At 43.5% G+C, this 287208-nt stretch overlaps 4 protein-coding genes and 1 long non-coding RNA gene across 9 annotated transcripts; 2 read left to right on the top strand and 3 right to left on the bottom strand.

Moving 5' to 3' along the window:
- Window positions 1–28373: 28373 nt before the first annotated feature.
- LOC132867984 (uncharacterized) lies at window positions 28374–29144 on the bottom strand. Its single transcript, XR_009650791.1, has 2 exons — window positions 28712–29144; window positions 28374–28433 (listed from the first exon to the last, which is right to left on the bottom strand). It is a non-coding gene; the product is annotated as an uncharacterized LOC132867984 (long non-coding RNA).
- Window positions 29145–67535: 38391 nt separating this feature from the next.
- vsig10l (V-set and immunoglobulin domain containing 10 like) lies at window positions 67536–92410 on the bottom strand. The gene is made up of 8 exons (XM_060900608.1): window positions 92401–92410; window positions 90870–91196; window positions 85211–85483; window positions 76704–76967; window positions 71678–71791; window positions 71550–71593; window positions 68975–69067; window positions 67536–68787 (listed from the first exon to the last, which is right to left on the bottom strand). Exons 1-8 carry the CDS (start codon window positions 92408–92410, stop codon window positions 68719–68721), a joined length of 1194 nt encoding a protein of 397 aa, XP_060756591.1. The 3' UTR covers window positions 67536–68718.
- Window positions 92411–98941: 6531 nt separating this feature from the next.
- Window positions 98942–148126, bottom strand: etfb (electron transfer flavoprotein subunit beta). Its single transcript, XM_060900954.1, has 7 exons — window positions 148011–148126; window positions 139738–139896; window positions 127414–127572; window positions 119418–119480; window positions 108235–108393; window positions 104637–104841; window positions 98942–99604 (listed from the first exon to the last, which is right to left on the bottom strand). Exons 1-6 carry the CDS (start codon window positions 148062–148064, stop codon window positions 104671–104673), a joined length of 765 nt encoding a protein of 254 aa, XP_060756937.1. The 5' UTR covers window positions 148065–148126; the 3' UTR covers window positions 98942–99604; window positions 104637–104670.
- Window positions 148127–155508: 7382 nt separating this feature from the next.
- Window positions 155509–262840, top strand: LOC132867437 (upstream stimulatory factor 2). 5 transcript variants are annotated; one of them, XM_060900344.1, is made up of 11 exons: window positions 155542–155586; window positions 158627–158795; window positions 158890–158930; window positions 161801–161901; window positions 171479–171571; window positions 172479–172638; window positions 180909–180993; window positions 201233–201291; window positions 212104–212198; window positions 222687–222815; window positions 240593–241184. In XM_060900344.1, exons 3-11 carry the CDS (start codon window positions 158894–158896, stop codon window positions 240692–240694), a joined length of 861 nt encoding a protein of 286 aa, XP_060756327.1. In that variant the 5' UTR covers window positions 155542–155586; window positions 158627–158795; window positions 158890–158893; the 3' UTR covers window positions 240695–241184. The 5 variants fall into 5 exon arrangements, with proteins under 5 accessions (XP_060756328.1, XP_060756326.1, XP_060756329.1 ...); XM_060900345.1 differs by lacking the exons at window positions 158627–158795; window positions 240593–241184 and adding an exon at window positions 261470–262840 and having other exon boundaries at window positions 155509–155586; XM_060900343.1 differs by lacking the exon at window positions 158627–158795 and having other exon boundaries at window positions 155509–155586.
- Window positions 262841–266914: 4074 nt separating this feature from the next.
- On the top strand, window positions 266915–269853 carry LOC132867981 (hepcidin-1-like). The gene is made up of 3 exons (XM_060900953.1): window positions 266915–267245; window positions 268314–268409; window positions 269044–269853. Exons 1-3 carry the CDS (start codon window positions 267153–267155, stop codon window positions 269140–269142), a joined length of 288 nt encoding a protein of 95 aa, XP_060756936.1. The 5' UTR covers window positions 266915–267152; the 3' UTR covers window positions 269143–269853.
- Window positions 269854–287208: the final 17355 nt, after the last annotated feature.

Genomic DNA, 287208 nt, shown 5'->3' with positions numbered 1-287208 from the left:
ACACAGGAAAAAACAATGGCTGTTAAAGGATAATAATAATAATAATAATAATAATAATAATAATAATAATAATAATAATAATAATAATAAAGGATTATTTGTTATCATGGTTATAAATTACTGGCAAATGACTAACCAAAGAAGTGCTTAAAAGGAAATGGTGTTCTTTATAGATTCAGAATGCAACTTTTTCATTTATTTATACTGTATAATTTGATTGCAGGATCACTTCAGACCGAAACAAGTAACCGAAATGGCGGACATTATACATATTTGTTCATCCTCTGAAAAAGAAAGAAAGAAAGGAAGAAAGGAAGGAAGGAACAATTCTTACCTGAGTTCTTCAGGATAAAGGAAAACTCTGAATTTTTTTCACAGGGAAAGAGAGAGGAGATGGGAAGCTCGCAAAGAGCGTAACACCAAAGAGGACCTCCTAGGCTGAATTCCAAAAAGTTATCCCAGCTTTTCTGTCGATGGTGGCAAAATCCTTTAAAAACACACGTTTGCTCACACCGAACAAATACACTCGAGCCGACCGGGGCCAGGGCCAGGGCCACGTGACCCTTGGTCAGTGTTTGGACTGGGGTCATGATAGTGGGAGGGGATGTGTGTGTGTGTGTGTGTGTGTGTATGCATCTGTTTGTGAGTCATGGCCCCTTTTTGTTCCTATAAAGGTTTTTCTAGAACGGTGGATGTGCAGAGGCTTGCAGTAACGCTGCTCTACTGTCAATGCAACATGCTGAAGCCGACACTTTCTTTCAGGCCGCGACTGGACGTGCTGTTTGAACATGAGGGGCCGGGTTCAGAGCACACACATGACCACTTTATGAGTACGCACACACATCACTATCTTTGTGAGGACCTCCCATTCACGTAATTCTTACTGTAACTCTAACTTCAGGATACAAAAGCAAAACCTTTTTGTTTTTTTTTAATACAAATATAAGTTTCTTTTTTATTTCAAAAATAAGTAAATGCATACATAAAAATTATGGTTTCCTCATGGGCACCAGGTAAGTGTCCCCACAACGCTGAGATGTTCCTGTCCATACGGGGACATTTGGTCTGCTCCGAGATATAAAATATACTGTAGAACTTCTTTCTTCATGAAAAATAGTTTAATCTCATGTGACAATGAATCCATATGATATTGCTTAAAAGTATAAAAATGTACAGTTCTGTGCAAAAGTCTTAGGCACATGGAAAGAAATGCTGTCAACCAAAAATGGCTTCAAAAATAATGAAATTAAATGTTTCAACATAAAAAAAAAATACTATCAACAGTAAGCAGTAAGCCATAATACATGAAATAAAGTCAATATTTGGTGTGAGACGACCCTTTGCTTTAAAAAAAAAAAGTAGTCTGAGGTCCAGTGAGTGTAGTTCTCATCTCATTATCTCTAGTCGCTTTATCCTGTTCTACAGGGTCGCAGGCAAGCTGGAGCCTATCCCAGCTGACTACGGGCGAAAGGCGGGGTACACCCTGGACAAGTCGCCAGGTCATCACAGGGCTGATACATAGACACAGACAACCATTCACACTCACATTCACACCTACGGTCAATTTACAGTCACCAGTTAACCTAACCTGCATGTCTTTGGACTGTGGGGGAAACCGATGCATCCGGAGGAAACTCACGCGGACACGGGGAGAACATGCAAACTCCGCACAGAAAGGCCCTCACCGGCCACGGGGCTCGAACCCGGACCTTCTTGCTGTGACGCAACAGCGCTAACCACTACACCACCGTACTGCCCAATGAGTGCAGTTTTATGTGGAAATGAGCTGTAGGTTTTACTGAGCATCTTACAGAACCAGCCACAGTTCTTCTGGACACTTTGACTGTCACACTCGCTTCTTCATTTTGCCCCAAAACCCAGCAGCCTTCATTACATTTTCTTTTTTAATCTGAAAAATGCTCTCTTATGTAATATGCTGCTCAGATAAATTTTTTTTCTCCTGTAACATTTAATTTTTTGCTGGAAAAAAAAAATCCGAACATTTGGAACTCTAAAATATTTTTGTAATGTTTTGACTCGATAATGTCTCATCTCATCTCATTATATCTAGCCGCTTTATCCTTCTACAGGGTCGCAGACAAGCTGGAGCCTATCCCAGCTGACTACGGGCGAAAGGCGGGGTACACCCTGGACAAGTCGCCAGGTCATCACAGGGCTGACACGTAGACACAGACAACCATTCACACTCACATTCACATCTACAGTCAATTTAGAGTCACCAGTTAACCTAACCTGCATGTCTTTGGACTGTGGGGGAAACCGGAGCACCCGGAGGAAACCCACGCGGACACGGGGAGAACATGCAAACTCCACACAGAAAGGTCCTCGCCAGCCACGGGGCTCGAAAATGGACCTTCTTGCTATGAGGCGACAGCGCTAACCACTACACCACCATGCCGCCCACTCGATAATGTAGAAGTCATAAAATAGAAATCGATAACAACGTTTGTATGAAAAAAATAAGGTGCGTAAGACTTTTGCACAGTACTGTATATTTGTCTATTTTTAAGGTATATTTTTACCTCACCGTGACAAAGTAAGCGGGGCGAGGTATTGTAATCAGTGCAATTTGTTTGTTTGTCTGTCTGTAAACAATCTAGCGTCTAGAAGGTTGCACGGATTGACTTCATATTTACAGGGTAGGTGGGCAATGGTCCATAGATTACCTGATTAAATTTTGGGGGTAATCAGGTCAAGGTGAAGGTCAAGGTCACCGGAAAGGTTAACCTTTCAGTCAAAATGACATATTTTCCATTATAACTCAAAAACGGTTGCCGATAGACAGATGTTTACTATTTTGAGCATTGTAGGTGCAATTAGTAATTAAGTGATCAATCTCATTGAATCAGTCTCATTAAATATTAAATCACTCATTAAATAATACCATTAATTTTGGTGCTTAATAATAAGAGATTGAGATTGAGCGACTTCAAAAATATCGGAACAACAAATAAACACACACAGTTTCAATAATTAATTGAATTTATTATAGCAAAGATAAAAAAATGAATAATAGCAATTGAAATCTTCAGCAAACAGTGTGTGTGTGTGTGTGTGTGTGTGTGTGTGTGTGTGTGTGTGTGTGTGTGTGTGTGAGAGAGTGATTGGAATCTTATCTGAGGTGTGTGTGTGTTATCTGAGGTGTGTGTGGTCGTGACCACATGTTTCTAAGTAGAACAAAAGGGTTAGCTTTGGTTGCTAGCTAAGATGTGTTTGTGTCCATGCGGTGGAAACAAAAGAATTAGCTCTGGTAGCTAACTCCACGTGTGTGTGCCCACGTGGTGTAGGCCTTGTGGCCTAAACAAAAGGTTAGCTTAGCTTGTTAATGAGACAAAAGAATTAGCCATGTGTGGGGGTGGGATTTGAGGAGAACAAAGGATTAGCTGGTAGCTAACCCACGTGGTGGAGACAAAGGAATTAGCTCTGTGTTGCTAATTAAGATGTGTGTGTGAGAGGCCTGTGGCCTACAACAAGAGGATTAGCTTTGATTGCTAATTCACTAGCTTATACATTCCTAAATCCACTGAAACCTTGATGAGGTCAAAATATGTGTAATAATGAAATTAAAGTGTTAGAAAGGAAAAGAGGAAAGCATGCAACAGCCTATCTATTAAACAATTGAGAGATCAACACAAATAGAACAATCATCAATTCAACACGCTGTGTGTCTACAGTGTAAACAATTAAACCGTTCCTGAGTTTAAATTCACACTACTTAATAAAACTAATTCCTAAGACTAGTCTTTTGCCCAAAAATGCCAATCTTACTTCAGTATTTTGCCTCTACGCAAAATTATGAAGAGATGTTCCGAGACTTTTGGAGCTTCACCGTTGTGAAGGCTTCCGTGAAGCGCAGAGAATTTCTTGGTCCAACGCGTGGTCGCTCGTGATGAAAAGAAAGTCTCTGATCAGACAATGTGCACAGCGCTTTAAAATTAGAAGGATCCAGTCACTTCTAACTTTTTAAATTAACTGCTTGGTGGCAGTTTGGTAATGTTACTGATAGACAAACAAAAACCGGTTGTAACTCTATCTGAGTTTAAAATCGCGCGATTCTAGAGTCTACCGTGGCCAAAGGTAAACAAAAAGAAAAACACGCTGAAGCTTTCTTCTTGCAAGAAAAACATATTTTCTTGGGTTTTCTGGTGCAGGGTATCTCTTTGTGTCTGGACGGCTTGAAGTCCAAGACGAGAGAGAGAGAGAGAAAAGTCCTCCTTGTGTCCGTGTTGAATTCACGGCGCCAAAAGAGAAAGAAGGAAGCGTTGCTCAGTTACTTATGGCTTCCTGGAGGATGTGAAGTAGGAAATCCCGCCCAGGCGTGACGTAGGTCAATGCGGAAGTTGGCTGATGGGAAATGTAGTTTCTTAAAGGGACGGTGTTACCTACATTCCCCCTTTTGGTCTCAGGGGTATGATGGAGTCGTAGCACTGAGAGCATAGTACCGTACAGTCCACGTGTCCATAGTCCTTGAGGTAGCCTTGCTCTGTACAGTCCATGGTGTCCTGTGAAAACTGTGTAAACTCATGAGTCCCAGTAAGACAGTTGGAGGCAGAGGCATTTTGGGCATATAATCAGGCTATAGGCATTTTGGGCTTATAATCACTATCTAACTAGGTCAGAATCACATCTATACAGAAACATTAAACATTACATATATACTTCATTTCCTACGCATAAAAAAACAAGAAAAGAGAAGAAATGAAGGAAGGAAAGAAGTATTAGTGTTTGGGTTGGTAAGCCTAATCTTCTGGAAAGGTATTGGGTTGGTGAATGTGACTGGGAATGTCATTGTACGCTTATGGGTGAGTGAGGCATACAAGCTAGGTGGACAGGATGGGCCTAACTATCATCCCCCCCTTTTGGAGTGAGGGCTGTTCAACAGGTTTGATTCGATTACTATGGATCCATCGATATGAGAGCGTTTGATTAGGCCTGGATGTCCTAATGCGATACGCGACAGGGGACAGTTTTCCTATGATCGAAAGGTCCCGACCAATGTGGTAGGAACTTTTTTTTTTAACTCCTACCAGCTTGGTAAAGTTAAAATATAGGACTTTGTCACCTATTTGATTTTTGTGATGGGAGGCTTTTCGGTCGTAGTAGGCCATTTGTTCTTTTACGCTCGTTTCTATTTATCTTTTGGGCTCTTTTGTTTTATCTATTGAGGGGTCTGACCTCTTTTGTAACAGTGCTTTAATCTCAGCCAACTGGACTTTCAAAGAGTCCAGCTCTGAGCAGAACTCACCAGGTTGGTCTGAGTCACTGTGTCGGTCATCTCTACCCCTACATTTAGAGCTACGGTCGGAACGCTCCTGCCGTCTCTGGCCAGAGCGGGGATGACGATCTTGCTGCCAACAGCCTTGTTCCCTACAACCCTTTTCATATGAGGGGTGGTTGCCATGGTCACTATGGCCTTGCCCTCGGTCCCTCCTGGCCTTACCTTGCCGATTCTTCCACTCACCCTTGTGATGGCTCGGCAAGGGGCGGTTCAGACCGGGATTTCTCCAGGGGGGGTCCCCCTTTTGGAGCTTCGCCTCCTTCTAAGGCTAGCGGGGGCCCGTCTGCACCCTGGAGACCAAGGACTCTGGGTTCATCATTGTTCCTGCCTGTGGGTTTGACAATGGTCTCCCAGGTCATTTGGGCTAGCTGCCTAATTTCCCTCATCGAGTGGAAACCCTGTCGGCACGTCAGTGCGACTTGAGTCCGCACGCTTGGGTGGAGGTTATGCAAGAAGAGGGATTTAAAGCCTCTATCTCCTTCCAAGCCTGGTGCGCTACTACCTTGGAAATAGGCAGTATGTAGCCGTCTATAATATTCACGAGGCACCTCAGACCGTTTTTGTTTGATTTGTATAGCACACAATGTCACGGAGGTTTCGTCCGTGTACGGCGCATATTCTTCCCTCATGTAATTGCGAAGTTTCGAATAACTATCGCGAATGTTTGGGGGTAGTGTCTCTAAAAAGGCATGAACGCTGCTACTGGAGGTCTTCCAGATCAGTTTAAGTTTCTCTCACGTTGTGGCTTTCGGTAGGTCCATCAGGCATCGGTCAATTTCTCGCAAATAATCATTCACATTTGTTCTTTGATTGTCAGAATCGAATCACTCGACATCTTTGGCAAGTAGGTCAATTTGCCGTAAGCGAAGAGTTTGGTGCACGTCCTTGTGCGGCCTTCTTGGCTTTCCTGAGTACTCACTATCTAAGCTACTCTGGTGTTGCTCCCGTTTTGCACTAGATTCATAGCCTGATTCATCCGAAGATGGATCAGGGATACTGTAGCACACTGACCTGGGTGTGCTAGGGTTCTGGGATGAGCACAGTACAGCTTCACCCTGGCTAAACGACGAAGTCGTGTAGCGAGTTGATGGAGTTTGGCGGGGCGTCTGGTCCTCGACCAGGTAATCTACGGTGTCTGGTTCGGACGTCTCTTCCCACTCTGAGCTTCGGCGCATTGTTGGGGGTCTTTCACGCCCCTTGCGCCCTTCTTGGGGGGTCTGCTTCTTGGCAGCCCTCTTGGCAGCCTTTTCGGCTTTCTCTAGCCTTTCGGCACAATCAAGGGAGGTTTTCAAGAGCTCACACTCCCTATGTAAATTATTGTTATCGGCTGCCAGCTCGGCGTTGCTGGTGGTCAGCCTTTCAACCTCTCCGCGGAGGCGTCTGATTTCTGAATCAGTATCTCGGAAGTATGACAGGAATAGCTTACCTAGTGCCGCTTGGACACTAATAATTGTTCCTCTTGGATCTCTCATATGTTTGTTCGAGTTATCTATATTGTTTTGGCATTCACTCTTACTTGTGTTACTAATGTTTGCCTTTTCAGAGGCAGAGCAGTGAATGAGGTCTGCGATGACCTCAAGGAGAGACACGTCTTGAGCGTTGTCTTCAACTTCTGAGACAAGAGGGGATGCCATTTTACTTAGGTTGGATATTATGTAATTAATTAATCAGTGAGTTAATTTATTAGTTAATTATTATTAATTAATATTAACTATGTAATTAATTAATCAATCAATAAAGTTGTTTTTTGTTTGGAAATGCTATCTCTTATCCTACGTTAAGAATAGGTTATTAGTATTTTGTGATATGGTTATCATGCTACTGTTAGCCGTTTAACACACCTGGGGATATACCTTGGCAACTGCTGAATCAAACTGATAGTTTATCTGTTGTTGCAACAATATTCAAGAAGTCAACACCAATTGCCTCACGCGGGGCACCAATTTAATTGTAGGTGCAATTAGTAATTAAGTGATCAATCTCATTGAATCAGTCTCATTAAATATTAAATCTCATCTCATCTCATCATCTCTAGCCACTTTATCCTGTCCTACAGGGTCGCAGGCAAGCTGGAGCCTATCCCAGCTGACTACGGGCGAAAGGCGGGGTACACCCTGGACAAGTCGCCAGGTCATCACAGGGCTGACACATAGACACAGACAACCATTCACACTCACATTCACACCTACGGTCAATTTAGAGTCACCAGTTAACCTAACCTGCATGTCTTTGGACTGTGGGGGAAACCGGAGCACCCGGAAGAAACCCACGCTGACACAGGGAGAACATGCAAACTCCACACAGAAAGGCCCTCGCCGGCCACGGGGCTCGAACCCGGACCTTCTTGCTGTGAGGCAACAGCACTAACCACTACACCACCGTGCCGCCAAATATTAAATCAGTCTCATTAAATAATACCATTAATTTTGGTGCTTAATAATAAAGTACCAAACAGCTAAATTATGGTATATTCCAAATTATTATGATCACTTACCGTATTATACAACTCATATGCACGCTTGGAATTCTTTTGAGATTGAGCAATTTCAAAAATATCGGAAAAACAAATAAACACACAGTTTCAATAATTAATTGAATTTATTATAGCAAAGATAAAAAAATGAATAATAGCAATTGAAATCTTCAGCAAACAGTGTGTGTGTGTGTGTGTGTGTGTGTGTGTGTGTGTGTGTGTGTGTGTGTGTGTGTGAGAGTGATTGGAATCTTATCTGAGGTGTGTGTGTGTTTGTGTGTGTGTGTTATCTGAGATGTGTGTGGTCATGACGATGTGTTTCTAAGTAGAAAAAAAGTTAGCTTTGGTTGCTAGCTAAGATGTGTTTGTGTCCATGTGGTGGAAACAAAAGAATTAGCTCTGGTAGCTAACTTCACGTGTGTGTGTCCACGTGGTGTACCCCTTGTGGCCTAAACAAAAGGTTAGCCTAGCTTGCTAACGAGACAAAAGAATTAGCCATGTGTGGGGGTGGGATTTGAGGAGAACAGAGGATTAGCTGATAGCTAACCCACGTGGTGGAGACAAAGGAATTAGCTCTGTGTTGCTAATTAAGATGTGTGTGTGAGAGGCCTGTGGCCTACAACAATAGGATTAGCTCTGATTGCTAATTCACTAGCTTATACATTCCTAAATCCACTGAAACCTTGAAAATATGTGTAATAATGAAATTAAAGTGTTAGAAAGGAAAAGAGGAAAGCATGCAACAGCCTATCTATTAAACAATTGAGAGATCAACACAAATAGAACAATCATCAATTCAACATGCTGTGTGTCTACAGTGTAAACAATTAAACCGTTCCTGAGTTTAAATTCACACTACTTAATAAAACTAATTCCTAAGACTAGTCTTTTGCCCAAAAATACCAATCTTACTTCAGTATTTTGCCTCTACGCAAAATTATGAAGAGATGTTCCGAGACTTTTGGAGTTTCACCGTTGTGAAGGCTTCCGTGAAGCGCAGAGAATTTCTTGGTCCGACGCGTGGTCGCTCGTGATGAAAAGAAAGTCTCTGATCAGACAATGTGCACAGCGCTTTAAAATTAGAAGGATCCGGTCGCTTCTAACTTTTTAAATTAACTGCTTGGCGGCAGTTTAGTAACGTTACTGATAGACAAACAAAAACCGGTTGTAACTCTGAGTTTAAAATCGCGCGATTCTAGAGTCTACCGTGGCCAAAGGTAAACAAAAAGAAAAACACGCTGAAACTTTCTTCTTGCAAGAAAAACATCTTTTCTTGGGTTTTCTGGTGCAGGGTATCTCTTTGTGTCCAGACAGCTTGAAGTCCAAGATGAGAGAGAGAGAAAAGTCCTCCTTGTGTCCGTGTTGAATTCACGGCGCCAAAAGAGAAAGAAGGAAGCATTGCTCAGTTACTTATGGCTTCCTGGTGGATGTGACATAGGAAATCCCGCCCAGGCATGACGTACTGTAGGTCAACGCGGAAGTTGGCTGATGGGAAATATAGTTTCTTAAAGGGACGGTGTTACCTACAGCATATAAGAACTCCCATATGGCCTTTCATTTGGCACCATGATCTTTGACCTTGAGTGACCTTGAAATGTCAAACTCAAGGTCACGGATTTTCAGAGGGCTGTAACTTGAAAATGGTTGATGGTAGACAGATGTTTACCATTATCAACTTATAAGAAGTGCCATATGGCCTTTCATTTGGCAACATGACCTTGAAAGGTCAAACTCAAGGTCACGGATTTTCAGAGGTCTGTAACTTGAAAACGGTTGATGGCAGACATATGTTTAGCATGATCTGCTTTCAAGATGGCGGCGCATGATGAGGATGGTGCGGCTACAAGCTCTCCCTACCTGTGCACGTTTTTTATGTTTTTTGTGTGTATTTTTGCATATTGTTCGTCTGTACCGGACTTCAATATCCACTACAACCATATGGACTTACTGGACATCGGTTTCCAGCAGAAAATGATGGTTTGTAGCGACTTCCATCGCATGCACAACATTCCGGACGAGATAGCAAGACCAGCGGGGTCTCCGTGGATTGTTATCGGGTCTGGCAGGCAAAGGAGGCAGCATCGGGAGAGGAAGCAAAAGCGAGGCTGCAGAACCGGCCTGTTGACTAAGCTCAGAAAACAGCCACTCAAACCTCCACTGCCAAGCCTCTACCTCTACAACGCCAGATCCATGGTAAACAAGACGGATGATTTGGAATTACAGCTGGCTGGAAATCGTTACGTTTGAGAATGCTGCATGTTAATCATCACAGAGATGTGGCTACATCCACAAATACCCGACGCTTTGGTGCAGCTAGCAGGCCGCACGCTACACAGATCGGACAGGACCAGCGACTCTGGGAAAAATAGAGGTGGTGGGCTTTGCATCTACGTGAATGAAGGTTGGTGTAACAATAGCACTGTACTGGACAGACATTGTTCCTCGGACTTAGAATTAATGTCGGTGAGATGCAGACCCTTCTTTCTGCCCAGAGAGCTAGGTGCCGTTATCATCACTGCTGTCTACATACCACCAGAAGCTAATGTAAGAACCGCTCTCTCTCTACTGCTTGACGCCATAAACAATCACCAGCGTGCCTACCCAAACGGCGTGCACATCATCGCAGGAGATTTTAATCAGGCAAATCTCAAAACTGTTTTACCGAAATTTCACTAGCACGTGAAATGTTCAACAAGGGAGGATAAAACTTTAGATCATGTGTACTCTAACCTCAAGAGTGCATACAGAGCCATACCCCTCCCTCACCTGGGACAGTCAGATCACCTCTCACTGTTCCTGGCTCTAGCATACACCCCCCTCAGCCGACAAACAAAGCCCAAAAGACAGACCATTATCACCTGGCCTGACGACTCCCTCCCCCGACTCCAGGACTGCTTTGAACAAACACAATGGGAGACTTTCCACCATGAGGACCTGGCCACATTCACAGACACAGTACTGTCTTACATCAAGTACTGCATGGGTATGGTCACTGTGGAAAAGACCATCCAGGTGTACCCAAACCAGAAACCGTGGATGACCAGCTAGGTCCGCTCACTTCTCTGGGCCCGCGATGCGGCCTTCAGATCTGGTGACAGAGCACTCTACAGCACAGCTCGCGCCAACCTGAGGAGAGGCATCAAGGCCGCCAAAGCAGACTACAAGGGGAAGATAGAAGGGCAACTCAACAACCCCCGACAGGTGTGGCAGAGCATACAGTCCCTCACCAACTACAAGGGCTGTGCTGTGACACCTGGGGACTCAGACGCGGCACTGGCAGAGGAACTAAACAGCTTTTTTGCCCGCTTTGAGTCCCAAACTCAGAACTCAGTCACACCACCCCAACCCCCACTACAACCCACACCAACCTCTGACACCACCCCACTCACCGTGGAGGTGGAGGATGTGAGATGTGTGCTCCATGCTGTCAACCCCAAAAAGGCCACAGGACCGGATGGAGTACCAGGGAAAGTGCTCAAGGCATGTGCTGACCAGCTAGCACCAGTCTTCACTGACATTTTCAATCTGTCACTGGAACAAGCCAACATCCCAGCCTGTCTAAAATCAGCCACCATCATCCCAGTCCCCAAAAAGTCACCCACAACCAACCTCAACGACTTCCGCCCAGTAGCACTCACTCCAGTCATCACAAAGTGCTTTGAAAAACTGGTGCTGAGACACATCAAAGCCTGTCTCCCCCCACCTTTGACCCACAACAGTTTGCATACCGGCCAAACAGATCCACTGAAGATGCCATAACCACCGCCCTCCATGCTGCACTGAGCCACCTTGAGAAAAGGGGGAGCTATGTCAGGATGCTCTTCATTGACTACAGCTCAGCCTTTAACACAATAATACCAGACATTCTTATCCCCAAGTTGGCCAACCTGGGGCTCCCACCCTCCACCTGCTCCTGGATTAAGGACTTTCTGGTCAACCGACCCCAGCACGTGAAGCTGGGTCCCCACCTCTCATCTGCCCGCATGCTCAGCACCGGCTCGCCCCAAGGCTGTGTGCTGAGCCCACTACTCTACTCACTCTACACGCATGACTGCAGACCCACCCACCCTGAGAACATCATTGTGAAATTCGCAGATGACACAACGGTGGTGGGGATGATCACAGAGGGGAGCGAGGCGGCCTACAGAGATGAGGTCCTTAGACTCAGCGAGTGGTGTGCCTTCAACAACCCGGTGCTGAACATCTCCAAAACTAAGGAACTCATCCTGGACGTCCGACGGAACAAAGCCGCCCCTGACCCCCTGTACATCAACGGCGAAAGCGTGGAGCGAGTGGAGTCCTTCAAATTCCTTGGGGTCCACATCTCTGCTGACCTCTCCTGGGCAGCCAACACCACCGCACTGGTTAAAAAGGCGCAGCAGAGACTACACTTCCTGAGAGTGCTCAGGAAGGAGCAACTTGACACAAACCTGCTGGTGACCTTCTACTGGTCAGCCATTGAGAGCCTGCTGACCTATGCTGTGTCAGTGTGGCACTCAAGATGCACAGAAGCAGACAGAAAAAGACTGCAGAGGGTGACTAACACAGCACAAAAGATCATCGGCTGCCCTCTACCTCCCTTGTCTACCATTTACAACTCCCGGTGCCTAGGCAGTGCAAAGAGTATCATAAAAGACTATACACACCCTGGCTTCCACCTCTTCGACCTGTTGCCCTCTGGCAGGCGCTACAGGGCCATACCAGCCAAAACAAACAGACTCAGGGACAGTTTCTTTCCAAGAGCTGTCACAATACTCAACTCAAGTTTGCACTGAGGAACTGTCATGCTTGAACACCACTGACAAGGTAACCATCACCACAATGCTGCTAACCACTTGAACTCAAACCTAGTCTCTCCTTGTCAGATTGTAAACTGTCATATTTGCACTGTAAATGTCACAAGACTGTCATATTGCACTATCATATCAAGTCAGTTCATCTGTTCTTAGACATCCTCTTCCTTTGTCATTTTAAGTACTGTAAACTGTCATATTTGCACTTTTAACATCATACCTATCTGTAAACTGTCTTATTGCACTATCATACCAAGTCAGATCATCTGTTTTTTAGTTGCCTACATACTGAAAATAGGCATCTGTACATGCCAATGCTACCTCTATCACTTGATGCAGCTAGTCACTTTATTCTCAACCCTGTTACTGCTATGCACCTGTGTTCCTTCAGGGACTTGCACAAGTTTATGTATAGTTTATGTATAGTTGTCAGTAGTTTTTTTAGTAGTAGTTTTATATTAGTTTTATTGTACATATTTTCCTATGTTTATTTTAGTATTTATGTGTGCACTTTATGGTGAAGCTTTAAATCTCATTGTACTTGTATAATGACAATAAAGGCTTTCTATTCTATTCTATTCTATTCTATTCTATTCTATTCTATTCTACCCAATATGATTTTGAGTTTGAAAAGAGTTTGCTAGTATGTCAGGTGGAGCTTCACTGACTACTGTAGCTAGCTTAACATTAAACCACCATGATGCACAGCATGCGTTCATTTTGTGAATCCACATTTCTGTCTTTAATAACGGCATTAGCTATTGTAAGCGTTGTGGCAATAATACAACAATGTCTCATCTCATCTCATTCTCTCTAGCTGCTTTATCCTGTTCTACAGGGTCGCAGGCAAGCTGGAGCCTATCCCAGCTGACTACGGGTGAAAGGCGGGGCACACCCTGGACAAGTTGCCAGGTCATCATCTCATCTCATCTCATTATCTCTAGCCGCTTTATCCTGTTCTACAGGGTCGCAGGCAAGCTGGAGCCTATCCCAGCTGACTACGGGCGAAAGGCGGGGCACACCCTGGACAAGTTGCCAGGTCATCATTTTTATTTAATATTTTAGCTCTACTGACACTTCTCGGGTGGCAGGGTGGTGTAGTGATTAGCACTGTCGCCTCACAGCAAGAAGGTCCTGGGTTCGAGCCCAGCGGCCAGCGAGGGCCTTTCTGTTTGGAGTTTGCATGTTCTCCCCGTGTCTGCGTGGGTTTCCTCTGGGTGCTCCGTTTTCCCCCACAGTCCAAAGACATGCAGGTTAGGCTAATTGGTGGCTCTAAATTGACCGTAGGTGTGAATGTGAGTGTGAATGGTTGTCTGTGTCTATGTGTCAGCCCTGTGATGACCTGGCGACTTGTCCAGGGTGTACCCTGCCTCTCACCCATAGTCAGCTGGGATAGGCTCCAGCTTGCCTGCGACCCTGTAGAACAGTATAAACTGCTACAGATAATGGATGGATGGAACTCAGTGTGTGCAAAAATCAAGAATAAAGTTAAAAAGAAGAAATCAGATGATACGAGCTAATTATCAACACTGAACCATGACACGATGCATATTCCCAGAATATTCAGCAGAACCACAGATATTGTGTGATATTAATTTCCTTTAACTGACTTCTGAGATCTGTATCTAAATAAGGCAAAGGAAATGACACAAATGACTCATGTACAGGGTGTTTCATCACAAAATGAGTCCTGAGGAGCAAAAGTTAATTTGAAGTGAAATAAACATGTGGTGGATGGATGGATACTCATTTATTTCAGTTCACACATCGCAAAGTTTACAGCTGATTTTCTACAAACTTCAATATTTTCGCTCATTTCTCTGGATTGGCTGTGCCAAATTTAACAAATGAGCCCTTATTTTTAAAGATAATTCATTTTAAATTTAGAATATCCAATAACAACCTTTCAATTTTTGACCAACTGGACTCATTTTGTAGTGACCCCCCCTTTTTCTTTTTTTCTTCTTCTCACAAACAAATCCACTGAAAAGAAAAGAAGATATTTCCTCCAAAGTTTCAATGTCATAATTGTTTTTATCTGAAATGATTTTTTATACATATGCAAGCATTTTGAATTTAATTGTAATAATTAACTACTTGTTTACCATAGATGTTAGCTTTAACATTTTGTTTTAATGTAATCTGCAATCTAAGTAAAAAAAACAACAAAGCAAAAGTAGGAAAAAATAAATTTTGAATTCATTTTCAAGTCATGAGATTTTTTTCCCTATACAGTTATCTTACAAGTACTTTGATATAATAAGTGTTCCAGCTTCCTTAAAATGGTAATTTATTATTAAATGTTACTCCAGAAGGGGAAAAAAAGGATTTTGGAAAGTCTTTTGGATAATACATTTCAAGACTTTGGAATTCGAAGGTTATATTTGGCAAGTCTGTGATTTTATGAGAGATGTTAAGGGTTTGACCATTGAGAATGTAAAAGCAGGGTTGGCAAGTGTTGCCAGGCAAAACAAACCTCGACCAGCAGCACTTATTTTATACCTATATGTTGATAATGGTAATATTTCTCAATCATCAGCTGGCAGGTTATAGTCCTCTGAAAATCCATGACCTTGAGTTTGACATTTCAAAGTCATTCAGTGTCCAAGGTCATGGTGACAAATGAAAGCTCATATGGGACTTCCTAGAATAGAATAGAATAGAATAGAATAGAAAGCCTTTATTGTCATTATACAAGTACAATGAGATTTAAAGCTTCACCAAAAAGTGAGCACATAAATACTAAAATAAACATAGGAAAATATGTACAATAAAACTAATATAAAACTACTACTACTAAAAAAAAAAAAAAAACTACTGACAACTATACATAAACTTGTGCAAGTCCCTGAAGGAACACAGGTGCATAGCAGTAACAGGGTTGAGAATAAAGTGACTAGCTGCATCAAGTGATAGAGGTAGCATTGGCATGTACAGACACCTATTTTCAGTATGTAGGCAACTAAAAAACAGATGATCTGACTTGGTATGATAGTGCAATAAGACAGTTTACAGATAGGTATGATGTTAAAAGTGCAAATATGACAGTTTACAGTACTTAAAATGACAAAGGAAGAGGATGTCTAAGAACAGATGAACTGACTTGATATGATAGTGCAATATGACAGTCTTGTGACATTTACAGTGCAAATATGACAGTTTACAATCTGACAAGGAGAGACTAGGTTTGAGTTCAAGTGGTTAGCAGCATTGTGGTGATGGTTACCTTGTCAGTGGTGTTCAAGCATGACAGTTCCTCAGTGCAAACTTGAGTTGAGTATTGTGACAGCTATTGGAAAGAAACTGTCCCTGAGTCTGTTTGTTTTGGCTGGTATGGCCCTGTAGCGCCTGCCAGAGGGCAACAGGTCGAAGAGGTGGAAGCCAGGGTGTGTATAGTCATTTATGATGCTCTTTGCCCTGCCTAGGCACCGGGAGTTGTAAATGGTGGACAAGGGAGGTAGAGGGCAGCCGATGATCTTTTGTGCTGTGTTAGTCACCCTCTGCAGTCTTTTTCTGTCCACTTCTGTGCAGCTTGAGTGCCACACTGACACAGCATAGGTCAGCAGGCTCTCAATGGCTGACTGGTAGAAGGTCACCAGCAGGTTCGTGTCAAGTTGCTCCTTCCTGAGCACTCTCAGGAAGTGTAGTCTCTGCTGTGCCTTTTTAACCAGTGCGGTGGTGTTGGCTGCCCAGGAGAGGTCAGCAGAGATGTGGACCCCAAGGAATTTGAAGGACTCCACTCGCTCCATGCTTTCGCCGTTGATGTACAGGGGGGCAGGGGCGGCTTTGTTCCGTCGGACGTCCAGGATGAATTCCTTAGTTTTGGAGATGTTCAGCACCAGGTTGTTGAAGGCACACCACTCGCTGAGTCTAAGGACCTCATCTCTGTAGGCCACCTCGCTCCCCTCTGTGATCATCCCCACCACCGTTGTGTCATCTGCGAATTTCACAATGATGTTCTCAGGGTGGGTGGGTCTGCAGTCATGCGTGTAGAGTGAGTAGAGTAGTGGGCTCAGCACACAGCCTTGGGGCGAGCCAGTGCTGAGCATGCGGGCAGATGAGCGGTGGGGACCCAGCTTCACGTGCTGGGGTCGGTTGACCAGAAAGTCCTTAATCCAGGAGCAGGTGGAGGGTGGGACCTCCAGGTTGGCCAACTTGGGGATAAGAATGTACGGTATTATTGTGTTAAAGGCTGAGCTGTAATCAATGACGAGCATCCTGACATAGCTCCCCCTTTTCTCAAGGTGGCTCAATGCAGCATGAAGGGTGGTGGTTATGGCATCTTCAGTGGATCTGTTTGGCCAGTATGCAAACTGTTGTGGGTCAAAGGTGGGGGGGGAGACAGGCTTTGATGTGTCTCAGCACCAGTTTTTCAAAGCACTTTGTGATGACTGGAGTGAGTGCTACTGGGCGGAAGTCGTTGAGGTTGGTTGTGGGTGACTTTTGGGGACTGGGATGATGGTGGCCGATTATAGACAGGCTGGGATGTTGGCTTGTTCCTGTGACAGATTGAAAATGTCAGTGAAGACTGATGCTAGCTGGTCAGCACATGCCTTGAGTACTTTCCCTGGTACTCCATCTGGTCCTGTGGCCTTTTTGGGGTTGACAGCACGGAGCACACGTCTCACATCCTCCACCTCCACGGTGAGTGGGGTGGTGTCAGAGGTTGGTGTGGGTTGTAGTGGGGGTTGGGGTGGTGTGACTGAGTTCTGAGCTTGGGACTCAAAGCGGGCAAAAAAGCTGTTTAGTTCCTCTGCCAGTGCCGCGTCTGAGTCCCCAGGTGTCACAGCACAGCCCTTGTAGTTGGTGAGGGACTGTATGCTCTGCCACACCTGTCAGGGGTTGTTGAGTTGCCCTTCTATCTTCCCCTTGTAGTCTGCTTTGGCGGCCTTGATGCCTCTCCTCAGGTTGGCGCGAGCTGTGCTGTAGAGTGCTCTGTCACCGGATCTGAAGGCCGCATCGCGGGCCCAGAGAAGTGAGCGGACCTAGCTGGTCATCCACGGTTTCTGGTTTGGCTACACCTGGATGGTCTTTTCCACAGTGACCATACCCATGCAGTACTTGATGTAAGACAGTACTGTGTCTGTGAATGTGGCCAGGTCCTCATAGTGGAAAGTCCCCCATTGTGTTTGTTCAAAGCAGTCCTGGAGTCGGGGGAGGGAGTCGTCAGGCCAGGTGATAATGGTCTGTCTTTTGGGCTTTGTTTGTCGGCTGAGGGGGGTGTATGCTGAAGCCAGGAACAGTCAGTACGTTTACATGCACATCCAAATCGAGCTGCTGTCGGTAATCGAGCAAAGGGTCCCAGCAGGGGTGCCAGAGAAATCCAATCCTACATGCACACAAGGAAATCGAGCTATTGTGTGAGATACATTGTGCACCTGAGCCACAGGTGGCGCTACCCGCCCCATCGTGTTGGTACACTTCCGGTTGTCATCATGAAGAAGAGCTATTCAAGAGTGTAAACAAAGTTATCAGTTCTGTGTTCTCCATTGTGCGTTTTCCTCCCGTCCATGAATTTTAATATATTCAACTTCTTAAGCTGAATGAGCATGAACTCTGTCTCCTCATTGCTCCAGAAGTGCAGGTTTCTGCTCGTCATTTTCTCTTGTTTGTTTGTTCCTCCTGACCTCTTCTGCTGCTCGCTACTACTGTTGTCATGCCGACTGAGGCTGTCGTGTTTCCTGCTTGTGGTCTCGTCACTTCTGGAAGGGGCAGTGCTGAAGTAAGTAGCTTGACTATGTAGCTCGATAGGGTTTACATGCACTAAGTAGCTCGGCAAAAATCGCATAATCTAGGTCATGTAGCTCGATTACGAGAAATCAAGTTCGGTTCAATTTCAGCCTAGCTAAGGTGTTTCCATGGCATTTAGAACTATGATTTCAGTCGAGCAACGGCAGAAATTCGATTTTCTCTATGTGCATGTAAACGCACTGAGTGAGAGGTGATCTGACTGTCCCAGGTGAGGGAGGGGTATGGCTCTGTATGCACTCTTGAGGTTAGAGTACACATGATCTAAAGTTTTATCCTCCCTTGTTGAACATTTCACGTGCTGGTGAAATTTCGGTAAAACAGTTTTGAGATTTGCCTGATTAAAATCTCCTGCGATGATGTGCGCGCCGTTTGGGTAGGCATGCTGGTGATTGTTTATGGCATCAAGCAGTAGAGAAAGAGCGGTTCTTACATTAGCATCTGGTGGTATGTAGACGGCAGTGATGATAACGGCGGCTAGCTCTCTGGGCAGAAAGAAGGGTCTGCATCTCACCGACATTAATTCTAAGTCCGGGGAACAAGGTCTGTCCAGTACAGTGCTATTGTTACACCAACCTTCATCAGAGGTGGAAAAACCTGGGTGCAGAAAGTAAAAACCCTGCCACATTTTTGCTCCAGCCAATTCAATGAATCAGCTGATCCTAATTACCACATCCCCTAAGCCAGGTTGATGAGCTAATTGGTGAAATCACCTGTGTTGAGAGCACAGGCAGAAGGAAAACCTAAGCAGGACTTTTACTTTGTCAATCCAGTTTTTCCACCTCTGACCTTCATTCACGTAGATGCAAAGCCCACCACCTCTTTTTTTCCCAGAGTCGCTGGTCCTGTCCGATCTGTGTAGCATGCGGCCTGCTAGCTGCACTGAAGCGTCGGGTATTTGTGGATGTAGCCACATCTCTGTGATGATTAGCATGCAGCATTCTCGAACGTAACGATTTCCAGCCAGCTGTAATTCCCTATCGTCCGTCTTGTTTACCATGGATCTGGCGTTGGAGAGGTAGAGGCTTGGCAGTGGAGGTTTGAGTAGCTGTTTTCTGAGCTTAGTCAACAGGCCGGCTCTGCAGCCTCGCTTTTGCTTCCTCTCCCGACGCCGCCTCCTTCGCCTGCCAGACCCGATAACAATCCACGGAGACCCCACTGGTCTTGCTATCTCATCCGGAATGCTGTGCATGCTCCATTTTTTACATGCTAACTGTTAGTTAGCATGTAAAAATGGAGTTATGCTAACACGAATAATGTTAACTTATCTGAAGTCCTTTCAGAAATTTGTTTTAGCATAATCTTGCCAAATAAACAGAATGTAGAAATGTTTATTTTCTAGTAACTAGAAAATAAACATTTCTACATTCTGTTTATTTGGCAAGATTATGCTAAAACAAATTTCTGAAAGGACTTCAGATAAGTTAACTTTATTCGTGTTAGCATAACTCCATTTTTACATGCTAACTAACAGTGTCCAAGTTAACTAGCTATGAGTAAACGTTAGCCATGGACAAGGCTACGGCAACTTGGCAGGCAAATCCATAGAAAGCCATTTGACAAATCAGACTGCATAGCTATTGCAACGTTATCACTAGCTCTAAAAGTACAGACAACTTCATCGCAAGCTTTCTCTTGGAATAAAACCTTTATATACCTCAATATGCTTCCACAGGTCGGACAGTGAGTTTTTGTAGGCTGTGATGTGTTCTGTTTTAAGCAAACATAGCAAACAATTAAAACAAAATGAATCTTTAATTCTTTCAGAAAACTGAAACATGGGTTCCAGGTAAAGCCATGAGTGTGTGCATTCCCCAGAAGAACCGCCTCCTTCCATTCTGCCATCAACTGATCTTGTTAAATAATGCTGCAGAGAAATCACTGAACTTGATTTTATACAGTCTATGGATGTGACGTGACCCTAGTGATTACTGATCAGCTGTCTCAGTGTCACCTGCGAAAAAGCCAATCACGTTTTAGAAAAGAAAAGAAAAAAACATCCACTTTCAAAGCTGCTTCATAGTAAGGAGTAATGAGGACCTTGATAGAAATGTAGTGGAGGGAAAAGTACGATATTTGTCTTTCAAATGTAGTGACGTTAAAGTCACAAGTTGCCAAAAAAATAATACTCAAGTAAAGTACAGATACTCAAGAAGTGTACTTAAGTACAGTACTCAAGTACAGTAAATGTGCTTTGTTAATGTCCACGTCTGAAGGATCTAATCCCATTGAGTGGTTTCTATATCCACTTCTTGGTTTTAATAACTTGCTTGTTTGCTGTACACAAACATGGCAAAAAGTTCTTGTGTTAATGGACTAGACTCCACTTTTGGATCATTAATCCCTTTTGACTGAGAATGCCCTGCATGCATGGCTTTATGTTGGCTTCTGGCACATCCATACAGTTTTACATCCGTACAATACCTACAATTAAAAACAGTTTGTTTTTATTGCATGTATTTGATTCCTGGGCTCCCAAGTGTAACAGGGAGTGATGTCACATCCCATTAATATGCTTTACAGTAGATGATTAGATTCTAATAAAATAGATGAGCCAAAATAACTGGGGATCTTTTTTTAATGGGCCCCAACTCATTACAAGTATAAATAGGTGGGCCTTAAAGTAGAAAAGGTTGAGAACCACTGCTCTAAGGTACTTATCTGTACCCTTTATATACTGCTTGGGAATATACCTTTCTTGCCCTAAAAAGGTACACATGGAGGTCCAATAATGAGCCCTGGGGGGTACATTAGTGTAGATTGTACCTTGGGGGACAGAAATGGACTCCTACAGTGGTGCTTGAAAGTTTGTGAAGCCTTTAGAATTTTCTATATTTCTGCATAAATATGACCTAAAACATCATCAGATTTTCACACAAGTCCTAAAAGTAGATAAAGAGGACCCAGTTAAACAAATGAGACAAAATATTATACTTGGTCATTTATTTATTGAGGAAAATGATCCAATATTACATATCTGTGAGTGGCAAAAGTATGTGGACCTCGAGGATTAGCAGTTAATTTGAAGGTGAAATTAAAGTCAGGTGTTTTCAATCAATGGGATGACAATCAGGTGTGAGTGGGCACCCTGTTTTATTTAAAGAACAGGGATCTATCAAAGTTTGATCTTGTTTGTGGAAGTGGATCATGGCATGAACGAAGGAGATTTCTGAGGACCTCAGAAAAAGCGTTGTTGATGCTCATCAGGCTGGAAAAGGTTACAAAACCATTTCTAAAGAGATTAGACTCCACCAATCCATAGTCAGACAGATTGTGTACAAATGGAGGAAATTCAAGACGATTGTTACCCTCCCCAGGAGTGGTCGACCAACAAAGATCACTCCAAGAGCAAGGCGTGTAATAGTCGGTGAGGTCACAAACGACCCCAGGGTAACTTCTCAGCAACTGAAGGCTTCTCTCACATTGGCTAATATTAATGTTCATGAGTCCACCATCAGGAGAACACTGAACAACAATGGTGTGTGTGGCAGTTCGTATGAGTGGGAGGAGCACAGAAAGACGGCAGGCCAGAATTAAGTTCAAAAACTCTTTTTATTTTCAGCTTTTCAGCTTGAACACTCTCCCAGCCACACACGCATGCACGCACACACACAAGTCTTCTGGTTGGGGAGACAGCTCTCCCTCTGCTCTCGCTCTCTCTTTAAATAGGCGCGGTCACTGGGGAAGACACACAAACACACGTTAATAGACCTCAGGTGCAGTGATTCTGTCACTTACCTTCCCTGACTCCGCCCTCCGGTCATAGACCGACGTTTGACCACGCCCCCGCTTCCACATACCCCCACCGCCCGACTAAGGCTGGGCGGCCATCCGGCCTGCAGCCGACCCCCCTCCCCTTGACGGGAGAGGAAGTCCACTACGACCATCTGCACCCCCGGCCTGTGGATCACCTTGAAGTTAAAGGGTTGGAGTGCCAGATACCAACAGGTGATCCACGCATTGGCATCCTTCATGCGGTGGAGCCACTGGACGTGCGCGTGGTCTGAACAGAGGGTGAAAGGGCATCCCAGCAGGTAGTAGCGGAGGGCGAGGACCCCCCACTTGATCGCGAGGCACTCTTTTTCGATGGTGCTGTAGCGCCCCTCACGTACCGACAGCTTTCTGCTGGTGTATAGCACTGGACGGTCCTCCCCCTCCACCTCCTGGGACAAAACAGCCCCCATCCCCCTGTCCGAGGCATCTGTCTGTAACATAAAAAGGAGAGAAAAGTCAGGGGAGTGTTATAATGGCCCCCCACACAGTGCAGCCTTCACCTCAGAGAAAGCCCACTGGCATTGCTCCGTCCACTGGACCGGGTCTGGTGCCCCCTTTTTAGTCAGATCAGTCAGTGGGCTGGTGACGTCCGAATAATTAGGTATAAACTTACGATAGTAGCCAGCCAGCCCCAGGAGCTGTCTCACCCCCTTTTTGGTCTTGGGCCTCGGGCAGGCCGCAATTACTGCTGTCTTGTTAATTTGGGGACGCACCTGCCCGTTGCCCAAGTGGAAGCCCAGATACCGTACTTCCACATGCCCAATCGCACACTTCTTTGGGTTGACTGTGAGACCCGCTCGCCTCAGCGACCTAAGGACGGCCCTCAGGTGTTGCAGGTGCTGCGGCCAGTCATTACTATAGATAATGATATCATCGAGGTACGCGGCCGCATAGGTGGCGTGGGGGCAGAGGACCCTATCCATCAGCTGCTGGAACATAGCGGGTGCCCCAAACAGCCCAAAAGGAAGTGTGACAAACTGGTGTAAGCCAAACGGTGTGGAAAAGGCCGTTTTTTCTCGGGATAAAGGAGTCAAGGGGATCTGCCAATAACCCTTTGTCAAATCCAGTGTCGAGTAAAAGTGAGCCATGCCTAGTTGATCGAGCAACTCATCAATACAAAGCATTGGGTAGACGTTGAATTTAGACACTGCGTTGACTTTTCTATAGTCTACACAGAACCGGAACGACCCATCGGCCTTGGGTACCAAGACCACTGGGCTGCTCCAGTCACTGTGGGACTCCTCGACGATGCCCATTTCGAGCATGGCCTCGAGTTCTTCCCGAACCACTTTTATCTTGTGTTCGGGTAGCCTGTAAGGGCGGCTGTGCACTACCACCCCCGGGGGTGTCTCAATGTGGTGCTCTATGAGGTCGGTGCGGCCGGGCAGGGGCGAGAACACGTCCGAAAACTCGGTCTGCAACTGGGTAACCTCCGCGAGTTGGGTCGGGGAGAGATGGTCTCCACAGGGGACCGGAGAGGTACGTGATGCCAATGCTCCCTATTGAACCTCCAGTCCCAGCTCCGCCTTCTCCAGAACCACCGACACCAACACCACGGGGACCTCCTCGTTCCAGAGTTTGAGCAGATTGAGGTGGTAAATCTGTAGCACCCCACGCCTGTCCGTTCGCCTCACCTCGTAGTCGATGTCCCCGACTCGCCGTGTGACCTCAAAGGGTCCTTACCACTTGGCGATCAATTTGGAGCTCGATGTGGGCAACAGTACGAGTACTTTATCTCCTGGTGCAAACTCCCTAAGGCACGTACCCCTGTCGTATAGGCGGGTTTGCCGTTCTTGGGCCTGCCGCAAATTCTCCTGGGTTAGGTGTGTGAGTGTGTGAAGTTTTGCGCGCAGGTCAATAAGGTATTGAATTTCATTTTTACTTGGTGAAGGTCCCTCCTCCCAATTTTCTCGCAGCACATCTAGAATGCGGCGCGGCTTACGCCCATATAACAATTCGAACAGGGAGAACCCCGTGGAGGCTTGGGGGACCTCTCGCACTGCAAATAACAAGGGTTCGAACCATTTATCCCAATTAAGTGCGTCCTTGTTTACGAATTTTTTAATTATATTTTTGAGGGTGCGATTGAACCGTTCAACTAAACCGTCCGTTTGTGGGTGATAAACGCTGGTGTGGATCAGCTTAATTCCTAATAACCCATACAGTTCGTTCAGTGTACGTGACATAAATGAGGTGCCTTGGTCAGTCAGAATCTCTTTTGGGATTCCAACTCGGGAGATGATGCGGAAGAGCGCTTCCGCAATACTGCGTGCTGAGATATTGCGAAGAGGCACTGCTTTTGGGTATCGCATTGCATAGTCCACCAGAACTAAAATAAAGCGGTACCCTCATGTTGACCGATCTAATAGCCCGACAAGATCCATCCCAATTCTTTCGAACGGGGTCTCGATTAATGGGAGAGGGCGCAAAGGCGCTTTTGGAATGGCTGCTGGATTTACTAACTGGCATTCGCGGCACACCGTACACCACCTACAGACATCGCTGCGAATCCCTGGCCAATAGAACCGGGCCATTATTCGGGCTAGTGTCTTATCCTGCCCTAAGTGTCCAGCCATGGGATTAAAGTGAGCCGCCTGGAATAGCAATTCCCGGCGGCTCTTTGGAATCAAAAGCTGCACGACTTGCTCTTTAGTCTGAGTGTCCTGCATCACTCGGTATAATCTATCCTTCATAATAGAAAAATAGGGGAAGGACGGGGTGGCGTTTGGCTGGAGCGTTTGACCATCGATTACTCTCACTTGGTCAAACGCATGCTGCAGAGTCTCATCTCAGGACTGCTCTAATGGGAAATCTGCGAGGGATTCCCCGAGAGAGGGAGGAGGAAACTGCTGCTCCTCACTCTGATGCGGAGATGACGTAGATGGCTCTGTGACAGCTGCTCCCGCCAATGCGACACCGGGACCTCCCCCTGCTGAACTACGGAAGGACCCACTCTTCACTAAATGTCTCATTAACTCCCCGAATCCCGGCCAATCAGTCCCCGAAATTATCGAGTGGGTGAGGCGAGGATTAACTGCCACCTTTACTCTAAATTTTTCCCCTCAGAAAAGAATGTGGACCGACACTAAAGGGTAGCTGTGAACATCCCTGTGCACACACAACACCTTCACCCCCTGTGCTCCCCCCAATGCCTCGTCTTGCACCAGGCTTTGGTTAATTGAGGTCTGATTACAGCCAGAGTCCATCAACGCCTGATATGTATCCCCTTGGATACTCACCGGTATGCGATACGCTCTGGCCCGATCGAGGGCGGCTCCTGGTGCGTCAGGGATCCGGACCACTGCGCCCACTTCCATTGCAGAGCACTGCTGTTGGAGGTGGCCCAGCTCCCCGCAGCGCCAGCAAACCGGCCCGGGCTTCCTGTCTGCACCGGCGCTCTGGGGCTCACTCACCTGAGGAGGGGAAGAGACAGACACAGAAAGGAAAAACAGGAGGGCACCGCGGAGACGGGGGCCAGCCCCACCCCAGCCGGCCCATCGCACCCCGTGGGGGAATGGGGCGAGGACGAGACACAGGAGGAGAGGGGGAGAGAAAGCGAGAGGAGAGGGAAGAAGAGGATGTCCACTGTCCTGCCATCAGAACAGCCGCCAAATGGTCCTCTGCCAGCTCGATGACCTGATCCAGCGATGCCGAGCGGTGGCACTGGACCCAATCTGCAGTCCCTTCTGGTAGGCGGGCGATGAACTGCTCCAGTACCACCTGATTGATGATTCCCTCGGCGTCGTGGTTGTCGGCCCTCAACCACCACCAGCAGGCATCCTGGAGCTGCTGGCCAAACGCGAATGGCTGGCTGACTTCCTCCAGGCGCAGAGCGTGGAAGCGCTGTCGCTGCTGTTTGGGGGTGCGCCCCACCCGCTGGAGGATGGCCCGGTGAAGGTCCGTGTAGACCCAGCCGGTGGTCGGCGGGGAGCTGTAGCGTAGCCAGCTGTGCCTCGGCCGTTAGCAGGGGGAGGAGGCGCGCCGCGCGCTGTTACACTGGCCAGTTCGAGGCCTCTGCTGCCTGCTTGAAGAGCGTGAGGAAGGCCTCGGGGTCGTCATGCGGGCCCATCTTAGTTAGGGTGAGGGGAGAAGGGCCCGCGGCGGTGGAGGTGGTGGACCCCGCCGACGCGAGGAGGTGCCTGAACGCCTGTCGATCTTCCTGCTGCGCCAACACCAGGGCCTCGAACTGGTGCTCTTGTTCCTTCCGGAGGGCGACTAGCCCCTGGTGCTGGCTCTGCTGGGCCGTGGCGAGGGCGTGGACCAGGTCTGCGAAGGGGGAAGACTCCATGGGGTTGTTCTTTTCCTGTGCTCCGTTCCTGGGTTTCGGCACCACTGTGGCAGTTTGTATGAGTGGGAGGAGCACAGAAAGACGGCAGGCCAGAATTAAGTTCAAAAACTCTTTTTATTTTCAGCTTGAACACTCCCCCAGCCACACACGCACGCACGCACGCACGCACGCACACACACACAAGTCTTCTGGTTGGGGAGAGAGCTCTCCCTCTCTCTTTAAATAGGGCGTGGTCACTGGAGAAGACACACAAACACACGTTAATAGACCTCAGGTGCAGTGATTCTGCCACTTACCTTCCCTAACTCCACCCTCCGGTCACAGACCGACGCTTGACCACGCCCCCGCTGCCACAGTGTGCATGGCAGGGTTGCAAGGAGAAAGCCACTGCTCTCCAAAAAGAACACTGCTGTTCATCTGCAGTTTGCTAAAGATCACGTGGACAAGCCAAAAGGCTATTGGAAAAATGTTTTGTGGACGGATGAGACCAAAATAGAACTTTTTGGTTTAAATGAGAAGCATTATGTTTGGAGAAAGAAAAACAGTGCATTCCAGTATAAGAACCTTATCCCATCTGTGAAACATGGTGGTGGTAGTATCATGGTTTGGGCCTGTTTTACTGCAACTGGGCCAGGACGGTATTTCTGACAGGGTGCAAAAATAATTGTGCAAGCAAAATTGAAAAAGAAAAAAAAGTCCCACACATCTCTTTTTAAAGACCAGGTACATATGAATGAGTGATAAGCATAGCTGTTAGTTGTGGTTTTGTTTGCCAGGAACATTAACATCATTAACATTTTTCTCTGACGTGTGAGTAAATTACCAAGAAAGACTTCATATGACTAAACATTTACTCAAAGAACACTTTGCCTGCAATGATAAACAAAACACCCATGGAATGAGTCATGCTGCAGTCTTGACCCGTTGCATCACAAGATGTGAAGCTATGATGATATGGGCTCACTTTTATATAGTGTGTTATTTAGAAAGCTTCTCTTTCACACCTTTCTCACAGTGAACACATGGTTCGACTTGTACAACCCCGATTCCAAAAAAGTTGGGACAAAGTACAAATTGTAAATAAAAACGGAATGCAATAATTTACAAATCTCAAAAACTGATATTGTATTCACAATAGAACATAGACAACATATCAAATGTCAAAAGTGAGACATTTTGAAATTTCATGCCAAATATTGGCTCATTTGAAATTTTATGACAGCAACATATCTCAAAAAAGTTGGGACAGGGGCAATAAGAGGCTGGAAAAGTTAAAGGTACAAAAAAGGAACAGCTGGAGGACGAAATTGCAACTCATTAGGTCAATTGGCAATAGGTCATTAACATGACTGGGTATAAAAAGAGCATCTTGGAGTGGCAGCGGCTCTCAGAAGTAAAGATGGGAAGAGGATCACCAATCCCCCTAATTCTGCGCCAACAAATAGTGGAGCAATATCAGAAAGGACCCAGATAGCAGAGGGTCGTTGATTCGACATGGAATCATCGGCATGTTCTTCGACCTATACGCCGTCGAATCACCGTCGATCACCGACGTTGATTCAACACCGCTTTGCTCATATGAGTTTCCGTTGAAACGACGTTGAAAAGTGGCTGGTGGTCGACAGAGAATAGACCCCCTTTCACCCTTTATTCAACTACGTATTTCGGTTGATTTATAGTTGAATTTTCGGCGATGATTCATCCAACTTTACTTCCTGTTTTATGTACAACAGGAAGGCTACAAATCAAGCAAAACAGGCTAAATTAAACTAGCTAACAATAAAGCATCGGGGCTCTTGCCTAGGATGAACACACACATGCATACTTCAACCATGAAAGTGAAACTTAATTTATATCAATGTGCGTAGGCTACGTCCTGTTTAATGTACAACAGGATATAAAAATGCATGCAACAATGCACCTCTCCTAATGTTTGTCAAGCTATCTAATGAGGCATAACTTTTAACATTTATAAGGAACAGAACACACTTGAACAAGTTCTTAGAAACATTTTATGATTTATTTATAATTGTGGCCTATTCCTCCTGTGGCGCAGACCTGTACATGGAAACAGAAAAACATAACCAAAATTAATTTGATGCAGCATTGATAAAGAAAGTCAGCAGTAGGCTATGGGTTTCTAAATGCCACCCTACCTCATTATTTGGACATGGGGAAAAACTATATTTAAAATCCAAAGAGGGATGGAGGGAGGAAAATTAAAACAAAAGAAAGAAATGAAATATAGAGTAGAGAATATTTGATAAAATTAAGGATGTTTTTATTCAGTAAACATTTAAAAAAATGTTCTACAACACTCTAGCCTAGTGACTTACCAGTAACAAAATAGACTTGAAGTATTCAGATCCGCTCTGCATAAAGCAGCTAAATCCTCTCTCTGTCTCCTGGCAGAAAGCTCCTTGGTTTGCTTGTGTCTCAATCACAGCTGGTATTCTGTAGAAAGACTTCTTTTCACCTTTCCCATCAGCTTTGTTAGAACCCTAACACAGCACAAAAGTTTACCATTGTAGGTTTATGATGAACCAAGTGCCTCGTGGGTTCACATACCGCGCGCTGCCTTTATTTCCCCCAAATAACGAGTTTGTTGGTCTTCCAATGTGGCGCAGGGTTTGTTTACTTCCGGTTTCGGGTGACGTCAGTGAAAGGGGTCTAATGGGGGCATTACCGCCACCCACTGGATTGGGGTGTAAAGCAGTCTGAACAAAACGTGTAAACATAAACATAGGAGAAATGAACCCGTTTTTCTAACTCGTCCTCACTTAGTCTACTTTTCTTTTTTGATTAGTCTGGATTTGATATTGTAAATTTAAATGTGAATCAATGTATATTCATCGGACATGAACAAATGAATAAATCTTGAGTAATCTTGAGGCGTGTATGTCCGGGGCGCGGTGTCGCGGGGGGGGGGATTGAACGAACCCTCCGATCCCCCCTGGCTACGGGCCAATTGCTCCTACCAATGTTGAAAACTGGCCGGCAAAAGTGACGATGGTTCAACGTCGTATATTCAACCTTCTCTGACGGTCGACAGATCAACCTTTACCCACATTGATTCAACGGTGATAAATCGACCCTCTCAGACGGCGGAGAAATCGACGTTTCACGGCGCCGTTTCAACGTTGATTTTCTGACGTACGACGGAAACCGACCATTCTGACCAAAACTCTACGTCGTTTCAACGACCCTCTGCTATCGGGGGAGTTCGACAGTGTAAAATTGCAAAGAGTTTGAACATATCATCATCTACAGTGCATACGTAGTAGGTGGCAGAGCGAATGTATTTTCAACTACGCCACCAGGGGAAGACAAATCCCCCTGGAACTAAAGTGGATTCACAGTTTACCCGCCAAAGGCGCTCAGGTTCTTGCAAAGTGAACAGAGACAAGGTTCTATTTCAAATCGTACAAATGTTTATTTTCCTTTAAATATTCTCATTAATAAAATCTTTAAACAGTCAGTAGTGCACGGTCCACGCACACACACACACACACACACACACACTGTGGTGGGGGTGGGGGTTAATTGGCCCACCAATGGTACAGTACAACATAAAAACAATTTAGAGTAAACAAAAGAAAAGGACAAAAAATATAAAAGCACACTGCACACAGATTCGCGGTGCCGGCCAAGCCCACAGGGCCGGTAGTCGGGCAATTCACAACTCAAGTGATAGCACACACACAAAGCACACTGTGGCAGTGGGGGCGTGGTCAAGCGCCGGTCTGTGACAGGAGGGCGGAGTCAGGGAAGGTAAGTGGCAGAATCACTACACCTGACGGCAATTAACCTGTGTTTGTGTGTCTTCCCAGTAACTGTGCCCTATTTAAGGAGGCAGAGGGAGAGCAGAAGAGAGTTTCCCGAGACAAGACGACAGTGTGTGTGTGTGTCTCGAAAATACGTTTTGAAACTGAAAAGTACGGCAATAAAGCCCTCTGATTACCTTGATCTCTGTCCTGCCATCCTCTGTGCTCCACCCACACATAGGGAACATACTACAGTGGTGCCGAAACCCGGGAAAAAGTGGAGCACCAACCAAGCAGCCCCATGGAATCCTCCCCGTTCACTGACCTGGTCCACGCCCTCGCCACGGCTCAGCAAAGCCAGCACCAGGCGCTCGTCACACTCCGAAAGGAACAAGAGTGGCGCTTCGAAGCCCTGGTGCTGGCCCAGCAGGAAAATCGCGAGGCGTTCCGGCATCTCCTCGCGTCGGCGGGGTCCACCAGCGCTCCGGCCGTGGGCCCGTCCCCCCTCACTGTCACCAAGATGGGCCCGCAGGACGACCCCGAGGCGTTCCACACGTTGGGGTGGTGTCAGAGGTTGGTGTGGGTTGTAGTGGGGGTTGGGGTGGTGTGACTGAGTTCTGAGCTTGGGACTCAAAGCGGGCAAAAAAGCTGTTTAGTTCCTCTGCCAGTGCCGCGTCTGAGTCCCCAGGTGTCACAGCACAGCCCTTGTAGTTGGTGAGGGACTGTATGCTCTGCCACACCTGTCGGGGGTTGTTGAGTTGCCCTTCTATCTTCCCCTTGTAGTCTGCTTTGGCGGCCTTGATGCCTCTCCTCAGGTTGGCGCGAGCTGTGCTGTAGAGTGCTCTGTCACCGGATCTGAAGGCCGCATCGCGGGCCCAGAGAAGTGAGCGGACCTAGCTGGTCATCCACGGTTTCTGGTTTGGCTACACCTGGATGGTCTTTTCCACAGTGACCATACCCATGCAGTACTTGATGTAAGACAGTACTGTGTCTGTGAATGTGGCCAGGTCCTCATAGTGGAAAGTCTCCCATTGTGCTTGTTCAAAGCAGTCCTGGAGTCGGGGGAGGGAGTCGTCAGGCCAGGTGATAATGGTCTGTCTTTTGGGCTTTGTTTGTCGGCTGAGGGGGGTGTATGCTGAAGCCAGGAACAGTCAGTACGTTTACATGCACATCCAAATCGAGCTGCTGTCGGTAATCGAGCAAAGGGTCCCAGCAGGGGTGCCAGACAAATCCAATCCTACATGCACACAAGGAAATCGAGCTATTGTGTGAGATACATTGTGCACCTGAGCCACAGGTGGCGCTACACGCCCCATCGTGTTGGTACACTTCTGGTTGTCATCATGAAGAAGAGCTATTCAAGAGTGTAAACAAAAAGTTATCAGTTCTGTGTTCTCCATTGCGCGTTTTCCTCCCGTCCATGAATTTTAATATATTCAACTTCTTAAGCTGAATGAGCATGAACTCTGTCTCCTCATTGCTCCAGAAGTGCAGGTTTCTGCTCGCCATTTTCTCTTCTTTGCTTGTTCCTCCTGACCTCTTCTGCTGCTCGCTACTACTGTTGTCATGCCAACTGAGGCTGTCGTGTTTCCTGCTTGTGGTCTCGTCACTTCCGGAAGGGGCAGTGCTGAAGTAAGTAGCTCGACTATGTAGCTCAATAGGGTTTACATGCACTAAGTAGCTCGGCAAAAATCGCATAATCTAGGTCGTGTAGCTCGATTACGAGAAATCAAGTTCGGTTCAATTTCAGCCTAGCTAAGGTGTTTCCATGGCATTTAGAACTATGATTTCAGTCGAGCAACGGCAGAAATTCGATTTTCTCTATGTGCATGTAAACGCACTGAGTGAGAGGTGATCTGACTGTCCCAGGTGAGGGAGGGGTATGGCTCTGTATGCACTCTTGAGGTTAGAGTACACATGATCTAAAGTTTTATCCTCCCTTGTTGAACATTTCACGTGCTGGTGAAATTTCAGTAAAACAGTTTTGAGATTTGCCTGATTAAAATCTCCTGTGATGATGTGCGCGCCGTTTGGGTAGGCACGCTGGTGATTGTTTATGGCATCAAGCAGTAGAGAGAGAGCGGTTCTTACATTAGCATCTGGTGGTATGTAGACGGCAGTGATGATAACGGCGGCTAGCTCTCTGGGCAGAAAGAAGGGTCTGCATCTCACCGACATGAATTCTAAGTCCGGGGAACAATGTCTGTCCAGTACAGTGCTATTGTTACACCAACCTTCATCAGAGGTGGAAAAACCTGGGTGCAGAAAGTAAAAACCCTGCCACATTTTTGCTCCAGCCAATTCAATGAACCAGCTGATCCTAATTACCACATCCCCTAAGCCAGGTTGATGAGCTAATTGGTGAAATCACCTGTGTTGAGAGCACAGGCAGAAGGAAAACCTAAGCAGGACTTTTACTTTGTCAATCCAGTTTTTCCACCTCTGACCTTCATTCACGTAGATGCAAAGCCCACCACCTCTTTTTTTCCCAGAGTCGCTGGTCCTGTCCGATCTGTGTAGCGTGCGGCCTGCTAGCTGCACCAAAGCGTCAGGTATTTGTGGATGTAGCCACGTCTCTGTGATGATTAGCATGCAGCATTCCCGAACGTAACGATTTCCAGCCAGCTGTAATTCCAAATCGTCTGTCTTGTTTACCATGGATCTGGCGTTGGAGAGGTAGAGACTTGGCAGTGGAGGTTTGAGTGGCTGTTATCTGAGCTTAATCAACAGGCCGGCTCTGCAGCCTCGCTTTTGCTTCCTCTCCCGACGCCGCCTCCTTCGCCTGCCAGACCTGATAACAATCCACAGAGACCCCACTGGTCTTGCTATCTCATCCGGAATGCTGTGCATGCTCCATTTTTTACATGCTAACTGTTAGTTAGCATGTAAAAATGGAGTTATGCTAACACGAATAATGTTAATTTATCTGAAGTCCTTTCAGAAATTTGTTTTAGCATAATCTTGCCAAATAAACAGAATGTAGAAATGTTTATTTTCTAGTTACAAGAAACTAGTTTCTAGTTACGTCTGAAGGATCTAATCCCATTGAGTGGTTTCTATATCCACTTCTTGGTTTTAATAACTTGCTTGTTTGCTGTACACAAACATGGCAAAAAGTTCTTGTGTTAATGGACTAGACTCCACTTTTGGATCATTAATCCCTTTTGACTGAGAATGCCCTGCATGCATGGCTTTATGTTGGCTTCTGGCACATCCATACAGTTTTACATCTGTACAATACCTACAATTAAAAACAGTTTGTTTTTATTGCATGTATTTGATTCCTGGGCTCCCATCTGTAACAGGGAGTGATATCACATCCCATTAATATGCTTTACAGTAGATTATTAGATTCTAATAAAATAGATGAGCCAAAATAACTGGGGATCTTTTTTTAATGGGCCCCAACTCATTACAAGTATAAATAGGTGGGCCTTAAAGTAGAAAAGGTTGAGAACCCCTGCTCTAAGGTACTTATCTGTACCCTTTATATACTGCTTGGGAATATACCTTTCTTGCCCTAAAAAGGTACACATGGAGGTCCAATAATGAGCCCTGGGGGGTACATTAGTGTAGATTGTACCTTGGGGGACAGAAATGGACTCCTACAGTGGTGCTTGAAAGTTTGTGAAGCCTTTAGAATTTTCTATATTTCTGCATAAATATGACCTAAAACATCATCAGATTTTCACACAGGTCCTAAAAGTAGATAAAGAGAACCCAGTTAAACAAATGAGACAAAATATTATACTTAGTCATTTATTTATTGAGGAAAATGATCCAATATTACATATCTGTGAGTGGCAAAAGTATGTGGACCTCGAGGATTAGCAGTTAATTTGAAGGTGAAATTAGAGTCAGGTGTTTTCAATCAATGGGATGACAATCAGGTGTGAGTGGGCACCCTGTTTTATTTAAAGAACAGGGATCTATCAAAGTTTGATCCTGTTTGTGGAAGTGGATCATGGCATGAACGAAGGAGATTTCTGAGGACCTCAGAAAAAGCGTTGTTGATGCTCATCAGGCTGGAAAAGGTTACAAAACCATTTCTAAAGAGATTAGACTCCACCAATCCATAGTCAGACAGATTGTGTACAAATGGAGGAAATTCAAGACGATTGTTACCCTCCCCAGGAGTGGTCGACCAACAAAGATCACTCCAAGAGCAAGGCGTGTAATAGTCGGTGAGGTCACAAACGACCCCAGGGTAACTTCTCAGCAACTGAAGGCTTCTCTCACATTGGCTAATATTAATGTTCATGAGTCCACCATCAGGAGAACACTGAACAACAATGGTGTGTGTGGCAGTTCGTATGAGTGGGAGGAGCACAGAAAGACGGCAGGCCAGAATTAAGTTCAAAAACTCTTTTTATTTTCAGCTTTTCAGCTTGAACACTCTCCCAGCCACACACGCATGCACGCACACACACAAGTCTTCTGGTTGGGGAGACAGCTCTCCCTCTGCTCTCGCTCTCTCTTGAAATAGGCGCGGTCACTGGGGAAGACACACAAACACACGTTAATAGACCTCAGGTGCAGTGATTCTGTCACTTACCTTCCCTGACTCCGCCATCCGGTCATAGACCGACGCTTGACCACGCCCCCGCTTCCACATACCCCCACCGCCCGACTAAGGCCGGGCGGCCATCCGGCCTGCAGCCGACCCCCCCCCCTTGACGGGAGAGGAAGTCCACTACGACCATCTGCACCCCCGGCCTGTGGATCACCTTGAAGTTAAAGGGTTGGAGTGCCAGATACCAACGGGTGATCCGCGCGTTGGCATCCTTCATGCGGTGGAGCCACTGGACGTGCGCGTGGTCTGAACAGAGGGTGAAAGGGCGTCCCAGCAGGTAGTAGCGGAGGGCGAGGACCGCCCACTTGATCGCAAGGCACTCTTTTTCGATGGTGCTGTAGCGCCCCTCACGTACCGACAGCTTTCTGCTGGTGTATAGCACTGGACGGTCCTCCCCCTCCACCTCCTGGGACAAAACAGCCCCCATCCCCCTGTCCGAGGCATCTGTCTGTAACATAAAAAGGAGAGAAAAGTCAGGGGAGTGTTATAATGGCCCCCCACACAGTGCAGCCTTCACCTCAGAGAAAGCCCGCTGGCATTGCTCCGTCCACTGGATCGGATCTGGTGCCCCCTTTTTAGTCAGATCAGTCAGTGGGCTGGTGACGTCCGAATAATTAGGTATAAACTTATGATAGTAGCCAGCCAGCCCCAGGAGCTGTCTCACCCCCTTTTTGGTCTTGGGCCTCGGGCAGGCCGCAATTACTGGTGTCTTGTTAATTTGGGGACGCACCTGCCCGTTGCCCAAGTGGAAGCCCAGATACCGTACTTCCACATGCCCAATCGCACACTTCTTCGGGTTGACTGTGAGACCCGCTCACCTCAGCGACCTAAGGACGGCCCTCAGGTGTTGCAGGTGCTGCGGCCAGTCATTACTATAGATAATGATATCATCGAGGTACGCGGCCGCATAGGTGGCGTGGGGGCAGAGGACCCTATCCATCAGCTGCTGGAACGTAGCGGGTGCCCCAAACAGCCCAAAAGGAAGTGTGACAAACTGGTGTAAGCCAAACGGTGTGGAAAAGGCCGTTTTTTCTCGGGATAAAGGAGTCAAGGGGATCTGCCAATAACCCTTTGTCAAATCCAGTGTCGAGTAAAAGCGAGCCGTGCCTAGTTGATCGAGCAACTCATCAATACAAAGCATTGGGTAGGCGTCGAATTTAGACACTGCGTTGACTTTTCTATAGTCTACACAGAACCGGAACGACCCATCGGCCTTGGGTACCAAGACCACTGGGCTGCTCCAGTCACTGTGGGACTCCTCGACGATGCCGATTTCGAGCATGGCCTCGAGTTCTTCCTGAACCACTTTTATCTTGTGTTCGGGTATCCTGTAAGGGCAGCTGTGCACTACCACCCCCGGGGGCGTCTCAATGTGGTGCTCTATGAGGTCGGTGCGGCCGGGCAGGGGCGAGAACACGTCCGAAAACTCGGTCTGCAACTGGGTAACCTCCGCGAGTTGGGTCGGGGAGAGGTGGTCTCCACAGGGGACCGGAGAGGTACGTGATGCCAATGCTCCCTATTGAACCTCCAGTCCCAGCTCCGCCTTCTCCAGAACCACCGACACCAACACCACGGGGACCTCCTCGTTCCAGAGTTTGAGCAGATTGAGGTGGTAAATCTGTAGCACCCCACCCCTGTCCGTTCGCCTCACCTCGTAGTCGATATCCCCGACTCGCCGTGTGACCTCAAAGGGTCCTTACCACTTGGCGATCAATTTGGAGCTCGATGTGGGCAACAGTACGAGTACTTTATCTCCTGGTGCAAACTCCCTAAGGCGCGTACCCCTGTCGTATAGGCGGGTTTGCTGTTCTTGGGCCTGCCGCAAATTCTCCTGGGTTAGGTGTGTGAGTGTGTGAAGTTTTGCACGCAGGTCAATAAGGTATTGAATTTCATTTTTACTTGGTGAAGGTCCCTCCTCCCAATTTTCTCGCAGCACATCTAGAATGCGGCGGGGCTTACGCCCATATAACATTTCGAACAGGGAGAACCCCGTGGAGGCTTGGGGGACCTCTCGCACTGCACATAACAAGGGTTCGAACCATTTATCCCAATTAAGTGCATCCTCGTTTACGAATTTTTTAATTATATTTTTGAGAGTGCGATTGAACCGTTCAACTAAACTGTCCGTTTGTGGGTGATAAACACTGGTGTGGATTAGCTTAATTCCTAATAACCCATACTGTTCGTTCAGTGTACGTGACATAAATGAGGTGCCTTGGTCAGTCAGAATCTCTTTCGGGATTCCAACTCGGGAGATGACGCGGAAGAGCGCTTCCGCAATACTGCGTGCTGAGATATTGCGAAGAGGCACTGCTTTTGGGTATCGCATTGCATAGTCCACCAGAACTAAAATAAAGCGGTACCCTCATGTTGACCGATCTAATAGCCCGACAAGATCCATCCCAATTCTTTCGAACGGGGTCTCGATTAATGGGAGAGGGCGCAAAGGCGCTTTTGGAATGGCCGCTGGATTTACTAACTGGCATTCGCGGCACACCGTACACCACCTACAGACATCGCTGCGAATCCCTGGCCAATAGAACCGGGCCATTATTCGGGCTAGTGTCTTATCCTGCCCTAAGTGTCCAGCCATGAGATTAAAGTGAGCCGCCTGGAATAGCAATTCCCGGCGGCTCTTTGGAATCAAAAGCTGCACGACTTGCTCTTTAGTCTGAGTGTCCTGCATCACTCGGTATAATCTATCCTTCATAACAGAAAAATAGGGGAAGGACGGGGTGGCGTTTGGCTGGAGCGTTTGACCATCGATTACTCTCACTTGGTCAAACGCATGCTGCAGAGTCTCGTCTCAGGACTGCTCTAACGGGAAATCTGCGAGGGATTCCCCGAGAGAGGGAGGAGGAAACTGCTGCTCCTCACTCTGATGCGGAGATGACGTAGATGGCTCTGTGACAGCTGCTCCCGCCAATGCGACACCGGGACCTCCCCCTGCTGAACTACGGAAGGACCCACTCTTCACTAAATGTCTCATTAACTCCCCGAATCCCGGCCAATAAGTCCCCGAAATTATCGAGTGGGTGAGGCGAGGATTAACTGCCACCTTTACTCTAAATTTTTCCCCTCAGAAAAGAATGTGGACTGACACTAAAGGGTAGCTGTGAACATCCCCATGCACACACAACACCTTCACCCCCTGTGCTCCCCCCAATGCCTCGTCTTGCACCAGGCTTTGGTGAATTGAGGTCTGATTACAGCCAGAGGTCTGATTACAGCCAGAGTCCATCAACGCCTGATATGTATCCCCTTGGATACTCACCAGTATGCGATACGCTCTGGCCCGATCGAGGGCGGCTCCTGGTGCGTCGGGGATCCGGACCACTGCGCCCACTTCCATTGCAGAGCACTGCTGTTGGAGGTGGCCCAGCTCCCTGCAGCGCCAGCAAACCGGCCCGGGGTTCCTGTCTGCACCGGCGCTCTGGAGCTCACTCACCTGAGGAGGGGAAGAGACAGACACAGAAGGGAAAAACAGGAGGGCACCGCGGAGACGGGGGCCAGCCACACCCCAGCCGGCCCATCGCACCCCGTGGGGGAATGGGGCGAGGACGAGACACAGGAGGAGAGGGGGAGAGAGAGAGAGGAGAGGGAAGAAGAGGATGTCCGCTGTCCTGCCGTCAGAACAGCCGCCAAATGGTCCTCTGCCAGCTCGATGGCCTGATCCAGCGATGCCGAGCGGTGGCACTGGACCCACTCTGCAGTCCCCTCTGGTAGGGGGGCGATGAACTGCTCCAGTACCACCTGATTGATGATTCCCTCGGCGTCGTGGTTGTCGGCCCTCAACCACCACCAGCAGGCATCCTGGAGCTGCTGGCCAAACGCGAATGGCTGGCCGACTTCCTCCAGGCGCAGAGCGTGGAAGCGCTGTCGCTGCTGTTTGGGGGTGCGCCCCACCCGCTGGAGGATGGCCCGGTGAAGGTCCACATAGACCCAGCCGGTGGTCGGCGGGGAGCTGTAGCGCGGCCAGCTGCGCCTCGGCCGTTAGCAGGGGGAGGAGGCGTGCCGCGCGCTGTTACACTGGCCAGTTCGAGGCCTCTGCTGCCTGCTTGAAGAGCGTGAGGAAGGCCTCGGGGTCGTCATGCGGGCCCATCTTAGTTAGGGTGAGGGGAGAAGGGCCCACGGCGGTGGAGGTGGTGGACCCCGCCGACGCGAGGAGGTGCCTGAACGCCTGTCGATCTTCCTGCTGCGCCAACACCAGGGCCTCGAACCGGTGCTCTTGTTCCTTCCGGAGGGCGACTAGCCCCTGGTGCTGGCTCTGCTGGGCCATGGTGAGGGCGTGGACCAGGTCTGCGAAGGGGGAAGACTCCATGGGGTTGTTCTTTTCCTGTGCTCTGTTCCCGGGTTTCGGCACCACTGTGGCAGTTCGTATGAGTGGGAGGAGCACAGAAAGACGGCAGGCCAGAATTAAGTTCAAAAACTCTTTTTATTTTCAGCTTTTCAGCTTGAACACTCCCCCAGTCACACACGCACGCACACACACACACAAGTCTTCTGGTTGGGGAGAGAGCTCTCCCTCTGTTCTCACTCTCTCTTTAAATAGGGTGCGGTCACTGGAGAAGACACACAAACACACGTTAATAGACCTCAGGTGCAGTGATTCTGCCACTTACCTTCCCTAACTCCACCCTCCGGTCACAGACCGATGCTTGACCACGCCCCCGCTGCCACAGTGTGCATGGCAGGGTTGCAAGGAGAAAGCCACTGCTCTCCAAAAAGAACACTGCTGTTCATCTGCAGTTTGCTAAAGATCACGTGGACAAGCCAAAAGGCTATTGGAAAAATGTTTTGTGGACGGATGAGACCAAAATAGAACTTTTTGGTTTAAATGAGAAGCATTATGTTTGGAGAAAGAAAAACAGTGCATTCCAGTATAAGAACCTTATCCCATCTGTGAAACATGGTGGTGGTAGTATCATGGTTTGGGCCTGTTTTACTGCAACTGGGCCAGGACGGTATTTCTGACAGGGTGCAAAAATAACTGTGCAAGCAAAATTGAAAAAGAAAAAAAAGTCCCACACATCTCTTTTTAAAGACCAGGTACATATGAATGAGTGATAAGCATAGCTGTTAGTTGTGGTTTTGTTTGCCAGGAACATTAACATCATTAACATTTTTCTCTGACGTGTGAGTAAATTACCAAGAAAGACTTCATATGACTAAACATTTACTCAAAGAACACTTTGCCTGCAATGATAAACAAAACACCCATGGAATGAGTCATGCTGCAGTCTTGACCCGTTGCATCACAAGATGTGAAGCTATGATGATATGGGCTCACTTTTATATAGTGTGTTATTTAGAAAGCTTCTCTTTCACACCTTTCTCACAGTGAACACATGGTTCGACTTGTACAACCCCGATTCCAAAAAAAGTTGGGACAAAGTACAAATTGTAAATAAAAACGGAATGCAATAATTTACAAATCTCAAAAACTGATATTGTATTCACAGTAGAACATAGACAACATATCAAATGTCAAAAGTGAGACATTTTGAAATTTCATGCCAAATATTGGCTCATTTGAAATTTTATGACAGCAACATATCTCAAAAAAGTTGGGACAGGGGCAATAAGAGGCTGGAAAAGTTAAAGGTACAAAAAAGGAACAGCTGGAGGACCAAATTGCAACTCATTAGGTCAATTGGCAATAGGTCATTAACATGACTGGGTATAAAAAGAGCATCTTGGAGTGGCAGCGGCTCTCAGAAGTAAAGATGGGAAGAGGATCACCAATCCCCCTAATTCTGCGCCAACAAATAGTGGAGCAATATCAGAAAGGAGTTCGACAGTGTAAAATTGCAAAGAGTTTGAACATATCATCATCTACAGTGCATATGTTCTAGGTGGCAGAGAGAATGTATTTTCAACTACGCCACCAGGGGAAGACAAATCCCCCCTGGAACTAAAGTGGATTCACGGTTTACCCGCCAAAGGCGCTCAGTTTCTTGCAAAGTGAACAGAGACAAGGTTCTATTTCAAGTCGTACAAATGTTGATTTTCCTTTAAATATTCTCATTAATAAAATCTTTAAACAGTCAGTAGTGCACGGTCCACGCACGCGCACACACACACACACACACACACGTACACACAGACACACACACACACACACTGTGGTGGGGGTGGGGGTTAATTGGCCCACCAATGGTACAGTACAACATAAAAAAAACAATTTAGAGTAAACAAAAGAAAAGGACAAAAAATATAAAAGCACACTGCACACAGATTCGCGGTGCCCACCAAGCCCACAGGGCCGGTAGTCGGGCAATTCACAACTCAAGTGATAGCACACACACAAAGCACACTGTGGCAGCGGGGGCGTGGTCAAGCGCCGGTCTGTGACAGGAGGGTGGAGTCAGGGTAGGCAAGTGGCAGAATCACTACACCTGACGGCAATTAACCTGTGTTTGTGTGTTTTCCCAGTAACCGCGCCCTATTTAAGGAGACAGAGGGAGAGCAGAAGAGAGTTTCCCGAGACAAGACGACAGTGTGTGTGTGTCTCGAAAATACGTTTTGAAACTGAAAAGTACGTCAATAAAGCCCTCTGATTACCTTGATCTTTGTCCTGCCATCCTCTGTGCTCCACCCACACATAGGGAACATACTACAGTGGTGCTGAAACCCGGGAAAAAGTGGAGCACCAACCAAGCAGCCCCATGGAATCCTCCCCGTTCACTGACCTGGTCCACGCCCTCACCACGGCTCAGCAAAGCCAGCACCAGGCGCTCGTCACACTCCGAAAGGAACAAGAACGGCGCTTCGAAGCCCTGGTGCTGGCCCAGCAGGAAGATCGCGAGGCGTTCCGGCATCTCCTCGCGTCGGCGGGGTCCACCAGCGCTCTGGCCGTGGGCCCGTCCCCCCTCACTGTCACCAAGATGGGCCCGCAGGACGACCCCGAGGCGTTCCTCACGTTGTTTGAACAGGTCGCCGAAGCCTCGGGGTGGCCGATGGAGCAGCGTGCGGCACGCCTCCTCCCCCTGCTAACGGGAGAGGCACAGCTGGCCGCGCTACAGCTCCCCGCCGACCGCCGGCTGGCCTACGCGGACCTCCGCCGGGCCGTCCTCCAGCACATGGGGCACACACCGGAACAACAGCGCCAGCGCTTCCGCGCGCTGCGATTGGAGGAAGTCAGCCGGCCGTTCGCGTTCGGCCAGCAGCTCCGGGACGCCTGCTGGCGGTGGTTGAGGGCCAACGATCGCGACGCCGAGGGAATCGTCGACCAGGTGGTACTGGAACAGTTCATCGCCCGCTTACCAGCAGGAACCGCGGAGTGGGTCCAGTGCCACCGCCCGGCGTCGCTGGATCAGGCAGTCGGGCTGGCGGAGGATCATCTGGCGGCTGTTCCGGCGGCAGGACAACCGACGACGTCAACACTTCTCTCCTCTTCTCTCTCTCTCTCTCCCCTTCCTTCTGTGTCCCGTCCTCACCCCATTCCCCCACCACGGAGACGGGGGCCGGCTCCACCCCATCCGGCCCGCCGCACCCGTGGTGCCCTCCCGTTTCTCCCTTCTGTGTCTATCTCTCCCCCCCCTCAGGTGAGTGAGCCCCAGAGCACCGGTGCAGACGGAAAGCCCGGGCCGGTTTGCTGGCGCTGTGGGGAGCCAGGCCACCTGCAACAACAATGCACGGCAATGGAAGTGGGCGCGGTGGTATGGATCCCCGACGCGCCAGAGGCCGCCCTTGATCGGGCCGGAGCGTATTGCATACTGGTGAGTGTCCAAGGTGCTACATATCAGGCGTTGGTGGATTCTGGTTGCAATCAGACCTCGATCCGCCAAAGCCTGGTTCAAGACGAGGCATTGGGGGGAGCACAGGGGGTGAAGGTGTTGTGTGTGCACAGGGATGTTCACAGCTACCCTTTGGTGTCGGTCCACATATTTTTCAGAGGGGAAAAATCTATAGTGAAGGCGGCGGTTAATCCTCGCCTTACCCACTCTTTAATTTTGGGGACTGACTGGCCGGGATTTCGGGGTTTAATGACGCGCCTAGTCAAGAGTGTGTCCTGCCATTTGACAGGGGGAGGTCCCAGTGTCGCTTTGGCGGGAGCAGCTGTCACAGAGCCGTCTACGTCATCTCCGCGTCAGAGTGAGGAGCCGCCAGCTCCTCCTCTCTCTATTGGGGAATCCCTCGCGGATTTCCCATTAGAACAATCGCGAGACGAGACTCTGTGGCATGCGTTTGACCAAGTGAGAGTAATCGATGGTCAAACGCTCCAGCCGAACGCCACCCCATCCTTCCCCTACTTCGCAGTTATGAAGGATAGATTATACCGAGTGACGCAGGACACTCAAACTAAAGAACGAATCACACAGCTGTTAATTCCGAAGAGCCGCCGGGAATTGGTATTCCAGGCGGCTCACTTTAATCCCATGGCTGGACACTTAGGGCAGGATAAAACACTAGCCCGAATAATGGGCCGATTCTATTGGCTGGGGATTCGCGGCAATGTTCGTAGGTGGTGTACGGCATGCCGCGAATGCCAGTTAGTAAATCCACCGGCCATTCCAAAAGCGCCTTTGCACCCTCTTCCGTTAATCGAGACCCCGTTCGAGAGAATTGGGATGGATCTCGTCGGGACATTAGATCGGTCAGCACGAGGGTACCGCTTTATATTAGTTCTGGTGGACTATGCAACGCGATACCTGGAAGCAGTGCCTCTGCGCAATATCTCAGCACGCAGTATTGTGGAGGCACTCTTCCGCGTCATCTCCCGAGTTGGAATCCCGAAAGAGATTCTGACTGATCAAGGCACCTCGTTTATGTCACGTACACTGAACGAACTGTATGGGTTGTTGGGGATTGGCGGGAGCAGCTGTCACAGAGCCGTCTACGTCATCTCCGCGTCAGAGTGAGGAGCAGCAGGCTCCTCCTCTCTCTATTGGGGAATCCCTCGCGGATTTCCCATTAGAACAATCGCGAGACGAGACTCTGTGGCATGCGTTTGACCAAGTGAGAGTAATCGATGGTCAAACGCTCCAGCCGAACGCCACCCCATCCTTCCCCTACTTCGCAGTTATGAAGGATAGATTATACCGAGTGACGCAGGACACTCAAACTAAAGAACGAATCACACAGCTGTAAATTCCGAAGAGCCGCCGGGAATTGGTATTCCAGGCGGCTCACTTTAATCCCATGGCTGGACACTTAGGGCAGGATAAAACACTAGCCCGAATAATGGGCCGATTCTATTGGCTGGGGATTCGCGGCGATGTTCGTAGGTGGTGTACGGCATGCCGCGAATGCCAGTTAGTAAATCCACCGGCCATTCCAAAAGCGCCTTTGCACCCTCTTCCGTTAATCGAGACCCCGTTCGAGAGAATTGGGATGGATCTCGTCGGGACATTAGATCGGTCAGCACGAGGGTACCGCTTTATATTAGTTCTGGTGGACTACGCAACGCGATACCTGGAAGCAGTGCCTCTGCGCAATATCTCAGCACGCAGTATTGTGGAGGCACTCTTCCGCATCATCTCCCGAGTTGGAATCCCGAAAGAGATTCTGACTGATCAAGGCACCTCGTTTATGTCACGTACACTGAACGAACTGTATGGGTTGTTGGGGATTAAGCCGATCCGCACCAGTGTGTATCACCCACAAACGGACGGTTTAGTAGAACGGTTCAACCGCACCCTCAAAAATATTATTAAAAAATTCGTAAGTGAGGACGCACGTAATTGGGATAAGTGGCTCGAGCCCTTGCTGTTCTCAGTGCGAGAGGTCCCCCAAGCCTCCACGGGGTTCTCCCCGTTCGAATTATTATATGGGTGTAAGCCGTGCGGCATCCTAGATGTGCTGCGGGAAAATTGGGAGGAGGGACCTTCACAAAGCAAAAGCGAAATTCAGTACGTTATGGACCTGTGCGCAAAACTCCACACGCTCACCCACCTAACTCAGGAGAATTTGCGGCAGGCCCAGGAACGGCAAGCCCGCCTGTACAACAAGGGTACGCGCCTTAGAGAGTTCACTCCGGGAGATAAGGTACTCGTACTGTTGCCCACGTCGAGCTCCAAATTGATCGCCAAGTGGCAAGGACCCTTTGAGGTCACACGGCGAGTCGGGGACGTCGACTATGAGGTGAGGCGAACGGACAGGGAGGGGGCGCTACAGATCTACCACCTCAATCTGCTGAAACTTTGGAACGAGGAGGTCCCCGTGGCGTTGGTGTCGGTAGTTCCGGAGAAGGTGGAGCTGGGGCCGGAGGTTCAAAAAGGGACATTGGCATCACGTACCTCTCCGGTCCCCTGTGGAGACCACCTCTCCCCGACCCAACTCACGGAGGTCGCCCAGTTGCAGACCAAGTTTTCGGATGTGTTCTCACCCCTGCCCGGTCGCACTAACCTCATAGAGCACCACATAGAGACGCCCCTGGGGTTGGTAGTGCGTAGCCGCCCTTACAGGCTACCCGAACACAAAAAAAAGGTGGTTCGGGAAGAACTTCAGACCATGCTCGAAATGGGCATCGTCGAGGAGTCCCACAGTGACTGGAGCAGGCCGGTGGTCTTGGTACCCAAGGCCGACGGGTCGGTCCGGTTCTGTGTGGACTATAGAAAAGTCAACGCAGTGTCTAAATTCGACGCATACCCAATGCCTCGTATTGACGAGCTGCTCGATCGACTAGGCACGGCTCGCTTTTATTCGACACTGGATTTGACGAAGGGATATTGGCAGATCCCCTTGACTCCATTATCCCGGGAAAAAACGGCCTTTTCCACACCATTCGGCTTGCACCAATTCGTCACACTTCCTTTTGGGCTGTTTGGGGCGCCTGCTATGTTTCAGCGGCTGATGGACAGGGTCCTCTGCCCCCACGCCACCTATGCGGCCGCATACCTTGATGATATAATCATTTATAGTAACGACTGGCAGCAGCACTTACAACACCTGAGGGCCGTCCTTAGGTCGCTGAGGCGAGCGGGTCTCACAGTCAACCCGAAGAAGTGTGCGATTGGGCGGGTGGAAGTATGGTATCTGGGCTTCCACTTGGGCAACGGGCAGGTGCGTCCCCAAATTAACAAGACAGCAACAATTGCGGCCTGCCCGAGGCCCAAGACCAAAAAGGGGGTGAGACAGTTCCTGGGGCTGGCTGGCTACTATCGTAGGTTTATACCTAATTATTCGGACGTCACCAGCCCACTGACTGATCTCACTAAAAAGGGGGCACCAGATCCGGTCCAGTGGACGGAGCAGTGCCAGCAGGCTTTCTCTGAGGTAAAGGCTGCACTGTGTGGGGGGCCACTATTACACTCCCCTGACTTTTCTCTCCCTTTTGTGTTGCAGACCGACGTGTCAGACAGAGGGCTGGGGGCGGTGTTGTCCCAGGAGGTGGAGGGGGAGGACCGCCCCATCCTGTACATTAGCAGGAAGCTGTCGGTGCGTGAGGGGCGCTACAGTACAATCGAAAAAGAATGTCTAGCGATCAAGTGGGCGGTCCTCGCCCTCCGTTACTACCTGCTGGGGCGCCCTTTCACCCTCTGTTCGGACCACGCGCCCCTCCAGTGGCTCCACCGCATGAAAGATGCCAACGCGCGGATCACCCATTGGTATCTGGCACTCCAACCCTTCAATTTCAAGGTGGTCCACAGGCCGGGGGCGCAGATGGTCGTGGCGGACTTCCTCTCCCGTTAAGGAGGGGGGAGTCGGCTGCAGGCTGGAAGGCCGCCCGGCCTGAGTCAGGCGGTGGGGGTATGTGGCAGCGGGGGCGTGGTCAAGCGCCAGTCTGTGACAGGAGGGCGGAGTCAGGGAAGGTAAGTGGCAGAATCACTACACCTGACGGCAATTAACCTGTGTTTGTGTGTCTTCCCAGTAACCGCGCCCTATTTAAGGAGGCAGAGGGAGAGCAGAAGAGAGTTTCCTGAGACAAGACGACAGTGTGTGTGTGTCTCGAAAATACGTTTTGAAATTGTCAAACTGAAAAGTACGGCAATAAAGCCCTCTGATTACCTTGATCTCTGTCCTGCCGTCCTCTGTGCTCCACCCACACAAAGGGAACATACTACACACACTATACACAAATCACAGCAAATATCGGATCCCCAAGGACACAGCAAATATTGCATCCCCAAGGGCACAGCAAATATTGCATCCCCCCCCCAAAAGGGTACAGCAAGGCACCTTAACCAGCACAGCATTCGTGAGGACCAAAGTGAAGCCCACCCAAGCCCTGTAGCACAACCAATGCCCCACGAGATGAGTACAAAAGAAATGCAAACAAAATACACAAAAAACAAACCAAAATAAATACAAAAACCAAAGCAGTCAAACACAAAACACTGTACCTACTAATAGGCACCTAGCACCCACTTCCCACCCAACTCACACTCGCACTCTCTCACCTCCACATAAAACACACAACCACATGCACACCAACATGCAACCACACACACACTAACACACACTCAAACACACACACGTTACAATGGGCCCTCGCTCACTCACGGCGGCTACTACTATGTTGTGCGGCCCCTCAATAGAGTGCAGCTGCACAACAAACGTTCCTGTACCGCAGCGTGAGGGCCATAGCCCAATGAATCAAAAGCAGAACAGCAGCCGAAAACAGGAGAGGTGGATACGAAGATCCGTAGGGCAGGCCCAATCGTAGCACAGTGCCTGGACCTAAAGGCAAACAAGGGTTGCCAGATTAGCTAAGCTAGTTATTAAACGTTACTAGTCACAATACATGACAGTCTTAAAAATAACATTACTTACCCGAAGCCCGATGATATAGATACCAATATATGCAGAAACCGAGTGAGCCAGATGCTCAGAGACACACAACACCACAAACGGTTACCCTGTGTGGAAGGAGGAAGTGTTAGCCACGGGACAATGCAAAGACATAAAGCTGAACCCCATGTTAGCGAGAAGCTACGTACCAGAAGCAGCTCCCAGGACGGACACAACAGCATACCAGATACTGGTACGAGTGTACAGACAAGCAGGCTACGGTGGTTAGCCTCCCAGTGAAGACGCTAAAACAAACAAAGCGAGATGCTCGCATTAGCAAGAATCCATGCAATGTTAGATCTCATCTCTCAACCAAGGAAATGTCGGTCCACATACCTTCCGTTGAGAGCGTGAGCCCACCACGCGCTGCCTACACAGCTGAAGCAGCTCCCAGGCCGAGCACAACGGCAAACTAAATGCCGGTACAAGTACAACCAACAAAGCTTGCTCACTGGTAGCGGTGGCTGTACGCTTTTAAGGGTTCCCAGCCATACTGAGGCTACCGGCGCATGTAATGACATCAGCCTTCCGCTGTATACTGCGACGGCGGCACTTAAAGGCGCAGGAGCACCACTACAATCTACCCCCCCATCGTTTATTGTCGGCCCGATGATACAACTCGTACTACCTAGAACCCCAAGAGTGAAGCCCCATCACCGGTTAGTGGTCCTTACCCCACAGGGCAACCGATGGGGGTTAGAATGTTGTCCCACCGTGGCTCGAGTGGTGCGACGCTGAGGCTGCTCGCTACTACCAAGGCTGGGTACAGGCGGCTGAGTGACCAATGGGCCCGCAGCCAGGCTGTTGGAAGGGGCGTCCCGAGTACTCTCACCTCCTCCGTGAACATCACCCCGAGGTGCATCGGGCCCGGCAAGAACATACAGGCCAGGGCCACTTGCCTGCTCCCCGAGGAGGACATCTTCTTCGCTAGACAGCTCCCCTGAGTCAGCGGGAGTTGGGGCTCCTGGTTGAACCAAACCTAAAGGAGTGGCGGGGTCATACGGCCCCACCAGTCCTTTCAGCATGCTCCGATGCACTTGCTTCACCTTTGTCGGGTCCCCGACAGGGGCAATTGTGTACACGGCCCCAGCTTCCGAAGGAGCCCGCACCACCGTGTGTACCAAGGGGCTCCACTGGTCCTGGATTTTGTTTCGACCCCATACCCCAAGATCGCGTACATACACCAGCTGTCCTACTTTTAAAGCAGGACCCCGCACCCGTGCATCATGCCTGTCTTTGCGATATTCTGCCGCCGCGGCCAGACGTTCCCTAGCCCCATTGAACACCACTTGGAGCCGGGTCTGGTGTTCCTGTATCCAGTCACACACCTGTCCCTGGACCGGCAGCCGAACTCGACCAAGAAGAAAATCCACTGGCAGCTGCAGTTCCTGCCCGAACATCAAGAAATGAGGAGATTCCCCCGTAGCCTGATGCGGGGTGGTGTTATAGCAGAAGAGCACATATGGCAAACAGGTGGCCCAGTCACACTTGCGGGAGGCCGGCAGAGTGCACAGCAGGTTGTGCAATGTACGGTTAAACCGCTCACATTGGCCGTTACCGGCCGAATGATACAGAGTCGTTCGTGATTTCTGGATACCGTACATGCTACAGAGTTGTTGGATTAGGATGCCCTCGAAACAGCGCCCCTGATCCGAATGAAGCCTATTGGGAATACCGAACTGGTAGAACCACTCAGTTATCAAGGCCTGGGCCACGGTCGGGGCCCGCTGATCCCGTGTAGGAACGGCAATGGAATACTTGCTGAAAACGTCCGTAATTACTAGGACATTCTCTATCCCCCCGGATGTGGGCTCCAGGACGGTAAAGTCCACGGCCACCGTCTCGTTGGGCCAAGAGGCCAGCAGATGGCCCATGAACGTGGAGGCAGAGGGAGCAATTTCCTTAGCCACCTGGCATCGCAGGCACTCCTCACACCACTGGCAGACGTCCGCGAACATTCGTGGCCAATAGCACCGTTGCCAGACCAGCTCCAGGGTCCGATTGACCCCTTGGTGGCCATGCTGTTGATGGAGTTGTTGCAAGACCTCTGACCGTAAAGCGGCTGGGAAAATCAGCTGACGACACTCTTCATGACCACTGGGATACAAGACACGGGGGTAAAGTACCCCCTCGATTTCAATCAACCGGTCCCACTGCCGCAGCAAGACCAGAGCCAGGGGCGGGAGGGCTTCCCTTTCTGCATGAGTCGGCCACCTACAGTCCTTCCAAAAGACCAAGAACGGCTGAATAATGGGGTCACTCACCTGTAAAGCACACAGGTCAGGAGGGGCATGGGACGGCAACACAGAAACTACCAATTGAGTGGCTTTAATACTGCCACCATGAACTGCTACCTGCTGCAGCAGTCTGGGGACTGCAGTTCCTGAAGCCAAATCACACGCACCCTCATCGTCCAATGAGTACTGCCGCGAAAGAGTGTCGGCATTACGGTTGGACTTTCCTGACCGGTACTTAAGTTCGAAACCAAAAGATGCCAACTGGGCTGCCCATCGATGTTCTATGGCCCCCAGCTTCGCGGAGGTGAGGTGGCTCAAAGGGTTGTTATCTGTGTAAACTACGCACTTCTGCCCCAGTAAATACTACCTGAATTTCTCTGTAATGGCCCACTTTAGGGCGAGAAACTCAAGTTTCATGGAGCTATAATTACTCATGTTTCGCTCAGTTGGTCTCAAGGACCTACTGGCGTATGCTACCGGCCGAACCCTGCCATCCATTTCCTGGGAAAGCACCGCACCTAAGCCACTATAGCTTGCGTCTACTTCCAGGATGAAGGGCTGGCTAAAATCTGCATAGGCCAGCACTGGCGCAGAAACAAGCTTATTTTTGAGCCCTTCAAAACTCGCCTCACACTCCCCCAACCAAGCGTCCTGGAGCCTCTGCCCTGATGCCCGTCTAGATCTGCTGCCGCCCAATTCGGCTACCAGTCGATGTAATGGGGCTGCCAATTTTGCAAAGCCCTTGACGAACCGCCGATAATAGCTGGCGAAACCAAGAAATGAGCGAAGCTCAGACACATTGGTAGGTCGCCGCCATTTTAAGACCGCTTCCACTTTATCAGGGTCGGTAGAGACTCCCTGCTGGGAGATGACGTGTCCCAAGTAGCAAACCTCCGGTTTAAAGAACGCACACTTCCCTAACTTGGCCTTCAGCCCCTCCGCCTGCAACCGTGTCAAGACCAACTCCAACCGCTGCAGATGTTGCGCTACAGTGGACGAAAAGATGACGATGTCGTCCAGATACAGCAGTATGGAATGGCACTGTTGGTCACCAAACATGTGTTGCATTAATCTCTGGAAAGTGCTTGGCGCATTGCAGAGACCAAACGGCATTCTGTTCCACTCAAACAGCCCGAATGGTGTACAAAATGCCGTTTTGGCCCGATCACCCTCCGACACAGGGACTTGATTGTACCCACTGGCTAGGTCCATTGTGGAGAACCAGCGGGCGCCGGCCAACATATCCAACGTCTCCTCAATTCGAGGAAGAGGGAAGGCGTCCTTCCGAGTCCTCGCATTCAGCAGATGGTAGTCCACGCAAAGCCTTAAGCTTCCATCCTTTTTCCTCACTAAAACCAAAGGTGAGGCGAATGGACTGCTGCTTTCTCTGATGACCTTTGCCTGAAGAAGCTGGTTGATGTGGGTTTTTACAGCCTCGTAATCAGAGGGGGCAATGCACCTATAGCGCTGCCTAACCGGGGCCGGATCCAACAGTGGGATGTCATGGGAAATGAGGGTGGTACAACCCAAGTCACCCTCGTGGGCAGAAAACACAGAGGAATACCTCAATAGCAACGCACGAACCTGGGACTGCTCCTCCTCAGCTAAAGGGGACAAGTCTACCGCCCTGATCTGCTCCTCCACTGACAACGGGGCAGGCGAAGGGGGACCGGTCGTGGCGGCAACCGAATGGACTTCTACCACGTCCCATGGTAAGCTAACGATAAACACGGGGCTCAGCTGCCCAAGCCTGGTACGAGGGTAAAGTAGGATGTCAGTACAACCCACATTAACTACCGGGACCTGCACTGAGCCACGCACCACCTGCACAAGAGCTGGGGACACCAGCAACCCTCCTGGCAACCCCCAGTCCATCGGCTCGAACAGCGTGCCAAGTCCTGAATGCTGCTCTGGACAGGTGGCAGTGACCATCTTCATAGTTCCCCCCAGAACCCGCCATGGCCTTCGACCCCCAACGTTCATGACACCACTGGTCGTGATTGGGGACTGAACTTCGGCCCGATGGCAATGCTGCAGCACTTCCACCACCGGCTGTGGGGCTGTAGACACAGACAGGAGATCGAAAAGCGTGGGGCCATGCTGCCCGAATAATTCCTGGTAGCACCTGCTAATCACATTCATGCCAAGAACCCCCGGAACCTTGGCGACCATGCCCCCCGGGGGGTCGCGAACAACCAAAACACCGCAGTCATGCATACTCTTACCACAGAGCTCAACGTCCAGTTCCAGGTAGCCTAAGTATGGAATCTCTAGGCCATTAGCGGCTCGAAATTGCAGCCAGTGGCATGATTGTAAATGCTCCGGCCCCAAAGATTCGAAATGGGCCGAGAAGAAACTTTCAGTTATAGTTGACACCATAGACCCGGTATCGATAAGACATGGAACCTGGACCCCACCCATTATGACAAGCAAATGTGGACAATTGGACAATAAAGCATTGGCAGCGATGAGAGACGCAAGCTGAATGCCTGAGCCCTGAGAAGCCCCCTCCGGACTGTGGCTCTTCAGTCCAGCGGGCATTAGTTTTCCGATGGCTGGTTTGAGTGGAAAGGCCGACCCTCTAGGGGCCTAGGGCCTCGGTATGGAAGGACTTGTGAGGGCCCCACCACTCGCTCCCCATCGCAGTTGCCGGCATAATGGCCTGGTTGACGGCAGCGTCTGCAGATGATGGGCCCCTCCCGAGAAGACCGGCCACGCCGCCGCGGCTCCTCCCGTGCAGCCGCACCTTGGGAAAGAGTTTGCAGCTGAAGCTGCTGTTGTTGCACCAATTCCATCAACTTTGCCATGTCAGCCTTTAATTGCTCCATGTCAGACCTGGTCGGGGGCCCCCATGAGGACCACTGGTCACAACACAAGATGTACCGGGGACCCCAAAGACTCGATCGCCGGAGGGTAGAGAGAAACTACGTGGCCGTAAGGGTACAGAAGAGCCCTCCTGTTCCCAGCGAATGGCTTCCTTACGAACCTCGATTAACGTAGCCATTGGTTTAGACCTAATGAAACTCTTCAAGTCACGACGCAACGCACCCTCACTAACATGTTCCACAAACTGATGATGCAGCAAAACATCTGCATTAAGAATACCCTCAAGCGCGCTCCGTTTAACCTTATCTATCAAGGTCATCAGGGCGATCGAGAACTCCAGTAGTGACTCTCCCTCTTGCTGTTTTCTAGAAAAGAAAGCTTCCTGCAAAGCAACATATGATTGTGGGCAACCGTACAGCTCCTGCAAAATTTCAAGAATCTTCTCCGGGTTTTCCTTTTCCTCCTTCAACCTATACCGAATCTCTTCCCGTGCTTCGCCCTCCAAATGATCGAAGAGGAAGTAGGCTTTATCGATTGTAGAAAGGTGACGGGCCCGCATACAGGCCTCCGCTTCCTCCTTCCACGCCTCGATGCTTATACCTACACTTCCCCTAAAATATGGGCACTTCTTTTCCCTAGGGACAAAGAGTAGTCGTTCGGTAGTAGATACTGTAGACGCACTAGAACTGGCTGCACTCGCGGTCGGAGCGTGCGTGGCTTGAGCAGCTCTTAAGCACTCATTCTTGGCTCTCATCTGAGCCAATTGGTCCCTAAGCTCGTGATCCTCCTCAGACATGCCGTACAAAAGCACCGAACAAATTTTAGAATATTTAAACTTATGAAAATGGCCAGCAGGAACTCCAAAGGGCTGCAGTCTCCTGAAGCCGGCTGCTGCTCTGCTCCTAGACAAAGGGAAAAGAACTCACGCCACACACTCAACAATACTCATTCATTCAAACACCCATACGACATACATCCTTACATACAATGACCATACAACCGACTTATATCACTAGAATGATCAACCGATCTACCCAATAGAACACCCGTCTCTGTTTTCATGCAAATCCTGCTGGCTACGCCAATATGTAGTAGGTGGCAGAGAGAATGTATTTTCGACTACACCACCAGGGGAAGACAAATCCCCCCTGGAACTAAAGTGGATTCACAGTTTACCCGCCAAAGGCGCTCAGGTTCGTGCAAAGTGAACAGAGACAAGGTTCTATTTCAAATCGTATAAATGTTTATTTTCCTTTAAACATTCTCATTAATAAAATCTTTAAACAGTCAGTAGTGCACGGTCCACGCACACACACACACACACACACACACACACACACACACACTGTGGTGGGGGTGGGGGTTAATTGGCCCACCAATGGTACAGTACAACATAAAAAAAACAATTTAGAGTCAAAAGAAAAGGACAAAAAATATAAAAGCACACTGTACACAGATTCGCGGTGCCGGCCAAGACCACAGGGCCGGTAGTCGGGCAATTCACAACTCAAGTGATAGCACACACACAAAGCACGCTATACACCAATCACAGCAAATATCGGATCCCCAAGGGCACAGCAAATATTGCATCCCCAAGGGCACAGCAAATATTGCATCCCCCCCCCCAAAAGGGCACAGCAAGGCACCTTAACCAGCACAGCATTCGTGAGGACCAAAGTGAAGCCCACCCAAGCCCTGTAGCACAACCAATACCCCACGAGATGAGTACAAAAGAAATGCAAACAAAATACACAAAAAACAAACCAAAATAAATACAAAAACCAAAGCAGTCAAACACAAAACACTGTACCCACTAATGGGCACCTAGCACCCACTTCCCACCCAACTCACACTCGCACTCTCTCACCTCCACATAAAACACACAACCACATGCACACCAACATGCAACCACACACACACTAACACACACTCAAACACACACACACACGTTACAATGGGCCCTCGCTCACTCGCGGCGATTACTGCTATGGTGTGCTGCCCCTCAATAGAGTGCGGCTGCACAACAAACATTCCTGTACCGCAGCATGAGGGCCATAGCCCAATGAATCAAAAGCAGAACAGCAGCCGAAAACAGGAGAGGTGGATACGAAGATCCATAGGGCAGGCCCAATCGTAGCACAGCGCCCGGACCTAAAGGCAAACAAGGGTTGCCGGATTAGCTAAGCTAGTTATTAAACGTTACTAGTCGCAATACATGACAGTCTTAAAAATAACATTACTTACCCGAAGCCCGATGATATAGATACCAATATACGCAGAAACCGAGTGAGCCAGATGCTCAGAGAGACACAACACCACAAACGGTTACCCTGCGTGGAAGGAGGAAGCATTAGCCATGGGACAATGCAAAGACATAAAGCTGAACCCCATGTTAGCGAGAAGCTACGTATCAGAAGCAGCTCCCAGGACGGGCACAACAGCATACCAGATACTGGTACAAGTGTACGGACAAGCAGGCTATGGTGGTTAGCCTCCCAGTGAAGACGCTAAAACAAACAATGCGAGATGCTCGCATTAGCAAGAATCCATGCTACGTTAGATCTCCTCTCTCAACCAAGGAAATGTCGGTCCACATACCTTCCATTGAGAGCGTGAGCCCACCACGCGCTGCCTACACAGCTGAAGCAGCTCCCAGGCCAAGCACAACAGCAAACCAAATGCCGGTACGAGTACAACCAACAAAGCTTGCTCGCTGGTAGCGGTGGCTGTACGCTTTTAAGGGTTCCCAGCCATACTGAGGCTACCGGCGCACGTAATGACGTCAGCATGACGCTGTATACTGCGATGGCGGCACTTAAAGGCGCAGGAGCACCACTACACATAATGTCATCAAAAGATTCAGAGAATCTGGAAGAATCTCTGTGCGTAAGGGTCAAGGCTGGAAAACCATACTGGGTGCCCGTGATCTTCGGGCCCTTAGACGGCACTGCATCACATACAGGCATGCTTCTGTATTGGAAATCACAAAATGGGCTCAGGATATTGACATGCCTTCAGTGCATGTTGTATATGTTGTTTCTCCTGTTCTTTGTCCTGTGGATCTATAATTATTGCTGTGCGTTCATGTCAATATCCACAATGGGCAATATCAAAAGGGACGGAACAGGTTAAGAACAACAAAACACAGAAGAAAGAGAAAAAACAAACCAACAAACAAGAACACAGGGGAGTAGTGACATTACCATACATTAGGGGAATAACTGAACACATTCAAAGAGCAATGAGGAAACACAACATTAACACACCTGTCAAACCATACACAACACTCCGTCAGATCCTGGTTCATCCCAAAGACAGAATACATCCGGACAACAGATGCAACACCATATATGAGATTCCATGTCAATTATGCAATAAAACTTACATTGGGGAGACAGGAAGGAGTTTCAACACAAGAAAAAATGAACATAAGAAAGAGTGCGAAAAGGAGACAGCTACAAGACAAACCCGAACAATAAAAGAAAAGGCACAACAGGAAAATTATAAGTCAGCTATAACAGATCACTGTAAAAGGGAAAATCATATTATGGACTGGGGGAATGCCAGAGTCATCCGCACAGAAGATAACAAACATCAGCGCTGGATCAGGGAGGCCATGGAGATCCGTAAGCGAAGCCCGAGGACCATCAACCGGGATGAGGGAGCATACATGCTCTCCCACACCTGGAGTGCCATCTTGCAGGGGACAAACAGACAGTAGAAGGCGTGACCGACCTGTCAATCCAGACAGGAAGGCCACGCCTTCAGAAACATCAGCTGATAAAAGATGCGTCACCAATTAACATCCGGTGACACTCTGAGGAAGACGACAGTTGTACGTCGAAACATGTCAGGTAAACAAACCCAAAAACTAGATGTCTGATAAAAAAGAAAAAAAAAAAAACCTGACGTCTCTTTCAGGGAAGACCTTGCATTTTCCAACATGACAATGCCAAACCACATACTGCATCAATTACAGCATCATGGCTGCGTAGAAGAAGGGTCCGGGTACTGAACTGGCCAGCCTGCAGTCCAGATCTTTCACCCATAGAAAACATTTGGCGCATCATAAAACGGAAGATACGACAAAAAAGACCTAAGACAGTTGAGCAACTAGAATCCTACATTAGACAAGAATGGGTTAACATTTCTATCCCTAAACTTGAGCAGCTTGTCTCCTCAGTCCCCAGACGTTTACAGACTGTTGTAAAGAGAAAAGGGGATGTCTCACAGTGGGAAACATGGCCTTGTCCCAACTTTTTTGAGATGTGTTGTTGTCATGAAATTTAAAATCACCTAATTTTTCTCTTTAAATGATACATTTTCTCAGTTTAAACATTTGATATGTCATCTATGTTCTATTCTGAATAAAATATGGAATTTTGAAACTTCCACATCATTGCATTCCGTTTTTATTTACAATTTGTACTTTGTCTCAACTTTTTTGAAATCGGGGTTGTATGTATTAAGACAATCTCAATGACGTATTTATAAAGTGTTTAGAACTTTCAGCTATTCTTCATCTCTGTACTATTGGAGTAATGGTGGAAACATTCTCTTTCATGCTACAAGACGTTTGATTAAAAGTGTCAAAGTTGTACCCCTTTACAAGTCAGTATGAAGTGGATAATGGCATGGGAACATGCCTACTGCTGAATGCTTCATTCTGATTGGTCAGAAGATGTTGATTCATTTTCTATAACAGCAGCAGCTTTGATAATAATTATGGCTACAAAGTTGATATTAATGCACTCTTTCAAAAACATACTGTATCTATATTAACAGCTTGTACTGGGATTTGTATGGTGATGATGCCACATTAACAGATTATCGTCTCGTCTTCTTCCGCTTATCCAGGACCGGGTCGCGGAGGCAGCAGTCTAAGCATGGAAGCCCAAACTTCCCTTTCCCCAGACACCTCGGCCAGCTCCTCGGGAAGAACACCGAGGCGTTCCCAGGCCAGCCGAGAGACATAGTCCCTCCAGCGTGTCCTGGGTCTTCCCCGGGGCCTCCTCCCGGGGGGACATGCCTGGAACACCTCCCCAGGGAGGCGTCCAGGAGGCATCCGAAAAAGATGCCCGAGCCACCTCAGCTGGTTCCTCTCGATGTGGAGGAGCAGCGGCTCTACTCCGAGCTCCTCCCGAGTGACTGTGCTTCTCACCCTATCTCTAAGGGAGCGCCCAGCCACCCTGCGAAGGAAACTCATTTCAGCCGCTTGTATCCGCGATCTTTTTCTTTCTGTCATTACCCAAAGCTCATGACCATAGGTGAGAGTCGGAACGTAGATCGACCGGTAAATTGAGAGCTTCGCCTTTTGGCTCAGCTCCTTCTTCACCACGACGGACCGGTAAAGCGACCGCATCACTGCGGAGGCTGCACCGATCCGCCTGTCGATCTCACGCTCCATCCTTCCCTCACTCGTGAACAAGATCCCGAGATACTTAAACTCCTCCACTTGAGGCAGGACTTCTCCACCAACCTGGAGAGGGCAAGCCACCCTTTTCCGGTCGAGAACCATGGCCTCGGACTTGGAGGTGCTGATTCTCATCCCAGCCGCTTCACACTCGACTGCAAACCGCCCCAGTGCATGCTGAAGGTCCTGGTTTGAAGAAGCCAACAGGACAACATCATCCGCAAAAAGCAGAGATGAAATCCTGTGGTTCCCAAACAGGATTCCTTCCGGCCCCTGGCTGCGCCTAGAAATTCTGTCCATAAAAATTATGAACAGAACCGGTGACAAAGGGCAGCCCTGACGGAGTCCAACATGCACTGGGAACAGGTCTGACTTACTGCTGGCAATGCGAACCAGACTCCTGCTCCGTTCGTACAGGGACCGGACAGCCCTTAGCAAAGAGCCCCGAACCCCATACTCCCGAAGCACCCCCCACAGAATACCACGGGGGACACGGTCGAATGCCTTCTCCAGATCCACAAAGCACATGTGGACTGGTTGGGCAAACTCCCATGAACCCTCGAGCACCCTATGAAGGGTATAGAGCTGGTCCAGTGTTCCGCGACCAGGACGAAAACCGCATTGTTCCTCCTGGATCCGAGGTTCGACTATTCGTCGAATTCTCCTCTCCAGTACCCTGGAGTAAACTTTCCCTGGGAGGCTGAGAAGTGTGATTCCCCTATAATTGGAGCACACTCTCCGGTCCCCTTTCTTAAAAAGAGGGACCACCACCCCAGTCTGCCACTCCAGAGGCACTGTCCCCGACCGCCACGCGATGTTGCAGAGGCGTGTCAACCAAGACAGCCCCACAACATCCAGAGACTTGAGATACTCAGGGCGGATCTCATCCACCCCCAGTGCCTTGCCACCGAGGAGCTTGCAAACCACCTCAGTGACTTCGGCTTGGGTAATGGACGAGTCCACCTCTGAGTCATCAGCCTCAGTCTCCTCAGTGGAAGACATGACGGTGGGATTGAGGAGATCCTCAAAGTATTCCTTCCACCGCCCGACAATGTCCCCAGTCGAGGTCAACAGCTCCCCACCCGCACTGTAAACAGTGTTGGCAGAGTACTGCTTCCCCCTCCTGAGGCGCCGGACGGTTTGCCAGAATTTCTTCGAGGCCGACCGATAGTCCTTCTCCATGGCCTCCCCGAACTCCTCCCAGTTCCGAGTTTTTGCCTCCGCAACTGCCCGAGCTGCAGCACGCCTGGCCTGCCGATACCCGTCGGCTGCCTCAGGAGTCCCGGAGGTCAACATGGCCCGATAGGACTCCTTCTTCAGCTTGACGGCATCCCTTACTTCCGGTGTCCACCACCGGGTTCGGGGATTGCCGCCACGACAGGCACCGGAGACCTTGCGGCCACAGCTCCGAACAGCTGCATCCACAATGGAGGTAGAGAACATGGTCCACTCAGACTCAATGTCCCCCGCCTCCCTCGGAAGCTGGGAAAAGCTCTCCCGGAGGTGGGAGTTAAAGACCTCCTCAACAGAGTGCTCGGCCAGACGTTCCCAGCAGACCCTCACCATATGTTTGGGCCTGCCAGGTCTGTCCAGCTTCCTCCTCCGCCAGCGGATCCAACTCACCACCAGGTGGTGATCAGTTGACAACTCAGCCCCTCTCTTCACCCGAGTGTCCAAGACATAGGGTCGGAGATCAGATGACACGACTACAAAGTCGATCATCGACCTCCGACCTAAGGTGTCCTGGTGCCACGTGCACTTATGGACACCCCTATGCTCGAACATGGTGTTCGTTATGGACAAACTGTGACTAGCACAGAAGTCCAATAACAAAACACCACTTGGGTTCAGATCGGGGAGGCCGTTCCTCCCAACCACGCCCCTCCAGGTGTCACTGTCATCGCCCACGTGAGCATTGAAGTCCCCCAGTAGCACAATGGAGTCCCCAGTCTGAGCACCCCTCAGTACCTCTCCCAGGGACTCCAAGAAGGCTGGATACTCTATACTGCTATATGGCCTGTAGGCACAAACAACAGCAAGAGCCCTCTCCCCAATCCGAAGGCGCAGAGAGGCGACCCTCTCGTTCACTGGGGTAAACTCCAACACATGGCGGCTGAGCTGGGGAGCTATAAGGAAGCCCACACCAGCCCGCCGCCGCTCACCACGGGCGACTCCAAAGAAGTGGAAAGTCCAGCCCCTCTCGAGGAGCTGGGTTCCAGAGCCCAAGCTGTGCGTGGAGGTGAGCCCGACTATCTCTAGCCGGTACCTCTCAACCTCCCGCACAAGCTCAGGCTCCTTCCCCCCCAGCGAAGTGACATTCCATGTCCCAACAGCCAGCCGCTGTGTCCGGGGATCAGGTCGTCGAGGCCCCTGCCTTCGACTGCCACCCAATCCACACTGCACCAAACCCCTACTGCTACCTCTGTGGGTGGTGAACCCACAGGAGGTCGGGCCCACGTCACCTCTTCGGGCTGAGCCCGGCCAGGCCCCATGGGCAAAGGCCCGGCCACCAAGCGCTCGCATACGAGCCCCAACCCCGGGCCTGGCTCCAGGGTGGGGCCCCGGCTGCGTCCTACCGGGCGACGTCACGGTCCTGGATTTTTTCTCCATAGGGGTTTTTTGGTGAACTGCTCTTGGTCTGGCCTGTCACCTAGGACCTGTCTGCCTTGGGAAACCCTAACAGGGGCATAATGCCCCCGACAACATAGCTCCTAGGATCATTCAAGCACACAAACCCCTCCACCACAATAAGGTGGCAGTTCTAGGAGGGGATTAACAGATTATGTTTTAAAAAAGTGTATGTGGCAGCGGGGGCGTGGTCAAGCGCCGGTCTGTGACAGGAGGGTGGAGCCGGGGAAGGTGAGTGGCAGAATCGCGACACCTGAGGATAATTAACCTGTGTTTGTGTGTGTGTTTTCCCAGTAACCGCTCCCTATTTAAGGAGGCAGAGAGAGAGGAGAGGGAGCGCAACCCGGGACCAGACAAGTGTGTGCGTGTGAATGAGTGAATGCGATTTTACTGAAAAGTTAAAATAAATCGCCTGCCTGCCTCCAAACGCTGTCCTGCCGTCCTCTGTGCTCCACCCACACTCGATACGCGCTACAGTGGTGCTGAAACCCGGGACAAGGTGGAGCACCAACCCAGCAGCCCCATGGAATCCTCCCCGTTCGCGGACTTGGTCCATGCCCTCGCCACGGCTCAGCAGAGCCAGCACCAGGCACTCGTCACGCTCCAAAAGGAGCAGGAGCGCCGCTTTGAAGCCCTGGTGCTGGCCCAGCAGGAAGATCGAGAGGCGTTCCGGCGTCTCCTCGCGTCGGCGGGGTCCACCAGCGCCCCGGCCGCGGGCCCGTCTCCCCTCACCATGACCAAGATGGGCCCGCAGGACGACCCCGAGGCTTTCATCACATTGTTCGAGCAGGTCGCCGAAGCCTCGGGGTGGCCGATGGAGCAGCGCGCGGCGCGCCTCCTCCCCCTCCTGATAGGAGAGGCGCAGCTGGCCGCACTACAGCTCCCCGCCGACCGCAGGCTGGCCTACGCCGACCTCCGCCGGGCTGTCCTCCAGCGCGTGGGGCGTACGCCGGAGCAGCAGCGCCAGCGCTTCCGCGCGCTGCGGATGGAGGAAGTCGGCAGCCCGTTCGCGTTCGGCCAGCAGCTCCGGGACGCCTGCTGGCGGTGGCTGAGGGCCGAAGATCGCGACGCCGAGGGAATCATCGACCAGGTGGCGCTGGAACAGTTCATCGCCCGCTTACCAGCTGGAACCGCGGAGTGGGTCCAGTGCCACCGCCCAGCGTCACTGGATCAGGCCGTGGGACTGGCGGAGGATCATCTGGCGGCTGTTCCGGCAGCAGGACAGCGGACGGCAGCATCTTTTTTCTCCTCTCCTCTCTCTCTTTCTCCCCCCCCTCCTCCCGTGTCCCGTCCTCGCTCCATTCCCCCACCGCGGAGGCGGGGGCCGGCTCCACCCCAGCCGGCCCGCTGCACCCGTGGTGCCCTCTCGTTTCTCCCTTCTGTGTCTGTCTCTCCCCCCCTCAGGTGAGTGAGCCCCAGAGCACAGCTGCAGAGGGAAGGCCCGGGCCGGTTTGCTGGCGCTGCGGGGAACCGGGCCACCTGCAGCAACAGTGTGTAGCGATGGAAGTGGGGGCGGTGGTGCGGATCCCCGACGCGCCAGAGGCTGCCCTCGATCGGGCCGGAGCGTATCGCATACCGGTAAGTGTACAAGGGGCTACATATCAGGCGTTGGTGGATTCAGGTTGCAATCAGACCTCAATCCGCCAAAGCCTGGTGCAAGGCGAGGCATTGGGGGGAGCACAAGGGGTGAAGGTGTTGTGTGTGCACGGGGATATTCACAGCTACCCGTTGGTGTCGGTCCACATACATTTCAGAGGGGAGAAATCGATAGTGAAGGCGGCGGTTAATCCTCGCCTTACCCACTCTTTGATTTTGGGGACTGATTGGCCGGGATTTCGGGGTTTAATGGCACGCCTAATAAAGAGTGGGTCCTGCCGGTTAACAGGGGAGGGTCCCGGTGTCGCGTTGGCTGGAGCTGCGGTCGCAGAGCCGTCTACGTCATCTCCGCGACAGAGTGAGGAGCCACCGGCCCCTCCTCTTTCTATTGGGGAATCCCTCGCGGATTTCCCACTGGAACAATCGCGAGACGAGACTCTGCGACACGCGTTTGACCAAGTGAGAGTAATCGATGGTCAGATGCTCCCGCCGGGCGCCACCCCGTCCTTCCCCTATTTTTCCATTTTGAAGGATAGGTTATACCGAGTGACGTAGGACACTCAGACGAAAGAGCGAGTCACCCAATTGCTAATTCCAAAGAGCCGCCGGGAATTGGTATTTCAGGCGGCTCACTTTAATCCCATGGCTGGACACCTCGGGCAGGATAAGACACTCACCCGGATAATGGCCCGATTCTATTGGCCGGGGATTCGCGGCGACGTCCGTAAGTGGTGTACGGCGTGCCACGAATGCCAGTTAGTAAATCCAGCGGCCATTCCAAAAGCGCCCTTGCACCCCCTACCATTAATCGAGATCCCGTTCGAAAGAATTGGGATGGATCTCGTCGGGCCATTAGATCGGTCAACACGAGGGTACCGCTTTATATTAGTTCTGGTGGACTATGCAACGCGATACCCGGAAGCGGTGCCTCTTCGCAATATCTCAGCACGCAGTATTGCGGAGGCCCTCTTCCACGTCATCTCCCGGGTTGGAATCCCGAAAGAGATTCTGACTGACCAAGGCACCTCGTTTATGTCACGAACACTGAGCGAACTGTATGGGCTACTGGGTATTAAGCCGATCCGCACCAGCGTTTATCACCCACAGACGGACGGTTTAGTTGAACGGTTCAACCGCACCCTCAAGAATATTATCAAAAAATTCGTAAGTGAGGACGCACGTAACTGGGATAAGTGGCTCGAACCCTTGTTGTTTGCAGTGCGAGAGGTCCCCCAAGCCTCCACGGGGTTCTCCCCGTTTGAATTATTATATGGGCGTAAGCCGCGCGGCATCTTAGATGTCCTGCGGGAAAATTGGGAGGAGGGACCTTCACCGAGCAAAAACGAAATTCAGTACGTTATGGATCTGCGTGCAAAACTCCACACGCTCACCCACCTAACTCAGGAGAATTTGCGGCAGGCCCAGGAACGGCAAGCCCGCCTGTACAACAAGGGCACGCGCCTTAGAGAGTTCACTCCGGGAGATAAGGTACTCGTCCTGTTGCCCACGTCGAGCTCCAAATTAATCGCCAAGTGGCAAGGACCCTTTGAGGTCACACGGTGAGTCGGGGACGTCGACTATGAGGTTAGGCGAACGGACAGGGAGGGGGCGCTACAGATCTACCACCTCAATCTGCTGAAACTTTGGAACGAGGAGGTCCCCGTGGCGTTGGTGTCGGTAGTTCCGGAGAAGGCGGAGCTGGGGCCGGAGGTTCAAAAGGGAACATTGGCATCACGTACCTCTCCGGTCCCCTGTGGAGACCACCTCTCCCCGACCCAACTCACGGAGGTCGCCCAGTTGCAGGCCGAATTTTCGGATGTGTTCTCGCCCCTGCCCGGTCGCACTAACCTCATAGAACACCACATAGAGACGCCCCCAGGGGTGGTAGTGCGGAGCCGTCCTTATAGATTACCCGAACACAAAAAAAAGGTGGTTCGGGAAGAACTTCAGGCCATGCTTGAAATGGGCATCGTCGAGGAGTCCCACAGTGACTGGAGCAGCCCGGTGGTCTTGGTTCCCAAGGCCGACGGCTCGGTCCGGTTCTGTGTGGACTATAGAAAAGTCAACGCGGTGTCTAAATTTGATGCGTACCCAATGCCTCGTATTGATGAGCTGCTCGATCGACTAGGCACGGCTCGCTTTTACTCAACACTGGATTTGACGAAGGGATATTGGCAGATCCCCTTGACTCCATTATCCTGGGAAAAAAACGGCCTTTTCCACACCGTTCGGCTTACACCAGTTCGTCACACTTCCTTTTGGGCTGTTTGGGGTGCCCGCTACGTTTCAGCGGCTGATGGACAGGGTCCTCCGGCCCCACGCCACCTATGCCGCCGCTTACCTAGATGATATCATCATTTATAGTAATGATTGGCAGCGGCACCTACAACACCTGAGGGCCGTCCTTAGGTCGCTGAGGCGGGCGGGACTCACTGCCAACCTGAAGAAGTGTGCGATTGGGCGGGTGGAAGTACGGTATCTGGGCTTCCACTTGGGCAACGGGCAGGTGCGTCCCCAAATTAATAAGACGGCAGCGATTGCGGCCTGCCCGAGGCCCAAGACCAAAAAGGGGGTGAGGCAGTTCCTGGGGCTGGCTGGCTACTATCGTAGGTTTATACCTAATTATTCGGACGTCACCAGCCCGCTGACTGACCTCACTAAAAAGGGGGCGCCAGATCCGGTCCAGTGGACGGAGCAGTGTCAGCGGGCTTTCTCTGAGGTAAAGGCTGCACTGTGTGGGGGGCCACTTTTACACTCCCCTGACTTCTCTCTCCCTTTTGTGTTGCAGACCGATGCGTCGGACAGAGGGCTGGGGGCCGTTTTGTCCCAGCAGGTGGAGGGGGAGGACCGCCCGGTCCTGTATATCAGCCGGAAGCTGTCGGTGCGTGAGGGGCGCTACAGCACCATTGAAAAAGAGTGCCTGGCGATTAAGTGGGCGGTCCTCGCCCTCCGTTACTACCTGCTGGGGCGCTCTTTCACTCTCTGTTCGGACCACGCGCCCCTCCAGTGGCTCCACCGCATGAAGGATGCCAACACGCGGATCACCCGTTGGTATCTGGCACTCCAACCCTTCAACTTCAAGGTGGTCCACAGGCCGGGGGCGCAGATGGTTGTGGCGGACTTCCTCTCCCGTCAAGGGGGGGGGAGTCGGCTGCGGGCCGGATGAGCGCCCGGCCTGAGTCGGGCGGTGGGGGTATGTGGCAGCGGGGGCGTGGTCAAGTGCCGGTCTGTGACAGGAGGGTGGAGCCGGGGAAGGTGAGTGGCAGAATCGCGACACCTGAGGATAATTAACCTGTGTTTGTGTGTGTGTTTTCCCAGTAACCGCTCCCTATTTAAGGAGGCAGAGAGAGAGGAGAGGGAGCGCAACCCGGGACCAGACAAGTGTGTGCGTGTGAATGAGTGAATGCGATTTTACTGAAAAGTTAAAATAAATCGCCTGCCTGCCTCCAAACGCTGTCCTGCCGTCCTCTGTGCTCCACCCACACTCGATACGCGCTACAGTGTAATTTTTGATATGATGTATCCAGCATTAGTGCTTTATAACATTCAGGGGGAAAAATAGCTTTCAGGTCTCTGAGCTTTCTCCAGACATTAATTTCAATATTTGTTTTCTATGCTGTGCTGATTTTCCAATATTCACTTTTTCCGGAGAGTGGGGGACCCTTACAAATGGTGTTTAGCCAGCAGAAATGATGGTATACTGTTACTGAGGGAAAAAAACAACAACAATTATTCAGTTATAAATAAAAAGAGAAGATTTTGTTAAAATAGGCATGCACACCACTAAAAGAGCTGTAATGAATTTTGACGAAAAAAGAGCACACCATAGACTGCTCCACACACAGAATTAATTTAGATATGTATTTTATTTAGTGCATGTACAAATAAAAATGAATTAATTAAAATACTTAAATTCACAAGGTAGGTAAAAGTGCATATTAGGCAGTGGCGGCTGGTAGTCTTTCAAACAGGGGAGGCTGGTCGGTTACGATATTTCCAGATTTTAAAAGAAAAAAGAAAAAAACACATCAATTTTGCCCATACTCTTGCCTCTGATCTGGCTGATTGTTGGCAGGGTCACAAACTGTGAAATAACAGGTTCTTTTGGCCCATTAGCCTACTGTCCAATATACATGATGGTGGTGTTGGGGGGGGATATATTTTAACATTTTATATTTTAAAATTGTGGCATGTTGTTTAAAAATTGATCATTATTGAAAGCAGCTCTTTGTCAGGAACCTCAGCAGTAGAGCTGGGTGCCACACATTTCATTCAATGACACTTTCCCTATATTTTACTTATTTTGACTGAGAAATGTTTTATTGACAATTTTGATAACCCTTCACTTTTAATCCAGGTCTGTAGTGTGAAATGTTCTCGGCTGTGTTTTTGTTTCAAAATGTTTTCCAAATTGTAGCTGTGTTTAATTCATATCCAGAAAAATATATATTCCAATATAATATCTCATCTCATTATCTCTAGCCGCTTTATCCTTCTACAGGGTCGCAGGCAAGCTGGAGCCTATCCCAGCTGACTACGGGCGAAAGGCGGGGTACACCCTGGACAAGTCGCCAGGTCATCACAGGGCTGACACATAGACACAGACAACCATTCACACTCACATTCACACCTACGGTCAATTTAGAGTCACCAGTTAACCTAACCTGCATGTCTTTGGACTGTGGGGGAAACCGGAGCACCCGGAGGAAACCCACGCGGACACGGGGAGAACATGCAAACTCCACACAGAAAGGCCCTTGCCGGCCCCGGGGCTCGAACCCAGGACCTTCTTGCTGTGAGGCGACAGCGCTAACCACTACACCACCGTGCCGCCCCCAATATAATATAATATACTCAGCATAAACATTTTAAATAGATTCTACATTTTTGGTCCATCCATGACATATTACTAAAGTAGCCTATTTACTGTTGTTGATGTGGGTCACTTGCTGTTAGCCAATTCACTTTCTCGTACCAGGAGAGCTGAAAGGAACGAGTATTATTCCCTACCTTTTTCACCAAGTCAATTTGAGGCGTTGGTCTACCCTGCTCTTTAATTTTAATTTTTTTCTCGAAAGGAAGACTGGCAAATGGCTTCGCCAAAATTAAATCAGCAATGCTTGGCATCCGTGCGCAGCTTTCTTGCTAGCTGACTAGCCCCCTCAAGTTCAAGTTCAGTCACTCAATTAAACAAAATTTCTGGAACTAAGATAGCAAACTTAACAACACTATATTTATACTTTATTTACAATGAAAATATATATAAACTAAAAAAGCTGGTAGAAACCGTATGCAATGAATGAAATCGAAATGTAAGCTGATCTCTTACAATACACCACAGCACTTGCGAATCCGCATGGGACTGAACTGAAATTCACCGCTGCCTGTCTATAGTTGAAACGAGCTGTCAATCAAAGAAAATATCCGGCCGCTTTCACCAATCACCAGTCTCCTCGCGGAAACTGCCATGTCCCTCCCACTGTGAGGCTCGGAGTCCATGGGCGGGCATTTTCGCAGTATTTGTCCAATAGCCGTCTTGCATTTTGAGATTGAAAAGCGCATAGCTCCCGAATGCCATTGAAGTCCATTGAGGCTGGGAGTCCGTGGGACTCCGTGGGCGGGCGTTTTCGCAGTATTTGTCCAATAATTGTCTTGCATTTTGAGATTGAAAAGCACAGAGCTCCCAAATGCCACTGAAGTCCACTGAGGCTGCGCTGCATCGCGCTGTCACAAGGGGGGAAAACTCACGCACACATTAGGCAAACTGGGGAAAGTTATAACGGAATGATTTCGCACTGTAGTTGGGTTGAGCACATATATTTCTATGATTCTGGATCTGAAATAGCAATGTTATAAGGTCGGCTATAACATAAGCCTAGCGCAGTTCATCCTACACGATGTTCGTCATTTTTAGAGGAGGCTGAGCCTCCCTCGTTGTCTTAGAGCAATCGCCCGTGATATTAGGCATCTTTTTGTGTTTATCAAATCATTCACATTGCGTTTAAACAGTTATTAGCTCATCCGGCCGAAAGGTGAGGAGTTTATGCCATCATGTTTTGTCCATTCAGCGTCGTCCACATTTCACAAAAATCGCTTCTTCTCTCTCAATTCTTCACCGATTTTTATTCTTTTTGGCAGGAAGGTAGATCTGCCTGGGCTGCATATAACTTCTACCCAGATTTGCTTAATTACAATTATTAATGAAGTTATGCACGAATTAAGCCTTAATGAGCAGTTCAACTTCTCTGTCAATTCTTCGCCGTTTTGGATTCTCTCTGGCAAATAGGTCGGTATTCCTAGGGTGTATATAGCTTCTATATATAGCTTGCAACATTTATTGCACAAAGTGGCCTACTTTAGATCGTTCCCTTCTGGAGTAGACAGGGCCGGAGTGAGCTATGCCAACATCCATGGTCTCATTTAAGGTAATTTCTCTAAATTACAATTAATAAAGTAGGAAATTATTAAAGCTTTGGAGGAAGATAGTGTGTGAGGTAGATCTGAGCAATCCCAGGGCTCTTATGTCTTCAGGACACAGAAGCGTATGATTGGCCATGGAGTTGAGGGTGTATTACACCGTAGTGGCCACTCTGACAGGGGGAGTCCCTAAGGGCAGGCAGCCTGAACGTTCACTCGGAGCCTGAAAACCACATAAAAAATGAACACAGTAAGATATCTACTCTTCAGAATTTTACAGTGAGAGTTTGAAAACAATTTGAAAGCTTACAAAATCAGCAAACTATCAAAAAGAACTATTGGACTGTGAGTGCATTATCAGTTAGCAAGCTAAGTGAAATGAGAGAACGGGTTGAGGAGAAATTCAGCACCTGTTGATGATGGTGATTGTAGGCTGGAGGCTGTTTAAGGCCGTTGGTCAGCAGGTGGTGAGGTTTGGTCCGATCAGGCTGACTGATAACAGCCTATAAAAATGAGACCACAAATATATATATATATATTATATGGATATGAGTGTTTTACTGGGAAATTCACCACTTGTATTTTTCATACAAGCTCCATCTGGGACATGGAGAACCAAAACTGGGACATAAATCTCAATATGTCACTCATGATGAAACTGATGAATTGTTTGGTAAATTTGCGTACTTTGTTTGTCAATGTGTCGATATAATAAAAGAAAAATCACACATTGGCTTGAAGATATGAAGTTTATCTTCTTGTGTTGAAAAACTCGCATTTTTCATCCGAAATACATCGCGGATCTGAGTGACATATTTAAATAATATTAGCTGGCGTTGAGTGGTATATCAGATATATTCCATTCAGCTAGTATGATACTGAACGACTCAAAGATGAGTAGCTGAATGGAATATATCTGATATACCACAAAAAAAAGCCAGCCAATATTATTATTATTACTATTATTATTATTATACATAGACATTCCTTTTGGGTGTTCAATGCAGCTTTCTCTTTCAAAATTCTCTCAAAATCTTCCGTATTTAATGAAGCAAACCTGGCAGCCATGTTTATGAACAAATTATCAGTCACTTGCTAGCGTGGAAGTTTTATGTCTTTGACGTGTGACGTCATGTTGTCTTGACAACCCTTAGCAAAAAGTAGTATACTTAAAGTTCATTTTATTCAGTATGCTTCAGTATAAGTATAGCAAGTATACTATAGACCACGTACTTTTAGTGTACTAGAAAGTATACAAATTTAATACTTTTTCGGACTAAATTGGAACATTTCAAGTTTATAAAAGTATACTTTAAAGTTAATTTTAAGTTTGCAAAAGTACACTTTAAAGTATACAACAAGTACACTCATCTACTATCAATGTACTTGGTATATCCCTCGCGTATGCTTAAAGTATACCACAAGTACACTTATCGATATACTGCCATTGTACTAGTTATATACTTCGAGTCCCTATTTTTAGTTTATTATTGTATACTTTAAGTATACTGTTATAAACAATGGTTATTTCACTAGTTTACTTGTTATACTTTAAGTTTGCTTGGCATATTACTTGTAGCATACTATTTATATACTGGAAATACTGTATACTCCTTAAAGTATTCTTAAAGTGTACTCATACTGTATGTACACAAGAGTGTGATGCATTTACAAAATCACAAGACAGAATGTTGAAAACAAGTTTGATATATTTTCAAACATTTCAAAAACAAAGACCTATGAAATCAAGTCCTTCCTTACTGGAGAAAATGAAAGGAAAAAGTGTACATTTGCATGTAAAAATGTAAACATAATGGTCTCTTGATCAATAAAGTCAAGTCAAAAGTTTGTCTGTTTTTGTGTATGATTTTAAGGTACATAAAGATAATGCAATTGAGCACACATACTATATACTGTAAAGTTTTAAACTCCAGCATTATATTATATTAATATATAAATTAAACGTTAAGCATGAGTCAATGACTTGACCTTATTATGCACTTGGAGCAAGATATACTAAGTATTAGTACTTTGTGGCAGAAAAACGTAAAAATTACACTAAAGTATAAAGTATAAGTTTTAGTATTAAAGTATAAGTGTAAGTCTTAGTATTAATGTACTTAGTCTTAGACTTTTGTTTATACTTTTCAGTATAAGCCAAGTATACTTCACTATACTATTCTTAAGTATATAAAATATAGTTTATAAAAAGTCAACTTCAAGTATACTTCCTCAGTTTTAGTAAAAACTAAGTATACTCATAGTACACTTGAATAAACTTCTTTTTGCTAAGGGAACCATGCAATATCGTAAACCATATTCAATGCTCGTTCTCCATTGGGTAGAGTGATGTAATATACAGTATGTAGGATAAGTGATATACTAACAATATTGCATGCTATCAAACCAAATGAATGAAACCTGCTAGAAGGGAATATGACACATGTTTTTATTCCATCGAAAACGTGTCCTGTCTGTATAATAAGTCATGATGTTTCACTCCGATGACATCACTCCCAGAGTTTTCCTGCTGACTAGACGTGCGTTGTCAAAATGGCGAACCGGTTCAGAATTAAAATTCTTTTGATTAACTTGCATATATATATATATATATATATATATATATATATATATATATTTTTTTTTTTTTTTTTTTTTTTTTTTTTTTTTTGTGGATGTGTCCAGGTAATATAAAGAACATTACACGGCGGTGCAAAGATATGAAGTTTATCTTCTTGTGTTGAAAAATATATATTATATACTATACATTCACCATTCGAAGATAAACTTCATATCTTGATGCAACTGTGTAATATCCTCTCTGTATATAAAGGAATGACCTTGAGTATTTTTGAGCTGTTTTCCAGTTGCTAATTTTTTTTTCTCCACCAGCATGTCCTTTATAAGCTCAGGAAATTGTGTGCGCTCTCTCTCCCTTGCTCTCTTTGACAATAGGATCTTTAAGGAAGAACTTTATGAACTTACTTTCTTCACAGCTCTTGTCACAGGATATCTGGGATTTTGCTTTTCTGATACATACAAGGAGTAAAGACTTAATTAGTCATTAGTTTGTATTTGAAATGGCAAGCTGGATGAGTAGTGATTCCCCTTACCTTTCTTTTTAAAGCAGTAGTAACAGAGGAGGATAAGGCTTGTGAAGAGCAGCAGGAGAAGGATAACGCATGGGACTCCAGCAGCTATACCGGCAATGGCTGACCCGCTAAGGCCTGCATCAAACACACCCATTGAATATTATTATTATTTTTTTTTTTTTTACAATTTTATTTGGGTCAACAAATAATAAAAAAGCATGTCCCAAAGTTCCTCTTATACCACAGCAATTTGTCAACAATTACAACTTTTATTAACTGCATTAATAATTTTTATTCATTTATTATATTTAATGTTGTGGAACATCTACACAATGAGCTCTTGTTATTACTTAGTCATGTGAAAAAGAAAGTACCCTTCTTCACCCTCTTCCAGTTACATGGTTTTGCCAATCAAGACATAACAAAAAAAAAAAAATCATCTGATCCTTACCGGGTCCTAATATTATGCAAATCTAACTTCAGGTGTAAAGCAAGTCTGACCTTGGAATAAATTTGCTGGGACGTCCACTCCTGGGAAGATTGGCAACTGTTTTGAATGTTTTCCAGTTCTGAATAATCTTTCTAATAGTAGAATGATGGATTTCAAATTGTTTGGAAATGGCCTTATAACCCTTCCTGGACTGATATGCAGCAACAATTGCTTCTTTAAGATCATTGCTGATGTCTTTCCTCTTTGGCATTATATTAACATACACCTGAGTGCTCCAGACCAGCAAAGTGCCAAAACTTCTGCTTTTTAAGAGGTGGCCACACTGGCTGATGATCAATCAATCAAATTAATTTGATCAGCAACACCTGGCTGCTAATTGCCTTTAAGTTCTATGGAAACTGTAAGGGTGTACTTAATTTTTCACACACTGCTACTGCATTTTTGGCTTACTTTGTGTTAAATAAACCATGACAGGGTGAATATGTCATGTGTTATTGGTCATCTGAGGTTACATTTGCCTAATTTTAAGACCTGGTAAGGACCAGACGATTTATTATGTCCTGACACTTAAAACCTAGACTTGAAAGGGGGTGTACTTTCTTTTTCACATGACTGTACATTGTAGCAGCCATATATAGTAACTTCCTTACCAACCTTTTTCTCCCTGAAGTTAATAAGATGATCAAAAAACGAATGTCATCTTCATCAGCAGACGTTTCTCCAAAGGACACTTACTGTTACAAAACACTGACACTGGAGACTCCTTCCATAAATATTAAGCAAATGTCTCCTCACAGAAAACCACCATATTAGTGATTTGTTTTTCTTTGATAAAAACAATGTGCCTTTCAATCTGTATATTTTAATCCTGTATACGTTATAACTACAGAAACGATAGCATTAGAACAAGCACACTGATATGAATTACAGACAGAATTATTACCAGAACTGCAGTTATGGATGGAAAAACTCCTTCGGACCAATCAGAATCAAGAAATGCGCATAATGACTAAAACAAGTCAAACTCGACAGCAATCTACACGATATGACGGCCCGGGTTCTGTTACATCTCTTTTAGGGACGTCATGAAATACTGCATTGATATATTTATTTATCCGCATGTTATTTTATCAACATGTTCGTGAGGCACTGATACATTAAAATTAGCCGATATTTAAATTAGATGCCTCGTATGTGTGCTTTCTTTCCAATTCATTCAGTTGGCCTTCTGTTTAATGCCGTCTGGAAGAATAGCTTTTAGATACCACAAGGGGGAGGTATAAAATCTATAGGCTTTATACAGGGCAGGTATTTGCAGTGGCGAACCGTTACTATCAGAGCTGGGACTTGAGCTCAGCCAAAACTTAGCCAGACACATCAGAAAGCAACAGGGCAAAGGATTTTGCAAGAGATTAGCAGCAGGGTGCCAGGTCATTTGTTGTATGGAGTTGTCGATGTTTATTTTAAAAGTAACTAAGTTACATAGTTTTTAAGCTCACCATAGCTTGCAGATGTGTAGCTGAATTTTAATGATAGTGGGCTGACTTTGTCAGGTTAATTAGGCTAACAAATCCAACATAAACCCAGGCGGATGACTTGTCCGTTGAAAAAAAGCAAGACGGCCTAAGTTTTTTTTTTTAAACAGCCAGTCATCCATGAGTAGCGCTGATAATTGTCGACTTTGAAAGGCCTTTCAACAGTTTTCCCCTTTTTTGTTAGGTCCAGTGCTGGAGTTGGTCTTCCATTTTTGTATCGTAAATTGTTTCTCCGCAAAAACCAGCCTTGAAAAAGGCAACACTATTAAGCTAGCCACGTCAGTCTCCTCTGCCATAGCTGGGAACATAACGATCTTACTTCACTGTTGCGCTGACTGCGCCGACTCACGGGTAAGCTAGCACTGACCTTCGAGAAGGCCTAGGGCGATACATTTTTGGTCCCTCCCACTATAAATCAAAATCTGATTGGTTAATTCATCTGTCACTTCCTACATAAACATACACTGCAATGAGTGCAGTTTTATGCGGAAATGAGCTGTAGGTTTTACTGAGCATCTGGCAGAACCAGTCCCAGTTCTTCTGGACACTCTGACTGTCACACTCGCTTCTTCATTTTGCCCTAAAACCCAGTAGCTTTCATTATGTTTTCTTTTTTAATCTGAAAAGTACTCTCTTATGTAATATGCTGCTCAGATGCAAACTTTTTTTTTTCTGTAACATTTAATTTTGTGCTGGAAAACAAACGTTTGGACTCTAAAATGTTTTTGTAATGTTTTGACTCAATAATCCAGAAGTCATAAAATAAAAAAACTAACAAAGTTTCTATGAAAAAAACTGGGCGATCCTAATCCTTGTATCTTTAGTTTTTCAATTTTAACTGAAGGATTTAGATCTTCTCAAACAGCAGCACTGCTTCAAGATTTTTCTCAAATTACTTGCTGAATCATCAACAAAACCAGTCCAAATAACTCAGTGTTTACATCAATAACACATGCCTTTATCATCAGCACATCAGAGCAGAAAAACAGGGTGGGATAGCTGAAGTTTGGAAAAACATCACCTGGTCTTTTTCCAATCTTCAATCAGCCTGTACCCAGTGTCACCTGGGTACAGGCTACTGTTGTCGCCCATCTGCCTCAAGGTTTGACATGATGTGTGTCCTGAGATGCTTTTCTGCTCACCAGAAGAGTGTCTGTATGAGTTACCATAGCCTTCCTGTCAGCTTGAATCAGTCTGGCATTTCTTATTTGACCATTCTCAGGCATGTCCGGCTTCAAAACTGTCACTCACTGGATGTTTTTTGTGTTTCTCAACATTCAGTGTAAACTTTAGTCCAGTGTTGTAGTCGAGTCACTAAACCTCGAGTCTGAGTCCAGTCTCGAGTCCCCAGTGTTCAAGTTCAAGTCATTAAAAAAAATTTCAAGTCGAGTCCGAGTCGAGTCCACTATTGATCCGAATCGAGTCCGAGAACAAGGATCCAACCGCACCATTTGACGGTGACTATTTTAGTGCCATTAACATTACTTTGTTCCTGAACATGGCGTATGTGCTTCTCTTTGTCAGGGAGTGTGAAGTATTCTGTCAGAGACGGTTGGGAGATGGATGTAAGTGCAGAAGATGTGTTGATTAATACAAGTGAAGACAGGTAAATAATCCAGAACGGCAGGCAAAATCGTAAAACAGTGAAACGAGCAAGGCACAAACAGGCTATCGTAGACTTGGCAGAATCAAAGACAAGAAACAGGAAATCAGGAATCAGGAAACCAAACAAGGAAATAAGGCTCGGTAATGTGTCAGCAACGCAACTCTATACTTCGCAAAGTAAGTGTGTTTTCACAGTTTTTATACAGGCCTGCTGATTGCGCCTTAATCCTGTGCAGGTGCAAGTTGTTTATGGCATGCACGAGAGTCCGCTTGGTGCGTGCGCTGTCCGGAGCACGCCCGAGAGGCTATCTGATGCAAGCGCCAAGGCGCACAGGTGTGACACTCTTGTACGAAATTAGTACAAAAATTAATGTCGATATAAATATATTGTGCCAGATTATTATGGAATGTTACAAAAAATAAAGAATTCCTCGTCTCCAATTTATGAGTCCGAATGCAGTTAATGCACAAGTCCGAGTCATCAGTCCTTAAAATTAGGGCACGAGTTGGACTCGAGTACTATAAGACTGCTTTAGACACTGATATGTGTGAAAATCCTAGGAGAAAAAAAAAAATGTCTGGCACCAACAACCATGCCACAGTCAAAGTCACTGAAATCACAATTTTCCCTTATTCTGATGTTTGATGTGAACATGAATCAAAGCTCTTGATCTATATCTGCATGATTTTGTGCACTGTGCTGCTGCCACATGATTGGCTGATTAGATGCCTGAACGAATGAGCAGGTGTACAGGTGCTCCTATTAAAATGGCCACTGAGTGTACAGTACTTTGTGCAGGATTTAGTATTTAGATACACTACCGTTCAAAAGTTTGGGGTCACTTTGAAATGTCCTTATTTTTGAAAGAAAAGCACTGTTCTTTTCAATGAAGATCACTTTAAACTAATCAGAAATACACTCTATACATTGCTAATGTGCTAAATGACTATTCTAGCTGCAAATGTCTGGTTTTTGGTGCAATATCTACATAGGTGTATAGAAGCCCATTTCCAGCAACTATCACTCCAGTGTTCTAATGGTACAATGTGTTTGCTCATTGCCTCAGAAGGCTAATGGATGATTAGAAAACCCTTGTACAATCATTTTAGCACAGCTGAAAACAGTTTAGCTCTTTAGAGAAGCTATAAAACTGACCTTCCTTTGAGCAGATTGAGTTTCTGGAGCATCACATTTGTGGGGTCGATTAAATGCTCAAAATGGCCAGAAAAATGTCTTGACTATATTTTCTATTCATTTTACAACTTATGGTGGGAAATAAAAGTGTGACTTTTCATGGAAAACACAAAATTGTCTGGGCGACCCCAAACTTTTGAACGGTAGTGTATATTAGTATTCAATGTAACGTGTGCAGGTTGTGATATAATAGATTTTGTCATAAGAAAAGCACTTATCCTGTCCTTTCACACTAATGTATAACTATTTCTAAAGTCCTACCCTGGATGTTTACGGTGATGTTCCTTGTAAGACGCATGTTGGTCTTGCTGTTAACCAGAACACACTTGTAAACGCCGCTCTGGCTCGTCTGAACATGGGTGAGCTGCAGTGTGCCGCTGGAGGTAGGCAGGACCTGTCCCTTAAACACCCATGAGGCCGAGGGAGGCGGTTCACCTTCAGCTCGGCATGACAGAGAAACAGTCTCTCCAGAAACAAAGGTCGCTTTTGTGGGACTGACCTCCAAAACCGGCTGATCTGGTCCATCTAAAGGAATGAGACAACAAAATGGATACGTGTTGAAAGAAATAGTTATTTTGGGCAAAAAAGAAAGCTAATCTGGCTAGGACACTAGGGTTTGTTGTCACAAAGCAAACACTGACATGCTAACCTGTCCTCAATAATGTCAGCCACATTGCTACAGTATGTATTCCTTTTAAGATCTCAAGTAAGCGTTTGTTGAAACCAGGTCACAAAAAAGAGCCACAAGGGGAAAAAAAAAAATCTTGTGTTATTTAGCCTGAATATGTAGCTAGCTAATAGTCTGCTAACAACTACTGATTAGCAAAACACTATGATACATAAACCCAGGGTGCGATTTGTCAAAAAACCAGAAGGGGGGATGTTTTTTTTTTTAATCATGAAATGTCACAAAATTAAGGTAAGAATAGGCTAACAGCTCAATAACATCCGATGATATCAAATGAATAACACTAAATGAAAACGAACACTAAACCAGAGATAGTAAATTCATCTTCCTATCTCTCTGACTAAATACACGAACACTAACACAACAAAGTTCGCATTGCTTGTCGCATTGCTGTGATGTTTCTCTCCCTCCGGATTAAATGGACAGTGACTCGAAAATCACTAAAATACATGAATACTAAATGAACAGTTTGCTCTGATGGCGCAGTTCACATTGTGCGCAGCTTTACGATTTAAACTGCTTTTTTCTCATCCTTATACTTCCTGTTTCATGGACTGTAACGGATTTGCTTATTTAGTAATTTTAATACAGAATTTACTTTGAAATTATAATCAGACACTCCAACGTCCCCCCTAAAAAAAAAATCGGCCGTGAAAAAGGCGGCATCCGCCAAAAGGCGCGCTGTTTGCATCCCTGCATAGAACGCAAAGATATTGTTATTATCTAAAATGTATTTATTTGCTGGGGACGTTCGTGAACATCAAAGCTGCCACTTCGGGTCATTTTGAAAGTGAGTGCAATGTAGACCATAGAAAACTGTGTCACAACATGCTTGTCATGTCAGCTTTTTTTGTTTGTTTGTTTGTTTGTTTTATTGACGGGGTTGTCCCCGAGGAATTTTTTTCAGCAGAGATAAAAACCAGAGGGGGGGATGATCCCCACCATCCCCCCCCCCCCCCAGCAAATCGCACCCAGCATAAACCAAATCAAGACACTCCACTAAACCCTGACACAGGAGTGCTGTCAAAGATATAACCTTTAGCTAAATGCTAGAAATAATATAACTAACATGTTTACAGTGGTGCTTGAAAGTTTGTGAACCCTTTAGAATTTTCTATATTTCTGCATAAATATGACCTAAAACATCATCAGGTTTTCACACAAGTCCTAAAAATAGATAAAGAGAACCCAGTCAAACAAATGAGACAAAAATATTATACTTGGTCATTTATTTATTGAGGAAAATGAGCCAATATTACATATCTGTGAGTGGCAAAAGTATGTGAACCTCTAGGATTAGCAGTTAATTTGAAGGTGATATTAGAGTCAGGTGTTTTCAATCAATGGGATGACAATCAGGTGTGAGTGGGCACCCTGTTTTATTTAAAGAACAGGGATCTATCAAAGTCTGATCTTCACAACACGTTTGTGGAAGTGTATCATGGCACGAACAAAGGAGATTTCTGAGGACCTCAGAAAAATTGTTGTTGATGCTCATCAGGCTGGAAAAGGTTACAAAACCATCTCTAAAGAGTTTGGACTCCACCAATCCACAGTCAGACATATTGTGTACAAATGGAGGAAATTCAAGACCATTGTTCCCCTCCCCAGGAGTGGTCGACCAACAAAGATCACTCCAAGAGCAAGGCGTGTAATAGTCGGTGAGGTCACAAAGGACCCCAGGGTAACTTCTAAGCAACTGAAGGTCTCTCTCACATTGGCTAATATTAATGTTCATGAGTCCACCATCAGGAGAACACTGAACAACAATGGTGTGCATGGCAGGGTTGCAAGGAGAAAGCTACTGCTCTCCAAAAAGAACATTGCTGCTCATCTGCAGTTTGCTAAAAATCACGTGGACAAGCCAGAAGGCTATTGGAATGTTTTGTGGATGGATGAGACCAAAATAGAACTTTTTGGTTTAAATGAGAAGCGTTAAGTTTGGAGAAAGGAAAACATTGCATTCCAGCATAAGAACCTTATCCCATCTGCGAAACATGGTGGTGGTAGTATCATGGTTTGGGCCTGTTTTGCTGCATCTGGGCCAGGACGGCTTGCCATCATTGATGGAACAATGGATTCTGAATTATACCAGTGAATTCTAAAGGAAAATGTCAGGACATCTGTCCATGAACTGAATCTGAAGAGAAGGTGGGTCAGGCAGCAAGACAATGACCCTAAGCACGCAAGTCATTCTTTCAAAGAATGGTAAAAGAAGAATAAAGTTAATGTTTTGGAATGGCCAAGTCAAAATCCTGACCTTAATCCAATTGAAATGTTGTGGAAGGACCTGAAGCGAGCAGTTCATGTGAGGAAACCCACCAACATCCCAGAGTTGAAGCTGTTCTGTATGGAAGAATGGGCTAAAATTCATCCAAGCTGGTGTGCAGGACTGATCAACAGTTACCAGAAACATTTAGTTGCAGTTATTGCTGCACAAGGGGGTCACACCAGATACTGAAAGCAAAGGTTCACATACTTTTGCCACTCACAAATATGTAATATTGGATCATTTTCCTCAATAAATAAATGACCAAGTATAATATTTTTGTCTCATTTGTTTAACTAGGTTCTCTTTATCTACTTTTAGGACTTGTGTGAAAATCTGCTGATGTTTTAGGTCATATTTATGCAGAAATATAGAAAATTCTAAAGGGTTCACAAACTTTCAAGCACCACTGTATGTGTATGGCTAAAATTCTAGTAAGAATGCTAGCTACGTATGAATGCTATTATTTACGAGTTGAAAAGTCTTTTAACAGTATAAATTCAGCATTAATATCATCTAATCTGGCCCATTTAAAGGAGTGGAGGTAACAAAATGAATAAATTTTGAAAGGACTAGCTATTTTTGAAGAAGAAAAAAAAGCATCGTTTGCTAGCTAATGAGAGGAAGTTGCTAGCATTTGGTGTGCTACAACAAAGCCTAATTGGTCCTTTAAAAAAAATATTTTTTTCAAAAATGTATTCGTTTTAAAAGAGTACCTCAAGAGTTTTTATTAGTTGACAGAAACTGTCACAAAAAGTGACTAGAAAAAATAATTCTGTTTAATTTAGCATATTCAGTTTTAGCTAGCTAAAGTTCCAGTTAGCTAACAGGCCAGTTAGCAATTTGCTATTAGCGAGATACTGTATATAAATCAAAACACGCCACTAAACCCTGACAGAGGAGTGAAACTGAACAGATAATGACCTTTAGCTAAATGTTAGAATTAATATAGCTCACTTTTTACATTTTTATTTTATTCCACAATCATTTTATTGCCATGTTCACAGCCAGCTGGTTTAGCCAGTATTAAAAGTGACACAAGCAGTCACAATGTTATCAAGAATGTACTATAATAATAATAATAATAATAACAACATTCAAGAACAGACTTTATGTGTTGTAGCATTCGTGTTGTTTCTTAAAATGGCTAATGTTCTAATAAGAACACTAACTAATAGAGCGGCAGCTACAATTATCGGCAGTCCATAATTATCGACACCTTTTCAGATTTACCAATTAAAAAACAATTTTACAAAGGTGAGTTTCTGTTACAACAGTTATTATTGGTTAATTAATCAACCGGAAGACCCGCCTTGCCCTTTGATCTTGTTGTCTGATAACACAGCTTGTTACCTGAGATGGAATTTTTTTTAGCACGATCAGCAATTTGAGGAAAACCCGGACGTTATCGTCGCAAGTAAGCATGGTGGAAAGATCATGGACATGTTTTTACTTCTCAAATTCACTGATATTTCATGATCTCCTTGTCGAAACCTACTTTGTTTCTTACTCTTTTGTTTGACAGTCGCCATTTTGTATTTAAACGCGCGTTGGAGAAGTCACGTGAGGTGTCGATAATAGTGATCACTTTCGCAGGTGTCCACCATTATCGACACCCTGTGGAATGAAGTGACATTTACAACCGTTACGGATCGATCTTTGTGTAACATTGTTGAAGTAGATGAAGTACTTTAAAAAAACTAAAAGTGCTGTGATTCATAATATTTTTTTTTCTGATTCATAACAGAATGGAATGTTTATAGAGTATTTGGAATCCGATTGCAGTAAATAGAATTAGACCAGAATTAAATTCCTAGCGTATAAAAAATTACATGCTTGAAATATTCAGATTTTTCTATTCCATTCAGAAAATATTTTTTTTCTAGTTTGTTGTAAATATCTACCACATATTACAATATCAGTAGACATTTTATATTTTTAGATGTAAAAATATAAAGTTTTGGTTCGAGGAATGGCATGCGACTTTTGACCTGGATGTTCATGTGGTTACAATGTCAATTCCCTGTTGACATTTATTGGTAAACTACAAAACTAGAAATTAATACAAATAACAATGAATGATTAACAAAATATCTCATCTCATCATCTCTAGCCGCTTTATCCTTCTACAGGGTCGCAGGCAAGCTGGAGCCTATCCCAGCTGACTACGGGCGAAAGGCGGGGTACACCCTGGACAAGTCGCCAGGTCATCACAGGGCTGACACATAGACACAGACAACCATTCACACTCACATTCACACCTACGGTCAATTTAGAGTCACCAGTTAACCTGCATGTCTTTGGACTGTGGGGGAAACCGGAGCACCCAGAGGAAACCCACGCGGACACGGGGAGAACATGCAAACTCCACACAGAAAGGCCCTCACCGGACCCGGGGTTCGAACCCAGGACCTTCTTGCTGTGAGGCGACAGCGCTAACCACTACACCACCGTGCCGCCCCTGATTAACAAAATATGATCTACAAAAATACTTTGAAAGTGGGTAGAAAGTGGAACAAAAAGCTTTTCTGACGCAGGTTAAACATTATCAGATCATTTGTTTACAAACATTAGAATTACTTCCTTATTTACATAAGCATTGACATTCATATATTTATATAAAATATATTTTGTACTAAATGTAAGTCTGTGTAAAACATATTTTAAATAAAAACTGTTTTGTTAAATTAAGACCACATACCAATTATTTTTTTAAATAAATAATCATCTGGATGTCGATAATTGTGGAACGGTGTCGATAACTGTGGACAAAGGTGTCAATAATTGTGGAACAGTGTCATGTGATCTGATACGCTAAGTAATCGGGAAACAACTCATTTTTTTCCAGTGGAAGTTTGCGTAACTATTCATGCACAATTTACGTATTGAAAGTCTTTTCTACTTTTGCAATGGCCAAAAAATCGTTAAGGTGTCGATAATTGTAACCACCGCTCTGTATATGACTACGAGTTAATGATGGTCAAGATATGGTGTTGGAAAGCTTGAGGGAGATTATAACTGAGAAACATTTAACTTTAACATGGATTAATTAATCTAAAAGAGTAAATCTATTAATTTCCCACAGAATCATGCTAATTTTAGGTCAGCCAAATATGACATTTACACTATTTTTTTAAACCAGATATATCAGTAAACAAAGATATGTTTGGTGCCTGAAATTTGTTCTGGATCTATGAAGCTAAGAAGAAAGGAAGGCTTACGGCAGGTTAGTATTGTGCAAACGACATGCCTGCATCTTCATATGCTTGCCTCAAAACATCTGAAGTATTGCAAACAGACTTGCTGATGTGGGATCTGGCACTGTATCACATACCGCTAGCTATAAAAATTGACAACAGGATTCCACAGAAAAAAAAAAGAGTGGACTTATTTTCCATGTAGTTTAGCTTCACTGTGAAGAGACTCGGGGTGCAGACGAGGCAGAAAGATTGAATGCCAAACTTGAGGATAGAAACAATATGGTCCTGATTTGAACTGTGTATTTAACTGAGGCTCTTCTCAAATAGGCCACGTTCCTCACTACTTTTTCAAATTTTAGTGCATTTCCTCCTCTCAAAAGTCAAAGTCCCTCCCGTGCCAGGACTTGGTCTTCCCAGGCAGTCTTGCGTTCAAGTACCAACCAGGCATTTAAGGTGCATTGGGTGACGTCAATCTCCATTTCTACAGGCTTTGGCCTCTCACCTATTATGAGGGTACTTCAAGAAATTCTTGGCCTCATTCAGAAACAAAGGGCACAACTCCCATTTTGAGGCATAACTGTATACTAATATATAGAATTAGGCACTGCCTAAAATCGGAGCTCCCATCTGTTTCTGGGTTGTAGAATTTTCTTATATCATAGCCAGTCTCTTTTGTTTTATTTCTTTACTGGCTAGCACTGGCCACTAGGCGGTGTGTATGACTGGTAATTACTAACACTGACCACTAGGCGGTGTGTATGACTGGTAATTACTAACACTAGCCACTAGGCGGTGTGTATGACTGGTAATTACTAACACTGACCACAGAACTTGAACTGCAATGTGGATAACATCATGGAGAAGCTTTCGGCTTTGCAATGGAAATTAGACCATTTTGGAGACCAAGATGGACATAGTAGACATACAGCGTAGGCGTGCAAAAGAATGCGTCTGCTCGCTAAGACCAAACAAATTCCAATCTTATCTATTTCGGCTCCCTAGCCAGCACTGGCCTTGGCCAAGGCCGTTGCTGGGACAACAATTCCCCTGGAGAACACTGCTGTTAGACTCTCTCGTATTCCTTCCCCCACTTCCCACGATCGCCGCTTTCACCCCCAGTGTGACAAGCGGGTGCGTGACCAGCGCCCTCATGGCTGCAGGAGCAGACGGCTGCTTGCTTACGCTGGGTTACCTCTACCTCCTCCCCTCCCCCCCTTACCCCCACCCCTGATCGCCCCCCCCTTCACCCCCTTACCCCCCTCAAGTCCCATGTTTTCATGTTGTAATGTGTACTTGTGTTTTTTTTTTGTGCTTATGTGCTGAGGTTTTTTTAATGTTCCAACACTGTACTCCTCAAGGAGCATAGGGTGGGGGTTGCTTTTTTCTCCTCTCCTTTCCTCATGTTACTCTGTAATTTTCTTTTTTTCCCTGTCTTCCTGTCCTGTCTACTCCCCCTCTGTCAATTATGTGTATGTATGTAAGGACAGGTTGATGGTCAATTTCACTGGTACAGTGATAATAAAGGGTTCATTCATTCATTCATTCATTAGGCGGTGTGTATGACTGGTGGTACACGTACACGGACAAACCACAAAAAATCAACTCGATGGGTTTACCATTTTTTCTTAGGTATGGTGCTCCGCTATAAAGCCTTTTATTCTATCCACATTCACTGGATATGAGCAATCATGCACTCTGATTGGCTACTCTACTCCTAGGATATCAGTTCATGTACCATGAATAGAGAAAAACAAAATGGTGGCTTTGTTATCAAGTATTGAAAAGAAACAGAAATAGCTAAAAGAATATAGTTTTTCCCCTCTGATAGCTCTTGTTCCACACTCCAGCCCAGTCAGTGGCAGTAATGCACCTCATGTACGACTCAATTTTGTGGAATAACTGTTAAGTATCATTGTCCACAAAAACTCAAATGAAGAAGCAATCAAAGATGAAAGGAGAGGAAAGCTTCAAGCTGGCGTGTTGTTGCTCCAGGACAATGCGCCCATCCACACAGCACAGCTGGCAGTGGCAGAATCAGCCAGATGTGGCTTTGAATTGTTGCCCCATGCACCTTACTCACCCAACCTGGCACCTTCTGACTTCTATCTGTTTCCCAAACTGAAATCCCACTTGCGTGGTCGTCATTTTCAGAGTGATAATGAAGTCATCCATGCTGGTGAGGAGAATCTGGAGGCTCAAGATGTGACCTTCTTCCATGAAGGGATAGCAAAGCTTGAACATCGGTGGACCAAGTGCACTGAAGTGAAAGGAAACTATGTTGAAAAATAATGCAAGAACAATCTTTCCTCCTTTCTTTCTTTCTGGGTGAGGCTGAGAATTTTTTGAAGTACCGTACCCTCATACATAGCTAGGGTTATAGTGGGGGGCTGGTCCTCTTGTTACCACAAGAGGTTGACTCCCTACTCACATCTGTATTGCGGCATGCCTCACCAGATGGCAGTAGGTACCATTTTTGAGATAATCTTTGGTATGACCCAACCACTAGTAGAACTTAAGATCTTCCAGTTGAGAGATGGACACACTAACCACTTGGCCAACTCGCAATCCCTCCTCCAAAAGTTAAATAAAATAAAAATAAATAAAAACTTACACAGCACTGTGATGTTCTTGCTCTGTGTCACGTTACTGTAAGGATTTGTGAGCATCACACTGTAGAGCCCTGTGTCATTACGGTTTGGCTGATTTATGGTCAGACTCTTCTGAGTTATCAGGTACCGAGTGCTATTTATCATCTCCAAGCCTTTAAAGTACCACGTTGAAGCCTTGACAGGTCCTTGCATCGAGCTGTAAGACAGAGTGAACGGCGCTCCTCCCTCTACAGCGTCTTGTGAGGCTACAACCACAGAAACATCTGTGATGAGGTCTGCGAAGAGAAGATATTTCCAGATGAATAGGAGTATACACAGAGGTGGACTAAATCAAATTATTATTATTAGCTAACCCACCAGATAAAGTCAAATATATCAACTATATAAGCAACTAAAGCAAATTTATGCACTCAATTATGTGCATTGAGACACAGGATGGAAAACATGATCTACTGTGAGTTACTGCTCACTTACGTATCGCCCCGCTCTCGCTTATATCAGAATGCAAGCAATCAAAGGAATAGGACACTTATTATGAATGGTGACTTCAACAAATAATGAACCCTGAAACAAGTAAGTAAAGAGCAGTGTCTCTCCCCAGGGATTTCAAATAGCATCCTGGTAAACGGTCATTTTGAAATAGCATTTTGCTTCTTGAAATAGCGTCAAAATCCACCCTATGTATTTTGTAAATAGATTCAGTCGGTAAACAGGAAGTCGATGTGCGACAGACCTGAAAACGGTACACACGGTATAGAACCCCAAGCTGAAGCTTGGTACCAAATATCAAGCAGTTGTGATTTGTAGTTGCTGAGAAAAGTGTTACAAAAATTTTGTAAATCCACGCTGTATGTTTTGTAAATACATTCAGTCGGTAAACAGGAAGTCGATGTGAAAGTACCATGTACCACAGCATTGAATTGGAACAATGTGAATTGAATTGGTTTGGGTTGGGAGAAGAAAATCACTCTTCGAAGTACAGCTTAGGGCTGGGATTTGGACAGGAAATGCATTACTGTGTGGCACTACTGCAGTGCACTGATGAAAGTGAAACGCAATACAATGGGAATTACACCAAGTCAGCATTTAATTCTTAAAAAGCACTACCCTGCTGATTGAGATCAAGCAACGAAAGAGCAATGGAACGAATGTTTTGCTTTTATGCTTTTCAGTGCAGCATGTTGTCCTTATGTTGCAAATAAAACCCAAGACGGTTTGAACAGAGATTCTTTGCTTTGTGGCACTGAGAATTATATGAATCAATGAAAAGTTACGTATAACAAACATTTCTAACTAAAAGCTTTCTTCTGCAAAAGTTTTTAGTTTTTTTATTTTTTATTCTGTTACTTGGTGGTCAAATTAAGTAAACAAAATGCTGCCTGATGAACCTAATGGTCCTCCAAGCAACTGTTCATGGAAAAAGTGACAGCCTAGATACGTAATCAGCTTGGTACGAAATTCAGGCTAACAATTTGTCCACCCATGATGCATAACTGTAAAACTATGGATGATGTATGGATTTGTACTGAACAGTGTTGTAGTCAAGTCATTAAACCTCAAGTCTGAGTCCAGTCTCGAGTCCTCAGTGTTCAAGTCCAAGTCATTAAAAAAAATTTCAAGTTGAGTCCGAGAACAAGACTCCAACCGCACCATTTGACGGTTGCTGTTTCAGTGCCATTAACATTAGTTTGTTCCTGAACATGATGTATGAACAGGTGAATGTGAATTCTCTTTGTCAGGGAGTGTGAAGTATTCTGTCAGAGATGGTTGGGAGACGGATGTACAGGGTTTCTGCAGGCTTGAACAAGTTCAATTTAAGACTTTTTAAGACCTTTTTAAGACCATAACAGGTTAAATTTAAGACTTATGCCGCACAAAAAAAATAAAGAAAATTGAGAGAGCCTGAATTACTTTCGAAATAACAAAATTTATTATCATTCACCAATGAACTCATTACATCCCTAGGGTGCACTCTTGCATTAATGAGGAACTAAGTTGCAGTGGAGCCAAAGACATCCCGCAAATCACTTGAGGATGAGGCATTCGATTCTGTACGGTTTGCGTGTTGTAACGTTACAGTTTGCACGGAGTTAGCTGATGCACTGTCTCGAGATGTGCTTGGACCTGACAACGGTGAACAAAATTGAGTGATGGCATGCGAATGTTGCAGACTTTTATGGGCAGCCTGGTGGTTCTCCGCTTTCGCGTGCGATTCCGGTGCCTTTACACCCAGGGTGCTGAGTTTGAGTGTTCTTTTGCACAATGTGCCGTACGCCTCAAACGGATTGTTTGGTACACGTTTTAACCAGTCTATGAAATCATTGCGTTCAAGCCAGCAGTCGTTAAACTTGCATTTGCCCATTTTGCTACAAACAGTGACAATAGGGCTGTGCAATATGGGAAAAAATGAATATCCCAGTACATTTTCTCCATTTCACGATATACAATATATATCTCGATATATTTAAATCTCCTCTAAAGGACCCCATGAAATCTAACTTTTAGTCTTTACTGTTTTCACTACAATCCCTGCAGATTAAATAACATTCTTGGTTAACTTTACAGGTGGTTTTCAACAACACATTTTAAATTTTCATGTTGGTGATTAATCACAATTGAATTGAAATAAGACTATTTTTATTCAACAAAGATGTGGCACAAACTGCAAAAACAATCTTGAAAATTGCAACAAAGGGGCAATACAATACAGAGCTGCTCTGAGCTCAAACCAATAAAGTGCAAGCTCAACACTGAGAAAGACATTTAGCCTAAATAAGAAAAGTGCTCATTCATTAAATTATTTAAAAAAAAATAGATCTCCAAGCTATTAGCCTGACTACTGAGAACCACTGGAACATTCACAATAGAGAGAGATTGAGGGAGAGAAGAGAGAGATCTGCAAAACATAATTTTTCTCTTTGCACACTTTTGAATTGAATGTTTTCTGGCTCTGCCTCTCAGATGTGTATAATTCCGGTATTGCCTTCTCTGTAAAATTTCTGCGATCAGGCAACTCATATTTGGGATCGAGTGTGTTAAGTAATTTTTGGAAGCCTGGTTTTTCCACTATACTAACTGGGATCATGTCATTGGCAATGAAGTTAGTGATTGCATCCGTTATAGCTCTCCATCTCTGACTCGTTTTCTCATATGGGGGGCTTTGGAGAACGAGGCCGCTATGGTCATTTGTTTAGCTCGTGGGGGGTTTTAGCTCGTGGGCAAGTAGTTCGGAGTTTAAGAGACTCTTCATACTGTAACTCTTCATACGGGTGAGTTTTCAGGTGATGGAATATATTTGTAGTGCTGCTGCCTTTCGTGATGACAGGTTTTTTTGCACACTTTACAAACTGGCGTCTGCTGTTCCACGTCCTCCTCGCGATATCCAAAAAATGCCAGATGACTGACCCCTTACTAGTTCTTTTAGGAACCAATTCGTCCGCTTCCATTTTTAATTTGTCGCTGAAATTGACAGAGCTTACACGGTAGCCTACGCAACACCAGCAATTGCACGAACTGAGTCAGCGCTGTAAACCGGAACCAGGAAATCTTTCCGCCGGCAGTGTTGCCAGATACTGCTGACGTTTTCCAGCCCAAAATATGTTCAAAACCCGCCAAAACGCACTTAAAACCGCCCAATCTGGCAACACAGCCGAAACTAGAAAATCTTCCCGGAAGTTCCTTTCAGCACCGAGATGCCAACCAATCCCGGGTGACATCTAGGTGCTGAAAGGAACTTCCAGGAAGATTTTCTACGTGCAGAATAATTCTGCACGTAACCTAGGTCTTAAATTACCCAAATGAGATTTTAGACCAACAGTGCAAAATATCTCTGTATTTTAGACTTTTTTAGGCCTAAAATTGAAAATGTGTAATTTTAGACTTTTTTAGACTCCGCGGACACCCTGGATGTAAGCGCAGAAGGTATGTTTATTAATACAACCCTAATTCCAAAAAAGTTGGGATGCTGTGTGAACTGAAAATAAAAACAGAACACAAAAATTTGCAAATCATGGAAACCCTATATTTCATTGAAAATAGTACAAAGACAACATATCAAATGCTGGCTTTTGAACTGCACACTGATAACAAGCCAGAAGGTCCCTCTCCCCTTTAGCCTGGAGGATGTGGTGTCCATGATTTCTAAAAAGAATTTCTACTTTTGATTCATCAGACCTTGGGACAATTTTCCACTTTGCTTCAGTCCATCGTAAAAGAGCTCGGGCCCAGAGAAGGTGGCGGTGTTTCTGGATATTGTTTATATCTGGTTTTAACTTGCATTTGTGGATGTAGTAATTAAGTGTTTTCACAGACGATGGTTTTCTGAAGTGTTCCTGAGCTCATACACTGATTTCCACTACAGACACGTGTTTGCTTTTAATGCAGTGTCTCCTGAGGGCCTGAAGATCACAGGCATCCAATGTCAGTTTTCAGCCTTGTCTCTTGCATACAGAGATTTCCCCAGATTCTCTGAATCTTTTAATGATATTATGTACCATAGATGATGTGATCCTCAAATTCTTTGCAATTTTACATTGAGGAACGTTATTCTTAAATTGTTGCACTGTTTGCCCATGCAGTCTTTCACAGAGCAGTGAACCCCTCCCCATCTTTACTTCTGAGAGACTCCGCCTTTCTGGGATGCTCTTTTTATACCCAATCATGTTACTGACCTGTTGCCAATTAACCAAATTAGTTTTTTTTAGCATTACACAACTTTTTTAGTCTTTTGTTGCCCCGTCCCAACTTTTATGAAACGTGTTGCTGACATCAAATTCAAAATGAACAAATATTTTTCAAAAAACAATAAAATTTCTCAGTTTCAACATTTGATATGTTGTCTTTGTACTATTTTCAATGAAATATAGGGTTTCCATGATTCGCAAATATTCACATTCTGGTTTTACTTATGTTTTACACAGTGTCCCAGCTTTTTTGGAATTGGGGTTGTACAAGTGAAGACAGGTAAACAATACAGAACAGCAGGAAAAATTGTAAAACGGTGAAACAGGCAATAGTTTGAGTGACGCACAAACAGGCTATCGTAGACTCGGCAGAATCAAAGATGAGAAACAGGAAATCAGGGATCAGGGAACCAAACAATGAAATAAGGCTCGGTAATGTGTCAGCAACGCAACTCAATACTTTGCAAAGTAAGTGTGTTCTCACAGTTTTTATACAGGAGCGCTGATTGTGCCTTAATCCTGTGCAGGTGCAAGTCGTTTGCGGCACGCATGAGAGTCCGCTTGGCGTGCGCGCTCTCCGGAGCACGCCCGAGAGTCTATCTGATGCACGGGCCAAGGCGCGCAGGTGTGACACTCTTGCACAAAATTAGTACAAAATTTATGTAGCTATAAATATCTTATGTCAAATTATTATGACGTTCCAAAAAATAAAGAAAAAAAATCCGAGTCCTCGTCTCCAGTTTACGAGTCCGAATGCAGTTAATGCATGAGTCTGAGTCCAAGTCCGAGGCATCAGTGCTCAGGTCCAAGTCGAGTCACGAGTCCTTAAAATTAGAGCATGAGTCGGACTCGAGTACTACAAGCCTGGTACTAAATGACAGAACCTAATCCTTAGCCAGTGCTACACCTTATTACCCAAACAGCCCCACTGTGTCTCAACCAATGACATGCCAAACATGACTTTAAGATTTCTACTCACTGTATACCAAGAGTGTAAAGTTCACTGAGGCCCCATGAGCCCCTGGCTTTGTCATTTGCGCCATGTATGTGCCATTGAAGCTGGCTGGAACATTCTGGAAGACCAGGGATCCAGTCTGATCCATGGATAAGACATTCCTGTATGCCGGGGCAATGTCAGGAGGAGTGCTGAGGCCAATGGTCCACGTGGCGAGAATCAGTGTCCCGTTCAGCCATGTCACTAGAGGCTCAGTGACTCCGCTATATGAAACACTAAGTGTCAAGTTGGTGCCCACAAAAGTATTAATCAGCGTCGGTCCACTGGGCCAGATGAATAAACAATCGGTGCCTGTGATTACAAAAAAAAAGACAGTGTCTCTTCCATGGAATTACACACACACACACACACACACACACACACACACACACACACACACACACACAAAATACTAAATATCCCAGGAGAGTCTTCAGAGCAAGTCTGGATTCAAAAGATTTTTTTCTTTATGGCCAGGGAAATTAATATCAAATTGTTATATTAATAAAAGATTACTGAACTTCTTTCTCCTAACACTCTCTACACTTCCCTTCTTGTGACAAGGTTAAAATAAATACTGAAATTCAAAATGTGTTATATAACACTGATATTGGTGTTTTATTCTGTTATTCAGTTGAGACTTGGATGAAATGATCCAGAGATACACTTGTAATTTCTAAAAAGGTGTGTGTTTCCCAGATCACGTGAATCTAGACCTACTTTAGGAACACAATAGCTATTCATGGCCCAAAAAAAGGGGGGGGGGGGCTTTTTTTTTAGTCCAAGCGAGCAAATTAGCCTTTTCCTCCAAGCACCTTGCTTCAAGTTAGTCTTTTGCGACATAGATATGTACATGGATATATACGTTATGTATAATAAATGGAAAATGGAAAGAAGGAAAATGTACCTTTAGTTCACAATTTTTTTCTAAAACCTCAAACAATTCCAAGATGTTATAATCTTACAACCCAAAATATAATGTTTAGATAATGTTGAAATTGTTTAAAAAGTTTACTATATTGACCCAATTAGTTAGGCATACAAATTCTCATCTCATCTCATTATCTCTAGCCACTTTATCCTGTTCTACAGGGTCGCAGGCAAGCTGGAGCCTATCCCAGCTGACTACGGGCGAAAGGTGGGGTACACCCTGGACAAGTCGCCAGGTCATCACAGGGCTGACACATAGACACAGACAACCATTCACACTCACATTCACACCTACGGTCAATTTAGAGTCACCAGTTAACCTAACCTGCACGTCTTTGGACTGTGGGGGAAACCGGAGCACCCGGAGGAAACCCATGCGGACACGGGGAGAACATGCAAACTCCGCACAGAAAAGCCCTCGCCGGCCACGGGGCTCGAACCCGGACCTTCTTGCTGTGAGGCAACAGCGCTAACCACTACACCACCGTGCCGCCCGGCATACAAATTATTAGAGAATATTTTTTAATCACATACAGAACTGATATAACTGAGATTGATTTGTATTCACTCTGAGAAAAAAGGGTACCAATCTGCATTTTTCATTATCGCTGGGGTGATACCCTCAAGGGTATGTACCTTTCCCTTGAAAGATGCATGTAGTATACCTTCAATCTTGACTTTAAAAACTGACACAGTCCATTTGTGTGGCTTCAGTCAGTTTAAAGGAAGAGTATACTGTATCCAGATGAAATATCCATATAAAAGGTACAAAGGATGGCATTCTTGAGGGTACCACAGCAGCGACTAGAAAAGGTGCTTGTAAATGCGGACAGAATTTGACCATTTCTGTTACTAAAAAAACCTAACACTAAGTGTGTAGTTAATGATCTAATAATCAGGATTATTCTATCCATATTCACTGGATATCAGCAATCGCGTGCTCTGATTGGCTACTCTACTACTAGAATATCAGCTAATATACTGTGAGTAGAGAAAAACAAAATGGTGGAGCGTGTTGCTGAACCAACCGAGGACGAAATGAAAACTCTACTTGAAAACAAAACCCCAAAAAATACCAAAATAAAAAAGCAACAAAATATGGAACGAAAGTATTTCAGGGTAAGAACGTATCTTTTTTTTTCCCCCAAGAATTATTATTATCACATTTTTTCACAAAGTGCTCCTGTCATTTCACTGGTTTGTTTACATTCTAAGCGGAAATTATTTTGTCAGGCGTTCTGTATAAAGTTTTAATTTATTGAATTTGCAAAAAATAAAAATAAAACTGTTCTGTTTCTCAAAATTCAGTGAATGTGGATAGAATAAAACAGTTATTCCACTCAATCTGATCGTACATGGCTTATAGCCACTATCAGCTCATGTACGACTCGATTCCGTGGAATAGCTGTAAAATATATGCTGGTTCTGTCTACAACCATGTATATGAGATCTATATCAGATCAATCCTGGAAATCAGTAGTAAAATTTATTTTTTTTTTAACATTATTATTATTATCATCATCATCGTCATCGTGAAAGAACACCAAACTCCTGTGGGACATTTAAGCCCTATTAGATACCATCAAGTTCTCAGAGGGATCCATGATGCATAGCCAAAGGGCCAGTGATTTTTTTTTTTTTAATTTAGTTGAAGTGGTGGAAATCAAAACTCACTATTATCAAAGTTGTTATTATTATATTTGAGCCATTCCACCGAATCGGTGCCATTTCCGTCCCTAGAAAATTATATGTATAAATGCACATAAAAATTTACTTTAAAACACATTTCCTTATTACGCAGAATGTCCTGCACATTGATCTGATTTCAAATTTAAGATATATAATTGTACGGATTAATAAAAACTACCTAAAACACTGAAAAATAGCATGTGTTACCTGTCCCTGCACTCTAACTTTATACTTAACTATGAAATATTATGATTAAAATCCTTCAGAAACAGTATTTCTTTTGCATTGTTGTGTGACTCCATATCCTATCCATGGTTTAAATATATTTTTTTCATAAGAAATCCACAATATCTTAGTTAAAATACACATTTTAGTCGTGTCCCTGGGTTTTCACTCAGTCCTGTTACCCAAACATATTACCCCATCTGACAAATTTGGAACATTCCATAAATCACATGCTCAACAGGAAGTTACATCAGTTGTGTCTTCTGAAGGCCATGTGAAGACCAAAAGTTAGTTCTCTCATTTACTTTTGTGTATATTTGATGATTTTTTAACTTTGACTGATAAGGTCAATGTCAACATACTGTCCTGTTACTTAAATTATTTCTTAGATGATATTTGTTTATTTTAAAAATATAGATTTTTGGTAAATCACTAGAATGTGCTAAGTGTGGTCATGCTATTAGCGATGACGCCATGTGGCTTAATTCCATGTATTAGCTAATCCTAGGCTAAAAACTCAGTCCTGTTACTTTCAGAGTTGTGGTAACAGGACTGAAAAAAATGCAGCCATCTTTGACTTCCAAACCTTGTAACATAGCCTGAGGTTGACCAATACACATTTTGAATAGTTAAATATGTGTGTTATTATAATCAGTGTTGAAAAGATATAACAAATTAAGTTTAATTTGGCAGTGGTACAACAAGCAAATGGCACCCATTCGGTGTAATGTCCCATTTATTGTGGGAGCCTTTATAGTTATTAGTTACTTTGTCTGGTCCCTTGAATTGGATGCGCTTTAATAACTCAAACCTTAATAACTCTAAAACAAGGAGGTCTATTAATAATACAAATTAAATAATAATTATATAATATATTAAATAATAAAAGTGATGTATTACAATACTGGTTTCTAGTTTTAAAAATTGTCATGATTTACAGTACTATTTAAAAGTCTGTGGCACCTCATTATTTTTAGTACAAACTTTGTTATAGACTTCTATTTTATGACTTCTACATTATCGAGTCAGTCCAAAAACATTTCAGAGTTCCAAACATTTGTTTTTTTTTTTTCCAGCACAAAATTAAATGTTACAGGAAAAAAAAAATGTTTGTTAATATCTGAGCAGCATATTACATAAGAGAGCACTTTTCAGATTAAAAGTCAAGTTTATTTGTATAGCGTTTTAAATAATAGACATTGTCACAAAGCAGCTTTACAGAATTTGAATGACTTAAAACATGAGCTAATTTTATCCCTAATCTATCCCCAATGATTAAGCCTGTGGCGACGGTGGCAAGGAAAAACTCCCTCAGACGACATGAGGAAGAAACCTCAAGAGGAACCAGACTCTAAAGGGAACCCATCCTCATTTGGGCAACAACAGACAGCATGACTATAAAATTAACAGTTTTAACATGAAGTCAGTTTCGTTGATGTTATAAACTCTTCATTGATGGAAACTTGAGTGCAAAACTGTTCATGACAACCGCAGTCCTAAAGTTAGCGAGTCGACTGTAGTCCTCAGCCATAAAAGCATTACTGTAAGAGTCCAGAGCGTCTTCCAAGTGTGACTTTCAACTGTCCATATGGGGCCGTCCTCTACAGGACGTTAAAAAAGAAAACAGAATTTAGGCTACATAATGAAACTACACTCATTGTACCTGAGATGACTTTTTTTTTTAAGCAAAGGATCGTCACACCAAATATTGACTTTGTTTCATTTATTATAGCATACTGTTTATAGTATTTTTTTTAAATATAGAAACATTTTATTTCATTATTTTTGAAGGTATCTTTGCTCTACAGCATTTCATTACATGTGCCTAAGATTTCTGCACAGTATAATAAAACATTATATATTTTTATAATATAATTGAATTATAATTTGTGATAATAAAAATAAATTTTATCTGAATATAATTTATAAAGTAACTCACTCACCTGTTAGGCTGCACAGGAGCAGAAGTGCTAGACTGGCCACTAGACAATGAGACATTGATGCCCAAAAGTTTCTATTAAACTCAAGAAAGAATAACAGAAGGGTTCAGGATTTAAAAAAAATACACCAAAGGAAAGAGTTTAAACTAATTTATGATGATAAAATTCAAAAGGAACGATTTACGACTTTTAAAAAAAAATACCGTGAGGTCAAAAATACTCATGTTTTCAACAAACAAGGACAGATGAGTGACCTCGATAAGGACTTCTGGACTGTATCGGTTCACTTTAAGCGACTCTTTTTAAAGTGAATCGGATGAGCGAGTCGATTCACAAACGGATCTTTACGTAATTTTTACTTCAATTCACTTGGGTTGTATTTGTTCACTACATTAATTATCTTTAAAGTTTGTTATTCTGTAGTAGGTAATTATGTAATTATGGCATTGTGAAAGGTTGGACTTTTCTTTAAAGGTGAGTCAAATGAATCGAAACTCGCAGAGTTCGGTTCACTGAATCACAAAAATAAAGAAGAAAGAATCGAATCATGAATCGTAATGAACACTGTGGGAGTCAGAAAGGTGTTGCAAGCCCCGCCCCTTTTCACATGCCTATATAAAAAGACATCAATGAGATACAGTGCCGTCTAAAATTATTGGCACCCCTTGTAAAGATTAGTAAAAAGGGTTAGGAAAAAATCCACCTTTTGGGCTTCATCTCACACTGAAAAAAAATATATCTCATTAAGAAATATTTACAACAAAAATACGTGCTATAATTATTGGCACCCCTTCGTTTAATACTCTGTACAACCTCTTTTTGCCAGTAAAACAGCCCTGAGTCTACTATAACATTTTATAAGGTTGGAGATCCAGAGCAGGTCATCTGAGACCATTCCTCTTTACACAATCTCTCCAGATCATCCAGGGTTCTCGACCCTCTCCTGTGTGCTTTCCTCTTCAGCTCATCCCACAGGTTTTCACTGGGGACCAGGGGACTGACGCTTGATTCTTTGCTCAGCTAAACTTCTAAACATGTTTGTGTTGATTTGGACAGACAGTACGCTTCGGATCATTGTCCTGCTGGAAGATCCAGTGACAACCCAGTTTTAGTTTCCTGGCAGAAGAGCCAGATTCTGATTTAAAATGTTCTGGTATCTCATGGAGTCCATGATGCCATGTACCCTAACAAGGTTTCCAGGGCCTTTGGAGGAAAAACAGCCCAAAAACAAACATCATAGAACTAACACCATATTTTACAGTTGGGATCAGGTTCTTTTCATTATAGCCTCCTTCTTTTTACACCAAACTCACCATGAGTGTTTATTGCCAAAAACTCTATTTTTGTTCCATCAGACCAGAGAACACGGTTCCAGTCAAAGTTGTAGTAGGGTTTCGCAAACTTCCTGCACTTATGTTTGTGGTTAACTGACAGAAAACGTTTTTTTCCCCAACAAACCTTCTAAATAATCTGTTGGCATGGAGGTGGAGTCTGATGGTGGTTTGGGAGACTTGGAAACACCAAGATTTTTTTTCTTGTAATTCACCAACAGGGGCAGCATAGTGGTGTAGTGGTTAGCGCTGTCGCCTCACAGCAAGAAGGTCCGGGTTCGAGCCCCGTGGCCGGCGAGGGCCTTTCTGTGCGGAGTTTGCATGTTCTCCCCGTGTCCGCGTGGGTTTCCTCCGGGTGCTCCGGTTTCCCCCACAGTCCAAAGACATGCAGGTTAGGTTAACTGGTGACTCTAAATTGACCGTAGGGTGTGAATGTGAATGGTTGTGTCTATGTGTCAGCCCTGTGATGACCTGGCGACTTGTCCAGGGTGTACCCCGCCTTTCATCTGTAGTCAGTTGGGATAGGCTCCAGCTTGCCTGCAGAACAGGATAAAGCAGCTAGAGATAATGAGATGAGATTCACCAACAGTGATCCTTGGGGATTTTTGTACCTCTCTTACCCTCCTCCTCACTGTACATGGGGGCAAAATAAACTTGGGTCCTCTTCCAGGCGAATTTGTAACAGTTCCAATAGGTGTCCACTTTTTTTTTTTTAATTATTGTCCTGGCGGCACGGTGGTGTAGTGGTTAGCGCTGTCACCTCACAGCAAGAAGGTCCGGGTTCGAGCCCCGGGGCCGGCGAGGGCCTCCCCGTGTCCGCGTGGGTTTCCTCCGGGTGCTCCGGTTTCCCCCACAGTCCAAAGACATGCAGGTTAGGTTAACTGGTGACTCTAAATTGACCGTAGGTGTGAATGTGAGTGTCTATGTGTCAGCCCTGTGATGACCTGGCGACTTGTCCAGGGTGTACCCCGCCTTTCGCCCGTAGTCAGCTGGGATAGGCTCCAGCTTGCCTGCGACCCTGTAGAAGGATAAAGTGGCTAGAGATAATGAGAATGATGAGAATTATTGTCCCAACAGTCAAAATGGGCATTATAACCATTCCCTGACTTATGAAGGTCAACACACTTCTTCCTCATTTTGTTTGTGTTCCATCTTTCCCATGTTGACATTGAAGGAATTTGGCCTCTGCATCACCTCATATTTGTGCCCCAGTTAAATCAAGAAGTCATTACAGCTTGAAAGTTCCTTCCTCAACACTTCAATGTACAATTTAAAGAGGAAACATGCTTCAGTTACATTGTGTTCATGATAACTTCCAGGATGCCAATAATAGTGGCACATGTTTTGCTGAAAATAATTTCTTGAAGATGGATTTGTTTTTCCTCTGAATAAGAGTTTCAATGAAAAGGTTGGGTTTTTCTCATTTTTTCAGTGTGAGATGAAGCAACTTCACCAAAAGGTGGATTTTTTTCTAACCCTTTTTACTCATCTCATTATCTCTAGCCGCTTTATCCTGTTCTACAGGGTCGCAGGCAAGCTGGAGCCTATCCCAGCTGACTATGGGCGAAAGGTGGGGTACACCCTGGACAAGTCGCCAGGTCATCACAGGGCTGACACAGACACACAACCATTCACACTCACATTCACACCTACGGTCAATTTAGAGTCACCAGTTAACCTAACCTGCATGTCTTTGGACTGTGGGGGAAACCGGAGCACCCGGAGGAAACCCACGCAGACACGGGGAGAACATGCAAACTCCGCATAGAAAGGCCCTCGCCGGCCACGGGGCTCGAACCCGGACCTTCTTGCTGTGAGGCGACAGCGCTAACCACAACACCACCGTGCTGCCCCCCCCTTTTTACTCATCTTGAGTAAAAAGCAATAATCATGGAGGACACTGTACACACACACACACACACGAGGAAATGTGAAACACACATGAAAAGAACAGATTATTTATTTTCCACAGTTCGATTCTGTACAATTAGAACTCAAAACCAGAGGCATTTGTGGTAAAAAGAGCTTCTTGTTCTCCTGTTGTGGTCCATGCTGAGAGACACTGTCTGAAGTATAAACTGTACACGCTGAAACAGATCTCACTTGATTAATCTACAGTTCAGAAGAGTTTTTAATACAGTGCATGTGCATTTATTAGAAAATGGCCTTTATTTATAATGTGCACGATCAAACACACTCTCACAACAAACAACTGGAAGCAGGATGGAATAGTTAACGGAAAACAGACATCGTGTGCTCAAATCCAGTAGTGTACAAGTGCTAATCTGGGAAAGGTTTCCAATTTGAGTACCAAGTAAGTAAATATACAGAACACTGCATAAAAAGCAACAACTGTTCCTACATCAGCACTCTTGTTTTGAAATATGAGAAAGTGTCTCTCGGCATTAATCTACACCAGACTGTGGAGTGAAACTGCTCCATAAAACAGTGGGCAGGTTCAAAGGACCAAACAAAGATGGAGTCAGAATACAGAAGGGAGCAGACCCTGCTCCAGCCAGGTGGTCAGAGGATCAGCAAGAGGGTCGAGATAATGCAAGGATGTCCATGGGGTTTGAGGCGATGAAAGGGAAAAAAAAAAAAAATTCTGAAAGAGACAGAAAGACAGGTCACGTGATCAGGTCACAGGTGGAATAAAGGGTCACTGAATTTAATGAATCCTAATATTTTATTTATATATATATATATATATATATATATATATATATATATATCAGTAGCGGCTGGCTTTTGTAAAAGTGAGGGAGGAAGGAATGCTTGGTTGAAGGTCACGGGCCCCAATGCGACCGCACCTGCTGGACCGGCTATAGTTACATGCACGGGTTGAGTTGATAATAGTTGAAAAACCTATCATTTTAACGGGGTGTGTACACTTTTTATAGCTGCTGTACACATTACTTTCAGGTGTTCAACACATCTTTCTCTTTCAAAATTCTCTCAAAATCTTCCGTATTTAACGAAGCAAACCTGGCGGCCATGTTTGTAGCTCAGCCCATGGAAGGGTTTTGCAAGCAAAACATTCACCACGTCCTCTGTTTCCATTACTTTATTCGTAGAATATCTATAACATAGTCAATCCACTTCCACCTCGCCGTTCTCACTCTGACTGCCGAAGTGCCCGAGTCACCGGATCTAGAAGTTAAGTTTGATAAGATAACCCCTCCCCCCAGGCAGCTAAGGCCTCTACTTATTGGTTCATTGCGCAACTAGGGCTGCAGCCTATTGGTTGATATTTTGTAGCACTTGTCAGATCTCTTAGCTAGTCCCACCCTCTTAGAGGAGGATTTTCCTCCTCTCTCTCATTGAAGTCTATGTTAACCACGAGCCGCCAGTGCCGGAGACTGTTTGAATCGGAGTGAATGGGAGCCGAAGGGAGGAAGATCCTCCGTGCAGTAATTTTTAATAGCGAGCGATAGGGGGTGCTAATGTAATTTCACCCAGAGAAACGAATATAATGTACATGTCGTATTTGGCAGTAAAATAGTAATATTCAAGGACAGCAATTCATTAAATTGGTCAAGACAATTTCAACTTTTTATTCTTAGAATTTTTAAGGAGGATCTTCCTCCCTCTCCTCACTGGAGAAGCCACCTGTGATATATATATATATATATATATATAGCACACATCAGGTCTACGTGACTGAACTGAGTTACATTAATATTAGTTTGCGTACCTAAAGCCTCGGTCACAACCAGCCGTACGTGCTCCTACGGCCGGTCTACATGCAAAAAACGCAAGAAACGCACGGAGGGCGCGCGTAAAACGTGCTGATTTTCGAGCTGTAGACTGGCCGCAGAGGTTCTTTGTCATGTCAAACAAACTCTACGGGCGCTTACGTTTTTTTCAGGTTGCAAGACAAACTTACAGCCAACGTGCGTCTTTCTCCATGAACAAAAAAAAAAAAAAAAAAACACAGCGATTTGGGAAACGCCAAAAATCGCACGGCCAAAAAAAATCGTACGTCCGGTTGTGACCTAGGCTTAACCTGATCAGACACTTTGTAGTGTTTCCCCTTAAAGGCAGAATGACTTTCAGATTTAAATACAGGTCATAAACAGAATTTTCCCTGACACGCAGTTATTTTTGTTTAGTGGACCGAAAGCTACTGAATTCGAATCACAGACTTCCGATTTTATTAGTTAATAGAATAATTAATGAATTTAAGGTCACGTGGCCCTAAATTCTCCGCTACTTTTTCCTGCTTCACCATGACCCAATACAAGATACTACGTCATGCATCACATGGCAGGCTTTCCCCATTCACGCAAGGCATTGAGGGATACAAATTTGAAACAGGAGAGAAAAATGGAGGACGTGAGTGTGTGAATGAAACGTGAAAGACCGACTACAGTAACAGAAAGCGAGAAGAAAAGACGTCATGTTGTATACGAAGGAAAGGAAACGCAGGACCAAACTAATAAATATGGGCGCTCAGCGAGCACCTCGGTGTGATCAGCTGTTCATTTAGCGACAGAATGATGGAACTGTCAGTGCACACTTAAAGGTAAACCTGCGCATGCGCACACACAGACTTCCTCGGTCTGCCCGAAGCACGTTATTTGCTTTAATCCCCTCAAATTAAATAACTTCCCAGCCACAGAATGGCCTGATATTTTGTGAGATATTACAGAAATAAATCACAATGACCAGATTTCAGAGGGAACTAAATTTCACTGATTTTATGAAATCAAAATGCTGTCTCTCTAAGTTTACCGTTTTTTTATTTTATTTTATTTTTTTGGGGGGAGGGGTTGCTGGATGAGGATGGTCAGAGCATTTGGACCTGAATAAACAATTAAAAGGAGTCATTTAAGCCTTCACATTTATTTCAGAACAATAATTAGATCAAAAAATTTTTTTACAATTATTTTACACTAGAACATTTCTTTAGAAAAATTTAACAAGTATTAAGAGATTAAAATGGCATATGAACCATTTATAGTTGTAATTGACTTCTAATTCTAATTAGAAAGTTGGAGAACTTATTTCTTCCTTCTTTCTGTAATTTGTTTTCACTTCACTCGTCTCTCCACTGCCGATCACGACTTTGATTTCTGTGCTGAGTGAAATGCAGTAGTGGACTGACTGTGTGAAATAACGTTTAAAAATAAATAAAAATATCGGTCATTTTCTATGGCTAGCTAACTTGACGTTTATAAAGTTCTCATATTCCACCGTGATCTCACTATGAATATTCGTAACATAACGTTAGCTAAATTAACGGAGTGTGTCTGAAGACAGCACTCACTCAAAAAAAAAAGAAAAAGGGGTTGTATGTCCTTCATCTTTCCCCACTTAGGGGGTTTTGACATTGCTAACTATCGTTTGAATCATTTTTGAGCAAATGAGAGGAGAGTGAAGTGGACAAGGAACCGGCAGCTTGAGTAGGGGATGTTTTTGCATGGTCCTAGTGCCTGCAGCCTCTCCTGTTTTTGAGCAAGCACTCTGTGTGGTCCTAGTGCCTGCATTCCTGTCCCCCCCCCCCCCTTCAGATTTTCAAGTTTGCACGCATATATATAAAATGTAGAATAGAAAAATTTCACTTCGACACCCAACTTTAACATTATTAAAAATTTATTCTCGACAAACGTTTCGGCCTTCAGTGCCATAAAAAACTACATAATGCTATGGGCGTGGTCTTATGCATACAAAATTGTGAATTCTATACACTTCAAAATAAAAGACAAAAATAAACTATTAATTACAAAATTTAAATATTAAAAAGAATGCGATTTTTAGATTTATATTCTTTTCGCTTATTTAACCCATAAGGGGCTAAAGTAAACAATTGCGACATCCAGTACGCGTCCCTATTTAGAAGCACGTTGTCTAAACTATTGTTTCTATACAAATGAATTCAAAATCATTCAAATTATGGGGAGATTGATTAAAATGTTTGGCTACTTCGCATGTTTTTTTTTGTTGTTTTTGTTTTTCTTACTAGATTTATGGTTACGTAAACGTACTTTAAACTCTGTAGTACAAGAGCCAACATATTGGAGATTACATTTACAGCAAGTTGCTAAATATATTGTATTGCAGGAAGTACAAGAAAGATGTTGGTGAATTTTGTATTTCCTTCCAGTTACGGAGCTGACAAAAAAAAAAATTTGACTCTGCGAAAAAGGTATTACATAAATCGCATTTTTTGCTACACCTAAAGCAACCTTGTTCACACCCTTGATTATTGACTTCCATGTCACCACGCTTGAGTTTAGAAGGCGCAAGAATATCCTTAAGATTTTTAGGCCTTCTAAAAGCCAAAATAATACTACCCTCTGGAAACACCTCTTGCATGAAAGCAGAGGAATGCAAAAAGCTGAGATTGTTCCGCAAAACCTTACTGATATCCGGAAGGTTAGGATTAAAGTCAACAACCAAGGGTGTAACCTTGTGCTCAGGCTCAATTGCCTCACTCCTAGGGAGAGAAGCGACTTGACCAAATTTACCAGAGACCAGGTTAGGGTCATAGCCTTGATCTACTAAATACTTCTTGTATTTGGTACGTACGTACGTACGTGTGTGTGTGTGTGTGTGTGGTGGGGGGCAATCCAATGGTAGACGGAACACTGCTTTCCAAAGCCTTGAATAAAACCGAACTCTCAACTGAACCGAGGCTTGAACTCCGGTCGCTGGGATTGCGCACCAGCTACATTACACCTGTACAGGACTTTAGTGCATTATTATTATACGAAAGTTATCAATTCCTGTCAGTGCTCACAAGATTCATCAATACTACACGAATTGATACATAGTTTCCAATGACAAGATTGAATTAAGTTCATACATTATATTCATTTTTTATATAAGCAATAAGAAACTCAATATTTATGCAAACTACACACAATATTTTCTCTTAAATGAGGAAGCAAACTTGCTTCATTTCTTAATTAACGTGTTATTCAATTACGTTTTCGGTTTTAGTAACCTTATATCGTGACACGTATTGGCAACTAATTGCAATTAAATATTATACTTATCGGCCTATTCGGTTTTTAGCCGCGTTGAATTTAGTTCGTTTGGTCCACGGTAGGCGTCGCTTATCCGCGCGATCTTCACGAGACTTGTGCGAGACTTCGAAACGTCAAGTGTCAGCGCCGCCATTTTGAAAACTGTTTTCCAAACGAAATATTGCACAAAAACGAGTTTAAATGACGATTACTGCCGACTTTCTTCAAACTTTCCTGATTGCTATCAAAACAAACAAAACTTCCGGCTTGATTACATCAGCATTCGAAAGAGGGCGCACGTGTCTTTTGACAACGTTGGCAGATGTCGGTCACTTTGATTTCCGCTGTACGTTTTACTTCCGTCCTACGATGTCTCGCACAGGTCTCAACGAATCTCGTTTACAGCCATCGCTTTGACATATGGACTGATATATTACAGAGCATACTTCAAACACTCATAACTTGCTATAGCAGTGACAAAATAGCGATCAAAAATGCATTCCGATATTTAATAAAATGAGATAAACAGAATTTATATATCATTAAAAAAATTGCCTCCAGTTTTCCTTTAAATCTGACAGACCACATCTGATTTTTTCCAGTGCACTGTATTCTATTAATACAAAGAATAATGCTGGTACAATTTCTGCCAACACCAGCTCTTACCGCAGTGACCATGTGTCCTGCTCCACCTGCTCCTTTATATCCTTCCCGCCTCTTTCAGTTTGCCCACCAGGTCCTCCACCGACTCCACTTTCATTCCTGCCTGCCTCTGTGGAGGATCATCCACCCGCAGCACCTCCAGCCGAGAGCTCACGTCCACTCCCAGGTCTCCTGGCTTCACGCTGGCGATCTTCTTTTTCTTGGCTTTCTGTAAAATAAATTAAAAAAAAAAAACAATAAAGACATTATGATACATCATGATGATACACTTTCCGAAGTATGATATTATATACAGTGGGGTAAAAAAGTATTTAGTCAGCCACCAATTGTGCAAGTTCTCCCACTTAAAAAGATGAGAGAGGCCTGTAATTTTCATCATAGGTATACCTCAACTATGAGAGACAGAATGGGGGGAAAGAATCCAGGAAATTACATTGTAGGATTTTTAATGAATTAATTGGTAAATTCCTCTGTAAAATAAGTATTACGTCACCTACAAACAAGCAAGATTTCTGGCTCTCACAGACCTGTAACTTCTTCTTTAAGAGGCTCCTCTGTCCTCCACTTGTTACCTGTATTAATGGCACCTGTCTGAAATCGTTATCAGTATAAAAGACACAACCTCAAACAGTCACACTCCAAACTCCACTATGGCCAAGACCAAAGAGCTGTCAAAGGACACCAGAAACAAAATTGTAGACCTGCACCAGGCTGGGAAGACTGAATCTGCAATAGGTAAGCAGCTTGGTGTGAAGAAATCAACTGTGGGAGCAATTATTAGAAAATGGAAGACATACAAGACCACTGATAATCTCCCTCGATCTGGGGCTCCACGCAAGCTCTCACCCCGTGGGGTCAAAATGATCACAAGAACGGTGAGCAAAAATCCCAGAACCACACGGGGGGACCTAGTGAATGACCTGCAGAGAGCTGGGACCAAAGTAACAAAGGCTACCATCAGTAACACTACGCCGCCAGGGACTCAAATCCTGCAGTGCCAGACATGTCCCCCTGCTTAAGCCAGTACATGTCCAGGCCCATCTGAAGTTTGCTAGAGAGCATTTGGATGATCCAGAAGAGGATTGGGAGAATGTCATGGTCAGATGAAACCAAAATAGAACTTTTTGGTAAAAACTCAACTTGTCATGTTTGGAGGAGAAAGAATGCTGAGTTGCATCCAAAGAACACCATACCTACTGTGAAGCATGGGGGTGGAAACATCATGCTTTGGGGCTGTTTTTCTGCAAAGGGACCAGGACGACTGATCCGTGTAAAGGAAAGAATGAATGGGGCCATGTACCGTGAGATTTTGGGTGAAAACCTCCTTCCATCAGCAAGGGCATTGAAGATGAAATGTGGCTGGGTCTTTCAGCATGACAATGATCCTAAACACACCATCCGGGCAACGAAGGAGTGGCTTCGTAAGAAGCATTTCAAGGTCCTGGAGTGGCCTAGCCGCCAGTCTCCAGATCTCAACCCCATAGAAAATCTTTGGAGGGAGTTGAAAGTCCGTGTTGCCCAGCGACAGCCCCAAAACATCACTGCTCTAGAGGAGATCTGCATGGAGGAATGGGCCAAAATACCAGCAACAGTGTGTGAAAACCTTGTGAAGACTTACAGAAAACGTTTGACCTCTGTCATTGCCAACAAAGGGTATATAACAAAGTATTGAGATGAACTTTTGTTATTGACCAAATACAGTGGTGCTTGAAAGTTTGTGAACCTTTTAGAATTTTCTATATTTCTGCATAAATAGGACCTAAAACATAATCAGATTTTCACACAAGTCCTAAAAGTAGATAAAGAGAACCCAGTTAAACAAATGAGACAAAAATATTATACTTGGTCATTTATTTCTTGAGGAAAATGATCCAGTATTACATATCTGTGAGTAGCAAAAGTATGTGAACCTTTGCTTTCAGTATCTGGTGTGACCCCCTTGTGCAGCAATAACTGCAACTAAACATTTGCGGTAACTGTTGATCAGTCCTGCACACCGGCTTGGAGGAATTTTAGCCCATTCCTCTGTACAAAATAGCTTCAACTCTGGGATGTTGGTGGGTTTCTTCACATGAACTGCTTGCTTCAGGTCCTTCCACAACATTTCGATTGGATTAAAGTCAGGACGTTGACTTGGCCATTCCAAAACATTAACTTTATTCTTCTTTAACCATTCTTTGGTAGAACAACTTGTGTGCTTAGGGTCGTTGTCTTGCTGCATGACCCACCTTCTCTTGAGATTCAGTTCATGGACAGATGTCCTGACATTTTCCTTTAGAATTCACTGGTATAATTCAGAATTAATTGTTCCATCAATGATGGAAAGCCGTCCTGGCCCAGATGCAGCAAAACAAGCCCAAACCATGATACTACCACCACCATGTTTCACAGATGGGATAAGGTTCTTATGCTGGAATGCAGGGTTTTCTTTTCTCCAAACATAATGCTTCTCATTTAAACCAAAAAGTTCTATTTTGGTCTCATCTGTCCACAAAACATTTTTCCAATAGCCTTCTGGCTTGTCCACGTGATCTTTAGTAAACTGCAGACGAGCAGCAATGTTCTTTTTGGAGCAGTGGTTTTCTTCTTGCAACCCTGCCATGCACACCATTGTGGTTCAGTGTTCTCCTGATGGTGGACTCATGAACATTAACATTAGCCAATGTGAGAGAAGCCTTCAGTTGCTTAGAAGTTACCCTGGGGTCCTTTGTGACATCACTGACTATTATACGCCTTGCTCTTGGAGTGATCTTTGTTGGTCGACCACTCCTGGGGAGGGTAACAATGGTCTTGAATTTCCTCCATTCGTACCCAGTCTGTCTGACTGTGGATTGGTGGAGTCCAAACTCTTTAGAGATAGTTTTATAACCTTTGCCAGCCTGATGAGCATCAACAACGCTTTTTCTGAGGTCCTCAGAAATCTCCTTTGTTCATGCCATGACACACTTCCACAAACGCGTGTTGTGAAGATCAGACTTTGATAGATCCCTGTTCTTTAAATAAAACAGGGTGCCCACTCACACCTGATTGTGATCCCACTGATTGAAAACACCTGACTCTAATTTCACCTTCAAATTAACTGCTAATCCTAGAGGTTCACATACTTTTGCCACTCACAGATATGTAATATTGGATCATTTTCCTCAATAAATAAATGACCAAGTATAATATTCTTGTCTCATTTGTTTAACTGGCTTCTCTTTATCTACTTTTAGGACTTTGTGTGAAAATCTGATGATGTTTTAGGTCATATTTATGCAGAAATATAGAAAATTCTAAAGGGTTCACAAACTTTCAAGCACCACTGTACTTATTTTCCACCATAATTTGCAAATAAATTCTTTAAAAATCAGACAGACAATGTGATTTTCTGGATTCTTTCCTCCCATTTTGTCTCTCATAGTTGAGGTATACCTATGATGAAAATTACAGGTCTCTCTCATCTTTTTTAAGTGGGAGAACTTGCACAATTGGTGACTGACTAAATACTTTTTTGCCCCACTGTATAAGGTTAATCTTGTACTCCAGTGAAGCTGGATCGTGTTATTCTCCGTAATAATCAAGTGCCAAAGAAAACGTTGTTCACAGCTCTGTGATGTACCATGATGTTAGGCAGTGTGGCGTATCGGGGTGTGTTGAGGCGAAGGTCAGCAGTCACCACGGCAGGCATGTTGATTTTAATAGTCTCCAGTCCTCCATCGATCTCTCGCACCACTTTCAAATTATCTCCCTCAAATGTCACCTCAGAGGCGAAGGTCCCCTGTGTTAAAGAAAACTTTTAATATCTTTACTTGAACACACACTTCAGTGATCCGGATTACAAACTGTTTCTCTTTTTCTATTCCCAGCACAAATCATTGTTCATTTTTGACACGAGAACAGATGATGTTGTGATCCTTGGGCTTGGAAAGGACGACCTCTGCTGGACAAGCGACATAAATACACCATTAAAGAGCAGGGATTTTCCTACAAATGCTGAACCTTGGACAGAAAGACTATAAAAGTCACCTTTTAGCAGAGGAGAACCGTCAGGGCCTTCTAGGTGTTCAGAGAAGGCCCAAACATATCAGCATTTCAAAGGTTATATTTAATTTTTCATTCTTTACCTTCTTCCATAAGTTCATTATAATTATTCTCTTCTAATGCGAATCTGGCCTCATTTTAGATCAAATTTGCTTCAGAAATGAAAGGGTTGGGGCGTCGTGGCTCGGGTGGCTGGGGCGCCATGCCGTGGGTCCGGGGACCTGGGTTCGATTCCGACCCGGGGTCATTTCCCGGTCCCTCCCCGTCTCTCTCTCCCAATCATTTCCTGTCCTGTCTCTGCGCTGTCCTATCTAATGAAGGTGAAAAAGCCCCCCCAAAAAAATATCTTTTAAAAAAAAAAAAGAAATGAAAGGGTTACTGTCCTGAAAACATTAGCATTATTCAATGAGATTTTTTTTGTTTGTTTGTTGTGTCTAGGCTGAGAAGAGTTTAGAGCTGGCTCACTCATTGGTTAGGACTTCATTGCCGGAACAGAAGGCCATGGCAGTGCATGTTTATATAAGAACTGACAGATGAATTAACCAATCAGATTTTGATTTATAGTGGGCGGGACCAAAAATTTATCACCCTAGACCTACTCAAAGGCCAACACAAACTTAACCACAAGTCATTAATCAGTAGTGTTAGCAAATGCTAATAAATAAAGCAGTCAAGCCAGTGCGATCGAGAGGAAGTAGCACGGGCTAACGACTGAGAAACTAATATTTGTCTCCAGACTCTCTCACACAGCACGCTCACTACGGCCTTTCGATTTCATAAAATCGGTGAAATTTAGTTCCCTCTGAAATCTGGTCATTGTGATGTTTATTTCTGTAACATCTGACAAAATATCAGGGCGTTCTGTGGCTGGGAAGTTATTTAATTTGAGGAGATTAAAGCAAATAATGTGCATGAAATCGCTCACTTCGCACAGTCAAGCAGACAGAGGAAGTCCGTGTGTGTGCGTGCATGCGCAGGTTTACCTTTGAGCGTGCACTGACAGTTCCATCATTCTGTCGCTAAACGAACAGCTGATCACACCGAGGTGCTCGCTGAGCGCCGATATTTATTAGTTTGGTCCTGCGTTTCCTTTCCTTCGTATAACATAACGTCTTTTCTTCTCGCTTTCCGTTACTGTAGTCGGTCTTTCACGTTTCATTAGCACAGTCACGTCCTCCATTTTTCTCTCCTGTTTCAAATTTGTATCCCACAATGCCTTGCGCAAACAGGGAAAGCCCACCACGTGATACATGACATAGTACTTGCATTGGGTCATGGTGAAGCAGGAAAAAAAAAAAAAAATAGCGGAGAATTTAGGGCCACGTGGCCTTAAATTCATTAAAGGAGAACTGAAAGCAAAATTTTAAGATTAAAATTCTATTTCTCTCATTTTATTAAATATTGGAATGCATTTTTGATAGCTATATTGTCGCTGCTATAGCAAGTTATGAGTGTTTGAAATACGCTCTGTAATATACCAGTCCATATGTCAAAGCAATGGCCGTAAACGAGATTCGTCGAGACCTGTGCGAGACACCGTAGGATGGAAGTAAAACGTACTGCAGAGATCAAAGTCACCGACATCTGCCAACATTATCAAAAGACGCGCGCGCCCTCTTTCGAATGCTAATGGAATCAAGCCGGAAGTTTTGTTTGTTTTGATAGCGATCAGGAAAGTTTGAAAAAAGTCGGCAGTAATTGTCATTTAAACTTGTTTTTGTGCAATATTTCGTTTGGAAAACAGTTTTCAAAATGGCGGCACTGACACCTGGCTGACGCTTGACGTTTCGAAGTCTCGCACAAGTCTCGTGAAGATCGCGCGGATAAGCAACGCCTGCCGTGGACCAAACGAACTAAATTCAACACGGCTAAAAACCGAATAGGCCGATAAGTATAATATTTAATTGCAGTTAGTTGCCAATACGAGTCACGATATAAGGTTACTAAAACCGAAAACGTAATTGAATAACACGTTAATTAAGAAATAAAGCAAGTTTAAAAATGACTTCAGTTCTCCTTTAATTGTCTCATTTTTAAAAACTAATAAAATTGGAAGTCTGCGATTCGAATTCAGTAGCTTTCGGTCCACTAAACAAAAATAATTGGGTGTTGAGAAATTCTTTTCATGACCCACACTTGGAAAAACCTGAAAGGCCGTCTACCTTCAAATATTCATTTCCCTGTAGAATTTACTTAGTTACTTTTAAAATCAACAACAGCTACACACAATGGAGCGACCTGGCAGCCTGCCGCTAATCCCTTAAAATCTTTTTTGCCTTGTTGCTTTTTTGGTGTGTCTGGCTAAGTTTTGGCTGAGCTCAAGTCCCACTGCCTTTTACTAACAGAGAAAATCAGTCCCTTCTGTCATTCACTCAGGCACGTACTAAGAGTAAGTGATCAGATCCTTTGTACAAAATGACAGAATTTATCTAGTCTGTTCGAGGGCCTTATACTATGTCATATTTCCTACATGACATATGTCGTATATACATTTAGACGACTGCTACTGCTCTGGTACAGTTCTCTCTAAGGATACACGTGGCCCATATTTAATTGATTAGAAGTGTTTAAAGATCAAGACCACATACTATATATGCCAGAAGGTAGAGCCTTCAAATCTAGTAACCATCTTTAACTATTATTATTAATAATAATACTGGCGGCACGGTGGTGTAGTGGTTAGCGCTGTCGCCTCACAGCAAGAAGGTCCAGGTTCGAGCCCCGTGGCCGGCGAGGGCCTTTCTGTGCGGAGTTTGCATGTTCTCCCCGTGTCCGCATGGGTTTCCTCCGGGTGCTCCGGTTTCCCCCACAGTCCAAAGACATGCAGGTTAGGTTAACTGGTGACTCTAAATTGACCGTAGGTGTGAATGTGAGTGTGAATGGTTGTCTATGTGTCAGCCCTGTGATGACCTGGCGACTTGTCCAGGGTGTACCCCGCCTTTCGCCCGTAGTCAGCTGGGATAGGCTCCAGCTTGCCTGCAACCCTGTAGGACAGGATAAAGCGGCTAAAGATAATGAGAGGAGATGAGATGGAGATAATACTCATCTGGATTATATGGTACACTTTCTGCAAACATTGTAAAGTTTACTACATTACATTCTACACACTTATTTATGCATTTCTATACCACATACCGTTACTATAGCAACAGCACATACACAGGGACTTGTACCTCAAATGCCCTACATAATCCAGCGATTTTAAAAAATGGGTTGTTTATCAAATGACAACGTTTATATAACAGTTTTTGGAAACGGTCTCCGTTGGAAGTACACGCAGTCTTGGCTACGCTTTCTGTTTTCTCAGAAAAATGACAAGCCGGGCTTTTTGTGGGTAAACTAGCATGTCTCTCGGATGTTGCACAACATTAAATCCAATTATAAACCATTAAAACGGCACGACGCGGCGTTCTTTTATAAAATAATGAAATAATGTAATCAGTGCAAATTGCTGTTATGTAAGCAGAATAACACAGTCTGGACTGTGCTGTTATATGAAAAGCAGTGCACTTTGGACTGAGTAGCGGCACTCCACCTTTATGAGAGCTATAGATCTCTCGTAGAAGTTTGTACACCCCCACTCATTCATGGGTTTTTCTGTATTTTGATAATTTTCTACATTGTAGAATACTGAAAAACATCAAAACTATGAAATAACATATGTGGACTTCTGCAGTAAACAAAAACAAAAAGCTTTCATATTTTAGATTTCTTCAAAAGTAGACGCCGTTTACCTCGATGCTTCGCACACTATTGGCATCATCTTACCCAGCTTCATGAGGTAGTCACCTGGAATGCTTCTCAATTAAAAAAAGTCTGCCCTTTCTTAAAAAGTTAATTTGTGGACAAGTTTCTTGCCTTCTTAATGTGTGACCGCAAACAGTAATTAACAATATAAATAATACAACCCCGATTCCAAAAAAGTTGGGACAAAGTACCAATTGTAAATAAAAACAGAATGCAATGATGTGGAAGTTTCAAAATTCCATATTTTATTCAGAATAGAACATAGATGACACATCAAATGTTTAAACTGAGAAAATGTATCATTTAAAGAGAAAAATTAGGTGGTGATTTTAAATTTCATGACAAATCTCAAAAAAGTTGGGACAAGGCCATGTTTACCTCTGTGAGACATCCCCTTTTCTCTTTACAACAGTCTGTAAACGTCTGGGGACTGAGGAGACAAGTTGCTCAAGTTTAGGGATAGGAATGTTAACCCATTCTTGTCTAATGGAGGATTCTAGTTGCTCAACTGTCTTAGGTCTTTTTTGTCGTATCTTCTGTTTTATGATGCGCCAAATGTTTTCTATGGGTGAAAGATCTGGACTGCAGGCTGGCCAGTTCAGTACCCGGACCCTTCTTCTACGCAGCCATGATGCTGTAATTGATGCAGTGTGTGGTTTGGCATTGTCATGTTGGAAAATGCAAGGTCTTCCCTGAAAGAGACGTCATCTGGATGGGAGCATATGTTGCTCTAGAACCTGGATATACCTTTCAGCATTGATGGTGTCTTTCCAGATGTGTAAGCTGCCCATGCCACACGCACTAATGCAACCCTATACCATCAGAGATGCAGGCTTCTGAACTGAGCGCTGATAACAACTTGGGTCATCCTTCTCCTCTTTAGTCCGAATGACACGGCGTCCCTGATTTCCATAAAGAACTTCAAATTTTGATTCGTCTGACCACAGAACAGTTTTCCACTTTGCCACAGTCCATTTTAAATGAGCCTTGGCCCAGAGAAGACGTCTGCGCTTCTGGATCATGTTTAGATACGGCTTCTTCTTTGAACTATAGAGTTTTAGCTGGCAACGGCGGATGGCACCGTGAATTGTGTTCACAGATAATGTTCTCTGGAAATATTCCTGAGCCCATTTTGTGATTTCCAATACAGAAGCATGCCTGTATGTGACGCAGTGCCGTCTAAGGGCCTGAAGATCACGGGCACCCAGTATGGTTTTCCGGCCTTGACCCTTATGCACAGAGATTCTTCCAGATTCTCTGAATCTTTTGATGATATTATGCACTGTAGATGATGATATGTTCAAACTCTTTGCAATTTTACACTGTCGAACTCCTTTCTGATATTGCTCCACTATTTGTCGGCGCAGAATTAGGGGGATTGGTGATCCTCTTCCCATCTTTACTTCTGAGAGCCGCTGCCACTCCAAGATGCTCTTTTTATACCCAGTCATGTTAATGACCTATTGCCAATTGACCTAATTAGTTGCAATTTGGTCCTCCAGCTGTTCCTTTTTTGTACCTTTAACTTTTCCAGCCTCTTATTGCCCCTGTCCCAACTTTGAGATGTGTTGCTGTCATGAAATTTCAAATGAGCCAATATTTGGCATGAAATTTCAAAATGTCTCACTTTCGACATTTGATATGTTGTCTATGTTCTATTGTGAATACAATATCAGTTTTTGATATTTGTAAATTATTGCATTCCGTTTTTATTTACAATTTGTACTTTGTCCCAACTTTTTTGGAATCGGGGTTGTAAAATGGCCCCATTTCATCCACAACTGTAGCAATCCATACTGTATTACATCAAGAACCGCTCGATTAAGTAAAGAATCGACGTCCATCATAAATTTAAGACATGAAGCATCTTAATTAAAAAAAAAAAAAGCATCAATGAGGCTGTAGCTCAGACCGGCCATTGTTGCGTGAGAGTTTGAAATCTGATCAAAGAGCAGTGTTTAATGTGACGAGTCACCCAAAAATTTCAGAAACCCCCCCCAAAAAATTGTAAACGACAGGTGCCACTGTCTCAATAACTTTTATGCACACCCACCTGGGGAGCATTGTACGCGAGTTTGATCAAAATCTGATCAATCCTGTAGGAGGAGTAGCAATTTTTGTAAATTGTGGACAGACGATGACAACGATGGACGGATGACGCGTGATCGCAAAGGCTCATCCGGCCTGACGAACTTAAAAAAAGTAAATAAATAAAATAAAAAACCCACACCACTGAGCATGTGTGTGTATAAAAATTTATACAATTATCAACAGTCGACACCTTTTCAGATTTACCAACAAAAAACAAAAGGCGAGTTTCAGTTCCAACAGTTATTATTGGTTAATTACTGCCTCACACTTTGATCTTGTCGTCTGATGACACAGCTCGTTACCTGAGATGGAATTTTTTTCAGCATGATCAGCAATTTGAGGAAAACCCGGACGTTATCATCATAGGTAAGCATGGTGGAAAGATCATGGACATGTTTTTACTGATCAAATTCACCGATATTTCATGATCTCCTCGTCGAAACCTACTTTGTTTCTTACTCTTTTGATTTGATTTATTAGCTTTGCCATAGCAATGTCTATATATGTACATACATTATGGCTGGGAAACCACTACAGCTTGCGCCAGTTACAGTGGCCCCATTGTACTGAATCTGCATGTCTTTGGACTGTCAAGGAAACCAGAGCACCCGGAGGAAACCCACGCAGACATGAGGACACATGCAAACTCCACACAGAAAGGCCCCTGTCGGCTGCGAGGTTCGAACCCGGAACCTTCTTGCCGTGAGGCGATAGTGACGACCACTACACCACCATGCTGCTTTCGTTTCACACAAGGTGTTGATAATAGTGATCACTTTCACCGGTGTCCACCATTATCGACACCCTGTGGAATTAAGTGACATTTACAACTGTTATGGATCGATCTTTGGGTAACCTTGTTGAAGTAGATGAAATATTTTATTAAAAGTAAATTAAAAAAAAAAAATTGTGATTTATATATATTTTTTTCTGATTCATAACAGAATGGAATGTTTATAGAGTATTTGGAATCCTACTGCAATAAACAGAAATAGACCCTAGCATATTTAAAAAATAATAATAAAATTACATGCTTGAAATATTCAGATTTTTTATTTTGCGCAGTTTGTTGTAAATATCTACCACGTATTACAATATCTTTAGACATTTTATATTTTGGTTCAAGGAATGACATGCGATCTTTGACCTGGATGTTCATGTGGTTACAATCTCAGTTCCCTGTTGACATTTATTGGTAAACTACAAAACTAGAAATTAATACAAAACAATGAATGATTAACGAAATGTGATCTACGAAAATACTTTGAAAGTGGAACAAAACGTTTAACCTGTGTCAAATCTTTATGCTGCTTACAAACATTAGAATTACTTCCTCATTTACGTAAGCACCGACATCCATATATTTATTTAAAAAAAAAGATTTTGTACTAAATAAAAATGTTAAACTAATTTTCATTAAAAACTGTTTTGTTAACTTAATACCACATACTGATTATTTTTTTATAAATAAATCATTTGGGTGTCAATAATTGTGGAACGGCGTCACACAATCTGATATGCAGAGTTGATTCCCAATTACTTTTTTTTTCCTTCCTTCCAGTGGAAGTTTGAGTAATTATTCATGCACAATTTACATATAGGAAGTAAATCGCTCAAGTGTCGATAATTGTAGCTGCCGCTCTAGTGCATTTTATTTTTTTGATATGCTTAAAGAAAGTCAGGTCTGTGCCAAGAAACACAGAAATATATTTGAACTCTACTAATTCTGCCAGGACGAGTGGTTAAAATATCCAACCAGAATTCTGACAGAAGCTTGAGCATGGCTCACAAAAGCATCTGTTCAAGGTGAAGCTTCTGAAATCTTTGGTGTGCTTTTTGAATATTTTTAAAGTGCGTATTCTGGACCAATTTCTTTTTTTTTTTTTTTAATATATGAAAGAATGCCCTTTTACACACTCATCCAGAAGGGTAATTTTGCACAAGGCCATCTGTCTACAGCAGAAAAAAATAAAACAAAACGCGTCTGGAAAAATCCCAAGGGAGTCTGGTGCCAGATTCGTGACGTCACCTGCGGAAGCGCCAGCAGGCTGCGAGAGTTTTGCACGGTTTCAGTGCACAGCCTGTGTAGACCAAGCGCTCCCATTTCTCTCTCATTGTCCGGTCTTTTGGGAAACGATGAGTACTAATCCCATCATGACTGGTGTTGCGACACCCTCCTACGATACATCTGTTAACCATTTTAATAATTACACGATAACGTTGAAGAAATTTGCAGAAAACCACCAGGTCGTTTTCTCATAAACAAACCAGCGCTGACGTAGGATTCAGAAGGAGGCGTCCCGCACGCGACGTCACGGAAATCAATGTTTGCCGGGAAATTCAAATGGCAAGTTTTTTCAGAGGCGGACCAATTCGCCTCAAATGGCTTGATTTCAGCTGGATTTTTCTGGTATTGCGCAAGGTAAAAAAAAAAAAAAAAAAAAAAACTAGATAGAACTCAATGCCAACGGCGTCGATGGGGATGCCTCCACCTGGTAGACTACACGCCTTAAGTTGTGATTTGGGGATGGACATTTGACCTCACATACCCCTTTTCGACCAAATCAGTTCCAGGGCTGGTTCGGGGCCAGTGCTGGTGCTGGTTCACAACTCGTTCAACTTGCGAGCCAGCTAAGAACCAGTTTGCTTTTCCATAGCTCGCAGTGCTAAGGGAAGCCACGTCATTACGTCGCTGTATACGTCAGTTACGTCGCTACGTTTGCATAAACCTTGGTGCGAATATCGAAGCAAAAAAACACCACGGAAGAAGCAGCAGCAACAACAATAATAAATGACTTCGTGTTTGTACAGCTGCGGCTTCTCGTCGCTTAAAAATGGCGATCTTTCGCGGTCTTGTTATTGTTGTTGGTCTTAACAACTCCGCCCCCCCGCTGACGTAAGCGGTTCTTTCCTCTGGCCCAGCAGAGAGTTGGTGCTAGCCTGGAACCGGTTTTTCTGGCCCCAGAGCCAGTTCTTTGTCAGTGGAAACAGAAAACCCAGTTCCAAACTAAGCACTGGCCCCGAACCAGCCCTGGAACTGCTTTGGTGGAAAAGGGGCAACAGTAATCTTGACTTGTGACCTTTTAACCTCAAAATCTAATCGGTTCATGTTTGTCCCAAAGTGCACAAATGGTGAAAGTTTGGTGAAATTCCTTTTATTAGCCTTTGAGATATCGTGTTCACAAGGTTTCAGGACGGACACACGCACGCACGGACGGACAGACAACCCAAAAACATAACGCCTCCTGCACCTTAAGGTGGTGGAGGCATAAAAATTGCAGAGAATGCAGAAATGTTACAGATATTTGACCAAAGTTTAAGACCCCGTCCACACGTAGCCGGGTATCTGCTAAATCGAAGATATTTTTCTACATTTTGGCCTGTCATCCACATGAAAACACATCAAAAACAAATATTTAAAAAAACTCCGGGCAAAGTGAAGATTTTTGAAAACTCCGTGTATGCCTTTTCGTGTAGACAGAGATAACTGGAGTTTTGCGTTTTAGAACGTCACAATCTGCGCCAAAAAAATGACAACAAATCTGCCCTGACGTCAAACGTGCGACCTTTGTTTACTGCAGAAGCCAGATTAAGCGGCGATCCACGCGGTACCGAACCGACCCATTTCAGAGCCGACTCCCGACAGGGCACGCACATATCCCCCAACTGTTGACGAGTGCAGTCGCGATTGAAGCGACACGTGACAACTTAATAGCTTTGTGATTGGCTATTGGATATAGTTACTGTTAAATCCAACACTTGAAGATGCTACAGGCTGAATTACAAATGACACAACATGGAATATGTAGCGCACTATCTAGGCTGCATGAGCTATTATTTCCAACCTTAAATAGTGCACTTGTATAGGGGAGTTAAAGCGATTTGGAATTCAGCCACACAACTTGAGCAGAGTGGCTTTCCAGCCCACTGTGTCTATGGATAAAGCTTCAGTCTATGGAATTACAGTATATACCTGCATTAGGTGCTACCAACACGCATTTCTCGCGCTAGAAATTGTGTTTAATGATGTCACGCGTTATATGCGAAAGATATGATTGGCTATTGCTAGCGACTCTCGCCGATCAGTCTGGCTCCCGATTAGTTTTTCGAATCGGCTGTGAGATGAGTCGGTACCATCGAAAACTAGTCTTTACGCCTGACTCGCGACTTCAGTTGGCTCGGTACGCTGAAAATCGGCGTAGTGTGCGGCTAGCTAAAGAGTAATGGATCGGAGTAGTGCCTTGAAAGCGTTAATTATTGTGCAGGTGCTATTTACTTGTTTAATTTTAGAAGCCCAACTACTGCTCCAAGAGCATAGGCGATGTGATTAGGGGGTAGGATTTGGGGAAATAATGCCATCTACAGGTTTGGAATGCTTATGAATGTGATTGAAAACGCAGATGTTCGGTTATGTGTGGAAGGGATTTTTTTCGAAGACGAGGTGGTGTGGATAAAACATTTTTATAAACGGAGGGGGGGAAAATGTTCGGTTTTAAAAATACCCGGCTACGTGTGTACATGGAGTAATATAAAATAGGAGAATTACATTGATCTTGCTCCTGAATTTACCTGTGATATGCACTTTAACCCCGTATTAATTCAAGAAACATTTAATTAATTAAAACTTCTGCACCACATTTTTTGTTTTTCCCTCCCCTATTAAAGATGCATGTCATAGGATTCATTCTTCCCCAGTAAAATTACAATTCAAAGAAATCGCCAAAAACTCGATATTACCATGACGCTCATGTTCATGACGCGTGTATGAAATGCTTTGACCACAACAGCAAACGCATGCGACTGAAATGCAAATAAATGTCACAGCATGAAAAAAAAAAAAAAAAAAGCCATACATCATGGACAGAAAATAAGACACTACACTGCGTGCGTGTGTGAGAGAGCAAACAAAAAGCACATACACACCTGGGGCCAGTCCAAGACAGCGGCGGTCATCTGACCCGTCTGATTACAGTCATCGTCAATGGCCTGGTACACAACAAACACGTTCAGTTAACTTTCGCTGAAGCAAAGCGAGATCATAAGCGCTTGAAAAGATATAAACTACGCGCTATCCATGAGATTATGGAAAACTTCATTTAACCTGCCCACGCTGTAAAGATAAAATCTCTATGAAATGACGGAAACTTGTACACCAGGCAATATACGATGCTAGCAATTACAGGAATTTTATTATTTACTACAACACTGTAAATACACAAAATGTAACAACTTAATATGACAAACTTGTAAAAAAAAAAAAAAAGGTCATAAAAAACATTTACGGTTATTCTTTCATCACGCCTGAACCCTTTGACCTGCTTTACTCTAAACCTTATATATTACAGGTGTGTAATGAAAATCAAGTATCATTTACCGCAATGCACTTTAAAAGGTTTTCTTCATTTGACTCACCCGGTTCTTTACAGTTATACCTTTTACACCTACAACCCCGATTCCAAAAAATTTGGGACAAAGTACAAATTGTAAATAAAAATGGAATGCAATGATGTGGAAGTTTCAAAATTCCATATTTTATTCAGAATAGAACATAGATGACATATCAAATGTTTAAACTGAGAAAATGTATCATTTAAAGAGAAAAATTAGGTGATTTTAAATTTCATGACAACACCACATCTCAAAAAAGTTGGGACAAGGCCATGTTTACCACTGTGAGACATCCCCTTTTCTCTTTACAACAGTCTGTAAACGTCTGGGGACTGAGGAGACAAGTTGCTCAAGTTTAGGGATAGGAATGTTAACCCATTCTTGTCTAATGTAGGATTCTAGTTACTCAACTGTCTTAGGTCTTTTTTGTCATATCTTCCGTTTTATGATGCGCCAAATGTTTTCTATGGGTGAAAGATCTGGACTGCAGGCTGGCCAGTTCAGTACCCGGACCCTTCTTCTACGCAGCCATGATGCTGTAATTGATGCAGTATGTGGTTGGCATTGTCATGTTGGAAAATGCAAGGTCTTCCCTGAAAGAGACGTCGTCTAGATGGGAGCATATGTTGCTCTAGAACCTGGATATACCTTTCAGCATTGATGGTGTCTTTCCAGATGTGTAAACTGCCCATGCCACACGCACTAATGCAACCCCATACCATCAGAGATGCAGGCTTCTGAACTGAGTGCCGATAACAACTTGGGTCGTCCTTCTCCTCTTTAGTCCGAATGACACGGCGTCCCTGATTTCCATAAAGAACTTCAAATTTTGATTTGTCTGACCACAGAACAGTTTTCCCACTTTGCCACAGTCCATTTTAAATGAGCCTTGGCCCAGAGAAGACGTCTGTGCTTCTGGATCACGTTTAGATATGGCTTCTTCTTTGAACTATAGAGTTTTAGCTGGCAACGGCGGATGGCACGGTGAATTGTGTTCACAGATAATGTTCTCTGGAAATATTCCTGAGCCCATTTTGGGATTTCCAATACAGAAGCATGCCTGTATGTGATGCAGTGCCATCTAAGGGCCCGAAGATCACGGGCACCCAGTATGGTTTTCCGGCCTTGACCCTTACGCACAGAGATTCTTCCAGATTCTCTGAATCTTTTGATGATATTATGCATTGTAGATGATGATATGTTCAAACTCTTTGCAATTTTACACTGTCGAACTCCTTTCTGATATTGCTCCACTATATGTTGGCGCAGAATTCGGGGGATTGGTGATCCTCTTCCCATCTTTACTTCTGAGAGCCGCTGCCACTCCAAGATGCTCTTTTTATACCCAGTCATGTTAATGACCTATTGCCAATTGACCTAATGAGTTGCAATTTGGTCCTCCAGCTGTTCCTTTTTTGTACCTTTAACTTTTCCAGCCTCTTTATTGCCCCTGTCCCAACTTTTTTGAGATGTGTTGCTGTCACAAAATTTCAAATGAGCCAATATTTGGCATGAAATTTCAAAATGTCTCACGTTCGACATTTGATATGTTGTCTATGTTCTATTGTGAATACAATATCAGTTTTTGACATTTGTAAATTATTGCATTCCATTTTTATTTACAATTTGTACTTTGTCCCAACTTTTTTGGAATCGGGGTTGTACATCGAGTGAACGTTTCCTGGTATCCTGCTATTTATATCACCTCAGGACAGCAATCATGCTGACGGCAGAACGTTTTAAAGTGATTAACCAAGAAATTTCGAAATTACGGGGTCCCTCATTATACATAATACAAGATGTTCCAGAGGGAAAAAAAATTTAAGTGGACTTTAGCTTTAAAAACCATGTTAAAGTTGTAACATCAGTCCGTTGGGTCATTTCCCCAGGCGCGGCCATACTGGATTAGCCAGATACACAGACATATGACCCTAACCCATAACTACATCATCGCTTGTTTACCGCAATGCATTATGGGTGATACCGTACCTGGGGGTCAGCTCCTCCATGTTCTTGGATTCTAACTTTTCTTCGCGATTTCACTTCCGGTAAAACCACTGGTGGTCAAGCAAACCAAAATGGCTGCCGTAGTGCAAACAACTAGCGATAACTTAGAGTATGCTTGTAATCTAGAAGCCATTTCTTGCTTTAGATACGTTCAACAGATTGCTATGTGCAACAGAATCAACCTCGATAGGCTGGGAAAGAAAGATGTGTCATACGATCTCGAAAACTACCCTTCAGTCGAGTTCCCCGACATCTCGAACTATCTGGTGTTGCAGACGTCCTTCTACACCGCAAAACACATGAAAGCGTGGAAGAGTATGGAGGCTTACAACTTTTTTGTACGTGGCTAGGTAAAGGACCTCGGGATCAAGTCATTGCCGAATGAATCCTGGATTGTTTTTGCATGTGTAAGTATTTTTTTTTAAGCTTTTCGTTCACGTCTTTACAACGAAGCGCTGCAAGTTGAAGTGAAAACAAACAGTTGGCTTGATTCTCACTTGTGTTGGCTCTTATCTCTCAGGTAAATCATTCACAAAGATCATCAGAAACCCCTTTAAAAGACCTGGATCTTAGTTAAACAAGACGGAGAAGTGATCACGGCGCATTGTAACTGTACGGCTGGGGAAGAATTTTGTCGCGACCTTCATGCATATGGACTTTGTGAGGAGTGAGGAGGAAACAAAGAAACAGCTGGGGACTTTAGCGCTTCGTGACTTAAAAAAAAAAAGTTCCATTAAATAACGACACATAGCAAGAAAAGTCCTTGGAAAACACGAAGGACGTCGCCGAGAGGGAGATACAAACCTTTCACCAAGTGATCACTGCAAACTCGAGCATGCTTCGACTCTGCTCCCTTCGATTTCAGTCAGAGGTTCAAAAGCCACCTTTCTCGACATCTTTTTGTGAAATCCTGTGTTCGTCCACCTTTTTTTTTTTATATTAGTTCACAAGGAACCCTGAAGAAACTGATCAGTTTCACGGTTTGATCGATTCGAACAACCTGAAACAACACAAGCGTAAGGCATTTTTCACGCGAGCAATGCACCTTCTCCGTACAAATGCTTTGTCGACTGAGCTTTGGTAGACCACCAGCTAAAGTTCTGAATAACTAATGAGGCGGATGTGACGTCACGTGAAACCCAAGAAAAGTTGAGACAGCTCGTCGAAAGCCTTTTTCATACACTACCAATTATTTTAGATTTCAGGTACTCGTGTTAGAAAAAGAAGAATTCTCAAGGGAATCTGACCGAAGCGGAAAACATTTTTGTAAAGCAAATGCCGTGAGATTTAATATGATCCAGCCAGCTTTAAAATTTAATAACTCGACCAGTGGAGCTCACAGCAAAGCTAAATTTTACAGGCACCTCCATCTAAGCCTCCCCTTTTGAGAGAGCATGGTCTCGGGTCGGTAGGACCACACCTCGGCCCGGGATTCGTGAACAAAGCCCCCGGGAGCGCGCTGCTCCGCGCCTTAAGATTTAATAGGATCCAGTCAGAAACAGACATACAAGCAAGCAGCCTGCATTGACAAGGGAGTGAACTCATCCCAGGGTCAGCAAGTGGCACGGGCCGACGTGGTTACCCGCCCTTAGTACGCTCTTTATTGTCAAAAGTGCACGTACTATGGCACTCATTTGCTTTACAAAAATGTTTTGCTTCGGTCAAATTCCATTGAGAATTCCTCCTTTTTTCGAACAAACAAATATCTGAAATATAAAATAATTGATCGTGCAACGAAATGTCTTAACTACGGAAGCCGCGAGAGGCCCTTCATATAATCTTTTTTTTTTTTTTTATTCATCTTGTTATCCCGAGATAACGACATAATTAATTCAGGATGTCGAGAAAACACCACAACTAATTCGAGATCTCGAGAAAACAAAATTATTTCATGATCTCGAGAAAACAGCCGATTTCTCTAGCAGAGCTGCGCCCCCCTGTGGGTCAGACAACGAAGACTTAGAAATTGGTGGACATGTAACAGAGCAGAAATGGCTTTTTACGATGCCTTGAGAGAGAGGGGGGGCCAGCCTTCTGCGGAGGTGCTGCGGACTAATTTTGAAATTATCCCTTATTAAAAGACTTAATGCAATCTCTCCCTGTCAACCCCTGATCAAAATATTGCCTTATTAGGTGATCGATTATTCCAGACATTCTAATGACCAGAGTTGCGTCTACTGAGGTTTTTCACCCACGTGACCAAGTCATGTGAGGCTGCCATTTTGGACGTCACGGCTCGAATCAGTTTGAATGCGAGGAAGGCGACAAACGAAAAACATAAAAGAAAAAGGAGCGAGATGCAGAAAACACCTTCACTATCCAGTGATGTAGGGCATTTACAGGGCGAGCAGAGGGAGAGGTATTTGCAAAAATTGAGGTTAGCAGGCTTAGAGAATGACGTTTACCTGCTTCCACCAGGATTGTTCACTGACGTACGGAAGTACACGAAGCCCTCGTCTTTACCTGACTTCGGCCCACATGATCTGTATACCTATGTCGTTAAAAACCCATCGCCATACACAGGTATTGATCTGAAAGCGTATAAGAGTTTGGATGCCTACAAATATTTTGTGTCAGGCTGGGTAACATGCCTACATCAGCGGGTTGTCCCTGGAGCCGGTGGTCGCCATCTTATTACAGCTAAGGTTTGTTCACATTTTCATTTACTTTCGGTCCTCAGGATAAACAAAATGTTATTAAATGTCATTGAAATAACTTCTTAGTCTGTTGAGACATGGCCCGTTATAAATTTGCTGTTACCAGGCAATGATCAAGAACTGTATTATTAGGGTCTGTGTTGTAGCAGTGTACTAGCAGCTAGCTGTTAGCACTAGCTAATGTCAACAACATCATAGCTGGTATGTTACTGTAGCAATGTTTACGTTCAGTCATTTGGATGACTGTTAAAACCTTTCAGTCTCAAGTTTTTCCTTTACTGGATTTACTAGTTTACTGTAATTATGATCCGGCAGCTACCAGATCCAGTGTAAATAGCTGCTGGAGCGCGCTCCGGCTTGCTCCTCCTCAAATTAAACAGCGCGCTCCGATTTGCTCCCGGAGCACTCCGGGAGCAAGCCGGAGCGCGCTGCTTAATTTGAGGGGAACCTCGGCCGGAGCGCGCTCCGGAACCTCGGCCGGAGCGCGCTGCTTAATTTGAGGGGGAGCAAGCCGGAACGCGCTCCGGAACCTCGGCCGGAGCACTCCAGGAGCAAGCCGGAGCGTGCTGCTTAATTTGAGGGGGAGCAAGCCGGAGTGCGCTCCAGCAGCTATTTACACTGGATCCGGCGTAAATAGCTGCCGGATCATAATTACAGTAAACTAGTAAATACAGTAAAGGAAAAAAATTGAGACTGAAAGGTTTTAACAGTCATCCAAATGACTGAACGTAAACATTGCTACAGTAACATACCAGCTATGATGTTGTTGACATTAGCTAGCTTGACCTTCAAAAAGGCGGACACCGGGGCGTCACGTGACCCTGTGACGTCAGGTGAAAAACCTCAATACAGAATGAGAAATAGCCCCAAAGGTCAGCATATCACAAGTCTCTTGGCGCACCTGAATGAACCATTTCTCAGCTATTTACTCGAGATCACGGAATAATTGTTTTGTTTTCTCGAGATCTCGAATTAGTTGTGCTGTTTTCTCGAGACCCTGAATTAATTATGTTATCTCGGAATAACGGTTTTGTTTTCCAGGGTATCTGTACATTTCTGATAACCAAAAATAATACTTTTTAAGGCCATTTTAAGACCCGTGAGAATAAAAAAAATAAGACCACTACCGTGGGGAAAAAATATTTTTAAAAAATCAGACTCTAGGCTATTATGGTCAAAGCATATTTATATTTTAATCAGTGCATCGCCAGTTTATGAACAGAATCTTGTCTTTCCCACAAGTAAACGATTTTGCATATTCAGAATCCGGGAACATTGCCCTGAAGACGGTGCCCACGTCTTCGTTCGAATTGTAGGAGTGGTGTCGGTCAATTGCTTGCAGAACCCACAGTATTTCAGCCTTAAGTGTAGCGGTCGAGGCGAAAGCACCGAAGGCACTTGTGCTGGGAGAAGTAGGCACCGAAGGGAAAGTGGGCTTTGCGCTAACGTTTGCAATGGTGCTGCAAACATCTGCATGGGAACTGTTGTTACCTGACTGGCAGCAAAGCGTTTATGCTTTTCCCCTTTCATGTGAGTGTCAAGGCCCATTGTTCCCAACTTTATGTCTTGCAGAGTTTACACCGAGCTTCATTTTCGGACGTTGCTTTTGACAACCAACCGCTATATTTCTGGTCCTCAAGCCACTTGTCCCTAAACTTGCACTTCCCCATCCTACATGTCTGTCACGCTAAAGAAACCACTTCTTCGTCTTTTCCCACAACACTATAAGGAAAACACTGCCCCCTAAGTGTTGTGTGACGCCTGTACTTTTAGGTACAGAGTGGTCTTTTTGCCATCTTCTTGTTACACATTGACGTGCGCTGTTTGAACAACATTAGCACGGAAAAAAAAGTACAAACATATTTTTGTGCCCCGATGAAATTTAATGCCACCCATATGAAATTAATGCCACACTTCGAAATATTAGCAAAATATAAGGCTATTTAAGGCCTTAAACGCCATATACTGTATATCAGACTTTTGCAGACTTTTTAAGGATCCGCGGACACCCTGTTTTCTCGAGATCTCGAATTAGTTGTGTCATTATCTGGGGAATAACGGTTTTGTATTCTCGAGATCTCGAATTAGTTGTGTTTTCTCGAGATCCTGAATTAATTATGTCGTTATCTCGGGATAACAAGGTGAATATAAAAAAAGGATTATATGAAGGGCCTCTCTCGGCTTCCGTACTTAACTACTGGATGAAACTACCTGTATTCAATAAGGACTGAGAATGCAGACTTACTTTGCGAAGTATTGCGCTGTTGTGACACGTTACCGAGCTATTTCCTGCTTTCCGTTTCCTGTTCCTTGTTTTTGACCCTACTTCTGTCTATAATATTCTGTTTGTGCCTCGCTTGACCTTTTACCTGTTTTACTGTTCACGATGTACTGTATGCCTGCTGATTTGGACCGTTTGCACTTTTCTTTACAATAAAAGATCTTCTGCACCGACATCCGCAGTTACCTCCAACCCTCCCTAACAGAATACTTGCCCTGCTGACACCAGTACAGCACGCACTTGTACACCTCCGCTGTGCTCACGGAAAATGGCATCACACACGATGGAGTTATGGCGGCCTCCCCGACCGAAAATAAAAGTCCCATCTGTTTTCATCACTTTAGTGGTTATATTGTTAAGAACAAATTCAACATGCAGCTTTTTTTTTTTTAATAAAAGGACAGATGTAAAGACCGACTTTTAGCTTAGCAGTGCGTACGGTACAGTTTGACTTGGAAACTGGATATTTTGGCTCGGATATGCCGTCTCGTGATGGTGACTGAAGTATATCTGCACCTTGCAAACCACTGGTGCTTCTTCTACACTCTCAGAGCTTCATTTTCTGGAAATCTGTTCAAAACGCTACCTGTTTCCCGAGGATGATGAGGGAAGCGTCCTCTTTCTTGGCCAACGCGGCGAGGATCTTGGACACCTGGAGAGGCCCGAGAGAGTCGTAGTCCTTTCCGGAAACTTCCACGTGAATGCCGCGGTCGGCCCCCATAGCCAGCGCTGTGCGGATGGTCTCCTGAACAATACACACATTTCAGCACAACATGCATATTAGAATGAGTGTTTGTTAGAACGTTTAATTTAATAAATAAATAAATAAATAAAACGCCCACACAACCTGCTGATCTTGGATCAGCAAATCATAGAAAAGACAGCAAAGAGGGAACAGGATGTATTAGAATAATTCATGACACGACAAACAGTTTTACTGGGAAATGTACCCAGGGGCGCAGATAGGATTTTTGAACTTGGGGGGACTGAGCCGTCAGCAAATGATTCCATTTTGTGTGTATATATATATATATATATATATATATATATATATATATATATATATATATATATATATATATATATATATATATATACACACACACACACACACACTACCGTTCAAAAGTTTGGGGTCACTTTGAAATGTCCTTATTTTTGAAAGAAAAGCACTGTTCTTTTCAATGAAGATCACTTTAAACTAATCAGAAATCCACTCTATACATTGCTAATGTGCTAAATGACTATTCTAGATGCAAATGTCTGGTTTTTGGTGCAATATCTCCATAGGTGTATAGAGGCCCATTTCCAGCAACTATCACTCCAGTGTTCTAATGGTACAATGTGTTTGCTCATTGCCTCAGAAGGCTAATGGATGATTAGAAAACCCTCGTACAATCATGTTAGCACAGCTGAAAACAGTTGAGCTCTTTAGAGAAGCTATAAAACTGACCTTCCTTTGAGCAGATTGAGTTTCTGGAGCATCACATTTGTGGGGTCGATTAATAGAAGTCCCAGACAGGGGCCATTTGGCCTTTTTACCTAGAAAACCCACAAGAGGGCCAATTGGCCCCAAGTCCTCCCTGTAGACATTCATTTTGTTATGGAAATGTGGCTGTTAGTTACCTTATAGCTTAGAAATGAAATCTTACAATGCCTGTTGAATGCTGAATCTCTGCATCTTCGTTCCTTGGAGAGGAGCTTCTTTCACCACAAAATTCTTGAGGGAACTGAAGCGATAGTCCATGTGCACTGAGGTATTTATCCATCAAACAATTGTCTGGTTGCAGTCACATGAGTCGTTATGGTCACATGGGACATTCACATGTTCACATTTTAGAATAGAATGTGTTTTTATTCCTCATTCTCACATTCACACAGAAGTAGCCAACATGACTTCACCACTGAAGTGTGAAGTGTGTGAAATGTGACCACCTCACCCCACAAACTGCCACTAACAGCCTCATTACCATAACAAAATGAGTGATTAGTGTATTGGGGAAAAGCGGTCGGGCCAAATGGCCCCTATGTGGGTCTTCTAGGTAGACAGAAAAATGCTGGGACTTCTGGTGTTAAATGCTCAAAATGTCCAGAAAAATGTCTCGACTATATTTTCTATTCATTTTACAACTTATGGTGGTAAATAAAAGTGTGACTTTTCATGGAAAACACAAAATTGTCTGGGTGACCCCAAACTTTTGAACGGTAGTGTGTATACATGTTATTTCACCTCCCTCACTGCCATCACCAGGAACTACCTGCAGGCCAGGACAATGATAACATTTTAACATAGCCTATGGAAATCCAAAGTTTACACATTATCATCACGCACAGAAACTGCAAAACTGCAAAACTAGTTTTAAAACCGCTAAGTTCCAACTGTTAAACATAGCGAGAGGCTGGGCTACGTGTGTGTGTAAAGTGTAAACCAGTGCATCCTGACTTTCTAACTATGCCTGTGTGTTGCGTGAGCGGCAGTCAGTCAACAACTCTTCGCAAAGTTTCCTTATGAAACAATATGCTCGCTGAAATTATCGCAGGGAACGCCAGATTAAACATTAAAACTGCCTTCTGAGCACTGTATCTACAGGCTACCACCGAAAGAAGGAGGCTACCAGAAAGGCATCTCTACTCCGTACGATTTTACTTTCACTACAACATTACTTTGAACAGACTATCAAAAAATTGCAAGGTGATATGATAAAGTAAGGCACAGTTTACTTACAGTCGTTTTTTTTTTTAAAACGATGCAATCGTTTTCTGCCTTTTGGCACCCTTCATCATGCCATGTTGGGGTCCTGAACTAGGAGGCGCTGTCCCCGATATGCCTGTCAAACTTGTTGTGGGTAACCATAGCAACCAAGCAGAGCTCGCAACCTGTGCAGTCTGCGCAGTTGCAGCCATGTCTGTACTGCTGTGCACCGCAATAAACCGAATGGTAATTAGTCCTTTGATTTTTCCGTGAGGTTTGCCTTATGCAAAGAAAGACAGCATAGATGTTTTTTCCTCCCTATAAGTGGGGGGGGGACCGAACGAGGTGAATTTAAATCTGGGTGGGCCGAATCCCCCCCTCTATCTGCGCCCGTGAATGCACCACTCGTTTTTCATACGAGTTACATCCGGGACATGGAGAACCAACACCGTGACACAAACTTCCGTCACTCGTAATGAAATCGATGAATCGTTTTGATAAAATTTGGGGACTGTTTGTGAATGTGTCGATATAATACAAAGGAAAAAAAAATAATCACACGCTGGTTTGAAGATATGAAGTTTCTCTCATGCTGAAAAACTCACATTTTTCATACGAAATACATCACAGATCTGAGTGACATATTTAAATAATATTGGCCGACTTTGCGTCATGGTATATCAGATATAGTCCATTCAGTTAGCATAATGCTGAACGAAATTGCTGAATGGAATATATCTGATATACCATGGAAAAAAAAAGCCAGTATTATTATTATTATTATTATTATAATAATAATAATAATACATACACATTGCTTTCGGGTGTTCAACACGTCTCTTTCAAAATTCTCTCAAAATCTTCTGTATTTAATGAAGCAAACCTGGCGGCCATGTTTGTTTACAAATTGTCACAGTTGCTTGCTAGCGCTGAAGTTTTACATCTCCGACATGTAACATGCCGTTTTGACAAGCGTGCAATATCGTAAACCATATTCAACGCTCGTTCTCCATTGGGTAGAGTGACGTAATACACGTAGGATAGGCGATATGCTAACAATATTGCATGCTATCAAACCAAACGAATGAAACCCGCTAGAAGGGAATAGAACACGTTTTTATTCCATCGAAAAAGTGTACTGTATGGAAAATAATTCCTGATATTTCACTCAGATTACGTCACTCGGAGCGTTTTCCCCCACTGACTGAACGCCCATTGTCAAAATGGCAAACCGGTTCAAAATAAATTTTATATTTATAAAAGACACACACACGCGCACACACACAGAGAATAAAACACTTCCTGTTATACAGAAATCATCAAGTGTTACTGTTACCACCCTTGAAATGATTGCTTTCCAACAGCACACGCTTCATGTTTTGCTCCTCTTACATCATAGCAACCTCATAATGATGAGATTTTTATGAGGATCGTAAAGAAAAATCAATCAACATCATCTAACCAACAGTACTGTGGTAGAAAACAGCGTGTTAAACACACCTTGTGTGTAAACGGTTGTGTCATCCAAACCAAACTAAAATGCTCTGCCGGAGTCAGAAAAATGAAGAGCACAAAATTAATGACTGGTGTCTCATCTCATCTCATTATCTCTAGCCGCTTTATCCTGTTCTACAGGGTCGCAGGCAAGCTGGAGCCTATCCCAGCTGACTACGGGCGAAAGGCGGGGTACACCCTGGACAAGTCGCCAGGTCATCACAGGGCTGACACATAGACACAGACAACCATTCACACTCACATTCACACCTACGCTCAATTTAGAGTCACCAGTTAACCTGACCTGCATGTCTTTTGACTGTGGGGGAAACCGGAGCACCCGGAGGAAACCCACGCGGACACGGGGAGAACATGCAAACTCCACACAGAAAGGCCCTCGCCGGCCACGGGGCTCAAACCCGGACCTTCTTGCTGTGAGGCGACAGCACTAACCACTACACCACCGTGCTGCCCGAATAACCAGTGTAACGGCTGAAAGTCAGAAGTGGAAGTTATTTTGATTCACTTCTATACCAAAAGAAATTTTATTATTAATTAAATGCTAAGAATATGGGTCTGTCTCAGAAACTGGGTACTGTGGGGGTACCCCACTAAATATCAATAAACTATAAAGTTTCGAATGGTGATGTTGGTTTTAATTTGAAATAAAATGATGAAAAATACAGATAAAACTAAATCTTTGATGTGAATACTCTATTTAGAATTTGGCAAAAATTCCGCAAATTTGTGGAAAAATGGCAGCTTGATCTGAGACATGATAAATGGTTGACTCCATCACGTTTCCTTAAAAAGGCTGTAGTCCACTGAAAAGTCTACAGTTATCACTAATTGTATTTTAAGTTGTAACTTTATACACCTAAGGGATTGGTGCACTCACAGAATAATCATAACTGTAATAAAACATCATGCAAAATATTTGATCACCGTCGTAACTCCATTTTCCGCAGACCCAAAACCAATACGATCGTGTGTTTTGATCTAAACGGAAAGCCTCAGGGTCAAGGTCACGACCTCACCAAAAGTACTAACTTAAAATCACTACGCCATATAAAAAAAATTTAGTTACAAATCTGCGATTTTGTTTTTTTAAAGCGAAAGCTGAAAGTTAGGTATAGAATATGTTTCTTACAGAATATGTTACGATGGTAGCTGGTCTTGTATGAATTTCTGAGCTATAAAATGAGTTGTGGTCTATTTTTTTTTACCGTAGCGTGTCATTTGTGTGCGGGGAAGGACACACATTAACAATTTGCTTGTATAGAATGGAATTTTCCACTCCAACAGTTAGAAGTTGATTGCGCTTCCATTTGCAGTCTTTGTGTTACGCGAGTGATCTGTTTGGACTTCATCACTGAAAAGGTGAGTTGAGACAGTTTTATTTTGTTTTAGTCTTGCAGTATAAGGCAATAGAATGTTTCTTTTTCATCTTACTTTCATATTTCGTAGTGTTTGCGTATTTTTGGCCAATATTTTGCAACCACGGTCAATTTAGATCGAACTTTTGATAGAATCTACGGCCAGTCATTTTGACCCGCCCCTGCCTCGCGCTCCGTCCGGTGCGGTAGTGATGTCCCGTTGCTCGCGCCCCGCAGCAGAGACCCGCGCGACCTTCAGCCGGTACAATCGCTGTTCTTTTACCACCGCCGTTATTCTCATCTTTCCAGTGTGTTCTTGATTTTTCCATTGTGTCCTATTTTGCCATATCAAATACCCAAAATGTATCATATTATTCATATTTAAGTGAATAATCAATTCAGTCATCATAACTTGGCATTTTTAACCCAAGCAATCAAAAAGAGGAAATTTATTCAATATTTTCACTCATCTGTGAAGGAGGGGCTTTAATTCTTCATGATGTACAACCCCGATTCCAAAAAAAGTTGGGACAAAAGTACAAATTGTAAATAAAAAACGGAATGCAGTAATTTACAAATCTCAAAAACTGATATTGTATTCACAATAGAACATAGACAACATATCAAATGTCGAAAGTGAGACATTTTGAAATTTCATGCCAAATATTGGCTCATTTGAAATTTCATGACAGCAACACATCTCAAAAAAGTTGGGACAGGGGCAATAAGAGGCTGGAAAAGTTAAAGGTACAAAAAAGGAACAGCTGGAGGACCAAATTGCAACTCATTAGGTCAATTGGCAATAGGTCATTAACATGACTGAGTATAAAAAGAGCATCTTGGAGTGGCAGCGGCTCTCAGAAGTAAAGATGGGAAGAGGATCACCAATCCCCCTAATTCTGCGCCGACAAATAGTGGAGCAATATCAGAAAGGAGTTCGACAGTGTAAAATTGCAAAGAGTTTGAACACATCATCTACAATGCATAATATCAAAAGATTCAGAGAATCTGGAAGAATCTCTGTGCGTAAGGGTCAAGGCCAGAAAACCATACTGGGTGCCCGTGATCTTCGGGCCTAGACCCCGAAGCCGCCGCCAGGCGCCGATAAAACCGCCATTTAGAATTTGAGCCGCCGCCAGCCAATAATTTTGTAAGCCAATTTGAGCCGCTATCTAATAAAATTTGGCTGAGCCACTAAGAATTGTGTACATCAAATAATGGGTTTATCCACATCATGAGCTACAAGAAAAGTGACACAAACATGATCAACTGTACACACTAGTAGTAACACAATAGAGACGTATAGGCATACACTGTAGAGATTTAGAACTGATATCACAGCACAGAGAGCCACCACAAGCTTGCCATTGTGACTACCTGTCTGGCTTCCCGCCCCTCACACCGTTACCACGATACACTGGGGAACCCGGGAACCCACCCAGAGCATCAATCAACTCCGATATCGACGAGATGGCTGCATTCTTTGCCGCTGCTGAGGGAAAGTGTAAAGGTATTTTTTTTTGTTTGTTTCACATACTTCGAGATTGATAAAAAAAAAAAAAAAAAAAAAAAAAAAAAAGTACTCCACCACTCTACTTTCATCATAGTAAGATATCTGCCAGTCCTTCACTGGTCATTGCTAGTGAGAGTAGATAGCTAGATGCCTTCCTCGAACAATCCAGATTAGTTTATTATTAGCATTGAACTACAATCTTGCTAGATTTATATTTACAATGAAGTAAGAGACCAGGGGACCTGTGGTAATTTGCTATTTATTCCCCCCATTTGTTTGATCCGTTTGCCCGGATATATGCCACACAGTGACGTCCAGTATCAGCCATTTGTAGCCATAAACATTTTGGTGGCTGCAGCAGCCATTAAGGTTTTGGCTGAGTCAGCTAGCCAGCCAATAATTTCATCAGCCAGCCATTATCCTGAAAACAAACGGCTTCGGGGTCTACTCGGGCCCTTAGACGGCACTGCATCACATACAGGCATGCTTCTGTATTGGAAATCACAAAATGGGCTCAGGAATATTTCCAGAGAACATTATCTGTGAACACAATTCACCGTGCCATCCGCCGTTGCCAGCTAAAACTCTATAGTTCAAAGAAGAAGCCGTATCTAAACATGATCCAGAAGCTCAGACGTCTTCTCTGGGCCAAGGCTCATTTAAAATGGACTGTGGCAAAGTGGAAAACTGTTCTGTGGTCAGACGAATCAAAATTTGAAGTTCTTTATGGAAATCAGGGACGCCGTGTCATTCGGACTAAAGAGGAGAAGGACGACCCAAGTTGTTATCGGCGCTCAGTTCAGAAGCCTGCATCTCTGATGGTATGGGGTTGCATTAGTGTGTGTGGCATGGGCAGCTTACACATCTGGAAAGACACCATCAATGCTGAAAGGTATATCCAGGTTCTAGAGCAACATATGCTCCCATCCAGACGACGTCTCTTTCAGGGAAGACCTTGCATTTTCCAACATGACAATGCCAAACCACATACTGCATCAATTACAGCATCATGGCTGCGTAGAAGAAGGGTCCGGGTACTGAACTGGCCAGCCTGCAGTCCAGATCTTTCACCCATAGAAAACATTTGGCACATCATAAAACGGAAGATACGACAAAAAAAGACCTAAGACAGTTGAGCAACTAGAATCCTACATTAGACAAGAATGGGTTAACATTCCTATCCCTAAACTTGAGCAACTTGTCTCCTCAGTCCCCAGACGTTTACAGACTGTTGTAAAGAGAAAAGGGGATGTCTCACAGTGGTAAACATGGCCTTGTCCCAACTTTGAGATGTGTTGTTGTCATGAAATTTAAAATCACCTAATTTTTCTCTTTAAATGATACTGTGGCAGCGGGGGCGTGGTCAACCGTTGGTCTGTGACCGGAGGGTGGAGTCAGGGAAGGTAAGTAGCAGAATCACTGCACCTGATGTGGGTTAATCTGTGTTTGTGTGTCTTCCCCAGTGACCACGCCCTATATAAGGAGAGAGAGAGCAGAGGAAAGAGGCTCCCCCTGACCTGAGGACTCGTGTGTGTGTCTGAGAGAGGGAATAATTAGACTGAAAAGTACTAAGTAAAGAGTTGTCTTGGGGAACTTAGTTCTGGCCTGCCGTCTTTTCTGTGCTCCACCCTTACGAACTGCTACAGATACATTTTCTCAGTTTAAACATTTGATATGTCATCTATGTTCTATTCTGAATAAAATATGGAATTTTGAAACGTCCACATCATTGCATTCCGTTTTTATTTACAATTTGTACTTTGTCCCAACTTTTTTGGAATCGGGGTTGTAGTTATTTTATATGTAAATCAATTTTACAAAAGCATTTGAATTGTAATCAAAAAAATTTTCCACAGTGGAGGCCAGATAAAACAAGATACTATCTTTATTCTTATTAAACATGACAAAAGAAACATTGAGTGTTAGGTAAATGCAAAAAAAAAAAAATTAGAACATTTATTTTTTGACCATAATGTCCCAAACGAGAGACCAGTTTCTGAGATGGACCCATATACAAGAGTGCTCCGAGAGCACAATATCCCCTGCTGGCAACTATACCATAACTCTGGTAAGATGGGACTGAATTGGACGAAATTGCAACACGCATATTACTGACAAAGAATCCTGTCAAGTTTCGTGAAATTCCTCCAAAAATTGAGAGAGGAGTTGATTTCAGAAGGTGAGTACCCTTCCTGGGAAGGACAGACATCACCACAACATAATCCCCTTTCAGCCAGCAGGGGATAATAAAAATTGTGAGGGAAGTTGATTTCAGAAAGCAAGCACACCTTGATGAAAATGCCAAAGTACAAGTTTGCTAATAATCAAGGGCATAACTCTGGGAAAATTTGCCCAAATTGAACGAAATTTCAATATTATGCATATAACTGTCATATAACAAAGCCTTTAGCCAAGTTTGGTGAAATTCCTCCACAAATTGTGAGAGGAGTTGATTTCAGAAGAACGTACACCCTCATGAAACTGTCAGTTATTTAATCAAGGGTCAAAACTGGTAAAATTTTCACAAACCAAATTAAATCGCAATCTGCGTATTAGCGTCATATAACAAGGCCTTTTGCCAAGCTTCAAGAAATTAGTCCAAAAATTGTGAGAGGAGTCGTTGTCAGAAGGCGAGCGCACCTTCATGAAATTGTCAAAGTACAAGGTTGTTAATCAAGGGCTGTAACTCTGGTAAAATGCGACTGAATTGAACGAAATTACAATAAGCGTATTACCGACATATAACAAAGAATCCTGCCAAGTTTCGTGAAACTCCTCCAAAAATTGTGAGAGGAGCTGACTTCAGAAGGTGAGAACCCTTCCTGGGACGGACAGACAGACAGACCAATATCGCCATGACATAATCCCCCTTCGGGCCTTTCAGTCAGTGGCGGATAAAAATAACTAGGTTTCACAAAGTTTCCCTGATGGTGCTCTTAATCCTGAGTGAACCCAGTATGAGGATACGTTTTTTTGATCGAGACTCTAAAGCACTTCTGGAAGTTACTGTTGATAAGAACATCTGCTAAATGCTGTAAATTGAACAAAAACAAGAAATTTAAAAACTCAATGGTCTATTCCACAGAGAAAAAAAAAAAAAAAAAAACAGTAATCCATCTAAGTTACAGTGGGGGAAACAAGTATTTGATCCCTTACCGATTTTGTTGGTTTACCCACTAAGAAAGACTTGATCAGTCTGTAATTTTAATGGTAGGTGTATTCTAACATGTGGAGACAGAATATCAAAAAGAAAATCCAGAAAATAACTTTTAAATATCTATATTAATTTATTTGTATTTTATTGAGAAACAAGTATTTGATCCCCTAGTAACCATCAAGAGTTCTTGTTAATACAGACAAGTCAGACTCTCCAAATTACCTTGTCACCTAAATTGAAGACACCTGATATCACTAATGACTTGTATAAAAGCCACCTGGCCACAGAATCTATCAGTTTGTCAGACTCCAAACTCTCCAACATGGGAAAGACTAAAGAGCTTTCTGTGGATTTAAGGGAGAAGATTGTAGACCTGCACAAGACCGGTATGGGCTACAAAACCATTAGCAAGAAGCTGGGCGTTAAGGTGACAACTGTTGGTGCAATTGTGCGCAAGTACAAGACTCACAACATGATCATCAATCGACCTAGGTCTGGGGCTCCAAACAAGATCTCACCTCGTGGGGTTTCCAGGATCATGAGAACGGTGAGAAAGAGACCTAATACAACACGGGCAGGGTTAGTGGATGATCTTAAAGCAGCTGGGATCACAGTCACCAAGCAAACAGTTGGTAACACACTACACCGCAATGGTCTAACATCTTGCAGTGCTCGCAAAGTACCCCTGCTTAAGAAAGCACATGTGCAGGCCCGCCTGAACTTTGCCAATGAACATCTGAATGACTTGGAGAGTGACTGGGAGGAGGTGTTATGGTCAGATAAGACCAAAATTGAGCTCTTTGGCATCAATTCAACCCGTCGTGTCTGGAGGGAGAGACATGCTGCTTATGACCCCAAGAACACCATCCCCACTGTCAAGCATGGAGGTGGTAACATTATGCTTTGGGGGTGTTTTTCTGCACAGGGCTACTTCACCGTATCAATGGGAGGATGGACGGAGCCATGTACCGTAAAATCCTAAGTGAAAACCTCCTTCCCTCTGCCAGGAAGCTTAAAATGGGTCGTGGATGGGTCTTCCAGCAGGATAATGACCCAAAGCATACAGCCAAGGCAACCAAGAAATGGCTGAAGAAGAAACATATCAAGGTCATGGAGTGGCCCAGCCAGTCTCCGGACCTGAATCCTATAGAAAATCTATGGAGAGAGCTGAAGCTCAGGGTTGCCAAGCGACAGCCACGGAATCTTGATGATTTAGAGGTCATTTGCAAAGAAGAGTGGACCAAAATTCCTCCTAATATGTGCAGAAACCTGGTCATCAACTACAAAAAACGTCTGACCTCTGTGCTTGCTAATAAGGGGTTTGCCACAAAAGTACTAAGTCCTTTTGGCAAGAGGGTTCAAATACTTATTTTCCTCAATAAAATGCAAATAAATAAACACAAATTCTTTAAAGTCGATTTCTTGATTTTCTTTGTGATATTCTGTCTCAGCATGTTAGACTACACCTACCATTAATATTACAGACTGATCGAGTCTTTATTAGTGGCCAAACCAACAAAATCAGCAAGGGATCAAATACTTGTTTTCCCCACTGTATATGATCTGATTAGAGTAGAGTACAATAGGAAAGAAAACCACTTTTTTTAAGTGAGATTTTTCATTAATACTAAATTTCTTGTATAAACGCTGGAACAAATGATTTATGAATAAATTTGCTCAAATCCAACTCGATAAATAAAATAAAAGATGACGTGAAGGTGTCAGGAATTGTATGTTTTTAATTTCAGTTTGTCGCAGTAAATGTTGTACATGGTGCATCTGGGAAGCTTTAATGGGGTGCAGTAAACATGTCAACATTCTTCTACCACGGTAATGTTGTGAAACACAGAACAGTGAAACACACTGGTGGATCGGACAAAATCTAATTTAAAAAAACACCTCAGAATCAAACTACAGACTATTACAGGCCTGAGATTTTCTTCTTCATTCCTTCTGCTGACAGTGTATTGAATGTAGCTCAATTATTCTTTCTACTCTGAAGCAGAACTGTTTCAGAAATTAGATTTACTCATTAATTTTCTTCCCCTCTCCATATACGTATTTTCAAAAGTACAAAAATTCCTTAAAACTTTCTTGGATGTACTGTATGTTCCAAAAATAACAAAGGAAGTTATTTTTTTAAATCAAATTATCTTCACCAAAAAGCTACTGAAGTACTTTTTAAAGAACATTTACTAATATAATTTACTATTTGTTCCATATCACCTGCTCTATGATTTACTAAATGTTGCAAAAATATAGCTAGACAGCCTTTATTAAAAATTTTTAGTTCACAAAATGGGTTCGATTTAAAACCTCAAGAAAATACAAGAAACAGATACAAGTAAACAAAAATATTTATGACTTAAAATGTTATGGGGGGGGGGGGGGGGGGGGAAGAAATGGATATAATGGGAACAGGCCAATCTGGATCACACCGAGGTATTTAACAAACCATATAGTTTGTGTTGCAGCAATTACTAACACTGTCTAATACTGACTGCAAGTCAAATCTGGGCTTATATTAACTTAGTCTTATAATAACAGTGTCGCCAAACATGTGCACCTTTAATAAAGCACTCATTCTAAGTCCCAGACAAATACCACATCCTTAAACAGAAAAAAGGGATTTCAGGGATTTGATGGAACATTTGTTAGATATGCTGAAGGAGCATCACCTGCACTTGCTGAGGTCCACAACTCACAGCCACAACCTCCTTCACCAGCTTCTTCTCCTTCAGCCTGATGGCCTCCTCCACCGCGATTTCACAGAAAGGGTTCATCGAGTGTTTCACGCCATCCGTAACCACACCAGTGTTGTCAGGCTTCACTCGGATCTGAGACAGATAGACAGAGGGTCTCGATGTAAATAAAACCTTTCAAACAGACCAAATGTTCAAAAATTCTGCCTATCTAAATGACATCCTCTCAATAATGTGCAACATTTTAATTATTATTAGTGGAGCTTTGGCCCGTGTGAGCGGAGCCCCATAGGCATAGCGTGGATACATAAAGAAATCAATCAAGTTGTTTTCTGATGGTTTCGGGCCTGTGCGGGCCTCCACCATACCAGTGAGAGTAATTACCAGTCACATACACCACCTAGTGGCCATTGTTAGTAATTACCAGTCATACATACCACCTAGTAGCCAGTGTTAGTAGTTACCAGTCATACACGCCACCTAGGGACTAGTGTTAGTAATTACCAGGTCCTACACGCCGCCTAGCGGCCCGTGTTAGTAATTACCAGTCCTACACACCTCCTAGCGGTCCATGTTAATAATTACCAGGTCCTACATGCCGCCTAGGAGACAGTGTTGGTAATTACCAGGTCATACACACCATCTAGGGAACAGTGTTAGTAGTTACCAGGTACTACACGCCACCTAGCGGCCCGTGTTAGTAATTACCAGTCCTACACACCACCTAGGGGCCAGTGTTAGTAATTACCAGGTCCTACACGCCGTCTAGCGGCCCATGTTAGTAATTACCAGTCCTACACGCCTCCTAGCGGTCCATGTTAATAATTACCAGGTCCTACATGCCACCTAGGGGACAGTGTTAGTAATTACCAGGTCATACACGCCACCTAGCGGCCCGTGTTAGTAATTACCAGTCATACACGCCATCTAGGGACCGGTGTTAGTAGTTACCAGGTCATACACGCCACCTAGGGCAGTGGTTTTCAACCTTTTTGGGGTCCTGGACCCCCTGCATATTTCTGATCGACCCTGAGGACCCCCCCCCCACCCGATCTGGAGGCTAGGGTGCAATTTGATAGAAACAGCAGAAACTGCATTTTAAATTGCATTATGGCATTTATTCACTCTATTCACAACACAGCAGCATAGTTTCCAGAAATATGTAACAAAACAGGATATTTATGGCATAAATATCCTATCTGCATAAATTTTATGCAGCATCTTCTGAACATTATGTAACAAAACAGAACTTTTATATCGTAGCTTTCAGAAATATGAATGTAATGAAACAGATTTATGCACTCTTCAAGAACAAAAACAAACAAGTATGAAATCTCAATGAATAGAATATATAATTAAGCAATAATATAATATAAATTATGTAATTAAGTCTTGGTTTTATCTGTAGAGGCAGATGGTGTGTGTGTGTGTGTGTGTGTGTGTGTTATCAAAGCAAAGCATCCTCACTTCTGTTTTTGTGTCACTTGGGTGTGGTGTAGTGAGGTGTGCTGTGTAACTGTTATGGCCCTTTTCCACTACCCTTTTTCAGCTCACTTCAGCTCGCTTCAGCCCGACACGGCTCGCGTTTCGACTACCAAAAACCAGCACGACTCAGCTCGCTTCAGCCCTGCTTAGCCCCTAAAACTCGCACCGTTTTGGAGTGGGGCTGAAGCGAGCCAAAGCGAGCCGAGTGAGGCTGGGGGCGTGAGCAGACACTCCCCTGTGCACTGATTGGTGAGGAGGAGTGTCCTCACACGCCCACACACGCTCCACGAGCGCGCTGGGATCTGTAAACACCACAAACCCGGAAGAAGAAGAATTACGAGAATTTCTGAAGCCTTATGCGCCTTGCCTCATCTATACGCTCTTGCCAGCATCTGTTGGTGTTGTCGGTGACAACAAGCCACAGCACCAAGACCAGCAACACTAACGACTCCATGTCCTCCATGTTTATTGTTTACTATTCGGGTCGTGAGACTACCGCTTAAAAGATCACTGATGTCACTGTTTGCGCTGCTTAACGACATCACCTGACATCCACCCACTTCCGCTAACTCCACCCAATGTGTCCACCCACTTCCAGCCAGCACGGTTCAGCGCGGTTGTAGTCGAAATGCAACTCCAACAGCCCCGCTCAGCTCGACTCAGCACGGCACGGCTCAGCCCGACTCAGCCGCGTTGGTAGTGGAAAAGCGGCATTAGTGAGACACTTGCACTTGTCTGCCACTCATGAGTTTCTGTAACCTGGGTTGAATAGTGGCAACAGCTGTAATGATACTTCTCTCCAGTTGAACTCTGTTCCTGTGTTTGGTCTTTATGTGTGTCAGAGCTGAGAAAGTGACCTCACACAAGTATGTCGACCCAAATGGCTGCAACTGGTAGAGAGCCTCTTTTGCAAGCTCTGGGTACTCCTCCTCCACACAGCACCAAAACTGTGTCAGCGATGTCTCTGAAAACTTCAGTCTGAAGCCACTGTCTGAAGACAGGTCAATGAGGCTCTCATGGAGTTGCTCTGGTGCTGTATCCATGCTGCTGTGCATGAACGGCCTGCGTATCCAGTCAAGTCTAGTACACATGTCCTCAATGTCTGGGAAGTAGGATTCAAACTCGGCTGTCAGTTTGGCCAGGTGCATTTTTACAGTTTTCAAAATGTTCTGCTTCATGTTCTGTTTCATGTCAGCTATCCAAGAGTTAAGCTGAGGGAAATTACTGACATCCCCCTTTTCACACCTTCTCAACCAGAGGTCAGTTTTCCTCATGAATGCTGAAACTTTATCATACATCTGAAGAACAGTTTTGTCATTACCTTGCAAGCTTGTGTTCAACTCGTTCAGACGGCCAAAAACATCAGTGAGGTAAGCCAGGTGAGCCAACCAGGTCTGGTCTTCAAGTTGAGCAGCCAGAGGATGTCCATGCTCTGAGAGGAAATCGTGCACCTGCTCTCTCAGTTCAAATAGTCTCTGTAGTGCTTTCCCCCTTGATAGCCAACGTACGTCTGTATGTAGCAGCAGCTGATGATGGTCACTGCCCATTTCCTCGCACAGCTTGTGGAACAGTCTTGAATTGAGAGGTCGTGATTTAATGAAGTTAATCACTTTCACAGCATCTGTCAAAACACTGTCCAGTTCTGGGCTCATGCGTTTGGAAGCCAATGCTTCTCTGTGAATTATGCAGTGCGTGCCTTGGATATCGGGGTTTACCTGCCTGATGCGAGAGACAAGTCCGCGGTGCCAACCTGCCATAGACGCTGCCCCGTCTGTGCATACATGCGAGCAGCGCTTCCAGTCCAACTCGTGCTCCGTGAAAAAAAAACAGTCAATCAAATTAAAAATGTCCTCACCTGTGTTTTTTTCAGGTAGTGGCTTGCAGAAGACGATGTGTTCAACTATATCGTTGACTGTGTCATCTTTGAAACGAGCAAACATGACCAACTGGGCTTCTCTATTCACGTCAGTAGACTCGTCTAACTGTACCGCAAAAGATCCCGCTCCTTTCAGTTTGTCGGTCACCTGCTGAACAATGTCACCAGCCATCTCATCCACCCTGTGGCATATAGTGTCGTTAGACAGCGGTACTGACCGGATTGCATCCGCGGCTTTTTTATCCACCATGGTTTCAGCTAGGATAGCTGCAGCTGGTGCAATTAGCTCCTCGGCAATCGTGTACGGCTTTTTAGCTTTGGCGACAAGCAAAGCTACCTGGTAAGAAGCTTGGAGGGAAGTTGCTGAAGTCTGACTTGCGGCGCGCATGTGATTTTGCGCCCCCTTGAACTTGGACAATTTTCGCGTGAAAAAGTCAGCAGTCTTGCCCACTGACGATTGATGCCTGGTGCTCAGATGCTGCTGCATGTGTGCCGGTTTCATGGCATGGTTAGAAAGCACCTCTCCACATTTAAAAAAAAAAAAAACAAAAACAAAAAACACAGAGGCTGCTGAGGGTCTGAATCAGTTGCAGTAAATCCCAACATGACGTATTCTTCTTTATACAATCTCTTTTTGCTCTGTTTTCTTTTTCTTTTCTGATGGCCCAGTGTCTGCTTCGTCCAAAACAAGCGGTCTCTTTTTTTAATTTGAGCCACCTCTCCATCTTATCAAGTTCAAACATCTTTTTCTTCTTCTTCGTGTAACTGTGCTTATCATCTGCTTCATTTGTAACATTAGCTTAATTTTGAGCGCCAACCAGAACCTTGCAAGTTAATGAGTTTTACCACATCAGCTTCCTGCAAATATTTGTATAAATCTTATATTTTATATATTATACAACTCTGTAGTTTAGCTAGATAAAGGTCTCAGTCACATTTGAACAAAATTTTTATTTTTTTTAAAGATATTTTATTTTCACAGACCCCTTGCAATTACACCACGGACCACTAGGGGTCCGCGAACCCCCGGTTGAGAATCACTGACCTAGGGGACAGTGTTAGTAGTTACCAGGTCCTACATGCCTCCTAGCGGCCCGTGTTAGTAATTACCAGTCCTACACGCCTCAGAATGGTCCAGTGTTAGTAATTACCAGTCATACACACTGCCGAGGGGACAGTGTTAGTAATTACCAGGTCATACACCACCTAGGGGCCAGTGTTAGTAGTTACCAGGTCCTGCACGCGGTCTAACGGCCCGTGTTAGTAATTACCAGTCATACATGCCATCTAGGGGGCAGTGTTAAGGCCAATTTATGCTGACAACCCAGTCCTCGCAGATGGCGTCGCAGATAGCGTCTGCGTAGCCCCCCCCACCTTCGCAGACGCTCTGCGCGCACCTCCCAAAAACTGACCACTGCAGAAGTCTCGCAGACAGCGTCGCAGACAAGAGGGCTCTGATTAGTCCACTCTACATCCGCTGTACACGCACTTCCGCTTCCCTACTTTCCCGGTTTGTTTTGTTTTCACGACCGCCATTTTTAAAAACACGAGCGAAAATGGAGCAGCACGAAGAGCGGTTGATCGAGGAAGTACGTACATCCATTGACACAGGATGTCTATGCGTACATCTATACGACTCCAGTTCTAGTCATTATAAGTAACCGGAGGATAAACACTCCACTAACAACACCCACCAACTACTCCTAGCAATTTCGCGACTTCGTGCCCCCTTGCGTTGTGGCGGTGAATAACATCGCGCACGCCTATTACTCCCCACTCAATGATAAATTACAACTGTCTGCGAAAAGCTATCTGCGAAAGCCTTGTCGCAAGAGCATGCAGAGGCCTTTAGTAGTTACCAGTCCTACACGCCACCTAGCGGCCAGTGTTAGTAATTACCAGTCATACACGCCACCTAGGGGCCAGTGTTAGTAATTACCAGTCCCACACACCACCTAGCAGCCCGTGTTAGTAATAACCAGGTCATACATGCCACCTAGGGGCCAGTGTTAGTAATTACCAGTCCCACATGCTGCCTAGCAGCCCGTGTTAGTAATTACCAGGTCATACACGCCACCTAGGGGCCAGTGTTAGTAGTTACCAGGTCATAAGTAATTACTGATGACTGGCAATGACATAAGAAAATTTTACAACCCAGAAACAGATGGGAGCTCTGCTTTTAGGCAGTGCCTAAATCTATATTATTTGTATTGTATATTGCAATAGATTATAAAATGTATTATTCTTGCCTTCAATCCAGGTTGACTTTGACCGTCATTGGCTCAGACAGTAGTAAATTGGGGGGGGGGGGGGGGATTCCCTTCACAATGGAAAACGGATAAAAAAAAAAACTTTTACAAGTCATGTAATATGTAAACTATATTCCAGCTTTAACGTGGACTGTGGTGAGGATGATTTCAGTAAAGCCATCTTTTTATCATTGATACAATACTATTCTTTTAACATCATTTTTTTAATTCTACAGTGCTGTTGAACTCTCCGTTCTGACTGGTGAATCAAAAAGGTGTCGATTCATTTTCTCAGACAGCAGCTCTGAGAATAGTGCCACTACAAAGCAAATCACAGGTTTAATATATAGATTTAGGCACTGCCTAAAAGCAGAGCTCCCATCCGTTTCTGGGTTGTAGAATTTTCTTGTGTCATAACCAGACTTTTTTTTGCTTTATTTCTTTACTAGCTTAACACTGGCCACTAGACGGTGTGTATGACTGGTAATTACTAACACTGGTATGGTGGCAGGCACGCACAGGACCGAAACCATCAGAAAACAACTTGATGGGTTTCTTTATGTAGCCACACTCTATGCCTGTGGGGCTCCGCTATAATAAACATGCCTGTTTCTATAGTAACAACTTGCACGCAAACACACAGAAAAACTAACAAAAAAAACCAAAACACTTGTAAAATGTTGCCAAATTAATGTGGTAGGAGACATGCGGTTATAGAAAAGTAATCAACTTCGAAGTGGTGTTCGACACTCTGCTTTATTCACACAGCTGCATCATTGATTAGTTTCCCATAACCACATACATCAAACTGTTTTACTCCTTAGATAACAGAACATGGCAGATTATTCAGTCAGTCTATAGTGAACATGAGAAATAACAATAATACAATTTGTGCAGGGCGGCATGGTGGTGTAGTGGTTAGCGCTGTCGCCTCACAGCAAGAAGGTCCGGGTTCGAGCCCCGTGGCCGGCGAGGGCCTTTCTGTGTGGAGTTTGCATGTTCTCCCCGTTTCCTCCGGGTGCTCCGGTTTCCCCCACAGTCCAAAGACATGCAGGTTAGGTTAACTGGTGACTCTAAATTGACTGTAGGTGTGGATGTGAGTGTGAATGGTTGTCTGTGTCTATTGCCGCTTTTCCACTACCAACGTGGCTGAGTTGGGCTGAGCCATGCCGAGTTGGGCTGAGTCAAGCTGAGTGGGGCTGTTGGAGTTGCATTTCAACTACAACCGCGCTGAACCGTGCTGGCTGGAAGTGGGTGGACACATTGGGTGGAGTTAGCGAAAGTGGGTGGACACATTGGGTGGAGTTAGCAAAAGTGGGTGGACGTCAGGTGATGTCGTTATGCGGCGCAAACAGTGACATCAGTGACCTTTTAAGCGGTAGTCTCACAACCCGGATAGTAAACAAACATGGTGTCGTTAGTGTTGCTGGTCTTGGTGCTGTGGCTTGTTGTCACCGACAACGCCAACAGATACTGGCAAGAGCGTATAGATGAAGCGAGGCACATAAGGCTTCATAATTCTCGTAATTCGTAATTCTCCTTCTTCCGGGTTTACAGATCCCAGCGTGCTCGCGGGGCGTGTGTGGGCATGTGAGGACACTCCTCCTCACCAGTCAGTGCACAGGGGAGTGTCTCCTCACGCCCCTAGCCCCACTCGGCTCGGTTTGGCTCGCTTCAGCCCCACTCCAAAACCGTGCGAGTTTTGGGGGCTGAGCAGGGCTGAAGCGAGCTGAGTCGTGCTGTTCTTAGCTAGTCGAAACGCGAGCCGTGTCGGGCTGAAGTGAGCTGAAAAAGGGTAGTGGAAAAGGGCCATGTGTCAGCCCTGTGATGACCTGGCAACTTGTCCAGGGTGTACCCCGCCTTTCGCCCGTCGTCAGCTGGGATAGGCTCCAGCTTGCCTGCGACCCTGTAGAAGGATAAAGCGGCTACAGATAATGAGATGAGATGAGACAATTTGTGCATTAATTTAGACATTTTGTTGCCAGGTTGATAGTAATCCCCATCTTAAATGGTCTGTCTCTTTTGATATTATTAAAACAAAAAAACAATAGATATGCACATATTGACCAAGTATGAAAAGATATTCAAAAGATATTTGTTTACTCAAATGTATTGAAACACGAAAGATTTAACAACATCCATTTATTTGGAATCATTAATCCCAATCTGGCAACCCTACTGAAGACCCGCTCCCCATCATCTATGAAACACTTGCTAGCCAAATGTCAGAAGTATGACAGCTGAAAGACAGCAAAAAATAAAAACATTTTGGATTAAGTTAACAATAAATATGAAGATAAAGTTTATTTATCTCTCCGCCCAAAAATGTTCCTATCTGCCCTGACCTTGGTTTGAAGTTTATCTCTGCTTTAACCCGACTGCCTGCTAGCAAAACTCGGTTAAGGTCCAATCCCAAATAACTCCCTGTCTACCAAAGAAGTGCGCTATACACGCCAGAAAATAGCGGAGTCTACACCCTTTCTAGTGCACTAAGTTCCTTTTTAGAACTCAGCCCGGGGTTAACCTGGATAACCTGCCAAACAGCTGTGCTAAAGTTCATCGTATAGAAGATAAACATTAAAAATAGATGCGTTTTCTTCAAAATTAGAAAACCGATGGTAAAAACTGGAGACGCGTACCTTTACAGCATAGTCGATAACCCGCTTAACTCCGACTAGAACCCGAGCGGTCATGATGATAACCCTTGGCTAGCTGAGGAATCACAAACCGGTGTAGAGCCGCACCCGGAGGAATATCAGTGCGACACCTATGTCATGAACGCCTACTTTTTGAGCCAATGAAATTCCAGAAGGCAGAAAACGAGCCAATCAGATATGTCGACATATAATGATTGCTGCGTGCGTGTTGTCGGCTACAGAGTTCCGTCAGAAACAAGATCTGATTTAAGTTCCGTGTCTGCTATCTAGGTTAAAGGTCATAAAATAAAGACTAGGCAATGATTAATATATTAACACATTTTATTTTTAAAAAATGTAGTGCTGTCTAACAGACGTACAACGTTTTCCTGATGTTATCATTCGGTTGCTCTTTGATTGCTATTATTATTGTTGTTTGGGAACCATTTCCTAACGTTGTAGGAACATTCTCATCTCATCTCATTATCTGTAGCCGCTTTATTCTGTTCTACAGGGTCGCAGGCAAGCTGGAGCCTATCCCAGCTGACTACGGGCGAAAGGCGGGGTACACCCTGGACAAGTCGCCAGGTCATCACAGGGCTGACACATAGACACAGACAACCATTCACACTCAGGGTGTTTTCACACCTGGTCCCCTTTAAAGGAACCAGACTCAGTCCTCTTTAAGTGGACCAAAAAGTGGACCAACAGAAAAAGAACTCAGTTCTTTTTGTGTTCACACTGTGAATTTATTACAAAGAGGACTGGGTTCTCTTTCTGGTCCAGTTAAGCTTTGATGGGGCCTCAGTCCTCTTTCTGTTCACACCAGGTCCTCTAGAGCCCTCAGACCCCCAGTGCATGGAATTCTGGGTAATTTTCTCTTGAATCAAAATGTCTGCTGCCATGCTTGCCCTGCTGTATTCTTTGATCAAAATAGTGCGGATTAAGGAAAATAAATTTATTCCAGCTATCTATGAGCACAAAAGTTCAGAGAACTGTAAAGCAGCTGTGGTAAGCTCCAAAAGGAAGTTGAGTTTCCCTGCTACAGTCACGTGACCAACTACGGCAAACGAAGAAGGTTAAACTACAGTGAAAAAGGCGAAGTGAACCCGGTGCACTTTTTGTTCACAATGCGCAGATTAGGCGAACCGTACTGTTGATTTTTAGCGAACTGTAGTGAGACCACCTCCTGAGGTGGTCTCAGTTCGGTTCGCTTTAAAGTGGTCTGGGTACGGTTGGAGTGTTCACATATGCACAAAAAATGCTGAGTCATCAATCTGAGTTCGGTTAGATGGCTGAACCAAGTGTGAAAACACCCTCACATCTACGGTCAATTTAGAGTCACCAGTTAACCTAACCTGCATGTCTTTGGACTGTGGGGGAAACCGGAGCACCCGGAGGAAACCCACACAGACACGGGGAGAACATGCAAACTCCGCACAGAAAGGCCCTCGCCGGCCACGGGGCTCGAACCCAGACCTTCTTGCTGTGAGGCGACAGCGCTAACCACTACACCACCGTGCCGCCCACAAGGTCATTCTGTGAACTTTAAAACACAACGTTTGAAAGTTCCTTTATAGTTACATGACAACTGAGGTTGTTTTGAGGTACTATTTTTTGTATCTTCAAACTAATGTTCAGAGAACATTACCACAACATTCTTTAAAGTCAAGTTTATTTTTATAGCACTTTTAACAACAGACATTGTCACAAAGCAGCTTTACAGAATTTGAACGACTTGAAACATGAGCTAATTTTATCCCTAATTTATCCCCAATGAGCAAGCCTGTGGCGACGGTGGCAAGGAAAAACTCCCTCAGACGACATGAGGAAGAAACCTCAAGAGGAACCAGACTCAAAAGGGAACCCATCCTCATTTGGGTGATAACAGACAACGTGATTATAGCATTTTTAACAGTTTTAACATGAGGTCAGTTTCGTTGATGTTATCACTGTTCATTGATGGAAACTTGAGTGCAAAACTGTTCATGACAACTGCAGTCCGAAAGTTAGCAAGTCAACTGTAGTCCTCAGCCATAAAAGCATTACTGTAAAGGCCAATTTATGCTGACAACCCAGTCCTCGCAGACGGTGTCGCAGACAGTGTCTGCGTAGCCCCCCCACCTTCGCAGACGCTCTGCACGCACCTCCCAAAAATTGTGACCACCGCAGAAGCCTCGCAGACAGCGTCGCAGACAAGAGGGCTCTGATTGGTCCACTCTACATCCGCTGTACACGCACTTCCGCTTCCCTACTTTCCCGGTTTGTTTTGTTTTCATGACCGGCATTTTTAAAAACACGAGCGAAGATGGAGCAGCATGAAGAGCGGTTGATTGAGGAAGTACGTACATCTATACGACTCCAGTTCTAGTCATTATAAAAAAAAAAAAGTTATAGTCATTATAAGTAACCGGAGGATAAACACTCCACTAACCACACCCACCAACTACTCCTAGCGACTTCGCGCCCCCTTGCATTGTGCCGGTGAATAACATCGCACACGCCTATTCCCCCACTCAACAATAAATTACAACTGTCTGTGAAAAGCTATCTGTGAAAGCCTTGTCGCAAGAGCATGCAGAGGCCTTAAGTGTCCAGAGCGTCTTCCAAATGTGACTGTCAACTGTCCATATGGGGCCGTCCTCCACAGGAGCGATGTGATGAGACTCCAGCCAGACGAAGGGCATCAGGATGGATCAGGCAGGTCCGAGGAGCAGGTCCGAGGTCAACATCTCAATCTCAGGATCGACATTTTATGGTCTCATAACAGATAATTGTTCACTATATAACACTGGCATTTCACTGCAGTTCATAGAATGTTCTTGGTCACTTTTAACCTTCACCTTGCACTAATCTGGGATGGTGTGCAGAACATTAAGGGAACATCCTCTGAACCTTTAAACCAGTGGCTCTCAAAATGGAGAACCAGGGTTCCATGAAGCATGCTTTTTTGTTTGTTTAGTTACAGTAGTGGAAATGATAACCCACTGTTGTCAAAGATATTATATTGATAGTTGAGTTCTTATTTGTCGATTTGACTGTTTACTTGAAGTGAATGTTTTTACTCCAACCTCAATAACTAAAAACCAAATACGGTAGCATAGAAATAATGTCAGCTCAAGCCTGATGTGTTCTCTCAGTGAAATTGTTCAGGAGTAAAAAGCTCTATAGCCCGAATAAATAGAAAAAATATTATGGTACACATTTAAATAATGTTCATGTCAATAAATCTGTAATCAAGAGGTTTATGGAACTGATATTACAGTTAAAGAGGCCCCTGGTTATTATACTACTATGACGAGTCAATTGTATACTGATACAAACCTGGCAGGTTGTAATAAAGTTCATCTTACATTTGTATCGAATGAAATAGGAAGAGAATGTCACATAAGAGAATGTTACAGGAACACACGGAAGCCTGTTCGATAACGATGAGAAGACGTAGACTTAGGTTCTTATAACAATGACTTAATATCTCACAGTAATGAGATCCTTATCTCATAATTATGCTTTTCCATCTCATGACTTAGCAAGTCATAATGATGAGATACTATCTCATAACAATGAAAGATGAGAAAGTTTCTCAGAAGTATATCTCAGTATCTCTTGTCATGCAGGAGCTTGTCCTATCGTACCTGAAGTCGCATTTAAAGTTCCTGCATGAGGAGTGCTGTGTTGTACGCAAGCGAGTGCTGGCCTCTGAAGAGAGAGGATGTTAGGCATCAAGAGAGGAATGAAAGAGCTATGCTGTGGTGGATGTGTCATGTAAAGCCTGAGGATGGTGTCAGCTCCACTAGTCTTTGTCCGAGGCTTGGTCTCCTGGATCTGGATGCTGACCTCAGGTATAGACATTTGCAGTGGTTTGGCCATGTGCAACACAGTTCCATGACTGCAAGAATCATGGCCCACCAGGTGGAAGGTGCGATAAAGAGGGGCAGGCCCCGCAAGACCTGGAAAGAGCTAGTAGCACAGGACTTAAGGGACTGGGGCCTCACTGCTGAGGATACCCTGGATTGAAAGTATTGGAGAAGGATGCTACAGTCAAGCCGTGCATCGTCTGACACACCTGTGGTGTAAAATGGATAGTGAGAGAGTGAGTATCTCATAATTATGATTTTCAATCTCATAATGACTCAGCAAGTCATAATTATGAGATACAATCTCAAAATAATGAAGTATGAGAAAGCTTCTCATAATTATATCTCAGTATCTCATAATCCTATCTCATAATTATGATTTTCAATCTCATAATGATTCAGCAAGTCATAATTATGAGATACGATCTCAAAATAATGAAATATGAGAAAGCTTCTCATAAGTATATTTCAGTATTTCATAATTATCTCATAATTATGGTTTTCAATATCATAATGACTCAGCAAGTCATATGCTGTGTCTGAAATCATTCACTCACTACTCCCTACTCACTATCTAGGGAATTGCTATATAGAGGACTATATAGTGAGCTCATATCAGTCGGCTGGTGGGTTTTCAAAATAATAAATACATGTGTTTTTGTGATAAATCCATATTATACTGAGTGTATTTCCAACATTAATAAATACAAAGTACTTTGTGTCTGCTGCATCATTCAGTTCTTTTAAATCAAGGCTGAATACTTTCTTCTTTGTCGCTGCCTTTGATTAAATCAAATTTGAGGCATTTGATTAATTCCTCACTCTGCACTGTAACTTTTATTCTTGTATTTTTTCTGCCTTATTCTATTTTAGCTTATTTTCTCTTCTCTTACTATTTTTAATTGTACTTGAATATCCGTTTATAACATGTTTCTTCCTCCGTTCATTCTCCCCCAAACACCCTTTTTTCTTTCAGCGTGACCGCAGTGCATGATGGGCTATATTGCTTGGTTAGGTACCATCGGTTGTACACTACTTTTCACGTTGCATTATGGGATACTTTGAGTGCACTGTATAGGGTTTAATAATTCTCACTGTACATTCGGACAGCACTACAAAATGGCGACCTCACTATATAGTCCACTATATAGCGAGTGATTTTGGGCACAGGGATAATTATGAGATACTCTCTCATAATAAAATATGAGAAAGTTTCTCAGAATTATATCAGTATCTCATAATTATGACTTCTTATAATAATAATCATCATCATCATCATCACCTACTATCTCACAATAATGTGATATTAACTCATAACTTTGAGAAAATATTCTAATGAAATAGTAAGTCATTGTATGACATCACAATTACAATGGTGCTTGAAAGTTTGTGAACCCTTTAGAATTTTCTATATTTCTGCATAAATATGACCTAAAACATCATCGGATTTTCACACAAGCCCTAAAAGTAGATAAAGAGAACCCAGTTAAACAAATGAGACAAAAAATATTATACTTAGTCATTTATTTATTGAGGGAAATGATCCAATATTACATATCTGTGAGTGGCTAAAGAATGTGAGCCTCTAGGATTAGCAGTTAATTTGAAGGTGAAATTAGAGTCAAGTGTTTTCAGTCAATGGGATGACAATCAGGTGTGAGTGGGCGCCCTGTTTTATTTAAAGAACAGGGATCTATCAAAGTCTGCTCTTCACAACACATGTTTGTGGAAGTGTATCATGGCACGAACAAAGGAGATTTCTGAGGACCTCAGAAAAAGCATTGTTGATGCTCATCAGGCTGGAAAAGGTTACAAAACCATCTCTAAAGAGTTTCTTCTTTAACCGTTCTTTGGTAGAACGACTTCTGTGCTTAGGGTTGTTGTCTTGCTGCATGACCCACCTTCTCTTGAGATTCAGTTCATAGACAGTTGTCCTGACATCTTCCTTTAGAATTTGCTGGTATAATTCAGAATTCATTTTTCCATCAATGATGGCAAGCCGTCCTGGCCCAGATGCAGCAAAACAGGCCCAAACCATGATACTACCACCACCATGTTTCACAGATGGGATAAGGTTCTTATGCTGGAATGCAGTGTTTTCCTTTCTTCAAACGTAACGCTTCTCATTTAAACCGAAAAGTTCTACTTTGGTCTCATCCATCCACAAAACATTTTTCCAGTAGCCTTCTGACTTGTCCATATGATCTTTAGCAAACTGCAGATGAACAGCAATATTCTTTTTAGAGAGCAGTGGATTTCTCCTTGCAACCCTGCCATGCACATATAAAACTTGATAGTTATATTTCTTAAATTTATTTACTATTAATATTATTAATGTTATTTTTATACACTTTGTTTATTTACACATTTTTTTGTAATTTTTGTCCTCTATCATATTGTCACCATTTTGTAATTTTTTATGAGGACCACAATGGAAATAAGTCATTTTATTAGACTTTTTTGTGTCATCCTCGGTTTTTTACGTCTTTATAATAATTAAATGTGTATTTTATTGTAAATGTACATGTGGAAAACCTAAATAAAATAAAATCAAATCACACCATTGTTGTTCAGTGTTCTCCTGATGGTGGACTCATGAACATTAGCCAATGTGAGAGAGGCCTTCAGTTGCTTAGAAGTTACCCTGGGGTCCTTTGTGACCTCGTCGACTATTACACGCCTTGCTCTTGGAGTGATCTTTGTTGGTCGACCACTCCTGGGGAGGGCAATAATGGTCTTGAATTTCCTCCATTTGTACACAATCTGTCTGACTGTGGATTGGTGGAGTCCAAACTCTTTAGAGATGGTTTTGTAACCTTTTCCAGCCTGATGAGCATCAACAACGCTTTTTCTGAGGTCCTCAGAAATCTCCTTTGTTTGTGCCATGATCCATTTCCACAAACATGTATTGTGAAGATCAGACTTTGATAGATCCCTGTTCTTTAAATAAAACAGGGCACCCACTCACACCTGATTGTCATCCCATTGATTGAAAACACCTGACTCTAATTTCACCTTCAAATTAACTGCTAATCCTAGAGGTTCACATACTTTTGCCACTCACAGATATGGATCATTTTCCTCAATAAATAAATAAATGACCATGTATAATATTTTCTTTTGTTTCATTTGTTTAACTGGGTTCTCTTTATCTACTTTTAGGACTTGTGTGAAAATCTGATGATGCTTTAGGTCATATTTATGCAGAAATATAGAAAATTCTAAAGGGTTCACAAACTTTCAAGCACTGGTATCTCATAACTATGAGATACGTTCTCGTTATTATTATTATTATGATATACAGGCACTATGTGACTTTATTTTGATTATTATTTTTCTTTCCAAGTTGCCGAAACAAGCTTCCGTACAGACTGGAGTTGTGTCGAAAAGAAAAGAAACGACTGTTGTAAGAAAAAGGGGAAAGGATAGGATAGACACTGCGCATGCGCACCATTTGGGCACATACGTGATGCGTGACGTAGCACGCAGGCTGAATCCAAACAATGCTTCACTTCCTTCATAGGGATGCGAATATAGGCGTCGGAATACCGGCTTCTACGCGCTACATAGTGCACTTAATATAAAACAGGAAGTGAATTGAACACAGCCACAGGACTCTCACATGACCCAAGTGTTTGTTCCCGTGATCAACATTTCCATCAGGCTTTCTGAAGTTGAGGGCAGATGGCTGTGTTGCAGAAGACTTTAGACCCATCAATGAGGTAAAGCATTAGTGCACGACACAGGCACCTGCTGATTAGAAAATAGGGGGGGGGGGGTATTTTTGCTAATAATTAAAGCACATAATAATTTTATGTTGAGTTTGTAGTTTATAGGCGAGATACTACAGGTGAAAAGGGTCATCATCATCATCATCATCATTATTATTATTATTATTATTATTATTATTATAAGTCTTTTTTCCCCCAGTTCATTTCTGATATTCATACAGGTATATATATATATATATATATATATATATATATATATATATATATATTAATACTGTGACTTGTTTCTAAGTTAAACTAGTTATTTATGCAAATCCTTGCTCTAATTAAATATGCATAAATTTGCATACTTTAATCTTCTTATGTTGTGTGTAGAACTACACTACCGTTCAAAAGTTTGGGGTCACTTTGAAATGTCCTTATTTTTGAAAGAAAAGCACTGTTCTTTTCAATGAAGATCACTTTAAACTAATCAGAAATCCACTCTATACATTGCTAATGTGCTAAATCACTGTTCTAGTTGCAAATGTCTGGTTTTTGGTGCAATATCTCCATAGGTGTATAGAGGCCCATTTCCAGCAACTATCACTCCAGTGTTCTGATGGTACAATGTGTTTGCTCATTGCCTCAGAAGGCTAATGGATGATTAGAAAACCCTTGTACAATCATGTTAGCACAGCTGAAAACAGTTGAGCTCTTTAGAGAAGCTATAAAACTGACCTTCCTTTGAGCAGATTGAGTTTCTGGAGCATCACATTTGTGGGGTCGATTAAATGCTCAAAATGGCCAGAAAAATGTCTCGACTATATTTTCTATTCATTTTACGACTTATGGTGGTAAATAAAAGTGTGACTTTTCATGGAAAACACAAAATTGTCTGGGTGACCCCAAACTTTTGAACGGTAGTGTAAAAGTTTCCTTTAACACTCAAGACTCTCAACGAGAGAGACTTTTTTATAGAAATACTGTTGGGGGAAAAAAAACCCATGACTGTTTAACTGAGAAAATATTTCGTGCTCCTGTACAAAAACAAAAGTTTTCTATTTTCAGTAAAAATATGTCAAATAAATCCATCAATAACCAACATTTTGGAAGATTCTTCTTAAAGAGCAAACAAGTAGCTAATGTTTAACATTTCAGGAATGCTTGTGTGCAAAGTACAGAAATAATTTTTTGTAAAACATTTTTAGAAAGACACCTTGGTTGTTATGGTTTCACAAATTTTTAAAGGTGTCATTGCATCGTTTTTTCATGAATTGTGCGGTGGTCTCTAGGATGAATGAATGCCCTGTGAGCCGGTTTTGGTGAAAAAAAAATGCTGTGGTGCTCCTGTTTCAGGCTGTTCTAGTTCGGTGGAGGAGTGGGTGGGGAGAGAAGGACAGGATTTCAGCTCTTACTAATGAATATTCATGACATGTAAACATATCGCTTCTGATTGGCTAACAGCGCTGTGACGCTCCCTCCAGTGGGTTATGGGCGAGGCCATGACTACTAATTTTCGAAGTGACGTAAGTTCGTAGGGCTTTTGCTGATTCGCTCGTTTTTCCGTCTATTTTCTTTCATAGGCTAATACAGGGAATGGGGTAGAATAACATTTTCACGTGCAGCATGCATATGCAACTCGGAGTGACCTATGGTATTTCAAAAAGAGCAAGTATTAAACGGTTTGTCGTGGAATGACACCTTTAAAAGCAACTTTGAGCAAGCCTTTAAGCTCCGCCCACTTTATAATCACATCATACGTCACATCACGCATGTCAGTTTACGACTCATTACGATATACACGTCATTTCCGCTCTACTTTGTGTGCTTTGTAAGGTTTGTCAGGGAAAATAATGTCTCATCTCGTCATCTCTAGCTGCTTTATCCTGTTCTACAGGGTCGCAGGCAAGCTGGAGCCTATCCCAGCTGACTACGGGCGAAAGGCGGGGTACACCCTGGACAAGTCGCCAGGTCATCACAGGGCTGACACATAGACACAGACAACCATTCACACTCACATTCACACCTACGGTCAATTTAGAGTCGCCAGTTAACCTAACCTGCATGTCTTTGGACTGTGGGGGAAACCCACGCGGACATGGGGAGAACATGCAAACTCCGCACAGAAGTAGCCTGGGTCCGCCCATCCTAAGCGTGACGCAACACGAGGGCCTGTTGCGAGCTTACCGTAGTCTGGCCAGGCAAGCTATCTCCAGCTCTTCCAAGCTCCGGAAAAATCGGGAGCCAATCAACTTTGAGCATCTCCAACGGCCCTGGGTAGAGGCGTGTTCAAGGCAGTGACGTAGTAGAACTGCGACCGGAAGCCATAGATTGTTTACAGAATCATGCTGTATTGAAAGCATTCAACGGGAAGTTCTCATTGAAAACGGAGCAAAGAGCAGCCCTGGAGGTATTTATTGAAAGGAAGGACGTTTTCGCCTTGCTCCTGACCGGCTTCGGTAAGAGTTTAATCTACCAGTTAGCCCCGCTAGTATCCAAATCAATGGGGCTCAGCGAGAATCCTGTCGTCGCGTCACATACGTCAGAGGAAAGAGTGATGTGATTGGTTTAAGCTTCGTCACAGCCTTTCTGGCTTCGACCAATAGCAAACTGAGGCATTTCAGGGAGGCGGGTCAACCACGGGCTCTGGGAAACGGTTGGGCTGAATATCTTGGCCAGACCAATAGCTCGTAGAGCGTTGAAGTCGCGTTAGCCAGACTAGCACAGAAGGGCCCTCGCTGGCCACGGGGCTCGAACCCGGACCTTCTTGCTGTGAGGCGACAGCGCTAACCACTACGCCACCGTGCCGCCCGCTTGATCCATGTTACTTTTTTTAATTTTATTTTATTTTTTCTGTTGAGATTAGATTTTTTTACTACTACAATTTAAGAGATGACATTCAGTCTTCTAAATTGTATAATTTATTTTAAAAAAAGAGTAAAAAAAGTGCCAGTAATTATTTTACATAGTATGTAAATGAGCATTGATGTATTGATGCATGTCATTTATTCACGTAAAATATTAACGTGTTATATTTTGCATTTGTCAGGAATTATATGTCAGCCCTGTGATGACCTGGCGACTTGTCCAGGGTGTACCCCGCCTTTCGCCCGTAGTCAGCTGGGATAGGCTCCAGCTTGCCTGCGACCCTGTAGAACAGGATAAAGCGGCTACAGATAATGGATGGATGGAAGGAATTATATAAAACCTTGAAACTAGTATACAGAGATTTAATATTAAAGTCATATTTACAGTTTAACAGTATACTATTTACTTTTATAATGATTTGGTTTTTGTCTAAATGGTTTTCAGGCAAATGAAAAAAGAAAAGGAGATATTACAGAAAACTGAAGGTACGGAGAACTCCTCTTATTAAAGACTACCAGACTGTTTGTTTTCTTTTCCTTTCTTTTCTTTTATAGCCTGTTACTGATTTTATGCATGTATTACATTCTTATAACATACTGTATATACTGTATGCAACATAGTATAGAAATAAGACCAACATCTGTAATATGTAGGATGGACTATACACTCATCGGCCACTTTTATAGGAACCTGTTCTTGATTCTAAGATTCCTGTTCTTGGCTTCAGGAGTGGAACCCAGTGTGTTCTTCTGTTTTCTGTTGCATGCTGAGATGCTTTTCTGCTCACCATGGTTGTAAAGAGTTGCTATGAGATACAATATCCTTCCTGGCAAAAAAGCTCGAACCAATCTGTCCATTTTCCTCTGACCTCTCTTATCAACAAGGCGTTTGTTTCCACCCACTGAACTGTCAGTCACTCAGTCACTGTGTTTTTTGTTTTTTGCACCATTCTATCTGTGTAAACTCTAGAGACTGTTGTGTGTGAAAACCCCAGGAGATCAGCAGTTTCTGAAATGCTCAAACCAAAAATAATAATTATAATAAAAAACCTTTATTCGTCACATGCACACTTCAAGCACAGTGAAATTCATCCTCTGCATTTAACCCATCTGAAGCAGTGAACACACACACCCAGAGCAGTGGGCAGCCACACTAAAGCACCCGGGGAGCAGTCAGGGGTTCGGTACCTTGCTCAAGGGCACCTCAGCCCAAGGCCACCCCACGTTAACTTAACTGCATGTCTTTGGACTGTGGGGGAAACCCACACAGACAGAGGGAGAACATGCAAACTCCACACAGAAAGGCCCTCGCTGGCCGCTGGGTTCAAACCCGGAACCTTCTTGCTGTGAGGCGACTGTGCTAACCACTACATCTGGCTCAAACCAACACCTATGCCACAGTGAAAGAAAGTCACACTTTGAGATCACAATTTTTCCCATTCTTATGTTTGAACATTGTGAACATTAACTGAAGCTCTTGATTTGTATCTGCATGAATTGATGCATTGTGCTGCTGTCAAGGGATCGGCTGATTAGAGAACTGCATCAAACCACAGCAGGTGGATGGAGAGAGACCTCAGATATTGGTGCATGCATTTGCAATAAACGACAAGATGAAAAATAATAGTAAAGGTGTTAGGAGCTGGCTGAAAGAATAACTTGATACAAAATCAAGAAGCTGAAAGCATGAGATGGAAATGGCTTATCTTCCAAGATTAAAGATAGACGGCCTTTCGATTTCATAAAATCGGTGAAATTTAGTTTCCTTTGAAATCTGGTCATCGTGATATATGTTTATTTCTGTAATATCTCACAAAATATCAAGCCATTCTGTTCTGTGGCTGGGAAGTTATTTAATTTGAGGGGATTCCTGAGCAAATAATGTGCATGAAACCACTTACTTCGCGCAGTCAAGCAGACAGAGGAAGTCCGTGTGTGTGTGTGTGCGCATGCGCAGGTTTATCTTTGAGCATGCACTGACAGTTCCATCATTCTGTCGCTAAACGAACAGCTGATCACACCGAGGTGCTCGCTGAGCGCCGATATTTATTAGTTTGGTCCTGCGTTTCCTTTCCTTCGTACCGAACATAACGTCTTTTCTTCTCGCTTTCCGTTACTGTAGTCGGTCTTTCACGTTTCATTCGCACACTCACGTCCTCCATTTTTCTCTCCTGTTTCAAATTGTATCCCACAATGCTTTGTGCAAACAGGGAAAGCCCACCATGTGATGCATGACATAGTATCTTGTATTGGGTCATGGTGAAGCAGGAAAAAGTAGCGGAGAATTTTGGGCCACATGGCTTTAAATTCATTAATTGTTCTATTTAAAAAAAAAAACTAATAAAATTGGAAGTCTGTGATTTGAATTCAGTAGCTTTTGGCCCACTAAACAAAAATAATTGAGTGTCAGGGAAAATTCTTTGTATAACCTACACTTGAAAAATCTGAAAGGCAGTCTACCTTTTAAATAAATTATTTAAAAAACTTCCAATATCCGGTGTGGTGTGGGTAAAGGGATAGCCTGGCTAACGCGACTTCAAAGCTCTCCGAGCTATTGGTCTGGCCAAGATATTAAGCCCAACCGTTTCCCAGAGCCCGTGGTTGACCCGCCTCCCTGAAATGCCTCAGTTTGCTACTGGTCGAAGCCAGAAAAGGCTGTGACGAAGCTTAAACCAATCACATCACTCTTTCCTCTGACGTATGCGACGCGACGGGGCTAACTGGTAGATTAAACTCTTACCGAAGCCGGTCGGGAGCAAGGCGAAAACGTCCTTCCTTTCAATAAATACCTCCAGGGCTGCTCTTTGCTCCGTTTTCAATGAGAACTTCCCGTTGAATGCTTTCAATACAGCATCTATGCGTAATAGATGCGGAAGCATGAATGAAGCGCTTCCGGCATAGATTCTGTAAACAATCTATGGCTTCCGGTCGCAGTTCTACTACGTCAGTGCCTTGAACACGCCTCTACCCAGGGCCGTTGGAGATGCTCAAAGTTGATTGGTTCCCAATTTTTCGGGAGCTTGGAAGAGCTGTGGATAGCTTGCCTGGCCAGACTAAGCTCGCAACAGGCCCTCGTGTTGCGTCACGCTTAGGATGGGCGGGCCCAGGCTAGTAAAGGGATTCCTTTTTGTCTCATTTGTAAACATTTTGTACCAGATATAATACTACTGCATATTTGCATATTTACTTCTTATTATTTTGCAAGGTGTTTTTACGAAAATAGCATTTTTCCCTTTAAGAAAAAGGAAATAAAAATCCCACTCAGGGTTCATCCCTTGGCAATCATGGGATTTTAAACTCGCAATCTTTTCCAATCTGTCCCAAATTACTCATCATATCGTATCCTTCTGATACAGACGCTTCAAGAGGAGGGGAAGCAGCTGCATTTCCTCATACTTCAGCTTTCACTGACCAGAGCGTCCAGTATCAGTTACTCCCCGATAGCAGCAGCACGCAGGTGGGCTTTTTTGTTTTCCTTCTTAAAGGTGAAGGTGCACTTTGGGTCTTGAATTACTTCGAAGGCAATCAATCAGCAAAGACTCGAGTGTGTGTCCAGCATTAAGTTCTGTTAGTTCTCTAGGGGATAATGCAGCTAGGAAATTAAAGGCAACTTGCACAGAGTAATCACTTGTCTTAAATTATATAATACATACAGATATAGTACTGTGCAAAAGTCTTTTTAGGGACCCTAGATTTTTTTTTTCATACAAACTTTACTTCTATTTTACAACTTCTACATTATCGAGTCAGTATAAAAGCATTTTAGAGTTCAAAATGTTGTTTTTTTTTCCAGCACAAATTTAAACATTTCAGAAAAAAAAAAACGTTTGTAGCCGAGACCGTAGGTGCTAAAGAAGGCAACTGGACTTTGCTTGAAATCCTTGAAGACGTTTCACCTCTCATCCGAAAGGCTTCTTCAGTTCTGTCTGACTAGTGGAGAGTTCCAGGGATTTATTCTTGGGTTTCACATGACGTCACATCCGCCTCATTAGTTATTCAAAACTTTAGCTGGTGGTCTACCTAAGCTCAGTCGACAAAGCGTTTGTATGAAGAAGTTGCATTGCTTGCATGAAAAACGCCTTACGTTTGCGTTGTTTTACGTTGTTCAAATCGATTAAACCGTCAAACTGATAAAAGTTTCTTCAGGGTTCCTCGTGAACTAATAAAGGGTGAACGAACACAGGATTTCACAAAAAGACGTTGAGAAAGGTGGCTTTTGAACCTCTCACTGAAATCAAAGGGAGCCGAGTCGAAACATGCTCGAATTTTCAATGATCACTTGGTGAAAGGTTTGTATCTCCCTCTCAGCTATGTCCTTCGTGTTTTCCAAGGACTTTTCTTGCTATGTGTTGTTATTTTATGATACTTTTTTTAGTCATTGTAAAACTTCCTGATGTGGGTGGAGCACAGAAGCACGGCAGGCGAGAATTTATATTTGTACGAATATCTTTTATTCAGCTTTTCAGCTTGCTTGCTTCCTTTAATCCATCCATCACTCAGCTGACCCCCCCCCCCCCCCCCCCCCCCGACGGGACAGGAAGTCCGCCACCACCATCTGCGCCCCTGGCCTGTGGATCACCTTGAACTTAAATGGCTGGAGGGCGAGATACCAACGGGTGATCCGTGCATTGGCATCCTTCATGCGGTGGAGCCACTGAAGGGGCGCGTGGTCCGAACAGAGAGTGAAAGGGCGCCCCAGCAGATAGTATTGGAGGGCGAGGACCGCCCACTTGATGGTGAGACACTCCTTCTTGATTGTGCTGTACCTGCTTTCACGCATCGAGAGTTTCCAGCTGATGTACAGCACGGGGCATTCCTCGCCCTCCACCTCCTGGGACAAAACGGCCCCCAGCACTCTGTCCGATGCATCAGTCTGCAAAACAAATGGGAGAGAGAAGTCAGGGGAGTGTAAAAGTGGCCCCCCACACACTGCAGCTTTTACCTCAGAGAAGGCCTGTTGGCACTGCTCCGTCCACTGGACCGGATCTGGAGCCCCCTTTTTAGTGAGATTGGTTAGCGGGCTGGTGACGTCCGAATAATTAGGTAGAAACCTACGATAATAGCCAGCCAGCCCCAAGAACCTTCTCATCTCCTTTTTGGTCTTGGGCCTCGGGCAGGCCGCAGTTGCTGCGGTCTTGTTAATTTGGGGACGCACCTGCCCATGGCCCAAGTGGAACCTCAGACACTGTACTTCCACCCGCTGAATCGCACACTTTTTTGGGTTAGCTGTGAGGCCCGCTCGCCTCAGTGACTTTAGGACAGCCCTCAGGTGTTTCAAGTGCTGCGGCCAATCATTACTGTAGATTACGATATCGTCTAGATAGGCAGCCGAGTAGGCAGCGTGAGGGCAGAGGACCCTGTCTATAAGCCGCTGGAATGTAGCGGGTGCCCCAAACAACCCAAAAGGGAGCGTGACAAATTGGTGTAATCCAAACGGTGTGGAAAAGGCCGTTTTCTCTCGGGATAGAGGAGTCGAGAGGATCTGCCAATATCCCTTTGTTAGATCCAGTGTTGAATAAAAGCGAGCAGCACCTAACCAATCAAGCAACTCATCAATGCGAGGCATTGGGTATGCGTCAAATTTAGACACCGCGTTGACCTTTCTATAGTCCACACAGAACCGGACCGACCCATCGGTCTTGGGAACCAGGACCACTGGGCTGCTCCAGTCACTGTGGGACTCCTCGACTATGCCCATTTTGAGCATGGCCTTGAGTTCGTCCCGAACCACCTTTTTCTTGTGTTCGGGCAAGCGGTAAGGGCGGCTATGCACTACCACCCCCGGGGTCATTTCGATGTGGTGTTCTATGAGGTGGGTACAACCAGGAAGGGGCAAGAACACATCAGAAAATTCCTTCTGCAACTTTGCTACCTCCCTGAGTTGGGCTGGTGAGAGGTGGTCTCCACAAGGGACCGGAGTGGTCTGAGATGTTATCTTTTTTACCTCCGGCCCCAGCTCCGCCTTCTCTGGGACTACCAATGCCACGGGGACCCCCTCATTCTAGCGTTTTAAAAGGTTGAGGTGGTAGATTTGCAGTGCCCCACCCCTATCTGTTCGCTTCACCTCATAGTCGACGTCCCCGACTCGCCGTGTGACCTCAAAGGGCCCTTGCCATTTGGCGACTAATTTAGAACTCGACGTGGGCAATAATACGAGCACTTTGTCTCCCGGCGTGAACTCTCTAAGGCGCGTGCCCCTGTCATACAGCCGGCTTTGACATTCTTGTGCTTGCCGTAAATTCTCTTGGGTTAGGTGCGTGAGGGTGTGGAGTTTTGCGCGCAGGTCAAGAATGTACTGGATTTCATTTTTACTCTGTGAAGGGCCCTCCTCCCAATTTTCCCGTAGCACATCCAGAATGCCACGTGGCTTACGCCCATATAATAATTCGAAGGGAGAAACCCCCATGGAGGCTTGCAGGACCTCTCATACTGTGAACAACAGGGGCTCGAGCCACTTATCCCAATTACGCGCATCTTCACTTACGAATTTACAGATTATGTTTTTGAGTGCTGATTGGCTGGGATTTAAAAACCTAATGGAATATTTAACACACAGTGGGTCCTGCACTAGTAGGTCACTGGAAGGTCCCGGTGTGGCGTTGACTGGAGAAGCTGTCGCAGAGCCGTCTACATCAACACCGCGACAGGGTGAGGATCAGCCCGCTCCTCCTCCCTCTCTCAGGGATTCCCTTGGGGATTTCCTGTTAGAGCAGTCGCAAGACGAGACTCTGCGGCATGCGTTTGACCAAGTGAGAGTAATCGATGGTCAAACTCTTCAGCCAAGCGCAGCACTGACCTTCCCCTATTTTTCCATTATTAAAGATAAACTGTACTGAGTGACGCAGGACACTCAAACCAAGGAACAAACAGACACACACACACATTAATTGACGGCAGGTGGAATGACTTGGCCACTTACCTTCCCCGACCTCGCCCTCCATTAACAGACTGCTGCTTGGCCACGCCCCTGCTGCCACAGTCATAAAGCGCAAAACTCCCCAGCTGTTTTTGTTTATGCCTCACTCCTCACAAAGTCCATATGCATGAAGGTTGCGACAAAATTCTTACCCAGCCATACAGTTACGATACACCGTGATCACTTCTCCGTCTTGTTTAACTAAGATCCAGGTCTTTAAAGGGGTTTCTGATGATCTTTGTGAATGATTTACCTGAGAGATAAGAGCCAACACAAGTGAGAATCAAGCTAACTGTTGTTTGTTTACACTTCAACTTGCAGCGCTTCGTTGTAAAGACGCGAACGAAAAGCTTAAAAAAAAACATACTTACACGGGCAAAAACAATCCAGGATTCATTCAGCAGTGACTTGATACCGAGGTCCTTTACCCAGCCACATACAAAAAAGTTGTAAGCCTCCATACTCTTCCACGCTTTCATCTGTTTTGCGGTGTAGAAGGATGTCTGCAACACCAGATAGTTTGAGATGTCGGGGAACTCGACTGAAGGGCCGTTTTCGAGATCGTATGACAAATCCTTCTTTCCCAGACTGTAGGGGTCGATTCCATTGCACATAGCAATCTTCTGAACATATCTAACGCAAGCAGTGGCTTCTAGATTACAAGCATTCTCTAAGTTATCGCTAGTTGTTTACACTACGGCAGCCATTTTGGTTTGCTTGACCACCAGCAGTTTTCCCGGAAGTGAAATCGCTAAGAAAAGTTATGTGACTGAAACCCAAGAATCCTCTAGTGGACCAAAAGCAACCTTAAGGAGAGTCATTGAGGTCACGTGAGTTGTTGACCCTCTCAGTCATCCTGTAGGTGTAGATCCCTGGAGACTGGGGCTACGTTTACATTACGTCGAATCAGCGGATCATCAGATTAACGTTCTTAAAACGATTCACGTTTACACTAAAACCGTTAGCCGTGCACACAGCAACACCAATACGCGGATACGCTCGGCTCCGCAGGCATCCTGCGCTCCAAATCACTCCGCCCTGAACAGCGAGTGCCCTCTGGAGGGTGCGCACTCCGGCCCTGCGCAGCTCACAGAGCGCGCGAGTGAAGTGAACAAGCCACGATTCGGGACTGAGCCGCTGTGTGTGAGATCCCAGCGCATATCACTTATTACTTGCAAGTGGAAGGATGGCAAGCCTAAAGACAATCATAACTACACAATGGGCAGTATTTGCATCAGTATTTGCAGTATTTTCATACTTTTATACTCTTTAATGAAAGGTGATACAAGGCGGAAGTCTGCGCCGTTTTTCAGCAGTCGCGTCACATGACCAACGCCAGCGAATCAGGAAGGTGGATGTCACAGTGACGTTGTCCAATGAGACGCCAGCTAGAGCTCAGCACAGCGTATTCGCGTATTCTCAATGTTTACACAGCACCGGAGCTGATACGATCTAGATTGAATACGTGGACGCTGGCGGATTCCCGTTTCCCCGCTTTTTCAGGGGGGTTAATGTAAATGGACAGTGCATCCGCGAAGAAAACGAGACAGATACGGTCTAATGTAAACGTAGCCTAAGTGTGAATGGTGTTAGCAGCCTGGAGGGTCGTTAGGGTGATCTGTGGGTCATTGGCTCTCTCTGCTTTCATGTGAGTCATTGAAGTCAGCTGAGTCTTGGTGTGGATGTGTATTCAGTTTTCTGGGAAGTGTGCCAAGGACTGCATTGTAGGTGGCTGATAAGTGGTGTCTCAGACCACCTCCTCTGTTCAGTGATGGTCGTTCCAGGTTGACGAAGATGGCTTCTTTTACTCCTCTTTCAAACCACTGGTCTTCTCTGGCTAAAATGCGTACGTTGCAGTCCTGAAATGAGTGTCCTTTGTTATTGAGATGAAGACAGACTGCAGAGTCCTGGCCTGAGGAACTGGCTCTCCTGTGTTGAGCCATGTGCTTGTGATTGAATTGCGTACACTACGTTGTCCCATTTGTGTCTGGGTATTCTGTCCTTGGGGTGGACCAATTTCTGCCTCAGAGTGTTACTGGGTCTGAAATGTACAGAAATATTGTGTTTTATGGAAGATCCTCCTGAGTTACTCAGTCCAGAAATGTAGGGAATGACAATGTTCTTGCGTTTTTTTGCTGTTTTCTTCCCTGTCCGTTATGTTTCAACCCATGTGACCTCAACGACTCTCCTTAGGGTTGCTTTTGGTCCACTAGAGAATAAATACCTGGAACTCCCCACTAGTCAGACATAACTGAAAAAGCCTTTCAGATGAGAGGTGAAACGTCTTCAAGAATTTCAAGCAAGTCCAGTTGCCTTCTTTAGCACCTACGGTTTACAATGACCTGGGTGACTGAGAACCTTCACAGGCGTTTGTATCTGAGCAGCGTGTTCCATAGGAGACCACTTTTCAGATTAAAAAAGAAAACATATAATGAAGGATACTGGGTTTTGGGGCAAAATGAAGGAAGTGTGACAAAGTGTCCAGAAGAACTGTGGCTGGTTCTGCAAGATGCTCAGTAAAAGCTCACTAATACTGACCTCTGTCCCTCCGTATTTCCGTCTGTCCTAAACACCCTTTTTCTCAGCAACCACAAATCGTAGCCACTTGGTACCAAATTTCAGCTTGGGGTTCTATACCGTATGTACCATTTTCAGGTCTGTCGCACATCGACTTCCTGTTTACCGACTGAATGTATTTATGAAACATATAGAGTGGATTTTGACGCTATTTCAAGAAGCAAAATGCTGCTTCAAAATGACAGGATACTATTTGAAATCCCTGGGTAGAACACTGCTCTTTACTTACTTGTTTCAGAGTTAATTATTTGTTGAAGTCAACATTCATCCTATTCCTTCGATTGCTTGCATTCTGATATAAGCGAGGGGGGGGGTGTAAGTGAGCAGTAGCTCACAGTTGATCTTGTGTTCGTTATACTGTACATAACTGACAGCTAGTGTTTCTTAGAAGACTTAGGGCCCGTTTACACGAGGACGCTGTCGGGTAAAAACGACTAAATATTTTATCAGAAGTGCCTTTCGTCTACACGGGGACGGCGTTTCCGAGGCTGAAAAACGGAAAAAATTGAAAACGCCTTCCAGAGTGGATAAGTTAAAAACAGCCCCCTTTGCATATCCGTCTAAACTACCCAATACGCGAAACTCTGCTCGGATCTGCTCACGTCGGGTACGCGTTTACGTCATACATATGTCATATACTGTACATGCCAGCCCGGGAAGTAAGAAAGTAAGTAAAAAAGTAAGAGCATGTCTGATTACATCGATCCAACGGACCTTCAAGCTGCTCTGGCAGCTTTAATAAACGTCCAGGAGTCCTTTCAACATCTATACCGAATCTGCACATATACCGTTAATGAACAGAGGCGGGTATAGTATGCTCTTACTTTTTTACTTACTTTCTTACTTACCATAGCCAGAGTAGTCAAAGTTTTCGCGCCGCAGATGTGCAGATCAGACAAGACGGAAGACGTTGCGCATGTGTGCAGACATAGCGGAGGTCTTTCACAGCACCATCTAGCCGCCTGGCATGCACATCCGATTGAATTCCACACATTTATGCGTCACCGTATAGACACATATTTCCTCCATGAAAACGGTCGTGCAGACGCGGAAAAAAGTGAGAACGAAAACGGACTTTTGCGTTTTTGTTTCAGACCGTCCCCGTGTAAAGTGGGCCTTATTTTGCATTTGATGCAAATTACTGCTCGTTTATGTCATCTACATAGCCTCATGCTTCAAACTTTCTCTCTCTCTTTTTCACACTGTAGAAATACTTCACAAATACACTACCATTCAAAAGTTTGGGGTCACTTTGAAATTTCCTTATTTTTCAAGATTCAAGATTTTTATTTGTCATATACACAATAACAGACACAGCGGTTTATTATTGGGTAATGAAATTCTTATTTTGCAACTGCCCGACCAAACTACGCTTACCAAAATAAAAAGATATATATGAAATATAAAGTGCATATGGAATGCAAAATATAAAGGTAGAGTGAAAAATGAAGATAACATTTAAAAAAAAAGGGGGGGGCAAACAAACAATGTGCAAACATAGAGGTAGATATACTGTGCAATGTCTTGTGCAAAATTGCTAACATAATCCGTGGCTCAAAGCATGATGGAAATATAGAGGTAGATGGTGATTATAATCCTTGGTTCAAAAGCCTGATGGCCTGGGGGTAAAAACTGTTTGTCAGTCTAGTAGTCCTTGCTTTCACACTCCTGTAGTGTCTGCCAGATGGTAGGAGCGTGAATAGTCTGTGTTGTGGGTGTGTTTGGTCCCTGATGATGGTCTGTGCCCTTTTTGTGACCCGGGTGTTGTAAATGTCCTGAAGTGGGGGGAGGACAGCTCCTACCTCAAGTCGAGGTAGGACCCTCGATTTTTGAAAGAAAAGCACTGTTCTTTTCAATGAAGATCACTTTAAACTAATCAGAAATACACTCTATACATTGCTAATGTGGTAAATGACTATTCTAGCTGCAAATGTCTGGTTTTTGGTGCAATATCTCCATAGGTGTATAGAGGCCCATTTCCAGCAACTCTCACTCCAGTGTTCTAATGGTACAATGTGTTTGCTCATTGCCTCGGAAGGCTAATGGATGATTAGAAAACCCTTGTACAATCATGTTAGCACAGCTGAAAACAGTTGAGCTCTTTAGAGAAGCTATAAAACTGACCTTCCTTTGAGCAGATTGAGTTTCTGGAGCATCACATTTGTGGGGTCGATTAAATGCTCAAAATGGCCAGAAAAATGTCTTGACTATATTTTCTATTCATTTTACAACTTATGGTGGTAAATAAAAGTGTGACTTTTCATGGAAAACACAAAATTGTCTGGGTGACCCCAAACGTTTGAACGGTAGTGTATAGTTATGAATAAAAAACAATAACACTCATATTATGCATTAAGAACAAACGCTGTAGGCCGAAAAGATTCTGAAGAAAAGATTGCAATCGTTCTTGCAGTTATTGCAGGCGGGTCAGTCATGTGACTGTGTTTCCTCCCTGGGACTGGAACTGAGCCCAGGTCACATGTCCGTCACTAAGAAAGTCACATGATATGACAGAGAGGAGGTTGGGGAAGGAGGGATGCTCATGTAGGACACTTACAAATACTTATTCTTCAGAGTGAACAGCTTGTGCTATTATTGAGCCATAGATTAAATTAGCTCTCTCACACACACACTGCTATGAACATGGTTAAAGCATGACTGCTGAGCACTCCGAGAGACGCATGGTTTTGTGCGCTTGCTCATATTGAGTTAAACTTCTTTGGTAATTGTTGGTGTTCTTGTTGAATGGTCCATTTCTTTCACAAAATAGGTTGTTGATGGGAACATGGACGCCGTCCGCTTCTCTCGATGGTCCTAGATTCTTAAAACATATATAATTTTATTATTCCTGATGCATTATGTGAATTTGTTAATTTGATATTTTACCACTGAAAGTAAAAATCCTTCATAGTCAATATTTAAAAAAAAACCAAACACAGCTTTTACCTTTTGCTGTCGATTCATGATTAACTATAAATTTCTTAAACGTCCCATTTTGCTTTCTCTAGACATATTTTAACAGCTTGTCATAGGGACAAGATCCAAGGTCGCATCCAAATCTGTGATATTTATACTCGTACACTTGTAATTGGTTCCAAGCAACAGCATTTTCATGCTGGACACGAACTTTGATAAAGCGAACTTTGTTAAATAATAGACTGAGCATCACGTTGCATGCTCTCGCAGTTATGATGATCCCATTTTTCCCTCAGAACTGGCCTGAGTTTCCCAAAAGCATCGCAGCACAAAGATCATCGTTAAATGGTCGAGCGAGCAGCACAATGAATGCTCTCTCTCCTACTTAAGGTGCTCTTAGTGTTGAGAGGCTTTTGGGAAACTCACCCCGGTTGGTTCAAAGTGGTAATGGGATGAATGGTTCAAATTTAGACAACATAAATGCTCGTTATGTATCTGAGGGAGTGTTACTGAAGTTCATAAACAACCCGGACTTTTGATAAGCATACAGTTAAGTGTTTAATGTTAGAATTCTTTATTTGTTGTTATAAGTGAGGTAATAAATGTCTACTTCTTTTTTTCTCAGGTAACCTATCAGGTTGTTCAGTTGAGTAATCAGCCTCTGGTGGGTGGGGCAGTGGGCGTGGTCTCTTCTGCTTCAGTTACTGGAGTCCAACAGGTACAGAATCAACTAAAATCAACCAATGCCTCTTGCACTGGGATTGATGGATCCATAGGCCACGCCTCTTTTCACTGACACTGACGAAACCATAGGCCACGCCTGTTTCACTGGGACTGACGGATCTATAGGCCACGCCTGTTTCACTGGGACTGACGGATCTATAGGCCACGCCTGTTTCACTGGGACTGACGGATCCATAGGCCACGCCTGTTTCACTGGGACTGACGGATCCATAGGCCACTCCTGTTTCACTGGGACTGACGGATCCACAGGCCACGCCTCTTTCAATAACAGATCAAGAGGCCACGCCTCTTTTAAGAGCACATTCCAAGGTCATTCGTCTTTCAATGATAGATCCATAGACCATATCTGTTTCACTAGCGCTAATGGATCCATAGGCCACGCCTCTTCACTGGGACTGAGATTCATAGGCCATTCCTCTTTCACTAGGGCTGACATATTCAGAGACCACGCCTCTTTCAAGAACAAATTCCAAGGTCATTCCTCTTTCAGTGATAGCTCTGGAGACCACGCCTCTTTCAATGACCGATTGAGAGGCCACGCTTCTTTCACTATGATTGGCAGATCTAAAGGTCACACCTCTTTCAAGGACAGTTCTACACAGCATGCCTTTTCCAGATATATCCAGAGTGTACACTTTTTTTCACTGTGACTGACAGAAGTTCAGAATCGGAGCTATCACTCAGTATTTAATGATAATGACTAAAGGCTTTATAGATGATAATTGACCTGATGCCTGTATCTCTCACAAACATTGCTGATTCAGCAGATCTGGTTGCACTGCATGTGGTTACACTAAACACCAGTTCTGTAAAACGTGGCTGCTTTGTCCATGTCAGCTCGGTAGGTTTAGCAGTAAAAGCATTGTCCATGTGAACGTTAGGCCGTGATCCAGAGTCCCTTCAGTAATGGAGGCAGTCCTGCAGTGGAGACAATCGGAGGCGAGGCACGCTTCTCCTACATCCCACCAACTGCTGTAAGTGATGCAACAGCTGCTGGAGTCTCAGCTCATCCTGCCGAACCTACACGTTCTCACACTGCAGGTGAGATATGCTGAAAGGAAATACAGGAGAAAGAAATTCGTAAAAGTAAGGCAGAGATTGAAAACTAGCTGTAGTCGTTTGCGTGTGTGTGTGTGTATGTATATATATATATATATATATATATATATATATATGAGAAGAAGAAGTCTTTATTTTGGTCACATCTCCATTTAAAGAATATATGCAAAACCTTTATTTTTACATAAATTTCTGAGTGGATAGTATCTCCATCCTTGACTCTTGTATGCTGCATAAATGAGAATAAAAATATATATATTTTTGAGAGTTAAAATCAACCGCAAAATTGGCATTCGAGCTGCCCCGCTGAGCCAGCCTTCACTCACATTTTTCTTGCTGGTCCTGGGAATTGAACCGGTGACCCTTTGGGCCCTTCTCTAACCTTCAGGCCATGGTGTGTGTGTGTGTGTGTGTGAGATTTAGTCTTACATTGCTGCAGTAACTCCTGTGTTTTATATCCGGATGTGAGGATGCCAACAGGGGTAGTTTTAAAGCTGCACCCTCGGGAACTCTCTTTGGATTGAACAGACTGCATGCGGGTCCTTAAATTAGAAATAGTGGAATGATATACGAGCTTGCTCTTACATCGCTTGCAAAGTACTTTAATCTTGTTGGCTGTGCTGAACCTTAAAAAGCCCCAAACAGCACTTTAAAAAAAAAAAAAAAAAAAATATATATATATATATATATATATATATATATATATATATATATATATATATATTTGCTTCAGAATCAGAGTCTGCTTTTTCCCCACCAACTATCTTTTTCTCTGAAGAATATTTTTGTGATTAATTATGTATTTGTTATAATGAAGGAACTTTTGCCAAACTTAATATGCGACATGCCTTTTCTTTATACCACTATGCTATTGAATTCTCGATTCTGATTGGTCAGAATTTGCTTTCTAACATTATCATTTCTGTAGTAGCAGCTAATTCTCAGGTACATTCCATTTAAACTGATTTAAAAATGTGGATAATTGTTGATTATGGAAGGAGTCGCCAGTGTCGGTGCTTTCTAACAGTCAGAGGTAAAGGTGTAACTTTAACTTCAAAATGGAGAAAAAGATAGACAGACTGTTTTCACTAAATAACTAAAATTATTCTATTCACATTCACTGGATATGAGCAATCGTGCACTCTGATTGGCTACTCTACTACTAGGATATCAGCTCATATACCGTGAGTAGAGAAAAACAAAATGGCGGAGCGTGTTACCAAACCAACCAAGAACGAAATTAAAAACTCGAAAACAACCCCCCCCAAAAAAAGCAACAAAATATGGAATAAAAGTATTTAATGTTAAGAATGCATCTTTTTATTTTTCAAGAATAATTATTATCTCATCTCATTATCTCTAGCCGCTTTATCCTGTTCTACAGGGTCGCAGGCAAGCTGGAGCCTATCCCAGCTGACTACGGGCGAAAGGCGGGGTACACCCTGGACAAGTCGCCAGGTCATCACAGGGCTGACACATAGACACAGATAACCATTCACACTCACATTCACACCTACGGTCAATTTAGAGTCACCAGTTAACCTAACCTGCATGTCTTTGGACTGTGGGGGAAACCGGAGCACCCGGAGGAAACCCACGCGGACACGGGGAGAATATGCAAACTCTGCACAGAAAGGCCCTTGCCGGCCACGGGGCTCGAACCTGGACCTTCTTGCTGTGAGGCGACAGCGCTAACCACCACACCACCATGACGCCATTATTATTATTATTATTATAGCATTTTTCACAAATTGCTACTTTCATTTCGCCAGTTTGTTTACATTCTTCATCGTTAAAGGTCATAGGCAACGGTTTTCAATTTATGGACATTTTGAAACTTTATATGTTAAAAAACCCTCTGTAATTTTCTTCTGATCCCAAGAAGTATTGTTAATAAGTAATAAATAAGTTGGTGTGGATCGCGGCAAATTTCTGTTCAGCGATTTTCGTGACCACTCGGCACGTGATGTCATTCAAGACAAACAAACCGCTTGAGTTGAGTCCACTTCCATTTACTTGCTTTGCCGTTCAGCTTGAGTGCAGACATGCGTTCAGGAATTTCCAAAGAAAAACCATGCCTTATTGTTGTGCAGTGAACTGTAACAACGGGACCGGTTCAGGAAGAAGTTTTTAACCTTTTTCCGAGAGAGGAGAAGAGGCGGAGAGAGTGGATTGGCTTTTTTCAGAAGAGGAGAAGAGGTGGAGCGAGAGGATTGGCTTTTTCCGAAAAAGGAGAAGAGGCGGAGCGAGTGTGTTGGCGTTTTCTGAAAGAGGAGAAGAGGCGGAGCGAGAGGGTTGGCTTTTTCTGAAAAAGGAGAAGAGGCGGAGCGAGCGGGTTGGCTTTTTCCGAAAGAGCAGACGAGGTGGAGAGAGTGGATTGTGCACAGGAAAACAAAATTGAGCAGTCAAAGAAGAAACGGAGCAGCAATGCTCAAGCAAAAAGGAGAAGATTGGAAGTAAATATTTTTACTTTTGCTTGCGATTGACAAGTCAAGAATCCTGAGGGATCCTGTACAATAATTATGGAAATGAGACAAAGGGATATTTCCTCGCTTAGAGTCGGCTATGAATAGTATAATGCCGCAGATGGCAGGCTAATGTGGCCTACCGGCGCACTGTCAAGTAATTGTTACCTATATCCACTAGGGAGGGCGGTTTAATTATTCTTCAAAAGGGCTCTTATTTAGTATTACGACGAAAGTAGGAATATCATAACTGCAAGGATAAATCATTTGGGCGCGAGTCTTGTTGAGGTCTGGCATCACCGTGATGAGAGTCGGCCGAGTCGCTGTCCGATTCCGAGGCTGCACGGTCAAACCAGTGAGCCACATTCACCGATTGCTTCGCAACGGCCATAGGTTCATACATATATGGTTTCACCTCTTGATATTCAATTTGGAGACTTCCTGCTTCAAAATCGCTATCAGACATTTTACACAACCTCTCACGACCAAAGTCCGTACACGTGTGCTCGGTTCGCAAGTAAACACAGAACTGCTCCCAGTCTGTTTGGCTTGAATGACGTCACGACGATGGTCCCCTGGCGATGAAAGTGCGCATAAGTGAGATATAAACAAACCTTTGGAAATTGGGCAAAACAGTATATTTTAACTGTTTTATTCAATTTTTATGGTGCAAATTAGACACCAGGAAGATTGAATTCGCTTTTTGGGTCGTTCTTCTGGACAATAAAGTTGATATTCTCTGTTTCACCTCTGACCATTGTTTATGACCTTTAAAGCTAGACGGCCTTTCGATTTCATAAAATCGGTGAAATTTAGTTCTGTCTGAAATGTGGTCATTGTGATACATGTTTATTTCTGTAATATCTCACAAAATATCAGGCCGTTCTGTTCTGTGGCTGGGAAGTTATTTTTAATTTGAAGGGATTCCTGAGCAAATAATGTGCATGAAATCGCTCGCTTCGCGCAGTCAAGCAGACAGAGGAAGTCTGTGTGTGTGCGCATGTGCAGGTTTACCTTTGAGCGTGCACTGACAGTTCCATCATCCTGTTGTCTCTAAATGAACAGCTGATCACACCGAGGTGTTCGCTGAGCGCCGATATTTATTATTAGTTTAATCCTGCATTTCCTTTCCTTCGTATATAACATAACGTCTTTTCTTCTCGCTTTCTTTCTGTTACTGTAGTCGGTCTTTCACGTTTCATTCACACACTCGCGTCCTCCATTTTTCCCTCCTGTTTCAAATTTGTATCCCACAATGCCTTGCATGAACGGGGAAAGCCCACCACATGATCCATGACGTAGTATCTTGTATTGGGTCATGGTGAAGCAGGAAAAAATTAGCAGAGAATTTAGGGCCATGTGGCCTTAAATTAATTAATTGTACTATATTTAAAAAATTAATAATACAATTGGAAGTCTATGATTCGAATTCAGTAGCTTTCAATCCACTAAAGGGCAATTCCATGTAAATGTCAACCTCACCATGCAAAAATAAAGCAACATGTAATACATCAAAACCACTCCCAGAGATATCACCTAGGCCTGTATTTTACAGATGTGAATAAGTTGAACCAATTTGTAACCAACCTAATATGTCACGGTCAGTCTTTCTTTCTTATAATGTAAAACCCAAGCTAAAATCAACTTTGATCATGTACAATTCTATATTATTGCCACAAGCCACAGAAATGTATGCTAAAATCCACAAAACAGCAAAACAATAGCCATCCTAAATATTATTTAAGAACTTTGATAGTTTTAGCTGATATTTAGAGAGTTTTTCAAAGGGTTATGGTGGTTAAATTGCTGATTTTCTAAACATATGCCATGTCTATTTCAGACGCGTCACATCCATAACGGAATTTCGTCACATCCATAACGCTGACTTTTCCTTCTGAAACTCTGCATGAAATACAAAATATTTTAAACAAAGATTTTTTAATATTCACCTTGGACCCCTCTATCAAATGGATATCTCCATTTCGACATTAGGTTTACAATTTCACAGAGTTTGATAAAAATGTACAGTCACCCAAGAAAAGTGATACTTTTTCTGTCACATCCATAACGCATCTTTTATTGGCGTTTTCTGGCATGCCCTAGATGTACTATGGGAATTGTTCTTGTTCTATCACTTCTCCAGTATGGTACAGCCTTAAAATATGCAACACCTGTTTAAATACTGGGAGACAATAAAACATGCACTGGGTCATTTGTTGCCATTTTGAGTTCAAGTGTCACGTCCATAACGCTGGAATTGCTCTAAACAAAAATAATTGTGTGTCAGGGAAAAATTATTTTTATGACCTACACTTGAAAAATCTGAAAGGCAGTCTAGCTTTAAGCATTAAAATTTGTTGAATATTTTTAGACTGGTTCAAAAGCTCAAAGAAGTTTGAAAATTACAGAACTGAAATGTCCAAGGAAGAATTAAATAAATTTCTAAAGCTATTCTATACCTCGGCAAGACGGCACTTTCTACAAAAAAACAACACTAAAATCAATTCATGCAGCCATCGATAGGTTTTTAAGAAGTCTGCCTAAATGGAAATGATTTTGTCAGATGTTTTTTGTATAAAGTTTTTATTTATCGAATTTGCAAAAAATAAAAATGCTCCGTTTTCTCAAAACCCAGTGAATGTGGATAGAATACAGTTATTCAACTCAGTCTCATCGTACATGGTTTATAACTATCAGCTCATGTACGACTCGATTTCATGGAATAACTGTTAAACAGCTGTCATAATGTATGTGATAACTGGAACTAACGTAAAGTTTAAATGTAACTCTAAATGGATAAAAATGACACGTCATTCTTTAATAAATAAAAATTGTAATCGTTGATGAATTAGTGTGATAGAAGAAGAATAAAACTCTTGATGTTATAGTAAAATAATGAGTGTTGCGATGGTACCGGTAACTCCACATAATCACACAATGCTGGTGTTGATGATTTTCCTAGAACAGCCCCCCCCCCGAGTGTTTTTATTCCTTACTTATGTTCTTCATTTAAGCCTAGTGGTATGTTTTGAACGATATATCATCATACATGTTGCTCTGGATGCAAAAAATTAAATTTTAGTGTTCAATTATATATATTACTAGCAGGTTACCCGGCGTTACCTGGGTTTTACAAACTTCTGGGTTGCCCCCAGACTTCCATGTCAAATTTGGTGAAGATCCGTCGAGAAACGTTAACCCAAGACAAACAACAAACCAAACATCCACCACCCAGGGGCACACCGGGGACCCCCTTGCGTGAATTTTGTTTATATCTGCAAAATTCCAGATCATCCCCGGACCTACTTGCCAAATTTGGTGAAAATCCATCGAGAAATGGCGACGTTAGCTCAGACAAACAAACAAACAAACTTTGCCACTTCTTATATAGATCGTATAAGTTAATTTGTGTGTGTATGTGTGTGTGTGTGCGCGCATATACAGTGGTGCTTGAAAGTTTGTGAACCCTTTAGAATTTTCTATATTTCTGCATAAATATGACCTAAAACATCATCAGATTTTCACACAAGTCCTAAAAGTAGATAAAGAGAACCCAGTTAAACAAATGAGACAAAAATATTATACTTGATCATTTATTTATTGAGGAAAATGATCCAATATTACATATCTGTGAGTGGCAAAAGTATGTGACCCTTTGCTTTCAGTATCTGGTGTGACCCCCTTGTGCAGCAATAACTGCAACTAAACGTTTCCGGTAACTGTTGATCAGTCCTGCACACCGGCTTGGAGGAATTTTAGCCCATTCCTCCGTACAGAACAGCTTCAACTCTGGGATGTTGGTGGGTTTCCTCACATGAACTGCTCGCTTCAGGTCCTTTCACAACATTTCGATTGGATTAAGGTCAGGACTTTGACTTGGCCATTCCAAAACATTAACTTTATTCTTCTTTAACCATTCTTTGGTAGAATGACTTGTGTGCTTAGGGTCGTTGTCTTGCTGCATGACCCACCTTCTCTTGAGATTCAGTTCATGGACAGATGTCCTGACATTTTCCTTTAGAATTTGCTGGTATAATTCAGAATTCATTGTTCCATCAATGATGGCAAGCCGTCCTGGCCCAGATGCAGCAAAACAGGCCCAAACCATGATACTACCACCACCATGTTTCACAGATGGGATAAGGTTCTTATGCTGGAATGCAGTGTTTTCCTTTCTCCAAACATAACGCTTCTCATTTAAACCAAAAAGTTCTATTTTGGTCTCATCCATCCACAAAACATTTTTCCAATAGCCTTCTGGCTTGTCCACGTGATCTTTAGCAAACTTCAGACGAGCAGCAGTGTCCTTTTTGGAGAGCAGTGGCTTTCTCCTTGCAACCCTGCCATGCACACCATTGTTGTTCAGTGTTCTCCTGATGGTGGACTCATGAACATTAACATTAGCCAATGTGAGAGAGGCCTTCAGTTGCTTAGAAGTTACCCTGGGGTTCTTTGTGACCTCACCAACTATTACACGCCTTGCTCTTGGAGTGATCTTTCTTGGTTGACCACTCCTGGGGAGGGTAACAATGGTCTTGAATTTCCTCCATTTGTACACAATCTGTCTGACTGTGGATTGGTGGAGTCCAAACTCTTTAGAGATGGTTTTGTAACCTTTTCCAGCCTGATGAGCATCAACAATGCTTTTTCTGAGGTCCTCAGAAATCTCCTTTGTTGTTGCCATGATGCACTTCCACAAACATGTGTTGTGAAGATCAGACTTTGATAGATCCCTGTTCTTTAATTAAAACAGGTTGCCCACTCACACCTGATTGTCATCCCACCGATTGAAAACACCTGACTCTAATTTCACCTTCAAATTAACTGCTAATCCTAGAGGTTCACATACTTTTGCCACTCACAGATATGTAATATTGGATCATTTTCCTCAATAAATAAATGACCAAGTATAATATTTTTGTCTCATTTGTTTAACTGGGTTCTCTTTTGGCCCTTTTCCACTACCCTTTTTCAGCTCACTTCAGCTCACTTCAGCCCGACACGGCTCGCGTTTCGACTACCAAAAAACAGCACGACTCAGCTCGCTTCAGCCCTGCTTAGCCCCTAAAACTCGCACCGTTTTGGAGTGGGGCTGAAGCGAGCCAAAGCGAGCCGAGTGAGGCTGGGGGCGTGAGCAGACACTCCCCTGTGCACTGATTGGTGAGGAGGAGTGTCCTCACATGCCCACACACGCCCCGCGAGCGCGCTGGGATCTGTAAACACCGCAAACCCGGAAGGAGAAGAATTACGAATTACGAGAATTTCTGAAGCCTTATGCGCCTTGTCTCATCTATACGCTCTTGCCAGTATCTGTCCGCGTTGTCGGTGACAACAAGCCACAGCACCAAGACCAGCAACACTAACGACTCCATGTCCTCCATGTTTATTGTTTACTATTCGGGTCGTGAGACTACCGCTTAAAAGCTCACTGATGTCACTGTTTGCGCTGCTTAACGACATCACCTGACGTCCACCCACTTTCGCTAACTTCACCCAATGTGTCCAGCATGGTTCAGCGCGGTTGTAGTCGAAATGCAACTCCAACAGCCCCGCTCAGCCCGACTCAGCACGGCACGGCTCAGCCCGACTCAGCCGCGTTTGTAGTGGAAAAGCGGCATTTATCTACTTTTAGGACTTGTGTGGAAATCTGATGATGTTTTAGGTCATATTTATGAGGAAATATAGAAAATTCTAAAGGGTTCACAAACTTTCAAGCACCACTGTATATGCACCCTGATGAAGTTGATGACTTAATACTTGCTCTTCCTGTCTCTATCTCTCACTCAGGTCAGTTCTATGTGATGAGCACGCCAGAGGTTCCTCAGCCAAGTGCACCACGTACCATAGCTCCCCGCACTGAACCATGCGCAATGTGAGTATCTGCCACACAGGGGTGCTAAAGAGAGAAGCCTTTATTCCTCTTTGTATCCATCACTGATTTTGTGGCGAAAGCATTAAAGAAAAATACAAATCACAAGGTTAAACCTCAAAATCTATTAGTTAAAATACAAATCATAGGTGCTTCAGGATAGTCACCTGCTATTCCTATTGATCTGCTGCTATTCCTGTCATTAATCCAGACTTTACTCATCTCGTCTTCTTCCACTTATCCGGGACCGGGTCGCGGAGGCAGCAGTCTAAGCATGGAAGCCCAAACTTCCCTTTCCCCAGACACCTCGGCCAGCTCCTCGGGAAGAACACCGAGGCGTTCCCAGGCCAGCCGAGAGACATAGTCCCTCCAGCGTGTCCTGGGTCTTCCCTGGGGCCTCCTCCCGGGGGGACATGCCTGGAACACCTCCCCAGGGAGGCGTCCAGGAGGCATCCGAAAAAGATGCCCGAGCCACCTCAGCTGGTTCCTCTCGATGTGGAGGAGCAGCGGCTCTACTCCGAGCTCCTCCCGAGTGACTGTGCTTCTCACCCTATCTCTAAGGGAGTGCCCAGCCACCCTGCGAAGGAAACTCATTTCAGCCGCTTGTATCCGCGATCTTGTTCTTTCTGTCATTACCCAAAGCTCATGACCATAGGTGAGAGTCGGAACGTAGATCGACCGGTAAATTGAGAGCTTTGCCTTTTGGCTCAGCTCCTTCTTCACCACGACGGACCGGTAAAGCGACCGCATCACTGCGGAGGCTGCACCGATCCGCCTGTCGATCTCACGCTCCATCCTTCCCTCACTCGTGAACAAGATCCCGAGATACTTAAACTCCTCCACTTGAGGCAGGACTTCTCCACCAACGTGGAGAGGGCAAGCCACCCTTTTCCGGTCGAGAACCATGGCCTCGGACTTGGAGGTGCTGATTCTCATCCCAGCTGCTTCACACTCGACTGCAAACCGCCCCAGTGCATGCTGAAGGTCCCGGTTTGAAGAAGCCAACAGGACAACATCATCCGTAAAAAGCAGAGATGAAATCCTGTGGTTCCCAAACAGGATTCCTTCCGGCCCCTGGCTGCGCCTAGAAATTCTGTCCATAAAAATTATGAACAGAACCGGTGACAAAGGGCAGCCCTGCCGGAGTCCAACATGCACTGGGAACAGGTCTGACTTACTGCCGGCAATGCAAACCAGACTCCTGCTCCGTTCGTACAGGGACCGGACAGCCCTTAGCAAAGAGCCCCGAACCCCATACTCCCGAAGCACCCCCCACAGAATACCACGGGGGACACGGTCGAATGCCTTCTCCAGATCCATAAAGCACATGTGGACTGGTTGGGCAAACTCCCATGAACCCTCGAGCACCCTATGAAGGGTATAGAGCTGGTCCAGTGTTCCGCGACCAGGACGAAAACCGCATTGTTCCTCCTGGATCCGAGGTTCGACTATTGGTCGAATTCTCCTCTCCAGTACCCTGGAGTAAACTTTCCCTGGGAGGCTGAGAAGTGTGATTCCCCTATAATTGGAGCACACTCTCCGGTCCCCTTTCTTAAAAAGAGGGACCACCACCCCAGTCTGCCACTCCAGAGGCACTGTCCCCGACTGCCATGTGATGTTGCAGAGGCGTGTCAACCAAGACAGCCCCACAACATCCAGAGACTTGAGATACTCAGGGCGGATCTCATCCACCCCCGGTGCCTTGCCACCGAGGAGCTTGCAAACCACCTCAGTGACTTCGGCTTGGGTAATGGACGAGTCCACCTCTGAGTCATCAGCCTCAGTCTCCTCAGTGGAAGACATGACGGTGGGATTGAGGAGATCCTCAAAGTATTCCTTCCACCGCCCGATAATGTCCCCAGTCGAGGTCAACAGCTCCCCACCCGCACTGTAAACAGTGTTGGCAAAGTATTGCTTCCCCCTCCTGAGGCGCCGGACGGTTTGCCAGAATTTCTTCGAGGCCGACTGATAGGCCTTCTCCATGGCCTCCCCGAACTCCTCCCAGTTCTGAGTTTTTGCCTCCGCAACTGCCCGAGCTGCAGCACGCCTGGCCTGCCGATACCCGTCGGCTGCCTCAGGAGTCCCGGAGGTCAACATGGCCCGATAGGACTCCTTCTTCAGCTTGACGGCATCCCTTACTTCCGGTGTCCACCACCGGGTTCGGGGATTGCCGCCACGACAGGCACCGGAGACCTTGCGGCCACAGCTCCGAACAGCCGCGTCCACAATGGAGGTAGAGAACATGGTCCACTCAGACTCAATGTCCCCCGCCTCCCTCGGAAGCTGGGAAAAGCTCTCCCAGAGGTGGGAGTTAAAGACCTCCCCAACAGAGTGCTCGGCCAGACGTTCCCAGCAGACCCTCACCATACGTTTGGGCCTGCCAGGTCTGTCCAGCTTCCTCCTCCGCCAGCGGATCCAATTCACCACCAGGTGGTGATCAGTTGACAGCTCAGCCCCTCTCTTCACCCGAGTGTCCAAGACATTGGGCCGGAGATCAGATGAAACGACTACAAAGTCAATCATCGACCTCCGACCTAAGGTGTCCTGGTGCCACATGCACTTATGGACACCCCTATGCTCGAACATGGTGTTCGTTATGGACAAACCGTGACTAGCACAGAAGTCCAATAACAAAACACCACTCGGGTTCAGATCGGGGAGGCCGTTCCTCCCAACCACGCCCCTCCAGGTGTCACTGTCGTCGCCCATGTGAGCATTGAAGTCCCCCAGTAGCACAATGGAGTCCCCAGTCTGAGCACCCCTCAGTACCTCTCCCAGGGACTCCAAGAAGGCCGGATACTCTATACTGCTATTTGGCCCGTAGGCACAAACAACAGCAAGAGCCCTCTCCCCAATCCGAAGGCGCAGAGAGGTGACCCTCTCGTTCACTGGGGTAAACTCCAACACATGGCGGCTGAGCTGGGGAGCTATAAGCAAGCCCACACCAGCCCGCCGCCGCTCACCACGGGCGACTCCAGAGAAGTGGAAAGTCCAGCCCCTTTCGAGGAGCTGGGTTCCAGAGCCCAAGTTGTGCGTGGAGGTGAGCCCGACTATCTCTAGCCGGTACCTCTCAACCTCCCGCACAAGCTCAGGCTCCTTCCCCCCCAGCGAAGTGACATTCAATGTCCCAACAGCCAGCCGCTGTGTCCGGGGATCAGGTCGTCGAGGCCCCTGCCTTCGACTGCCACCCAATCCACACTGCACCAAACCCCTACTGCTACCTCTGTGGGTGGTGAACCCACAGGAGGTCAGGCCCACGTCACCTCTTCGGGCTGAGCCCGGCCGGGCCCCATGGGCAAAGGCCCGGCCACCAAGCGCTCGCATACGAGCCCCAACCCCGGGCCTGGCTCCAGGGTGGGGCCCCGGCTGCGTCCTACCGGGCAACGTCACGGTCCTGGATTTTTTCTCCATAGGGGGGTTTTTGGTGAACTGCTCTTGGTCTGGCCTGTCACCTAGGACCTGTCTGCCTTGGGAAACCCTAACAGGGGCATAATGCCCCCGACAACATAGCTCCTAGGATCATTCAAGCACACAAACCCCTCCACCACAATAAGGTGGCAGTTCTAGGAGGGGTTCTAGGCAGTTCTAGGACTTTACTTCAAGAATATATATATATATATATATATATATATATATATATATATATATATATATATATATATATATATATATATAATGTGTGTGTGTGTGTGTGTATATATATATATATATATATATATATATATATATATATAATGTGTGTGTGTATATATATATATATATATATATATATATATATATATATATATAAAAAATACACACATTTTTTATATATATATATATATATATATATAAAATGTGTGTATTTTTTTTATATATGTATGTATATATGTATATATGTGTGTGTTATTTACCAGCTGGGAGGTCCGTATCGTGAAATACCGTGACTGAGGTCTTGAAAGTACTGAGCGAGGCCCTCTGGGCCGAGGTCAGTATTCAAGGCCGAGGTCACGGTATTTCACCATACGGACCGACCTTAAACTGGTAAATAATATATATATTTTTTTCTTTACCAAATTCTAACAGAAAACGAGAGCGCCCGAAAGGGAAAACCGAGCCGAGCCTCCATTTTGAATCCTCATTCACGGCTGTAATGCAAATGGCTTTCTCTTCAGTATACAAGTGCACTTCCATGGCAGGAAAAAAAACTACATTTTGCCGCCTATGTAGTCCCCTATTTATACAAAATTGAGTCATTCAGGATTCAGCCATGTTTTTGCTCGGCGTTAGCAAGTTAGAGGTTTTTAGCTTTCTCCTGAAATGTTTTCTTTTATTTCTTCTTCCTCAGGGTAGTAAAACTCACTTTCACTGTGAAGACTGTCTTTATCGCTATCCATGCTGTAAAATTAATGCTATTTTGAATCCTCATTCACGGCTGTAATGCAAATGGCTTCCTCCTTGGTATACAAGTGCACTTCCATGGCAGGAAAAAAACTACATTTTGCTGCATGTAGTCCCCTATTTATACAAAATTGAGTCATTCAGGATTCAGCCATGTTTTTGCTCGGCGTTAGCAAGTTAGAGGTTTTTAGCTTTCTCCTGAAATGTTTTCTTTTATTTCTTCTTTCTCAGGGTAGTAAAACTCGCTTTCGCTGTGAAGACTGTCGTTATCGCTATCCATGCTGTAAAATTAACGCTATTCTCCTGAGAAATGCTGGCAAAAATTTATAAGATTTTTGATATTATTAGAAATAAATCTTATAAAAAAAGATAAATGTTGACAAAAAATGCTACTATGTTTGTTGTTGTGAACGAGCAAGTCGCCAGAGGTCCGTAACTGGGGTCCGTACCGTAGGATACGGACCCGCTCGCCAGCCAATCAGAGCGCAGGATTTGGACCGTGAAAAAAATAATATCCTTTTATTTTCCTTTTAACTTTATTGCTAGTGGATTGCTTTTTTTCTGCTTCTGGATTCTGTCTTTGCTGCCAGGTTTTGACGCACATTTTCACGGCTCGGTGAATCTCAGAAAAAGGCGTTTAATTCCCCTAGCGTGTGAACAAAACCGTGTGTGATGCTCCACGCACCACCTTAACGTATACAGGATGAATAGAAAACATACACCCAAATTATAGCTTCAACAATATTTGCTGGTTGTTTTCTGTTTAGCATTTAGTCAGATCCACTTTTAATGAATGAACTGAATCACTACAACGTTTCAGTTTCCCCGGTGTCCCCAACCGCCAACGAATGTTCACCGGAATAAATTCACAAGCCGACTACGTTAATAAGCAAAGAACTAGTCCTTTTAATTAACCTCTCATGAGGAAGTCAGCAGCCGAGAGGTGATTTAATTAATATGAAAAGAAAACCACAGTGAGATTGTTGTGTAGGCAGATCGTTCAGGTTACACTTGAGCTTTCTTTTCGAATAGGATCAAACTCTATAGCGTGGGTAAACACAAACGTGTGATGTCACTGATGATGATCATCATGTCATTAGCTCATCTGGTCATAAAGCTGAAAGGAGCACTTGAAGAAGGAGTTCTTGGTGTGTAGTTCTGGCTCGATCATGTGATCACAATCAGCCATAAAGCATAAAGAGAGCATGTGGTCGAGAAAGGGCGTGAGGAAATCGAATCCGGTGAACAGCTCGTGTGGAGTGACGCTTGGTGGGTTTGTGGGTTTTCCTGTTTGGATAAACTTTGATTTGGTAATGAAATGTTAAACGTTAATGCTGGTGCTTGGATGAGGTTTTGTTTTATGGCTCTGGAATTGATTTTTCGATCATTTTTTTTTTTAAATTGAAGGATAAATACTTAGACTAGACATGGATGCGAGTCAAAATGAGTCATGTCTGTGTAAATTATTCATATTGTTTGTACTTGAGGGAACCTCCAAAGTGAGGTTTAGTTAAAGGGATCCTCCAACTGATTTATTCTCAAACTTATTTTATGTACAAGTTGTCACAGATTTCAAAAATCAAACTTTCGTTTTCGGAGACCAAATAGTGTTCGAGAAAAGTGAATTTTCTTCAAAATACCAGATGGGCTTTCTGCGGTGGTGACGTATGCGATGACGTCAGGTAGGGGTCGTTTAGAGCAACTCGGCTGTTTATATTCTCTGTTTGCATCATAGTTTTACTGGTATTTTTACAGAATTTATCAGTTTTTATATAAGAATGCTTCATTGTGAAGCGTATAAATGCCACAATGATGCTAAAAAGAAAGCACAAGCTGAGACTAGACTGCATTTCCACAGAGAAAATGCAAAGTGTGCTTCCTCAGCTGTGGCAGAGGGTCACCGACAGAAACCAGTGTTGTAGTTGAGTCACTAAACCTCAAGTCCGAGTCCAGTCTTGAGTCCCCAGCAGGGCAGGAATTTCACGAGGGCCATGACCCTCGTGCCCTCTCAATTTGGCCTTGTGCCCTTGGAAAAAAATACCTGCCGTAAGGCCACAGTGGCCTTGATGCCCTGCGGTTTTGCGGTTTTGTAGTCTGCCTCGTGACTGCCAATAGGCTTTAACATCACCTGCGTCTATTGAGAAAAAATACGTCTTTTGATGACATTCTGGATTCTTATTGGGCAACTTATCAGTGGTGGATCGGACTCGAGCCTGGCATGAACCGCTCCGACGTGCTATAATGACCCCAATCTATCACCAGCCAACCAGGGGACTTAATCAAACGCATCCCCCGCCCACTTGTGTCCGCGTCTGAGATGTTGAATTTTCACAGAAGGAGGGAAGAAGTTGACTGAGGTAAGACTGTGTGATAAATTAACGAACGAATAAGATAGGAATTTCAACATATAGGGCTTAAGTTTGTTACCGTTAAATAAGCATTGCTTGTACAGTAACGTTATGTCGTTACAACGTTGACCCACTTTTAACGTGCCGAGTACCGACTGTAGCCGCTAACAAATGCTAATTAGCTTGCTGTCAAGTTTTTCCTTTGTCGAGCTTTAAGCGTAAGGTCATGGATGTTACTACTGCTTGTTCCTGCCGTAATATGATACGTGATATGTGCTGTTGTCTGTTCATAGCCACTTTTTTAATCTATGCAGTTAGCATTGTTTTGTTACTAGTATCGTATGTTTCTTTTTGCTGTTTAACCGAAGTGTAACTGCTGCCATCTTGACAAGATCACCATCGCAAGAGATTTTCTCTCATTGTTTTTGGCGTCATTACAACATTAACATTTACTTTTATTCATTTACCCCCCAGCAATAATTATGCCAAGCAAGCACAGACTTGTCTTGAGTTTTGAGCCATCACAACAGGGCAGCACTGTGGCCTGAGGTAAAACATGATAGTTTAAGTTTGTTTAAATTACAAAACTGAGTACGGTACACCCAATGACTGTCTCATATACTCTTCATATACTCATACTGTTTAAGTAACGCAATAAAACTAATATTTAAAAGTGGTATTTACTTTTAAACTGTTTGCATAGAATGAACTTTGGGGTTAACAGTGTAATAGTGTTGCAGTGTTCTGCAAATTTGCAATTTAATATTTCAGATCTTGAGACATGAAAGTGCTATTTTAAAAAATAAAAGGTCAGAAATGCTTTCTTTGTCATCTGTTTAGTTCATTTTATTTCCTCAATAATTTTCCTTGATTGAGAAATCGGTCTGGGCTCTTATGGGTTAATCAGTAGCCTGCATATGTTCCATTTACAGTCAAACATTTTGATGAACTCCAGGCTCAATTTTGATTAAATCAAAAATCTGCGAGTAGTACAGTCTGAAGATGCTCTTGCACATTCAGTGTCAATTGAACAAAAAATTATGGGAGGATATACAGTTAGGTCCATAAATATTTGGACAGATACAACATTTTTCTAATTTTGGTTCTCTATATTACCACAATGAATTTTGAACAAAACAATTCAGATGCAGTTGAAGTTCAGACTTTCAGCTTTAATTCAGTGGGTTGAACAAAATGATTGCATAAAAATGTGAGGAACTAAAGCATTTTTTAAACACAATCCCTTCATTTCAGGGGCTCAAAAGTAATTGGACAAATTAAATAATTGTAAATAAAATGTTAATTTCTAATACTTGGTTGAAAACCCTTTGTTGGCAATGACTGCCTGAAGTCTTGAACTCATGGACATCACCAGACGCTGTGTTTCCTCCTTTTTAATGCTCTGCCAGGCCTTTACTGCAGCGGTTTTCAGTTGCTGTTTGTTTGTGGGTCTTTCTGTCTGAAGTTTAGTCTTTAACAAGTGAAATGCATGCTCAATTGGGTTGAGATCAGGTGACTGACTTGGCCATTCAAGAATATTCCACTTCTTTGCTTGAATAAACTCCTGGGTTGCTTTGGCTTTATGTTTTGGGTCATTGTCCATCTGTACTATGAAATGCCGACCAATCAGTTTGGCTGCATTTGGCTGGATTTGAGCACACAGTATGTCTCTGAATACCTCAGAATTCATCTGGCTGCTTCTGTCCTGTGTCACATCATCAGTAAACACTAGTGACCCAGTGCCACTGGCAGCCATGCATGCCCAAGCCATCACACTGCCTCCACCGTGTTTTACAGATGATGTGGTATGCTTTGGATCATGAGCTGTACCACACCTTTGCCATACTTTTTTCTTTCCATCATTCTGGTAGAGATTGATCTTGGTTTCATCTGTCCAAAGAATGTTCTTCCAGAACTGTGCTGGCTTTTTTAGATGTTTTTTAGCAAAGTCCAATCTAGCCTTTTTATTCTTGAGGCTTATGAGTGGCTTGCACCGTGCAGTGAACCCTCTGTATTTAATTTCATGCAGTCTTCTCTTTATGGTAGATTTGGATATTGATACGCCTACCTCCTGGAGAGTGTTGTTCACTTGGTTGGCTGTTGTAAAGGGGTTTCTCTTCACCATGGAAATAATTCTGCGATCATCCACCACTGTTGTCTTCTGTGGGCGTCCAGGTCTTTTTGCATTGATGAGTTCACCAGTGCTTTCTTTCTTTCTTTCTCAGGATGTACCAAACTGTAGATTTTGCCACTCCTAATATTGTAGCAATTTCTCAGATGGGTTTTTTTCTGCTTTCGCAGCTTAAGGATGGCTTGTTTCACCTGCATGGAGAGCGCCTTTGACCGCATGTTTTCTTCACAGCAAAATCTTCCAAATGCAAGCACCACACCTCAAATCAACTCCAGGCCTTTTATCTGATTAATTGAGAATGACATAACGAAGGAATTGCCCACACATGCCCATGAAATAGCCTTTGAGTCAATTGTCCAATTACTTTTGGTCCCTTTAAAAACAGGGTGGCACATGTTAAGGAGCTGAAATTCCTAAACCCTTCATCCAGTTTTAATGTGGATACCCTCAAATGAAAGCTGAAAGTCTGGACTTTATGTCCATGTCCATTATATAACTATAACTTGAATATGTTTCAGTAAACAGGTAAAAAAAAAAAGAAAATTTGTGTCAGTGTCCAAATATATATGGACCTAACTGTAGGTTTAATACGTTTTACAATTTTTGAAGTGAGTGATGGATTGATAAGTTTAGATGTGTTCAATATTTTCTTATCTTCAGACATAATAGTGTAGATGTTTCTTTACCTGCTTGATAGTTTCGACTGAGACTCCAATCTTCCTCAGAAGAGTTATTAGTCCTTAAATTAAATTCATTATAGACGTGAACTTGGGCGGCACGGTGGTGTAGTGGTTAGCGCTGTCGCCTCACAGCAAGAAGGTCCTGGGTTCGAGCCCCGGGGCCGGCGAGGGCCTTTCTGTGTGGAGTTTGCATGTTCTCCCCGTGTCCGCGTGGGTTTCCTCTGGGTGCTCCGGTTTCCCCCACAGTCCAAAGACATGCAGGTTAGGTTAACTGGTGACTCTAAATTGACCGTAGGTGTGAATGTGAGTGTGAATGGTTGTCTGTGTCTATGTGTCAGCCCTGTGATGACCTGGCGACTTGTCCAGGGTGTACCCCGCCTTTCGCCCGTAGTCAGCTGGGATAGGCTCCAGCTTGCCTGCGACCCTGTAGAAGGATAAAGCGGCTAGAGATAATGAGATGAGATAGACGTGAACTTAAAATCATTGTTTTATTTTATGGCCTTGGTGCCCTGGCTTTTGGCCTTCGTGCCCTCAAAAAATTGACAGCACAAAAGGCCAAGTGGCCTTGCCCCTAAAATGATGAAATTCCAGGCCTGGTCCCCAGTGTTCAAGTCTAAGGCTACATCCACACGACAACGGCAACGAGATTTTATTAAAAAAAATATCGCGTCCACATGGGCAACGGATCAGTAAAATATCAGGTACATATGGCAACGCAACGCTTGCTGAAAACGATGCAATACACATGCCACACCTCTAGGGGCGCTGTAAGATGGTCCCATCGGAGACACCAGAACAATAGAAGTAGACGCATGCGCATAAACCCCTTCTTCTACCCGGCGTGAAGCACTCACAGGAACAAACACACAACAACAACAAGATGGCTGCGACTACGCGAGGAAATCATGCCTTCTGTGTGTACAAATTAGTTTTATTAGTGTGCATAGTTTTATATAACTTAATTTTCTTATTGTGTGTGAACATTTTGAAAAGCATTTTTATATAATTTATATAACTTTTTATATTGTGTGTGAACATTTTGAAAAGCAGTCTTATCCAATAAAAAAAAGAAATTCAAGAAATGGTTCAATTACTTGTTTATTTAAAAGAAAAGCTGTATACAAAAGTGAATGCAATGCAGTGGTTCATACAAAACAGCGAGAGTGCTGCTTGTTCTAGTCATGTGGTTGTGACGTCATCGTAAACAAATCCGTTCTACTCATCCAGACGACTTCGCAACGGCGCCGTTGCCAGATTTTTCCACTCTGGAACCCGTTCTCAAAAAATATCGTTGTGGGTCACCCAAAACGCCGGTGCCGTGTGGACGCCAGGCCGAAACGATAAACAATTTATCAGATTCACCTGAATCCGTTGCCGTGTGGACAGGGCCTAAGTCATGAATTATGTGAAACCGTCTCTGCTACTGTGTTGGAATAACGTTACTGCTTGACTGCAACATTTTAGTTAATAGGCGACAGATAAAAAGCTTTTTCATTGCTTAGCAAGCCCCGCCCACTATCAACAGGGCAAATAACATGAGAGAGGGTTAACACTAGCTAGTTCATCACTCAGTAAGCAAGCCCCGCCCACTATCAACAGAGCAATGAACACAGCATGTCACTTCCTTCTCTGGGTGGAGTCTTGCCAAATGACGATTGAAGTTCGAGGTTGTCCCCGTCATCTGCTCGATAGTTCTTCTACATATGGAACACACAGCAGTGCATTTTTTCCCAATGCACGAGAAGTCTATATGAGCAAAGCGGACAATCCTAGGGGCGTCTCTCCAGGCATTTTAGCGCCATTAACGTTAGTTTGTTCCTGAACATGACGTATGAACAGGTGAATGCGCATTCTCTTGCATGAAATTAGTATAAAAATTAATGTAAATATAAATATCTTATGCCAAATTATGGCGGCATGTTACAAAAAATAAAGAAAAACTCTGAGTCCTCGACGCCAATTTACGTGTCCGAATGCAGTTAATGCACGAGTCCGAGTCATCAGTGCTCAAGTCCAAGTCAAGTCAGGAGTCCTTAAAATCAGGGCACGAGTCAGACTCGAGTACTACAAGCCTGACAGAAACTGGATCAGACATGAGACCTCATGCTGCAAAATCTTTTTTATATGATCTACAGAAAGTGTGTGTGTAGTGTGTAACTCTGCTGGAGGATCCCTTTAAAGTTGCACTCCAGCCAAACTTCTTGATATGGATGAACAAAAGCCAATAAGGTTTTAGTGAAACCTGTTCAAGTTTTTAAATATTGCTTTAATGTTAACGACAATCTGAGCAAACTTTTTTTCTTTTTTTAAATTTAACTAAGTATTGGAAAGGTATTGGACGAAGTTCAAGAGATTGTGAAAATTAAATCCTCACAATGTTACAGCTGACCTTTTCTGGAATAATGTTGGTTCTTCTGCTAAACTCACAGTTGTATGATGCGAATTAAGAAAAAAAAAAAAAAAATATATATATATATATATATATATATATATATATATATATATATATATATATATATATATATATTTTTTTTTTTCATCCATTTAGAAAAATTTACACTACCGTTAAAGTTTGGGGTCACTTTGAAATGTCCTTATTTTTGAAAGAAAAGCACTGTTCTTTTCAATGAAGATCACTTTAAACTAATCAGAAATCCACTCTATACATTGCTAATGTGGTAAATGACTATTCTAGCTGCAAATGTCTGGTTTTTGGTGCAATATCTCCATAGGTGTATAGAGGCCCATTTCCAGCAACTCTCACTCCAGTGTTCTAATGGTACAATGTGTTTGCTCATTGCCTCAGAAGGCTAATGGATGATTAGAAAACCCTTGTACAATCATGTTAGCACAGCTGAAAACAGTTTAGCTCTTGAGAGAAGCTATAAAACTGACCTTCCTTTGAGCAGATTGAGTTTCTGGAGCATCACATTTGTGGCGTCGATTAAATGCTCAAAATGGCCAGAAAAATGTCTTGACTATATTTTCTATTCATTTTACAACTTATGGTGGTAAATAAAAGTGTGACTTTTCATGGAAAACACAAAATTGTCTGGGTGACCCCAAACTTTTGAACGGTAGTGTACATACATTGTGTAATTCATTGACAAATAAGAATAATTGCAAGAACTTATTTAACCAACTTGGACTGTACATGTGATCTGTTCATCTCATCTCATCTCATTATCTGTAGCCGCTTTATCCTGTTCTACAGGGTCGCAGGCAAGCTGGAGCCTATCCCAGCTGACTACGGGCGAAAGGCGGGGTACACCCTAGACAAGTCGCCAGGTCATCACAGGGCTGACACATAGACACAGACAACCATTCACACTCACATTCACACCTACGGTCAATTTAGAGTCACCAGTTAACCTAACCTGCATGTCTTTGGACTGTGGGGGAAACCGGAGCACCCGGAGGAAACCCACACGGACACGGGGAGAACATGCAAACTCCACACAGAAAGGCCCTCGCCGGCCACGGGGCTCGAACCCGGACCTTCTTGCTGTGAGGCGACAGCGCTAACCACTACACCACCGTGCCACCCAGAACCGGCATCTCATCTCATCTCATTATCTCTAGCCACTTTATCCTTCTACAGGGTCGCAGGCAAGCTGGAGCCTATCCCAGCTGACTACGGGTGAAAGGCGGGGTACACCCTGGACAAGTCGCCAGGTCATCACAGGGCTGACACATAGACACAGACAACCATTCACACTCACATTCACACCTACGGTCAATTTAGAGTCACCAGTTAACCTAACCTGCATGTCTTTGGACTGTGGGGGAAACCGGAGCACCCGGAGGAAACCCACGCGGACACGGGGAGAACATGCAAACTCCACACAGAAAGGCCCTCGCCGGCCACGGGGCTCGAACCCGGGACCTTCTTGCTGTGAGGCGACAGCGCTAACCACTACACCACCGTCCAGAACCGGCATGTTTATGTTAATTAAAAATATTTATATGATATTCAGAAAGGAAAATACACTGTTTTAGCCATTTATATTATCTGTAGTAGAGAACAAGCAATAAAATATCTCCTTGGTATAAATTGCTTTCTTTTATGGGGTGTGCAAACTTTTGCACCACCGTACTATTAAACTGTATCAAAGCTGAAATATGGAGGTGGTTTACGATACAGAATTGTTTTATAGATTTTACATTTAACCAGTGTATGGACCGGTTATATTTACCGTAGGATGTGTGACAGTTAATTATCACCTCAGTGAAAAGGTCGAAACCCCTGTGTGCTGGAAAGCTTGTGATACATCGCAGCCTGAAGGTTGAAACCCTCATAACAAGCAATAAATCAGTTCAACACAAACACACTCTAATTTTCATCAGAAAATTGAGTGAGAATTATGGAAAGGTCTGATTCCGGTATCACCAGCTGTCTTTATTTCATCAGTCAGAAATGTATTTTGATGAAAATTCCACTCAGTTGTTTATTGTTTATTCAAGAATGCATTATTTTGACTTGAATCACTTTGTCTCTTTTGGGAGAAATCCTCATATCTGATCCTGAGCGTCTTGTTTGCACACAGTTCGACTATGTTTTATAATCGGCATGTATTTTATTCAAATACTATCACATCTATGCTACTCGTCGTCTTTTAATACCGAAATCCTGATATTGTCTCGGTATGTGCTATAAGTTTTCATCTAAAGTACGATTCACATACTTTTGAACAGCAGTGTATATTACGTATGGAATAAAACACAATACAACTTGATGCAAAGTAGAATTTGACAGCATCATGTCATTCCAAAGTGTTTTATTTTTTTATTTATTAAAGTATGACACAATCACTTACATATATAGAGGATGTTACATGGTGGCACAAAGACATGAAGTTTATCTTCGAATGGTGAATGTACAGCAGGGGCGATTTCTCAGAGACAACAAGGGAAGCCGAGCTTCCCCTAAAATTCTCTCCCCAAACTGCGGCGTCTACGACGTTGAATTCTCATTAAAACAATAACTTGCATAACATATAATATATGCCCAAGATTGTATTTATGTTCATAACTATCCTGTAACTTATTTGAGTGATGTCTGACGAACTTGTAGTTCGCTACGAGAATCACCTTTGCTGCCAGGCTGTAACCTTTCTTATTTCAATGGGCTCTATGGACTGGCAGCAGTGTTGCCAGATTGGGCGGTTTTAAGTGCATTTTGGCGGGTTTTGAGCATATTTTGGGATGAAAACGTCAGCAGTATCTGGCAACACTGACTGGCAGCCGGGTATCCGTTGCAGTCTACGAGACGGCTCTGAACAGCCAATTTCGGCTAGTTGTTATTGGTTAAAATCAACAAAATCGTCACTTCCAGGGAAGCCGGGCTTCTCTGGGACTAAACGAGACAGTGGGAGGGACAAGAAGCCGGGCTGATAAAGGATTATTGGAGGTAGTGTTTGAAAGACATGAGGAGGGCGGTACTTTGCCGAGGAACACGGAAGTATGATCAGTCAGTCCCTAGCGGATGTCGAGAAAGTGCAGTCGTGTGCCAAAGTGCTGTCCGAATTTCTTTTCATATAAACGTTTCTTCTCATTGATGTCTCTGTACATTACTCTGTAAATAAATGTAAATATTACTTGTTGTGCTCCGTTAACTTTCATCCATTCTATCAGTTTGATCATTCGTGAATTCACTCGTTTATTTCATTTGTAGTTCAATCTGGTTGTAGGCTAGCTTGAGCCTTATTGGGATCTGCAGTGCTAGCTGCTAACAGAAATTGGTGAAGTCTCTGGAAAGCACAACCAGCTGGTATGACAGGGTCACAGACCATTTTCTGGAAAAGGAGCGGAGGGCAGAATTTGTGTATAAATAGTGTTCATGTTCATGAATCTGAAGTGTGTATATTGTTCAGTAATGTTAAGAGAATGGTGGGCTCTGTGTTATAGGTTATACCTGGGTATAATATTCAAGGTTCTGTGTGTTGCATAGCCTACCTGGTTATGAATTTCCAGACTGTGTTGCAGAAGATGTTCAAGGATGTGTTGCACAGCTGGGTGTTGTGTTAAAGACTCTGTGTTGCATATCAGGGTATGATGTTCAAGGCTCTTCGTTGAATAGCCAGTGATTTTGGGATGTTTGATATTTTTGATTAAGGATATGAGGCACTAGCCTGGCAAGCCAGACTATAACATGAAATGTACAAGCAAAAATACTTTCTGCCACTAGGTAGGGTTGTCTAGTTCACTATGCTAATGGGGCACACCTTTCTATGCTTTGATATCCGGCCTACAGGTTTTACGATGAATGCGTAAAATGGGCTTCCCCTGTTTTAAAAACCAGCAGCCGCCACTGATGTACAGTATATATATTTTTCAACACGAGAAGATAAACTTCATATCTTCGCACCATCGTGTCATGTTCTTTATATTATATGAACACATCCACAAAAAAAAAGCAAGTCAATCAAAAGAATATTAATTTTGAACCGGTTCGCCATTTTGACAACGCACATCTAGTCAGCGGGAACACACTCGGAGTGACGTCATCGGAGTGCAATATCAGGACTTATTATACATACAGGACACTTCTTCCATAGAATAAAAACGTGTTCTATTCCCTTCTAGCGGGTTTCATTCATTTGGTTCGATAGCATGCAATATTGTTAGCATATCGCTTATCCTGCGTGTATTACATCAGTCTACCCAATGAGCATGAGCGTTGAATATGGTTTTATGATATTGCATGCTTGTCAAGATGACACGACGTCGGAGACATAAAACTTCCGCACTAGCAAGTGAATGTGACAATTTGTAAACAAACATGGCCGCCAGGTTTGCGTTGTTAAATACGGAAGATTTTGAGAGAATTTTGAAAGAGAAAGATGCGTTGAACGCCCGAAAGGAATGTGTATGTAGTATAATGATAATATTGGCTGGCTTTTTTTTCATGGTATATCAGATCTATTCCATTCATCTACTCGTCTTCGACTTGTTCAGTATCATGCTAGCTGAATGGAATATATCTGATATACCACTCAATGCCAGGCAATATTATTTAAATATGTCACTCAGATCCGTGATGTATTTCGTATGAAAAATGCAACTTTTTCAACACGAGAAGGTAAACTTCATATCTTCAAGCCAACGTGTGATTTTTCTTTTTATTATACAGACACATTTCACAAACAAAACCTACTCAAATTTATCAAAACAATTCATTGATTTCTTCACGAGTGACATATTGAGTAATATGTCACAGTTGTTGTTCTCCATGTCCCGGATGGAGCTCGTATGAAAAGTACGAGTGGTGTATTTCCCAGTAAAACACTAATTTCCATATAATAACATTATATGTTTGACACAGTGACTTTTTTTTTTTAAAAGATATTTTTTGGGCTTTTTTCACCTTTATTAGATAGGACAGTGTAGAGACAGAAAATGAGCAGGAGAGAGAGACGGGGAGGGATCGGGAAACGACCTCGGGTCGGAGTCGAACCCAGGTCCCCGGATTTATGGTATAGCGCCTTATCCACCTGAGCCATGATGCTCCCACACAGTGACTTTGAAATACATGGACAGTATAATGTCTCTAAAACGTGCTGGCTGGCTGCAGTACAGTTTTTAGTCCCGCTCATTCTCATCTCATCTCATTATCTGTAGCCGCTTTATCCTGTTCTACAGGGTCGCAGGCAAGCTGGAGCCTATCCCAGCTGACTACGGGCGAAAGGCGGGGTACACCCTGGACAAGTCGCCAGGTCATCACAGGGCTGACACATAGACACAGACAACCATTCACACTCACATTCAAGGTCAATTTAGAGTCACCAGTTAACCTAACCTGCATGTCTTTGGACTGTGGGGGAAACCGGAGCACCCGGAGGAAACCCACGCGGACACGGGGAGAACATGCAAACTCCGCACAGAAAGGCCCTCGCTGGCCCCGGGGCTCGAACCCAGGACCTTCTTGCTGTGAGGCGACAGCGCTAACCACTACACCACCGTGCCGCCTGTCAAAATGTTGAATTATCTTAATATTAGAATTTTTTAATTTTTTTAAAATATTGATTATTTCCTGAATTTTTCAATCACTTTCTTAATATTCTGTTTTTCTTTTTCTGAAAATACCACAAGTTGGCCTAGTGGTTAGTGCGTCCGCCTCCCAATCAGGAGATCGCGAGGAGTTCTTTTTTTTTTGGGGGGGGGGGGGCTTTTTTCACCTTTTATTATTGGATAGGACAGTGTAGAGACAGGAAACGAGCGGGAGAGAGAGAGAGAGATGGGGAGGGATCGGGAAATGACCCCGGGTCGGAATCAAACCCGGGTCCCCGGACCCATGGTATGGCGCCCCATCCACCCGAGCCACGACGTCCCCAAGATCGCGAGGAGTTCTACTGATGGTTGGGTCATACCAAAGACCATCATAAAAATGCTGGCAACTACTGCTGTCTGGCAAGGCATGCTGCAATACAGATGCAAAGTGGGGAAGTTAAACTCTCTCGGTTACCAGAGGACCCGCCCCCACTGTAACCCTAGCTGTACAGGCAAGAGGCCGGGGGCTATTGAAACGGAGATCAGTGCCGCACCCATATGCCTCAAAGACCTGGTTAGTACTGGGACAGGAGACTACCTGGGAAGACCAGATTCTGGTGTGAGAGGGACTTTGATTTGAATTTTTTTTTACTTTTCTGAAAATGTGACTTTCTTGAAATATTCATCATTTTCAAGAAACTCGCTGATTCTCAAAATTCTGACTTTTTATGCAAAAAAATTTTTTTTGTTATTTTGATTTTTTTCCCAAACTGATGTTTCTTATGTCAACTTTTCATCTTTTTACATTTTGGTTTGGCTTGGCTTTAGAGTAAAAGTGTGCAGGTGCTAAACTGGCCTGCCTGCCTCCCATTGAAAATGTATGGTGCATTATGAAGCGCAAAATAGAACAACGGAGACCCTGGACTGTTGGGCAACGGAAGTCGTATACCAAGCAAGAACGGGAAAGAATTTCACTTTCAAAACTTCAGTAATTAGTGTCCTCCTTTCCCAAACACTTCCGGAATGTTATAAAAATGTCTCTTTCCAGAAGACTTCAGTTTTCTTTTTTTTTTTTTTTCAAAACGACACACTTTTTAAATTTTTTTTAATTGTTAGACTTGTATACTGCATGTCAGCTAAACGAGTGTACATTGTTACTATAGAAACAATAATGTTGTGTACTACATCTAAGCTTTTTTCCCCCCAGTAAAAATAAGTCATATTTCTCAGTTCATGTACAGTATATCCATTTCTTATTCAGGTTTTCAAATTCTAGAGTATTTAATTTCAACCCAGCTGGAAGTTTAACCAAAAACATTAATACAGGGTGTTTGAAACAGTTTGAGTAACATGCAAATTAAATGTAGACCACCTTTCAGATTTTTCAAGTGTAGGTCATAAAAAGAATTTTCCCTGACACCCAGTTCATCTCATCTCATCTCCTCTCATTATCTCTAGCCGCTTTATCCTGTTCTACAGGGTCGCAGGCAAGCTGGAGCCTATCCCAGCTGACTACGGGCGAAAGGCGGGGTACACCCTGGACAAGTCGCCAGGTCATCACAGGGCTTGACACCCAGCTATTTTTGTTTAGTGGACTGAAAGCTACTGAATTCGAATCACAGACTTCCAATTTTATTAGGTTTTTTTTTTTAAATAGAACAATTAATGAATTTAAGGTCACGTGGCCCTAACTTCTCCATTATTTTTTCCTGCTTCACCATGACGCAATTCAAGATACTATGTCATGCATCACGTGGTGGGCTTTCCCCATTCACACAAGGCATTGTGGGATACAAATTATTGTTTGTTTAATTATTGTTTGTGTCACAATAAAACAACAATTTGCACCTTTAAAGTCGTAGGCATGTTGTGTAAATCAAATGGTGCTAACCGTTCGAAAATCCATTTTAATTCCAGCTTGTAATGCGACAAAACAGGACAAACACCAAGGGGGATGAATACTTTTGCAAGACACTCTATGTATGTGTAATATATTATATAAGGGATCTAGCTTTCCAACAAGAATAGTGAATATGCTCAGTGTTTGGGATGAGAATATGATTTCAGGTGACATTTACCATCATGTCCTTTCTTGTTTCCAACTTGTAGCTTGGTATTATCACATTTGCATTTGTCCCTTTACCTTTCAAAATGCAAAGCATCTCTGATTATCGAGGTATTTTTGTCCAGGTCACTGTTAAAAGTGAAGTTCGTCCCCTTTACTCCGGCTCCTCGTCCTCGTCTTTGTCCTCACCTCGATTTAATTAAAGTGTACCTGAGAGAAGATTGCATTCTGAGAACACTCGTGTCATTAGAGCGAATCCAAGCCTCTGGCACTGCAGTTTATTAAGGGACGATTCTGCTGACACGAAAGGGCACCGAGATATTTTCACTCATTTGGATGTGAAGCCGTTGTCATGGCTGCCACGCTGGTCTGCATATGGATCATTCCCTCTGATGTCTCATAAACCCTTCATATCCACTGGCACTTTAAAGTCGACGCCACTGTCGGCCCCAGAGCGGATGGTGGGCTTTTCTAAAGCCCTCTATAAGCACCAAGCTGTGCGCGTCAGCTTGTGAATCGGGGAAGAACAGCTCACGGCTTTGCGTTCTACTTTCTTTCTTTCAGTATAAACATGTGCTACTGTGTGCATTTGGATGAAGAAAAGGTCACGGCTGACTTTTTGTGTCATCCTTTCTTGTCATTTCTGCAGGAAGATGGAAGGGCTGCGCACGCCGAGAGACGAACGTAGGAGGGCGCAACACAACGAAGGTGAGTGTGTGTGTGTGTGGATGTACTGCTTTTTAATGCTGTAGATGTTCTTGGTTATTGGATTTGGAGCGTTCTACCAAATATGGGTCCAATCTAAAAGCATCAGAGGGATGAAATTGCTTTTGATGCCTCATTCAGCAATACCATGAGTCCACCACTAGAGAGTGGTGTAGATTGACCAGAATATTGTGTGTGTGTGTGGTTTTTTTTTTTTTTTCTCCTTTCTTGTCGCAAAACACTGCATTCCAGTCATGTTTACAGCATCCTTGTTGAATTCATGTCCCCGTCTTAAAGGAATAGTCCTTGGTTGTTCAACCTAATCTATGTGCCAGTGTATAGATGACAAGAATTTGGACATCTTAATGTCTTAGGATGAGAAAAACACATGAAGAAAGTCTTATCAAAATCATTTCAATGGAGTTTTCCAATACTAAAGCAACACAAAAATAAGGAAATGTTTTGTTTTTTTTGGTGTCTGTATGCCATTTGGCTGAAGGTGAGGTGTCTCCGTGTTTCATAAACACATCTACATTATCGAGTCGGTACAAAAAGATTTTAGAGTTCCAAACATTCGTTCATTTTCCAGCACAAAATTAAATGTTACAGGGGAAAAAAAAAGTTTCTATCTGAGCAGCATATTACATAAGAGAGCACTTTTCAGATTAAAAAAGAAAGCATAATGAAGGCTGCTGGGTTTTGGTGCAAAATGAAAAGCGAGTGTGACAAAGTGTCCAGAAGAACTGTGGCTGGTTCTGTAAGATGCTCAGTGAAACCTACAGCTCATTTCCGCATAAAACTGCACTCACTGTACACATTGTGTGTGTGTGTGTGTATGTGTGTATATATATATATATATATATATATATATATATATATATATATATATATATATATATATCTCACACACATACAGTGGATATAAAAAGCATACACACCCCGTTAAAATGATAGGTTTTTCTGATGTAAAAGAAAAAAACGAGACCATGATAAATAATTTCAAAACTTTTCCCACCTTTAATTTGACCTATAACCTGTACAGTTCAGTACAACCACTGTGAAACATAGCACCCAATTCAAATTGTCTTATGGTGTAGCCAATAGCCATAAACTAATCAATAATGGTGAAGCATTACAAGGCATCAGCTGTCATTCAACAATGTTTGTAGCTTCTCCCGGACTTTTAGTTAAAAACTACTGCCATATGTGGGTGTTTTTTTTTTTTTCGGTCGGGCACCACCCGAACTGATAATCACATCATCAGCTTTTCTTTGGCTAGTCAGACACAAGGTACGCCATCACTCTTGCCGGAGCAATTGGGGGTTAGGTGCCTTGCTGAAGGGTACTTAAGCCAGTCCTGCTGGTCCAGGGAATTGAACCAGCGACCTTTTGGTCCCAAAGCTGCTTCAATAACCATTAGGCCATGGCTTCCCCCATTAAATACCATTACACTACCGTTCAAAAGTTTGGCGTCACTTTTGGCCCTTTTCCACTACCCTTTTTCAGCTCGCTTCAGCTCACTTCAGCCCGACACGGCTCGCGTTTCGACTACCTCAGAGCAGCACAACTCGGCTCGCTTCAGCCCTGCTTAGCACCCAAAACTCGCACGGTTTTGGAGTGGGGCTGAAGCGAGCCAAACTGAGCCGAGTGGGGCTAGGGGCGTGAGGAGACACTCCCCTGTGCATTGATTGGTGAGGAGGAGTGTCCTCACATGCCCACACACGCCCCGCGAGCACGCTGGGATCTGTAAACACCGTAAACCCGGAAGAAGAATTACGAATTACGAGAATTTCTGAAGCCTTATGTGCCTCGCCTCATCTATACGCTCTTGCCAGTATCTGTTGGCATTGCCGGTGACAACAAGCCACAGCACCAAGACCAGCAACACTAACGACTCCATGTCCTCCATGTTTATTGTTTACTATCCGGGTCGTGAGACTACCGCTTAAAAGCTCACTGATGTCACTGTTTGCGCCGCCTAACGACATCACGTGACGTCCACCCACTTTCGCTAACTCCACCCAATGTGTCCACCCACTTCCAGCCAGCACGGTTCAGCGCGATTGTAGTCGAAATGCAACTCCAACAGCCCCACTCAGCTCGACTCAGCCCAACTCAGCACGGCACGGCTCAGCCCAACTCAGCCGCGTTTGTAGTGGAAAAGCGGCATTTGAAATGTCCTTATTATTAAATGTCCTTATAAAAGCACTGTTCTTTTCAGTGAATATCACTTTAAACTAATCAGAAATACACTCTATACATTGCTAATGTGGTAAATGACTATTCTAGCTGCAAATGTCTGGTTTTTGGTGCAATATCTCCATAGGTGTATAGAGGCCCATTTCCAGCAACTCTCACTCCAGTGTTCTAATGGTACAATGTGTTTGCTCATTGCCTCAGAAGGCTAATGGATGATTAGAAAACCCTTGTACAATCATGTTAGCACAGCTGAAAACAGTTTAGCTCTTTAGAGAAGCTATGAAACTGACCTTCCTTTGAGCAGATTGAGTTTCTGGAGCATCACATTTGTGGGGTCGATTAAATGCTCAAAACGGCCAGAAAAATGTCTTGACTATATTTTCTATTCATTTGACAACTTATGGTGGTAAATAAAAGTGTGACTTTTCATGGAAAACACAAAATTGTCTGGGTGACCCCAAACTTTTGAATGGTAGTGTATATGCCATACAACTGGACTGAATTTAACAACTGCCCTTAGACATCAGTCGTAAGTGAAGTTGGAGTAAATAGGTTTTCTGCTTTCTTAGTACAGAGAAAAGTCGTCGTCGTCTTCTTCTTTTGGCTGCTCCTGATTAGGGGTCGTCTCCATTGCTTGCTCCCGGTCTTCCACATCCTTCTCTGCCACTTTCATGTCCTCCCTCACCACATCTATGTATCTCCTCTTTGGCCTTCCTCGTTTTCGTGTGCCTAGCAGCTTCATCCTCAACATTCTCCTTCCAGCATCTCTTCTCAGGATGTGCCCGTACCATCTCAGTCTCATCTCTCTTAGCTTAATTCCCAAGCTCTCCACATGTGCTGTCCCTCTCATGTGCTCGTTCCTTATCCTGTCCAACCTCCCATCACAAACCTTAACATCCTCAACTCCACCACCTCCAACTTTGCCTCCTGTCTCTTCGTTAAGGGTACGGTCTCCAATCCATACATCACAGCTTGTCTCACTACTGTCTTATACATCTTACTTTTCACTTTTGCTGGGACTTTCCTATCACAGGTTTATAGCAATCATATTGAACAGCTCTGGAGTTTTCCTTTAACGTTATTTTAAGAGTTCAATGAAACTCAAGTGATTTATTTTTTTTATTTTAATTTTTTTCTAAATTAACCCTTGTTGCTTTCAGAGACCGTGTCAACATTTAGACTTCACATCACAAACCAGTGACTGTGAAGCTGAAGAACAATTCAAGTCAATACCGTACATCCGAACTTATACTATGTGCATAATCCTTTCTAGGAAAGACTTTTCTTTCTGCAAGCTAATTTAATATTATTTTCCAATGTGGAAAACGTTCCGAGTACAGCTCGCCCCGTCCCGCTCCCTTATAACATCTATCTCATCCTTGAGAGTGGAAGTCTTTTCAGGCATCTTTGCTTTCTTCTCAGTCGATTGTGCCAATTTTAAAACCTTTTTAGGGCCCATTTTGTAAAATTGCTGTTATTTATTACAATGAAAATTCACACCATGAAAAAGAAAAACGCAGCAATTTGTGTAAATGCCCTGAATGCGCTACGCAGTCTGCGGATAATGCTGGATCACCTAGAATTAGTCCAGTTAACTTGGGTCTGTTGTTTAGTTTGGGTTGGGTTTTTTTTCCCTCTGATCCAAAAGCGCCCGCACGCACGCACGCACACACACACACACACACACACACACACACACACACACACACCCCCACCCACCACCCAGCCTGCCAAAAATATTGTGCATATTGTCAGAAATTACTATAGTAATTAAATTAAATAGTGGGAAGTTGAATGTTTCGTTATCAGGAGTCTGAATTTGAGTTGTACGTATACATTTATGGCCGGCACGGTGGTGTAGTGGTTAGCACTGTCGCCTCACAGCATGAAGGTTCTGGGTTCGAACCCAGCAGTCGGCGAGGGCCTTTCTGTGTGGAGTTAGCATGTTCTCCCCGTGTCCGCGTGGGTTTCCTCCGGGTGCTCCGGTTTCCCCCACAGTCCAAAGACATGCAGGTTAGGTTAACTGGTGACTCTAAATTGACCGTAGGTGTGAGTGTGAATGGTTGTCTGTGTCTATGTGTCAGCCCTGTGATGACCTGGCGACTTGTCCAGGGTGTACCCCGCCTCTCACCCGTAGTCAGCTGGGATAGGATTCAGCTTGCCTGCGACCCTGTAGAACAGGATAAGCGGTTATGGATAATGGATGGTATATATTTACTCCAACTGATATTACTTTATTGCTAATTAGCAAACTGATATAACTTCGGACAAAGCTCAAAGGAAATGGATCAAATAATATACTACAAAAATCCGTTCAACTGCATTGCACCCAGGGTCAAATGTGTTCTGAATTAAATAGATAGATAAATAAGCTTCTTGTTCATGCTACAAGTTGTCACCTGAATGACCTACACTTTTCGAAAAGGTTACCTTGTCACTGGGGTGGTGCTATTTAACAGTTATTCCACGAAATTGACTCTATAAGCCGTGCACAAGAAGATTGAGTGGAATAACTTTTTTTCAATCCACATTTACTGGATTTTGAGAAACGGAGCATTTTTATTTTTTTGCAAATTAGGTAAATAAAAAGTTTATACAAAACGTCTGACAAAATCATTTCCGCTTAGAATGTAAACAAACCGGCGAAATGACAGCAGCACTTTGTGAAAAATGCGATAATAATAAGAATTAAAGCCGCAAGCGGCCTCGACGGGCCCTCGCGCCAGCGGCCAAGGGGGGCGGGGGCATGCGTCCCCGCGAAATACCTTCCACAGCTTCTTCGGCAAGAGACATTACTCCCGCAATGGCGACAAAGCACAGAATTGGACACATGGCAACGATAGGGTCTCGCACTGAACGGTGCTCGGGCCCTAATAATAATAGCGCCCCAATAAGGGTCTTGTAAAGAGTTTGCTTGCTAAGTTTGACAAATCAGAAGCTGCAATATCATTTCTGCCATAACCAGCACCCCCAGGGGCGAAAGTGCACAAAATTTGGCGTACGTGTCAGGTGAGCTATGAAGAGTTTGCGTATGAAGTTTGATGACAATTGAGTAAATAGAAGATGAGATATAGATTTTTGAAGAATAAAATTTTTGGTTTTTCCCATGTCAGTAGGTGGCGCTATGCTGTACATGAGCGATTATGAGTTGGAGAAATAAGTGTCTACAACAGCAACGCACGAGCACAAGGTAGTGGTGTGAAGGAAAAGCATTATGGAATTATTGACCAAAAGCCCGTTTTGGAGCAATTGCGGCGGCCCAAAACAGCGCCCCCCATGGACGAAAATTCCCAAAAGGTGGTATACATGACATGGGAGGTAGTAAGAGGGTGGCCGTGAAGTTTGACCAAATTTGAGGAAAGATTGGAATTTTTGCCCCAAAATAGCGCCCCCAGTGGCGAAATATCACAGAAAGTGGGTAACATGTCAGAAGCCCAATGCGTGATGTGCGTGTGAAGTATGAGCAGTTTTGAGCAAGTAGAAGATTTGTTATGAATTTTTAAGCATGTAAAATGTTGCATTGAAAATTGATTGACGTATAACTTCTGAACGGTTTATGCTACGTGAAACCTATTTAGTAACTTTTGTCAGCCATGTGTGTAGATGATGTGTATCAATTTTGGTGACATTCCTATGAACGGTCTAGGAGGAGTTGCGCCGTCTTCGTGGCCATGCACTTCGCACAAAAGTGAAATAACCTCACTTCGTGTTGGGCGTGGCTAATGCATTGGCATAACATTTTTGTCCGGCTTAGTGAGATACATAGGCGTACCAAATGGCATGCCAGTACTACAAACTACATGGCAACCAGGCACCTTAATGCGGGAGGCCAAAATCACAACGAGTTAGGGGGCGCTATAGAGGCCCTGAGGCCCGCCTGGATCTGGGCTTCTGGTTCTCAGTAGCGGTGGCAGTCTAAGAAAAAGGAGCCAAATTTCGTGCGTTGTCGACCATGGCAAGCGCCCCAATAAGGGTCTTGTAAAGAGTGTGCTTGGCAAGTTTGACAAATCAGAAGCTGCAATATCATTTTTGCCATAACCAGCACCCCCAGGGGCGAAAGTGCACAAAATTTGGCGTAGACGTCAGGTGAGCTATGAAGAGTTTGCGTATGAAGTTTGATGACAAATGAGTAAATAGAAGATGAGATATAGATTTTTGAAGAATAAATTTTTTGGTTTTTCCCATGTCAGTAGGTGGCGCTACGCTGTACATGAGCGATTATGAGTTGGAAAAATAAGTGTCTACAACAGCAACGTACAATCACAAGGTAGTGGTGTGAAGGAAAAGCATAATTTAATTATTTACCAAAAACCCGTTTTGGAGCAATTGCGTCGGCCAAAAACAGCGCCCCCCATGGACGAAAATTTCCAAAACGTGGTATACATGACATGGGAGGTAGTAAGAGGGTGGCCGTGAAGTTTGACCAAATTTGAGGAAAGATTGGAATTTTTGCCCCAAAATAGCGCCCCCAGTGGCGAAATATCACAGAAATTGGGTAACATGTCAGAAGCCCAATGAGTGATTTGCGTGTGAAGTATGAGCAGTTTTGAGCAATCAGAAGATTTGTTATGAATTTTTAAGCATGTAAAATTTTGCATCGAAAATTGATTGACGTATAACTTCTGAACGGTTTATCCTACCTGAAACGTATTTAGTAACTTTTGTCAGCCATGTCTGTAGATGATGTGTATCAATTTTGGTGACATTCCTATGAACGGTCTAGGAGGAGTTGCGCTGTCTTCGTGGCCATGCATTTCGCACAAAAGTGAAATTACCTCACTTCCTGTTGGGCGTGGCTAATGCATTGGCATTACATTTTTGTCCGGCTTAGTGAGATACATATGCCTACCAAATGGCATGCCACTACTACAAACTACATGGCACCCAGGCACCGTAACGCGGGAGGCCAAAATCACAATGACTTAGGGGGCGCTATAGAGGCCCTGAGCCCCGGCCAAGTTTGGGCTTCTGGTTCTGAGTAGCGGTGGCAATTCTCGGAACTGGTGCCAAATTTCGTGCGTTTTCGCCCATGGCAAGCGCCCCGAAAATGGCCCAACAGCGGAGAAAAATAAAGAAGAAGAAGACGGAAGAAGAAGAAGAAGAAGAAATTGGACACATGGCAACAATAGGGTCTCGCACTTCGTGCGTTGTCGACCATGGCAAGCGCCTCAATAAGGGTCTTGAAAAGAGTTTGCTTGCCAAGTTTGACAAATCAGAAGCTGCAATATCATTTCTGCCATAACCAGCACCCCCAGGGGCGAAAGTGCACAAAATTTGGCGTATATGTCAGGTGAGCTATGAAGAGTTTGCGTATGAAGTTTGATGACAATTGAGTAAATAGAAGATGAGATATAGATTTTTGAAGAATAAATTTTTTGGTTTTTCCCATGTCAGTAGGTGGCGCTATGCTGTACATGAGCGATTATGAGTTGGAAAAATAAGTGTCTACAACAGCAACGTACAATCACAAGGTAGTGGTGTGAAGGAAAAGCATTATGGAATTATTTACCAAAAACCCGTTTTGGAGCAATTGCGTGGGCCAAAAACAGCGCCCCCCATGGACGAAAATTCCCAAAATGTGGTATACATGACATGGGAGGTAGTAAGAGGGTGGCCGTGAAGTTTGACCAAATTTGAGGAAAGATTGGATTTTTTGCCCAAAAAGAGCGCCCCCAGTGGCGAAACATCACAGAAATTGGCTCACATGTCAGAAGCCCAATGAGTGATTTGCGTGTGAAGTATGAGCAGTGTTGAGCAATTAGAAGATTTGTTATGAATTTTTAAGCATGTAAAATTCTGAATTGAAAAATGATTGACGTATAACTTCTGAACGGTTAACCCTACGTGAAACGTATTTAGCAACTTTTGTCAGCCATGTCTGTAGATGATGTGTATCAATTTTGGTGACGTTCCTATGAACGGTCTAGGAGGAGTTGCGCCGTCTTCGTGGCCATGCATTTCGCACAAAAGTGAAATTACCTCACTTCCTGTAGGGCGTGGCTAATGCATTGGCATTACATTTTTGTCCGGCTTGGTGAGATACATATGCGTACCAAAGGGCATGCCACTACTACAAACTACATGGCAACCAGGCACCTTAATGCGAGAGGCAAAAATCACAACACGTTAGGGGGCGCTATAGAGGCCCTGAGGCCCGCCTGGATCTGGGCTTCTGGTTCTCAGTAGCGGTGGCAGTCTAAGAAAAAGGAGCCAAATTTCGAGCGTTGTCGACCATGGCAAGCGCCCCAATAAGGGTCTTGTAAAGAGTTTGCTTGCCAAGGTTGACAAATCAGAAGCTGCAATATCATTTCTGCCATAACCAGCACCCCCAGTGGCGAAAGTGCACAAAATTTGGCGTATATGTCAGGTGAGCTATGAAGAGTTTGCGTATGAAGTGTGATGAAAATTGAGTAAATAGAAGATGAGATATAGATTTTTGAAGAATACATTTTTTGGTTTTTCCCATGTCAGTAGGTGGCGCTATGCTGTACATGAGCGATTATGAGTTGGAAAAATAAGTGTCTACAACAGCAACGTACTTTCACAAGGTAGTGGTGTGAAGGAAAAGCATTATGGAATTATTAACCAAAAACCCATTTTGGAGAAATTGCGTCGGCCAAAAACAGCGCCCCCCATGGACGAAAATTCCCAAAATGTGGTATACATGACATGGGAGGTAGTAAGAGGGTGGCCGTGAAGTTTGACCAAATTTGAGGAAAGATTGGATTTTTTGCCCAAAAATAGCGCCCCCAGTGGCGAAATATCACAGAAATTGGGTAACATGTCAGAAGCCCAATGAGTGATTAGCATGTGAAGTATGAGCAGTTTTGAGCAAGTAGAAGATTTGTTATGAATTTTTTAGCATGTAAAATTTTGAAGTGAAAATTGATTGACATATAACTTCTGAACGGTTTATCCTACGTGAAACGTATTTAGTAACTTTTGTCAGCCATGTCTGTAGATGATGTGTATCAATTTTGGTGACATTCCTATGAACGGTCTAGGAGGAGTTGCGCCGTCTTCGTGGCCATGCATTTCGCACAAAAGTGAAATTACCTCACTTCCTGTTGGGCGTGGCTAATGCATTGGCATTACATTTTTGTCCGGCTTAGTGAGATACATATGCGTACCAAATGGCATGCCAGTACTACAAACTATATGGCAACCAGGCACCTTAATGCGGGAGGCCAAAATCACAATGACTTAGGGGGCGCTATAGAGGCCCTGAGCCCCGGCCAAGTTTGGGCTTTTGGTTCTGAGTAGCGGTGGCAATTCTCGGAACTGGTGCCAAATTTCGTGCGTTTTCGCCCATGGCAAGCGCCCCGAAAATGGCCCAACAGCGGAGAAAAATAAAGAAGAAGAAGAAGACGGAAGAATAATAATAGTGAACTCTTACAAGAACAATAGGGCCTTCGCCCATAGGGCTCGGGCCCTAATAATTCTTGAAAAAAAAATACGTTCTTACCATCAAATACTTTCATTCCATATTTTGTTGCCTTTTTTAGGGTTTTGTTTTCGAGTAGAGTTTTTATTTGGTCCTTGGTTGGTTCAGCGGCACGCGCCGCCATTTTGTTTTTCTCTACTCACGGTATGTGAGCTGATATCCTAGTAGTAAAGTAGCCAATCAGAGCACGCAATTGCTCATATCCAGTGAATGTGGCTAGAATAGTACCTTTAATCCCTTTTACTATGCATATTTCACCTGTAAATATGAATATACAGTCAGGCTTTCGTCTAAACGGGGGAACAGGGGCGCTGCGCCCTCTTACTCTCGGTGTGCGCCCCCTTACCGACTCCGTGAAAACATCCCAGCAACACTACGTGACAATGTGTCTGATCATCAAATACATTATAATTGCTACAAAAATATTCCAATCATAGTAGATACACCGCCAGACGGTGCAAAAACAATCCGAATTGGCGTTTTCCAGACTGAGGCGCCATGTTGTTTACTTGTCGCAGCTGCTCTCGCGAGATTTGACATGGGTTACATATAAAGTCAGCTGACTTGTAGAGCGAGATTTCTCGAGACTGAATGACCTTTCACTCACCGGCGCGGGAGCTTTTGACAGAAGTAGTTCGCGAGTTGTTTTTGTTGACACTTGGGCATTTAAAGATGTCATTCCACGGCACGAAACGGAAGAAAGCCAAAGACTGTCCGGGGCAGAAGAAGATTACTTCTTTCTTTTTCAATGTTGACAGACAATTTGTTACAGTTTCCCTCTCAGATAGCCTCAGAATGTCCCATTGGATCATTTTTCAAAGGCTTTGCACGGCGGGGGGGGGACAACCGGCACCATCCCCCCCCCCGCCATGGTGAGCGCCCTCATACTAAATTTTTCTAGAAAAAACCCTGACAGTAGTATACCTTTGATGAAAATTTTAAGTAAAAATAAACAGGACCATTATTTTAGAGAGTAAATATTACTCAGTGTACACTTTCAGGCTTAAAGGTACTATACATCAGCGACAGGAGGAATGGTACAGTTGACGGCTGACCGTGTATATGATACTAATTTAATCATAAAGGAAAATCAATGAGAGATTGTTAAAACTATACAGAAACAGTGTCAGTTCATCCTTATATCCTTATGTTTTGACCTTTACAATACGCAGTGGAGCGACGGCGGAGAGACAAGATCAACAACTGGATTGTGACGCTGTCTAAAATCATCCCAGACTGCAACATGGACAGCACTAAAACCGGAGCGGTGAGGAGCTTCTGTCATTCTGACTGCTTGATCTCCGAACCACTACAATACCGATACGTACATGCTTTCTTTTCCATACAAATTTAGCTAACATGTAAACGAAATCCGTCTCACCCTAGCGTCTTTTCAGTAAATCTCCTCCGTGACCTCACTCATGCTTGTTGATGTGGTTTAGGACACAGCCCGACTCACTGTATCATCCATAAACATGAATACAGTGAAACTAAACAGTGTAACGTTATGGAGGCAGTCATGTTGTAAAATTGTCATCGTTATTAGCTTGAGCACGTTTGAACAGAACAGTGTTTGAAATTACACAGTGCACAGCCTCCTGACGTTTAAAGATGGATAAGTCAAAAATGTTCCAGTTCTCATGAAAATTGTACATTTGAAAAACCGAAGGTAAACAATATCATTTGGCATGAGTATATAAAGATTTCCGTTTGTAGTTTAGAAAAAAAATATATTTGGGTAAGACCTTGGAGACAAATTGTCGGACGGTAAATGTGTCTGGGTTAATTAGCTCTTTTCGAGGTAAGTAAAAAAAAAAATATATGTTTTGATTTTTCTTAAATTTGATTGATTTTCTAGAACAGCAGCTCAGACTGTCGTTCTGCCTGCAAGGCAAATTGCAGGCGCATGTACTGTATGAATGCATTCTTCGAATAAATTGTTTCTATAGTAACAGCTAATTTACAGGTACTTGCCACATAAATCCTAGGCTAATTAACCCTCTGGGATCTGAGGGTATTTTCTGGCACTCTAATGATTTTGGCGTGCTTTGATTTTGTTGTCAGTTTCAACAAATCTAAGCAGTATTTTCAAAGTCTCATGACTTTTGTATTCAGCACAATTTCAGCTACAAAAATATCTGTGTAGTATGTATGTCATGATTGTACTTTAAAAAAAAATACCAGATAAATGAAGATGTTGTAAAAAGCAGTTTTAGAAGTGTGTTGGAATGTGTGAAAAAAACATGACGTGTGAAAAAAACATTGAACCATTCTGGTCACTTGAGGTGATTTCTGTTCAGTCTTAGTAATGGATCAAGCACAAAAACTTAAATCTGTGCCATTGATTTGGGCAATTAACTAGCCATCAAAAATGCATGTCGTATAAAGGGTTGGCAGTGGGAGGGGTATTCCATGAGAAGGGTAAAAAATTCCATTCCATTCAATGAGAAGAGTGAAAACCCCTCCCACTGCCATCTCTTAATCCCATCAGGTCAAGTCACAATGGGTAAGGTCATGCTTTTTCACACATTCCAACACCGTTCTAAAACTGCTTTTTACAGCAGCTTCGTTTATCTGGTATTTGACTTTATTTTGGTATTTGACTCTATTCAGTGTGTCTTGAAATTAATTCTTGTACTATTTTACTCATTTCAGAGCCACAACCATCTCTGTTACTCTGTTACACAATTAATCTGTAATTTTGCTCCGATTCCAACTCCAAATTTTACTCTCTAAACTCAAAATAGAGCAAAATTAACTATTTTGAGGAAAATACTTTTTTAACTCTGGAAAAATTGCTCAGTCATTTTTCCTGTGTATGCACTACAGCAGTGGCGGCTGCTGGTTTTTAAAACAGGGGAAGCCCATTTTACGCATTCATCGTAAAACCTGTAGGCCGGATATCAAAGCATAGAAAGGTGTGCCCCATTAGCATAGTGAACTAGACAACCCTACCTAGTGGCAGAAAGTATTTTTGCTTGTACATTTCATGTTATAGTCTGGCTTGCCAGGCTAGTGCCTCATATCCTTAATCAAAAATATCAAACATCCCAAAATCACTGGCTATTCAACGAAGAGCCTTGAACATCATACCCTGATATGCAACACAGAGTCTTTAACACAACACCCAGCTGTGCAACACATCCTTGAACATCTTCTGCAACACAGTCTGGAAATTCATAACCAGGTAGGCTATGCAACACACAGAGCCTTGAATATTATACCCAGGTATAACCTAGAACACAGAGCCCACCATTCTCTTAACATTACTGAACAATATACACACTTCAGATTCATGAACATGAACACTATTTATACACAAATTCTGCCCTCCGCTCCTTTTCCAGAAAATGGTCTGTGACCCTGTCATACCAGCTGGTTGTGCTTTCCAGAGACTTCACCAATTTCTGTTAGCAGCGAGCACTGCAGATCCCAATAAGGCTCAAGCTAGCCTACAACCAGATTTGAACTACAAGTGAAATAAACGAGTGAATTCACGAATGATCAAACTGATAGAATGGATGAAAGTTAACGGAGCACAACGAGTAATATTTACATTTATTTACAGAGTAATGTACAGAGACATCAATGAGAAGAAACGTTTATATGAAAAGAAATTCGGACAGCACTTTGGCACACGACTGCACTTTCTCGACATCCGCTAGGGACTGACTGATCTCATGCTTCCGTGTTCCTCGCCGAAGTACCGCCCTCCTCATGTCTATCCCACTGTCTCGTTTAGTCCCAGAGAAGCCCGGCTTCCCTGGAAGTGACGATTTTGTTGATTTTAACCAATAACAACTAGCCGAAATTGGCTGTTCAGAGCCGTCTCATAGACTGCAACGGATACCCGGCTGCCAGTCAGTGTTGCCAGATACTGCTGACGTTTTCCATCCCAAAATATGTTCAAAACCCGCCAAAATGCACTTAAAACTGCCCAATCTGGCAACACTGCTGCCAGTCTATAGAGCCCATTGAAATAAGAAAGGTTACAGCCTGGCAGCAAAGGTGATTCTCATATCGAACTGCAAGTTCGTCAGACATCACTCAAATAAGTTACAGGATAGTTATGAACATAAATACAATCTTGGACATATATTATGTTATGCAAGTTATTGTTTTAATGAGAATTCAACGTCGTAGACGCCGCAGTTTGGGGAGAGAATTTTAGGGGAAGCTTGGCTTCCCTTGTTGTCTCTGAGAAATCGCCCCTGCACTACAGCGCACACATCAACCGATCTGCTCATCAGAAATAGAAGAAATATTTGCACTTGCTCTAGTTGATCTTTGGCTGGATTGAATCGAAGTTTAAAAAAAAAAAAGGCACCACTCATCATCGGTTCTCAAGACTGAACCGAATCGCTGTCCTGAATCATCTGAAACGCATAAAATCCGTATGCCATCTCGCAACAAGTTTTACCTCCCTAAACTGTGGCTGACAGATTTTATTCTGTTTACGGTGTGCGTTCCCACCACGAAAGAGAAACCAATCAAAACCAAAAGAGTGAAAGTGATTATCATTCCGTTACCATGTGAATAGTCTTTTATGAATGTGTAAGTGGGCGCTCAGCACTCTGACTCCGGTGTGACTGAGGCCCTGTCCACACGGCAATGGATTCAGGTGAATCTGATAACATTTTTTATTCTTTCGGCCTGGTGTCCACACGGCACCGGCGTTTTGGGTGCCCCAAAACGATATTTTTTGAGAACGGGTTCCAGAGTGGAAAAATCTGGCAATGGCACCGTTGCGAAGTCGTCTGGATGAGTAGAATGGATTTGTTTACAATGACGTCACAACCACATGACTAGAAGACCCTTCAACAGACTGTTTTGTATGAACCACTGCATTGCATTCACTTTTGTATACAGCTTTTCTTTTAAATAAACAAGTAACTGAACCATTTCTTGAATTTCTTTTTTTTATTGGATAAGACTGCTTTTCAAAATGTTCACACACAATATAAAAAGTTATATAAAGTATATAAAAATGCTTTTCAACATGTTCACACACGATAAGAAAATTAAGTTATATAAAATTATGCACACTAATAAAACTAATTTGTACACATAGAAGGCACGATTTCCTCGCGTAGTCACAGCCATCTTCTTCTTGTTGTGTGTTTGTTCCTGACAGTGCTTCACACCGGGTAGAAGAAGGGGTTTATGCGCATGCGTCTACTTCTTCTATTGTTCTGGTGTCTCCGATGGGACCGTCTTACAGCGCACGTAGAGGTGTGGCATGTGTATTGCATCGTTTTCAGCAAGCGTTGCGTTGCCATATGTACCTGATATTTTACTGATCCGTTGCCCATGTGGACGCTATATTTTTTTTACCCGCTAAAAAAAAATCTCGTTGCCGTTGTCGTGTGGATTTAACCTATGGTGACAAGTTTTATGTTTCATCTAATTTAGGTAATTTAAAAACTATAATATTATTTGACAGTGAGTACATAGGCAAGTGTAAAGTATAAAGTTTCTGTCAATATGTTTATCATGCTTGTATGATAGAAACTCGCGAAGCTATTTATCTCAATACATGACCTACTCATTCTAAACCTGTCAAGCTTCGCCAGTGAAGCTCTCGACCCCAAAGGGTTAAGTTATTCCAAGAAATCGAGTCATACATGAGCTGATTACCAATGAAGTGTGTAGTACCAAGTCGGCTGTAAGCCATGTACGATGAGATTGAGTGGAATAACTGTTTTATTCTATCCACATTCACTGGATTTTGTGAAACGGAGCATTTTTATTTTATTTATCTCTATCAGTGCAGTAGAAAAATGGAACTCAGTTCCAGCTCATATTAGAGACTGTCCAAGTTTCAGCCAATTTAAAAAATGCTTGAAGATATGGCTGAAGGCTTATCAAAGATGTGATCATTAATTTATTATTTTGTGATGTGTGCTGCCTTATGTGTTGTCATTTGTGTAATGATGGTAGTGTCCTGTGTAGGTGTGTTGTCTTTGTGCCATCATTACGTTGTGATGTTGTGTTGTCCTAGTATGATGTTGCTGTTTTTAGTGTATATTTAGTCGTAATGGCAATAGTAGTGTATGTATTGTCCATATTGTTTTATTGTTTGTTTGTTTGTTTTAAGCCCCCTGCCCAGGGACCACAGATGAAGATGAGCTGTATTGCTACCTCTGGTATGGGACTTGTTCTGTACATGGCCCCTGTTAAATAAACTAATAAACTAAACTATTTTTTGCAAATTCAATAAATAAAAACTTTATACAAAACGTCCAACAAAATCATTTCCACTTAGAATATAAACAAACCGGCGAAATAATAATATTTATTTAATATAAATAGATAATAATAATTCTTGAAAAAAAGATACTTTTATTCTATATTTTGTTGCTTTTTTATTTTTTGGGGTTTTGTTTTCAAGTAACGTTTTTATTTCGTCCTCGGTTGGTTCAGCAACATGCACTGCCATTTTGTTTTTCTCTACTCACGGTATATGAGCTGATAGCCTAGTAGTAGAGTAGCCAATCAGAGCACATGTTTTATCCAGTGACTGTGGATAGAATAATATATATATATTTTTTAATGCTCTTAAAATGTATAATCGTTGATATGGTGTGTATATATAAATGTAAGGTAGGCATGTAATGATTAATCCAATTTATGCTTCGGTTTGGTTTGATTCATGATACTGGGTTCATGATTTAGTTTTTGCACAAGATTTTGGGAAAAAAAAAGAAATGAAATGAAAATTTTATTAACAAAAAAAATACAACCTTTATTTTCCTATTGTTTATCAACTTACATTTCCTTTTGTTAAATTTAGAAAAAAAAAAACTTTTCATTTTCTTAATAACCAACAGTAATTATTTACCCATATTTGTAAATGTTGTCCTAAAATATTCCTTTTATTAAAAATGAAAAGTTAATAACAAATAAGCCTTTTCTTAATAAAAATTTATGAACATTTGTACTACCTCAATTTGCTTCTCTTTTTGGCTGACACCTATAGAGGCGCCTGTCTGTATGTGTATGTTTAACCAAGTTCGAGCATGTTTAAGAATGTAATTGGCATGCCAGCCTCAGGTAACGATTCCACAGTCGTGGTGTGGTGCCACTGTGTACTGACCTCGTTACATAACCTCAGTTTGTAATGTAATCCTCCATGGTCGAGCGGCCTAGAGCTCTGTCCAGGAACAGAACAGGTTTTGCAACAATCAATTCAAATCCTGCTGTCTACGTATTTCTCAGTGGGCTGTTTTTGCTATTTATGTACTGTAGCTTTTATTTCCCAATCAGGCAAAGGCTAAGCTCAGACCTGCACAGGTCTCTAGTCTTTATCTTTCAGCAGTCTGTAAATAGAGAGCTCTGCTTTCTTGTTAAATCTGTTTGTACAGTCAATCACACAGCAGCTCTTTCCCATTTTCAAACTTTTTTTTTTTGTAAAAATGGAGCTGTTACTTCCTCCTACAGTGAAGTCACGTATCTAAACAATGCAGTTACAGCTAAGACACACTTAGCAGAGATGCCTACTAGTACGGATTGGCCGTATTTTGTACAGAAAAGTTACATAAATACGATGTTACGGCAAACAGTGTTATTCTGTACGGAATTATTATAAAGTCTTAAAAAATTTCAGTGAGTTGTTTTTAAATGTCCAAGCGACTTTTTCAATCCATGCGCGATTCACGGCTAGGCTATTTATTTTTACGACAACCACACATGCTGTGTGTGACATGCGCAGATTCCGCACATGCTGTGTGTGACATGCGCAGATTCCGCACATGCTGTGTGTGACATGCGCAGATTCCGCACATTTGTTCGCGCTATTTTCGATACGGTAGAATGGCCGTGCATTACATCCAGTCAAAAGGACGATGGATATGCGCACTGCAAACTGTGTAGAACTGACATTAACATCACTCATGGTGGTCGCAATGACTGCGCGCGGCATGGCAACTACAAAAAAAACGTATGGAGTATGCTGAAATGGCGAGTCAGGCGGAAAGTAAATCTGGGGGTATCCAGCAGTTTTTTACGAAATCTGTGGATGAAAAGACACAGAACGTGACACGTGCTGAAGCGGTGATGGTTGACCTATGCTTGGAGTTGAACTTGCCAATTAGTGCCATGAAATGTGAGTTAAACTTATTCAGTTTCTTTTTACATGTACAACCCCGATTCCAAAAAAGTTGGGACAAAGTACAAATTGTAAATAAAAACGGAATGCAATAATTTACAAATCTCAACAACTGATATTGTATTCACAATAGAACATAGACAACATACCAAATGTCGAAAGTGAGACATTTTGAAATTTCATGCCAAATATTGGCTCATTTGAAATTTCATGACAGCAACACATCTCAAAAAAGTTGGGACAGGGGCAATAAGAGGCTGGAAAAGCTAAAGATACAAAAAAGGAACAGCTGGAGGACTAAATTGCAACTCATTAGGTCAATTGGCAATAGGTCATTAACATGACTGGGTATAAAAAGAGCATCTTGGAGTGGCAGCGGCTCTCAGAAGTAAAGATGTGAAGAGGATCACCAATCCCCCTAATTCTGCGCCAACAAATAGTGGAGCAATATCAGAAAGGAGTTCGACAGTGTAAAATTGCAAAGAGTTTGAACATATCATCTACAGTGCATAATATCATCAAAAGATTCAGAGAATCTGGAAGAATCTCTGTGCGTAAGGGTCAAGGCTGGAAAACCATACTGGATGCCCGTGATCTTCGGGCCCTTAGACGGCACTGCATCACATACAGGCATGCTTCTGTATTGGAAATCACAAAATGGGCTCAGGAATATTTCCAGAGAACATTATCTGTGAACACAATTCACCGTGCCATCCGCCGTTGCCAGCTAAAACTCTATAGTTCAAAGAAGAAGCCGTATCTAAACATGATCCAGAAGCGCAGACATCTTCTCTGGGCCAAGGCTCATTTAAAATGGACTGTGGCAAAGTGGAAAACTGTTCTGTGGTCAGACAAATCAAAATTTGAAGTTCTTTATGGAAATCAGGGACGCCGTGTCATTCGTAGTAAAGAGGAGAAGGACGACCCAAGTTGTTATCAGCGCTCAGTTCAGAAGCCTGCATCTCTGATGGTATGGGGTTGCATTAGTGCGTGTGGCATGGGCAGCTTACACATCTGGAAAGACACCATCAATGCTGAAAGGTATATCCAGGTTCTAGAGCAACATATGCTCCCATCCAGACGACGTCTCTTTCAGGGAAGACCTTGCATTTTCCAACATGACAATGCCAAACCACATACTGCATCAATTACAGCATCATGGCTGCGTAGAAGAAGGGTCCGGGTACTGAACTGGCCAGCCTGCAGTCCAGATCTTTCACCCATAGAAAACATTTGGCGCATTGTAAAACGGAAGATGCGACAAAAAAGACCTAAGACAGTTGAGCAACTAGAATCCTACATTAGACAAGAATGGGTTAACATTCCTATCCCTAAACTTGAGCAACTTGTCTCCTCAGTCCCCAGACATTTACAGACTGTTGTAAAGAGAAAAGGGGATGTCTCACAGTGGCAAACATGGCCTTGTCCCAACTTTTTTGAGATGTGTTGTTGTCATGAAATTTAAAATCACCTAATTTTTCTCTTTAAATGATACATTTTCTCAGTTTAAACATTTGATATGTCATCGATGTTCTATTCTGAATAAAATATGGAATTTTGAAACTTCCACATCATTGCATTCTGTTTTTATTTACAATTTGTACTTTGTCCCAACTTTTTTGGAATCGGGGTTGTATGATTTTTATTCACTGAAATATCAAACACTGGTTGTACTTCTTTAATTCAAAGTCTTTTCAGTGTTGCAAGTACAAATGTACATGTAGTATGATCAAAAACAGAATTTTATGATTAGTGTTGTTGGGATTGTGGCAAAAAATTGATCATTCCAGTTTTAAATACAATTATAAATGTCATTTTATTCAATGTCTCTTCTGAAGCATTATGCTGAAGTATTTATATATTGGGACATTAAGATAACAATGTCGGACTCTCTTTGGCATGAAATAAGAAAATTTTTTTAAATTTTATTAGAATCCGTTAACAGGTAGAACATTTTGCCAGGCAATATAATATAATACTTTTGAGGAGTTACATTCAATACCAATGATTGGTAGTCAACCGTAATGTCTGCAAACAGGGAACACTATTGTATTTATAAAAATGTGAGAAATTGTATGCTCTAGAAATTTGTTGAGTGGAAATTCAGTTGAGATGGCTGCTCGCGTTTTGTTTATTCAATTCACACAAAACAGTTCTTTTTAATAATTTAAATGTTAAACATATTGGTATATATACCTCTTTATAACGGAAATGCGCATACATTAATGTTACTTAAAGTCATTCCAAAATACTGAAAAATGTTTTCAAGAATACTGAAATTCAAAATTTGGGGTAGGCATCTCTGACTTAGATTATGCAGCCTGATAATTGCAATTCATTTTTTTATTTCATTGATTCGAATCATCATAAATTTGTATCGCGATTCGTCATCACACAGTACATCATTACATGTTGAATATAAGCAGATGTTTATTTAATGTTAACACTTTTGGAAGGAGTTTCCAGTGTAATGCAATGTTCCATAACATTAATTGTAATAATATAATAATCCAATATAATTAAAAGTTGCAGTTGATGTGGCATAAGGGGAAGTAAACACTTCATGACATGGTGTTACTGGAAAATAATCAGCTTCAGTGGAGTAACAGTGGTACTTTTTGTGTTAGGCTGCATCACACCACTCTGTTGTTGATTATTTTCCCCATAATCGCCTATAACTGAACGATTCTGTTAAAAGACAATTATTTGGTTTGAGAAATGTCGAGAATAAATTTTAAACTGGACATGCCTTCAGTAGTTTATCAGAACAGTTTAAAAAGGTTTTAAAAAAATCATTATAAGTGACGAGATGTGATCATTTTGAAGTCCTGAGGGTCGCTTTTTTCCATTTTGGAACCGTTTTCCTACCTCTTGAGGTAAACAGAAAGGCCCTACGGAAACAGGAAACAGCTGAATGCGAGGAGCTTTAACTAATTGGCATAACTATGAAACTGCATCACTCCAAGATGGCGACACATGGAAAACATCGTGACTCTGCATTAACTTCGGAATGTTTTAAGTCGCAGGGATGTAATTTGTGGTTGACGTTTGCGAATAGATCCGTGAAACAAGAGACGAATATACTCGTATATTTTCTCTGCTACTGCTTTTGTGTTATCATTTCTTTCTGTGTAAGATCAAAACATTAGGTGTGTAACTCCTTACTCACTCACTACCGTGGAGTTGAGCCCAAGCATTCTAAGGCTAAGATAGCTAAGCACTAGCTAGAATGATTTAGTTATCTGTACAGAAAAAGGACATGTCCTCTAACTTTGCTGTCTTGCAGTTGCACTCACTAGGTAAGCTTTCCTTTTCTTTTCCACTGGAGGGAGAGCGGAGTCCGCCGTGTTTGCCCACGCTGAGTTGTTTTGGTTAAAAGTAGGTCAAACAGACACGCCCCACGGTGATCACGTGATATTGTTGCTCACTTGCTTCAAGAATCTCCGGAATCGTAAAATGTGGGACACTGTTTCTCAGCAAAACATTTATACATGGGATACACGGTGTGTGTGTGGGGGGGCAGAGAAACGTCTCAACTCCAACAGTGATAGAAATAGAAATAGAACATTTTGCCCAGAATTCAACTTTGCACTCAGCACCTTTTAAATAATTACTTATTAGTTCATCTTTGCTCACTCTGTGTCTCAGAGTAAAGGAGGCATCCTGTCCAAGGCCTGCGATTACATCCAGGAGCTGCGGCAGAGCAACCACAGACTCCGCGAGAGTCTCCACGAAGTAAAGAGAGTCCAGATGGACAATGAGATCCTCCGACAGCAGGTAAGACCGCCTGCTACGAGCTGAACCCTGCCAAATAAAATCTGCCTCACCAAGATCATGACATTCTGAGGAAGATATACTTACAGGAAACAAAATAATAGGACTACTACACAAGACATAATTAGCAATATCCAGAAATAGAGCAAAGAGTGCGTGAAGTGTTAGGTAGGATAATTAATCTCATGAGCATGGATCTCTTCTAGGTCTGTGATAATTACCCTTTTTGACTGAACATCATCTCATCGCATCATGTATTTTTATAGATGTTTTTAGTTCCAGTGTGACCAGAGTAATGAGGTCATGCCAGTCCACAAAAAAAAAAATCCAGAAATTCAAATGCTCTCTGCGATGTTGAAGTACGCAGCTTTTTCAGCTTCTTTTTAAAAGGAATTATTCCGTGAGAATGTTAATTGACCCTTTTTTTTCTTTTTAGTCCTTAAATGTAATTAATTCTTCCAAGATGTTCACTTGCTGGCATTTGCTTCTTTAGTTTTGCACTAGCGCTTCCTATAATTTAAAGATAGATAGATAGATAGATAGATAGATAGATAGATAGATAGATAGATAGATAGATAGATAGATAGATGCATATCTAAATAATCATATATAAACTCACTCATGCTGCTGCTTTAATCATAAAAAGGACAACTGGTCATCCAAGATGGCTGCCATATAACTTTTCAGTGTTTAGATACACCGGGAAGTGACAATCTGGACATGTTTATAGATTACATTGTCACATTGTGTCCCAAATCACAAGTCTCTGTGTTGCTACTTTAAAAACTGGATACGTTTTGAGGACCAGAAAGTTTTTGTCCATTACTTTTTACCAAGGTTAGCATTGTAATATATTTAACGGTTATTCTACAAAATTGCGTCGTACATGAGCTGATAGCCGATGAGGCGCGTAGCACCGAGTTGGCTATAAACCATGTACGATGAGACTGAGTGGAATAACCATTTTATTCTATCCTCATTCACTGGATTTTGAGAAACAGAGCATTTTTATTTTTTTCAAATTCGATCAATAAAAACTTTATACAAAACGTCCAAGAAAATCATTTCTGCTTCAAATGTAAACAAACCAGCGAAATGACCGTAGCAATTTGTGGAAAATGCAATAATAATAATTATTGAAAAATAAAAAAAAAGATACATTCTTACCATCAAATACCTTCATTCCATTTTTTTTTTTTGTATTTTTGGGGTTTTGTTTTTGAATAGAGGTTTTATTTCATCCTCGGTTGGTTCAGCAACACGCTCTGCCATTTTCTTCTTATTCTTCTTTTAGGGTTTTTTTTTTTTTGGCGGTTGGCAAACCAACTTAAAGGTGCATTACTGCCACCAACTGGGCTGGCGTGTGGAACAGGAGATACTGGGAGGGGGGACAAAACAAAACTATATTCTTTTAGCTATTTTGGTTTCTTTTAAATACTTGATAAAGTGATGTATCTGTGTAGCACTTCGAGCGGGTGGGTGGAGCACAGAAGTACGGCAGGCCAGAACTGAGTTTCCAAAAACTCTTTATTTTTGCACTTGTCAGTGATTTCACAATCTCCCAGCCACACATACACACACATAAGTCGTCTGGTTGGGGAGAGAGCTCCCTTCTTCTGCTCTCTCTCTCCTTTTATTGGGCGCAGTCACTGGGGAAGACATACAAACACAGGTTAACTGACATCAGGTGCAGTGATTCTGCCATTTACCTTCCCTGACTCCGCCCTCCGTTCACAGACCGACGCTTGACCACGCCCCCGCTGCCACATACCCCCACCGCCCGACTCAGGCCAGGCAGCCGTCCGGCCCGCAGCCGACCCCCCCCCCCCCCCCCATCCCTTGACGGGAGAGGAAGTCCGCCACGACCATCTGCGCCCCCGGCCTGTGGACCACCTTGAAGTTAAAGGGCTGGAGTGCCAGATACCAACGGGTGATCCGCGCGTTGGCATCCTTCATGCAGTGGAGCCACTGGAGGGGTATGTGGTCCGAAGAGAGGGTGAAAGGACGTCCCAGCAGGTAGTAGCAGAGGGCAAGGACCGCCCACTTGATGGCTAGGCACTCCTTCTCTATCGTGCTGTAGTGTCCCTCACGCACTGACAGCTTTCTGCTGATGTACAGCACTGGGCAATCCTCCCCCTCCATCTCCTGGGACAGAACAGCCCCCAGCCCTCTGTCCGACACGTCCATCTGCAACATAAAGGGGAGAGAAAAGTCAGGGGAGTGTACCAGTGGCCCCCCACACAGTGCAGCCTTCACCTCAGAGAAAGCCCACTGGCATTGCTCTGTCCACTGGACTGGATCTGGTGCCCCCTTTTTAGTGAGATCAGTCAGCAGGCTGGTGACGTCTGAATAATTAGGTATAAACCTACGATAGTAGCCAGCCAGCCCCAGGAATTGTCTCACCCCCTTTTTGGTCTTGGGCCTCGGGCAGGCCGCAATCGCTGCCGTCTTATTAATTTGGGGACGCACCTGCCCATTGCCCAAGTGGAAGCCTAGATACCGTACTTCCACCCGCCCAATCATACACTTCTTCGGGTTGGCTGTGAGACCCGCTCGCCTCAGCGACCCAAGGACGGCCCTCAGGTGTTGCAGATGCCGCAGCCAGTCATTTCTATAGATTATAATGTTGTCTAAGTATGCAGCCGCATAGGTGGCGTGGGGGCGGAGGACCCTGTCCATAAGCTGCTGGAATGTAGCAGGTGCCCCAAACAGCCCAAAAGGAAGTGTGACAAATTGGTGTAAGCCAAACGGTGTGGAAAAGGCCGTTTTTTTTTTTTGGGATAATGGAGTCAAGGGGATCTGCCAATAACCCTTTGTCAAATCCAGTGTCGAATAAAAGCGAGCCGTGCCTAGTCGATCCAGCAACTTGTCAATACAAGGCATTGGGTACGCATCGAATTTAGACACCCCATTGACTTTTCTATAGTCCACACAGAACCGGACCGACCCGTCGGCCTTGGGAACCAAGACCATCGGGCTGCTCCAGTCACTGTGGGACTCCTCGACAATGCCCATGTCGAGCATGGCCTCAAGTTCTTCCCGAACCACCTTTTTTCTTGTGTTCGGGCAGCCTGTAAGGGCGGCTGCGCACTGCCACCCCCAGGGGCGTCTCAATGTGGTGTTCTATGAGGCAGGTGCGGCCGGGCAGGGGCGAGAACACGTCCGAAAATTCGGTCTGCAACTGGGCAACCTCCGTGAGTTGGGTCGGGGAGAGGTGGTCTCCACAGGGGACCGGAGAGGTAAGCAATGTCAATGTTCCCTTTTGAACCTCCGGCCCCAGCTCCGCCTTCTCCGGAACCAACGACACCAACGCCACGGGGACCTCCTTGTTCCAAAGTTTGAGCAGATTGAGGTGGTAAATCTGTAGCGCCCCACCCCTGTCCATTCGCCTCACCTCATAGTCGACGTTCCCGACTCGCCGTGTGACCTCAAAGGGTCCTTGCCACTTGGCGATCAATTTGGAGCTCGACGTAGGCAACAACACGAGTACTTTATCTCCCGGTGCGAACTCCCTAAGGCACGTACCCCTGTCGTATAGGCGGATTTGCCGTTCTTGGGCCTGCCGCAAATTCTCCTGGGTTAGGTGTGCGAGTGTGTGGAATTTTGCAAACAGGTCGATAACGTATTGAATTTCATTTTTGCTCGTTGAAGGTCCCTCCTCCCAGTTTTCCTGCAGTACAGCTAGGATGCCGCGCAGCTTATGTCCATATAATAATTCGAACGGGGAGAACCCCGTGGAGGCTTGTGGGACCTCTTGCACTGCGAATAACAGGGGTTCGAGCCATTTATCCCAATTGCGTGCGTCCTCGCATACAAACTTGTTAATTATGTTCTTGAGGGTGCGATTGAACCGTTCGACTAAACCGTCCGTTTGTGGGTGATAAATGCTGCTGTGGATCGGCTTAATTCCCAGTAACCCATACAGTTCGCGCAGTGTGCATGACATAAACATAGTGCCTTGATCAGTCAGAATCTCTTTGGGGATTCCAACTCGGGAGATGACGTGGAAGAGTGCTTCCGCAATACTACGTGCTGAGATATTGCGAAGAGGCACTGCTTCCGGGTATCGCGTTGCATAGTCCACCAGAACTAAAATAAAGTGATTACCCTCGTGTTGACCGATCTAATGGCCCGACGAGATCCATCCCAATTCTTTCGAACAGGGTCTTGATTAATGGCAGAGGGCGCAAAGGCGCTTTTGGGATGGCCGCTGGATTTACTAACTGGCATTCGCGGCACGCCGTACACCACCTACGGACATCGCCGCGAATCCCTGGCCAATAGAACTGGGCCATTATTCGGGCTGGTGTCTTATCCTGCCCCAAGTGTCCAGCTATGGGATTAAAGTGAGCCACCTGGAATACCAATTCCCGGCGGCTCTTTGGGATTAAAAGTTGTGTGATTGGCTCCTTAGTCTGAGTGTCCTGCGTCACTCAGTATAATCTATCCTTCATAATGGAAAAATAGGGGAAGGATGGGGTGGCGTTTGGCTGGAGCATTTGACCATAGATTACTCTCACTTGGTCAAATGCATGCCGCAGAGTCTCGTCTCGCGACTGTTCTAACGGGAAATCCGCAAGGGATTCCCCGAGAGAAGGAGGAGGAGCCTGCTGCTCCTCACTCTGACGCGGTGATGACGTAGACGGCTCTGTGACAGCTGCTCCCGCCAATGCCACACCGGGACCTCCCCCTGCTGAACTATGGCAGACCCCACTCTTCACTAAATGAGTCATTAGTTCCCGAAATCCCGGCCAATCAGTCCCCAAAATTATCGAGTGGGTAAGGCGAGGATTAACCGCCGCTTTTACACTAAATTTCTCACCTCGAAATAGAATGTGGACCGACAGTAAAGAGTAGTTGTGAACATCCCCATGCACACACAACACCTTCACCAATTGTGCTCTCCCCAATGCCTCGTCTTGCACCAGGCTTTGGTGGATTGAGGTCTGATTACAGCTGGAATCCACCAAAGCTTGATACGTATCCCCTTGGATACTCACCCGTATGCGATACGCTCCGGCCCGACCGAGGGCGGTCCCTGACGCGTCGGGGATCCAGACCACCACGCCCACCTCCATTACCGAGCACTGATGCTGGAGGTGCCCCGGCTCTCCGCAGCACCAGCAAACTGGCCCGAGCTCTCTCTCTGTACTGGTGTTCTGGAGCTCACTCACCTGGGGGGGGGAGACAGACATGGAAGTGGGACATGGGAGGGCACCGCGGGTGCGGCGGGCCGGCTGGGGTGGAGCTGGCCCCTGCCTCTGCGGTGGGGGAACGGGGCGAGGACGAGAAACAGAAGGGGAGGGGGAGAGAGAGGAGAAGCGGAGATCTGCTGTCCTGCTGTTGGAACAGCCGCCAAATGGTCCTCCGCCAGCTTGATGGCCTGATCCAGCGACGCCGGGCGATGGCACTGGACCCACTCCGCGGTCCCTTCGGGTAGTCGGGCGATGAACTGCTCCAGTACCACCAGATCGACAATTCCCTCGGCGCCGCGGTTGTCAGCCCTCAGCCACCGCCAGCAGGCGTCCCGGAGTTGCTGGCCAAACGCGAACGGCCGGCCGACCTCCTCTAGGCGCAGAGCGCGGAAGTGCTGGCGTTGTTGTTCTGCGCCCCACCCGCTGGAGGACGGCCCGGCACAGGTCTGCGTAGACCAGCCGGCTGTCGGCGGGGAGCTGTAGCGCGGCCAGCTGCGCCTCGCCCATTAGCAGGGGCAGGAGGCGCGCCGCGCGCTGTTCCACTGGCCAGCCCCAGGCCTCTGCTGCTTGCTCGAAGAGGGCAAGGAAGGCCTCGGGGTCGTCGTGCGGGCCCATCTTCATTAGGGTGAGGTGGGGAGGGCCCATGGCGGTGGAGGTGGTGGACCCTGCCGACACGGGGAGGTGCCGGAACGCCTGACGATCTTCCTGTTGCGCCAGCACCAGGGCCTCGAACCTTTGCTCTTGCTCCTTTCGGAGGGCGATCAGCGCCTGGTGCTGGCTCTGTTGGGCCGTGGCAAGGGTGTGGATCAGGTCCGCAAAGGGCGAGGACTCCATGGGGCTGTTCTCCTCTGTGCTCCGATTCCCAGGTTTCAGCACCACTGTAGCACTTCAAGCGGGTGGGTGGAGCACAGAAGTACGACAGGCCAGAACTGAGTTTCCAAAAACTCTTTATTTTTGCACTTTTCAGTGATTTCACAATCTCCCAGCCACACATACACGCACACACACAAGTCGTCTGGTTGGGGAGAGAGCTCCCTTCCTCTGCTCTCTCTCTCTTTTTATGGGGTGGGCACTGGGGAAGACACACAAACACAGGTTAACTGACATCAGGTACAGTGATTCTGCCACTTACCTTCCCTGACTCCGCCCTCCGTTCACAGACCGACGCTTGACCACGCCCCTGCTGCCACAATCTGACTTGATGCGCTTCGCCATTTTGTTTTTCTCTACTCACGGTATATGAGCTGATATCCTAGTAGTAGAGTAGCCAATCAGAGTGCATAATTGCTCATATCCAGTGAATGTGGATAGAATAAAAGCAAATATTTGAACCTGTCAGTTGACTGACTACTTTTAAGCTTCCTGGAAAAATGTATGAATTTGATATTTTTTTCTTAATTTTTCAGCCAAACCATTTATGAAATGAGGACTGTGCCACTACAGTTTGAATTTTAAAATTTACAAATCTGAATTTTTATGCCTTTCATTATTATAATATTTAAATTGGAAACTTGGACACAATTTCCAAGACATCTCATTCAACTACAAAAATCCATCCATCTATTATCTATTCTGCTTATCCATTGCGGGTCACATATGAGCTGGAGCCAATCCCAGCTGACGTTGGGTGAGACCCTGGACGAGTTGTCAGTCTGTTTCAGGGCTAACACACAGTGCGTTTACATGCACATCCAAATCGAGCTACTGTTGGTAATCGAGCTAAGGGTCCCAGCAGGGGTGCCAGAGAAATCCAATCCTACATGCACACAAGGAAATCGAGCTATTGTGTGAGGTACATTGTGCACCCAAGCCACAGGTGGCGCTACACGCCCCATCGTGTTGGTACACTTCCGGTTGTCGTCATGAAGAAGAGCTATTCAAGAGTATAAACAAAGTTATCAGCAGTGTTGCCAGATACTGCTGACGTTTTCCAGCCCAAAACATGTTCAAATCCGCCAAAATGCACTTAAAACCGCCCAATCTGGCAACACTGGCAGTTCCGTGTTCACAAGTTCCGTGCTCAAGCTGTTAGGCTTGCTCTAACAGACTGTATGGCTACAAACTGTCCTGCGCAGACCACTGTTTTGTAAGACAACTTATTTTGCACAATTGTATATTTTTCTAAAGTCCATTTTTTGCTTACAAAAAAAATTTTTTTTTTGCTTACAATTTAACTTATGTCTTAATAAACACACAAAAAGTTCAATTGTTTTGTTTTTATTGACATTCTTCAGATGTTGGACATACACACACACACAAATACAATGACTTGTTTATGTACACAATTCACAGCTATGCAACAGCTGTACAGATGTATTTGGTGATACAGTAAGTGAGCTAAATTTTAACAGTGCAAACAATGCCACAAAAAGAAAAGATTCATGCCGTTGTCATGATTCGTTATCATGCCGACCGAGGCTGTTGTGTTTACCGCTTGTGGTCTCGTCACTCGTCACTTCTGGAAGGGGCAGTGCTGAAGTAAGCAGCTCGAATACATAGCTCAATAGGGTATACATGCACTAAGTAGCTCGGCAGAAATCGCATAATCTAGGTCGTGTAGCTCGATTCCGAGAAATCAAGTTCGGTTCAATTTCAGCCGAATTAAGGTGTATAGACCCTTTTCAGTCACGTGACCTTCGTAAACGCGACCGCCATTTTGGACATGTAGTGGACTTCGGCTCGAATCAGTTTGAATGCGAGGAAGGCGACAAACGAAAAACATAAAAGAAAAAGGAGCGAGATGCAGAAAACACCTTCACTATCCAGTGACGTAGGGCATTTACAGGGCGAGCAGAGGGAGAGGTATTTGCAAAAATTGAGGTTAGCAGGCTTAGAGAACGACGTTTACCTGCTTCCACCAGGATTGTTCACTGATGTACGGAAGTACACGAAGCCCTCATCTTTACCTGACTTCGGCCCACATGATCTGTATACCTATGTCGTTAAAAACCCATCGCCATACACATACACGCCAATGTCCGAGGTTCCGGAGCGCGCTCCGGCTTGCTCCCCCTCAAATTAAGCAGCGCGCGCCGGCTTGCTCCGGAGCAAGCCGGAGCGCGCTGCTTAATTTGAGGGGGAACCTCGGCCGGAGTGCGCTCCGGAACCTCGGCCGGAGCACTCCGGGAGCAAGCCGGCGCGCGCTGCTTAATTTGAGGGGAACCTCGGCCGGAGCACTCCGGGAGCAAGCCGGCGCGCGCTGCTTAATTTGAGGGGAACCTCGGCCGGAGCACTCCGGGAGCAAGCCGGCGCGCGCTGCTTAATTTGAGGGGAACCTCGGCCGGAGCACTCCGGGAGCAAGCCAGAGTGCGCTGCTTAATTTGAGGGGGAGCAAGCCAGAGCGCGCTCCGGAACCTCGGACGTTGGCTCCAGCAGCTATTTATACTGGATCCAGTGTAAATAGCTGCCAGATCATAATTACAATAAACTAGTAAATACAGTAAAGGAAAAACTTGAGATTGAAAGGTTTTAACAGTCATCCAAATGACTGAATGTAAACATTGCTACAGTAACATACCAGCTACTTGTTGACATTAGCTAGTCAACAATAGCTACTACAGAAGAACAAAGAGGTTACAATGGGTTATTTTAACCTATTTGGTTACACACTCGCCGCCACAGAATGTTAACAGCAATGTAATGCCTTTTCTGGCTAATTTTATTCGTCTTACCTCCAACAAAGTGGTCACTACACAAGCGTTGGTATGCCGAGGGCTGCCAATCTTTCCTGTTAATGGCCGCTATCCATCTTCTCCGTCGGGATCCGATAAAATGATAAACCTTGCCTTGTTTGTTGATGGTTACTACATCCAGGTGCACAACAATATAGTGGCATGATGGAAGTCTTGCTGAAAAGTAAAAACTTTCCTTGCTGCCGTTCCTCAATGTTGGCTGTGGTAAACTACTGGTAGTACATGTCCAAAATGGCGGCCGCGTTTGTCGTGACGTCACGTGAAAAGGGTCCATACATGGCATTTTGAACTTCGATTTCAGTCGAGCAACGGCAGAAATTCGATTCTCTCTATGTGCATGTAAACGCACTGACAGAGATACAGACAGCCATTCACACTTACATTCACACCTTTAGAGTCGCCAGTTAACCTAATCTGCATGTCTTTGGATTGTCGGAGGAAGCCAGAAAGGCCCCGGTTAACCAGCAGGGTCGAACCCAGAGCTTGCTCATCAGGGAACAGAGCTAACCATTGCACCAGTGTGCCAACCCAAATAAATTCACAGACAAATTAAAATAAAGGCATAAAAGTCAGATTTGTACATTTTAAATTCAGATTGTATTGGCACTTTTCACATTCCATAGTCATTCCTTAGTAATAATTATTTAGCTGGAGCTTATTCAATTCACCTTTTTTTAATCTTTTTTTTTTTTTGAGAAAAATTAAATATGTAAAAAGTAAATGCAAATTATTACCTCCGCCAAGGAGGTTATGTTTTCGCCTCGGTTTGTTTGTTTGCTCCCAATGTAACTCAAAAAGTAGTAAACCGATTTTGATTAAATTTGGAGGAATGGTGAGCCATGGGACAAGAAACAATTGTTTAGATTTTGATCCAGATGAAGATATGTATGCAGATCCAGGATTTTTTTTTGTCTATTCCAAGCGTAACTCAAAAAGTAGTGAACAGATTTTGATGAAATTTGGTGTACAGCTTTAGTATTATCCTAGGTTCAAGTGATTTGGTTTTGATGTTGATATGTGGCTTAGCAGAGGTTTACACCAGTTGTGGAAGTGTTACTATTCGAGCTGGGACTTGAGTTCAGCCAAAACTTAGCCAGACACAACAAAAAACAACAGGGTAAAGGATTTTGCAAGGGATTAGCAGCAGGCTGCCAGGTCACTCAATGTGTGTAGCGTAGGGTGACCAGATTTCCCTAGTCTGAAACCGGGACACTTTTGCGCGCAACCATGCTCATGCACGCACACCTTTTTTTTACGTAAACGTGACACAGAGGTGCTCTTATCATTTTGTTGAAGCTCACATTTATCAACATCTCACATGAAATAAAACAAACAGGCATTTTGTTATCTAGTAGCATAGTGGTATACAGATCAGTTAAATTATGGTCAGACAACAGATTTTGTAATGGCTGAGAATAGGCCAGGCTATGTCCATAGGCCAAATTTAAACTGATTTATTTCACCTGTTTGTGAGAACACCAAGAAGAATGCATGCACATGTAGGCTATATCTCTAAAATTGTATGCACTATAGCATGAACTTAAAAAGTAGATATGTGACCTCAACATAGCCTAGGTCAGAATCAACCTTACTAACCATTCCCCACAATTGAATGAATAAAGCAAGATGTGTACAAAAGTGAACACTTTAATGGAAGGTGCAACAAGCTGTTCAACACAGCAATATGGCCAAACTGTCAGAATGGTATGTTAAACAGAAACAAAAAAGAGACAAGTGATTTGAGAATATATACCACGGAAGCCGAGAGAGGCCCTTCATATAATCCTTTTTTTTAATTCACCTTGTTATCCCGAGATAACGACATAATTAATTCAGGATCTCGAGAAAACAATACAACTAATTCGAGATCTCGAGAAAACAAAACTGTTATTCCGTGATCTCGAGAAAACAAAACGATTATTTCATGATCTCGAGAAAACAAAACAATTATTCCGTGATCTCGAGAAAACAAAACAATTATTTCATGATCTCGAGTAAACAGCTGAGAAATGGTTCATTCAGGTGCGCCAAGAGACTTGTGATATGCTGACTTTGGGGCTATTTCTCATTCTGTATAGACACAACTTTGGTCATTAGAATGTCTGGAATAATCGATCACCTAATAAGGCAATATTTTGATCAGGGGTTGACACAGGGAGAGATTGCATTAAGTCTTTTAATAAGGGATAATTTCAAAATTAGTCCGCGGCACCTCCGCAGAAGACTGGCCCGGCTTCATCTCTACCGACGGAGATACAGTGATCCAGCTGAGATCATGAAATAATTTTGTTTTCTCGAGATCTCGGAATAATGGTTTTGTTTTCTCGAGATCTCGAATTAGTTGTGTTGTTTTCTCGAGATCCTGAATTAATTATGTCGTTATCTCGGGATAACAAGGTGAATAAAAAAAAAGATTATATGAAGGGCCTGGGGCGGCACGGTGGTGTAGTGGTTAGCGCTGTCGCCTCACAGCAAGAAGGTCCTGGGTTCGAGCCCCGGGGCTGGCGAGGGCCTTTCTGTGTGGAGTTTGCATGTTCTCCCCGTGTCCGCGTGGGTTTCCTCCGGGTGCTCCGGTTTCCCCCACAGTCCAAAGACATGCAGGTTAGGTTAACTGGTGACTCTAAATTGACCATAGGTGTGAATGTGAGTGTGAATGGTTGTCTGTGTCTATGTGTCAGCCCTGTGATGACCTGGCGACTTGTCCAGGGTGTACCCCGCCTTTCGCCCGTAGTCAGCTGGGATGGGCTCCGGCTTGCCTGCGACCCTGTAGAAGGATAAAGCGGCTAGAGATAATGAGATGAGATGAGATGAGATGAAGGGCCTCTCACGGCTTCAGCAATAAAGGAGGAGGGGGCGACAGCCCGAGGAAAGCCCCCACAGGAGCGCACAGCATTTGCAACATAGACTACCCAACTCAGTACAAGACACTTACAGTGTGTGCAGTACGATTTGTGCGCATTGTTCTGCACCTCTCAGAGGAAGGGGTAGGTGCCCTGTAAATCTTTGGAAAAGGTACATTTTCTTTTCGGCATAATTGCTGCGGCATTACTGCTGCTAGCTGCTAGACAAAGAACATTCGCGCCAGTTAATGTTTATTTTATTGTTGCATGGCAACCCGTTCTGCTGTCTGGAATAATGTAGCTAAATAAACACCCATGCCACAGGGCCAGGGGGCAGTAACCAGGAAAGTTTGCGATTCCTGTCAATTCATCAAAATAGTAAATGCAGGCATTTCTCCGCTAATGATTCCCACGCTGCTCAGTCGCAAACGTCGCGAGTGGTGAAAACCGGGACATATCCGTGTCCCGACAGACTTTTGTCGGGACTCGGGACACACAACCCCAAATCGGGACTGTCCCGGTAAAACCGGGACGTCTGGTCACCCTAGTGTAGCGATCAATATTGATTTTAAAAGTAACTAAGTAAATTCCACAGGGAAATGAACACTGTGGTGAGCATGCGTGGAAGAAGAGTCTGGAGACAGAAATCTTAGTTTCTTGGTCGTTAACCTGTGCTACTTGCTCTCAATAGCACTGGCTTGACCGTAGGGCTGCACAATTAATCGAATTTAATCGAAAATCGCGATTTTGGCTGCCACGATTAAATTAAATGAAAATCGCGATTTATTTCCATTTAAAATCCGAGCTCTGCTGCATATGATTAAGCACTTTTTGTCCAGTACTCCGCCAAACCATTAGGGGGCGAACCGACGCATGTAAGGTTTCATTACTCCGCCTAAATAAGCAAGCAAGCCTTAGGCGGAATAATGAAACCTTACATGCGTCGGTTCGCCCCCTAATGGCGTGAGAGTAGGTAACAGATTGAGGTGAGAGAGAAAAGCTAACTATTGCCGCTTTTCCACTACCAACGCGGCTGAGTTGGGCTGAGCCGTGCCGTGCTGAGTTGGGCTGAGTCGAGCTGAGTGGGGCTATTGGAGTTGCATTTCGACTACAACCACGCTGAACCGTGCTGGCTGGAAGTGGGTGGACACATTGGGTGGAGTTAGCGAAAGTGGGTGGACATCACGTGATGTCGTTAAGCGGCGCAAACAGTGACATCAGTGATCTTTTAAGCGGTAGTCTCACGACCCAGATAGTAAACAATAAACATGGAGGACATGGAGTCGTTAGTGTTGCTGGTCTTGGTGCTGTGGCTTGTTGTCACCGACAATGCCAACAGATACTGGCAAGAGCGTATAGATGAGGCGAGGCGCATAAGGCTTCAGAAATTCTCGTAATTCGTAATTATTCTTCTTCCGGGTTTACGGTGTTTACAGATCCCAGCGTGCTCGCGGGGCGTGTGTGGGCATGTGAGGACACTCCTCCTCACCAATCAGTGCACAGGGGAGTGTCTGCTCACACCCCCAGCCTCACTCAGCTCGGTTTGGCTCGCTTCAGCCCCACTCCAAAACCGTGCGAGTTTTGGGTGCTGAGTAGGGCTGAAGCGAGCTGAGTCGTGCTGTTCTGAGGTAGTCGAAACGCGAGCCGTGTCGGGCTGAAGTGAGCTGAAGTGAGCTGAAAAAGGGTAGTGGAAAAGGGCCATATGTCAGAACAGACTATTTAGCACTGGAGGCAATGCTGTGACCTGCCTTCGCTCTTGTTTAAAGCCAGAGCATGTTGATAGGCTGCTCTTTCTAGCTAAAAACTTGTAGGCCTCAGTATAATGCTATTGCTATGTAATTGTTGCAACTGAGTTTTCAGTTCCTTCATCCTTTGGTAATTTCTTGGATAAATTTCATTTATTTGTCATTTGGAAATCAGAATTTCTCTTTTAAATTTCATTCTGCACTGAAAGCTGTTCATATCGTTTGTTTGAATTAGGGGTGGGCGATATGGCAAAAATGTCATATCACGATTTTTTAACATAAAATCTCGATTTCGATTTTTTATCATGATCTTCCATCGAAAAAAAAAACCAAACAAAACAAAAACAGGCATTTTGGGGCTACAAACCTTTCTGAACAGATTTTAATTAATAGTAGCAATTTTGCATGTGCAAACATTGTAAACACACTGATAACACTGATAAAGTGCACTATTGGATGTGAAGACAACAACACTAAGTAAACATCACTCTGATAAAGTGCATTCTTAGAATATAAAAAAGAAAGTAAAATATGAAATGTTGAATAACACACAGTCTTCGGTTATTTTGAAATGATTTAAGTATCAAAACACCAAATAGCTTTTTGAAAATGGTCCAGACTGGTGGTGGGGAGGCTTCTGCATAGCTTTATTGTGGCTGTTTGAATGTTGCTAGAACCAGCCTCTTGTGCTCGAAATGTAGTTTATATTTAAAGAAGCTTCCCCAAACTTGACAGCCAGAGACCTCTGCACTCTGCCCAAAGAACCAGCGCGGGCACGGCGCGCCACCTCGGGATAGAAACGAAACCTAAGCGGAGCCCCGCGGCGCGGAGGCGCGCCGCGGGGCTCCGCTTAGGTTTCGTTTCTATCCCGGGCTCCAGCCCGACGAAGAGCCACAGTGCTCGGCTTTAGTTTCGTTTTCCCATCGGCGGCTCCAGCCTCCCCAAGCTTAGAATGTGTAGATTCCATTTCTGACAATAAGTTCCGTTTCAGATGCATAATTCCGCAATTTCCGCCCGTTTTCCGCGATCGCGGATTTTCAGTCCCTCTACAGGTTAAGGACGTCTTACGTCTGCCGCGTCGGCGGGAACCAGCATAGAACGTCAAGTTATTGTACCCAAAGGGAAAAAAAAAGTTATTGCGCTCATTGGCCAAGGTGATCTATACGATTTCTCCACTTTGGCAGATCATCTGCGATCTTCTACTCGTTCTTATTCTTAATGATTTTATATCGTCAGATCGCACACCCCTAGTTTGAATATAGTGAAATAAAATTTAAGTGATTTCCCTAACATCAAGAATAATTGTGATTAATAATCGCGATTACAATTTTGATCAAGATAATCGTGATTATCATTTTTTCCATAATCGTGCAGCCCTACTTGACCGCTTTATCAGCATTCGCTAACACTAGTCATGAATGCTACACCGGCTGGAAGGTGACTTCACTGTTGCGTTGACGGTGCTGACTCGCGGTTAAGCTTGCACTGGCCTTTGAGCAGGCCTAGGGTGATTTAAATTTTTGGTCCCTCCCACTATAAATAAGAATCTGATTTGATTTATTCATCTGTCACTTCCTACATAAACATAAGCTGCCATGGCCTTCTGTCCCAGCAATGAAGTCCTAACCAATGATACCCCTTTTCCACCAAATCAGTTCCAGGGCTGGTTCGGGGCTGGTGCTGGTTCACAACTCGTTCAACTCGCAAGCCAGCTGAGAACCAGTTGGCTCTTCCATAGCTCGCGGTGCTAAGGGAAGCCACGTCATTACGTCGCTGTATACGTCAGTTATGTCGCTATATACGTCAGTTACGTCACTACGTTTGCATAAACCTTGGCGCGAATATCGAAGCAAAAACAACACGGAAGAAGCAGCAGCAGCAGCAACAACAACAACAATAATAATGGATGACTTCGCGTTTGTACAGCTGCTGCTTCTCGCCGCTTAAAAATGGCGATCTTTCGCGGTCTTGTTATTGTTGTTGGTCTTAACAACTCCGCCCCCCCGCTGACGTAAGCGGTTCTTTCCTCTGGCCCAGCAGAGAGTTGGTGCTAGCCTGGAACTGGTTTTTCTGGCCCCAGAGCCAATTCTTTGTCAGTGGAAACAGAAAACCCGGTTCCAAACTAAGCACTGGCCCCGAACCAGCCCTGGAACTGCTTTGGTGGAAAAGGGGCATGAGTGAGCCAGCTCTAAACTCTTCTCAGCCTAGACACAACAAACAAACAAATCTCATTGAATAACTCTAATGTTTTCAGGACAGTAGCCCTTTCATTTCTGAAGCAAATTTGATAGAAAATGAGACCAAATTAGAAGAGAATAATTATAATGAAATTATGAAAAAATGAAAGAAATTAAATATAACATTTGAAATGCTGATATATTTGGGCCTTCACTGAATGCCTATAAGGCCTTGACAGTTCTCCACTGGTATACACTCTATGGAGTTCCCTTCGAGTTACCTCGCCTGGGACAGAGTCCACCAGGGGGCAAGGTATTGTTTTCGGTGGGGTTTCTTTTTTTTAATAATATTATGGGAAAACGGCTGGACCAATCTTCATGAAACTTTCAGGATAGATGGGTATTGGTCTCACATAGAACCTCCAACATTTTGAAGGTCATCCGGTCAAGGTCACCAAAAAGGTCAAAATCGTTTTTGTTGTGGCTACTGCCTCATAAAGAGGCGCTAGCCACTACGTCATCGTGCTGTAAGAATGTAAGAGTGTAACAGTCTCGCATGTGCATACACGTGTTCCGATTAAAATAGCCGGTGAGTGTATACAATTCGAAATAAATGGACTAGACTAAAGAAATTGCTTTCAGACATGTTTATGCTGATTACAGAGGGAAAGTGCGCTCCACTGAGCTCTAGCGCCAGGTCTTTTCTGGGAAATAAGAGTTTGGGTCACAGCGACAGCGTGTGTATGTCAGCCTTGGTTCGGAGGTTTCAGTTTCAAAAACTGTAAGAGATAAAAGTAGAATAATATAAAATACAGACACTTGGTATATTTTACCTCTGTGATTTTTAAATTCTTCATTTTTGGATTATGCTTCTGTAAGACTCCCTACGTGTGGGTGGAGCACTGAGGACGGCAGGACAGAGATCAGGTTTGCCAAACGGCTTTATTGCCACACTTTTCAGTGAACAACGTTATATTGCCTAGACACACACACACACAGCCAGCGTCTAGTCTGGAGATCAGCTCCTCTGCTCTCACTCTCCCTCCTTACATAGGGCGCGGTCACTGGGAAGACACACACAAACACAGGTTAATTGTTCTCAGGTGTCGTGATTCTGCCACTTACCTTCCCTGACTCCGCCCTCCTGTCACAGACCGGCGCTTGACCACGCCCCCGCTGCCACAGCTTCATAGAGTAAATATATATGCTGTATTTACTGGATAAGGTCCGGGTTCGAGCCCCGTGGCCGGTGAGGGCCTTTCTGTGCGGAGTTTGCATGTTCTCCCCGTGTCCGCGTGGGTTTCCTCCGGGTGCTCTGGTTTCCCCCACAGTCCAAAGACATGCAGGTTAGGTTAACTGGTGACTCTAAATTGAGCGTAGGTGTGAATGTGAGTGTGAATGGTTGTCTGTGTCTATGTGTCAGCCCTGTGATGACCTGGCGACTTGTCCAGGGTGTACCCCGCCTTTCGCCCGTAGTCAGCTGGGATAGGCTCCAGCTTGCCTGCGACCCTGTAGAACAGGATAAAGCGGCTAGAGATAATGAGATGAGATCTTCCTTCATATTCATCATAAGTGCTACTGGGCGAGGTTTGTTTTGCCTGGCAACACTTGTTACTAATGTTATTGACTTTCCATGCTCGACATCTGTATTCCTCACCACATTCAGGTTCGTGTCATTATTGTTAGCCTAACTGTAATGTGCCCATTGTTTTCATATTTTAATGCTAATCAAGTTATTTTGGTGTTTATGGTCAGTTTGTTGCTAACACCTTAGGTGAAAACAACACTTCAGTGAATATCACACTTGTCGAGAAAGTATGATAAAAGTGTTCTCAAAGAAGAAATCATCAAATGATAGCCAAATTGAAACTTTTTTTGTGCTAACAATGCTAATCAAGCTATGTGCTTCACAGAAGGATCACCTCAGAAACTAATGTATGGTAAATAAAATGTCTAAAATATCTAGCCTTAAATATGTTTTTTCTTGTTTGTTTGTTTTTTTTTAATATAAACAACAAGTGTATACTAGCTTGCTGCTAGCATCACACAGATAAACTAGCATTTTATTAGCAGGAGTGAACAGGCAGTGATTAAAATAACTTCTGAAGTAATTTAGACCTGCTGGTTTCAGGTGGAGGAGCTGAAGAATGAGAACGCTTTGCTCCGAGCTGAGCTACAGCAGTGCCGAGCCACAGCAGCAGAAGTCACAGATGTGCCGTCGCACCGAGTCTGAGGACAGACATGCCATAGATTCTTTCTTTCACAAATGAAGGACAGATTTTTTTAAATTGTCTTGTTGGATTTTTGCATATTAATACAGACTGAATGAGGAGCAGGATGGCGTTCCAGAGCGAGCGATGTTATTCCAAAGCATGAAGCGCTCCATGCTAAATACAGAGGACGTGAAAAACTGAGTGAGCTGTCGAACCTGGACACCTGCTTTAGTTCATTCTTGTCTATTTATTAAGCTTTACTGTGAGAACTTTGAGTTTTCACTTTTTTTTTTTTTAATAGCTTTGTTCATGTTTCCATTTTGCTGTTCATACCTCTATTGGCAATATCAGCTTTTTGGTTACTGATCTTTTATTCATTTAGTATACAACAGTAATTCTGTGTTACTTGAACCTCACTACTACTGAGCTACCATTCATTCATTTCAATGTCCACCTTACTATTAAAGGAAAACTGCAGAGGTTTTCAACATCATCTTTATCCACTGCATGCGTGATATACAGTGGATATAAAAAGTGTACACACCCCGTTAAAATGATAGGTTTTTCTGATATAAAAAAAAAGAGACCACAATAAATAATTTCAGAACTTTTCCCACCTTTAATGTGACCTACACTACCGTTCAAAAGTTTGGGGTCACTTTGAAATTTCCTTATTTTTGAAAGAAAAGCACTGTTCTTTTCAATGAAGATCACTTTAAACTAATCAGAAATCCACTCTATACATTGCTAATGTGGTAAATGACTATTCTAGCTGCAAATGTCTGGTTTTTGGTGCAATATCTCCATAGGTGTATAGAGGCCCATTTCCAGCAACTCTCACTCCAGTGTTCTAATGGTACAATGTGTTTGCTCATTGCCTCAGAAGGCTAATGGATGATTAGAAAACCCTTGTACAATCATGTTAGCACAGCTGAAAACAGTTTAGCTCTTTAGAGAAGCTATAAAACTGACCTTCCTTTGAGCAGATTGAGTTTCTGGAGCATCACATTTGTGGGGTCGATTAAATGCTCAAAATGGCCAGAAAAATGTCTTGACTATATTTTCTATTCATTTGACAACTTATGGTGGTAAATAAAAGTGTGACTTTTCGTGGAAAACACAAAATTGTCTGGGTGACCCCAAACTTTTGAACGGTAGTGTATAACCTGTACAATTCAATAGAACAACAAACAAATCTGTTAGGGGGGAAAATATAAAAAATAAAAAAAAAACATACAATAAGCTGGTTGCGTAAGTGTGCACACCCTTAAACTAATACTTTTTATTGAAGCACCTTTTGATTTAATTACAGCATTCAGTCTCTTTTGGTCAGAGTCTATCAGCCTGCCACATCTAGACTTGGCAATATTTGCCCACTCTTCCTTGTAAAAGCGCTCCAACTCTGTCAGATTGCGAGGGCGTCTCTTGTGCACAGCCCTCTTCGGGTCACCCCACAGATTTTCAATTGGATTTAGGTCTGGGCTCTGGCAGGGCCGTTCCAAAACTTAGGGGCCATTGTCATGCTGAAAGAAGAAATTCCTCTTTATCTTCAGCTTTCTAGCAGACACATGAAGGTTTTGGGCCAAAATTGGCTGGTATTTAGAACTGTTCATAATTCCCTCCACCTTGACTAAAGCCCCTGTTCCAGCTGAAGAAAAACAACCCCAAAACATGATGCTGCCACCACCATGCTTCACCGTGGGTATGGTGTTCTTTTGGTGATGTGCAGTGTTGTTTTTGCACCAAACATACCTTTTGGAATTGTGGCCAAAAAGTTCAACCTTGGTTCCATCAGACCATAACACGTTTTCCCTCATGCTTTTGGGAGAGTTGATGATTTTTTTTTCAAAATTTAGCCAGGCCTGGATGTTTTTCTTTGACCCTGCCTCATAGTCCAGACATATGGAGAATATGGGAGATTGTCACATGTAGTACACAACCAGTACTTGCCAGAAATTCCTGCAGCTCCTTCAGTGTTGCTGTAGGCCTCTTGGCAGCCTCCCTGACCAGTTTTCGTCTTGTCTTTTCATCAATTTTGGAGGGACGGCCAGTTCTTGGTAATGTCACTGTTGTTCCATATTTTCTCCACTTCTTGATGACTGTCTTCACTGTGCTCCATGGTATATCTAATGCAGTGGAAATGGTTTTGTACCCTTCTCCTGACTGATACCTTTCAACAATGAGATCCTTCTGATGCTTTGTAAGCTCTCTGTGAACCCTGGCTTTTGCTGGAGGATGCAACTGAGTAAACATCTGAACTTTATTTGGGGTTAATCAGAGTCATTTTAATTGATGGCAGGTGTGAACCCAAAAAGACTGAATGCTGAATTAAATCAAAAGGTGCTTCAGCAAAGTATTAGTTTAAGGGTGTGCACACTTATGCAACCAGCTTATAGTACGTTTTTTTTATTTTTTGTTTTCCCCCCTAACAGATTTTTTTGTTTTTCAATTGAACTGTACAGGTTATAGGTCACATTAAAGGTGAGAAAAGTTTTGAAATTATTTATCGTGGTCTCATTTTTTACATCAGAAAAACCAATCATTTTAACGGGGTGTGTACACTTTATATCCACTGAATGATGATGATGATGATGATGATGAACCATGAAAAAGCATTTCAACAGATTTCCCTGTCATGAGAGAGAAAAAAAGTTGATTTCATAAACTTGTACTTTGTAATAGAAGTCTAAGGGCAGCTATTACATTTTCCCAATGAATGGTATAAAATATTTGACTGTATAAAGCGTAAAAATCTAGAATGGTTAATATAGGATGAGGAGGTGAGGGAAAGTTTTTATATAAAGTCTAACTCTATATCACTGGAATAATATATTTAAAACATATTTCTGGTTACCTAGCTGCACCTAAATACAAATTCGTAGCAGACAAAGGTCATTAAACAGGCGATAAACAAGAGAACTGGTGAATAAATCCAAAGAGTAGTCAAATGAATAGGCAAAGAGTCTAGACACGTTCAGGGTTGTATAAGGCTTAGGACTTGCACAACTACAGAATTGGCAAGACTTCATGGTGAGCTATTGAAAACTTTGATGAAATGAGGAAGTGAACAGGAAATTGGGGTCAAAGGTGAGGAGAGCGTGACTTCTGCTGGCATGGAGGAACAATGTCCTGAGCTTTGACTGAAGAATTTGGGGAAAAAAAGTGTTTATCCAGTGAACAGCAGTACGTGTAGTGGTTAGCACTGTCGCCTCACAACAAGAAGGTTGTGGGTTTGAGCCCAGCAGCCGACAAGGGCCTTTCTGTGTGGAGTTTGCAGGTTCTCCCCGTGTCTGTGTGGGTTTCCTCTGGGTGCTCCCGTTTCCCCCACAGTCCAAAGACATGCAGGTTAGGCTAGTTGCTAGGTTTCACGTGACATCACATCCGCCTCATTAGTTATTCAAAACTTTAGCTGGTGGTCTACCAAAGCGTTTGTACGGAGAAGGTGCATTGCTCGCATGAAAAATGCCTGACGCTTGCGTTGTTTTAGGTTGTTCGAATCAATCAAACCGTGAAACTGACAAAAGTTTCTTCAGGGTTCCCCATGAACTAATAAAGGGTGAACGAACACAGGATTTCACAAAAAGACGTCGAGAAAGGTGGCTTTTGAACCTCTCACTGAAATCGAAGGGAGCCGAGTCGAAGCATGCTTGAGTTTGCAGGCATCACTTTGTGAAAGGTTTGTATTTCCCTCTCAGCTCTGTCCTTGGCGGTTTCCAAGGACTTTTCTTGCTATGTGTTATTTAACATACTTCTTTTTTTTTTTTAGTCACGAAGCGCTAAAGTCCCCAGCTGTTTCTTTGTTTCCTCCTCACTCCTCACAAAGTCCATATGCATGAAGTCGCAACAAAATTCTTCCCCAGCCATACAGTTACAATGCGCCGTGATCACTTCTCCATCTTGTTTAACTAAGATCCAGGTCTTTAAAGGGGTTTCTGATGATCTTTGTGAATGATTTAGCTGAGAGATAAGAACCAATACAAGCGAGAATCAAGCCAACTGTTTGCTTACACTTCAACTTGCAGCGCTTCGTTGTAGAGACGCGAACGAAAAGCTTAAAAAAAAAACATACACGGGCAAAAACAATTCAGGATTCATTCGGCAGCGACTTGATCCCGAGGTCCTTTACCCAGCCATATACAAAAACATTGTAAGCCTCCATACTCTTCCACGCTTTCATGTGTTTTGCGGTGTAGAAGGATGTCTGCAACACCAGATAGTTCGAGATGTCGGGGAACTTGACTGAAGGGTAGTTTTCGAGATCGTATGACAAATCCTCCTTTCCCAGACTGTAGGGGTCGATTCCATTGCACATAGCAATCTCCTGAATATATCTAAAGCGAGCAGTGGCGTCTAGATTATGAGCATACTCTGTTATCACTAGTTGTTTGCACTACGGCAGCCGTTTAGACCACCAGCTATTTCACTTCGGGTAAAACCGCTAAGTACAGCCCTGCACTCCCGCGGGAGTCCCACGGGACTCGCAGGACCCGCCGCAAAGCAGTGCGGCGCGGGACAGATTTTGAAAGCTCACTGCGGGCGCGGGCGGGACCGGAAGTGCACATATGCAGGCGCAGGTGGGAGCAGGAGTGCACATATGCAGGCGCGGGTGGGAGCGGTGATAAGCTGCAGTCCCGCTAACTAAAAACGTGTTTTAAACAGGTTACACAGTGACGGTAGGCTTGACTCAATGCTATCCCAGAAATCCTTCCTGTAATATGCAAATTTGGCTGTCCAATCAGAGGCGGCCAAATTTGCATATTACAGGAAGGATTTCTGGGATAGCATTGAGTCAAGCCTACTGTCACTGTGTAACCTGTCTCTCTGATTAGAGTTGTAGACTAACTCAGTCACTTCACTCATGGTACAAAGCAAGCCCATTCACTTTTTTTATGCTGATCAGAGAATTACAATGGTTTCTCATGTGACAAAAATGTGCAATTCGCGATTAAATATTTTAATCGCTTGACAGCACTAATTATTATTATAAGAGACACTACATGCTGAATTCAGAAACAAGGTAAATAATAACAAATGTGAACGTGAGCTGTAGATATTTATGCTCAAATCCACTCAAAGTAGGGGGCGGGGCACCATCACGCTGTGTCAAGACAAGAACTTTCCTGAGAAATAACGCAAATGTCTGCATCATGCGGGATTTGCGGGCGGGAGCGGGACTGAAAATCATAATTCTTTGTGGGCGTGGGTGGGAGTGGGACTGAAAAATCATAATTCTTTGCGGGCGCGAGTGGGACTGCACAATGCGGGCGCGGGCGGGAGCGGGACTGAAAAATCCGACCCGCGCAGACCTCTACCGCTAAGAAAAGTCTCATAACTGAAACCCAGCAATCGGTGACTCTAAATTGACCGTAGGTGTGAATATGAGTGTGAATGGTTGTTTGTCTCTATGCGTCAGTCCTGCAATGATCTAGCAACTCGTCCAGGGTGTACCCCCACCTCTCACCCATAGTCAGCTAGGATAGGCTCCAGCTTGCCCATAACCCTACACAGGATAAGTGTCTATGGATAATTGATGAATGGATGTTTATCCAGTGAACATTTTGAGTAATTCTGTTCTTTTCTCAGGACAGGGAAATATGTAGACATTTTGGTCCGTGGTCATTCATCACACCCATCATACGAATGCAGTAGATAGAGATCAGGCTGAATCTTTGAAGGAACTTTCTCTCTCTCTCGCTCTCTCTCAGTGAACCAATAGAGACAAAGGACTGAATCAAAACTTTAAATGAATTCTTCAGAGTCTTTCAAAGTAAATTTCATGTTCCACATAAAGAAAAATGCCTGCGTGTAGCCATCTGAAAGGGCACGGTGATGATGGATAATGAGCCATGTGTAATGAAACTCACTCTCACACCATAATGGGCTAAACAGGCTGATTTGTCGCTAAAAGCTCACACATTTCATGTGTGAAAATGCAGTTTACAATTGAGAGATCTGTTACATTTCTCTACACAGACGAGCCTTCAGGCAATCTGTTTGCGGTTCGAGACGGTTTTTTTATTTAGTAATTTTACTTCTGCAGTTTCAGCGAAAGCAGCCTTTTACACATGCTGAGATGCTTAAAGCCAAAGATGTTGGGCCAAAATTGGTTTCCCTTTACCCCAGAATTAGAGGTTGGAAGTGATTCAGATAATATTATTGTTTTAGGTGATTTGCATCTTTGATTTATTGATACTATAAAGACATATGTTTGAAGAAAAACATAATAGAGAGCCAAATATTAAAAGAATTTTTTGATACAGGGTGTTTCAAAAAATTTGATATCATTTCACAATCGAATAACTTTGCCAATTCTCGTTCAGTTGACCTCAAATTTTAACAGCATGTGTGGAAACAGGTCAAAATTTTATATTTAATGGGTTTTTTTAAAAAATCTTTTTAGGTATGGAAATGCCATTCAGTGGAAAAGAAAAGGTGTTTTGTGTGTTAGAATACGCTCGAACACAGTCAAACAAGACTGTGCAGCATGTATTTATGAGAGAATTCTCTAAAAATGCACCAACTGCAATGCAGATTTGGACACGGCACAAAAAGTTCAAAGAGGAAGGCTGTCTGTGTCTCAGGCGGCACACGTATTGAAAATTTGTGAAATCGTTAATGGAATCCGCATACCTTTTGAATATCTCATTCAAATTTTGAGGAATAAATCTTGTATTGCTCAACATTAAGCCTGTTCAGTTTCATTTGCCTAGGCTATGTAGTTTCTGGGATATTTTTATCTCAAATAATATCAATTTTTTTTAAACACCCTGTATTATGTAAATGAGGATCTAAATAAAGGTATTACTTATTATTAGCTCATCTGGCCATAAGGCTGATAAGTTATTGCCATGGTGTGGCGTCTGTCCGTTGTCCACAATTCAGTTAAATGTTATTCTTGTATTCTTCTAATAGGAAATGCTAGATCATTTCAACTATAGGGCGGCACGGTGGTGTAGTGGTTAGCACTGTCGCCTCACAGCAAGAAGGTCCGGGTTCGAGCCCCGTGGCCGACGAGGGCCTTTCTGTGCAGAGTTTGCATGTTCTCCCCGTGTCCGCGTGGGTTTCCTCCGGGCGCTCCGGTTTCCCCCACAGTCCAAAGACATGCAGGTTAGGTTAACTGGTGACTCTAAATTGACCGTAGGTGTGAATGTGAGTGTGAATGGTTGTCTGTGTCTATGTGTCAGCCCTGTGATGACCTGGCGACTTGTCCAGGGTGTACCCCGCCTTTCGCCTGTAGTCAGCTGGGATAGGCTCCAGCTTGCCTGCGACCCTGTAGGACAGGATAAGCGGCTACAGGTAATGAGATGAGATTTCAAGATATTCTAACTTAAGATATTTTTGCAGTGTAGAAGATAACAAGACGCCAACTCTGAGATTATTAAAACCAGTTCTAGATCGTAACCAACTTATTCCAAGATGTCTTCTCATCTCATTATCTCCAGCCTGTTCTACAGGGTCGCAGGCAAGCTGGAGCCTATCCCAGCTGACTACGGGCGAAAGGCGGGGTACACCCTGGATAAGTCGCCAGGTCATCACAAGGCTGACACATAGACACAGACAACCATTCACACTCACACCTACAGTCAATTTAGAGTCACCAGTTAACCTAACCTGCATGTCTTTGGACTGTGGGGAAAACCGGAGCACCTGGAGGAAACCCATGCGGACACGGGGAGAACATGCAAACTCCACGTAGAAAGGCCCTCGTCGGCCACGGGGCTCGAACCCAGGACCTTCTTGCTGTGAGGCAACAGTGCTAACCACTACACCACCATGCCGCCCTATTATTATATCTATTTTTTTAAATATAGGCTTATTTTTGCTATTTTATCAAACTGTGTATGTACAAATAGTATTGCTGATCCAATCTGTCTTTTTAAAAGTCTGTCTTTTGAAGATTATGCATTCAGCTTAAGGTTATAAGCTTCCATTCCTCGTTATCTACATTAGTAGTGCAAAAATGAAAGAAGCAAACATCAGTCTCCTGTGTGCTGAGGTATTACTGAGTATTGGCATGAAACACTGGATCATTTTGATATTTTCAACAACATATTTTCACCATTTTTTTTGGACCTATGCAAGGTTGACTGAATTTCCTTTTATTTTTTTTTCTCCTCAGATAGGATTACATCTGATTTACACCCAAAGTCCATCGTTAGCTTAAAAATGTTCTCAGTTATCGGACAAATGAATGTGTCTATTGTTTGACAAATGAAATATGTGAAGTGGATCAGTACAGACTGGTACACATGTACAGTATAATTCTAGTTTTAGGTGCTGTGTTTATATTTGCCTTACATGAACAGACTTCCAATCAAAACAGAATCTAATCCAAGCCCAGAGCTGAGCAGCCCTACGATTTATGACCGAACTACTACCACGAATTTAACTGATCATCAAATTATATATTACCTCTTCTGTTTTTGTCTGTTTTACTTTTCAAATCTCCTGCACTAGTTGCCTTGAAGCAAGCAATAATAAAGCAATAAAAGAAAACTTTACAATGAACAGCACAGTGATGTTTGGGGCAGTTGTAACTGTGGGAAACAGCTGTTTTAATAAAAACATGCTTCGTAGGTCTCGGAGTATCTCATTAAAGAAATTAGTTGCCTTCTGGGCACAGTTATTATGTCAGCAGAGTCCCTCATCTACCAACGTTCACTTTATAAGCTCAGCATTTGAGTAATAGAACAGCCTTTAAAGGAATACAGTGCAAAAAATATCTTTATATTATACAGTGTATAAATTTGTTGAATAGTTCACTTGATTAGAGACCTTATCTCTGGGTATTTTTACTCATTTTTACTCAAGCTTGAATCAATCGTATTCTTTTGGCTTATTTCAAGCATTACTGATTCGTGTGTGTGATTGGTGGTGGTTGTTGTAGAAAGAAGCAAAATGATCTGCCAAAAGACTCAGACAAATTTAAGCTTGGAATTAGTAAACATGTCTAGAAATAAGCTTAATGGTCTGATATTTGTTATAAATTTCATGAGAGAGCCTTCATTCAAGATATGTTTTGTTCATTTGCTAATTAACAGTTATTCCACGAAATCGAGTCGTACATGAGCTGATGTACGACGAGATTGAGTGGAATAACTGTTTTATTCTATCTACATTCACTGGATTTTGAGAAACAGAACATCATTATTTTTATTTTTTGCAAATTCAATAAATCAAACTTTATACAAAATGTCTGACAAAATCATTTCCACTTAGAATGTAAACAAACCGGCAAAATGACAGCAGCACTTTGTGAAAAGTGCAATAATAATAATTCTTGAAAAACAAACAAAAAAGATACTGGTACGTTCTTATCACCAAACACTTTTATTCTAAATTTTGTTGCTTTTTAGGTCATCTGGCTGCAAGCCAGCCCAGATGAGCTTATGCGATCATGCTTTGTCCGTCATCCATCGTCATCCGTCCACAATTTACACAAATCGCTACTCCTTCTACAGGATTGATCAGATTTTGATTAAACTCACATAGAATGTTCCCCAGGTGGGTGTGCATAAAAATTGTCAAGATGGTGGTGCCACCTGTCATATTTATGATTTTACGGGAGTCTGAAATTTTGGGGTGACTCATCTCATTAAACGCTACTCTTCGTAAACTGCTGGGACGTTTTCACTAAAACTCACCCAGAAGACTCTAAAGACATATTCCAACAGGAATTGTTCACCAGGTGGTGCCACTTACCATGGATGAAGCTATAGAGGGGTCACATGCAATTTTATGAAAATCGCTACTCCTCCTACAGGAGCGATCAGATTTTGATCAAGCTCATATGGAATGTTCCCCAGGTTGGTACTTATAAAAGTTGTGAAGATGGTGACTCCACCTGTCATATTTAACATTTTCTGGGCATTTGAAAATTTTGGGTGACTTGTCACACCAGACACTACTGTTCATAAACTGCTGGGATATTTTCACCAAAACTCACCCAGAAAACTCTAAAGACATATTCCAACAAGAATTGTTCACCAGGTGGCACCACATACTATGGATGCGACTACACAGGGGTCATATGCAAGTTCACAAAAATTGCTACTGCTCCCACAGGATTGACCAGATTTCAAACTCGCACACAACAACAGTGGCCGGTATGAGCTACAGCTTCATTGAGGCTATTTTTTATTTTTATTTTTTGTATTTCTGGGATTTTGTTTTTGAGTAGAGTTTTTATTTCATCCTTGGTTGGTTCAGCAACACGCTCTGCCATTTTATTTTTCCTCTACTCATGGTATATGAGCTGATATCCTAGTAGTAGAGTAGCAAGTCAGAGTGTGTGATTGCTCATATCCAGTGAATGTGGATAGAATAATATAGATGGATACTTTTGTGCACTGTAGTTTAACCAAAAAATGACATGTACACACTTGGTGTTTCTAACATTTCCAATATTATTAATTATGTTGAGACGTCAAATTATGTAGGCAGTAAAAAAAACCAGTTTCGGCCATAACCTGTTGTGATTTATTGAGTTCTTTATCATTTTATTGACCATTTCAATACAATGCTGGAATTACTGTGGCAATATTTCTCACATTGTTATTAAAAACCACAATACCTTTGCATTGCACAACGCCGTTTACTGCCATTGCCTTTTCCTCGAGAGATACCTTATAGATTGCTGCTCTGCTTATAAATTATCTTTACACGCTGCTGGAGGAAGAAGCTTGTTTATAATAAACGCTAAATGAAATGACATCAGGGAGAAGTAGGAGTCTCAACGCGGATCGTTGCAGCTAAAACTGCTGGGTCTGATCCTACGTTACCAGTCTGAAAAGACGGAGCACGACTTCTGCGTGTCATAAAGCTGCTCTGTCATTCCTCAGCTCATTGTTCAGCTCATGCACCTGTCGAGTTGTCTTTCTAGTCTGTCTCGCTTTTCTTTCCGCTTCATTCAGCTCATGCTGCCTTTATTCAATGCTGTCTCACTTTCACATTCCTTCTTCAGCCCTGTTTTTTTCCCTCTGCCCCATCCATCAGCCGCCAGACAGACTAACACATATAGACAGGCACATTCAGGCGTCTGTGTGTCCACTGCTCTGTTTGACTGATCTCTGAACCTTTGTTGGGCCTTTACACTTTTTGTAAGTGTTTACTGCCACAGGATTACTGCAACTACACGGCCTTCCGCCGAGGCCTGTATTGCGTCCTGTCAGAAGCACCGAGATTGCAAGTACGGTAATATGTTATAAAAGAGACTTATGCTGTTTGCAATTATAGTGGTGTGTTTCCGTTCCTCAAAAGGCAGCTTGAATAAACTGGAGTTATTTCTTATTAGCAGTAATGGTGATAGGAAATATATTTTCTCATGTACAAATGAGGTTTGTTCTTAAAATATGCATTTTGTTAAGTTATGCTTTCTAAATGGCCTAGCAGGAGCTAGCTAATAACCAAGCTGAACAGATCAGTTAGCTAGAAAGTAGCCATTAAGCCTTTTATATGACAATATAAAGACATAGTAACAATAAAAATGACATAAACCAATCAGGAACATCAACATTTACCTCAGATGTGTTGGAAATTTTTCAAAAAAAGGACTCCGTACAATTGAAATTACACATATAATATGCTTAAACTTAGCACTGACTGCCAATTGAATTTCCATGGGTTCCTCAATATTGAGAAATGTCAATAATGCATCAAAACATGTGAACTCATGGCTGCACAAGTGTGAGCTTCTTCTAACCACGATAAACACACGATCCGACAGGAATGTAACATTAAACTTGCAGCTGCATGCTGTGAAAAATAATTGTTTAGTCTGCTTCATTATCTCAAAAATAATAACTTTCCACTGCTTCTACAACAGCACATACATGCTGTTACATCAGACAAAAGCTGGCTTTTCAGAAAGTACAACTTGAACAGTCCTGAATGAATGAGTGCTTTTTCAGAAAAATCTTTTTAGAATAAGGCAGGGAGTACAGATGTGCTATAAATCATATTTCATAAGGTTCTTTCACACATATTAGACTGGTTGCCAAGTCTGAATCTGAGCAAAATCTGATACTTTTCTTTCATTTGCTATTTGGTTTGGTTTGGTTTCTCAATGCATGCAATTACACTAGAAGGACACACGGTAGAGTGTATACCCCCACCAAGCCACATGTTATCAACATCAAAATCAAATCACTTGAACCTAGGATAATACCAAAGCTGTACACCAAACTTCCATTCACTACTTTTTGAGTTACTTTGGGAACAGACAAACAAGCATACGTACCTGGATTTGCGTCAAAATCTAATCAATTGTTCCTTGGACCATGGCTCACCTTTCCTCCAAATTTCCTCCAAATCCCTTCACTACTTTTCGAGTTATGTTCGGAAAAGCAAAACAAACCAACACAAGGAGGCAAAAACATAACCTCCTCCAACAAAGCTGGTGGAGGTCACAAATAATAAAGGCAAGAAAATGTTGGCTAAAGGGTATATAGGGTTTAAAAATCATGTGTAAGATAAAAAAAAATCAGCTGAGCATGAGCAACAGCACTGCCACTCAACAGATTTTATACAACATATATAAATATATATAACAAATATATAACAAATTTTCAAGTGGTGCTTGAAAATTTGTGAACCCTTTAGAACTTTCTGTATTTCTGCATAGATATGACCTAAAACATCATCAGATTTTCACACAAGTCCTAAAAGTAGATAAAGAGAACCCAGTTAAACAAATGAGACAAAAATATTATACTTGGTCATTTATTTATTGAGGAAAATGATCCAATATTACATATCTGTGAGTGGCAAAAGTATGTGAACCTCTAGGATTAGCAGTTAATTTGAAGGTGAAATTAGAGTCAGGTGTTTTCAATCAATGGGATGACAATCAGGTGTGAGTGGGCACCCTGTTTTATTTAAAGAACAGGGATCTATCAAAGTCTGATCTTCACAACACATGTTTGTGGAAGTGTATCATGGCACGAACATAGGAGATTTCTGAGGACCACAGAAAAAGGGTTGTTGATGCCCATCAAGTTGGAAAAGGTTACAAAACCATCTCCATAGTCAGACAGATTGTGTACAAATGGAGGAAATTCAAGACCATTGTTACCCTCCCCAGGAGTGGTCGACCAACAGAGACCACTCCAAGAGCAAGGCGTGTAATAGTCGTGAGGTCACAAAGGACCCCAGGGTAAATCCTAAGCAACTGAAGGCCTCTCTCACATTGGTTAATGTTAATGTTCATGCGTCCACCATCAGGAGAACACTGAACAAAAAATGGTGTGCATAGCAGGGTTGCAAGGAGAAAGCCACTGCTCTCCAAAAAGAACATTGCTGCTCATTTGCAGTTTGCTAAAGATCACGTGGACAAGCCAGAAGGCTATTGGAAAAATGTTTTGTGGATGGAAGAGACCAAAATAGAACTTTTTGCTTTAAATGGGAAGCGTTATGTTTGGAGAAAGGAAAACACTGCATTCCAGCATAAGAACCTTATCCCATCTGTGAAACATGGTGCTGGTAATATCATGGTTTGGGCCTGTTTTGCTGCATCTGGGCCAGGACAGCTTGCCATCATTGATGGAACAATGAATTCTGAATTACACCAGCGAATTCTAAAGGAAAATGTCAGGACATCTGTCCATGAACTGAATCTCAAGAGAAGGTGGGTCATGCAGCAAGACAACGACCCTAAGCACACAAGTCGTTCTACCAAAGAATGGTTAAAGAAGAATGAAGTTAATGTTTTGGAATGGCCAAGTCAAAGTCCCGACCTTAATCCAATCAAAATGTTGTGGAAGGACCTGTAGCGAGCATTTCATGTGAGGAAACCCACCAACATCCCAGAGTTGACGCTGTTCTGTACAGAGGAATGGGCTAAAATTCCTCCAAGTCGGTGTGCAGGACTGATCAACAGTTACCGGAAACATTTAATTGCAGTGATTGCTGCACACGGGGGTCACACCAGATACTGAAAGCAGAGTTTCACATACTTTTGCCACTCACAGATATGTAATATTAGATCATTTTCCTCAATAAATAAATGACCAAGTATCATATTTTTGTCTCATTTGTTTAACTGGGTTCTCTTTATCTACTTTTAGGACTTGTGTGAAAATCTGATGATGTTTTAGATCATTTTTATGCAGAAATATAGAAAATTCTACAGGGTTCACAAGCTTTCAAGCACCACTGTACACACACACACACACACACACACACAGTGGTGCTTGAAAGTTTGTGAACCTTTTAGAATTTTCTATATTTCTCCATAAATATGACCTAAAACATCATCAGATTTTCACACAAGTCCTAAAAGTAGATAAAGAGAACCCAGTTAAACAAATGAAACAAAAATATTATACTTGGTCACTTATTTATTGAGGGAAATGATCCAATATTACATATCTGTGAGTGGCAAAAGTATGTGAACCTCTAGGGTTAGCAGTTAATTTGAAGGTGAAATTAGAGTCAGGTGTTTTCAATCAATGGGATGACAGTCAGGTGTGAGTGGGCACCCTGTTTTATTTAAAGAACAGGAATCTATCAAAGTCTGATCTTCACAACACATGTTTGTGGAAGTGTATCATGGCATGGACAAAGGAGCTTTCTGAGGACCTCAGAAAAATCATTGTTGATGCTCATCAAGCTGGAAAAGGTTACAAAACCACCTCTAAGGAGTTTGGACTACACCAATCCACAGTCAGACAGATTGTGTACAAATGGAGGAAATTCAAGACCATTGTTACCCTCCCCAGGAGTGGCCGACCAACAGAGATCACTCCAAGAGCAAGGCATATATGTAATAGTCGGCTTAGTAACTTCTAAGCAACTGAAGGCCTCTCTCACATTGGCTAATGTTAATGTTCACGAGTCCACCATCAGGAGAACACTGAACAACAATGGTGTGCATGGTAGGGTTGCAAAGAGAAAGCCACTGCTCTCCAAAAAGAACATTGCTGCTCATCTGCAGTTTGCTAAAGATCACGTGGACAAGCCAGAAGGCTATTGGAAAAATGTTTTGTGGATGGATGAGACCAAAATAGAACTTTTGGTTTAAATGAGAAGTGTTTGGAGAAAGGAAAACACTGTGTTCCAGCATAAGAACCTTATCCCATCTGTGAAACATGGTGCTGGTAGTATCATGGTTTGGGCCTGTTTTGCTGCATCTGGGCCAGGACGGCTTGCCATCATTGATGGAACAATGAATTCTGAATTATACCAGCGAATTCTAAAGGAAAATGTCAGGACATCTGTCCATGAACTGAATCTCAAGAGAAGGTGGGTCATGCAGCAAGACAACAACCCTAAGCACACAAGTCGTTCTACCAAAGAATGGATAAAGAAGAAAAAAGTTAATGTTTTGCAATGGCCAAGTCAAAGTCCTGACCTTAATCCAATCGAAATGATGTGGAAGGACCTGAAGTGAACAGTTCATGTGAGGAAACCCACCAACATCCCAGAGTTGAAGCTGTTCTGTACGGACAGGGGACAACAGCATCCATACATCCCGGTTTGCCAAAAACACTCTATTCCCAAGAACCCTCCAGATCTACTCTTTACCGTATAAAAAGCTATTAACAAAAGGCTTGACTAAACAAATATAATGTTTTCAGCCTAGATTTAAACTCTGAGACTGTGTTTGAGTCCTGAACACTACTTGGTTAACTAAGTTAGCATGTTTATATGCTGACCAATCCATATTTTTTTCCTTTTCTTGCCTCTGACACCATTTCAGCCTTTGCTAGAACTCAAATCTACAGTGTGTAACTGTTGCCAAACTGCTTCACTTCCTTTTTTCATGTTATGTTGACTTTTACACTTTAAAAATGCTTCTTTAGAGGAGGTAGCCTGACATTTCTCTCCGAGTGGCTTGTGTGCATGGTTTTGTATGGACGAATACAGCCAGACTGCTTGCTGCTTTTATTTATTCATGCAGGTTCATCCCATTATACAGTACCCCGACACCTCTCATCTACGGCCTCAGTAATCACTATACAATGCTGCCTTCCTTCTACTATCCTCAAATAAAGAAGCAGCAATTTCACTCTTAACCAAATAGACAAGTGGTCTGGAACAGGAAGTGATGCGCTCCGGGGAGAGCTGCATTACACAGCCAGCATACATAAGTATGAGGAGAAGGCCATTGCTTCACATACTGCTTTGCTGCCATAGGCTGGAGAGCAGGAATAGGCTTGGGACTTCCTGGGCAGATTGGCCATGTAGTGAAGGTGCAGCTACTAGCGAGACACATCTGGCATTTTCACTAAAACAAGGGTTAGCTCGGCTGGTTGACCCCAGAGCTTGGAATAGAGTTTGTTTGAATTAGCAGGAACAAGGGTTTGGGATACAGTTGACTGGTTGGGTCAGAGATTTGGGTCAGGGTTGACTGTATGGGATGTGTGACCCTGGGGTTTGGGAAAAGGTTGAATGGGCTCCAGGGTATGGGACAGTTTCCTGATTGACACAAGGACCTGAGGCAGGATTGAGTGGTTGGTCCAGTTCATGGTGTGGTTTGGAAAAAGGTTTGCTTTTTGGTGGTGAAAAAAGGGGGGCATTGTTGATTGGTTGACTACAGGGTTTTAGACAGGTCTAGTTGGCTGGTTGGTCTAGTTGACCCTGTGGTTTGGAATGTGATTGCCTTTTTGGGACAAGCATTTGTGACAAATTTGACTGTTGTTTGGAACATGGTTGGTTTTTGGACCAAGTTTGACTGGTTAGCTGTTGAGTTTGTGGCTTGCTGGATCATGATTGAGTGTTTGGTCTTAACTCTTGCAGCAGATTGGTTCCATTGACTTTGGGCTCATGGTTTAAAACAGGGTTAACTAGCTGTTCTGGTTGACTCTGATTTGCAACTGGGTTGTTTTATGGACTAAGGGTTTTGAACAAGATTGGTTTATTGACTATTGGATTATTATTATTATTATTATTATTATTATTATTATTATTATTATTATTATTATTGCTTTGGAACAGGCTTTAGTATTTGGCCTTTAGTATTTAGGATAGTATTATCAGGGTTTAGTTTAATGTTTGAGACATAGTTGAGTTTTGGGCCCAGGGTACTGGACTGGTTGAAAGACTGAATGATGGCACAGAGTGCTCACAAGTAATTGAATAACTCCTGTTCAGGAAATGGAAACTGTGAGCATGACAAATGATTGTCATTTTGCAAATAACTTTCTGACCTGATTTCATAACAACCCATTTTTCCTCTTTTTTTTTTGGTCAGATCTGCCAGTTAATACCAGTGATCATGCATGGTTGTTCTGGGAGTATATAGTCTGGGAGGTGTGGTGAAAGGTGGAAGAAGCTGATCAAACAGAGATAAACAGACACTTCAGGGATAAATTATAGGGTGGAAACGTGTATTATTATTATTATTAGTGGATTTACCCTAGAGAGCGAGAGAGAGAGAGAGAGAGGTCACTGGCCTAGACCGGGAGCAAGGGGGAGTGTGGTAGAGTGGCGCCTGTCAGGGCGATAATGTGTGTCTCGCTGGTGCCAGCTTCTGTTTGACCAGAAGATCCTCTATGATAGTGCTGGCGTCCCTTCCTCTGGGACACACAGATACAGACAGACACGTACACATTTCCCACACATGGAAAATGACAGTCACATCCTCAAACGTACATGTGTAGAAATGTACATTAGTCATAGAAAAAATAATCAATTAGATCTGTCGTAATAGAAAAATTCTGCAATGATGCAGAAAAGGTCATAATCTGACTTTTACATGCATTATGCATTTTTTTTTTATTTTGAAAATGTCAACTGTATGAAATAGTTCTAATGAAAAATGAACTGTACTGGCCGGAGCTGTCAAGTACTTTTAAAAAATGTTAGCTAACATTTTATTAGTTGAAAAAAAATGTAGTATTAAATGCAATAAAATATTAATTATTCTGTAATTTATACTGACAGAGATAAAATAAACATTACTGCTAGCTCTAGACTGTTTGTATCAAATAAACCATGCAGGGTAAAAAATTGTGTTGCTTTCCTGAGCTAAGAAAAAAAAACTAAGAAGTAGTATCATTTTATTATAAACTATAATGGTTCGAAGTCATTTATATCCATTTTTACCATAGTGCACTGCAAAAAGTAAAATCTAACCAAGATTAAATATCTTAAATCAAGACAAAATATGCTTGTTATTTGTCTGCCAAGATAATTCTCCTTTCCAGGCAGGTTTTGTGTAAGAGTATTTCACTTACTTTAAGCATTTTTCCCTCAATTATCTTAATAAGGTATTATAACTTGTTATTGAGATTTTATTACTGGTTATGAGTAAGTTCTGTCTTAAAATGAGAATTACCATAATTTCATCGGTGTTATATTAACCATGACAAGTTTGTCAAAGTCAGAATTTCTTATTTCAAGCATCTTATCCTTTCTTTTAATCTCTTAACACAAAACAGATAACTAAATGAAATGAATTGTTGTATTGTCAATCTGGCAACAAAAATAGGCTACAAAATGGATTGGTTTGTTGTTTTGATTTTGATTTATTTGGCGGTCTCAGTTGGTATAAACACTTACTTAAACAGAGCATACCAATATGCCCAGATGAAATAGTCAAACTGTTGGTTGGAGGACAAAGTATCTAGCATGTTAAAATGAGTATTACAACTTTACTTGTTTTTAGTATAAATACACTAGTTTTAAGACATCTGTGGGGTTTCTAAAGCTAGATATATTTACTTGTTTTTAAAAATCTTGCCAAGTCAAATTTTCTTGTTCTGTTGGCAGATAATTTTGCTTATTTTAAGTAAAATATTCCTAATTTTATTACTTTTTTTTCTTGTTTTTGTAAGCCGGGTTTTTGCAGTGTGATGCTTTGCTGTCAATGGTATTTACTGTGATTTTACATTTCTAGATTGATACAGAAATCTGCTTTGTGTTTTTTTTCCTCCTTCTTTTTTGCCTCCAATACAGAGTTAGGATAAATCCTATAGGGAATAAGAATGAGTGACTCAAATCGGTGCCTGGAAATAGTTTCACTGCAATATCACTTTTAGGATGCATACAGTACTTTGTTTATGCTTAAAAATGAGAAAATGAATACTTCATGTGAAAATAATGCATATGATAACTGATAAACGTATTGAGAAAAGATTCGGAACTTACAACCTACAAGAATCGTTGGCCAAAAAAAAGGTGAGCAAATGTGTTTTAAACAGAGTAAAGCCAAAAACATTAGCAAATAAAAGGTAGAACATACTGGATGATAAACTAATGGCCCTTTTCCACTACCCTTTTTCAGCTCACTTCAGCTCGCTTCAGCTCACTTCAGCCCGACACGGCTCGCGTTTCGACTACCAAAAACCAGCACGACTCAGCTCGTTTCAGCCCTGCTTAGCCCCTAAAACTCGCACCGTTTTGGAGTGGGGCTGAAGCGAGCCAAACCGTGCCGAGTGAGGTTGGGGGCGTGAGCAGACACTCCCCTGTGCACTGATTGGTGAGGAGGCGTGTCCTCACATGCCCACACACGCCCCGCGAGCGCGCTGGGATCTGTAAACACCGCAAACCCGGAAGAATAATAATTACGAATTACGAGAATTTCTGAAGCCTTATGCGCCTCGCCTCATCTATACGCTCTTGCCAGTATCTGTCCGCGTTGTCGGTGACAACAAGCCACAGCACCAAGACCAGCAACACTAACGACTTCATGTCCTCCATGTTTATTGTTTACTATCCGGGGCGTGAGACTACCGCTTAAAAGCTCACTGAATCAGTGACATACAGAGCATCATGGACGAGTTCGCGGAGCGCAAGGCTCGTCGTATGCCCTTCAAATAATGCGCGCAGTAGGCTATTGATGTTTTATTATGAGCCATGTACAGTATGTCACCTAATGTTTTTTTGTTTCTGAGTTACATGTTCGTTTGAAGGACTTAATGTACAAAATAACATAGTTGCACCCCGTAGTGTTGAAATTAGTAAACACAGTCCATTCAGTGAGGTTTGCACCGCCCTCCTTTTATTTCTGACTCTTCCTGTCACCGTTGCAACCTCTGAGCGCTCATTCGTATGCCCTTCAAATAATGTGCGCAGTATAGGCTATTGATGTTTTATTATGAGCCATGTACAGTATCCTAATGTTTTTTGTTTCTGAGTTACATGTTCGTTTGAAGGACTTGATGTACTAAATAACATAGTTGCACCCGGTAGTGTTGAAATTGGTAAACACCGCAGTTGCGGACATTTTGTAGCCTAAAATGATGTTATGATAAGCTTTAATAAAGGGCCCGGTCATTTGCCCCGCCCCCGGCCCGGCTCTGACTTGTTCGCCACTGTCACTGATGTCACTGTTTGCGCTGCTTAACGACATCACGTGACGTCCACCCACTTTCGCTAACTCCACCCAATGTGTCCACCCACTTCCAGCCAGCACGGTTCAGCGCAGTTGTAGTCGAAATGCAACTCCAACAGCCCCGCTCAGCTCGACTCAGCTCGACTCGGCACGGCACGGCTCAGCCGCGTTTGTAGTGGAAAAGCGGCAATAGTTTCCCCTCCCACATTTCTGAAGATGTAGATTGTGTAAAGCCCAAGCTGAAATACGTAAAAAGCTGAGAATTAACATGGATTTGAAAACCAAACAACAAAAAAAGTGGTTATAGTTAAAGAAAACTATAAAATATGTTATCAAAAGCAGAAATTAATACACATATTTTCAAATTTCACCTTGACATCTTGTATGCATTTTTTTCTTGACAGTTTTATTCCAACAGTATAAAAACTAACTTATTAGCATCCCAGGCCTCATAACTGAATTATATAATAATACCAAACGCACTGTCCACATTTTAATTAGCTGTATTTCTCATCCACAGATATCAGCACATTCCTGTTACATGAGTACTGCTCTGGCTACATGTTGAAGGACATTATATTACTCTACACCACATTAATGAAAATATTTTCATTCTCTTCAGCCTGTTCCCTCAAATAATTTTCCATTTGTATTACAAGCATGGCAAATGCGTTTGAGTACAGATTGTGAAAACCTTATTTAGAAAAGATGTATGGATGGAAACAAATAATTATCCCATTAGGGCACAGGTTTGGAAGGCAGTTATTAATTGCATGCACAGCTTGAGCAAAAACCACTGATGAATTCCACTTAATGATGATTGTATCCATGACAACAGGTCATAAAAATGTAATGATCCAATGTTCTGAACTAACCAGAAGCCATTCAGGGTTATATTTATTGACTCAGGCTTGTCAGTTACTCCAAGTCAATATGCAGTGGCTAAAGGTTATCGCTGAATGAGACAGCCTGACGCATGGACTTTTTCATGACTCGAGATTGAGAGAATGTAATACAAAGATTCTTATACATGACTCAGCACTGGGGCTGACATTTCTTCCAAATCAGAAACATGAAGAAGGATTTCTGTGTGTTGTATTTTCAGTATTTATATGCTCAGGGTAATATTCTGAGACTATCTGTATGTATGTATAGATATAGAGAGAGTAAGGTTGATATCATTATGTATTGTCATAATTTATGTGTTGAAACCTGAACTTGAACTTTTATTGTATATTTATTTCCAAGGACAACATGACTCTTTTCACACTTAATTGGTCAACATTTACTGTACATATACAGTAGATTACATAGATATACATGGAGGCTATTACACGATGGTACAAAGATATGAAGTTTATCTTTGAGTGGTGAAAATATTTCACGAGTGAGCACAGCAATGTTCTTTTTTATTATGTCTGTATATTATATAGACACACAAAAAATACTCAGGTTAATCAAAAGAATTTTAATTTTGAACTGGTTCGCCATTTTGACAACGTGCATCCAGCCAGTGGAAAAACACTGGGAGTGATGTCATCGGAGTGAAATATCAGGAATTATTATCAATACAAGACACTTTTCGATGGAATAAAAACGTGTTCTATTCTGTTCTGGTGGGTTTCATTAATTTGGTTTGATAGCATGCAATATTGTGAGTATATTGCTTATCCTACATGTATTACGTCACTCTACCCAATGGAGAATGAGCGTCAAATATGGTTTACGATATTGCATGGATGTCAAGACAACTTGACGTCACATGTCAGAAATGTAAAACTTCCGCACTGTAAGTTTGTAAACAAACATGGCCGCCAGGTTTGCTTTGTTAAATACGGAAGATTTTGAGAGAATTTTGAAAGAGAAAGATGCATTCAACACCCAAAAATAATGTATAATAATAATAATAATAATAATAATAATATTGGCTGGTATATCAAATATATTCCATTCAGCGACTTGTCTTCAACTTGTTCAGTATCATGCTAGCTGAATGGAATATATCTGATATACCACTCAAAGTCAGCCAATATTATTTAAATATGTCACTCAGATCTGTGATGCATTTCCTATGAAAAATGTGTTTTTCAGCACGAGAAAATAAACTTCATATATTCAAGCCAATGTGTGATTTTCTTTTTATTGACACATTCACAAACAAAAAGTACCCAAATTTATCAAAACAATTAATCGATTTCCTCACGAGTGAAGATATTGGAGAATGTGTTACTCAATGTCCCGGATGTAGTTCGTATGAAAAGTACGATTGGCATATTTTCCAGTAAAACACTCATGTCTATATAATAAAGCATATTACAAAGTACCATGAATAAACTCCAAACTGAGGTCCAGATTATCACTATGATGTTCTGTGTAGCAGTGATGATGCTTTATTATAATTCCAATGAATCCATTGTTTTTTGGGTAAAATGTAATTCCCGGAGTTGAGAAGTGAGGAATCCCAAATGGTCTCCACATGACTGAGCCTGTTTCTGTAGTGGGACATCAGGATTCCCCCCCCAATCAGCACTCTGGGAAGCACTCACTGGGAAGAGAAAAATACAAAAAGACAAGGAAAATTTATATTTGACCAAAATAACAGATTTGATTTCCTTCACCTAGCCATGTGTAGACCAGCTGTTGTCAGGCTGTTAATATTATCACTAATAGCTTTCCACACTTATTTATCTGTTTCCCACGTTATCTACAGAAAACACACACAGAGACAGAAATAAAAAATTTAAGTGCGGGATTGCCTTTCAAAATAACAATGTATTACAATGCGAATGTAAAATTTTACAAAGCAAAAACAAGAACAAAAACAAACAAATCCCATTAAAAAAGCCACAATTAAGAGAGAAGGTAAACTTTGTGTCATGTTTGTAAGAATAAATAATTATGGATTATTATTGAAAATTAAGAAGCAGCCTTTATCTTTACCGATAGCTCACATAATTTTTTTAAAATGTAAATAAATACATTTGCATATTTAAAAGAAATTCGTAATATCGCATTACTTTGAAAGTAAATTTTTAAGGAGTCAAATTAAAACACACTTATGTAATTAAGTAAAAAACGTATCTAAATAAAAGAAAGAAAGAAAGAACCATAATATAGCTTAATATAGTTTAACATGAAATGAAAAACTGAATTTTTAAAAATATTTTTACACTTTTAAATGTTGAATAAAATGAAAAATAAAATGAAATTAAAACATTTTATGTAATTGACTTAAAAATATATAACTAACTAGCTTGAGAAAGAAAGAAAGAAAGAAAGAAAGAAAGTAATGGCAGATTAACATCTCATCTCATTATCTCATCTCATCTCTCATTATCTCTAGCCGCTTTATCCTGTTCTACAGGGTCACAGGCAAGCTGGAGCCTATCCCAGCTGACTACAGGCGAAAGGCGGGGTACACCCTGGACAAGTCGCCAGGTCATCACAGAGCTGACACATAGACACAGACAACCATTCACACCTACGGTCAATTTAGAGTCACCAGTTAACCTAACCTCCATGTCTTTGGACTGTGGGGGAAACCGGAGCACCCGGAGGAAACCCACGCGGACACGGGGAGAACATGCAAACTCCGCACAGAAAGGCCCTCACCGGCCACGAACCCAGGACCTTCTTGCTGTGAGGCAACAGCACTAACCACTACACCACCGTGCCACCACCAGATTAACATTAAATAGTTAAATATATAAATAAAATCGGGCGGCACGGTGGTATAGGGATGTACTTGCTTGTATCAGTACCAATGCAGTATAGAAACATTGAAAACAGAGGAAGCACTGCACTCGGCGGTGCTAATAGAAGTAACCAATGACTTACCCTTAAAACTTCCCAAAGGCCTGCCTGCGTCTGTCATTGGCCTGCACGAACTCCTTTGTGATGGCTGTCATGTCAGTTTGTTCCAGAATGTCACGGTGAATATGTCAGTTCATCAAGTCATTCAGTCTCTTTTGTGTCATTGTGGATCGGAGGTATGATTTCAGTTGACGAAGTGTGGAAAACGAACGCTCTGCTGATGCCGAGGGCACGAAGGCCAAAAGCCAGGGCCTATTAGCCTACGTTAGGTTAGGTAGGCATATGTGATAGAGCGTAGACTACACCCTGCCTGTTTTATCCAAAACCCAACTTCCCCGGCCGACACTAGTTAGACACGGCAACGATAGAGATAGAGGCTGAGAGATTTCAGATGACAGTAGACAAATGTGAATTTTATTGGGGGGAAATACAGATGACGTGGATGTGGACGCTGCGTTTTACATTGATCACTGCTCGAATTCAGCGTAGACCAATTTTAAATTTCTGAAAAAAATACCGAGGACATGACCTCGGTGTCCTCAATGGTAGTTACGGCCATGCGTAGGTGTGAATGTGAGTGTGAATGGTTGTCTGTGTCTATTGCTGCATTCATGTGCTATGGGAAGATGATATTTTCCGGTTGGGAAGTGGTATTTACCAGTGTGTTGTGTTCACATGCTTTTGTTGTTGTTGACAAATTAAAGATGGTGGACCAGATTCAGAATCAGGCCTGTTATTTGGCTAAAACAATTATAGATTGCTTTGTTCATCAGCTGCAGCAGGAATATGAGTTATCAAAAGTCAAAAAATGCTGAATATTTCCTGATCATGACAAGTAGAGATTTTCTTAACACATTGAATGCCACGCAGTTTTTGGAAATTTGGCTGTAGCCACAATGAGAGTAGCCATCTAGATCATTGTTGGCGTTCTTTAGACAGCCACAGAATATTTTGTATTAGGCTATAATATACATATTATAATAATATAATATACATAACATGACTCGTTTAAAAGGTGAGAGTCAGCTTTCCGTAGGTGAAAACCACTTCTTTCTTGGTTCATAAACTAGTCTTGTACCGCTCGCCGCCATGTTGAAAAGGTTAAAGTTCATCTCATCTCGGCAACTCGTGTATCAAAATTTTCTACGAGTTGCCCAGTGGAAAATACCACAAGAGGGGGCGTTCATGTGTGCTTTCCATGTTGGTGTTTGGTATTTACCATAATTCCCATAGCACATGAACGCACTCTATGTGTCAGCCCTGTGATGACCTGGCGACTTGTCCAGGGTGTACCCCGCCTTTCGCCCGTAGTCAGCTGGGATAGGCTCCAGCTTGCCTGCCACCCAGATGAAATCATTCTCATCTCATCTCATTATCTCTAGCCGCTTTATCCTTCTACAGGGTCGCAGGCAAGCTGGAGCCTATCCCAGCCATAATTATCTACCATAATTCCCATAGCACATGAACGCACTCTATGTGTCAACCCTGTGATGACCTGGCGACTTGTCCAGGGTGTACCCCGCCTTTCGCCCGTAGTCAGCTGGGATAGGCTCCAGCTTGCCTGCGACCCAGATGAAATCATTCTCATCTCATCTCATTATCTCTAGCCGCTTTATCCTTCTACAGGGTCGCAGGCAAGCTGGAGCCTATCCCAGCTGACTACGGGCGAAAGGCGGGGTACACCCTGGACAAGTCGCCAGGTCATCACAGGGCTGACACATAGACACAGACAACCATTCACACTCACATTCACACCTACGGTCAATTCAGAGTCACCAGTCAACCTAACCTGCATGTCTTTGGACTGTGGGGGAAACCGGAGCACCCGGAGGAAACCCACGCGGACACGGGGAGAACATGCAAACTCCACACAGAAAGGCCCTCGCCGGCCACGGGGCTCGAACCCGGACCTTCTTGCTGTGAGGCGACAGCGCTAACCACTACACCACCGTGCCGCCCCCAGATGAAATCAGATAATTTAAAATTAAAATAGATTAAAACACAATTTAATGTAAACAAGCAAACAAACAAAGCAGTAATAATGACAGATTACTTTAAATGAATAAAAAACATTATTTTAAATGTGATTAAACTTTAAACTTTTTTTCTTTTAAACTCAGATTGAACTGGAAATCATACTGGGTTTCGCAAGCACGCGCTTAGCGGGAAGGGGCGGGGCTTGTGTAGCGAAAACAGCGCGCGCATAAATAGCAGCGCGGCGCGCGAAGTTTTCAGGTCGCCAGGAGACGCAGAGGGAGTCTGAGAGGAGCAGAGGAAGCTTTACAGAAGAACCTTCTCCGAAACAGGAGCAAAAAAAAGTTAGTGAAAGTTCTTACATTTATTTTAAACGACTCTGAAGGGACGACTGATTAAAAACAACAAAAAACAAAATGAAGCCAATGAGCATCGCGCGCGCCGTCACCATCATCCTCATGTGCGTCTGCGCGCTCCAGAGTGCAGCTGTTCCTTTCCCAGAGTCTGAGGTAAACATCACTTTCCCTTTAATATCCTGTTTACACATTAACACTTTAAAATAAAGTTATTTTTCATAATCACATTAAAAGTAGAACTTTTTTTTAAATTTAAGCATGTGTTTATATTTTATTTAATTTTAAGTATTTTCTAAAAATACACTACTGTTCAAAAGTTTGGGGTCACTTTGAAATGTCCTTATTTTTGAAAGAAAAGCACTGTTCTTTTCAATGATCACTTTAAACTAATCAGAAATCCACTCTATACATTGCTAATGTGCTAAATGACTATTCTAGCTGCAAATGTCTGGTTTTTGGTGCAATATCTCCATAGGTGTATAGAGGCCCATTTCCAGCAACTCTCACTCCAGTGTTCTAATGGTACAATGTGTTTGCTCATTGCCTCAGAAGGCTAATGGATGATTAGAAAACCCTTGTACAACCATGTTAGCACAGCTGAAAACAGTTTAGCTCTTTAGAGAAGCTATAAAACTGACCTTCCTTTGAGCAGATTGAGTTTCTGGAGCATCACATTTGTGGGGTCGATTAAATGCTCAAAATGGCCAGAAAAATGTCTTGACTATATTTTCTATTCATTTTACAACTTATGGTGGTAAATAAAAGTGTGACTTTTCATGGAAAACACAAAATTGTCTGGGTGACCCCAAACTTTTGAACGGTAGTGTGTTTTTTTTTTTTTTCCATTTAAGTGTTTATTTGCATATAATTTGTTCATTGCAATATCTTGTTTAATTATTTGATTACATTAAATACATATATAGCTGTTTTTATATATTTGCGTACAGAATGATTGATAGCCTCATTTAAAAAAAAATATTTATTAATATTAAAAACTTAAATGAGAATTTAAACTTGTAGTTTCTTGTTTTAAGGAAATGTATTTATTCAATTCCTTTAAATCATGTCAAACCTTTTTTTAAATATTTTAATTGTTTTTTATTCCTTTTTACTTTTACACAAATTTGAAATTAGATTTAATTTGTATTTTTATGTCATGCCACTTCACATAAGTAATGGAATTAAAACTGAATTTCATTAAATTTTGCTTTCGATCCTCAGGTACGGCTTGAGGAACCAGCGGAAAGCGACGCACCTCAGAATCTGGATCAGGGCGTGGCTGCAACATTGGATTTGGCGAAGGAGACGAGTCCTGAGGTACTAATCACCATGTACTTACTCAACATGATATCTGGTGGTTTAGCCCCATGTGTAAATGTGAATAAAGCTGCTCAAACAAGGAAGCCACATCCTAATGGTTAGAGAAGCAGCTTTTGGACCACAAGGTTGCTGGTTCAATTCCCTGAAGTGCCCTTGAGCAAGGCACCTAACCTCCAACTGTTTTGAACTTGAAATTTTTGACTGGATTTTTCATGTGACTCTTGTAAACTGAGAGTATTTGAAAACTCTGACTCACTAGCTGAATCAAAGCAAGGGTTTGCATGTTTAAATCTATGCTAGCTCAACAGAGCAGTTTCTAAAGGACTTTCTAAAGATGCAATTGTCATTCTAGCAAACATGTTTTGGCTCACCGGTAATAATTTGGTGTGATGTTGAATTTCTCTTGTCTTTAGTTTGCTGCCAATGGCTGCGGGTGATTATCATTTCTGATCCTTAACTCTATAAAAACTGTTATTACTGTTACTGGTGTCTTCAAAGGCAAAATTATGATCAAAATTAGTTCATTTCAATAATGGGCCTAAATCACTGTAAATCCTTAACACTCGTCCTAAGACAAGTTGAAAAAAGGCTGAGTCATTTAAAGCTTCACGGGGTTGTTTTTTCTCCCCAGGTGCTGTTCAGAACAAAGCGTCAGAGCCACCTCTCTCTGTGCTTTTACTGCTGCAACTGCTGTAAGAATAAAGGCTGTGGGTACTGCTGCAAGTTCTAATAATACGGACCATGTGCTCGTTTCTGCACTCACTCACGGGAAAGGACATTAACTTATTTATCCTGCTGGACTGATTTATCATTTTTCTTAAGTTCACCTGCTGAATGGCTCCAACACTATGGGCTAAAATGCTGTTGTTTTTTTTTAAAACCATATACCGAGGTTAAGAAGGATTGAGGTTATGATATGATCTAATGCGCATCTATGTAGTGAAGAAACCTAGCCAGACTTTTTTTTTTTAATTGTTTTGAGAATTTTTATTATCCTGGGGAAAATTATCTTTTGACTACAAAAAACCAAAGTCCAGCCTTTCCACTTGTATTCTTATACACTGCCAATTTAAAGTACGTCCTGATTTTACCAAACATCAGAATTTCATCACAAACTAGATCATGTGATGGGAAAACAGGTTACATAAGTTTAGCTAGCTGAACAGTGAACTTGATCAGTGAGTTAACATCAGGAAGCTGCTCTTGAATTATTAATGATGGCTAAACCTGTATTATTGTAGTTCTTTGTATAGGTAGCTAGCTTGCTTATCTAGCATTGTTAAAGTGTAATTTAATCCAAAAGTAGCCTATATGCTACTATATGCATAGTGGTGAATGATGACGTCACATGATTAAGTTTGAGATTAATCTTCATTTAAATTTCACCCTTGTTGACATGGGGATGGATGTTTGTCAATATTGTGTGGGTTTTTTTTTAATACATGTCAATTTTGTGGAAAAATGTAAATTAACAAATGAAGAAAACTTGAGTATAGTGACATATTTGTTAGGAGTTGCGTGTATTTTCTACGTACTGCCAAAGCAAATGCTTGTTGTAAATGTCAAATTGATCATTATTGATACACTTTTTTTGTAATAAACAAGTTTTGTACAATTTGCATGTGTGCTGTTGTATTTCATGAAGGCCAAACATGATGCTAAAGATGGCAGCGCTTCTTGCTAGAGCTTCCTTGCTGCTATTAAGTTTTTGGGTAATTAATTGTTGTTGGTGGCTGTCCATCGCTAGCCAGAATGGATGGGCAGAAACGCAAATGGGCCATGAGGCCCGCCCCGCACCAGACTGCTTCTCCTTTCCTACTGAAGCACCTTGCACAGTAAGGTAAGACAAGTGATGTCGTGCCCCTGTCGTATTGTCTCTCTGGACCTCCAGACCTGATGCCATTTGGTGCACGCAGACCTGATGGGTATGGAAGTTGTCCCACAGTGACAACTGACTTGCTGAGTGATGCCGTCCGTTGGCCATTTGAGTGGCTCTTCCGCATGCCATCAGGTGGTGTGCCATTGACCCTGTTGGGTTCATTTGCCACATTGCACCGAAAAGTGCCCTGCTGCCAGCGCCTTATTGGTAATGTACTATTTAACCCATAGCTGGAACCCAGGCAGGTGCTACCACTCAGGGTCAGAGCAGACCTGGGAGCAACAGTGATTTAAGGGGTAACTCCACTTTTGCCAATACTCAAGTCCTCCTGGACCTGTGACTCACCACCGGTTGCAGTTTAGTCATAACCCAGGACTAGGGTAATTAATAGTAGCTTTAAGACATTAAAACGGGACACACAAAGCAAGGCAACAACCTCAAGTGTGCTCTCCTGATTTACATCATATGGAACAGAAGTGTATGGGCAAGAGCAGGACGTCATCATGGGGTCTCTACTGAGGCTTATCCTTGACTTGGGCTTGACCTTCAGAGCTGGAACCAAAACACAAGTCAACATCATCCAGTGTCAAGTCAAGTTTATTTTTATAGCGCTTTTAACAATAGACATTGTTGCAAAGCAGCTTTACAGAATTTGAATGACTTTAAACATAAGCTAATTTTATCCCTAATCTATCCCCAATAAGCAAGCCAGTGGCGACGGTGGCAAGGAAAAACTCCCTCAGACGACATGAAGAAACCTTGAGAGGAACCAGACTCAAAATGAAACCCATTCTCATTTCGGTGACAACAGACAACATGACTATAACATTAACAGTTTTAACACAAAGTCAGTTTTGTTGATGTTATAACTCTTCAGTTGATGGAAACTTGAGTGCAAAACTGTTCATGACAACTGCAGTCCTAAAGTTAGCAAGTCAGCTGTAGTCCTCGGCTATAAGAGCATTGGAAGGTCCAGAGCATCTTCCAAGTGTGACTTTCAACTGTCCATATGGGGCCGTCCTCCACAGGAGCGATGTGATGAGACTCCGACCAGACATAGGGCATCAGGATGGATCAGGGAGGTCTGAGGAGAAGAGGTCAGCATCTCAATCTCAGGATTGACGCTGTAAATCAATTCAAAACATGAAACAAGAAAAAGGTCAAGACCACAAGGTATGAAATGCACAAGAAGGGAAACTACAACTGTTTAAAGAGGAATTAGGAGCTACGAATGACGTTTGATCAAGATTGTGGAATCCATTCTACACTACGGCTCAGTGACGTGGACCCTGACTCAACAACTGTCCAAGAAGATAGATAGATGGGTGCTACACATGCTCACGATGGCCCTCAATGTGAACTGGTGGGAGCGGCACACTAACAACGGACTTGATGACAATGATGAAATAAAGGTACTTATGGCTGATAGACTGTTGTAGCGGAACATCATCAAAGCTTGGTACTCTGGGATTTGACTAGCATGGCATTTGCTGGTTTGTTTATTACTATTACTGGGTTCTACATTGGACCTTTAATGGTTTCCCCAGAGAGGCAATCAAAGAACCCATAAGAGTTCAGAATGTTTAGGATATTTTCTTCACGTTATGCCTTTAAAACTCTCTTATTAGGTGAAAGTAAAGCAAATGAGGTTTTTGCTCATCCTTAGTGTGAGCATGTGGATAACGTTGCATGCTTGGTCTTTCTTAGTACTTTAAACATTTCAAGCTTTATTACATCAGGCAATTTAGTGAACTGAGAAAAAAAACTGCAGCTTTTATTCCCGAAGAGATGAGGATAACTACACTATATGGTCAAAAATTTGTGGATACTTGAACACATATGTGGTTCTTTCCTAAAATGTTGCCACAAAGATGCAAACACACAGTTGTATAGAATGTCATATACAGTACCAGTCAAAAGTTTGACAATGCCTACTTGTTCATTCATAGGTTTTCTGTATTTGGCTATTTTCTACATCGTAGAACAATACTGAAGGTCTCAAAACTACGAAATAACATTTTATATATATATATATATATATATATATATATATATATATATATATATATATATATTATGTGTAGTAAACAAAAAAAATGTTAAAAACAAAATGTTCCATATTTTAGATTCTGCATAGTCACCAGCATTTACCTTGATGATGCTTTGCACACTATTGGCATTATCTTAACCAGCTTCATGAGGTAGTCATGGGGCAGCACGGTGGTGTAGTGGTTAGCACGGTTGCCTCACAGCAAGAGGGTTCCGGGTTTGAACCCAGTGGCCGGCGAGGGCCTTTCTGTGTGGAGTTTGCATGTTGTCTGCGTGGGTTTCCTCCGGGTGCTCCGGTTTCCCCCAAAGACATGCAGGTTAGGGTCACGTGGGGTGGCCTTGGGCTGAGGTGTCCTTGAGCAAGGTACCGAACCCCTGACTGCTCCCCGGGTGCTCTGGTGTGGCTGCCCACTGCTCTGAGTGTGTGCGTGCGTTCACTGCTTCAGATGGGTTAAATGCAGAGGATGAATTTCACTGTGCTTGAAGTGTGCATGTGACGAATAAAGTCTCTCGTCTCGTCTTCTTCCGCTTTATCCGGGACCGGGTCGCGGAGGCAGCAGTCTAAGCAGGGAAGCCCAAACTTCCCTTTCCCCAGACACCTCGGCCAGCTCCTCGGGAAGAACACCGAGGCGTTCCCAGGCCAGCCGAGAGACATAGTCCCTCCAGCGTGTCCTGGGTCTTCCCCGGGGCCTCCTCCCGGGGGGACATGCCTGGAACACCTCCCCAGGGAGGCGTCCAGGAGGCATCCGAAAAAGATGCCCGAGCCACCTCAGCTGATTCCTCTCGATGTGGAGCAGCAGCGGCTCTACTCCGAGCTCCTCCCGAGTGACTGTGCTTCTCACCCTATCTCTAAGGGAGCGCCCAGCCACCCTGCGAAGGAAACTCATTTCGGCCGCTTGTATCCGCGATCTTGTCCTTTCGGTCATTACCCAAAGCTCATGACCATAGGTGAGAGTCGGAACGTAGATCGACCGGTAAATTGAGAGCTTCGCCTTTTGGCTCAGCTCCTTCTTCACCACAACGGACCGGTAAAGCGACCGCATCACTGCGGAGGCTGCACCGATCCGCCTGTCGATCTCACGCTCCATCCTTCCCTCACTCGTGAACAAGATCCCGAGATACTTAAACTCCTCCACTTGAGGCAGGACTTCTCCACCAACCTGGAGAGGGCAAGCCACCCTTTTCCGGTCGAGAACCATGGCCTCGGACTTGGAGGTGCTGATTCTCATCCCAGCCGCTTCACACTCGACTGCAAACCGCCCCAGTGCATGCTGAAGGTCCTGGTTTGAAGAAGCCAACAGGACAACATCATCCGCAAAAAGCAGAGATGAAATCCTGTGGTTCCCAAACAGGATTCCTTCTGGCCCCTGGCTGCGCCTAGAAATTCTGTCCATAAAAATTATGAACAGAACCGGTGACAAAGGGCAGCCCTGCCGGAGTCCAACATGCACTGGGAACAGGTCTGACTTACTGCCGGCAATGCGAACCAGACTCCTGCTCCGTTCGTACAGGGACCGGACAGCCCTTAGCAAAGAGCCCCGAACCCCATACTCCCGAAGCACCCCCCACAGAATACTACGGGGGACACGGTCGAATGCCTTCTCCAGATCCACAAAGCACATGTGGACTGGTTGGGCAAACTCCCATGAACCCTCGAGCACCCTATGAAGGGTATAGAGCTGGTCCAGTGTTCCGCGACCAGGACGAAAACCGCATTGTTCCTCCTGGATCCGAGGTTCGACTATTGGTCGAATTCTCCTCTCCAGTACCCTGGAGTAAACCTTCCCTGGGAGGCTGAGAAGTGTGATTCCCCTATAATTGGGGCACACTCTCCGGTCCCCTTTCTTAAAAAGAGGGACCACCACCCCAGTCTGCCACTCCAGAGGCACTGTCCCTGACCGCCACGCGATGTTGCAGAGGCGTGTCAACCAAGACAGCCCCACAACATCCAGAGACTTGAGATACTCAGGGCGGATCTCATCCACCCCCGGTGCCTTGCCACCGAGGAGCTTGCAAACCACCTCAGTGACTTCGGCTTGGGTAATGGACGAGTCCACCTCTGAGTCATCAGCCTCAGTCTCCTCAGTGGAAGACATGACGGTGGGATTGAGGAGATCCTCAAAGTATTCCTTCCACCGCCTGACAATGTCCCCAGTCGAGGTCAACAGCTCCCCACCCGCACTGTAAACAGTGTTGGCAGAGTACTGCTTCCCCCTCCTGAGGCGCCGGACGGTTTGCCAGAATTTCTTCGAGGCCGACCGATAGTCCTTCTCCATGGCCTCCCCGAACTCCTCCCAGTTCCGAGTTTTTGCCTCCGCAACTGCCCGAGCTGCAGCACGCCTGGCCTGCCGATACCTGTCAGCTGCCTCGGGAGTCCTGGAGGTTAACATGGCCCGATAGGACTCCTTCTTCAGCTTGACGGCATCCCTTACTTCCGGTGTCCACCACCGGGTTCGGGGATTGCCGCCACGACAGGCACCGGAGACCTTGCGGCCACAGCTCCGAACAGCTGCGTCCACAATGGAGGTAGAGAACATGGTCCACTCAGACTCAATATCCCCCGCCTCCCTCGGAAGCTGGGAAAAGCTCTCCCGGAGGTGGGAGTTAAAGACCTCCCCGACAGAGTGCTCGGCCAGACGTTCCCAGCAGACCCTCACCATACGTTTGGGCCTGCCAGGTCTGTCCAGCTTCCTCCTCCGCCAGCGGATCCAACTCACCACCAGGTGGTGATCAGTTGACAGCTCAGCCCCTCTCTTCACCCGAGTGTCCAAGACATAGGGCCGGAGATCAGATGAAACGACTACAAAGTCTATCATTGACCTCCGACCTAAGGTGTCCTGGTGCCACGTGCACTTATGGACACCCCTATGCTCGAACATGGTGTTCGTTATGGACAAACCGTGACTAGCACAGAAGTCCAATAACAAAACACCACTCGGGTTCAGATCGGGGAGGCCGTTCCTCCCAACCACGCCCCTCCAGGTGTCACTGTCATCTCCCACGTGAGCATTGAAGTCCCCCAGTAACACAATGGAGTCCCCAGTCTGAGCACTCCTCAGTACCTCTCCCAGGGACTCCAAGAAGGCCGGATACTCTATACTGCTATTTGGGCCATAGGCACAAACAACAGCAAGAGCCCTCTCCCCAATCCGAAGGCGCAGCGAGGCGACCCTCTCGTTCACTGGGGTAAACTCCAACACATGGCGGCTGAGCTGGGGAGCTATAAGCAAGCCCACACCAGCCCGCCGCCGCTCACCACGGGCGACTCCAGAGAAGTGGAGAGTCCAGCCCCTCTTGAGGAGCTGGGTTCCAGAGCCCAAGCTGTGCGTGGAGGTGAGCCCGACTATCTCTAGCCGGTACCTCTCAACCTCCCGCACAAGCTCAGGCTCTTTCCCCCCCAGCGAAGTGACATTCCATGTCCCAACAGCCAGCCGCTGTGTCCGGGGATCAGGTCGTCGAGGCCCCTGCCTTCGACTGCCACCCAATCCACATTGCACCAGTCCCCACGAATAAAAAAAAAAAAAAAAAAAAAAAAAAAAAACGAATAAAGTTTTTTTCTTTTTTTTTTCTTCTTCTAGTCACCTGGAATGCTTTTCAATTAACAGGTGTGCCTCGTCAAAAGTTAATTAGTGGATGAGTTTCTTGCCTTCTGAATGTGCTTGACATAAACTGTAAATAGTAAATAATAGGACAGTAAAAGTCCTATTCCATCCACAACTGTAGTAATCCATACAGTATTATATCAAGAACCGCTCAACTAAGTAAAGAGAAATGACATCCATCATTACTTCAAGACATGAAGTGACTTTTAATTAATAAAAATAAAGAAAAAACATTGAATTAGAAGGCGCGTCCAAACTTTTGACTGATACTGTATGATGTAGCTTTACAATTTCCCTACACTAGAACTAAGTGGCCCGAAGCTGTTCCCGCACGACAATGCCCCTGTGCACAAAACAAGTTCCATGGTATGCCAAGGTTGATATTGAAGATCTCAAGTGGCCTGTACAAAGCCCTGCCCTCAACTTATGTTCACTTTTCAGAATAAAAAAAGAAAACATAATGAAAGCTACTGGGTTTTGGTGCAAAATTCTTCGTTTGCACAGTGATGTCATAGCTTATTATGCATGAGGCTTTGAACCGGAAGTCGGCCATTTTGGAGGATATACACAAACTCACATAGCACACATTTACTATAGAAGATATGCTTGAGAGGTTGTTACGCTCAATAATTCCTTTTGTTTCTTTGCTATGCTGACTCTTTGTGCTGTAGAGTCAATATCACTATTAAGTGCCTTTGGTGTCCTCATCAGAATCACTCAGTCATCATGAAAATGTAGCAGACTAATGAAACTCTGAGGTCTTATTATAAATGGACAAACATTTACACACATATCAGTACAATGCTAAGTCTCTTGAAATGTGTTTCCTTCATTTTATACCATTTTTTTTCATTGGATGTACGTGGTTTTGGCATGTCCCACACACTGCTCTGCTAACTACCGTACAGTATGTGTAATAAGTGGTTAAATGAGACTAAATAAATAAAAAAAATCATAGTTTTATTGTCCACAACAATTTATTTGATAAAATGAATTTTTTGATCATGTATATTCTATTTTCATAATAATATTGAACATTTTGCGCGTGTACTTGAAATTGCTGTCCACCCTGTCATTATGGGGCAACTGCCCCTTTAAGAAACCCCCTGATGTTTTCAGTGACATCACTACCATCATTTTGTCTTTCTTCAATAGATGCTGAAACAGTGGCTTATATTTAGTAATTTTCATCATATTATGTGTGTAGTCGGATGTTGTCAAGCTTAACATGTCCACTCTGTCATAGTGAAATATCAATTAATATAAAAACCTTTCAGAAATTCAAAATATATTTGTAAAACAGTACACAGTCACCTTGCTAACTGAATCATGTTGCTAACTGAAGGTCGACCATGTGCTCATTAAATGCTAATGTTGGCCAAAAATGTCCACCCTGCCATTGTCCATCCTGTCAGCAAGCCTTCCATGACAGGGTGGACATGGTTCGTGACAGGAAGGACATGTGCATAGTTTATACTAAATGTGTGTAATAGCTGTTGTAATATGTATATTGCAACACTTTAACAGCCAATTAATGTGTGTAAGGAAACATACTGAATTGTCTTTTAGAAAGGAATGAGTTCAAAAGGTGCTGAGATAGCGAGGCGATATCGGGAACGTTGTGATGCTGACCCGGACAGAAGAAGAAAGTACCTTGAGAAAGAAATGGACAGATGGAATAAAGACAGAGATACTGGAAAGAAGAAGGGTATCAGTGAGCTCAGTGAGAGAGAGAAGAGGGCAAAAAGAAAGAAATGAAGAGAGGCAAAAAGTCAAGTGCTTTGCTGCAGTCAGAGACACCACCTGACTCCCCTGCAGCTCCTGAAACTCCTGAAAATCAGCCTCAGCCAGGGCCCACCAGGTTAGATCATTGGAAGTTTAGCTGATGACTTATCAGAAAGTTTAGATTTATTTGAAGGACAGTTATCAACTGTTTATGTCCCCAAAAAATGACATATTGATAACTAACTCTCTAAAATCATAAAAATCCTTACAAATATTTTGTGTTTCAGGCAACGGCATCAAGGGGAAAGTATTCAAAGGAGTTCAATGAGGAAACTGAAAAAACAGATTGAAATATTGGAGGCACAGCTCGCAAAAGAGAAAACCAACACTGAAAAACATAAGAAGAGGTTTGTCTGTGAAGATTCTCAGTCATCCAGGTCATAGTAAACTGTGGGTGATAGAAGAGAGCAACTGGACTTGTTTGAAGATTCTTGAAAACCTCTCATCCGAAAGGCTTCCTCAGTTCTGTCTGACTAATAGGGAGTATCAGGTATTTATCCTCTCATGGATCATCATCGAATCAGAATCAGAATTCTGATGGCTGCATAGTAGGTGGCTGATGAATGATGTCTTAGACCTCCACCTCTGTTCAGTGATGGCCGTTCCAGGTTGACAAAAAAGAATTCCCTACTAGGCTACATCCACACGACAATGGCAACGAGATTTTTTTTTTTTTTTTAATATCGCGTCAACATGGGCAACGGATCAGTAAAATATCAGGTACATATGGCAACGCAACGCTTGCTGAAAACGATGCAATACACATGCCACACCTCTACGTGCGCTGTAAGATGGTCCCATCGGAGACACCAGAACAATAGAAGTAGGACGCATGCGCATAAACCCCTTCTTCTGTAGCATCAGCCACATAAAGTTTTGATTATTAATCAGTAGCGTAAAATAGTATCTATTGTCTAAGACACTTATTTATATTTCATATTAAAACGTCTATGTAAATTAATACATAGAAAGCCTGGCCAGGCGCTGAACGTTCTTCTGCCTTCACTTTAAGAGAAATTCAGGGCGAGCATGAGCCTAGGTTCTTCCCTGTCACTCACCCTGTCACTGTCTCACACACACACACACCTTCTCACTCCCTATCCTATGGATATAGTCCCTTTAAATCACGTGCTCGTTTTTTGAATGGAGACGCGGAAAGAGGAATGAATGGGGGTAGATGGAAGCCGGTACGCCAACATTCTGATATCCTCCAGAATTCTTTAATGGTCTGGAATAAATTGAATGCTACACGTTGATGGATTACTTTGTTCTTCTATGCCCTTTTTGAGGACTGTATTGTCGGACTTAAACCAACATCTGAAGAGGTGAGATCGTTCCTTTTTTCCCCTATTTTTGCTGGCGGGATTGTTTTTGTTTTTGGAAAGCGCACGGGCGGTGCGCGGTTTTGGTTATACTGCTTCCGCAGTGTTTGGACTAAAGACTCTGCCCTAAGGGCTATTCTCTCTCTCTCTCACTTTCTCTCTCTCTCTCTCTCTCTCTCTCTCTCTCTCTCACTTTTCACCATTACACAATAAATATTCACAGTGAAAATATTTTGTAAGCGCGTTTCATGAACCAAGTTATAGGATTGGTTGACAACTCGCATTGATTTCATTACACTTCTACCCGGCGTGAAGCACTCACAGTCATGTGGTTGTGATGTCATTGTAAACAAATCCGTTCTACTCATCCAGACGACTTCGCAATGGTGCCGTTGCCAGATTTTTCCACTCTGGAACCCGTTCTCAAAAGATTTCGTTTTGGGGCACCCAAAACGCCGGTACCGTGTGGATGCCAGGCCGAAACGATAAACAATTTTATCAGATTCACCTGAATCCGTTGCCGTGTGGACAGGGCCTTAGTCAGACAGAACTGAAGAAGCCTTTCGGATGAGAGGTGAAACGTTTTCAAGAATCTTCAAACAAGTCCAGTTGCTCTCTTCTACCACCCACAGTATAAGAAGAGGTTCCATAGGGCCAAGAAAGAAAGTGCATCCAAATCACCAAGTGCAAAAGTCAATTCTTTGTTGGGACATCAAAAAGTGAATTCACCCATCAAAAGAGCTCTTCTTTTCCATACATCCCTGATTGATGACATTAGAAAAAAAATTGAAAATGCTAAAACAAACAGAGAGAAGCAATCGATAGCAAAAGTGGTCAGTGGAAACATTCTAAAGAAGTACAAGCTCCAAAAGCATGCCCAGACTGCTTTTGGCTACTCTAAGAAGAGAGCAAAGTATCCTGTGGATCTTACCTATCGTGGGAGGAGGTGCGTCAGTCGAAATGAGATCAGGAAGAACATCACATTTTTCTTCTTGTTCTACAGTTGAATGTTTTACTTTTACTGTGCAAAATGATGTACAGAGTTTAACACTAGAAGGCCACATTAATGGCTCATTTTGGGCATCTTTATTCAGTGGCTGCATGCAGGTAGAGTGGATCAAAACCAGTCTGTTTTGTCAGTGAGGATGATGAAGTCTGTTTCCCCCTACATGGGAAAAGGACCTCTGCCATTTTTTTTTTACACAATTTCCTTTAGATTTATTGCATTTATGAGGCCATTCAGTGGCATTTCACAACATGTCCACCCTGTCATGCCCAAGGTCCACCCTGTCATGTCATTGTCCACCCTGTCATTTTCATGTTTTATGAAAATAAACAAATTATTTTCACAAGTTAGCAAAACCTTTTGTGTGATTCCTTAATAAACAAATGAGGGCCAAATAGTATTGTTTGAAAGTTTGACCAGATATCTTTGTTGTTAGATTTTATTTAGAACAGAAAGTACAACTCTTTGCAGATTTTATAGAGAAACAAATAGTTTGCCATAATTTCATTATTATCCAAATACTTTTCCCATTAACTAAAATATATTGTTAAGAAATGGACTAAATAGCTTTCTGCAAATGTACATTTTATAATCACTATGTAATTACAATGTGTTTACTGTACTTTGAATTTGTCCATGACAGGGTGGACATACGGTATGTTGCTGTTTGCATGTACATTGTCTGCTTGCAGTTAATTTATAAAAAGTGTTGGAGCTTGACCAACATGCATTTCTAACAGCACAACATCTACTTAATAAAATGAATATGAAGTTCAATGGAAAATCTCAGCTTTTTTTTTTTTTGAAAATGGGTAAGTCTCAAAGGCACCATATTGACTCTGTAATTGGATGCGGGCACAACTCTAGTTGAGACAAGGGGACTTATAAGTTCTATAGAACTCCAGCAATTATAAATAATCAAGGAGAAAAAACAAGATAGTTGTCCATGGAGCAGAGACGTCACTAGCTGTCCAACATAAACTGGGCTGATCTAAGCGATGAGAAAGCAAAAACCACACGATTATGCAGTGAACATTTCATCAATGGTAAGTGCTACGAAGGCGGCACGGTGGTGTAGTGGTTAGCACTGTCGCCTCACAGCAAGAAGGTCCGGGTTTGAGGCCTGTGGCCGGCGAGGGCCTTTCTGTGCGGAGTTTGCATGTTCTCCTCGTGTCCGCGTGGGTTTCCTCCGGGTGCTCCGGTTTCCCCCACAGTCCAAAGACATGCAGGTTAGGTTAACTGGTGACTCTAAATTGACCGTAGGTGTGAATGTGAGTGTGAATGGTTGTGTGTGTTTAATGTTAATCTGGTGGTGGCACGGTGGTGTAGTGGTTAGTGCTGTTGCCTCACAGCAAGAAGGTCCTGGGTTCGTGGCCGGTGAGGGCCTTTCTGTGCGGAGTTTGCATGTTCTCCCTGTGTCCGCGTGGGTTTCCTCCGGGTGCTCCGGTTTCCCCCACAGTCTAAAGACATGCAGGTTAGGTTAACTGGTGACTCTAAATTGACCGTAGGTGTGAATGGTTGTCTGTGTCTATGTGTCAGCTCTGTGATGACCTGGCGACTTGTCCAGGGTGTACCCCGCCTTTCGCCCGTAGTCAGCTGGGATAGGCTCCAGCTTGCCTGCGACCCTGTAGAAGGATAAAGCGGCTAGAGATAATGAGATGAGATGAGATGAGATGAGATGAGAAAACCAAAGTCCAGCCTTTCCACTTGTATTCTTATACACTGCCAATTTAAAGTACGTCCTGATTTTACCAAACATCAGAATTTCATCACAAACTAGATCATGTGATGGGAAAACAGGTTACATAAGTTTACCTAGCTGAACAGTGAACTTGATCAGTGAGTTAACATCAGGAAGCTACTCTTGAATTATTAATGATGGCTAAACCTGTAATATTGTAGTTCTTTGTATAGGTAGCTAGCTTGTTTATCTAGCATTGTTAAAGTGTAATTTAATCCAAAAGTAGCCTATATGCTACTATATGCATAGTGGTGAATGATGACATCACATGATTAAGTTTGAGATTAATCTTCATTTAAATTTCACCCTTGTTGACATGGGGATGGATGTTTGTCAATATTGTGTGGGTTTTTTTTTTAATACATGTCAATTTTGTGGAAAAAATGTAAATTAACAAATGAAGAAAACTTGAGTATAGTGACATATTTGTTAGGAGTTGCATGTATTTTCTACGTACTGCCAAAGCAAATGCTTGTTGTAAATGTCAAATTGATCATTATTGATACACTTTTTTTGTAATAAACAAGTTTTGTACAATTTGCATATGTGCTGTTGTATTTCATGAAGGCCAAACATGATGCTAAAGATGGCAGCGCTTCTTGCTAGAGCTTCCTTGCTGCTATTAAGTTTTTGGGTAATTAATTGTTGTTGGTGGCTGTCCATCGCTAGCCAGAATGGATGGGCAGAAACGCAAATGGGCCATGAGGCCCGCACCAGACTGCTTCTCCTTTCCTACTGAAGCACCTTGCACAGTAAGGTAAGACAAGTGATGTCATGCCCCTGTCGTATTGTCTCTCTGGACCTCCAGACCTGATGCCATTTGGTGCACGCAGACCTGATGGGTATGGAAGTTGCCCCACAGTGACAACTGACTTGCTGAGTGATGCCGTCCGTTGGCCATTTGAGTGGCTCTTCCGCATCCCATCAGGTGGTGTGCCATTGACCCTGTTGGGTTCATTTGCCACATTGCACTGAAAAGTGCCCTGCTGCCAGCGCCTTATTGGTAATGTACTATTTAACCCATAGCTGGAACCCAGGCAGGTGCTACCACTCAGGGTCAGAGCAGACCTGGGAGCAACAGTGATTTAAGGGGTAACTCCACTTTTGCCAATACTCAAGTCCTCCTGGACCTGTGACTCACCACCGGTTGCAGTTTAGTCATAACCCAGGACTAGGGTAATTAATAGTAGCTTTAAGACATTAAAACGGGACACACAAAGCAAGGCAACAACCTCAAGTGTGCTCTCCTGATTTACATCATATGGAACAGAAGTGTATGGGCAAGAGCAGGATGTCATCATGGGGTCTCTACTGAGGCTTATCCTTGACTTGGGCTTGACCTTCAGAGCTGGAACCAAAACACAAGTCAACATCATCCAGTGTCAAGTCAAGTTTATTTTTATAGCGCTTTTAACAATAGACATTGTTGCAAAGCAGCTTTACAGAATTTGAACGACTTTAAACATAAGCTAATTTTATCCCTAATCTATCCCCAATAAGCAAGCCAGTGGCAACGGTGGCAGGGAAAAACTCCCTCAGACGACATGAAGAAACCTTGAGAGGAACCAGACTCAAAATGAAACCCATCCTCATTTCGGTGACAACAGACAACATGACTATAACATTAACAGTTTTAACACGAAGTCAGTTTCGTTGATGTTATAACTCTTCAATTGATGGAAACTTGAGTGCAAAACTGTTCATGACAACTGCAGTCCTAAAGTTAGCAAGTCAGCTGTAGTCCTCGGCTATAAGAGCATTGGAAGGTCCAGAGCATCTTCCAAGTGTGACTTTCAACTGTCCATATGGGGCCATCCTCCACAGGAGCGATGTGATGAGACTCTGACCAGACATAGGGCATCAGGATGGATCAGGCAGGTCTGAGGAGAAGAGGTCAGCATCTCAATCTCAGGATTGACGCTGTAAATCAATTCAAAACAAGAAAAAGGTCAAGACCACAAGGTATGAAATGCACAAGAAGGGAAACTACAACAGTTTAAAGAGGAATTAGGAGCTACGAATGACGTTTGATCAAGATTGTGGAATCCATTCTACACTACGGCTCAGTGACGTGGACCCTGACTCAACAACTCTCCAAGAAGATAGATAGATGGGTGCTACACATGCTCACGATGGCCCTCAATGTGAACTGGTGGGAGCGGCACACTAACAACGGACTTGATGACAATGATGAAATAAAGGTACTTATGGCTGATAGACTGCTGTGGCAGAACATCATCAAAGCTTGGTACTGGAAGCCACCATAAGTCAAGTAAGTCAAGTAGGAGCTACTTGGGAAAGAAAATTCAAGGTGATGAGTGTGGAGTGTTGGTTAACACATTAACATGCTTTTACAAAAAACTGCAGTCATCATGGATTGGATGCACCACTTTTGTATCTCTGGGATTTGACTAGCATGGCATTTGCTGGTTTGTTTATTACTATTGCTGGGTTCTACATTGGACCTTTAATGGTTTCCCCAGAGAGGCAATCAAAGAACCCATAAGAGTTCAGAATGTTTAGGATATTTTCTTCACGTTATGCCTTTAAAACTCTCTTATTAGGTGAAAGTAAAGCAACTGAGGTTTTTGCTCATCCTTAGTGTGAGCATGTGAATAACGTTGCATGCTTGGTCTTTTGTAGTACTTTAAACATTTCAAGCTTTATTACATCAGGCAATTTAGTGAACTGAGAAAAAAAACTGCAGCTTTTATTCCCGAAGAGATGAGGATAACTACACTATATGGTCAAAAATTTGTGGATACTTGAACACATATGTGGTTCTTTCCTAAAATGTTGCCACAAAGATGCAAACACACAGTTGTATAGAATGTCATATACAGTACCAGTCAAAAGCTTGACAATGCCTACTTGTTCATTCATAGGTTTTCTGTATTTGGCTATTTTCTACATCGTAGAACAATACTGAAGGTATCAAAACTACGAAATAACATATATATGTGTAGTAAAAAAATGTTAAAAACAAAACGTTCCATATTTTAGATTCTGCATAGTCACCAGCATTTACCTTGATGATGCTTTGCACACTATTGGCATTATCTTAACCAGCTTCATGAGGTAGTCATGGGGCAGCACAGTGGTGTAGTGGTTAGCACGGTTGCCTCACAGCAAGAGGGTTCCGGGTTTGAACCCAGTGGCCGGCGAGGGCCTTTCTGTGTGGAGTTTGCATGTTGTCTGCGTGGGTTTCCTCCGGGTGCTCCGGTTTCCCCCACAGTCCAAAGACATGCAGGTTAGGTTCATGTGGGGTGGCCTTGGGCTGAGGTGTCCTTGAGCAAGGTACCGAACCCCTGACTGCTCCCCGGGTGCTCTGGTGTGGCTGCCCACTGCTCTGAGTGTGTGCGTGTGTTCACTGCTTCAGATGGGTTAAATGCAGAGGATGAATTTCACTGTGCTTGATGTGTGCATGTGACGAATAAAGTTTTTTTCTTTTTTTTTCTTCTTCTTCTAGTCACCTGGAATGCTTTTCAATTAACAGGTGTGCCTTGTCAAAAGTTAATTAGTGGATGAGTTTCTTGCCTTCTGAATGTGCTTGACATAATCAAACTGTAAATAGTAAATAATTGGACAGTAAAAGTCCTATTCCATCCACAGCTGTAGTAATCCATACAGTATTATATCAAGAACCGCTCAACTAAGTAAAGAGAAATGACATCCATCATTCCATCATTACAATGGCGACATTGACATCCATCATTACTACAGGTACATATGGCAATGCAACGCTTGCTGAAAACGATGCAATACACATGCCACACCTCTACGTGCGCTGTAAGATGGTCCCATCAGAGACACCAGAACAATAGATGAAGTAGGACGCGTGCGCATAAACCCCTTCTTCTGTAGCCACATGAAGTTTTGATTATTAATCAATAGCGTAAAATAGTATCTATTGTCTAAGACACTTATTTATATTTCATATTAAAACGTCTATGTAAATTAATACATAGAAAGCCTGGCCAGGCACTGAACATTCTTCTGCCTTCACTTTAAGAGAAATTCAGGGCGAGCATGAGCCTAGGTTCTTCCCTGTCACTCACCCTGTCACTGTCACACGCACACACCTTCTCACTCCCTATCCTATGGATATAGTCCCTTTAAATCATGTGCTCGTTTTTTGAATGGAGACGCGGAAAGAGGAATGAATGGGGGTGGATGGAAGCCGGTACGCCAACATTCTGATATCCTCCAGAATTCTTTAATGGTCCGGAATAAATTGAATGCTACACGTTGATGGATTACTTTGTTCTTCTACACCCTTTTTGAGGACTGTATTGTCGGACTTAAACCAACATCTGAAGAGGTGAGATCGCTCCTTTTTTTTCCCTATTTTTGCTGGCGGGATTGTTTTTGTTTTTGGAAAGCGCACGGGCGGTGTGCGGTTTTGGTTATACTGCTTCTGCAGTGTTTGGACTAAAGACTCTGCCCTAAGGGCTATTCTCTCACTCTCTCTCACTCTCTCTCACTCTCTCACTTTGCACCATTACACAATAAATATTCACAGTGAAAATATTTTGTAAGCGCATTTCATGAACCAAGTTATAGGATTTGTTGACAACTCGCTTCGAGTTCGTTACACTTCTACCCGGCGTGAAGCACTCACAGTCATGTGGTTGTGACGTAATCGTAAACAAATCCATTCTACTCATCCAGACGACTTCGCAACGGTGCCGTTGCCAGATTTTTCCACTCTGGAACCCGTTCTCAAAAGATTTCGTTTTGGGGCACCCAAAACGCCGGTACCGTGTGGACGCCAGGCTGAAACAATAAACAATTTTATCAGATTCACCTGAATCCGTTGCCGTGTGGACAGGGCCTTAGTCAGACAGAACTGAAGAAGCCTTTCGGATGAGAGGTGAAACGTTTTCAAGAATCTTCAAACAAGTCCAGTTGCTCTCTTCTACCACCCACAGTATAAGAAGAGGTTCCATAGGGCCAAGAAAGAAAGTGCATCCAAATCACCAAGTGCAAAAGTCAATTCTTTGTTGGGACATCAAAAAGTGAATTCACCCATCAAAAGAGCTCTTCTTTTCCATACATCCCCTGATTGATGACATTAGAAAAAATTTGAAAATGCTAAAACAAACAGAGAGAAGCAATCGATAGCAAAAATGGTCAGTGGAAACATTCTAAAGAAGTACAAGCTCCAAAAGCATGCCCAGACTGCTTTTGGCTACTCTAAGAAGAGAGCAAAGTATTCTGTGGATCTTACCTATCGTGGGAGGAGGTGCGTCAGTCGAAATGAGATCAGGAAGAACGTCACATTTTTCTTCTTGTTCTACAGTTGAATGTTTGACTTTTACTGTGCAAAATGATGTACAGAGTTTAACACTAGAAGGCCACATTAATGGCTCATTTTGGGCATCTTTATTCAGTGGCTGCATGCAGGTAGAG

This window comes from Neoarius graeffei, chromosome 19 (assembly GCF_027579695.1).
Source record: "Neoarius graeffei isolate fNeoGra1 chromosome 19, fNeoGra1.pri, whole genome shotgun sequence".
In the NCBI taxonomy this organism is placed as follows: domain Eukaryota; kingdom Metazoa; phylum Chordata; class Actinopteri; order Siluriformes; family Ariidae; genus Neoarius; species Neoarius graeffei.
Note: the sequence above shows the minus strand (reverse complement) of the source record. Positions and strands in the feature narration are given on the sequence as shown.

Bases quoted from the DNA above. Each gene is read 5' to 3' on its own strand.
- etfb (XM_060900954.1), bottom strand. From the start codon at position 148,064: ATGACCGCTCGGGTTCTAGTCGGAGTTAAGCGGGTTATCGACTATGCT. The intron at 139,897-148,010 runs GTACGCGTCTCC...TATCTGTCTCAG, and splicing joins TTATCGACTATGCTGTAAAG to ATCCGAGTGAAGCCTGACAA. The intron at 119,481-127,413 runs GTAGCGTTTTGA...GTTGTGTACCAG, and splicing joins TCATCATCCTCGGGAAACAG to GCCATTGACGATGACTGTAA.
- vsig10l (XM_060900608.1), bottom strand. The intron at 71,594-71,677 runs GTAAGGGGAATC...TGTATGTATCAG, and splicing joins CTACTGCTTTAAAAAGAAAG to AAAAGCAAAATCCCAGATAT. The intron at 68,788-68,974 runs GTGCTGAATTTC...TGTGGTTTTCAG, and splicing joins ACAATCACCATCATCAACAG to GCTCCGAGTGAACGTTCAGG.
- LOC132867981 (XM_060900953.1), top strand. From the start codon at position 267,153: ATGAAGCCAATGAGCATCGCGCGCGCCGTCACCATCATCCTCATGTGC. The intron at 267,246-268,313 runs GTAAACATCACT...TTCGATCCTCAG, and splicing joins TTCCTTTCCCAGAGTCTGAG to GTACGGCTTGAGGAACCAGC. The intron at 268,410-269,043 runs GTACTAATCACC...TTTTCTCCCCAG, and splicing joins CGAAGGAGACGAGTCCTGAG to GTGCTGTTCAGAACAAAGCG.
- LOC132867437 (XM_060900343.1), top strand. From the start codon at position 155,549: ATGGCTGTGTTGCAGAAGACTTTAGACCCATCAATGAG. The intron at 180,994-201,232 runs GTGAGTATCTGC...TCATTTCTGCAG, and splicing joins CGCACTGAACCATGCGCAAT to GAAGATGGAAGGGCTGCGCA. The intron at 222,816-240,592 runs GTAAGACCGCCT...TGCTGGTTTCAG, and splicing joins ATGAGATCCTCCGACAGCAG to GTGGAGGAGCTGAAGAATGA.